At 37.7% G+C, this 288358-nt stretch overlaps 1 protein-coding gene across 1 annotated transcript; it reads right to left on the bottom strand.

The window, feature by feature from the left end:
• Window positions 1-90596: 90596 nt before the first annotated feature.
• On the bottom strand, window positions 90597-256493 carry SEMA3A (semaphorin 3A). Its single transcript, XM_058021922.1, has 18 exons — window positions 256362-256493; window positions 255625-255822; window positions 207912-208069; window positions 205223-205285; window positions 188674-188793; window positions 157705-157798; window positions 150791-150910; window positions 127974-128116; window positions 126720-126834; window positions 126554-126623; window positions 125366-125510; window positions 119837-120056; window positions 114724-114815; window positions 111992-112033; window positions 106329-106486; window positions 102171-102238; window positions 96389-96531; window positions 90597-94903 (listed from the first exon to the last, which is right to left on the bottom strand). The coding sequence occupies exons 1-18, from the start codon at window positions 256417-256419 to the stop codon at window positions 94448-94450; spliced, it is 2463 nt and encodes an 820-aa protein (XP_057877905.1). The 5' UTR covers window positions 256420-256493; the 3' UTR covers window positions 90597-94447.
• Window positions 256494-288358: the final 31865 nt, after the last annotated feature.

Here is a 288358-nt window from a genome sequence, read left to right as displayed (position 1 = left end):
ACAATAAACCTTCTGTAGTCAGTGATCTGTCTGCGTGACTATTTATTCCTCGTGAGGAGCTGTTACTGCTGATGCACATAATTCCAGAGCTTATTTCAGCAGAATATGGACCACAGATTTGTTCAGGACTCATGTACCTCATGGATTTTACACTTCTATATATTTGTATGGAAGTAATAATTATACACTTGCTTTCAGCAAAGTCAGGGGTTTTTTTTACTTCTTAAAACTCACCTGTTTCCTGAAATACAAAAGTTATGTATAAACTGCCCAGAGAAGTGTTGGATGTCCCATAGATGGAAGTGTTAAAGGCCAGGTTGGATGGGCTTTGAACAACCAGGTCTAGCAGAAGGTGTCCCTGCCAATGGCAGGGGTGTTGGAACAAGGTGATCTTTAAGGTCCCTTCCAACTCAAAACAGTCTGTGTTTCTATGATAACACCATCAAAACACTGCAGAACTTAACAGCTGATGACCTCTTTCTCCTGAGCCCAAATAACTGGCAATCTGTTGGAAGAAGAAAAACTGTAGCCGATTATGCAGGTTTTCTGAACAAGCACTAATATTTCCATTTTCTATTCCCAATGTCAAACTCTATCCTGAAATTTTGTGACAGAAATAAAAAAAAAAAAAAAAAAAAAAAAAAAAAAAAAAAAAAAACCTACAAAAACAATCACAGTTCAAAACCCTTTATTCCCCTCAAATCAATAAAAAAGAAACAGAAGGCATGTGGGAGAAATTATTTAAAAATCACAGTGACAGTATTGAAACTCAGAAGCTGCTGCAAATGCATTGCTAGAATTTTTCTTTTGTCTCAAGGTTCATTATTAAATACAATTATAACCTCATCAACTAAGGAATTGCTGTTTGGAATAACATCATGTTAATAAAGAATGGGGATGGAGAACTGGCTAACCTCCAGTTTCAAATTTATTTTCACTGAACAAATATTCCAAATGTTATTTGCTCATCAGAATATGCAAGATTTTTAATCAATGAATGATGATTGGAAATCTAACTCTTTTCAATAAATTTGATTTATTTTTCACTTTGCCAGGCCACTTGTACTTTAGGGCCAGGCTTTCCTGAGTTACTCTTGTCCTCATGATTGGAAATGACAACCCAGAAAAGCAGTATTCACTTTGTCTTTAGTTTAGACGTGGCAGTGAGGCTCAGAAAGTGTAGGTTCAGTGTTTGACACAGAGAGTCAGCCTAGGTCCCGAGTCAGAGACACGTGGAAAGTCACAGTGCCATAATGAGTTACCCAATATAGCTGAACTGCAGCAGCATTTATCTTCAGTCTCTTAGCCTGTGACAAGTGTGAAGTGATTTACATTTCTTTGGTCCTCAACGAAATATGTGATGAAAGAGGATGAGGATTATTTGAATTACTTCACATTTGCCACAAACCAAGGGAACACAAAGGGACAGTTAAAGCAAGTTGGTTGCTCTTCAGTAGCTTGTTATCTCTGTGGGAACTTGTCCCTGTGCCTGAGCCCATAACTCTACTTCTTGAAAAGAGATAATACACCTTCTTTCTCTTCTCTTTTTGTCTTAAATGATTGTAAATTCATCAGGCCAAAGGACTCTCATAATAGGAGAGTCTATTCATCTGGTGATTGTAAACTCATCAGGACCCAAGGGGTCTCTTTTGTTTTGAAACTTCTTCTATATTAATAAAGGAAGTTCAGCTAAAGTTCAGTTCTTCTATATTAATAAAAGAAGTTGCCAGCTAAAGATATTTCCATTTTAAAATATTATCATGTGATAAATCACACACTAAACATGGGATATAACATCTACAGCAGTTGAATCTTACAGCTTGACCATTATCAATATTATAATTTTTTTTTAATCTCTAACTACCTTAACATTGGAAATTTAAAGGCGGAAATAGAAAATTTCTTCCCTAAAATTGTCTAGCAAACCAAAGACAGGATAGAAACTATGTAAAATTTTCAGGCCATTTCTCTGCAGAGCAGATAATGCTACTCTGTTATGTTTGGCATATGGAAATAGAGCTGTAACAATTTTTGTGACAGAAACCTATTTGTACTCTGAATATTTTTAAAAGCATACCAATTTTACATTTTACAATAAAAAATTCAAGTTTCACAACTTTCTTAATTACTTCTGAAGTGTATCAAGAGCACATTGGAAGGGTAAATGTATTTTCCTTACAGTGTGGTAATATAACATTTGGATAGAAAAATTTGTTCAGATTGAAGTTTGTCAAAGGAAAATGCCATCAGGAAAAATGAAAATTCAAGAGGAGAACCATTTTGCAGTGGCCTCTTATGCTGGTCCAAAATGGCAAAAGCAGTAAGATCATACAGGAAGTTTTTCCCATACTTTGTGTTATTCTTGGTGGAAAAACACCTTCCTGGCCTTGGCATCAAAATCCCACAGCAGAGCAGTAAATCTCAACTTATGTGTGGCCAGAGAGTCCTGGCTGCAAGACTAGAGTGTTTTGGGAAGCGAGGTGAAAGAAAACATGGATGTTGGAAACCTGTCAGAGCAATTTCAGAACCAAAGAAGGACTGGATGACCTGAGAACAAATTTGTTTCACAGCTACTTCAGGAAGTGTACTTGCTAAGTACAAGTGTGGTTCACCTACTTTTGTTTTCACATCTTGCCAACAAGAGCACCCAGTAATTTCCATCATTGCATTTAGTTAATTTCAGTTCTGACAAAGCTGGTATTTTAGAGTAAAATTGCATGTCTGCCATAGGTCACATCTTTCCTCTGAAGGTTTCAGTCACACAAAAATGTTCAAATTATTGAAACGAAAAGAAAACACGTAACAAACAAGAATAAGTCTGAAAATAACACTATGTGACTACTTAAATTCTTTTCTTCTACCCTATCTTTGAGAAGGTCTTGCCTTAAGCATTTGAAATGGTATGAAAGAAACTGGAATATGACCTTTGTGTTTGGTGCAGAAACAGCTGAGGCAACAAAGCCACCAAACCTTCATAGAGGGGAAATTTGACTGAAACAGAAAGAGACAGGGGGCTCTACAGTCAGAATTAAAACTGGGAGAAGATGAAGTGGAATTAGCAAGATCTGAAAGGTGCCACTTGAATCTTGAAAGAGATAAGAAAGTTGGAGAGGAAACGAGGAGAATGGTTTGAACTCAGTATTTGGCTCCACAATGTTTTGCAGTGAAGCCCAGTGGCAAAATGTATGAGTATTCATTCATCTCACCCACATAAAGAATAACAACCTGTGATAAGAGATAGTTAATAAGTGTTTACCTGTGCTGGTCAACATGTCTGAACAATGAATCTACAGTTCACACCTGTTAGGGGCTGAGAAAATGATAATGTAACAGAGTTTTTATTTTAATCAATCTCATACTAGGCACCTGAAACACTCTTTAAATACACTCTAAAAATTAGGAAATAGGAGACATTTTTTTTCAAGTGAAATATGATGTAGTCTTTAAATATATGGTTAATTTGCTTCAGTCAGAGGAGTATATCACCACAAGATGTTTATTTATCTTTATACAAGTAAACTTAACCTTCCTAACTCCTTAATTGTCTGAGGCATTTTTAACAATCTTGTTTTAACATAGACACATATTCAATAAACATACAGTGCTGAAACAACCATTATCTTATTCTATTATCAATGTGTTTCCATTTACTGCTTCTCATTGGTTGACTACTTCTCCTTTGCTGGAAGGACAGGAGATGAGTCCCATGTCCCAGTTTTGCAGATACAGGGCTCAAACATAATGCTGATGAAAAAAAAAATCCAAATTCTTTCATAAATATGACGTGAGGCACTTTAATTAAAATATTTTTAACATGCGTAGACCCAGGTTCACCATGAGTATACAGGATATGAAGAGACAGTAGCTCTAGTTTGTGACAGTCATTGATTCAGGAAGCATTTAACATTTGACTGAGTTTAGATCTCATTCATAGTCTGCTAAATAGAAATAATCAAAGTACTAAAAGCTTATAAATCTAAAGCTCAAAATTGTGTACTTTTGAACAGTTGTTCTTGACTTAAATATCTCATTCAACCAAAATTCTCTCTGTAACAGTAAATCTCATATCTGTGTTTTCCCAAGTGTTTTCTTTGCTGTCTCCATTTCATGAGGAAATGTTGGCTACAAAAGATCACCACAGGAAATGTTAATACGTTAATTTAATTTAATTAATTATTTAATTTAATTAATTAATTTTTTTTATTCATAATTTCCCTGATGTTTGTCACTGAGAATGGGAGAAAACACACAGAAACATTAAAAACCTATGCTCTCCAAATCTCTGTTTTCTCCACAGGGAAAGCATTCTAACTATTCTCAATATTGGGTGGGTCCCAATATTTTTTTTCTTTTAAACCCTGTGTAATTTTGGTTCTTCATTCAATTTTTACAGCTTTTGCTGGAACTATTCAACTAGCAGTATCTATATTTCTACACACCTCTCTGCAGCTCTCTAATGAAGTCTGGGTAAGCCTGTTTCTTTCAAGAATTTGGCCAACAAAGGTAATTAGGAAAGTTGTTCGTGCCAGCTTTCCAGGGGGAATATTAAAGAAAATAAGGAAGAATGGAAAAGTAAATATTTTCTCTAGCTTAAAAAATTCCACTGAAGGCACCTGCACAATAATTCATCTTTTTCCAAATTTCAGATCACTGGATTTAAGGTTTTGAGAATGTTAAGTGTCAATTTGAGCAAGGGCATTTCTGCATCACTCAGATATAAACTAATCTCAGTCTTCTCAGAGGCAATGAGAGTCTTAAGCTCAGAAGCTTCATCTTGGTTCATTTCAAATCTGTCCATCTACTGTAGTATATTTGAAAATCATGTGGATTCAGATTTTATCTCCTTCATCAGTCTTTTCTCCAAGGTTATTTCTTGCTTATATATTGGCATATTCTTTGATGCTTTCTGTCAGTATAACTTAATTTTGTTTTCTACATTTACTGGCTCTTCTAACTTTTCTGTAGCCTCACAATTCATTTCCATTGGTAGTTGTTTGCTATCTCTCTTTTGTTTTATACATTTATTTGCTTCAGAAATTCCTTCACTACTTCTAACATCGCAATAAAAAAATGATGTTTCTTCTTTTGCTCTTAGGACATTCCCATGCTCCCTATATTCTTAATTAACTACTATCTTACTCAGAAATTATTACTGATATTCTTTAAATCACATTTTAGACCAATATTTATAGTTGATATTATTTTTTAGCTTCTCCTCTGTCTCTGTGGCTGATCTTTATTAGGGCACACTACATTGCATTGATGTAGAATCCCCTTTATTGGGAAATTCTCATTTTAACAGGCCTTACCAGATTTGTCACTTTGGCCTCTTTATTGGGAGAAAAAAGGGATCCAATTACAAATGAGACAAATGAGAACCACTGGGTCTTCTTATTTGTATTAAGGACAAAAGGAATTTGTATAATGAAGTTCCTACATACTCCCCAGATGGCTTTTGGCTTCCACAATATTTTCTGTTTTTCAAGCTTATGAGATGATGCTTGGTTTATAATTCATGTTCTGGCCCTAAGTGCACTGAAATCATAAACATTTTTAAATGACTCATTTATGATATACACAGACAAAATGTTGCACAATAAAAAATAACATTTCTTTAAAATAGCATATAATTACCCATTATTTCTATATTAAAATATTTAAAAGCTATATCCTCCTCTAAATAATGTATTATGTTCTTCATTCTTACACAAAGTGAAATAAAGACCTCTGCCATGTACTTCAGTCATACTGGCTTCATAGCAGTTTACAAAGCTTCATTGTAAGAGTGAAAGAGAGATATTTCATTCATGCAGGCTGTATGGTTTTTTATTTGAAGGCTTGGCTGCACTTCAAAACAAAGCTCTAGGGTCAGTAAGTTCCCATTTACCTTGCTACCAAATTCCATCTTGTCTTGGACCAGAAGGAGAATTCTCCAAAACCAAATTCACATAACTATTCTGCAGTACTCAAATAAGACCAAAACTTCTCTTTTTTTAAATAAAACTCATGAGTCAGAATTATTATAATCCTTGAAAAAGGTCTGTATTCTTAATGAATGAATATCTTGATATTCATGAAGAATATCAAAATTTAACTCCGTGTTCAAATTCTTATACTAAACTTCTGTCCTATGGTCAATACAAAATAAATCTCTTTCCCTGCCTCTCTCAATTGATATGAATCTCTTAACAAAGGTAGATGAGAGTCCCAGCATGATGTAATTCATCATCCCAAACTCAAAACCAGATGCTATTAGCAGTGACACAGCAGAAAATTAACGTGACATGAAATATTCAGCTTGTAACAATAGTCAGAGTAGTTCTAAAAGTTGGAACATATTTCTTAACAGACTATCAGGAACATGTTAAACCTCCACTTTTTAATCTGCCATCCTAACAGACTATTAAATAAAGTTATTTGGTCCAGGTATTATTTTTATGTCATTCAACATTGTCACTCAAGTTAGTCAACAGATCTTGTAGTGGCAGATGAATAATCTGTTGGCAAAAAATTTCATTACCCAAGCATAAAAGTAAAGATTTTCTCCTTAGAACATTGGGGTTGATCAACGGATAAATCAGAAATTATGAATCAAACCATACATCTTCATTATTTCTCTCTTATGTCAAATCTGAAGGAAAAAAAATCTCTAATATAAACATATTGCAGTGTCATTATGTGTAAGTAGGATTAAATAAACCCTACTATTCATAAGTGGAAGCATAGAAATAAAAATATTAGAATGGACAAGAGCAATGTAATTTTGATTATAAAGGTCACACACGACAGGAACAGCTCATACAACCCTATAAAGCAAGCCCTCAAAATGTCTGTGAAGAAATCTGCATTTATATTCTGCTCTTGACCATGAAGGCTAATTATTACTTTGTAAATTCAATTACCCATCAAATGGGATAGAAAAATGCTTTCATAATGTGTGTTAGATTATAGGATTAAAAACTAATAACTCTAAGCACAGGAGCCCAGCATCATTCAGAGGAACAATGCAAGGCTGAGAATGCTCAGTGGATCAGAGGGAGGAGGACACCAAGAATCACTTCCTTGAGGATTTTCAAGAATCAGGTTGGGAGCTTTGTCTTTGGTGAGAAACCCACCAAGGACACTCATTCTTGCTCAGTCTTGGTAGACCTTGAACATGGAATCACAACAACCTCACCTTCATTGTTCATGGATTCAGGCCCCCCTAATATTTTAAAATAAAGAATTTCTAAATCCTTGGGGCTTGAAATGGTGATCCATCAGCACACCCACAGTCAGAATTGCTTGTCCTGTTTTATTTTGACACGTGCCACTCTCCCTCTCCACCTACAAAATATAATTAGAGGAAGTGCATGAAAATCCTCTCAGCAACAATATCACACATCCTCTACCAGAACAAGACAATTTATCTTGCATGGGTCTTAAAAAGGATGTAAAATTTTAATATTAAACAGATTTTAGAGTGGGATCAGGAGTTAGTGTTTCTACCATCAGAAAAGTGCTTTGTGTTGCCAGTGATCCAAAGAGATTACTGAAAGGAGAGAGGACGCTGAAAATAAAAAAAATGAATGGAAAAAATAAACAAACATCTTAACTTTTACTTTATTTTTTTCATGTTATGTTGCTGTGACAGTCTGTCAACTGTTGCCCATTCCTACCAACCTGATACAAGTGCTCTGACATGTTACTTTCTTCATGTCCTCGATTATACTCCTTGGCTTCCTCAGAAACTGCTCCTAGAAACACTGAATAACTCTGATTTCTTATTTTTATCAAATTCCTAAGGCTGAAATCAGGGTTGCAAAATTGTACCTGAAGATGATAGCACATTTGCTGTCTTATGACACTTCCAGCAGAGAAGTGGGAAAATCCCTAATCATAGACATTAGACAGCTCCAAAGTTTCTTACCAAATTAGGATTGATAAAGTGCTGGATGCATGCAAGCTGTGGTCTCATTTCCTAAGTTCATGTTGAACTGGGTTCAGCCTCAGATCCAGGCAAATTAAATGTTCAGTTACCCAAAAAGATCTCTTGAAACTTATGCTGTCTGACAGTGGGTCACTCAAGTTAGCAACTTCCAGAAGGTTGTAACCCTCAACACACACAGCCTGGAGAAGGATGAGTCCACCGGCTTCTTCTGGCCACGTATTTTCCAAGACAGAGTATTCTTCAGCTCCTTAAAGCTTAGAATATAAAAGATGTGAATTCTGATATGAATTTAGAACATCTTCTTGAATGTTTTCAGATTCAATATATTGAAAGTTACTGGAAAATGAATTGCAAAAATCTAACAACCAAATATTAAGATTGAAAATATTGAGCTGAAATTACAATAAATCCTCCTTGATATACAGCTTTTACTTTGTATAAGCATAGAAATTTAATAAGATACCCAATAATGTATGAAACATATATTTGAGGCCAAGCTACATTTGTAGTGGGACCCATCATGAATTTCTTGATTTTGGTGAAAGAAAAACCCATATGGGAATTTAACGTCTGCATTTTCAAAATTTCAACTCACAAAAAAACTGAAAGGCAAAAAACACTACTAATTATTAATTTCTTAATTATAGCTACACAAAAGAGGTCTCCAAAATATCCTTGAACATAACTTTTCAAAATAATGAATTGTTCTTGTTCAACAAGAAAGAAAGGCATTACATTTAATGAGCAATATTTGAGTTTATGGAGTTTAAAAATATTTATTAACATCTAAAAAGGGAATCTTGAAAATTGGAAAATGATAATTTTTAATTTAGTCGAACAGCAAACTGCATAACTCCAACTTACTTACCTACCTAGCATGGAACAAGCAAATGAATTATAACAAAATCCAGGTCCTATTTTCTCTTCTAAGCTTCAGACTTTGAGCATCTTTTCACTTTGGACCTAAGCTCGGGCGGTTGTCAAAAAGAAGATACATTCAAGAAGCAGTGGAAAATTGTCAGAAAGGGAAACACTGCCATAGCAAACAATCACCTAAATGAAAACACCCTACAGTAATTCTACATTGGCAAAGAATTATGTATAGTCTGCACATAAAGGAAACTTTTTTATTCTTCTAGTGACAGTTCAAGAGTGACTTAAAGCAGAAACTAATTGAGGAACATATTCACAATAAAATGTATAAGGAAAATTCCATTCTTAGGTACTCAGCCAATAGTAAAGCTTATTCTCCTTCATATTTTGTTTTACTTAATGCAGTTCTCTTTACTTTAACATCTCCATTTTCACTATATTCCATAATAGCACTAGAAACACGGTCATTATTTTAAGTCCACTACTATATCAAAACATTTATTGCATTAAATATAGCAAGCCAAATATTTTTCAAAAACTTCTCAGACAATAACCACATAATGTGGAAATCTGGAATAGCACAAGTGAAAGCATAAGAGTGATGACAGCCACACTTACTGGCTCCTCTGAAAATAAAGAACTTAGAGTGAGGTAGTTTAATACAGTAAGTATGTAAGCTAAACAAAATATTACTAGAGTAAAATTTAATCCTGAGATCTTTCACTCCCTTGAATTGTTTGCTTCTTACAACAAAAGAAGGAAACAGAAAATACTGGGTTCATGTGCCACTCACTGTGAATTGCTTTGTGTCAGGATCAAGAAAAATCTAGAAGACACCTGGGGCAAATCTCACTGATTTCAAGAACAAACCATGGTCAGCTTACTAAGAAAAAAAAACAAACAGGTCATGCAATTTTTGATTATAAAATTTTCTGCTTCTTTAAAGACCTTTTATTGAAATCATCTTCCAAATGTATAGTGCTCAGGTTAAAGAAATTCTTTTTACAGAATTTCTCTTAAATAGTCTTCCATGAAACAATTATCAATTATAAAAATAGGTTGAAGCCCCAGCTGTAAATGCACTTGTAAATTTTGGCAATGACTTGAAACAGCACAGTATTTAGACCAAACTATTTTATGGGCAGGAATGTGAAAGCAGTGGAAAGTTAAACAGAATTACTCTTTTAGGAAACCTTCAGATATCTGAAGTACTCTGTATAATTGAGATGTATATTAACAAAAGAAAACTGAGTCCTTTTAATGAGCATGAGGGAACATTCTTCCTTTAAGGGTGGAAAATGAGAGCATTCTTCCTTAAAGGGTGGAAACAGAGAGATTCAAGGCCTGGAGGGATGGGATTACCTTATGTGTTATGCTTCCAGCTTCATCTGTGACAATCTGGTCAGGACCTGCACCCTGACACGCTGGCAGACACATTCGTGGATCTGTCTTGCTGTCTCCTGAACTAACACAAAGCTGTTGTGCCTGGATCCACAGTGCTGGAAGAATATGTGAAAGAATGTTGTGGGGCTGTTGGAACAAAGGACCTGTAGATTTTCAGGTTAGAAACAAGAATTAAAGAAAGCAAATATGAAAGTTTACTAAGCGATTTAATTATTTTATGAAGTGAAAAAAGTGATGAATTTTATTATTTGAGGAAACAGAGAGCATTCAGATTTCCTACACTGGGGGTAAGAGTAATACTAGCTTTCAAACACTGTTTGCTTTTTTATTACTCCTTACATATTTTTAAAGACTAATGACTATTATTGGAAGGAATTGACATGATCTTTCCATATTTGTAAAGGCAAGCTCCCTACTGACTTTGGCACAGGCCATTTGTACAGAGAGGATGCTGGGTTGTGTCCACAACAGCTTGGGTTTACTTAAGCTATGATTTTCATTACTGCAGCTCATATTTGTCATCTTCCAGGGAGCAGTTTGTTCTCTAATCCTTTTCTTTAGGATTTACTCAGGCTGTGTCTGTTCTGTAGCATGAATGTGTACTGATATGTATGGATATGTAAAATTATTTCTGATTTTATCATACACGGAGGATGTGAAACACAGTGCCCTTAGACTGGCAGTATTTTTTCAACCATGAAATTATCTTGACATTTTGTGCTGCTTACAAGGTCATGGCTATTGCTACATGGTCTATATCAGTCCAATATTTCTTTATGTCGTACAATTATATATTTGGCTGCAAGGTAGACAGGCCCAAAGGAAGGTGCTGAGAGTTGGGTCAGCCTGATGGTTATCTAGGTAGATATCACTTAGATGAAGAGGAAGATGAATATGTAAGGAAGACCTTGACTGAAGCAGAAAGTGTAGGTTATCTCTGCATCTGTGGAAGCCTAGAAAATGAGGTGTCCATCTCATGTGTCCATCTCAAACATGGCTAGGGAGCCAACCAAGGATTGCTGGTAGGAACAAATAAAGTTTTTTGGTAATAACTCATTGTGAGAAATAACATAATGCCACATGAACTGGGGACCACACAGAGCTAGGGCAGCATTTTCCTGGGACTTGACAATGGTTCTTGACAAATACTCCTGGAAATAAGCACATCACTGTCCAGCACAAGGGCACAAATGAGATTGAGAAATGGATGTGGGATGTAGGGGAGGAACAAGACCACCCAAGGCCCTTCAAGCCCCCAAACACATTTCCAGAAAGGATTAAAAATGGAGTGTGCATGATAATTAATTGGCATAAAAGCAAGAAGCCTATCTCCAGGGCAGGGAAAACTTATCTATAGAAATGTTCACCCATAAAGCCTAGAAGAAGCAAAACTGGAGCCAGGAGGAGGAATCTCCCTTCCTTTATTCCTTTCTTTCTCTCCCCCCTCTTTAATACAGCTCTTTCTCTTCCCTTTATCCCAAACCTGCTTCTTTGTGCTTATGCCAGGAGATAAGGGGCTCGATGATACCAATTTTCAGGCCAAGCGTGCGTTCCTAAGCTTTTGTGGAACCTCTGACTTCCATCTTTCCTTTTGATCACAAACATTTTGAATCTTCAGTGCTCCCTGCCCCTTTTGAGAGGGACACCACACCATCCACGGGCACTTTTGCTGGCTGCAGGGCTGTTTGCCACCACAGCAGCAAAGGCACAGGTGTCTCACGCTGGCTGCAGGATGGTAATGTGCCACTTCGCGCTACCTGATAATCCATTTCCAGCCTGACAAAGCACGATGGCAAACTGACTTACTTTGAAACATCTGCTTAGCACTGTTATGCTTGCAGTGAGGTCTTTGATTAAGTGCTTTGATGACTTAAAGCCTAGCCTGAGATTAAAGAGCAGCAACAAAGTGTTAAAGTCAAAACCACCTCATTAATCTTTTTTTTTTCTGATTTATTGACAGATAAGAATTTCTCTAGACTTCATGATAAAAAGTTATACAGTAGAAAGCCAAAGGTGTATTTTCCAGATCATGTATCATCCTTACATTGATTTTCATTAGCTTTTTAATGTTGAATCAGCTATTACCTACTATGTCAACATGCATTAAGAGCTACCATTAAATAGCTTTTTATTTATTTAACTTCAGTTTGAGAGGCAGAGAGGCCTACTTTATTGAAGACTTTCTTACCAAGAATGTTAAAGAAAAATTTAAAATGTTACACCTGCCGCAGACAAAAGTGTCTCTTCAGGCTTCATACAGAGTTTAAACTTTCTTTTTAATTGCTCTGGTTTGTTTGTACAAGGAAGCAGTGGTTTTTGTCAGTGTTGATTTGCACACTGAAAACCTGTTTTCCCCTTTGTTCCACAATCCTGGCTATAATACCTGAGATTTCTTCTTTTTTTTTTCTTTCTAAATGTGTTAAAAAAATTCAAAAGAACTCAAGACTATAGGGCAGGTGGATACTAAGTGAAAACAGATTAGAATAGGTGGAATCTTACAGCGCAGAAGCACCATCACTATGTCCTATTTATATCACCCTTTCATCCACAGTAAGCTGTGAATGATTTTGCTTGGAATATCTTCCTGAGAACACTTATTACAAGATAGGAAGATAAGCATTGTAGCTCTGCTTCCTTTTAGTCAAGTAAATAGCTGTAGGTTTAACTGACAAAAGATACACTAAACACAGACAGCTTCCATTTGGGAATTTTTTTCCACCTTCCACCTTCATAGTTTCTTTCTATTGTTTGGAGTTTCTTTTTATTGTTTGGAAGATTTGGACAGGATTTTGTATTTTTTTTTTCAGAGAGGAGAGAAGAAGAATCTTGTGGGTGGGTGGATAAATTTATTGCTTGCTTTTTTTCTCTGCTATTTTCAAGGTATTCAGGAGTATTTCAACACTTTAATGCAACACAAAAAAGGCAGATTCACAGAGGAGCTCAGTGGTCTGGATCCGGAGAGTTATTTACATTCTTCATCTTCTCTTATGAAGGTTTCAGGTTCCGAGCCTGTAACAAATGAGTTCTACTTGACATAATGATACAAACAAACCTTTTTTGGCAAAAGAAACATAGGAGGGAGGAAAACATAGGAGGAGGGAAACCCAGTCCACCCTTACAAGTCATCAAGAAAATCACTCTTTAATTTAATTCATGGTTTTAACAAAGAATAGTGGCACATTGATATATTTGGTACAATGGGATATTAGTTTCCATGTCACATCCAGGCCAAGTGATGACAAGGTAAGTTATTTTGCCTAGGAAAAAAAACCAATGGAAAATATTGAAGCAATTAAATATTGATTCTGATGGCATTAATCAGGGATATTTCAGTTATTTTAAGTACAACTACGTTATTTGCTGAGGTACCCTTTGACTATTTCAGCACAGTAATGTTAGTAGAGAAATGCTACTCATTAATTCCACAAATACAGCAAATGAATTAGTTGAATAATTATGTTCTTAGATTTGTAATGGGCTACCCAGTCCAAATAAACTACCAAGTAGGAATATCAGTGAAGGAAAAAAATATTAAAAATAGTCTAATTTTCTTTTAAAGGCCAAAAAATTAGATTTGGCTATTTTTGCCAGGGGTATCAAAGTGGTGAAACATGGGTCTCCTCCAAGAGCTGTCCCTTCCCATGGAAGTCAGGGGACTGCACTGTTTGCTTTAAGCAACAGAGGTATTTAAGTGCTTTGCTGTAGTGCCTGCCATTCCACTGGACAGGCTTGTTTCCCTAATTCCTCCATCAAGCAACTGCCTTTCAAGGAGCACTTGTCCCCAGACTTAGCTTTAATAGGTTGGCCTGTTTGGAGATACAGGTATGTGACAGCTTTAATCCACGGCAGGATCATGTGTTTCAGGGTGAGACTGACTTTGGTGACATGTGACTGCACCAAAGGCTCAGTTCTTCTCTATTAAACTCACATTAATATGCACAAGTTATTTTGAGAAGAACTGTCCTCAGCCATGTGTACTTAACATCACAATTTTATTTGACTTCTCTCATAGGTTAAATTCATTCATGAGTTTTGTCTAAATTCAGCCAAAGGAAGTGGAACCACATATGCAAAGTAAATATGCAACTAAAGATACCTTGCTGAATGTAAATATGCATACTAAAGATACCTTGCTGAAGCTGCAACAGATTATTGAAGTTTTCCTAGATCACAAAAATCTTTTCATTCATGGGTTCATAGGTAGTTATACAGTTTATGTCTGCACAAAATCTCCACTGAATCCTTTATCTGTATTTTTCACCCTCTGACTGAGGGCAAAAATATGGCTGATCTTTGGCATGACAAAGAAAGAAAAAAAGTCCATTTGTTCTCAAGAATCCTTGAGAGAAACTCAATCTCTCTATCAGCACTGGCATGGGCTTTGCACTGTATACATCATTCCTACTCAGAAGCAGCTTGCTCATTCCTTCAGGATAATTCCTGTATGGGATTACCTGAGTACTGAATAGAATACATATACACCATCTGCCAGATGTTCCTAGTAAATCATTGAGAGGCTCACATTAAAAGTTAGCCACCTGTGTATTTATCTGTTCTTTTCTGTCTCAATAAATTATTTAAAATGCTGAAATGTCTGTTTGAATTTATCAGTGTATTCTTGTTCATTGGTCTTTATATTGCAGTTTCCCAGGAATTAAAATACAGGAGAACCTTTTAAATATAATTGTTAATTTATATCAAGCAGCATTATCACTGGGTGCAATAACTCAATTTCTAGGAAAAAACCCACAAAAACAAAACAACAAACCAAACCCAAAAACTTTAAAAGACGCAAGGTATTCATGTTTCATCAGTTTTACTATTTGCTTGTTGCTTCAAAATAACACATGCCACCTGTAAAATATGTGGTCCAAAGCAGACCTAGCACAGACTTTCTGCTTGGGCTCAGCATGAAATTTGTTACCTGCAAATTCTAATAAGTTCTGTTTTTCTTTTCAAAGTAGTTCATTGATAATTACACCACAAAGCCTTCTCTTTCATATTTGTGCTTGGGTGCAGAGAGAGAATTATGTGAACAGTTTCTGCTGTTGAGCATGTTTTCTTTGACAATTGAAATTCAGTAACATTGAATCTATTGTCTGTTTTTTCTTTTGTTCTCCTGATTCTTGTCACCATGGTATAATTAAGCTAACTGAAAACTATAGGGGTTTTTAGTTCCCTCCCAAATTTGGGAGATCATTAGTTAGAAACTGTGAAATTAGCAGCTTGTGAATGTGGGCACATCTGGAGATCAAACAAATTATCAGAGCTCAGGCATTTAGTTGAAATCTGGCATTAGGTACTATAAATGAAAGTAGTTGTTGAAGTTCTTAAAATTTAAACCAGTCCATCTGCAACTAACCAGCTTCCTCCTGATTGTACAGGTAAGACAGGAATTAAATAATACCTTGAAGATCACCTGGACCTCATAAAAGCCTGCTGGAAGCTTGGCTGAGAGGGAGATGTACATATTCAGGCTGGCTCTGGTGAAAGGGTGTGAGTTGATGAAAAGACCATGATTGATAGCTTGAGCTTCTGCTGAAATATTTTGTTCTGAAACAGTTGCATCATGTGTCTGAGGAAAAAGCACTAAATTTTCTAACTAGGGAGTATTTCATCTGATTATGGTTTGATAGGGGACTTATAGCTAGGGACCTTTCCTTTCAGGAGCTTGATTTTTCTCACAAGCACATTCTGAAACTGCTGCAAATAACTAGGTCAATTTGTAACTGTTTTTGCTCTGATTCATCCTGTCTCTTTTTCACAGCAAAAGCTGCTTGGGGATGTTAGCAAATTTGGGTGATAAAAATACTATGCATGGTAGAATTTTCCCATTTTATAAAGGTTTCACCTTCAGTATCACAAGGTTCTCTAAATACTCCATATAAGAAGAAAATCTTATCTTGTCAAGGATATGATCTTCACTTTTTCCTCTCAGAGGAAGAAGAAAATCTTTGAGAGATTTTGTAGTTTTGAATTCTAATCTGAAACAGGTATCTGCCAAATTGTCAAAAGGGTAAATGTTAAACCACCTTATGGTTCTTTATAATTTCTGACTGTTCAGCTTCTTGAGGATGGAGCTACACAAAAATTCCCCTTTGTAGTAGGCTCATGCACTGTTTAATGAGACCTGATGCTTACCCTTAGTACATGGGTGTCCAGGGATTGGGATAGCAAAACATTTGGCTGAGACTTTGCTATTGTCATGTTATATGGCTTCATGCTCATGCTTAACTTGAAAGCTCTGCTCCACTGCTAAGGTTAGGAGAGGATAATAATGTATTGACACGAAAAGGGAAGCAAAAAATGGAAATAAAATGAATTTCTAAAAGTCAACTTGCTCTTGATTGGTGTTACTGAAGAAAGTTATTACAAGAGTGCTGTAAAGAGTGAAATGGAGATGTTGAGGTTTGGATGTAAAATAAACCAATTAAACCATGCTGTTTGATATCAGATGAAGTCACATGTGATGACCTGGTCAGACCAACAGCATTAGTGAATAAAAGCAGAAACTCCATCAAAACCACATGCTACATCAGGATTTAACTATCATAAGCAAAATACATTTGGAAGTCAGTGCAGTGAACAAAGTATTGTAAATTCATCCCCTATTTTGAATATAAGCACAATACCCTGCAGAAAGTATACAACCTAAAACCTAGTCTTAAAAAAGATAAATAGGGCTATACAAATAAGGAAAAAAAGAAGAAAAAAATCCAACCCTTGTTGCTATGTTACTAGTCTTTGGAGCAAGATCATGCACACATGGAAATCAATGTCAGTTCTGTTTTTCAGTTTTCCTCCTGTGTCATAACTCTCATAGTTCCTGGCTGGGAAACAGATGATAACAGAGCCAAGTCTTAATAAACTCTGAGTGGGGTACTCCAGCTGAACAGAGCATATTTTGAGCAGAGAGATTCAGTAATTGCTCATAGCAGGAATTGTAGACTTTTATTAATTGTATACTGAGAGTGGGGAGTATATTAAGGCACTTGGAATGTGTGGCATGGAGGCCAGGAGAGCTCTGGGAGACACCGTGGCTGAGAGGACACATTTCTGGAGCATTACTAAATTCTACCTCTAATGCCTGCAACAAGGGCAGAGCAGGAGGGAAAGCAGTGCCACAACACCAAAATCAGCACTGCCAGGGCATGGCTTTGTTCTACTGGGTGCTGCTGAGGCAGAATTAAACAATCTTGGCCCAAAAGAGTGGCAAAAAGTACGAGAAATACATGGGCTCACAAGGAAGATAATGTGGGGACACATAGTTTGGTTCAGAGTACCAGGCAGAAATCTCACCCCCACAGGCATTTAACTGCTTGTTCTTGCTTCCCATCTCATGGAAACACTGAAATCCCCAAGGGAAAAAGAGTTAGTATATTGAAATTAAAATCTGTGTGATGAAGAAATCTTCCCCAGCCAGTTTACCTCTGAGAATCACTGAAAGCAGTTAAGTTAGTCTTCCACTCATTTTCTTTGTGCTTTCACTTGGGCAAGCCTAGGGTCAGGCCATAGAGGGTTGGGGGCTTGAGCGTGTGGAATCTGAGCAGCAGCTGAGAGATCTGCTCTGCATCTGTGGAAAGAGAGGGCAGGGAGCACATCCTCATGGCACCTTGAGCTGTGGAGTTAAAATTAGCCCTGCTGAGACTGCTGGGGCTGACTGGATGACCCTCAAAGGCCTTTTCCAGCCTTTTATTATGTGATTGTAGGAACAAGGTCTGTAAACTGTCATAAATGAGTATTCAAAAGATATTTTACCCAGTGAACTTAATATGAAGTATCACAGTATTTTGAAAATCAGAACAATTACCAACACTGCTGTGACACATTTTGGGACTCAAGATGAAAACAGATGAGGGATCACAGAGTCCTTAGCTCTTCTGTAACAATACAGCTTAAAGGCAACAAAAAAAACAGCTGCACGGTTTCAAACAGCCATAAATATTAGTATAGTTACTTCCCCAAAGGGAAAATATACTCTTCCCCTTTCTTTCCAAATTAAATACTCAGAGCTGCTATTGCATAAGCATTTTGTTCCATTTATTTGTCTTTCTAGCAGATAACCTTAACGCTTTTATCTGCAATATATTCAGAAAACTTCCAAATTCCCAAAAGATTAGGTCAATACCAAGGTATAAACAATGTGTTTTCTTTATCTTCCCAAATGTAAATTCAGGAGGTATTCTTCAGAATATATTTTATGTACTTTAATGTTTTTATTTTAATATGCATATATCTGGATACAGCTGTAATAATCAATAGTTATATTTTCTCTTTTATACAGATCAAGCCAAACAATTTCCAGTCTCTTTGTGATATTCACTAAAAGTTAAATCCTCCAGTTCTCCACAGTCTTTTGTCTGAGTGTCTTTTTTAGAAGTCAGATTTGCATAGGTTGTAGGAGGAAAGGAAACATCTCTTTCCCTTTCTAATTAGGCTATAGAAAGGCAACTGAAACTCTCCATAATTTCTACTTAAACTGGTTAATTTTGGATAAATATCTTGAATTCACTAAATATTGTTTCATATTTTATGATCAAATTATGTGTCTGCATTCTACTGTCTATAAAGAGAACAATCGTGATTAGATCATAAATTTACAATTAAACAAATCTACATTTATTCATTGAATCTCAGTATTTTTACTCAAAATCACTGTAACAATGTGTCACAATGGATTAATTGTGTATTGGCCATAATCCAATTTGTGCAATGATATTCTTCCCACTAAAACTTCCATGTCAGTAGTACAAAGATATTTAAGGGCATGGCTTAGCCCTCAAATTTTTGGGATGCTGCTATTTTTAATCAGCATCTGTTGCATATAAAGAAATACTATTTTTTACCCCTAAACACAACAGGACTTAGATTAATTACATTTTTGTCAACTGTTTAATTTGATTTTCTGGCATCTTATATTTAGGAAAAGACTCATATATGAGTTTTAGCATTTTCTGTCAAGATATATTCTTTGAAGAAGTTTTATTAAATGCAGATATGTTTACAAAAAAGCAAATAGCCTTTTTCAGACTAGAATTTCTTCACCACACTAACATTCTTAGATCTATGCTTTAATGGAATTGCTTTTAATTTTGAAAGAGTGAATGAATTTTAAAAAATTATCTGTCTTACTAAATTAACATAATTTGGAAGACATTGTTTTTAATTAATCAAAAAGGTCTTCCTCCTATTTTAAAGGAAAAGCCAAGTTCAGAAATTTAAATTGTAGCACAGATATTAAGGGAATTCTGCTCTTATCTGCAGCTGCAGCTCTGGTAAGGGAGCAGAGACCCTGTGAGAAGCACTTTTTCTGTGTCTGAAGAAATTTAAATATGATCCATGAATGATTTCTCAGTGGATTAGTCCCTAACCTTTAACTTCTGTGACATTTGTCACATCTCATCCTAACATCTATAATGGAATATTTTCCTATTCAATTGTTTAAAAAATGTCCAGTCTGACTTCTGATTGACCTCTGACGAGAGCTGAGCTCTTTAAAAGGTTTTAACAGTTGTAGCATCATTTGTCTTTCTGTAAGAGACTAATGATAGGTGGGAATTATTTCTATGAAGCTGAAAAAATGCAGCAGAAAATACTTTCTGAGATCAAAAATAGTTAAATAAATGATGCTGGGCTTGCTTCCTTACATTAAATATGTAGAAGTCTTCTACTCCAAGAAACTATAATATGATTCTTAGGTGTTTCTCTGATCTATGGGGGAAAACCCAAAAAATCCAAACTATCGTTACAGGGAAAACCCCAGCACATTTAAAGGAGAAATAAAATTTGGACTGAGAACCACACTGATATTTAGATTTATGTTATTTCATGAAAAAAAACCAACTCAAATGGTATTTCAAAACACCACTCTGCAAAATTAGTCTCTAATGTATTTAGAAGGATACCTTAAATACTTTAAATACATCCCTGGCTAATGTTAAGTCTAGAACTTTGAATTGCCAATGGTGATTATAAAAAAAGACACCAAGATTTTGCAGAGCATTCCCCATGAAGACTATGAGTGAGCATCCAGATCCAGAAGTGTGAAAGGAATCAGCATCTCTATCCAAAACAGTCAATTTGTACTGATGAGAAAGGCACTTAAAAATTCACCCTAAGTTGTCCAGTAGGAGAAGAATCTTTCTTCATGCAACAGGAAGAATTAGTTACCACCTGTAATGGCTGAGGAAGAGGATGTATGTTGTTATCCCACAGCCTTTGCTCCCCACAGCTGGAAGGGTTAATTTCATTTCAGCTACATTAAAATACAAAGGCAATACAAAACTGCCAACAGAGATGCTTTATTAAGAAACCAAATACAAATAAAAATCCACATCCCTAATGCAGTTGAAAGAGATTGAGTTTGTTCTTGTTTATTTTCAAGTCCAATTAATGATTCGAACTTTGAAAGCCATTGGCATTTGTTACAAGAATTTTCCAATATTCTTGGAAAACCTTTTTTCCATGATGGGGACACAGAATTTTTATTGAACTGATTAGAAGTGCTTATTTATTTAAGCCAAAGATTATTATATGTGTCTTTGTGTTTCAGTTTCATATATGATACCATCTGTTGGGCTGGAAATCCAGAGTTTGGAAAGCTGTAAGAGAGAAAATCCTGGAAATTTTAAAGCTTCCTCCGTACTACATTGGATGAATTCTTTAAAGAACTCTTTAAAGTAGATGCCAGCTACTGACTATGCACAGACCCTGGGTGTTTGCTGGGTCTCTACTTGACAGGAATTTTGAAAGAGTGGTCTAATGAATAATATTTGATTATGTTAATTTTAAATTAAAAATTGCTACTGAGAAGCAGCCTGTTGTTATTCACCTTTGTTAAGGAAATATCCATAGCAGGGACACTCCTAATGAGCTCTTTCCTCTTGTGCTGCACAGATACTCATAGTGACTAAAGAAACTCAAAACCTCATCAGCTTTGCAAATGATCGTAAACAACAAGTTTCCTGATCTCCTGGATACTTTTACTGTATTTCAGCAATCCCATGTAATTCAGAACAGCACAGGGAAACTGGGACTGTTTGAAAACAGATTTATTCACAAAAAATAACTGTTTTAAGGAGTTTGAGCAACAATCTTTCCAGTATGCTTTAACATAAAATCTTCTCGTTTCTGAGAGTCAGAATTTCTGCCTTCCTCACCATGGGTTTGTCCTTAGGATAACTACAAATAACTTACAGGTTTCCACTTTCTCTAGGTGTGACAGATCTTAAGTAGTTGGGGGTTTTTAGACTTGAAAATCTTTCAGTACTTCCTTTTCCTTTTCTCGCTAGAAAAAAAATCTTGTTAAGTAGCAGCTGTCTCAGTGAGTCATCAGAACTAGCATGTCTAGCATCAACATTTACTACCAATCTTCAGAAGGCATAAATCACAATAAACTGGACTGTCCTGATTTATGCCAAGAAAGAATACATAAAGCTATGTAATGCTCCAAATTAATTTGAGAGCCTTTTAGAAGAATCATTGGTAGTGGTAGAATGGGTTGGGTTGGAAGGAAGATTTAGAGGTCATCCAGTCCAACTCCTGCAATAAGCAGGGACATTTCCAGATAGATCAGAGATTTGTCCAATTTTACCTTGAAGATACCCAGGGACAGACATTTTAGTAGACCCTGTAGCTATAGGACAAGGGGTAATGGTTTAAACCAAAAGAGAGTAAATTTAAGTCAGAAATAAGGAAGAATTTTTTTTACAGTGAACGTGTTGAGACACAAAGAACTTTCCCAGAGAGGTGTTGGATGCCTCATTCTTGGATACCTTCAAGGTATTTGATTATTTGTCATTAAAGTGTAAGTAAAATGAAACAACCAAAAAACAAAAGGAGTAAAAATAAAAAGCCACTTTTTCCAACTAGTTTCATAGACAATAGGCTACGTGCATCAGCTATACAGATCAATGTATGTATAGTAAATTTTTCATGAAGTGAGTTGGACTATCACTTCTTTATTTTAAATATCTAAGGTATTTTAGTCTAAAGGCTGTAGTCACCTTAAATTTAAGATGAGTAAGTCACCAGTGGGATTTAGGAGCCTTTTTTCCATGCCCACCTGCATGTTGCTGCAGACAGTGCAAGCTGAGGAACTCAAGAGTACTTGCCTCAGGTCACAGAGACTGTTCAGAGCTTGTTTTCAGTATGTAAGACCAGGAAACTACCTTCTGTAGGGGGAAAAAAAATCCCTTCAAATCTTTCCAACTCTAGAGTTTCCCTAGGGCTTTTCATAAAGAAAAAAATGTGCAGAACTTCTCTGCTTGTATGCAACTACTGTGTCCCAATAAGCATCTTCATAGGTGTGTGGGGACCCTGCAGGATGAAGAACACTACATTCAGCCAGTTTTTCTTTCTAAGGAATCTCTATGGATCAAAACTTTGTTATCCAGGGTGTACTTAATACAGAACAAAGTAGTCCTTTATTTTGATCCCTGGAAATGAGGGACTGGTGATTTCCCTCCCTCTCACCACAAATCTATTTGGCAAACATGATGTTATGTTGATATTACTGGTAAATTCCTAACATATAAGAATTTTGAACTCTTATTCAGTGGAAACAATTTCACTGCATGAGGATTTTTACTTTGTATTCTGTAAATTGCCCTTATTTCCTGAGTATCTGGAAATTAACCTTATTATTGATTACCCTTATTAAATGATTACCCTTATTAAGATGACTACAGCCTTTAGACTAAAATACCTTAGACATTTAAAATAAAAAAGGGCTAGTCCTATTCATTTCATGAAAACTTTTCTATATGCATGTTGATCTGTGTAGGTGATGACATAGCCTATTGTCTATGAAACTAGTTGTAAAAAGTGGTATCTGCCTTGATCATCATCTCCTTTGAAATGCCCTGCAGGATATGAAATGAACAAGTTTGGTTTTTTCTCTTATCTTATAAAAAACTGACAATTCTGTTGCCATTTCTGTAGTGTTGCTATTTCCCCAGGAAAAAAGGTATGTGCATTTGAATTGGCTGCCTCCCTATCCATCTGTTAATTTCTCTCCCTGTGTTCTCTTCCTAATCACCTTTGAACATTTCAAACAAATTTGAAAGCAGAAAGTCTAAAAAAAAATTAAATTCCTGCAAGTTTTGTGAAAACAGTCATCTGCCTCTCAGAAAGAGATTTGAATTGGCAGTCCCATTGTGGGAAAGACAGATCAAATTGAGACAGATAAGGCTCCTAGATCAGACAGAACTATATATTGCACTCAGACAGATGGCTGGCCTGCCAGCATGGCAACAAAGAGCATGTGTACTCAGGATTATCACCAGCACATGTTAAATCTATTCCAATTGTTGCCTGTGTCCTGCCATGGTTACTGCTGGAGGAAGGTTTGGGTCATAAAGAACTCAAATCCATAAGAGATCAGCCTACATTATCTTCACAGCACACCAGCAAATCAAAAATGTGCTCTTTTGCTTTTGTTTTGTGTTTGCACCAAGGTTTATAATAGGAAATCAGAATAAGTTTGTATTGTTTTTCTTTTATTAAACCAAACTACCTTATTAAGCAATATTCAAGACTAAAAAGCACCTGGAACCTAACTATATATCTTCTCTTTTATTAGAATCAAGGTCAGATATAAAGGAAAACTTATTTCCAGAAATGTATCAGCTAATAATACCAGCGCCTTCAGGAAAAAGTAGGTACAAAAGACATACTGATGAAGATGTTATTTTAACATGTGAATTGGATATCCAAATTGTGATGATTAAATCAGTAAGTCAAGCAATATACTTGCTGAGTTTGTACTTCCTAAACTATTTCAACTTGAAGACAGCAAAATCTTTTTATAAGAAATTTGAAATCACATTTTCTGTTTACGTAGTATAAAGAATAATGTTTTTCAAGTACACTGCACAGCTGTTGAGGTAATTACATTTGAGGTTCACCTTTTTTTTTTTTAATTTATCACTGGCAGTCAGTGGGACTGCAATCGATAGAAGCCATTGTACGACAAATGAAGACATGGAAGCTAAACTCCTCAGTGGAGGTAATTAAGGTGGAACAGAAAAGGTCTCTCTGCCTGCATTTCTCCTGTCAAACTTGGAGATCACCAAGATCTGCTCAGCCACCCTCTCTTCATCTTTCCTTTAGGCATTTTTCTTTCACTGGGAAAGAAGGAATACAGACCTGTCTGTGCTGACTTTGTATTGCACATAAGGAGTTCCTAATGTGCTCTTGAGGACACATCTTCATCCTTCTTGACTTCACAGAGAGGAACAGACAACTCCATGAGGCCCAGACTGGCTGACACCATTCCTGGGATGAGCTGTGGTTTTTGGGAATGCTGCCCACACCTGCAGTGGTAGGAGCTGTGGGCTGGGGCAGGCTGTGGTGCATACATGACATAAGGAGCCCTCAGACTATGCAGTGCATAATTGGTGGCCACACTAAATTAAATGCTCATTCAACACAACATTATGAAAACTTTTGATGAAAATACCAATGGTATATAAGCTGTTTAAACAGCTATGCTTAAGTTTCTTATCATTGACATTGATCCCCCATGGCTGCAAAGCAGAGAAAAATTTAAAAAGTGTTAGATACTCCTTTTGTTTTCAGCTTTGCCACAGATTTCCCAAGTCTATATAAATTGCCTTCGTTTTGTGCCACAGCACCCATGTCTAAACTTGAAGGTGTGTTTGTGGATGCATTCATTAATGTTTGCAGGGTCCCAGATGTGCCTACCTGATCCCAGAGGAATTAATTATGCCTACAAATACCAAAACAGAGTAAAGAAAGTAACTGGCTGAAAAATATTAGATGTGTTAATTCATTATTTATACTGCAGAGAGTTTATACTAAACTAATTATTGAATTTCCTTTCTTTTCCTACTTCTCATTTTATAAATGACACTGCTGCACTCCTTTCAGGTTCCTTCTGGAATAATCCTAAACTGTGGAGCCACAAAGTTCTGGCCCATGAGTAAATACTTCACAAAGGTGTGGTTTATTAATAAGCATTTAAAATGGAGTTTCATTTAGTCTTTGGCTTCCTCCTGAAAGATGAAACAGTGTTACATAATAGGAAATTTTGTTGTGAATCCTGTGCGGTCCATCCCAGGATAAAAACCTTCTCACTGCTGCTACAAAGACATGGGTAGGCTGCAGGGTAAGAAATTCACCATTTGAATTCCTCTGTACGCTGACTAACCAGCCAAGTCCTCTACCCAGAGCACACAAGTGATATAGTGAAAATTCATGGAAAATTCAGGGATGAAAGGTCCTGGCTCTTATTAGGTCAGTTTTCAAAAGGGTGTGTTTCAACAGCTGAAAGTTCATATTTAACTGCTATGGAAATTCTGTGCTAGGTCTGGTGCTGACTCCAAGCTGTTTCCATGGAGGGAATCTCAGTAATGCAGGATGCAGATGGGGATGGAAAGGGAAGGGGAATTAGAGAAATCCTTGTTGCCTAACTTGGGGGGCCCTCTGGCTGCAAGGTGTGCGTCAATAACACAGAGAGCAGCTTGTAGGAGGCTGATGGAATGGAAGAAATAAATGGAAATGGATTTTAATAACCACCAAGGAAAAACACAACCCAAAAATCAGTGATAAAAATAGTAAACAATAATTCTCTTCAGGTATCTAGACATATATAATACTACATTACTGAAAAGATCTAGGAGTGGAAAAAACAAGAAATGTGGTTGTGAGGTTATAATGAACTTGGATCATTGCAGTTCCAGGTTTTATTCTGGTAATTTCCATGAATAGTGAAAATTTCCTAAAGTAAAGCCCTGCAAACAATGACTTTTACTGAGGGAATAGAAAACCTTGTCTGAAAAAAAAAAAAAAGGCAAATTACTGTGAATCTCAGGGACTGTGACTATTTCTCAATTACTTCTCAGCAGTTGTAATCACACTCCTTACACTTCATAGCTGCTCACACTGGGGCAGTAAAGCTGGCCTCACAAAGCAGGGCCAAGGGAATCTCAACCAAATCTCAACTAATGAAAGCCAAAGTTGTGCCTGAAATACGAATGCATCACTCTGGTCACTGCACTTCTTGATTTAAATCAGAACTTCAAAGAAGAGAATCACAATGGGGAATACAGCACAATAGGCGTAACATACCCAAAAAGAGAAGTATGAAATATTGAACAGATTTTTCTCTAAAACCATCTTTCCATTGCACTTCAGTTTTATGTCTGTATTTGCAAGATGTTGATATGGTTTCAAGTGAAATTATAGGTTTTGCAAGCTTTGCAGAGGGACAATCAGTTTTCTAGTTTTTAATTATGACTTTTTAAAATATTTTTTAACCTTTCATAGAGGGAAGCCAGGTCCAACATCTAAAATTTCCAGGAAAATATTTTCTAAAAGTTTTGATAATTATTATATTTAAATACATATGTTTTCAAAAAGTTTTAAAATAATCTTCTGTTGTTTGAGGAACTTGTATATAATATAGTATAAGTGTATAAAGGATGAATTTCATCTGAACAAGTCTATTCAGCCCCTTATAAAGTCTGTATGTCAATGCCTAAATATAAAAGAGTAAAAATAAAATTTTACAACCCTGTAATGCTTCCAATAGTTTGATTCTGGGTCTCCTTGAGGTTAAAATGATGTCCCTGAGGGTTTTTCTTTCCAGGAAATTCTTTAGTTATTGTCTGTATTAATGCAGAATTTGCCACCAGCAAGTTGTGGCAAGAAGTTCCTTATATTCTTCATCATGCTATTGAATAGGCAACACCCATGTTTATTTATTTGTTCCATTTTTCCCTTCCAGAATGTTTTACATTCCTCTGTTTTCCTATTGAAAGAGAAGGTAAACAACAATCAGTATTACCCATTTTCTTGCCACATTTTGAAGATGAAAATGCTGTTGCTTAGATATTACATTAATATATTAAAAAATACCATTTATACCAAACTATAACTTTGTAGTGCTGCTTTTTCATTTTTTGTAAAAGCTTTCATTTTAAGCACAGATTCTGAAAAGACTGAAATTTCCAATCCATTAACATCATGCTGCCATGAGAGAAAATATCTCGAATTGCTTTGGTAACAAATATTTTTGTTACGGTTGGAGTCTAACATATCTATTAATGCTTTCTCCCCAAAGTTTGCCACAGAGCTGAACACAGTACTGAACATAGATGGCTTCATGCTGTTTCAGTCTCTATTACCATTAGCTTATTTTCAGGTATGTTCTTCTATTTAGAAGAGAATTTTCAAGACAGACAACAGTGGAAAAGGGCTGTAAAGAAACTGAATCAAGAAAACATCATAGATTATATAGAATAATTTCTGTCCTTAAAATAAAATCTATTTGCTTAGACAAGTGTAAAGGAGTGCAAAAATGTGTAAAAGAGATTAAATATATCACAATAGAAGTCCAAAGTGAATGGAACAGAATTGTTTACACCTTCATTTGTGAAATAGTTGAGACACTCACACTGGATGTTTATAAAAATTTCTTCCTCATAGGATCATCTTCTAACTGGAAGTATTTTACCCTAAAGCCCAGCAACATTCTCTAAACTTCCCAATCTCTTTCTACAGACCCTTGTCCCTAATTTGAGTTTTTACAGAAATAAGAGATAAATGGACCATTTTAACTATAGAAGCCAACTCTTTTATTAAGAGACAAATAACTTTAGATAGTTAGAGAATTAAATCAACTTTATGACCTTTTTCTGTGGCAGTCTAATTAAGCAAAAAGGCCAAGACTATCTTGAGATGTGGAGGAAATGGCTGGATTGCACACAGAGCTCTACAGGTGGGGCAGAGTTTATGGAACCTGCACAGCCCCAATGGCAGTAGCTGTCACTAAAGCTGTGGGCTTTTCCACAGGACCTAAATACACATGAATGAATCCTGAAGGAACATCTGCTACCAGCTCTGCAGAGCTACTTCCCATACCCTTGAGCACCAGCTCGTTGAGCGCTCACCATATGCCTGCACCTCCCATCCCTGACAGCGCACACCGCGCGCCAAGCCTGCCGCGACTGCGCCAGGACTCAGCAACTCAGCCTCCAGAGCCAAGGATGTCTGTGCTCCTGATAACTGGGGGCTCTGCTCTTCTCTGCCACCAGTGCTGCAATCTTCCCTACCCCCTTTAGCACTGGAGAAACACTCTTGTCCAGTGCCACCAGCACTGTGTATACTTTTGTGCCTTTAAAGTACGCACACGTGGTGCTTGTGAGGTCCCCGGGATGAGGTGAGAGATGAGAAATCAACTCCATGTTCTCAGAAGGCTGATTTCTATTCTATTCTATTCTATTCTATTCTATTCTATTCTATTCTATTCTATTCTATTCCATTCCATTCCATTCCATTCCATTCCACTCCATTCCATTCCACTCCATTCCAAAAATGCTATACTAAAACTATACCAAAGAAAGAGAAAGGATACATCAGAAAGCTTAACAAGAATGATAAAGAAAAAACTGTGACTCCTCAGAGGCTCCTCCTGTGAGCCAGAGCTCACAGCTGGACCATGATTGGTCATTAAATTAAAGCAATTCACATGGAACCAATCAAACATTCACCTGTTGGTAAACAATGTCCAAGCCACGTTCCAAACAGCAAACACAGGAGCAGCAATCAGATAATTATTGTTTTCATTCCTCTCTGAGGCTTCTCAGCTTCCCAGGAGAAAATCCTGGGCAAAGAGGATTTTTTCAGAAAATATCATGGTGACACACACACACTTCAGCTTGCAGCAGCTGTTGGCTCAGCTGAGTATTTTGTGAGGGTAATGAACCAAAATTTGCAAGGGATTTGGGAGAAAATGATAAATAGTTAAAAGGGGATGTTTTTCAACTGACTTCAGCCAGTTTGGAGACCAGATGTTTATTTGTTGTGCAAACATTGGAAATGTTTGCTCCTTGGATCAAGTTGGTACCTATTTGCATAACTAATAATTACATGGGGGCACATTTGGCTTGCCCCAGTCTGCATAAAGAGTAAAATTCCCTTGTGTGATGCTACAAGGCACACCTTTTGGTTTGTACAAGTCAAGGTTAACAAAGATCCAATTAAGAGTATAGTTCAAAGATTTAAAAAGAGTTTGGTGGCATTAGATGTTTCTTTCCCGCTATTGACAACTAAGAGATTTAAAATTAAATTTATTGTTGAATTGCAAATTCACATTTCCTGACTCTTGTATTATACAAGAAGTTATTTTTCCCTGAAATGTAATTTATTCTGTACTAAACAGTCTCTTACCTCAGCTTCAATCAAAATAATATCTTTAAATATAATATAAAATGGTCACAGGTCAGACTGTGACAGTTCCCATACATTTGCAATGACAAATTGGGCTCATTACAGTTAATACTGACATAAATATTTTAAGGATCTTTTCATTTTCTTGACTTCCAGTAAAGTTCCAAAGACTAAATTAAGATCACAAGTCCAACAGGGACCCATCCTTTAGGTACCACTTGTAAAACCAAGAGAGGCAGTGAGTCTTTCAAGAGAGGCAGAGGAGCACGAGCACTGGAATTATTGCCTGTTCAAATCTTCCTGTGTTCAGAGAATCAGGCCAGTGTGTCCATTCCTTCTAGAATGAAGTATCAGATCTAGCTGACTCTATTGGCACTTTCCTTTCAAAACAAACTTGGTCTTTTCTATTATTCCATCATTTTTATCCATCTTCCAAATAGTTGTACTAATTTCCATTAAAACTGATGAACTTTAAGGTAGAAATTTATCTAAATTCTACAGGCCAAATAATATTTTCCTGTTACATTATGCAAACATTTACAAAATTAAATATTGGATTGTAAAGCCTTTTAAAATTCACCTTTTTTTCATATAAAACTAATCCAATTTGTCAAAAATTTACTTCCAGCCTCTTGACAGGTGATGCACTTGCAACTGGGTTGTCTAAAAACTCCGGCTTAAATAACTTCTTGTAGCAGACTAAAGAGCTAAGAAGCAGCAGACACATCTTCATTTGAGAAGAACATATATTTGAATTTATTATGTTTCTAAAACACATGATTATTAAAATCAAATACAATCTGGAAATTATTGCTCATTGTCATCATAATTTATTGGGTGAAAAGGAAGGTACAACTCCTGTTCCAAGAACAAGCATCACTGTTCTTCAAGGAATTTGGAAATCAGTAAAATAGGAGAATCTACTGGAAATCAGTGAAGTGGGAAGATTTTCTTCCCTGAATGGAGATACATCATGTTGACATTATACTGTGTTTGTGTGAGCTGAGCAGGGGGGACAGAATGTGCTCTCCCCAAGCACCGTGGGAGGCTGCAGCTCCCTGTCCTCTCTGTGTTCCCTCTGCAGAGCTCAGCACACAGGGGCTGTGGGCGCTGAGGGCAGGATTGAGCGTCCCACCTGCAGGTGCCAATTTAGCAAGTTCCCAGGTCCAGGGAGCAGAACCAGGCACTTTGAAGGTAGAGCAGGTAACAGGTGGCTTTAATGACCTCCCAGAAACTCAGCTTATATTGCCATGGGAAGGGTTTGCATCTCTCCAGTGACAGCTTTGAGACACTTGGCTCCCAATTTAGATGTCTAAAAAGCCTGGGCTTAATTGGAATGAATAACTCTACAGCTATTAGTGTTGAGCAGGATGCAATCAGGTTGGCAACTCCTGCTTCCCATCTCCTGGCCTTTTTTGCTGTTCCAGTATAAAGTTACAACTATAATCTGGGGTCAAACTGTAGCCCTATGAAGGTACTGGATATTGGTTAACAAGAGACCATGAAACAAATCACATGTCAGTTTATATGAGAGTTAAACATATTTGTGTGGATCCTGATTTGGTCATTCATTTAAACTTGTGAGAGTCACATCATTTCTTTCTGTCTATTTCTCCTTGTTTGTTTTTTCTGGTTTGCTTCTCTGCTAGAAAACAAATATTTTTTAATAAAATACATGAAAAAAATGTTTACATAACTAATAAAGTAAATGGGTAGCTAATGGTTAGCTCCATCATTTCTAAATATGTAAAAGTTAAGTTTGCCATCAAGAAAATTTTCTAAATCTGGCTTGATATTTTTTAAAGAAATATCTGTTCAAATTAATTGTCATGACAGAGATTAGCTGCATCTCATGTGGATATGGTGGTTGGAAGATAAAAACGTCCACTATGAGATCTTCTCCTATTTCAACATTTTAAAAATGCAGACAAGACTATCCCTAATCTGATTAGGAAAAGAAGATGTGCATCCACAAGGACTCTCCCATATCCCACAATCAAATCTGAAATACACTGTTATCTGTGGGGCTAATGAAAAGACTACGAGGACCCTCATATCCCTTTGCTTTTCTCAAAATTGTCTGAATAGAAATAGAACATTAGAAATATTCCTCATTAAAATGCAATAGGTGATAATATTCATGGCACATACCGGACTTAGCCACTAGTTTCAATGTTTCCTGGATCATTACATGAAGGTAGTATAAAACTGCCATCATTATCAATATGACTATAAAATAATCAGGACACTTACCGTCAAAGAGCATAAAAATGAAAAGCAAGATTTAAATTGATGATTTAAAGGAAACATTACCCATGAATGTATCAGTGTCCTTTAAGTGGGAAAGGCATATCTTTTGTGCCTCAGCTGTAGATTTTTCTCTATGTGTACCAATTAAATTCCACTTATAATCCTTGAAATGTATGGAATGTTTTGTAAGTGTGTTTTAAGAATTCCTACTTCAAGTTGCCTTCTGGTCAATGGTTTGTTTTTTTCTACTGTGTTTAGAAGACTTTTTTGCACCTAATGTTACAAGTGTTTAGGATAATGTTTACTTTCACAGATAAGTGAATACCTTAATTTGCAGGCTTGCAAGAAGCCCTATTTGGAATACCTCACTAAAAAGCCTGCATTTATCCTGCAGCTCCAGCTTTCTTACTTAACAGGATTTCTTATCTTCTTCATCTTTGGAAACATATTAAAGTGTCATTAAAACTAAATGCTACTTTCCAAGGCAGTTTCAAAGATTGCTGGTCCTACATATAATTATTTATTATTCTTTATTAGAGTGTAGAGGGGGTGGGGTGGGAGTGTTCCAATGGAAACTTTGAAGTCAAATATAAGGAAAATTCCAATCTGGAGTGGAAATTAATTTCTGTTCCTAAATAGAATCAAGGTAAAATAATTTTTGTACTATGAGCAATGTCTGTGGCATTTGATACTCCATGGAATAATATCAATTCACAGTTGTTCAAGACAGGTTTGTAGCTTATGAAGGAATTGCTTCTGTGTTTGTGTAAAATAATAAGATTTGTAAGTGGAGAGTGCTTAATGATAAAGATATAAAATCCTCTAACAGTCACCTGTCCAGAAACTAACATTCAAAAAATCTTTTTGTATTCTCTCTCTCCTGTAAGTCTGTTTGTAAGTCAGCAGAGACCCCAACATTCTCTGCTGTCAAGTTTATCCTAGGCACAAAGAATTTCCCACATATTTAAATAAATTCCAATTCTTAAAGTTAGGGGTTTTTTTACATTTTCCTTCACCTATCATTTCAAAAGCGACATAAAACTAAAAGTCTACCCCATATTGCCTGCTTTTCAGTATAATTAATGACTGTTTGCCAAATTGTGAACAATTGCTCCCACTTGTTTTTCCAGCAGAGAATAAGAATCTTTCTAGTGGTTCTCAAGATCTTAATAAGATCCATTACCAATTCCTTCCAGATTTCTCTTTTTGCTATTACTTGAGCAATTCTCAGCTATTTTGTTTTAATAACAATTCAGTTGTCTCTCAAACCTCTCAGCTAATTAATGAGCCATGGGGGATACTCTGTGATGCACAACCATAATGATCACTTCAGATCAACCTCTGAGACTGTAAGGGTAATAGTTATTCCAAACCATATGGCAGAAGGATTAGCCTTCCATCTTACATTCAGACAGAGCTGAGATTTATTCCAATTTATCAGTATAAATAATCTAAGACCATCCCTCTCAACAACCTGTGTATTTTTGCAGTTTTAATGGAACATATATTTAAAGAGCAATAGTATTAGATTATTAAATTAATATGCAACTTGCTGGAAGGATCAAAGCATTTTAATATTCACAAAACTTTGCAATGCAGCACTTTTCACATATTTGATACTTTATTTTTTCCACCAGCTTGCTGAGTCTGGATATGTCTGTACCGATGGTCTTGGTGGCAGTGACCAACTTGTATTCATAATACCTTCTATGAATTTCTATGAAATTATATAATAATGTATATTAACCCTATTCACTTGAATGAATAAGTTCATAAACATGCATTATATTTTTCTTATTGCACTTCATCTGTAAATCCTAATTCTCTTCACAGAGAAATCCTTGTCATTATCGCCATGTTAGAGAGGATAAAATGGAAGTAGTTTGTTTAAGGTAGCATAGGAAATCATTTAACCTAGCAAGACTCTGTCTTGAACTGCATTCTGCTATTTAATTTACCAAACCAAAAAGATTTTTGTTGATATTTTTATTTGTACAGAGTTAATGTAGATGATTTGTTTATATAACTGAAGAAAAAGCATAATAATCTGCATTGAAGCTACACAGCCTAATGAAAGCCAAAATACATGTTATCCCAGGAGTTCCAGGAGAAGACAACAAAAGAGATCTTACAGAGAGAATTATCTATACAATTAAAAACATGAAAGGTACATTAAATCCCAGACAATTAGCTTGACTGTACTGATAGATTTTATTTTTCATTAACTGTAGATGCAAATGGGGACTTTCTTTTAAATTAGACATTCAATTTCTTCAGAAATATTTCTTACCCTTTTCCCCCAAGCATCACATTTCTGATATAATGTTGGTTGCTATATACTCAAGCATTTTCCATAGATAGGTCATTAATTTTGGAATAAAAGAGAAAGTAAGGAACTCCAGATCCTGGTTTTAGGCTGAATTCTAATGAAACTGAAAACCGAGTTCTATGGATCTGCCTGCATGCCCTCTAAATAGCCTGCAATACAATGACCAATTTTAACACAATGTGACAGACTGATAAATGTTTTAAAGCAGTGCTATGGGCTTCATAAAAAAGATAGTCTGGAAGAAACCTAAAACCATTAAAATGAAACTCAGAAAAAGGATTCAACTTTTTAGAAATATGATAAAGTTATAGATGAAATTATTACTATTGCTTATTACAATAATAATTACTAATTATTAGTATTACTTGCCATGAGTTCAGGCTGACAGTTTGAGATCATTAAGATTATTAGCTGGTAATATCACAATACCAAATTTGGTGTTATTATGTTTCAGAATGACAACATTTTAATATTGTTAAATATTATTTCAAAGATAATTAATTAAAATTAGTAAAAAATATAATCTGCTGGATTTCCTAGAATCATAGAACGGTGTGGTTGGAAGAGACCTTAAAGATCATCTTGTTCCAAACTCTCTGCCATGGGCAGGTGTATTGGGTTTGCATGGCAGGGTTTTGGTAGTGGAGAGGATTCTACAGGGTTAGCTTTTGTGAGAAGCAGCTAAAAGAATCTCCAACATCTCTGTGTCCAACAGAGCCCATGCCAGCCCAAGACAGACCCACCACGGCCAAGGCACTGTCAGTGGCTTTGGTGGGCACCTGCCATCTAGCCAGGGCCAACCCAGCAGAGCGGGGGCATCTTCCACTGGACCAGGCTGCTCAAAGCCCAGCCTGACTGCACCTGAGCACTTTCAGTGACAGGACACCCACAGTTTCTCTGCACAGCCTGTTCTGGTGTTTCTCCACCCTCACAGCAAAGATTTTCATCCTAATCCACCCTCTTGCAGTTTAAAGTCATTCACTCTCATCACTACATGCCATTGTACAAAGGCCCTCTCCATCTCCCTTGCAGGCTCCCTTTAAGTACTTAGAAGGTGCTTCAATGTCTCTCCAGAGCCTTCTCTTCTCCTTCTGAATGAGCTAAACTCTCTCAGCCTTTCCTCATAAGCCCTGTGAACATCTTTGTGGCCTCCTCTGGATCCACTCAAGCCTGTCCACAATCTTTATTTTATTGCAGGCCCCCGAGCTGGACACAGAGTACCAGGTGGGATCTCATGAGAGCGGAGAGGCAGAAACACCTTCCCTGACTTGTTGGCCACCCTTCGTTAGATGGATATGGATTTACCTGCTTCAATTACACTTCAGCTTCTTCAGTTTTTACAGGGACTTTGCTCACTTCTCTGTGTTAATTATGGCATGAACTGCATATTCTAAAAACTAACTTTCAACAGCAAAAATTCAACAGCCGTGTCTTTACTGTAAAAATAAAACCATCTTGGTAGACTGAACTATTTATGTCCATCTTAAAATCTAATAAAAAGCCTGAAAGTGACAGAATGGCTGCTTTTTCCTCCTGACTGCCTGAGAACCCAAGGGACCTAAGCACAGATCCTATATGCAACTTCCTGACAGTGTATGTAACCTCTACTTAATTCAAGGTTACATACCAGCCTGAAATATATTTTTTATCAAAAATAAAATGTTTTTATCCTACTTGGTCCACTCTCTTCACTGTTTGCCAGTTATTACCTCAGGCTATTCTGTGGGGCTTCTGAGTAGTTATAACTTCTCCTCTGGATGCTGTTGTGTTAGATTAACCTCTGGTTCTCAAAAGGTCATGTTTTTATTCATTCTCAGAATCAAACCACCAATACATTCTCGTAGGATATCCAAAAACCCCGCTGTATTAAACAAAGGAAATTGTTCATATGTCTTCCACAAGTTTTATTTTCCAAATATATATATATATATTGACCTTATAACACTATCTAGCCTGAACACAGTTTCATTGTAAAGCATATGTGAAAGGCAAGAGCTTTTCTTCAGTAGAAAACCAAAAATAAAGAGCCCCATGAGTTCTTTCTGTCAGCAGGGTGGCATTTCCAGTTTATTTATAGCTGTGTAAAATGGGTACTTTCATTTCAGATTTCTGCCCATTTTACAAGAATTCGTAAACGAATGCAAATGAATGCATTATCTGATTTTCTCATGTTCCACATATATTTTTCTCCTAATAGCTCCAATAGTGTCCAAATCAAAACCACTTTTCCTACTGAACCTAGACATCCAAACTAGAAAGCAATGGGCAGGATCCACTAACTGGAGATAATGACTTTTCATCCATGAAGAGATAGATTTTTGTTTCTAACATTTTATGAGGAAATGTTTCTGACTTCCATTTCATTCTTAGAGGAAATAACCCATTTAGAGGATTCAATTATCCAGATGTTATAAAAATATAAATTCGATTAGTGAGGGGGATTGGGGCAAAGAAAAAATCTTTTGTGTGCTTTACTTTAGAGGACTATTCTGAACCTTATGGCCCAGTTCCTAAACATCTCCTAATCTGATAGGACAACTGGCCTCATGGTCTGACAACTGAATTTTGTTCTCTTGTCACCTACCACAGTTAAAAATCTTTGCTAGGAAGTGGGATACACCAGGCAGTTGGCCACATACTGTAGTGGATAGCCTCAAAAGCTGGAATTCACAGGACCTGGATTTACTTCTGTTTCTCTGCTACAGACTGATGTGTCCATGGAAATGGATCTCACATCCCTGTGCTTCAATCTCCCCTTCTTCAAAGTAGGAACATTCCTGTATAATGTTCTCACATGTGCTGATAGAAAGTGCTCTGAGAGAGTAATTTATTAATTGATAGCAGCTGGTTTATGTCACATTGGAGTTCTTTATGCTGGCTTCCAAGCTAGCTATGGTTTAAATTAAATAAAATTAAGAGGGAAACAAATAGTGTGAGCATGTCCCTACACCCTTTATCTTGTTTTAATTCCACTTGTTTAAATTGCCTTCACTCCTGGGCTGCGGTATTTTGCTGAATACTGAGACCCTGTACACCTTCATTCATGAACTCTGGCTTGTTATCTCCTTCCCACTGTGGTTGCAGGCTGCCAGGAATTATACATGGAAGTTATCCCTCTATACATCAAATCAAGGGAAGAACTCTGTCCCTGACATACCAAAACATAAGTGTGAGGGATTTTCAAAGAAGGTTTTAAAGGCAGCAGAGGAGCTGTTTGGCCTGGAATAATCAGCAAGCTGTTCCAGAGCTACAGGGTGGCATAGTAATAAAGGTGTAAAATGTTCAGTAGGTTTGGAAGACAAAGAGGGCAGTCAGAAAAGGAGAGCTGGCAGGCTGCAGGGAGAGGAAGAGGTGAGGAGGGCAGTGGTGCAAACATGGGTGGACCTGTGAAGTGTTTTAAAGTGAGGAAGAGAAGCCTGAACTTAATATGAAAGGAAACCAGGAAAGAGCAACATAGAAAACCTTTGCAGATGTATTTTGGATGGAATGAAAAGAGGCCAAAAAGCTAAGAGCAACTGGAAGCTGCTCATCCAGATTTGGAATTTTATCTACAAGATTGCCATAGCCTAACCCAGCACTTTCGATCTTTATCTTTTTCAAGTACTTACAAGAGCACAAGAGCACTGCTGCTGTTGAATTGAAATTGCATTCCACTGCCAGATACTGGATGTAACTTAGCTCCACTCAGCTTAATCATTTTGTCATATCATCATTTAAAACATCAGTTTCCCATTCTTCTTTGAAATTACATAATGATGTTCCTTCTGCTGCTGTGAATCACTTCACTGTTCATCATGTAGGATAATGTATAGGTTCTCATGCCAGAGATGCATCCAGAGTGCTCAAGCAGATGTTTTCTTTGCATAACTTGACAGGAGGGGTGAATGTAAGGACTTTCACTGATGGTACAACTTGATCTTTATTTGGAAGAATTTACTCTATAGCTATGCACCACATTGATTTTTCACACTAAACTTCACTGCATAATGCAGCAAAAGTTACAAGGTCCTGAATACGTCTTATATGTATTTTACAGTATTTGGAATATTTTAAATCACATTAAACCTTGTATATTGATTAAATATACCTGGTATATTAATTTTTTCTGACCAAGAATTGAAATCTGTCTTTTTGGATTTGACCTATAATATTTATTTATTTGTACCTAAAAAATTATAAGCTGGATGTATTTGATGTTATGCATAGCATATTGCCACTAAAATTATTGAGAGTATTATTTCTTGTTTTAATCATAAGTATTTGAAATGCATGGGATTATTTTGACAATGTAGAAGGAAAAGTCCAAATTTAAATTTACATAATTTATGATTATCATTTAGATGAGTGGAGGAAATAAAAAAAATATATTTGCTTATAGCTACATTTACCAGGCTGTTCTTTTTAGTTAGACAGCTTCAAGAACTCAATGTGTTAGATTCCTTCCCTCGCACTACTAAAAAGGAAGGCCATAAATCAAATTTGAATTCCTGCTAGCACCATAACACCAGACTTCCAGTATTAAATCCTCTATATAGAATAGTAATACAGGCATGTGAGCTGTTTGTGTTCCCATTTATGTGCACTCTCTCTGGATGCAGCAAAATTTTTTTTATCATGTCTGAGGTCCAGGTCCAACACTGTCTCCTCTCATAGTTCTACATCACAGGTTTTCAGAGAAAAAAAAATCAGTATTATCTAGGAAGCCTCTTTTCACTCTCTGCAGACCCATTTTTTAGCTGTGGTAACAAAATCAGCCAAAAAATTGCTAACTTGCACTGAGCTCCTCCTTTTATGCCCCATTGCCAAAATACAGAATAACTTTGAAAGGGTGATATTTCTGGCATTTCTACTTCATCCTCAAAGAGTGAAGAACTTCATCAGTGGGTCAGCTTTTATGAATCTATCATCTCTTGATCAGTAGACAAAGCACTCAAACGAAAAAGGAACTGAGTTGTAGGATCCTGGAGGATAAATAATGATAGAGTAAAATCTCAGTATGCAAACAGATGTCTCCTCAACAAAAATAAATAATACATTTTAATTTAATCATGGATTTTGGAATATCTGATGCTTTCTCTAACCTTCAGCTCCTGGACTCATATTTTTACATAAAAATCTCAGCCTTCATGTAAAAATCACCTCACCTTAGCCCTCATGGTTAAAATGTTAACTGTCAAGTCTCATGTAAAAATGAAGAGGGAAAATAAAATATGTAAACATGATCATGCAGACGCATATTTCTAAACCCAAGCTCATTATTATTCAGGAGCCAACACATTTCTTTCGAGTGCCTGAGGTCAGGGATACTGCAAATGACACAATCTTAAGCCTAGTAACGTAGGAGATCAACATAAATCAAAAAGGATAAGAAAGAGTAAGGAGAGAGTGGAGAAACTGGCAGGGAAAACACTGATTCCATTACGTGCCCTTTCCATGGGTGCCTGTGTGCAACACATCTGGGTGAAGCAGCTGGAGACATCAGACATGACAGCAGAAATGGCTGAGGAACCCCAGTGGAGAAAGGGGATGTAGCTTTTGTGGACAATATACAGGAGACAATGTTAGAGAAAGTGGGAAAGGGAATGAACAGGCTGTTAAGGACATTGCTGAAGGAGAAAAGGAGGGGTTACACATTAGTTTACTTTTTATCTGCCTAAAGCTCTCTGGCTTAGAAAGAAAATAATTTTTTCTACAATAAGAAGATATAAAAGATGGGGTTTATATGTTTTTGATTCCATAAAATAATCACATTTTAACCCTCATGAAAAGTGTATCTAAAGCTTCAGTATAAGAAATTTGCAATTTTGATATTTTCAAAATATCAACACTTTTATCATATAACACTTCTATAAATCTAAGAGTGTTAAAGAAGAGGTAAGAATAGATCTGCATTATGATTTTTAGCTTAGATCTTAGTGTAGAGCCCACATTCAAGTGCAAACTCTTTGTTTTTCCTCTGCCCATGTCTTGGTTTGCTCTCTAGCTGTGCTCTGGGACAGCCAAGAGTGTCCTGGTCAAGCTTTAGCTGCACAGACTGTACAGCTAAAGATATTCAAGGCACTTGTCTCCAGTCTCAAATTAAACCTGGAGTGCAAGTCAGCCTAATCTAAAGATGGTGTAGTTGTATTACCTTAGACAGAATGACTTTGAAATTACTGCCTTGCAACATGAATGTCATGTGTGGACAGGGAGATGCTCTGTTCATCTCCCTTGAGCTGCTACAGGACATCACTCACGTGAAATGCAGAAAACATCTCATGGCTTTACAGCACCTCACACAAGACGAATCCAGAGTAGAAATGAATTTTACAGCCCCAGCCCAACCCAGTTCCCACTGCTCTTCCCCCAGGATGGTGCAGCTGCCCCTGACAGTGCAGGGACTTTGTGCAGCCTGGGGACAGCACACGCTGTCCACAGGGCAAGGTGGCCTCTCTGCAGAGCCTGTCCTGGCCTTGCCAAGTCTCCATGGAGTAATGCTTGGCATATGCAAGCTCTCATTTTTTAAAGGCTCCTTAAAGATATTTTTCCAAACCCCTTTAACGAGTTCAGCAGTCTCTAAAAGTGAAGTACAAAGCTCTTGAGCTGTTAAGTCTGAAGCTTTGGAGCCCCCTAAATACACATAGTTTATTTAAGTTCTGCTCCTTTACTGGGTGATTTTCTGTGTTTATTGCAACTGTACTGTATGATTCATATCCTGTACTTCTTACTTCAATAATTTCATTCTTCAAAGAGTAATCATTTTTCTACCTGTCTAAAACAGTATACTCTCAGTTTCCCCCTTATTTATTTTTCATTAACTACTCATTTCTAAACACTTAATTTTATCTGGGGTTTCATTGACTCTCTGCTTTTGAATACTGCCAACTTGAGAGAGGAGTCAAGTCACAACAGTATATTATTTTGTATCTATGCCTACACCTGTGATACGAAGAAAAAATCATGTAGGATGTAGCCTAGAGCATCAAATTTTGCCATGCAATATACTGAGCACTGATTAGAACAATTCAGCAACAACTCAGGGCAATTAGCAGCACTGGGATCTGCTCAGCCTCATAACCTATACAATTTTTTCAGGAATATATTCAGTTGCTGTGTCACTGAAAGCAATTCATTGCCTGAAAACATATTCTCTACCAGCTTTTATGACACCATGCAATGGAAATGGAATATAATTTAGTCTGGAAATTTAAATGCTGTCATGTCAACATCCTGAAGACTTAGACATGCTTGAATGCATGTACACACACTTTATATTAGTTCCAGTGTAAGGGGTGCTGTTTCATGTAAAGAAGCCTGGCCTAGAGCTTAAAAAAACAGGTTTTGCAATTCTGATTTTTCCAGGGTCTGTTTGCTATCCTTAGGAAACATTCTAATGCCTTCTGTTTTCTATCTGCCTAATATGAAGATCACTCTACTCTCTTTTACGCTGCTTGAAGAACCACAGATGGAGTTAATGAGGGATGGGAAATCAAAAAACCCAAAAAATAGTAAGTCATTACATTGTCTCAAGCTTCCTTAACAGCTTAGTGTTAGCAAATTATGAAAATAAGTATGCAATGGCTAGACTGCTCTTTGATAGTTTTCACAAGCAATTTTGTGAGAAGACAGTCTCATTTTCCCTAAAATTTTCCCCCACCTCACAAAACACCACAAACTTGTATTTTATGTCTCTACTGTCTAGGCTTTATCTAAAACTTGGCCAAACTTGCACAAAATCATCCTTGTGTTCTACAGACTGGAATGCCATCAAACTTGGGTCTGGCACACCACACGAATTTATCCTGTGACAAAATGTGGGTTTGCATAACGTTTATCCTGAGTTCCGATGTATATCTCATAAAGCATGGACTCAATGAGTGTGACCTGCTCTCAGGACTGGCCAAAGTAGAAATATGAGATTTGATTGAGGGTATCTCTGCTCTCCCTTGATCCCAGTGCCAGCTTGGCTGCTAGTGTATATGAGAACAGCTTCAATAAATGTGAGGTTATATACAGCCCCAGAGGGGATGTGTAAACCACTGGGGATGTTCATTATTCTGCAATGATCTAACTCTGCCTCCAGCTATTTGTGCTATGGCAATCTTCTGGCCAAAAAAGCTGCCTACAGGAGCCATTTAAATCCTGTTTATAGTCAATGGAGAGAAGTAGATATTTGTAGGGCATGGTTCATCTCACTCTGAAGAAGACATCTAACACAGATCAGATAAAAGGCACCCTAGAAGTGCCAGAGCATGTTTCCAAGCCGGATCTGTGGAGACAAGAATTTGATTTAGGACTGGAGAGTGGTAGAGACAGAAAAAGGCAAATAAAGAGGTCAAGAAATCTGGCTAATTTTATCTTCTATAAGGATAAAGGATATAAGGATATCTCTCTTCCTGGAGATCTCCACTTCTTTGTCTAAGAAGAGATCATGGGATGTCAGTCTTGGGTAACAATATCTGTGTGTGTAATTCTGAAATGGCAGGATTAATCCTAATCTGAAACAGGTTAGGCCCAGTTTGACCAGATCTGCAGGACTTAAAGACCTTTAGGTTGCAAAATCTTCATGGAAGATTTATTGGAGTGAATGAAACATATTGGCTAATAAAAAACAACAAACAATAAAAATATAGTGTTATTTTAGGAGTACATTCCAAAAGTGTCAAATCACATATCTGTCTTTGAAGTTTTAGTTGCATCTTATTGTGAAATGGATTTTTCCTTTCTTATGTTCCTCCTGTGTCCTATCCAATTATTATTATTGTTAGTAATAATAATAATGATAATAATAGTAGTAATAGTTATTGCTATTTATTTCACAAGGCAGACAAAAATTGCTTTGCAATGGATCTTAATTCAAGGACTTTGTCCAGGTCATGCCCCAAAAGCAGCATGGCTGTATCTTTGTGACACAGCACCATAGTAAGGTATTTTATCATCACTTGGTTCATGCCTTTGAGTTACTCAGCAATTCCTGGTAGCTAAGAAAGTAGCTGTAATTTAATATTTAATTAAATTAATTATTAATTTCATTAATAATTTAATATTTAATATTAAATTAATATTAAATTTAATATTGTAACTATGTCTTTAGAAGCAAATATGATTGCAACCTGAATCAGTACACCCAGGACCAAATGACTTGTTGAGAACACAGGGATTTTGCCGGATTTCAGCAGGATGGGACATGGATAAATATTATTTGAAAGTCGTTTGAAACAGAGCTTCACATTATTTACATAAAGGAGTCCATGGTACTTTGCAAAAGTAGTTTTTAATTGCTATGGATCTATTCATTTTAATGGTGGACTTATGAAGTATTTATACATTTGAGCAAATATTCCTGATATGACTAATTTTCAGACTCCCATTGATAAGGAGAGTAACTTTGTATTGCAAAAGAAATTTCGCTTCAAATTATGCTCATTTGCATCTCTGAAATTCATCTTGACAAGCTAAAATGAGGAAGAAAGTTCCAAGCTAGGAATTTCCCCAGAAGAATTTGGCAAAAAACTAACATAAGAACATTGTCTTGGCAATGTGGTAATTTTTTAGTGATTGTCTGGTCTGACTTAATTCTTCTCAATACTTTAATTATAAACACAACTTATGTGTTTATTTTCTGTAAAATTTTGTTATGTAATTTAAAAAATACTGTACCATTAAGTATAGGAATTGCAGTTCCAGATACTTTATAAAGAAGTTACCTGCTTAATGTTTTCAGACACCAAAAAATATGTTGTGGAATGTAATGTCTTTTCTGATAAGATTGCTAGTTGCTATACTTGCATTGAAAATAACTGATTGCACATCAGTGAGACTTAATCCTTTGATGTCAGTATGGATCTTCTTCATTTCAATATACTGCACAGCATGCTCAGCAAATGGGGGCTCAACTAATGTTAGTAAGAATGAAGCATAACAGTTAAGAGACTTTCATATTTATTACAGGCTTTAACACAGTAGCCCAAAGGTTTTGGCAGATATCAGATGTGGCTTACACATTTTTTGGTAGAAATCAGATCAGGCTTTCACATTTTTGTGTCACAATTTTCTGTCCAGGCTATCTGTAGATTGTAATTAAGACATTCCAATGAAATGTCTCTTTAATTGACAAAGAAAGTAGCAGCCAGAACTGATAAAAAGAATATTTCTTTAATACTGCTTTAGAGGAACATCTTAAATATACTGCCAATAACTGGGGAGAAAAAGTACTTAAAGATTATCATGTGTAAAAGAAGTGTATTTCTGTTGGGTCTCAAAACAAATGTCTAAAATCCAGTTAAATAAAACTACTATTCTATCCACTAAATTTATCCATAGAGTTATGAAATAAGAGAGAGAAGACATTTTCAGGCACTTTAGAGAAGCTTTTGTGACAGAAGACTTGAAAGAGTTCTTAGAGTTCTTTGTGAATTCAAAAGACTGCTGAAGGATAGTGTATAAGGGAGAAGGATGTTTACTTCCTTTATCATTTGCTCTGAAGCTCTTCTATGATTTTATGTACAGAACAAATTCATTGGTTTTTATGTGTTGACAGTAATATTTGTGGAGACCAAAACTGCCTATAGTAGTTTAAAATAGTTTCATTTCCAGAATTCATTTCCATTTTCCCTCCAAAACATGCAGCATCCTCTACAAAATGTTGAGATTACATTTCCAAGTGAAAGGTGACCAGCTAGATAATTTCCTTTTTCAGGAAGCCCTCATGCAGCTTTGGAGCTATTATAGCAATTTAAGAATAGAATCAACTTGTAAAACAGTAAATGGTCACACTGTGGGTCACCAAATATTTCTACAATTCAGATGAGGGAGAAAGAAATACCTTTCACATAAACACAGCGTCTCTCCCTACAACTACACTGAAGCCAGCCAGGGCTGGAAACCAAATTTAGATCAAGATCAGCCTGTATGTTCTTGATTGGCTTAATATACAGAACAAAGTGATTTAGGTAGCTGTAGATAGTATCTTTGTTTTTCAGGAACTAATTCTGATTTGCATGCTACATTGAGGCTCTGGAAAACTTTTCACCCCTGGGGTCAAGAAATAATTTATCTGTTACATACATACATAGAACTTTATAAGTGGGATTTATTTTACAGAAAATAGTGATCCAGTTCCGATTCTAAATAACAGTGTCTTATAATGGAGGAAATAAAGTACAGTTTCAGTCTGATAATGAAAAAAGGGAGCAAAATTTCAGGCTTAGTGAAAGCAGAAATAATTTTGAAAGACAGAGGAGCAGTGTTCTCCTAAACAGAAAACAGCTATTAGAACCTCACTGATGAGTTTGTGGAAAATGTTACTCCTATGACACAGTCCCCAGGCATACTCTGGATTCTGGCTGTTATTCTTAGTCTTATTTACAGCTCTTTTCAACAAAATTGTCTTCCTGAACCTTTCCAGGGAAGAGCAAATAATAATCATTATTCTTCGTTATTTGCATTCCTTTAATGCCTACAGAAGTAACCAAGAGGCATTCAACACATTATTTAAATACAAACACAGGTTCAAAACTTACTGAGTGCAGCCAAAAGGAACTCAACCGAAATTCAAGAACATGAAAAACTTAGTTCCGTATCAGGAAAATGTTGTTGGACAGGTTTGTCTTTGAAATCAGGATTTCCTTGTTGGTGCTTGTTTCAAGAATCAGAATTATTCAATCAGAACTCTTCTTCTGTTTCTACTTTGGTACAGATTTTCAAAGGTATTTTAAAGCCTTAAAGGATAACAATTAATGTAAGATAAACCAAAATTCTCTCTTCACACATCTATAAAGGACTGAAAATTCAAACAGATGAAGTAAGTCACTGGAGACAGATGGAGGAAAGCCTTTTATTGTTTTAAATGAACAGAAGACAGCCACATTTCCTTCAGTAGAATTTCCCTTTACAAGGAGAAGTTATGTTTTGAACATGTTAATGGCATGGCTATCTGCATAACAAACCCATCCTATCAGGATGGATGTGCTACCCTGCAGTCCTGTAGCAGTCTGACACTGACTCCAGTGAGATCAGGATTAAGCTGCAATACATTTTTCACTGAGAGATCCTTCTGAGATATTTTGTTGCCAGAAGCACTGCTGATTTTCCTATCTGGCTGAAAATAAATGTGAAAGAATTGCAGGGAGTTTTGCTGAGTGACTAGTGAGTAAAAATTTACTCCTATCTTGCCCTTCAATTCAACCCACACTTCTTGAAAATACTCTTCTCCCTGCCTGTTCCCACTTGCTTATGTCTTCAGTTCTTTATTACAGTGAACTGCCATCTGAAAAAACTCCTTTCAGACAAAATTAGGACCCTGAAGTCTAGCAAAGATTTAAAGAGTATTAAACTGTTGAACCTCTTTTGGTCAAAAGAAAAAAAAAAAAGCTCAGAGTAATGAATTTTGCTTTTTAGATCAGCTGACATGTCTGCATTTGGGCAAAGATCTGGATAAAGCCTGGAAGGAAGCCTCCTGGCACGGTGAAGGAAGTCCTTGCACCTCTCTGATGCTTGTCAGACTGCATGGAGTGAGCTAGTTTGCTTGGCAGTCCTTCTAGAGCCTGCAGACACTTGCTGTTGGACTAAGACATGCAGGAGAGGCTGCATGGCCCCCCTCCAGCTGCCCTGTAGGGTTTCCTTTAGGACAGCAGTGATTCCAAGCCCATGATGCTTCAGATAAAATAGGAAGAGGTGTTCTCAGTGCCCATGAACTGAATCCATTGTCACAAAGTATTATGATAGCTTCAGATAAAAAAGATGCTACAAGAGCTGCAGCACTGACTTGTCACGCAATGTTGAAATGAGACACACAAGAGGCAGCAAGCAGCATTTCTAGGGACACTTTTGGGCTGTTATTCTCCAGCAACATTTCTGCCACTTACACTATCCCAAGAGTATCAGTTAAAGCATCTGAGAGTCTTTTACAGGAGACCTCTTTAGCACAAGTGCACAAACTGATTTTTTTCAGCTCTGTGAAGGGTGGTTACAAACTTATTTGCGGTGGGTTCCAGCTGTCCTTTCCTGATCCCTAAGCAAGGATAACATGGGATTTCATTATTTCCACTCTAAGTATGTAGAATGTAGGCTTTCTGTCTGAGCTTGGCATTACCCGTCAAAGACAGCCGAGAGAAAAGGATCTAGAAGTCATAGAAAATCATTATAGCATGAGATGGTAGCACCTGTGTCTTTCATTAGCCAGAAAGCAGCTCAGCAGAACAACTCCAGTTGTCTGCATTTGGAGAGATGAGTCTTATCCTTGGAGTCCAGATACAGGAGATGCCAATATTTCACACTCATTCAACCTCTCTGGCAGTGCTTAGTCCAGGAATTGTTATTTCAATGGGTGGGCTTTGCAGTATGATGTCTGTTGCAACAGAGCTTCTCGATCATTTAAAAAGCTGCATTGAACAGAAATACAGCTCAGCTGGATCAATCCCTTTGCTCAGTGTGGGCTCACAGTGCCTGTCCTTCAATAGCTGTTTCAACAGGTAGCAAAGATAGCAATTCAATTTATCAACTACAGTGCAGCTTTCTTAAGAACTCATTTGGGTTTGATGCAGTTAACCCTGAAAGATGCAACTCATTTGATTACAAAAAATTTTTTAGAGATTAGTACTCAAATAGCTTCTCAGTGCTAATCTTTATTTTGTCTTATAACATAGCCTTCACTATGACATGGCATATATTGCTAATGGCTACAATATTACGTTTGTGACAATATTACTATGTTTTATATAATTAATCTCAGTTCACTTTTATTTCTTTATATTCTTTCAGTTTGTATTTATAGTTGGATATCCATTTTTCACCATACCTAACTGACGTGCCAAAGATAATACAAATAGTTTTGCAGCAAAGAAGAGAGATGAACTGCCATCTCCAAAATCATAAATAAAATATCTAAAAAGTTGTCAAATTCAGCAAAAAAATTGATAAGAATATGTTCTTCTGCACTGGATGCCTTTTGAAATTATTACAACTTTTGTTTAGACTCTTTAGAATTCTTTACAAACACAATATTTAAGAGAAACAGAACACAATAGAATTTTATTCCTTAAAAAGCTGTTAAAAATGCAATATCCTGAGTAACACCAAGCACAGTGTAGAAAGGGAGCAGCAGTGTCTGGAATTTCTTGAGTGGCGTGTGTGGGCAGACTGAGCATTTACACAAACCAGTGTTGGTTGGTGTGGATACACTGAAACATTTCAAAAGTAAAAGCATCAATAACCACTTTGTTGTACTGGAGGCCAGACCAGCCAATAACCACATGATCCCATCCTGTGCTCATGGCAGTCTGAAACTTGAGTTCCTGCATATAGCTAAGTATAAATATAACTCATTCAATAAAAAATTAAATGAAGGTTTTCAAACCCTTTTTTTTTTTAATAAAAGGCTTTTGGATTTGGTTCTTTTTGGTGGAAATCTTCAGGTCATGTTCTTTCCTCCAACCAAACCAGTCAATCTCCTCATATAAAATAAATAAATAAATAGTGTTTTCCCTACTTCCTGTGCCATTTTTGAACCTGTAATGATTATAGAATATGTATCTATACAAGTTTGAATGTAAGAGTCTGTTTCTCCTTTTTTTTTTTTAAGGCAGAACTTTCTGGATCAATAAAAAGCCAACAATGCTCCTCATTTAGCACTGCTTTTGGCTAACTGGACACTTGCAAAACTGCAATCACATAGATCAGACAACCCTGGTGAGCTAAACCTAATACCTCTGTAGTTATATTTGAAAGGCAAAATTCTATTAAACCCGAGATATCACAGGAGGTGATATCTCAGACTGAGGTGTTGAAACCTGGGGCATATTAAAATCATTGAAGCAGGAAGAGGAAAATAAAAAAATAAAAGGAAGAGAGGTGAAGGTTTAGTTTATGTTAGAAACTTGCTTCACTGAACTCTGAATTGATGTGGTGAATGACATTGACAACTGATGCAGAGGCAGGTTAGGTTTGGTGGCAGATTAAATCCATATGTAGTTAGCACTTGGTGATAGATGTTGATCTGTCTGTGTTGGGCCATTCCAAGCAAAAGGCTCCCCCTTCAGCTAATTGTGTCCACACAAAGGAGGCTGCCTCCACTAATATCAACCAAATCTCTTGGAAGATCTGCTACGATCCTCTTTTTGTTGGCCTGACAAAGGCAATAACTTAATTTACTTTCACTTCTCGCCACTGTGACACCTCATCTTTTGGAAGCAGTTTCTTCCATCCTGTTTTTTGTATTAAAAAATTTCAAAATTTTGGGTAATTTCTGCTGTGAAGTAACTTTTAGTACTTTCTGAAAACTTAACTCACTACATTAATGCTCCCAAAATACTTGTAAATATTAGTCTTAGTAACACAAATAATAGCATCAACTGGACCAATCCAGCTGATGATATAAGAACCACATGGATTTACAAGATGTGTTTGTTAGCCTGGTGAACTCCCTTGAGAAGGTGGCTACAGTGGGTACTTGATCAAAAAGTCATTATGGTTCAAGTATCAGCAGATTTCTGCAGGGATAACATCTGGTGTTAGGATGCTGATGATGCAGAGACAATTAGCCCAGCAAAACCCACAGTGGCTCATTCTCCCCATACCCCACAAGATCTAGTCACTAACAGAGTGGCTACAGGTGCCAGGCACCTAGGCAGGATTTCTGAAGGGCTGAGCAACTCATTTTACTTAGGTAGTTGAGACAAGGACAGGACAGAGAACGGCAGGCGAGATCATGCCACTTGCGCAAAAGATAATTGAAGCATAATAAAAAGGAAATGTCTCCTGCAAAGATTAGATCAAGTTGGGAACATTTTAATGGTAAGTTTCTGAAGCTTTCTGAACATTATAAGGAAAGGAAGTCTGAGCAGCAAGCAAGATGCAATGATATTAAGGTTTAAAGCTGATGTCTCTGAAGGCATTTTGATGCACACATCTGCTCCCTTGACTCTTATTGAAAACAGACATGGTCACTTCTGCTGAGATCTTCAAAGGTTTTGGGAGCATGTATGTGCTGAAGGGGCTGAGATTTACTCTGCAAACAATAACTATTCAGGTTATTGGAGCTTATGAAATATTCATATGAACAAATATGATCAAACTTCCCCATTTGTTTGTGGTTGGAGTTCAAACATCATGAAGATGTTTCTGCCATTGCCATGTATAAATCTGTCTTCTGCATAGAAAAAACTCATTCTGACTGTGCTCTAGCACTCCACCTGTCTGCCTTTCCTGAACCCGCAGTCATTTCTGCTTATGCTGGCTCTGCTGGGTGTAGGACACTCAGGAAAGTATCAGTACCACACCTGGCACTGGTTCAGACCCTACTCCCAGAAAACAATTTATCGCTCTAAAAAAATGATGCAACAGTTTTCCAGACAATTTTTCTCTTGTATTTCATATCCCAGAGCAAGAGGCCAGCTTTAGCTCCAGACATGAGTCATACACCAGGCAGGTAGACAGTAACCCTTTCCTGGCTGACTTGTGTTCCTGCACATTCCCTGCATTGCCCTGTAACACTGAAAACATCACAGAACATTTCTGCCTCTCACCCCACTTGGTATAGCTCTGCAGCCTGAAGCTGCATCTGCACCTGCACATTGCTATGTGCCACTCTGCTCTTCAGCCAAGCTTTTAATAGCACAAATCTTTTATTGCAGTAACAGCATTAAATCATATCTGGACAGAAACAGCTCAGCCTTGTCATCATGTAGAGGCTGAATCTCAGTGTAGAAGCTGAATGCATCTCCACCTGATGGTTACCTGATAACCCTGTCACTCCAGCTCTTCAGCAGATGTAGGGGTGTTTCACAGCTCTCAGATGTCTCTTTTTAGGCAAATAGCTTTTTTTGGCCTATTCTTACAGCTGGATCTGATGGTCAGTATTGATAAATGAATGGTTTTTTTCAGTCTTCTTTGCTTGATATGTATCAGATGGTATTTCCACAAGAAAGAGTCCTGTTAGAAGAAAGAGGCCTTTTACAAGTGAAGAAGCTCAGGATTCCAGACATGCACCGACCTTATTGCAGACTAGATAAGATTGTCCTCATGCTAAGAATTTCTCATAAAGTTATTTTGAATAAAAATAACAATAACAATTTTTTTAAAGTTGATCTTTCTGTATAACAAAATAATATGGAACTTGCAAAGCAAATAGGAAGAATAAAAAAAAAAAAGTATTCAAATAGGAACAAAAACATTTTCTAATAAAAAAAAGGCCTCTAGCTACAGCAGAATACCTCTCAGATACCTCTCCAAAATCTTAGCATTTGCATTTTTCTTTCTAAGTTATGCTGGAACAAATCCAACTCATAAAGTCAAAACATATTATACAAATACTTATTTATTTATTTAGAAGAGATAACATGAAAGCCAAGTAAATGAAGAAGTGGAGCACCATCTTTTAAGTTTCAGTAAACTAATGGAAACCAGGAATAACATTTCTTCATAGCCAGATTATGAAATATTACCCACAGTGTAGCTTTTTCCATAGCATTAACAAAAACTTCTTGCAGTGGTCACTGTCAGTGACAGTCACACAGATACCTTGCTGTTCCAACATTACTTTTATTTTTAATTTGTGCTCGATGCACCTGTAATTGTTCATGCTAAAGACAGTACAAACATGAAACATACCACAGAACTACATTTCTAAACAATTTTTCCTGTTTTTAGAGTATGACTTTGATCAGAACCTTTTGGATGGGGCAGGATTCACTAATAATGCCTGGTGTGATCGTTACCACACGTTTCACAAGAATTATGTTTCCCACAAAGGCACACACACAATTTGTACAAAGTGCAGAAATAATCCTCTGAAGCAATGTGTTAAAAATCCATTGTTGTATCGTACCTAACATCAATATGACTTAACATTTGGCAGGAAATAAACTGGAATTATGCATGATCTATCTACTTTATCACACAACTATCGAACACTGCTGAATTGTTTGTAGTCTTACATGTTTTACTCTAATTTTAGATTTCCAGAAATGGCATTACCAGGTCAGCCAAGAACTCCAGGCTAAAAAAGTGACATCATTCCTGGAAGTTACATTTTGTCAGAATCACAATGAAATATAATATATTATTATATTATTATTTTTATCTTTCACAAATAGAAGTATGAATCACTTTGCAATTTTTTTGTGTATCTCCCCTTACGTGTAAGGATAGTGAATGTGACATCTCATCCCATCAGATTTACATGCCATGTTTAGGAAAGGAAATTAGGAGTAATGCAAACCAATGAAACTACAGGGTAATTTTAATTTTAAAAATGTTATCCCTCAAAGGTAATTTGGCTAGGTCATCAAGGAAAAGGCTCTTCAAACATTTCCCCTGAGCTCTTTTCTGATATTTCAGTCAAGATTTTTTTTTTTTTCTGAATGATGGCACACTAGAAACAGTGTTTTCTTAGCATCTAGTGAAAAATAACTTATATCTTACCTACTTAATCTCTAATTTTCTTCCTACATACTTGGATCTTATAAATCTCTACTCCAAATACTAGACTTCGGCTATGATGTTTAGCATGGTAGCAGCTGAAATTGATGTGGCTGCAGAGTTTGCCCCTGTGTCAGTCCAGAAAATCTGAAGTTCTTCTGAATGCATTTCATTTTCACAATTTCAGAGAGTGTTTTCAAACAGATCTTTGTAGATGTCCACAGAAGGATGTTTCCCAAGCAGGAGAATACTTGGATAATAAATTAAAAAATATCTCCTTTTTCATTACCGGATGTAGAATCCAACCTCTGGAGCAAAAATGTGGCTTTTGTGGTCAGGTCAGAGCTGTTGCTGTGAGTTTAATGAGTAGCCTCCAAACATTTTATTGTTAAGTGTCACTTGAAAAATACACCTGGTAACAGCAGATAGGTGCACTGATAAGTTTAATAGCTGCTGTACTTGCTGTATTGCACTGTAGCCTGAGGCACAACTGTTGAACAGTTGGGTTTTTGTAAGCCTCTAGCAAACCTGTGCAAGAACCTGTTTACTGAATTCAAAACAAACCAGAACTACCAGTTCTTCCAGCTCTCTGGAGCCAAAGACATTAAAAATGGTTGACTAATGTCTTCCAGGTGTCCTGCTCCTTGGTGAAGAGCTCTGTAGTGGAGTGATGGAGAATGAACGCACTTGCATTGGGCGCTTGGGAGATCTGGAAACAGCTGCTGCAAAACTGAAGAAATTTTGGGAAAACAAGGAGAGACTACCTGAGGTGCAATTAGCAAGGTCTTTTGGACACAATTTGAGGATCTATAGCAGGGAGGGGAGTCTGTAAGTCTGCAGTGTGCTGTTGACAGAAAAGGCACCCTGGTCTACCAGAAAGAATAAGGGCAATGAAGTCAGGGCTGCCACTGCTGCCAGTTTTCGCCTCTCTCTTGCCAAAACAAGAGCCAGGTTCACTTAGCAACATGCTCTTACTGTCATCACCTCTTCCCCAGGCTCAGTGAAGGGGAGACAGGAGGCAGAGAGCACATCCAGAAGATACATTCATGGTTGTGAGGAAAACAGGCCAAGATCTGTTCTTGGGCTCCTTGAGCAAATGGAGCAGCTCAGATCACATCCATGTGGCCAGGGATGAGTTCTCTTCAGCCAAAACCAGCACAGCAAGTTTTTCCATACTGCTTGTTCTAAATGCCCTAATGCAAGCTAGACCCTAAATTGTGTCTGGACTTTGTCTCTCTGAGTGCCAATTGGCATGTTAACAATTGAGCACTCACATGCCAAATCTGCCTCCTCTTGTTCTCTTGTCTCATCATTGCCATAAGTCCCCCCAAGTCAGGAAAGATTTTTTTGTTGCTGGTTCTTTCTAGGCACAGGTATCAAATCAGCACTGCACAGATTTTTGTGTTACTTTGCCTTTCAGTGAGGATTTGTTCCAAAACAAGCACCATGCCCTTCTTTCCTGATAACAACACAAATGTCACACAGCTTCTGGCACCAGTCAATTTATGCATTTCCAACTCCACTAAGTCTTATGTAGCTAAGTAAAACACCATTCCTTAGGCTTAATTAAATCCCCTACATAAAATTACTAGGCATAGAGCTTTCTAACTGTCAGATTAGCTCTGCCTGATATAATTAAGGTAGAAAATTAAACTGTAATCAAATCAAAATAGATATTATGTACCTTATGCATGGTACCTGGACACTGAAGAATTTATAATGGCAGGTAGCTATAATTAGTGCAGGATTCAGGGTTGACTAACTCATTACATAAGGATATTATTATTTTTTTAATTCTATATTAGTCATTCAAAATTTAGTATTTTCTGCTTTAAATCTTCTTTAAGTCTTGCCTAATATTTCTGTAGCATGGTAAGAACATGACAGTGTCTAAGTAAAATTCTCTTTGAGTTAAATGAGTCTGTTATCACAATTTGCAATGCAGAATTAGAGTCAGTGGGCCAGAGACTTTGGTGTGTTACTGTCAGCATGTACTGCACAACTGAGCTAGTTTAGGGAATATACAGGTTTATTGACACAGGGCTGAAATGTCTTAAATCTTGATGTATTCATATCTTCTGAGGTGAGAAGCACTACTATTCCCAATCTGCATATAGAATTAGGCACAAAGAAATTAATATTTGATCCTTCAAGGTGTTAGACAATTAAGTCTGTCTGAAATTATACAAGTGAGGCTCTTACATATCTTTGTGGACCTATACTTAACTGATTTATGAGGTCTACAAAAGCTGTGACAGTTGTATTGTTCTAATGTTACACCAAATCCTTATCCACCTGCCTTGGTCCAGAAATACCTTAGAGCTCTTTAAAGTAGACAAAACAAGGGACTTCTGTCTTGGAAGTGGATCCTGCCACCTTTTGTCAGCTGATATCAGATGTTGTTAACCACCCCAGCATCAGCTGCCTTGGATGAGAAAGCCTAAATCTGAAGAGGGGATAGTACAGCAGAGGAAAAGAAATTTGACTCATAACTTTGAAAACATAAATGTCTACTCTGGAACTTTCACTTACCAAGATGGTTTCATATCTGCTCTTTCTTTTTCCCTGTTTTCTTTCGCGTAATTTTGCAGTGTGTCTTACAGCCTGATGAGCTGGCTATAAATGACTGATATAAAATATGTTACCTTTTTTAGGAGCATGAAAATATAGCAATATGGGCATGCAGCCCTGTGTGCCCACAAAGGGGAATGGAATGTGACTGCCCAAACCCTCGGGTCAGTCTTGTGACGTGCACAAGAACAACATGGCCAGCAAAAGGAGCAAAAATTCATCTTGCACCTTTCTTCTCCCACTCTTTGAAGGAGAGCTGGGGCTCCCTCAGTGTCTCCTGGTGTTTTCTGTTTCATCAACATTCACGTCACATAGGTAGGTACTTCAGCTTTTGTTATAAACTTTAATGAACCATGCTCCTGCTCTGGATGATAATGACTGCTGCTCCAGGCTTAATGATAGGAAAGTCCCAATAAGTTATTAAGCCCATCTCCTAAAACTGTTCCCCAGAGTACTTTTTAATTTAAGAGTCCCAAGTAACAGAGTTTCAACAGCTTCCCTTGGGAGATTTTGCTGATTTCTTGGTTTGCTCTCAGGAGTTTTTCTGGATATTCATCCTGGATTTTTGTTTATTTAAATTAACCCAATTACTTGTTTAAATCAACCAGAAATTTCATTGTGGACAATCAAAAAATGAGAAGACAGAAAACAGGAAGGAAATTACTTGCAGGGAAATGAATACTGTGCATGGACACTTTAATCTGCCATTTCTGCACCCAGCTGTCTCCAGCCTTCAATTCTGCAGTATCTATGAACAGTTTCCAGTTCAAGCCCATTTTCTAGACAAAAAAAAAAAAGGTTGTATTTATCATAACCATAGGCTTTCTCCTCAGTAAATGATGCAAAGTGTCTGTATGCCACCATAAAGGGATGGGTATGGAGACTTTGGTGGTGCCTCAAGGAGAAGAAAGAGAAGAGAGGCTCTGGGGCCACTTTTCTCTTTGCAGCTTTGCACACAGGGGATTGTCTGCAGATCAACAGGCCCTGCATTCCCTGCAGGGGAACAATGGGGAAAGAAACAATCTCACACTGAGCTCTCAACACAGGACACAGTCTAAGTGATAGCCTAGGTCTGAAATATCACCAAAATGCAGAGAGTTCTAACCTTACACTATAACAGAATTGGTTTCTTTGCTGACTTGATAGAGCAGGACAAAGCTTATTCTAAAATTCCCAGGTCATTCCTTTCTGCATCACCTGACAATTTTAGAAAGTTCTTTTAATAATCCAGTTTTGGGCTCTTCGTAGTGATGGTTTCATTATGTTTCTCTGAAGTTTTGTTTCTGTTGCCATATACTATTTGGATTTTTACACGACATACCATATTAGAAGCATAAATAAGGAAAACGTATTTAATACAGTGCAGAAAGAACTCATGCTTATGTTGTCCCCAAAGAAAGCAAGGGACTAATTTGATAGAACTGAATATATTCTGAGGGGTTTCTGTTTTGATTTTTTTTCAGTTGAAGGAGGTTAAACAATTTAAACAATATCTGTTCACTTACGTGTATTCTTTTTCCTAAATTGTTTCTTAGTTGAAGTTTTCCTGAGGTAAAGCCTTCAGGAAACTTCCCTGAGCAAAGTTCATTTCAATTTTTCATTATAGATCTGCCATGGCCTTGGGAAGTTGAAGTGTCCCTTTAACTTCACTCTTCCACTCACCTTCTCCATTAATTAGTGCTACTCACACATGAATGTTGGTGGAAAAATAATCCAACAACCTTCAAATCAACTTCAGAGAAAAGAAAAGAAAACAAAGAAGTGTTGCAGTAGTATAAGTGTTGCTATATTTACAGTATAATATACTGGTATTTCCTAATGGCTCCTTGGGCCCTCTTACTGATCACTTTTTATAAAGCAATCATTTATGCCATTCATTATGATTCACCTTTTCTGTACAATTTTTTCATATGTTGCAGAATACATGGGCTAATTTTTAGAAGGATCACTGATTTTTTTTCTGCTTTGTACATAAATGTCTAGTCTTGTTTAAAATCATGTAATATTTTGGCCTCAATAATATTTTTAGCAAAGAAACCACAGATCCCTTGTAATTTGCACGAATAGAGCTTGTTCTTCTGCAACTTTCTGCCAGGAACACCGCAAAAGGATAAAAATATTTGGAGAAAACTTGAAAATGGAGACTCCAAACTTCAAATCACTAACTCAGGATGTCAGACTGGTTCAGTTGCCTACCCAAGCTGTTTGATTCCTACCTCAATCAAAGCCAAATGCTAAAAGAGCTGAAGTTCACCATTGCCTGCTGTGACTCTTAAGATTTGTCAGAACATCTTATGCCCTTTTCAGTGCAAACATCCTGAGCTTCCTGAGCTACCAAGCTGAGCTACCTTATGAAGAAAGTGTTTGCAAGCAGAAAAATCACTCTATCTGAAATAAAGAATCAGATAAATCAACAAGACATCTATGTGCAAGCCAAAGACTTTTTTGAGTCCTGAAGTCTATTTCCTATGTATCCTCCTCTGCCTGATATGACATGAAGTTGCAGTGTATAGATAACTTGGCAAAGTGATTAATCTGTGATGTGCAACACACAGTTCCTGTAAAGGGACAGCTGCAGCAAAGAATAGCTGACTTGTACCCAATGAGGGTCACTAAAGATGTAAATCAATATCAGGAAACAGGAAAGAAAAGTAATGAAAGGGAACATTAACTGCATCAAAAGCACTTTTAAATGCTTTTTTATTAAAAAAGTCTTCAGCCTTTGCTAAACTTATGGGTTCTATTATAGCTGAACTTAAAAACATTGTTGACCCTGTCACAATCACTTGCACAAATTTTACAGAACAAATTCTAATGAACACAGGAGATATATAATAAATGTTATATATGGGCTATATATTACATATGAATGAAATTGTAGTTATGCATGGATATAGCAGTGCACTTTACCTTTACCCATGTACTTGTGAAGAACATCTGCAAAGAGATGTTCACTGCTGCTCTGCTCATGGCTTGGATTTCTCTGTTTAAAGACAGTGCATAGGACTGCAAAGTGATGGCTGCCAGGGCAGTGTGACTGTTCTTCCACATGACTCACTCAAACTACATCTAAAGTGTGATTTTATTATTTTTTACTTTTTTTCCTGTTTGTTTGGATCTTATTTTTTTGAACTTTTTTATTAACAGGCAATTAGATCAGGGTTATCTCTCTAAGACAGACAGAATCTGAACGAAACAAATAGTAGAGTATAAAAGGTGATTTTTTTTTTTTCTTTTTGCACTGTGCCCTCAAGAGAAAGGTGTGTTTCATTATGTGCTTTGACTCAGGGATGCAAACTTGTTCCTCAGATGAGTGTTGCTTAGAGACAACCTTGAGAGAATGATTTTCCAGTTAGATTGAACTGGGAAAGAAAACCAAAACAGCAACAAAAAAATCCAGCTGCACAAAGAAAAGCCTTCTAACAATTCTAGACAAACAAAAAAAGAGAAGATATAATGATAGCAGAAAAAAATATCATTGTCCTAATTAAGAAAATCCTGTGATTGCTGCTTACCTTGAAATGGCTGACAATATGAGGTAAATATGACCTTTCTTTCTTTCTGGACTGGATAAAACCAGTCAGAAAATGCTCACTTTCCCACTGGGATGGATTGCTCAGGCTCCAGCATGTGTTGTGCAGCTGCCTGATGCTCCAAAACAGTGTCTGGCTGGACCAAGTGATAACTTCAGTACATATCCAGCCACTCCCCATGTACCTCCATTAAAAACAAAATTACAGCACCACTATCACAGCAAATGATGCCCTCATACCTTGTACATACCCAAACACAGGCTCTCAGCAGGAAATGCTGTCATTTACAGGCTGGCCAAGAAGGAGGAATCTTTGCAGACATACAAAGCTTAACCAGCTGGACAATCTGCCTCCAGTAATGTATCCTCCTCTGGGTTGTGGTTCTGTGCCTCAGCAGTGGCAAGTTCCCGAGCTCAGGACTCAGGGCAGTGGCTCCAGGCAGTGAGATGATGTTTACCCAGGGATTTGAGAAGACTGTAATGTACAATTTTTAATCAAGAAGCCAATGCTGCAGTATTTTATGGGAGCTCTGACCTCTCTGCACTTCCCCTGCATCACCCTAATTGTCATCTGTTCTTACAGGGCCTCACAGCCCTGACTTTCACCACCAATTAATGCAGTTTGAGTAAGTCACCTCTTAGCAAAGTGGCTTTTGAGACAGTTTTGGTCAGTCGCCTGTTTCTCTTTCAACAAGAAACCTGGGTGATCCAAACCTCTGGTGACTATGATTACTCCATCCTTTTAGAAGATAGGATTTGCATTTCTGTTTGGCTTCCATCATAAGACAGTCATAAATAATTTTTTAAAGACTTTCTGAATATCCAGAAGTGTTCTTGAAATACACTGTATCCTCAGAAAAACTCCTGGCAAGCATGAACACAAAGAAATAACTCAATGCCTGCTGCTGTTTGGCATTACAGGAGAGTGAGAGAACCAACTGCAGGACATCAGACACGCAAACCAGTCTGTTTAGCTGTCCCCAGAAATTTCCACTATGTCACAAAATTGCATTAGAGGCAAGGAGCAGAAAGAAACAGTACAAATGACAAAGACAAAATTATTCACATTTTAATTCACTTGAGATACTCGATTGCAAGGCATTTACAGCACTTTGGTGCTCCATACTATGGACAGCCAAGAGAGGTACAGGCACATAGAAGAAGAGACCTGGAAAAGTTCAATTATAAGTTGTGTACTTGCACTCTCTGTGAATAAGTTTTAATAATACTTGCCCACTATTTATTTATTAAGTGATTTTCTTACAGTAACTGGGAAAATCTGATACTGCCTTGTCTAGAACTGCTGAAGAAGAAAGACAGGGAAGAAAAAATATGGGATTATTTTACTTGCAAAAAAAAGGTATTTTCAGGATATACTATACTGAGGATGACTACTTAAGGGACTTCTGCACATACAGTAGCATGAATCATGAAAGTTGATCTTCTGAGTTACCTTTTTTTATTGAAAACTTGGTTACAAATTGCTCTTTATGTTGATCCTACATATGTTTCTGATTATTATCACTCAGGACAGAGATCTCAAAGTCTTTGATGAATAGGTACATTCAAATTTGCTTCTGTTTCCTCTTTTTCAGAAACAGATAAATGCAAACCTGTGAGCAGCAACTTCCACCAGAATTTTAAATATAGAATTCTGAAGGGAAATGGTCTATCATTCCTCTGCCTTATGCCTTTAGTGCTTAGGTTCCATTTCATATGAAGCTGCAGTTGAACTGCAAAAAATCATAGATCATATAAAATGTTTTCAATGAATTACAATATATTAATCATGCAATGGCATATTTTTTGTGTTAACGTATTTACAGCACTGCAGGAGTCCCTCATAACCAAGAAAAGAGACTGGCTGGGCGGAAGGAAAATGAAATTTAATGAATAATAAAAGAGAAAGTTAAGCTGCACATATCTAGAAACTAATATCTTTTGTTGCATTAATGCATGAACTAATAGATCAAAGGTTTATAAGTGTCACGAGAAAGAGGTGGATGTGTGCATCGTTAAATGCTGTACTTTATTTCTATAAGCAGAGATTGTCAAGGCAGAAAGATTTATTCTAAGAATGTATCTTTATTCTTACCACAGACCATAGGATGTTTTTATTCTAAGCAAAATATTACTTTTAAAAACAGCAGGAAAAAAGAAGCATCAAAATAGACCACCAAACTTTTTTGTTTTTTTCCTAAGCCTTCAAAGTCCTAAGGAAAGGATTGCAATGATTAATTTAGTACTTTCTCCAAGCAGATATTTGTGAGACTGCACTTCTGGGTCACAGTCTGCTGGACTGTGGGCAACTGGCTGCTGAATTGTAGGCAGCGTACTGGCATCTCTGAGATGTGGAAAAGACATTAACAAAGACATAGATGTGACTTCTGGGTAATCCAGCTGCTTAGAATTCAAATATTCATTTTAAATGTTTTGCAAAATTCAAGAAAAATCCTTTTGTCTGTGTATGTATTGGTGTTAAGCAGAAATAAAGGATAAGAGCGTAAGAAAGAAATCTCATGGTAACTAGATTTGTTCTTATGACACCCTCAGGAGATTCTACTAGAATTCCCAGAATCCTTAACACTATAAACCGGAAGGTGGATGGCCACTGGATTTATTGCTTGTACCAAATTTATTAACGGAATACAATTTCTCAAATAATTCATTTTGATAATACCAGAGGTGTTATGTTTTTTGGAAATGAATAAAGCCTTTACACTGTCCTTATCTCCATTTCTTCAGCACACCAGAGGATTCTATGGGCTGTGACTGTGCTCTTTGTGGAACCTAAAACTTTACTCCTGTGTCTCATCAGAGACCTGGCTTCAGCCAATGTAATAGGGTTTTTTTGGATGGTTGTTCAGCTACACCACTTGGTAAGAAGCTGTGAAACTTGCTCCAGATGAGGTTTTTGGGTTTTTTTTCAGTGTCTCTGTAAACCTGTTGCATGATTCCAAGCAATAATACAAACATGATGAACAATGCACTGAATTTTTCGTTCACTGAACTTGAAATGTTAGCTTATAAAAGTAATATCACTGCTTTAGTTCTACTCAGGAACTTTTTTCTGCAGTCACGATTTTTTGTTTGATTTTTCTCTCGGAGCTAAAATAAAGTTTAATATGTTACTTCTTTGTGTCCAAATGTCTTAGACATGTTTCTCTGGTAGAACTGTACCAACTGTAGCCTTTTTTGATCTTTTTTGATCTCTTTATCCTTGCTTTTTCTTTTTTCAAGGTGGGTGATTAACATCAAATATTCTGTGTGAGAGACTGTGGCAGCATTATCAGAAAAGACAAAAGCATCCCTCAGAAAGTCACAGTCTGGTTTGGACACTGATCTTATGATTAGGGCTTGTTTGTCTTCCTGAGCCACAGTCCTGGTTCTGGGTACTCTGAATCCAGGCAAAAAACTTCCTTTCCGTGGAAGGAAGGATGAAGGCAGAAGGTAGGATGCTCATCTTCCCTTGTTTCCTGAGTACAGAGAGACTTTCCCATTTGGGAAAGTTCTGAAAATCTGTCCCCACCTGTGGTTATACAGGGCTAGAGGGTGAGTGACAGTGGGCACCACTTTTCTGTACAGCCCTGGAAGCAGGAGCTATAGTCTGAATCCACAGCCAAATCATGTTTAACTCTGATATCAGATAGTGAAAAATTCCCTTCTGTTTCACTACCTGACTTTTACAAGTACAGCTTCAAGAGGTCAAAGAGCCCCTTCATTCCCCATAAAGAAGCAGAAACTTTGCCCAGGGTGTAATTTCTTCTACTTTTGTACTTAGTAACTTTTTAAATTACAAAAAACACCTGATGGATGGAATTAAGAAAGACAAATAAACCCTTGTAACACTTTGATAAGTGATCCATGTGCACTGAGTTACAATTACAGGTACTGAATTTTGTCTTAATATGTTTGAATGTACATTTAAATTTGGTTAGAGATTTAATATCTCCACTTTGTCATTAAACAGGAAAAAGTTTTTCACAAAATCAGAAATTATTTCAAAATATTGAAAGCATTTGGTTTTTTTTTTTTTTTGCTTTTGTTTGTTTGTTTGTTTTTTGGTTTTGTTTTTATTTTGTTTGTTTTGGTTTTTTTTCTTTTACTTTATCCTGTATTTTGAAATAAGTTATTTGAATCAAAAAGGGAAATGGTTATCAGAACTCCAGTTTTGACAAAAAAATTTAAATTAAGCCTGCTTACTAGTCTGATAAAAATAGACGTGGCAGCATGCTGTGTATTACAATTATAGACATGTTTAGAAATATATTAAATTTTAAAAAATAGTTTTGCAATCATTACAGTTTACATTATACATTTTCAATTGAAAATAACATTTTCAATTGAAATTTTGACTGTGTTTCTGATAGCACAATTGTTACAGATTTATTATGGATGTTTAATTATTACCATTCTTGACTGAAATAATAAAAGAACATGAACCCAGAACCATTTAAACTGGAACAGCTTCTAAATCTCATTTTTCAAAGAACTGTTGGGTTTCTTGACTTCCAGCTGACAGAAAGGAAGTGGGTAAAATAAACTTCCTCAAATAATGATTGGCATTTATTTAATTCAGAATGCTAAAGCAGCCACAGTAAATTTCCCTACACAACCTCAGAAAGACTTAGAACTACTCAAGTTTTAAGATTTAAGCATATCTCCAGACAAGGAAGTCATTATTTCTAGAATAACAGAAATTAATTTTCAAGTTAAAAACATTTCAGAAACTGATTTTTACATAGTTGGTATGGAATTGATATTGCTATACTTGATTTACTTGAAACTGTGGCAAGGATGAAGTTAAATGGAGTAACAAAGTTCAGGAAAAGAGGGTTAAATTACAATTTTATACAGTTCACTAACAACAGTTGCAGACAGGATGTATAGTAGTCACTATTTGTGTAACCTATTAAAATGTCCCAACTTCATTATAAAGGCTCTGGTTAGCACAGAGTCTAGCAAAGACACATCCTAACTGCTATCTTGTATTGAAACAGCATAAATATAAAGCATGTTTAAAACTGTTCTGCATTTCACAGGTAGAATTAATACAATCTAAATTATCATGCTATTTTGCCTGTCCATATACAGTTATATACATCTCCTGTCAAGCAATATAATACTGAATGATTACTTAGGCTGCTTGCTTTAGCTGATTTGTTTACCTACATCTAAATGTATACAAGAATGTAAATGATACCTGCCCAAATTTTGATAAAATTCCTCAAAGATGAAGTCTTTCAGTACCAATGACTAAAATATATTGTCGATATGCTTTAATCAAACTGAAATTTAAAGTATTCAGTTTTCATTTAATGCTTGATTTTTGGGACAACACATACGTGGTTTCAGACTTGTCTTTGCTCAGCAGGGGTGATTTGGGGATTACTGGGTACTGTGAGGCAAATGGGACAATGTGCATATGCTTGTGAGTAATTTTGGACCTAACATTTCTCTGTGGCTATTTTTCACTGCAGGGAAGTGCAACTGATGACCTTTGTAGTCTGATAATTAATGAAAAAACAGAATGCAGTCATCAATGCTAGAATCCATATTTAGGATTTTTTACCAGATTGCATTTAGTTTTGATCATTAAAATCTTATAAAGATTTTTTTTTGCTACTATTTTATGATCTGCAGTATTTTTGTACTTACACAAACCACTTCCAATTCTTTGGTGACTGAGAAAGTGAGAAATTTATTTGATCTTCATCAAAAAAGAGTGAGATATTTTTTGAAGATCATGCTCAAGTATTAGTTCAGCAGCAAACTTTGAGGTGCTACTTAATATCAGAAGCCAGTTTTGAAGCTGTGAAAAAAAAAGGGTAGAATATATATGTGTATCCCCAATTAATGTAACACATATTCAACTTTAAAACATTCATTTGAATCTTTTTCTCAGCAAATTTACAAAAAACATAGGTTATTCAACAAGAATACTGTGACAGAAACACACATCCTTAAATTCAAAAGTGACAATGCATTTTGAAAGGACCAAAATTTTATCTTCCAGCATCTTCTGAGACCACAATGAACTTTGACTCAGTACAGAAGAGAGATTTGATAATAAGTCAATTCTACTGTAAAATAATCTCCCAGCTAAACTGTAGACAAAGATTAAGTTTTCCTTCTGTGACTGTCAGCTTCACAGACTGTTCTGATTTCTCTTTTTTTCTCTGGATGATTTTCTTTCACAATTTTTTAAATGAAAGTTCAGGCTCTTTCCCCACTCACAGAGTACAGCATCTGTCATCTTCATGGATGCATACCTCATTCATTCCTGCATCCTCTTCCAGACCTAATATTATATCTCAAACATGCAATTTACTGCGATTTTTTAGAGATCATTACATACTTCACTAGGAAATTCAATATGGAACCTATATGATCTCAATATGATCCCCACAGAGATGCAAATGTACCAGTATTATTAAAATACGATTAATGATGGCTAGTCAGATGGTAGTTAATGATGGTTAATTGTTTTTTAAATATATAGGTCTGCCTTCCAGTCCAAATTGATGTGATTTTTGCCTTTGTACCAGCTGTTGGCTCTACAACTCCTTTCTAGATTGAAGAATTCTGTCACTGGAGGTGCCTCATAACCTTGAGTTAGCTGGGTCTTGGGCTGATTTGTACTTTCACATATGGTAGCACTGAGAGGGATTCTCCAAATTTTTAATTCATTCTTCATGTACATTTGGTCACAATGAAAACTGAATTTACAATATCTTTGCTTCCCTTTATGAGACAATCCTTCCACCTCCTGGGTTTGCTTTACAGGTCATGATTGTCCTCTGGACTGGCAGCAGTGCGAGCTAAACAAACTCTGCTTCCTTGTATCTTCCAAGGGGGAATTTCTGCAGCTCACTTGGCTATTCTCCTTCTGCACCAATGGCATCCATATGGTGACTTTTTTTTCTGCTCTATTTAATGCTTTCTTTATTCTGGGATCTTTTCCAATTTGGCTATGTAAGAGGTGGACTTCTTTTGTCTGTTGCTGGGGCGAATACACTGTTGAAAACCAGGAATTTTGAGAAGGGACAGTGTGGACCTTGAAAGATGAAAAGAAGTCTGAGGAATAAAGAATGCAACACAGAAAACAGAAGAATGAACACGTACTGCTGCACATGGCAAATAACAGAAAGGAAAACTGCTTAGTCAGAATCAATCAGCAATGTGAGATATAAAATAATTGCACAGAAGGCTCAGACACATGTTCAAATTCCCACTGCTCAACAAGTTTCTGAGCATGCAATGAACCAGTGTAATTGTGTTCTTAGCCTATGGCAACAAAACATCCAGTAACTTTGCTTAGCTAATTTTCATTATCAAATTCCATTGTTTTGTTTTTGTTGTGTGCTTACACATTAAAAAGGGATTAAAGCGGTCACACTTTTATCTGTAAATCTATGGGAACAGGTTTTGCTGTCTGATCTGTTAACTGGGGATATGTTTTTTTTTTATTAAATGTAGCACGCTGCTTTAACATGCCTGTGAGTATTCCCCAAATGCTCCTTGAACTCTCTCAGGCTGGTGCTGTGACCACTTCCCTGGGGAGCCCATTCCAATGCTCAGCCATCCTCTGGGTGAAGAATTTATCTTGGTATCCAACCTAAAACTCCCCTGACTCAGCTTCTGGCCATTTCCTCGGGTCCTGTCACTGCTCACCAGAGATGACATCAATGTCTACCCCTCTTCTGCCCCTCACAAAGATGTTCAGGCCACAGTGAATTCCTCTCACGAAGATTTTCAGGCCAGTGAATTCCTCTCTCAGTCTCTTCCAGGCTGAACAGACCAAGTGACCACAGACACTCCTCAAACATCTTCCCCTCAAGTCCCTTCACTGTCTCTCTGACCCTTGGGCACTCTCTGTTTTATTCTTCTTTAAAGAATTATGCAGGGCTTTAAAAATTGAGACCTAAAAGGAAATCACATCATTAAAAGAAACCTCTGGTTAAATAATAAAATTATATTAGTTAAGCTAATTCCAGTCACATTAGGCTTTTCCTGAAAAATAATCTTTCTCTCAATGTATTTATCTGATTTCTGTGCCAGAAGATGGAGAAATAAAATATCTTAGTAGATCTCAATAATGATTTACATGCACACCAACAGTCACACAGACATGACTGAGGAGATGACACCTTCTAGTGGAAACTGTTGGTCAGGGAGCTTTGTCAAATAAATCACAAACTAAAACATGACGGTATTACTGGAGGCGTGTGAAATGTACTTTGGGACAGCAGAAGAGAAAAATACCAGTCATGCTATTTGCTCCTTACTCTTATGAATGTAAGGTATACTTTTTGCCCACTGTAGTTTTTTAAGGAATTTCTGTTCATTATTATAACATCTTTCATTTTATGTGGGTAAAATCCAGGCACAGTCATGGTTGATAAAAACCAAACAAACCCACAAAAACAAATACTTTAAGGCAGTGGAACAAAGTTTCAGCTCAATCAAATTACAAATCAGACTATTCCCTTCCACTTAAGTTGTGTCTTCCTGGCATTTTTTTTATTCTTAAACCAGAATAAAGTTGAAGTAATTTGACTATATTACCTCTTCTCCCTGCTCCTTTTACACTTCTCCATTCTACTTTTCCAATTGCTTATGAACGCAAAAGCAGCTGTACATCTTCATTAAAACCTTCGAGTAGCACCTCCACAATTGAGGTAAGTTTAATGGAGAAATGTAGTGGAAATAAGACAATGAAACAGAGATTGTGGGATGATTCACTGAAGTCACAATGCAACATTTCACCTCTAGCAATTTGTGTGGTAAGCTAAAATTTTGAGCAGGAATCTCTATATGGTGATAGATCAGAGCTCGAGGAGAAATCTCTACCTAGCTCACAAAACTGGCTAATTAGAATATTTGGTAAATCTGAACTCTCTAGGATATGATGGACTTGTGATACAGATCAGTGACACATTTGCAGCAGATTTGACATGGTATAAGGTTGATAAAGTATAACAAGTGCCATATTAGTCAATGCTGGCAAATGTAAATGAGGCATTGCCAGGCTGATGACAAACTGATTACATGGGACACACCAAAACATTTTGTTGGTCATATTAAAAATTAAAATGTATTCCTGATCAATCTGACCCAAAGTCTTTTTTATTTTATTTTCTAATGAAGAAGACTGTTTTCCTACTACATGCACAACATCTTTCATTAAACATTTGGGATTTGGTTAATCTTCAAAATAAAATTTAAAAATTCCAGAGTGTTTTCCTTGAAATTTAGGAAGCAAATATATTTCACCACAGTGTAACAATTTTCTCCTCTATATTACTAAAAAAATGATCTCAAATTAATCCTTTTACAGTAACCTCCAAAAAAGTAAAATTCACCCCATATGGGTACTTATATATAACAATGGCCTATATGAAATATTGCTTTTCAGAATGCTGAATGTGCTACAATCTAAAATAAAGGTGAAAAAACAAGTTAGAAAAAATGAATTATCTTTTCTGTACCACAGCAAGTTTTTAGAATAGAATAGAATAGAATAGAATAGAATAGAATAGAATAGAATAGAATAGAATAGAATATATTACAAAGTCATCTAACATTATGTAGCCTACAGGATTGGAAATTTATCACCGCATATTTAAACATTTTGGGGACAATTGTGGTTTTTGCTTTTTTTTTAAAGTGAGATTTTTTTTCCTTCCTGCATTTAAAATATGCTCTTGAATTCAAGGTTCTTTTAAAATGCATACTGAGATAATTGGATGCACCATGAAGCAGCTTAAGCTAATTGAAGTGGCCACAAAAACTGTCAATGCAAACTGAGCCATCTGGATGAACAGATAAAAGCTTTTGGAGACATTCAAAAGCCAGGTGGCATTCAGTTACATCCCATCTCTTCTTCACAGTGTGGTTAGAAAACTGGGAAAGAGAAAAGTAAAACTCTTTAGGCCACTGAGCCAAAATCTAGTGTCAATGAGATATTTCTGAATAGAACAGAATAAGTAACCTACAGTATTAGGGAAAGTTAATGTGGCACTGTGTGGTAATAAAAATTATAAACTCAAGTACACAAACCAAAAAGGAGCAACAACTACTCAGAACACAAAGCAGGATCAGGCCAAAGTGTAAGACAAATCATTATCTTCAGAGGGTAATGATTTTTTTTCATTTTATTTACAGTACTTGACTGGATATAGGGTACTGATTGATCTTTCTACTCATTCCTGCTGTTTGAAAAGAACTGGACAAATCCCCTATGTCCTAATTTTGAAAAAATCATGCATTTTTTTACTTCACATCTGTGAGGATTGTATGTGCTCAAAGGTTCTGAAAAGTCAGTCTGGACTTTTTCTGAAACCCAGTTTGTGAAAGATTGCCATCTCTCCTCTGTATTATACATCATGGCTATTCAGACAGCCAGGGATTTTTTTCTCTTGGATTATTGAGGTTTTGTTGGTTTTGGTTTTTTTGTTTTTATTTTTAAGCATGACCATTTACTGTAAGGTGATGTGTGTTTTAAGTACAGTTCAGTTTTCTGCCAGAATCTCTAAGTGATACTGTAAAATAAATATCACAACTGGGTACAATTGCTCAAACCTCCTGTTCCATGAAAATAAGCTTTTATTAAAAGGGAGATACTTGGACAGAAAGTAATTTTTATACAAGTTGTCTTTTTCATACATTCACATCTTGATTGCACTAAAGAGGATTTTAGCAAAACTCAAAGAAATGGTGCAATGATGCTTTTATAGAATTTCTTCTTAAGATATTCTGCATAATATTAAAAAAAATTCAAACAGACAAACCCCATACATGAGCTTTCCTTTTTCAGTTTAACAGAGGTTGAAATTTGTCAGCCTTTAAGAAAAAAAAACCTAAAAACTCAAGTAGGTCTAAAAATAATAAATAATAACCACAGGAATTACTTGGTAAATCTCAAAAAAATAAATGTTCAGCTCTGATATGCTTATGGATAATATTTGAGTTCACCTGGAAGAAGCCCCTGTTGAGAAAAGCTGATGTTTTCACAGCTGCTCTTTTTACTCAAAGATAAATAGTTCTTTTATTGTCCCTTACATGTATTGGAATAGCTTTACATTTCAAACACATTTGGATGGTTTCACATGGGCTACTCCATGTGGGTTTTTTTCTATGAACTTTTTTTGATGTGTTGAATTTCCTTCCACGTCACCTGGGTATTCTGGTCATCACAGTGTCAAGGGCCGTATGCGTACCTACAGATGACATTTGAAGCTACAGAACCATCAAAATTAAGCACCCAAACCCCTGGAAATCCAATAGGAGAGGAGCATTCTCTCAGGTGTCTATGCTCTTTACCTGATAGGTCATATTGTTGGCTGGGGGCTGTGTACAAATCACAAACAGGATGGGACTGCTAGGAACGCACCTTGAGCTGTTTTATTTTTCAGGATCAGTCTCATTACGTGGTTATAACAATGGGAAGATGCCATCAGCTCACATCCCCAGCATCAGACCAAGAACTTAATGTTACAACTTACTTTATAAATTTTTTGACCAATCACACAAAGCAAAAGCACATTGACAGTAGTTCCATCCAACCACTATAAGCATATGTACCTTTTCTTAAAACAATGCTTGCTTATTTAGAATGCAATACCTGCTTGTAAGCCTTAAAACACAATGCACAGAGCTTAATAATGATTAAGCCCAGAACTTCATAATATCTCACTAGATATACATTTCTGCAGCTTAGGGTGTTGTCTAGACTGGCGTTAATACACAGACCATTGCTCTATTTGTCCTTACTTTTCTACTTTTTTCATAATTCTTCTGCTGACCCATCTCATGGCTACTGCTTAGCTGTAAACACAGTTCTGCTGTCTTTGAGTCCTGCCTTTTGCAGCTTTCCCAAAACCTTCTGATTTTATGGATTTCCACAGGTCATAATCTCTTCCAGGAATCGTCTTACCAGTTAACCTCTCAGGAAAATGTCAGCTCGACATGGAGATTTATGCCGGAATAAAATGGCCTTTCAGATCTAGTATTTGATGTCTTCACTTTCCTGCAGGTCTTGTCAGCTTCAGCACTTGTAGTTCTTTTTGAGTCTGTGACCAAGATCTAAGAGGTCTTAAACATTTTCTAGTGTGCAAACTGTCACACAATAGGTCATGTTATGGGACAGCAAACCCATAGTGGATTGTATTGTCGCAGACATTGTTTATAGAAAATCCTTTCCTTAGGATTTTTCCTCCTGAGAAGCTAAGAGGCCTCAGGAACAAAATGTAAGCATTGATTATCTGCTGCCGTGGAATGCAACAGGTGCATCTGTGATTGCTCCATGTTGGTTGTTTGTAATTAATGGCTGATCAGCTGGCTCAGACAGAGAGCCGAGCCACAATCCTTTGTTATCATTCCCTCCTACTCTATTCTTAGCTTAGCCAGCCTTCTGATGAAATCCTTTCTTCTATTCTTTTAGTAGATTTTTAATGTAATATATATAATAAAATAATAAATCAAGCCTTCTGAAACATGGAGTCAGATCCTCATCTCTTCCCTCATCCAGGAACCCCTGTGAACACCATCACATCATATAGCAGAGAAAAAGGCGTAGTTCTAGGTTGCAAAAGGTACAGGCAAATCTTAAAAGGCTTCTTCTGATCATAAAAAGCCACTGGACCTTTTATACATGTAAATATGTATAATTCCCAGGTCTAGGAGGGTAGATCAAAGGGCACCCCTTGCCTCAGGACCCTGGTCAGGAGGGGGGATGAGAGCTCATGAACGCTGTGCTGTGCCCTATGCATGAGACAGCCTGAGGCACCACAGAGGCAGAGGATGTTTTAAGGGTTTAGACTCAGATGTGTTACTTTGGTACAAATCAGCCAAAGGTCCCCAGGTGCTAAATAGATGAAGTTTAATGGGAAAAAAAAAGGAAAACCAAGCAAAGGTTTGTCTGGGCTATGGATTACCACCAGAGGGGGTTCTTGCTCACTGCAATAAGTTCCAGCTGAGACTATTCTGTATCACAAGCAGAAGTCAAGGTTTAATAAGGAAAAAACAGTGCAAAATAAAAGTTATCTAAGTGTGGCTGCATCTGCCAAGTTTTTCTCATTGCACAGATCTGAAAGGTTTCCATGAGACTGCTAAAACTGCACACTATTAAACCAGGGTCTGCTGTCCTTACTCAGGTGCACATTCTTGTTTCCAGAGCCCAGATGGAGCAGACAGATAGAATAATGTTTCACAATTCATAAAATGTTAGAAGGAAAATGAGATCTTTATTGCAATCTTGGTCTTTGTGTAAGGAAGGCCATTTGGACCTTCCTTACAGTGCAGAGGTCAGGATTGGTTGCAGATTTTTTGGTTTGATTTGGACTTTTTGTTTGTTTCCTTGCTCTTCAAAATAATCCTATTTTAAATTTTTCCTATTAATATAGACAGAAAATGCCTGTGAAATTATATGAAAAAGCATTATAATTTTTGAAGTTAAATTCAATTACTTCAAATAACTTGTTCATTTTAGGAAACTGTAACATGATTGTAGCTTGACCAATGAAATAAGCATAAGAGCATGTTATTAGAGAGAATTATATATTTAAGGATAGAAGTAATGTTTCAAAATCAGAGCACTATTGGTATTTACCAACTTACATAGATAGTTAATCTCTGATGTATGAAATGGATTATAATTTATGAGTGTATACCAAATGTAAAGTAATTCTTGAGAGGTAAACTTTGGATGAGAAAGATAGAGCTTCTTCATTCTTCTAAGTTTAAATTTCCCTACAAATGAGGGTCTTTTGGAAGACCTCTATTTAAATGACCTCAAGCTCATTAATAGGATTACCATGCTAAGTAAAATGGACTGGATTTTGACCAACGACAGGTAAAATACTTTCTTTTCTTTGCTTATATTTAAGTATATTTGCTTATATTTAAGTATGATCCATTAAAAACGAACTAAAGAAAACAAAAAAAAACCAAATTAAATCAATTAAGGAATTAGATAGTATTTGAATAAAAATAGACTGAAATTTTCAAAAATAATCTATCTTGAATGAATGTAACCTACCTTGAGTAGAGTAGAGTAAAATGCTTGTGTTCATCATAGGAGAGGTTCTAATTTAGATTGTGCTGGGAACAGAAAGTGGAGGGCAATTGCCTCATAATTTTTACATGTCCAAAGAGAAAAAAGGTTAATTCACTCAAAATTACCAAAACCCAGAAAAACTGCTGTTCTCAGAATATGCTGAAATAAAAAATTTCACTCATTTCAGCTATGGAATTTTAACTTTCTAATCAGATTCTTCCATCTGAAGGGTTGGGACAAAAGATGGAGGAAATGGGAGAGGAGCTTTGCTCATCATAAACAAAAAATGTTGGAAGTTTTAATGTTCCACCTTTGTATGAAGGAAAAGAATACATCAAAATGACCTGTAGTCTCTATAGGAAATATAAAAGGAAAAACTTCAGAGTAACTTTTTCCCCACCCTATAAGAATCCTGCATTCCTAATTGCGTTACTAAATAAAGGACTGATTGAAATATTTTGACATTTCCCATATGACACATTTGTGAACATTCTACTAATTCCCAATAAGAGCCAGGAGCTGTTCCTTAGACTGTATTTCCATTTTTAAACTTATTTCAAATTATTTTTCTTCTTTCTTTTCATCAACTGTAATAATTTCTTCTATTTCTAAGTATTTTTATCAGTGAATCCATTTTTAGAAACTGCCCCCATATATTAACATATATTAACAGAGAAAGCCTTGTGATAGTCTGATTTGATCTGTGGGGTAAAAGAGTTATCTGATTTCTACCAGTAAATTCATGTTCCAAATGAATGATTTCCAGGAAAACAAAAATCTACATTTGGTTTAAACATCTGTCCTGACTCTGAATGTACCACAACTCCTTCTAGCTTGGCTCTTGAGCATTCTTACTGCTGGCATTCATGCCCTTGTTTGCATCTGAATTTATCCTGTTTCATCTTGGTACTGAATGTTTCTATAATTTTGTGGTCGAGAGCTCTTCATTAGCTGAATTCTGTCTCCCAATGAAGAGCCCCCAAACTGTGATGAAAACGTCTTTGCTTTCTTTTGGTTAAACTAAACAGATTGATTCATCCTTGTTAGTTGAGTTTATTGAAACAAGAGCACTTGAAGTTAATAATAACACTCAAAAAGGACAGACCCCCATCTTCACTGGTGCCCTGGGAGACAGGGGGTCTGCAAAGAAGAATTAGCTGGGGAGAAGCAGAGTGGAAGAAGCTGGGCAATGCAGCCTCCTTCAAGCCTTTGATAGGTTTTTTTCTTGTATAAACAGTATTAAGAAGTACACAAATGCTCTCTTGTTTCTGAGGAGCTGGAAATCCTTTGTAATTCACAGTGTATTGAATCTCACATCTTGCCTGGAAGCTAGACAAGCATTATCCCTGTTTTAGACAGGGGGAAATGGAGGCAAAGGGAATTTATATGATTTGCCTCAGGAGCAGATTATCCTTCTGCCTTATCCAACAGCCTGAGCCTCAGCTTTTCAGTGGATAAAAACATTTATGTTTGAGTGGATCTGCAAGGGGATAAACTTCAGGAAATTTCCTTCTAATGCTACCTGTAGATCTGTCAGTCCCCAGAGATGAATATATTTAATATGCATGATTATTTTCCTCCATATTGCATAACTTTGAATTTCCTTTCTATTCGAAGAGGACCTGATTCAAAGCCTGTTGAAGAATGAAATTATTCTCACCAGTTTTGAATTATGCATAAATATGTCTTCCATTTTAAAATGTTATGCATACACAAATGGAACACTATTATTTCACAGGGAGGCATTAAAAAATATTTTAAATAATATTATCTGCTGTTTCATGTAGGCAGAAAGATTATCAAGTTATAAATTTAAAATCTAAGTCAACAAGAAAAAAAGCTAGTGATGGTTTAAAGTAAGTTCATAGCCTTTCTTGTCTCCATGCAGTTTGCTGCTGGTGTGCTATCTGTGTTAAAGATTAAAACAAAAGAGAAATTGGAGATTCACAGATCCCCATTTAAATAAAGAAAACATGGCATTTTCTCCAAACCTGTTGCTGTTAAATTCAGTTTTGTGCTAGAGAAGAGCCACTGGATGGCAGCCTTGCTCCTTAGAAATTAGGAGCTGAGCAAGCTTTGTCACAAACCTGCAACCCAAGTGTGTCCCTGGCCTGTGCCCTTAGAAACCGAGGTGCCTTTGCCTGATTGTTCAGAGGCACAGAGACTCTTCACATGCAGGTGCACTTAATCTGTTCAAGATGTAACAAAGCCCTATAAAGCCGCACTTTGTTGCGTAAAATGTCATACCTCCGCTGATCTTTCATGTTTATTCAGCCTTTTGGGGGGAGGAAGGGAGTGCCACAACAAAAGAGAGGTAGAGTCAAAAGTATCCAGCTTGAATGTTTAAGCAATAAGGAGATTGCTCCATTGTCTACCGTAAACCCCCGCCAGTGTGCAATTTCCTTTTTCCTGTGCTCCAAATTAGTTGGTAGGACCAAGTTCCCTCAGGTGGGAATAAGTTCTCCAGACATCTTGGAAAAAGCTGACCAAAGGTTCCCTATACAATTCCATATTCTCCTTGAAACAGCTGGGGAGTTTTGCCAAGATGCCACGTATCCTATTGTTGTCATTCCCACAAACCTGCTGACATCAATGTACTAAGTTGATATTGAATCTTTGTACTAGAAAGATATCTTTTGAAACAACAATAATCTACTGCTTTTACAGTAGTTAGATCTGTTCATGCTTCTGTGAGATGACTTTCTCCAGATGAATAAATGGAGGCAAAGGGTAGGTCAGAGCAGGCAGATTAACACACTACAAATGTAAATCTTTGCAGGATCCAGGCCATAATAAATGTTATCTTGGTGCAATTCTCAGCATGTTGGTAAGATTACAGCTGAAGAAATTTCACCTCTACTGCCTTGGACACGTGGTGTATGTATTCAGTTACCCCTCTCAAGCTTCTTTCCCCCCTGCCAAAGGCCAAGATATCCTTCCTTCATGACCTCCTTCTTCCAGCTGGCACAACAGCTTTCCCTGTTGTGTCTGTCACCCTGTAAGCAGCAATATTATCACTCTGTGATTTACCATGCTGCTGTCTGCTGACCTTTTGGTGTTTGGCGTTTCAGCCCCAAGGAAGTAGAGCCTGTTCCTAAATCTTCTCATCTCTCTGAACTACTAGAGCAAACCCATGGCCAGCAAAGGTTTCTGCCTGTTCCTGTGTGGCCTCACATTGCTATTTAGAACTTAATACAAGTTTTTCCCAACAGAGCAAGGATACTGCTTAATCAGTGGATTTAGTAAGGTAGACTAGACTCTGCCCTGTCTCCCCATGCATTTCCCACTGAAGAACAAGTAATCTGCTTGTGAATGAGCTCTTCACCCTCCTTTGTTTTTGTGTGTCATGTAATGGAAATTCATTAGATGTTTTAGTACTGGTGGTAATTCCAGAGCTGATACCCACATATCAAGGCCAGTACATGCTGCAAGCTCATGAAAAATCCCAAGCAAAACTGTTCCTGGTTATTCACGAACCTCTGAAAAAGCCTTGCTCCAAAAACATCAGTCTGCTGTTCCAAGTGGAAGAGAATCTGCATCAAAGAATGAACTGACATACAGGTTTCCAGGAAAATGCTCCATTTTATGCATACTTTATGGCAACTCCCTTCCATAGAAGGAACATTCTTAAAAAATTAAAAATTTTACAAAATGAAGTGTGTGTGCTCCACAAGCATGTTCTTCCCTCATTTAGGCCTGTAAAATGAAATGTCTGTTACTGGGAAAGAGACACAGCAATTTTAAAAAACATTCAGTATCTGTACCTCATAGTTCTCATATGGAGTGAGGGCCTGAGACAATGTAAAGAATTCACACCATTTCAGCTGAACTATGCAGATGAGGTGCTTGAGGCAGTGAACTGGTGACCCAGACCTCTGCTGAGTAGAGAAGAGTGCCTAGGGTATCATTTAGTCCCCTAAATTAGATGTCTAAAGCCACAGTGTGAAGACTATTTCCTTTTTCACGTATTGTATGAAGATGTCAAGATCTGAATGTTTCTACCCATATCATACTGCATATTTCTGTGATACTTACTGATTTTTCTGTTCTAGTGCATTTGTTTTGCACATGGTAAAGTATTATACTGTGCTGCAGATGTAACATGTTCAAAACTGGCCAGGTGGCTGCCTCTGGAAAGTTTTGGATTTGCCTGCAGAATATGCAGCTATTGCTTCTGCTCCTCCGGAGGGAGCCGCAGCAGAAAACACAATCAGATGAATTTAAAATCCTCCACAACAAGTTACTACAGCACTTCAGCACAGCTGAGACTGAGAGCAAACAATCCTCTCTCACTTTATCAATGCAATCTGAACACAAGCCACCCTGGAGCCTAACTCTGCATTAGTGAGTGCAGAAATACCCTTTTTAAAGAGCAGTCACCACATCTGAAATACAACCCCAGACAAGCAACAACCATTCACTGAGATATATCCAAAGAACATACCAGCTTCTTTCCAAGCACACCACAAAGTACAGTGCACAAGAAGTGCTAAAGGAAATCTGAGCCACTGTCACTGGTTTAGGCTCGTGCCTCTCGTGCCTGGTGAACGAGGTCCATGCCCTCAGTGACTTTGCTGTTAGACTTCATGTGAAGAGGTAAATCTATCATCCACCCCGCACTCTGCCTAAGTCTAAAAACATCTCATCAGATATTTTGTGCCATTGCCTCATAGTAAACCTTCTATTTATAAATGATAGGTGATAAATTCTTACGGAAACAGAAAAAAAAGAAAATCTCTTTCCACCCTTAATATCCTAGATTACTGTAAACATCAGCTGAGCCAAACTAAAGGAGGTTTGGCAGTGACAAGGGATACTTTTTCAACAACATTCTTTTAAAAAATAGTGAAAATGCTCTTTAAGTCATCAGTAAATAGCATACTCCTTCAGGGCACTGATGGTGACTATAAAGGACACATAACTGAGAAACCAAATATGTATAAAATAGACTTTATTAGTTGTAGTTATGACCTTTGGTCTTGTTTGTCTTACCACATAATAAAATGTGTTTACAATACAATGACTATCCAGAATATAAAAATTTCCATTTTGGAAAATGCTACTTACTCAAATTTTGAGCCAGCTCTGTAGGGCCTGGGATCTCTGAAAGCAACTAACCACTTGCATCAAGATTCAGCCTTTAGTTTTCTTTTTTTAAAATAGGGCCAGGCCCTCAATCTGGACTGCTGGAGCAGTCACCAGTTCAAGATCAGACCTCAGGCCATCATTTCGCTTGAGTGGGGTGAATAATCAATGACACTACAGATGTTTTCTTACTTTTTTCCTTTTTCTCTTTTAATCCTCCTTTCCTTTCCTTTCCTTTCCTTTCCTTTCCTTTCCTTTCCTTTCCTTTCCTTTCCTTTCCTTTCCTTTCCTTTCCTTTCCTTTCCTTTCCTTTCCTTTCCTTTCCTTTCCTTTCCTTTCCTTTCCTTTCCTTTCCTTTCCTTTCTTTCTTTCCTTTCCTTTCCTTTCCTTTCCTTTCCTTTCCTTTCCTTTCCTTTCCTTTCCTTTCCTTTCCTTTCCTTTCCTTTCCTTTCCTTTCCTTTCCTTTCCTTTCCTTTCCTTTCCTTTCCTTTCCTTTCCTTTCCTTTCCTTTCCTTTCCTTTCCTTTCCTTTCCTTTCCTTTCCTTTCCTTTCCTTTCCTTTCCTTTCCTTTCCTTTCCTTTCCTTTCCTTCCCCTTCCCTTTCCCCTTCCCCTTCCCTTTTTTCCTTTTTTGTCTTCAAATGTAATTATAATCTACAAAGAATGTTCAAAGCCTTTGTTTCCACAACAGAATAAAAGTTAAATAATTAGAAACAGCACCACATTTAACACTGAAAAAAATTAGTGTTTCTTGTAAGATTTCTGAGTCACATTCCAAGAGCTTATTTTAAAAAATATTTTTCTTCTTTTACTTTTTCTGGTCTTCTATTTCTTTAATTTTTCAATTATTCTTTCTTCCAAACTTAAACAAACCAGTGCCAAGACTACAAGATGTCTTTTCTATGCCACTGTTTTGGCAAAGGTATGCACCTCCACTCTTTAAGTGGTAGAATTTGAGATTGCTTACAATGTCCAGCTAAGTGAACTAATTTACCTAATTTATTGTTATCAGAAGGTAAAGGCTGTAACTATCTTATCCTGTAACAAAATGTGGAAGTGAATAAACATTTGAAACAGAAAGTATCTTCTTGCACATCTTGCTTGGTCCTGCCAACACAAAGCCAAGACCCTCATTAGTGCAGCTTTCTCCCTTACAGGGCTCTGGTGGCCCATCTGTCCCACCTCAGCTCTTCTCTGGTTCGAGGTTGAATGTATTCCTCCACATGATGCTGTATTTTCATTTGTGGCTATTTAGAACTGCTTGACAGCAGAACTTCTCATGACATAGAAGGGGCAAATCCTATGAATGAGATAGAGCGCTATCTTTCTGATTCTTATGTCCTGGATCTGCTCCCTCTTCTCCAGCAGTGTCCCTGTCCATCATTCCTCAAATCCTCAACTGATGTGAGATGCGGGTTAGCTCTCATCTTCCTTTCAAAGGGCATTACTTCTAGGGGGATGTGGGCTCTCCTATTATATGTGAGAAAGGATATTCGCTGTTCCTCCTTTTAGCCAACTTTTACCATGAAAAAACCAGATGCAGATTTACCAAAGGTTGAATCTGAATACATCAAAGCCTGTCAAGTGAGGCTATCTGAAAACTGAGGCTGCTAACTGAGGCTATCTGAAAAGTTCTGTGCATCTGTATAGTGTTCTTCATATATTACCTCTATGAAATCAAAAGTAGTGCTATTACAATGCTCAATTAACATAGTACCTTTAGAATTCATTAATCTTCACAAGTTGTTCTAAGTCTGCTGCACTGAGAATGAGAAATAACAATAATAAAATTATCAAAGAAGGCTATATTATTTGTTCCAGGTTCTTCTTCCTCAGACAATTCCCTTCAGTGGTTGCATTCTCTTTTGTGGGAACAATCTTCAGATGAAGGTAGCTGAGGACATCCTGGGTGGAAGGGTTGTATATGAAGAGAACAGGTGGAAGAAACACCAAGAAAAACATTCTTTTGGATCATAAGAAAAGCGGAATCATATAAACAGAAAAAAGGCAAAAGAGAATAAAATACAACTGACAAAGATCAAGCAACTCATGTGGATGAAAGTCATCCCTTTGTGGGAAATGGAAAGCAGAAGGAAGTGACCATCAAGTATTCCCTTTATAATGGGCTGACATCACTCGCTTCTCTGCCAGACAAGGGTATCAAATTGTTCGTGTTCCCATTTTAGGGCAGTGGGGAAAGTCATACCTGGCTGTAAATTTTACTACCACTATGTTTTTGTTCTCTGGAGACTCTAGTCTGACAGCAGGAAGACAAATATTGATACATCAATGAATGAATATTCTTCTGGGTGGTGACCTTAGCGAACGCTCTTGTTCTACCCTAATAAATAGTAATTCAGAAAATTGTTGTCAATTCAGTCCGCTTCTGACAAACAAAAGGGAAAAAAAACAGGCCTTACTTCCTGAGTCACTGGATTATCAGGAGTAGTAGGAGATTAGTGTATTGGGAAAGGAAGGAATAGTTTTATGCAGATTTGTGAATCTCTGAGACCTCATCACTATTGGTGACCTTCATGACCTTCCTATGTGAAAATCCAGCTGGACACCTGCTTCTCCCACTTTCTGGTTTGCAACTCTTTACCTATTATAATTGTCTGAGCATATTATGTTCGCCAAAGAAACACTAAACTCCCTTATGTGAAAACTAAGCCATATGGAAAAATCATATTTCCCAGATAGTTGATCAAATATATTTCATATGTTTGAAAGACACTGAGTAGTTTAAACAGAGCTGGCTTGAACTCATACCACATATAATTTTTGCTATGAAACAAGATATGTTATAAAACTAGTGAGAATATGAAAAAAAAATTTGAAAGGCTATATTATACACACACATAAAAAAAAGTAGTTAGTTTCATATCAAACAAAAATTGTGGTAAGGAATTTAGGTAATTTTGTAGATGATTAGGTTATTTTGTGAATGATTCCGGGGTAGTGCAAACACAAAGCATGTGGAAATATATATTGCAAACCCATTTTACTAAAGAAGGACAAACACTTTTGTGGTTTCAGGCTTGGAAAAGCCGGGTTCATTTTCTGGTTGAGGCACTCAGGCACTGTTACACATCCACTTGGGTTACCCTTGGCCTGAGTTCTCAGCTGGAGAGCAGTGAGAGCACTACTTCCTACATGTGACACAAGGAAGAAAGAAATCTCTTACCAAAAGCATGAAAAAATAAGACATCTAACTGCCTTTATAGATCAAGTCCTATCCTCATTATATGTCTGAAAAATTTGCTCTAATTGCTTATAATTCATAAAAATTGATGCTAGCTTTGTCAAGATTTGATAGCTCTAAGCCCCAAACAGTTTGAGGAAAATAATACTTACTAAGAAGATTTTTAGGAGAAATTCAATTTTTTTAAAAGGAATTTTTCAGTGATTACTCTTTCCCTACAAAACCTGTGCCATTTCTTGTAATATTAAAAGAAGCCCATGAAATGAAAAACCATTCATAAAAGAAGTTAAGAAAAACACAAATGATTTTTAAGAAAATATTGAAGTCATTTTGGCTGTCTCAAGTAATAAATGTAAAAAACTAATGTTTGATAAGGATCGAATAAATAATTCTTCAATTTAGTTTACAATAATTATTTGACTTTTTATGGAAGAGGTACTTTTAATCTACTAGTTATGAACAAACGCCAAGATAATCACTGTGGTTTCAAATATATACAGATGTCTTTCCTCTTTCAGTCATCTGTTATTGCATTCCAATCCCAAATTCTGATTGTGGGCAATGTGCTAAATGTTCACATATATACACTGACATCCTCTGCAACCTTCACCCCCCTCATGGAAAACACACAAGCTCATACCCGAAACAATGAATCCATGAGGGCATTTTGAAAGTTAGATAAGAGCAATGCATATCATAAACAACATAAAATAATCCTAATTTTTATTGATTTGAATCACACCTCTAGAAACAAAGTGGCTACTTATATAGTTTTAATTTGATTATTCACTGAATTCAGTTGTTTTTAAACAGCTGTTAGAATGAATTAGGAAGACACTAGGCTGCACTGTGCATGCAGGATCAGGTTTATTTTTCTTTCTAGTTATTCCTCATATGGATAATGAGAAACAAGATGTAATCAGTATAATTTTTAAAGAAGACTTATCACAGCTGTCATCATAATTGGTTTCCCATCATGCTTATAAAAATAAAATGGATAATGATAGAAGAAGTATAATCCCATTTTTGCATTGTTCTACAGAGTTTCAGCTGTGCAATTGGTTTTCTCACAGTCTTCAGTGGAAATGTCTTTGGCATTTCATAACACAGTGCTCAGCAATAGCTTGTTAGCTGTTGTGATAAAGCAATTATTAGACTAAATAAAATCTCAGTATTGTCTGGTGGTTCTTCCCAGCTGACTGACTATTCTATTGACCTGCTCTTTCTTGATTTAGGCTTTAATTCATCTTCTTACTTGTGTATTGTATAAATTAAATATTGTAATTCATAACTCTTTTTACAATCTTGCAATATACCAGTAAATAAAAACTAGCACTGAATGCTACAAAGGAGTTTTAAGTATCTGTTGTCTCTCAATATCTGAGACTTATGTTTATATATTTACCTGCAAAATACTTCTCAATGTGGAGACATAGAGTGTACTTTGGGATCTTATTTTTAAGAATCACATTATTCAATTTAAAGCAGAACAGTTGTTGAACTACAGAAAATATTATTAATGCTGAAACAAGAAACAAATCAGCATTTAACCTTAGCAGAAATACATTGAGAATATCAGAGAGAATGCAATTAGCAAACTTCATAAGAAATTAGAATTCAGAAAATTAGAAACTTCGTATGAAATTAGGGGTAGAAAACAAAGCCTAGGTGAATCTTTTAATATAATTATTTAAAGGAAGCAGAGAATGACTGGAGATGGATTACTCAAGCACTGTCCAAGTAAAAGTAACAAGAGGGCATTATATGAATTTATCAGATATCAAACATTTGAAAAGTAGGAGATTATTCTGAGGAATTATCATTGTATTTGTTTGTGATTTTTTTTGTTATAGTCATATGTCCCAATTGACTTTCTACCAGTGTTTCAGACAGGTTGTTGGGCAAGATCACTGTTCATTATGCTCTTATGTTATGAAGAGTTAAGAAGGAATTCTTGGGTCCTAACAGCGAAGCTTTGCAACTTAGAATTTATAGAACTGTGGAGTAATTGAGGCTGAAAAATGTCGTTTTGTAAAGTCCAACTGTAAACCAAATCCTGCCAAGTCCACCACTAAACCACATCCCTAATCACCACATCTACAAATCTTTTTAAATAACTCCAGGGATTTAACAACTCCAAGCACTTCCCTTTGAAGCCTGTTCTGAATCTTGACAATCCACTCAGTGAAGACATTTTTACTAATATACAGCCTAAACCACCATTTATCTGATGAAAGAGATAAACAAAGACACACATACTTCATAAAAATAATACAGAAATTTACCATGTTATCCAAAAAGATACGCAGTCCAGCATGAGGAAACCTTGGTTTACATTACCTTCATAATGACCCACAAGCTAATTAATGTGTTGCAGATTTATTTCAGCTTCTCAAAGCTCTAACATGATTATATATAACTCTAACTGAATGAACAGCCCTGAACAAATCCAAACAACCTACATTTCCACATTCCTCCAGAAAGAGAAAACTGTCCTTGAAAACTTTGATCGTAAGGTATCCTTAAGATGAACACCAGGAACAAAGTACTCCTGTGAGCAGCTTATCTCCTTACTACCCTTGAAGAACAGTTTTTCTCTGAGGCAACTTGTACTTCTCTTCTGAAACATGGAACTGAGTGACACACATCAATTATTTAAGACAGGTATTGTACTTTTTATATTAATCCATTCTTATAACACATCATTCCCGAGAAGATGCTGCAAGAAAAAAATCCAGACTTGAAACAGTTGGCTTAAAATTCAGTCTGAGCTCTTTTTATGATGTGAAAATATCCTTCTTGGTAATATTAGAAGCTTATACTCCCTGGAGGTGTTTATATGAGAAACTGACAGTTCAGTGTTCTTCTCCAAGTCTATTTCAAATATCAAGATCTGCAAGAGATCTGGAGAGTGATTGTATGGTGTTGAAAGTGTTTTCAGTCACCTTTCTGAGCGACCACAGACTGCCATACAATCCAGAGTGAGTAAAAAAAATGTAAATTTTTATGCAAATCAAATAGGGTGTTCAAGTTAACGTTTCTTGCCATTGTACCTAAAATTCAAATGCAAAATCAGGACTAAAGTATATCTTATCTGTAGCAAGTTCATTTTCTAAAATAAAATGCAGCTTCATTTCATTTCATAGAAACACTGTTTCTGCACCTCCTTCTTTTAAGTCACTACCAAAACAGGTTTCCATACAGAACCTGACTTTGAATGCCTCAAGCCATTGCTTTTAGTGACTCATGGTAGGAAATGCAAATCCTGGATTGATCCTGTTCCATTAAAGACAGTGGTGCAATTTCCAAGAGCTATGATGGAAGCAGATTTCAGTAATTTCCAAGAACTTTTCCTGGGTTTTAGCAGTTCTTTATGCCTATAATAATTGAATGAACTGGAAGAGCCCTGTGCATGAGCATGTATCCCTTTAACCTTCTAATAGAAAACTGGGTCTAAAGAGGTTACCAGTAATTCTAACTGCTTCTTGTATTTATTTTGTAAATATTTCATATTTTTAATTCTTTTAGCATTGTAACTCTAATACTGTTTTGATGATTTGGATAAATCCTTATGGAGATCTCTGGTGGTGGGGTAAATTCCTGGCTTGAAGGAGTGACAGAGGTAAAATATTGCAGGCTTCATTCAGGATCAGCTGCCTGGTAGGAGTCATTGGAATAAAGGATTAAGAATGCAATTCCTTGGCACTAACAAATTAAGTTCCACTTTGGGAAGTCAGTTGAAGGGAGGAAATAGTAGTACACTGCCTTGCCTGGAGAAAAAGAGTGAGTATTCCTCAACAGATCACATTACCTCTGTGGTATATATGCTGGTTCTACTATATAAATCTAACTGACCCAACTAGTGTAAGAGTCAAGGTTTAACAGTTATACATTCTATTTTACAGACTTGGTAAGCATTTCTTTTCTTAGTGGCATTTATTTTTACTGGCTTGCGAGGAACACAAAAATGTTCAATGCTTGTAATAGAAGCAACATTTTTATACTTGTGAATATAAATATAAAGTAATGAAATATAAAAAAAATGTTCCTAGCTTTAAAAATAAAATAAAATAAAATATAGAAGACAGTGAGACTTAAAAGGGAAATTGCATTTTGTGTTCTTATTCCCTATTACACTAAAATGATGGTTTTAAAATTTTTTCTCATTAAAAAAAATCCATATATTTTGTTGTGGTATTTTTCATTTCCATCCATAGACCACCTCTAACCCTTTAATGGTTCTAGAAAGATTTTTCATGATTTACACAGAGATTACAAGCAAACTGTAATTTGTGATGACCTGGAAATATCCCTGGAGCTCTACTTAAGGTTTCAGCTTCTTCCAAATCCAAGAGCTAAAAAAAAGGATTTAGTGTTAACAATAGATCCAAATATTTGCAGAAATACTTCTCTGTCAGGCATCAGTATGTACAACTGCCAACATATTGTGCAAGCAGAGTAGGTGCCAAACAGGAGAATTTCTAGGAGACAAACATTATATGCCAAGCATGCCTGTAATCCATCCTGTGTCCAAAGAAGATTTTCTCAGCTGCATTTTGTCTGCTGTTTTGACATGCAACTGTGAACTTAACTACAAGTAGTTTAATTTTCCTACATTCAGCCATTTCTCCCCCTCCAGCTTGTGAAGATCACAGATACAGATGTGAGACATTTATCATAGCTTGAAGCCCTGTTATATTCAATTGCTTTACACTGGCATCGAACTGTTTAGCTTTCATAAGTAACATTTTGAGCCATAGTGAATAGCACAAGGATTGAATTCATACCTTTCAGTACCCTGAGTGTTTGATGGATTCCAGTCAACAGAAATGGTGGTGGAGCACACAGCTTTATTTATTTGGGTGAGGGTCTAGCTAAGTATACTGGTTAGCATTAAAGACAAAAAATACAACTTGCTGATTTCTAGAAGCATTGGCATGTTTATAAGAGTGGTATGTGCATATCTTTCATTACTAAAGAGAAATACAGTGAAAAATTCCACAGAGTTCTTACAGATCCAGATCAGTTCCATCCTTTAAATTTTAAATACTACAGCGCAAAAACAATAATTTCTCCTAAGCTGTCTAGAATGCAAAACAGCACAATCAGTCTTATTCATCTCTACTGGACATCAGACATCTATTCAACTGGGGAAAGAACTGGGTCTACATTATCTTCACATAGAACAGCAACTAAAAGTCAGCTTAAATGAAGAGACAGGCATGAAGCAAGAAAACATTCGAGTCCAGGACACACTTTAGGAACAGCCACATGTGATTAAGACACAAATAATTAGAGAAGAATGTGCTTAAGCTGCTGTCTCATTCAGGACTTCTGATAAGTACACAGATGTTTCGAAAACAACACAAAATCCAGCCAGGTGAGCAGCTGTTCATTATACTTACTGAGCTTTATACCACTCATAATTTTTTGTAGTGCAGTCACTAAAACAACTACCTGACATGGCTAAAGTTGTAATCATTTTTTAGCTTGTTTTCAAAATGGAATTTTGATCATAGTCTAGCAATTTACAGCAAGGAACTGTAAAATTATTTGTTGATTAAAAGCTGATACTTAAAATCTTTAACTTGTAGACAAAATTATAAAGCCCTAACAATAGAGCTTTAGAATAAAAGTGCTGACAAAACCCTTACAGAAAGAGAAGCAGCAGTCTTGCTATAATAATAAAAATAACAAACAGAAGAGGTAAGTTAAGCCTCCTTCAGAGGAACTGGCACAGTCTCTTTGTTCTGATTTATGGAGCTATTCAGCGTGGTATTGTTCAGCAAAAGCAGTTTGTAGGAATGCATGCTCTCTATGCAGTGCTACAAGGGCAGAAAAAAAGTGACATATGAAACTTAAGGGCTTAAGGAAATCATGACTGCAGAACATAGCTGAAATGTCTTTATTTCTTTTGTCTGCCCTTTTCCTCTCCTGCCTGCAGCTATAGCAAGAAATGAAGAAATGAGAAGTTCAAGTCATATTTGATATTTACTTGATGTAGCAGATCTAACAGAATTACCATAGTCTCTTTATCCTTTTTCCATGCAGAAACATGCATCTCCATTTGCCTCTGCATAAACAATCATAATTCATGTTAACCTGCTTAGAAGAAAACACGACCATGAAACTCCCAGAGAAATGAATACAATGTATTAGGATAAAGCATAAAAGTAATACAGGCTGCAGGGGGGACCCCATGTTGAAAAATGAAAACTTTTTTTCCGGGACACAGGACCAGATTTAATTTACTGTAAGGTGGAACGGCCTGAAAAACTACTGGGCCTGTTCATGAAATCAGATTCATCCTTTCAAAACCCGTCCCAGGTGCCTCAGACGCAGCTCTGTGGAATGTGGCTGTGCGCAGGCAGACCTGGCAGGCCCGCACATGGGGAGAAGGCCAGACCTTTATTGTCTCTGATTAAAGAAAAAGTGTTATAATCCTGCGTACAGTAATTCTTAGTAACTGTCTGGTGTAAATTTACCTTTTTATTTCAACATCAACTAACCTGATCCAATCCAATTGGAAGCAAATTGTGCTGTTACAGTACTGTTGGTTTACTGTAGACTTTCAGAAAGCAGAGAACTGACTCTGAATGTGGCAGACAAGTGACCACAGGTGATTAAAGCAATTCAGGAAGGGTGTTTGAGTCTCCTCAGCTGCAAGCACCAGGTACACCTGACTGAACTCAGGAGCCCTAATGCCCCAGCCCACTCCAGAGCTCATCCCACCCTGCCCACAGCTTCAGACACTCAGTGCCTGCCCCAGAGAGCCTGCAGGATTCCATCTCCAATCTCACACAGCCCAGCCCATGGACCATTGTATAACAAGCTCTATAACAAGCTCGCTCTGCGGCCGCAGGAGCTGGATAAATGCTGGCTACCTGCCCCCTTTGTGACCGGAGAGGACCACACGATCAGCCACCCCTGGGCTCTCCTCAGGGAACCTGTGGGTAATGGTGCTGTCTGTGGCGTGGGTGGCACAGGCAAGAGTGTGGCTACAAAGTCCCGAGGCGAAGGAAGGAGAGAGAAGACGTCCGTGTACATACCAAGGAAACTTTATTCCCAGACAAAACCAAGGACAAGTATCAAGGGAGAGGGGTTTGGGGAGGCACTGATAATGGGAGTGGGAATGATAGGAGGAAACATAAAGTAAGCAATAGGCAGAGGTCAGGGGAAGAGTGAGAGACACAGCTGAGCCTATAAGGATCACATAGGGGAGGGAAGAAGCTCTGGAGGCAAATCATATCTCAAGTTAGGGATGATTGATACAGAAACTTCTCGGAATTAAGTGGGGGTGGTTACAATGACAGACAGGGGAAGTGGGCAGCACCATGAGGGAGGAAAGAAACTTATAAGGGCATAGGGGGAGGAACAAAGGAGCAATCATTTTGAGGGACAAGCCACTGGCGGGAAAAATAGGCGGCAAACAACTTGGGGAGAAACCATTCTGAGGGGATTACATGGGGGAAACCAAGGATCAAACCATTTCTTAAACTTATACAAAGCATAACAAACTTTACAACAGAACCAACATAAATGCTTTTAAAAACACACGACGCCACAGGCCGTGTCAAGCCAGATCCACCTGGGGGCTGATGCTCAGGAGATGTGCCTGAGGCCAAGGCTGGAGGTGCCGCTTCTGTCCCCTTGCCTGCCCTGTCCTGGATATAGGGGTCAGGCTCTGGCTGGCACGTCCTCAGAGACCCCTTACTGCCCCCAGACCAGAAGCTTTCCATCCCTTGAATTTTCCTAACAGGAATCTTCTCACATGGTACCTCATAGCTCAATAAAGACATGTTTTTTGCTGCCCACCAAGGCCTGATTTTGTACCTGTGCATGAGAACAGGATGTTTTTATGCCTAGTATTAACACATGTCACAAGAGAAGCAGCTCAAGGAGGGCTGGTTGTCAGAAATGGGGTTCCTCAGGTGTGTTGCAGAGTGTAACCTTCAACAAGGCCTGTAGAAACCATAAAATGACTTATTACGGTTAATATTGAGACAAGCAGAAGCCCATTTCCTGAGGGGTGAAAAATTGCTGAGAGAAATGGTAGTTGGTTTTCTTAAGCTAAGTGAAACTTTTACAGTTTGGATACTGCTTCACTAGAGCTTTGGGATTTAGCTTGGATTATCCTGAAGTTCTCTAAGATGTCAATCTTTTATAAATTCCAGGACAAAAAGGTCTCGAATAAGGCCTCTTCTCTACAGTTTCTAGGTTTTCTATGAAGCTCCTCCAGCCTTTCATGCAAGTATTTATGGGGAGCAAAGAAGCTGGCTGAATCACTATTACTCTGATCTGCTTGTATCCTGTTACTGAGCATTCTAGGGATAATAGTCCCTTTGTTTTATGCTTTGGAAAAAAACCACCATAACTTTGCCACTAAATTGATGTTTGATGGGGAGCTCAGTGAATGTGACCTGTAAGGAAAGAGAATAGTGTGTTTCAGTCTTCACAGAGGAAACATTTATAACAATTTACAGTCAAAGCCACCAAGCATATTTAGAGATGTACTAGAATTACATCTAGGGCCTCAAATCCTTAAGAGAAAAGAGGATTTCATCTCAGTGAAAGCTGGCTGTTTAAATGTATATCTACATATCTGTGCATTTATATATAAGAACATATAAGCATTATATCTTAAATATTTCTTCTTTCTTCCCACTCATTGTCATTGAAGGTGGCCGCTGGGTATTGTATGTAGGTCCTGGCAATGTACAGAGTAGTAACAGAGGACACTCAGCTGTGCTCTGCAGGGAATTCTAGCAAGGGACACAGTGTGGCTGCACCCAGAAACAAGGCTCTTCCTTTGAATTTCTAAGCTATGCACTGGTCACAGAAATACAACGTTATTGCTTTTGCAATTAGCAGATTCATGGCTCGTGATATTAATTTTGTCCTTTTTGTATTTGCAGCATCTTTTGTAACCCACTGAGTCACTTGGCTGCTGCTGAAGGCTTATTTGCAATTTCAGAAAACAGTAGTAGCCATAAAATTCCCTTACAGCATCCTTTTGAACTAGACTCCTCTATCTATCCTTGCTCTACAGGAAGGAGCATGGTGAGGCTGAATGGATTAGTGACAACTCAATACTACTGGTTGATTCTTCAGTTCTCTATGTGCCAAATAGAAATAATGATACTTTCCTTCCTCCACTCCTTGTCTAGTGTATTTAAACGTCATGCTTTCCAGAACGGCCATTTGTCTTATTAGCTGTTTGCACAATGCTTAGTGCAACAGCATATTACTTTTAGATGGAGCCCCTAAGCACTTCCAAACAGCTGCTGAGTTTACCTAAGGATACAAGAGTATGTTGGTAACAGACAGAACCCCTGATTTATTCCACTTGCTGTCTGTGCAAGTTTCCAAAGGGAAGCAGCATAGCTGTGCTGAGCCATTAGCATTGCACAGAGTGAAATTTCATCAAGTACAGCAACTTGCTCATATTCACACGGCTTCCAGGCTGATTTACAGTTTGGTTCATGGGCAGAGTGGAGAGTGGGGGTGTGTGTATATGTGTGGCTTTATCTGCACAAGCTCAGCAGCTGTGCCAAAAGATAGGCTGAAGATAAGTTCATGCCTTTCATTTCAGGCTTATTAGTTTGTAGCCTTCAAAAAAAGAAACAAAAAATGCCACTAATGCTAATAGCAATCCTTCTGGCCTAATAAACAGAACTCATACACATTGATAGCATTATATTGGCAACAATGCACTCCATATGCTCATGAAGGTTACAGGGCACATTTCCGTGTAAACAGTCAAGACACTGAACTTCAAATATTTGGAAGAAATGTTTATTTAACAACTGAATACATGCTAAAAGAAATAATTTACAGCAGCAGTTTCATTACACTTTCTCTCCAGTTTTCTAGTTCCCATCTGAATTGAAGTGATAAATACAGAAGTGGAATTATTTACTACCCAGTGAGGAATGTGTTTAAAGAACAAGCACACAACTCAGACACTGGTATAGCAAATAAACCACCTTATCACCTGTGTGGCAAAATCTTGCATTTTAGTATTTTGCTGAACACACCAAAATGGAGTACCTCTAGATAACAGTACTTTACACTGTACCTCCTTACCTAGTCAAAAATATTTACATCTCTTTTGACTAATGTGTAGGTAGCAAAAACTGAACTATTAAACACATACCATTGATATTCACTAAATAATACATAAAAAGGAACAGTAAATGCGCATTCACATGCATTTAATTTAATTTTTTTTACATAGTGACTTTATTGGGTCATGAAGATTTAATTTGTTTTGCAAAGATGCATGTTTTCTCAGTTTGATATTATAGTTTAACATAACCATACAGTTTTTAGGAGCCATAGAACGAATTCCCATTTCAGTGATCTGTGCAAGTGCAAAGAGTATAAGAATAAGATTAAATATATTTTTGTTCCTTGCAGATGGATACCTTATAACAATGAAAATAGATCTTTCTGGTTATAAATGAAATCCTTTATTTCTCTCCAGCTTAAACACAACTTTTTACTTATTTCTAAAGTCTGTAACTAGAGGTTTACGGGGTTTTATTGGCCATTTACAGAAATACCATTTTAATCTTTATTTTCAAACTTTATGTTGCTTTTAACAATAATGACATAAATGGGGATATGAATCTTACTGAAGCTGCAGGGCATCTTTCTATACATTAATTCATTAAGGCCTAGGCTTTTTGAAAAGAAGTTCACATCAGTATTAAATGTTGCTTTAACTTGACCATAACATGAACCTAAAAAATCAAAAATTTCCACTGTTGGCTTGATCTTTTGCCCTCTTCTTTATATAAAAAAATACAAAAACTTAAACAAGACTACTCATGTCAGTGAGGACTGGGCTGAAGTTTGTAAGATATGATCATATCAATTGTTCAATGAGACTGCCAGGTCAGGGTAAAAATGCTGCAACTTCCGTAATTTTGTTCCCACAGATTATCTTTCTCAGTATAGAAAAACATATCTTGGAATTCTGATTTTATTTAATATGTTTACTCTTCAGGCATTGTAAAAGAGGATGGTTTTGTTTCTTTATTTTTTGAGGAGTTTCTATAGAACCAGTTGCTCTGAACATGGAAGAAAAAAAAGTTACATAGCAATTCCATGAATCTGTAAAAAAGCAATCAAAGTGATTTGGGGTCTATTGAAATCAATCTGAAATTTTCCCACTGAATTCTCTGAGGTTTATTTTAAAACTGTTTCCTTTTGTAAGAAAGAGTATTGTGGTAACTAGATAGTAGAAAACAGCCCTTCACAAAAGGCTAAAGAATGTTCTGTGATTAAAATTAAATAATTCATCTGACAACAGTGCTCAGAAATTAACCATAAACTGAGCTGAAAAATTAATACTTCTGTACAGAAAAGTACATAGTCGAACATATGTTTTAATTCATCCATATTCAGCACATCATGAAATAATGGGAATTTACCAGCATACTGAAGTTCACAAGAGTCAGGTTAAACATAAGAGAGACTTAAAGCTGCTTTAAAAATAAATTCCCAAGTGCTTTCTTAAATCATGGCCCTACAGCCTTGTCCTAGCCTATTCAATGACTTTTTTCCCGAAGAATTAAATGACAAAAGAATCCTGCAAGTTCATCCCCTCCAAAGAATTCAAAGGGGACTGAAGTAACTCAGCTGTTAGTGAAAATCCAATTTCTAATCCAATAGGCAAGAAGCCAAGGCTTCACTAAGCAGAAGGATACTTGAGTTAGTGAGTGGCAAGGAGGCTGGGGCACATTGCGAGAGATGCTGTCACAGCAGTTGTGTTATATTCTATCTGATAAGGCTGGTTGATAGTGTAGCAATAAATTGATAAATTAAATACCACAGAGTGAATAACAACAAAACAGATCAGTCATCAGTGCAGACACACTTTTATATAAAAGCTCCTTTAGCAAGCTAAGGATTTTGTTCTAGTAATTTTCCCCACAATGACATTACTTGAAATTATGTCATTTACAGACTCTACCAAGATAAAATATGGGAGGCTGGAGAAAGATGATCTCAAAAGAACTGGACACCATAGAACTGGGGACCAAAGGCACATCTGTGCTGAGGTGAATCAATCCACTACTTATAACCCTAAACTGACACTCATGATGCAAGTACATTGTCTGTTTTACTCTGTTGCTCTCCTGTATATAGAATAATACAGAAGTGCAGGACCAAATTTTCTGTTAGCATAAACTAGTCTTTAAGCTGAACGTCACCTATTTACTACTTCAGCAGATTTCACCCACAGGTAAAATTGTCCCTCAGGTCTTAAAATGGGAACCTGGCTTTGGGGTTGTTATTTAGGTGGCCTAGTGCTGTTTCTATGCATTTTGGTGATCTGGCCCACAGAAAGAACAGAGCACTGAGAGTCAGTAGTGTGGACAAATCTCTACCACAGAGCTGGGAACACAACTCCTTAAACTGAATGTGAGCTTTGCTCATGGGTATATGACAGTCTATGAGCATCAGTATTTAAATATTAGCATTCACAAATATGAACCAAGAAAGCAAGAGTGTAATTAGCAGAGGGTATTTTAATGCTATTTTTTTTTAATTAAAAAAAAATATACAACTGAAAATCAATGCTCTCCTCTTCATTGGTTCAGTCTATAGCAAGGTATTAACAAGTTGAATAATTTCAAATACCATACTTAGAAAAACAGAATGCAGAATACTTCCATGCTATACAGTGACTTTCATGTTAAAATAGCTTAGTTTTAAAATTGCTTTGAAGTTACATGTCATATAGATTATTGACAGGGGAGGAGGCTAACTGCAGTGTGACCAGCTCCCCTGGAAGTTTTCCCAAACAAAAGAGTAAAGCAGTCATAATTGGAAGTTGTCTTTTTTCCTCTAAACCAATAATTAGAAAGTACAATATTTCTAAGACAAAAAGTCTAATCTATTTTAGAAAGGAGCTAATGTTTGCTGCATATTTTTTCATGGTACATTTAAATTATACTTTTAATAAAATACATCTTTAGATCAAAGCTGAAAGAAGTCATCAGTAGTAGGCCAGTGTACTCCACATTTTTTTCTTCCAGATGATGGATGGCTTATGTTGTTCAGATTCCCACAATCAATCTCATTCAGTGTTGTTTTTCCTCTTCTAGCACATATAAACAGGAGAACTGGTAGACAAAACAAGAACAAAATCCTTGTGTCCAATCACGTGTTTCGACGTTCATCAGCTTAATGAGTTCATGCAGTTTTATATAAGTCTAGAAGTGGTAGTGCTGATGATGAAAGGTGGGGCTTGTTTTTCTTTCCTGTAAGATGACAGCATGAAATACACTATTTTCTTTATATCTCCATCAAAAGAGAAAGCAAAACTTGCCTGCTGAATACTTGCAGAAGTTTTTGAGCAGTAACCTAGGTCCAGGTGAGTTATCATCCTTGAAACTCTGGTCTTTCTGGTCTTAGAATCAGAACAGAGAGGAAGGACTTGCAAGGAAAATTAGAAATGGATTTTATTTAAACCTAGTGGAAATTGTTTGAACTTTCCACTCTTGTAAACATCCACATAATGCCATGAAAAGGTTCATGAATATTGCATTTTTTTCCAGTTATCTGTCTATACAAGTTTCTACTTGGATGAGGTTCCTAGAGGTAATGTAGCTCAGACACTACGTGGTGCCCTCTCAAATTCATGGGTCCTCCTGTTTCTACCTTTTTTATTCTCTTGTAGGTGCTTCCACTTATTTGTGTTCACCTGCGCGTTGGCAGGCCGCTGCCGGCGCTGTTTGCGGTCTCTTTTCCAAACCTGCTCACAGAACTCATCCATGGAGTTGAGATTGGGGTGGTTGATCAGCTGCATGAAGTCTCTGTACCAGATCTTCTGGCTAGGGGTCATGCTGTTGGTGGCATCCTTGATCTTGGAGCCGTCACCATCCTCTTCTTTGTGGAGCAGCTCTTCCAGGTGGTCATTGTCGATGACCTCGAGGGTCACCTTGAGCAGGGTCTGCATGAAGCCGTGCTCCACAGCATGGCAGAAATAAACACCAGAGTCCCTCCGGTGAAGGCTGCGCAGCAACAGGCCCTGTTCTGTCCGGATCATGTGGTCACCCACTTTTATCTGTATTGGGAAAAAGTGGTCATTTCAATGGTTATTTTTCATGCATGTAGTACATTATCCTCTAACCATGCTACTTTATTACTGCTCCTTTTAACTGGCCAAGAATGGCGAAACCCACAAAAATGGAAAACCCTTCGCCAGTCATCTGTTATCATGAAAGGCTCAAATATTTTGGAAAAACTGATATAATGCCAAGAGCTTGGGGAAATAGGGATTTACTCCTTAGTAACTACTGCTGATGAACAAAGATCTGTTTCAACAATGTCAGATGGAGTTGCTGGAAAGATTACAGAAGACCTGAGCCTGTAATCAGCAGAGTAAACATGGATTCATTTGGCTGTATTACTGAGGTTAGTATCTGTTAGTCAAATCTAGGTCCATTTGCAGGAAAGGTTCTTTGTGTTCCTTATTACAAAAACCCTCATGCATAGTAGTGGGTTCTGCCTAAGTGGAAAATTTACAAACAAGCAACTAAGGATCAAATCTAAAAATTTTACTATTCAAAAAGCAACAGTTCAAAATACAGGGGTTTTTTTCCTGAATTAATTCATATCTACAATGGAACTTCATTCTCTGAATGCACATGTTGCTGCAGACAGAAAAGGCACAGACCTGTTTGCTGTTCTCTCACCAAGTATAAATTCTTAATAATTTACTACTTATTCCAACAAAACAAAAATATTTAAAGCAGCTAATGTAATGATTCTGAACATGCTTTAAATATGTGTATGTATACTTACAAATACTTCAAGGTAACAAAACAGTTTTTGTTCCCTAGCTTGACCTCAGTACCTACCAGAGTAGACTGTTCTCCTAAGATGTGTGTGACCTGCCTTGATACAACTTGAACACTTGGATGATTAATAACATAAGAATGCCAGTGACAAGAAAAGGAGAAAAAGAAAGTATCAGCTTAGTGTAATGCAAACAGGGAAATAAGTGTTTCAGCCTCTCTGAATACTGCTTTTGGTGAAAAGAAAAGTTTCCATTCTCTTGTGTCCACTACAGTTCTCAGTTCTTCATTCAGACTCTGTTATCTGCAGTGAAGTCTCAGAGCATGCAGCACATGGGATGCTCCTGCCAGTGTGTGCTTCAGTCAAAAAAAGCAGTTAAGCTTTTTCTCAAAGGCAATTTTAAGGCCTTGTGATATTTAAATTTGGATAATCTTTGTGTGATGTTTCAGGTGACAGTCAGATGGAATTCTAGCTTTTTTTCTGGGATCTCTGATGCAAACCAGTGTGTTTTGCAGGGAGTCTGAGCAAGGGGAGGATATGAATGCTTGCTGCTGTAACAATCTGTAAAACCTATTAAGGACCTTAGAGGATTTTATGGTAATAAGAGTGAGAATATGCTGAAGAACAATGGAAATCATTTATTACAGAAAAATTCTGCTCAACTAAAATTATTCTGGGAAGGACTCAGACTGAAGTCTACCTTTACAGAGAAAATTAGTTGCATCTCTTTGTTTTTCTTTTTCTACTGTACCTCTTCTTTGCGATCATCATTTTGCCTCTGGAATTGCCAGTAGATTACGGCACGCTGAGATTTCGGGCTGCACTCAAGGAAAGTGCTGCTGTTCTCTACTCCATAGATAATCTTCTCCTCCAGGGCCTGACCACTTGGGTTATCTGCAAAGCATGAAAAAAAAGAAAAAAAAATCCCATGAAACTTAATAACCCTTAATTGCTATGTAATTTTTTTTTAGAATTTGGACTTCTTTAAAGTGTTTAAAGATAAAAACTTAAAAAAAATTCCCCATATTAGTATACTGTTTGAAAAAATCTCCATCAACACCTCTATCTTTGTAAGGACCCATGGTATGTTTTTTAGTTTATTGTTTTGTTTGGTTTTTTTTAATTGTATTTTAAATCCTACCAGCTGTTAACGTCTCGATATGTGAAGTTAATGAATTTAATTGTGAAATTTTTTGTAAGCCTCATTATTATTCATCAAGGAAAACATCTAGGACATGACTGGAATTTTTATTAGCAAACTGTATGCAACGAGAAAACTCAGGGTGTAGTTGCAGAATGTTTGTAATGATGCCTCCTGGGCTCTATGGTCATAATACTTTAGAGCAAAGTAATAAAACATGAGGCTATTTAAAAGTAGAATAATGTTTTTAGATTATATGGCACTGCAGTTTGCTGAAACTGTTAATGACCAGGAATAATGTTTTTGAGGAAACGATCTTCAATTAATCATTTCCTCTCATACTGATATAATTTATGGAAATGTAAGGAGGTTAATAAACCAGACATTATGGGAGGGGAAAAAGAAAGTTAAATAAATTACTTCCTTTTGTAACAACAATGTTTCAAGATATTCATCAACTTGCTGGAAATATCACATAGCTATAGGACTTATATGGTATTTGATTCTTCTCCAATACCACAGAGGCTTTCAGGCATCATGTTTCAACTCTCCACCTTAGCTCTTTGAAATGCTGGTATGGACTTAAGTGACAACAGAACAGTAATCCTGAAGAGTAGATGAGGAGGAAGGGGTGGGTAGGCTGTTGAACACTGATCTCATGGGGTATCCTGACTCTTTGCCATTCTTTGTCTTTCTTTCCATTTTTCATGTTTGAAAAGTTTTTCACATTTTTAGCACTGTTTTGATATGCTTTAACAGGAAAATTATGTCTATTTAAAATCCTATTTAAAGAGAAATCCTTTGTCTAGTTTTGTTAGCTCCCAACTCTGCCTTTGTTCTACTGACCATGTTGTTTAGCAAACACAGGCTGTTTGTTAGATGGCCGTGACAAAGGTAAAAGTAAAATTGAGCTCCTGACTTATGCTGATACAGAATCACATGTGACTTTCAATAATGACTTTCAGCCCTGGGAGAGGATGGCAAAAGGGATGTGGAGCAGAATGGTGCTTGCCCAGTTCTCATAAAACATCAGATGGCCTATTAACACTAAACAAATAGGAAATGGGTTTGCTTGCCCTTCTCTGCTGGATTGTGGACCTTTTAACCAAGTGAGTGGGGTGTTCTATTAAAAACTGAGTGAAACAACTTTTATGACATCTCTCATAAACCATATTCCTGTGAAGAATGTCAGTACAGCTGTGGGTCAGGAAGATAGGGAGCAGTGAAGGCGTGAATTAGAAACAAAGGAGCAAGAAAAAGGTAAAACAGCTGTAATAGAATATAGCCAAGGTGGTGAGGTGGATGGAGCACAGGTGAATTTATTGAAACAGAAGAACTGAAGTATGTGAAAATATTGACTGAATAAAGTTAGAAGTGATAAGATAAAGATTGGAAATGGTAACTGATGGGTCCAGATTTAACACTGTGAATGGCTGATGTACTGAACTCCTCTGTTTCAAGCCAGATGCTCTACTTAAGGAACAAAATTCACATGATTGAACAGGCAGCCAGATATCCTCATGCAGAGAAAAGCTGTTTGATATCTGAACTGGGATCCACAACAGACAGCACATACAGGCCTTCAGCATAAGACAGTAGAAAATATCCCCTTTTATAGCCTGGGACACATATGTTACTGCTCCAGTGATGTGTTTCTGGGAAATAGTGATTTACAGGCTACCATAATAAAGAATGGAAACACAGGGATTCCACCCTAGGATGCACGCTCTGTCTCAATTCCTCAATTCCCAGGCTCCCATCTCCAACAACAGCAATCCCATAGTTTGGATATTTGCATTGGGAGTAGGAATGTCAAGCCAAATTTCTAAGCCTAAGTGAACTGTGGGTCCTCATCTTCAGCAACCTAAAAGGATGATTTAACCAGCAGATTACTCATTAGGGGGCTTGCAGCTCCACTTCATTATATTTTCCTGAACATGGCTTAGTTAAGTGAATTACACTGGGGCAGAGCACATGTTACACTGTTCTCCTTAGATCCAGGGCAGGCAGTTTTCTAAATCATAAATATTGGTAAAAAGGACAGAACCAGGTATTTCTTTTGTAAAAGTCCTGTGGCCCAGGAGCAGCAGAATATTTTTAAGTATGTAGAGAAGTTTATGCTGGAAAACTTAGGTACCTAGAATGTTCTTAGTATCTGAGAATCTAGTAATGAGTTTTATTAGAAAATGTGCACTCTGGCACCATTTTAAATTTCTGTTTCCTTGGATCTGGTCTATGATATTCTAGTGTGTTAGAGAACACCATGAAAAGTGGGTGAAGTCCTCTTTACATTTTTTCACAGCTACAGAAAACACAATATGAGTGACAGACACACAATGAGAGAGGAAGCCTTTTAGAGAGCCTTCAATTTCCATTTCCATGATTTGAAGGAGCAGAAGGCAGGTCCAGAAATGTCCGTGAAGTTCACAAAATATTGAGCACATGAAGTGCAAGAAAGTAAGCAATGATGCAAGAAGTAAGCAATCACAGGATCAGAGTGAAGCTTTGGGACTGAGAAGATGAAGAGACTGGATGGAAGAATGAAAGTCTGAGAAGTTCAGAAAAGCAGCTGGAGGAATTAGAAAATTATAGAAGTTGGTAATGAAATTCAGCCCAAAATCCTGCCTGAAAGCAGTAATTCCCAAAATGAACCCAACAGCAGTATCAGTTTACTACCCTGATAAATATCCTTTAAGTACATAATTTGTGACATAGCTGAAGAAGTATGAAAGGCTAAGTACTTGTACCAAGATTGCTCTGCAGATGAATGAATCTCACAATACAGTTTAATTCAGAGTGATTCTTTGAACTTCCTCTGGGATGAATCATGTTAAACAAAACCCCACCTCTTCTTTAACAAGTTCTTCTTCAGAAAACCCCAAACTTTATTATTTCTTGATAGCTCTAGTATGCTACACTTTATGTAACATTCTCATTTAGCTGCCACAAAGGTGACCACACTTTTAGATTTAAACAATAATGTCTGGGCAGTTGTACAGTGAAGGCTCCTCAGCTCTCTCTAATATTGCTGTGCAGTCATTTTATACTTATACATTTGCATCAAAGAGCAGCTGAAAACACTACATAAACTTTATTAAAAATATTATTGCTTCAGACAGATTGCAAAGTTGATTTCTGCAATGTCCTTAAAAGATATACATTAAGACAATATTCTTTTTTCATGGTTTTGTTGGTTCACATGGAGAATCAATTGGCACTTCCTAAATGAATCTGTAGACAAGTAGTAAAAGAAATTAATCTTAAGCTTTTTTTGGTTATAGACAAAACCAATTCTTCATCTGTTGTACAGGGAACTATAGGTCACAAATAAGGAAAAAACTCAGCATAAGTTGGCATAGGAAATTTATAGGCCATGAAGTCATCTGTACTATGTATGAACATGTGTAAATGACAAGTAAATATAGATGTTACAACTCAAGTGATTTAGAGAAAATTTCTTTTAAGACCAATCTAAACCATTCAAAGTATTATGACTGTGTATCCTTCATGTCTAGGATCCAGAACTGCATTCCCTCACTATTTTCTGTAATGAACTGATCCTTCTAATGCTGTCTTATCTTGTTTCATATTTGCTGTGCTCATTTTGGCAAAGCTGTACTAAAACACATTTTGATCAGGTGTACCATATAACTTTGTCCAGACCTGGATCTCTCATGACTGTATCAGGGAAAAAACTACATTTCTGTACTGCTGTGAAACTGGAATACTCTCTTCTCTTTGGACAGAAAGTACCTTTTTCAGACAAATATGTTTACCAAATATGGGAGGACATAAACCTGAAGTGTTTTGAAATGCTTTTTGCATCTGTGAAAATAAAGAAAAAACCTACAGTTGTATAAAGCACAGCTAGCAAAGGCCCATGACATCTATAGAACATTAAAATGAACAGACCTGTGGTAGTAGACCAGTTCACAGTTTTACTCAGAGAATAAAAATGTATAGCTAAGAAATGCTTCTGCTGGTATTGAAATCAATGTTTAGCGCCTGGTGAAACTTTCCTATTCTGGAATTTAAAATCTCATTTCCAATATAAGGATGGTCTTATCTTCACTGTGTAAGTATTACCTGATATTACGCAATGGGAAATTTGTGACCTTTCTACTAGTCACAATTGACTAGCTCAAATCTAAACTAGTTGTACACTCATGAGTTCTCAAAATGTGACAACTACATACTGATCAGAGTCTATTCATGCACTTTTAAAACTCCTTTTTCCCTCTGAGTAACTTGGCCTGAGTCTGACAATCAAAAGTAAAAAGAAAAGCCATAGTAATGTCAGCTCTGAGTGTCAAAAGACTGAGAAAATTACTATTGGTAGTGAATTATCGTTAACATAAAAATAATATTTAGGACTATTTATAATTTTTGCTATTACATGGACTGGAAGGACATGAGGATTTTGAGGTATCTCCACTTTCAGTCACCTCCTTGTTTTCCCAGTGGTTTAACCCTGAGATTAGGTCAGTTGGTTAGAGCATGGTGCTACTAACATCATGGTTTAGGGCATGAGGATCTCTGTATGGGCCATACAGTTAAGAGCTGGACTCAATGGGTCCCTTCAAACTCAGAATATTCTGTGTGAAAAGTTCCTGTAGATGTGCCACAATCATGAGGAATCACTTTTTTCCAGCAGAGGGAAGCATTGCCTAAGCATTCCCTTCCCTTACAGCAAAATGGACATTTTTAATTTTCTGAGTGAAGGTCTTCTGAAAAGTTTGGCAACAAATCAGTAACTGTGAGAAGTTTGTCAGTCAAACAAGTCAGAAAAGGAAACTGATCAATACACTGTGAAAATGAAACAGCTGACAAAAAAAGCAAACCAAAATACATCTAAGAAAACCCATGCTGAAAGCACATGGGTATATGCCTGCTGCAAGAACATCCTGATCTTCAGAGCTTTCAGTATGACACTTACAATAAAGGTCACTCCATATTTTGCCAAGGTGGTTACAAACACATTTGGTTTGCAATTTGATTTTGTTATTGTCATCTTATGCAAACTATGTACAGCAACATGGACATATTTCTTGATGTCATGAAGAAAATACAATTCTTTTCGGATATAATATGCCTAATGTGATGGCATGGTATTATCAGGGAAGAGAAGCAGGAAAATTAAAATGCTTAAACTGTTTATTTGAGGAAAACAAAAAAAAAACCAAAAAACCAAAAAAACCAAACCAAGATAGACTTCAGCGTCTGATCCAGGCCATTGTAAGCTATCTAAATTGGGATAATGATATATTATATTCATCTTTTGCAGATGTTCCAGACAATTGTCACCAACAAATCATTCACATGCTTCCTATCCTACCCTGTGCAGAGTCTGTAGGTTACATACAAATGCACTTGAGTGGTGCCCGTAACTCACTGTGATGCTGCAGGTCTGAGCAGTGGGTGAGCGGGTCCCCGTTTCTGATGTCTTGTCGTCTGGTGCGCCTGCAAAGATCACATTGAAGTCTGTCAGTGCCCTTCCCAGTGCTCAACAGCACCAAATGGAACATTTATATAATTACAGAGGCCACAAGTGCACCTAAACAACACCAGGAAGGAAATAATATTGTTACTACTATATTATCATTATCATTTTGTAGACTCAGGCTTTACACTTACAGGTGAAGTCTTCAGACACTGGTAAATACCTCTTGCACTAAGATACTAAATAAATAAATAATGTCCAATGCTAATTATTAGTATTAAATAAATACCAAGTAAAATAAAATATGAAGTTTATTTTAACTGTGTGGGCAATACTGGTGATAGATAAATTCATTACTTGATTCACAGATAGAGGGACTGCTGAAGCGTTAAAATATAAACCGTAGGGTTTAACATGCTTCAAAATACTCATTTGTGCAAGTTCAGAATACTTTGAGTATTGCAGCAACTTTTACATAGATGAAATGTTAAGATGGGTGCCTTTCAAAGAATGGTAAAGTGCTGTATTTTCTACAAAATTTAAATTAAAAAGCATAGATCATTTCAGCTACCATGGGTTTCACTGAAACATTTCTGATAAAACCTTTTACAAAACTGTTCTCAATTGTCTTCAGGAAAAACAAAATAAAAACTTCACAAGAAAGATTTTGAAATGCCATTTTTTTCAGTATTTTTTGTAGCTTGAGTCTGAATTCTACCTTTGATTGAATGTCTTTTTAACTCAGTATATTCTTCTCCGAGTTTGAATTCTACTGGCTCTTTTGAAAAACATGTTGATCTGTGCTAAAAAAAATGTTGTATTTCATTGAAGAGAGCTTTTTAATACAGTTTTGTTTTGCATGTGTTTTTCTGTCTTTGTCTGCTCCTAGTTTTGTTTAAATAGCTGTGACACAAAATTCGACTGAGCCAAAGAAAAGCGCTTCATATGAAAAAGAAAGAAAAAAAGAACCAGGCAAACAAAGATGTGTTTCAAGTGTGAGTACTTTACTTTAGGAATCGGAGAAAGCCTGAGGGCTTGCAAAATTAGAGGAGAACAAAGAGGATTAGGCTGCTGAACAATGCTGTGATTTCAGATTATGGTTATCCAGCAACGGATATGCAAAAGTCAAGTAGCCTTGTAAAAAGCCTTGTTGGTCCCTCCCTTGTGACAGCAGCCCACATTTTTAAAAGCCATTGTTCTGCAGCAGAGACCACGTCTCTTCTCCACACCAGCCCTCTTTGCAGGCTCTCACTAACAGCCCAGCATCAGCTCACACCAAGGGTTCTCACAGAGGCACAACTGCACAGCTGAGCCTTCTTTCCTCAAAGATTTTAACCATACTCTTTTCTGAAAGCTACTGAAACCTTAAACCTGAAACTATTTTCCTGAAGTACAGCAAAAGCTTTCCTTTTTAGAAAAAAAAAAGTTAGATAAACATTTTAATATATTTTTCTGAATAAAAACTTCTTTAGAATTATGAGTTAGGACATCTTAGAACACTTTAGTAAGAAGGAATCTTCTGCTGAATGATATATGATTAAAAAATGTATTAATCATAATTTCCAATATCTTTGTATTACTCATTACCAATGACAAAATCACACCCAAGATATAAGGAGCCATAAAATTTTGCTACTCCTTCCTAAATTTTAAACCAGTATTTTTATAGTTGCAATTTGTAAAAAGGATAACTGTGGAAAGACTCATATTACTGTCAATGGAGTTTGAGTGAAATGTTTAGTTGGGATTTCAGGAAAATGTTGCACATATCGCCATTGTATCAACACAATGATTTATGAAATATGAACCAGAACACATCTGCACAGAGTAAAGTGAAGTGGTCACACTACAGGAGCTCTGAACTGTCATTTAGATTTGTAAAATGCACAAAGAAAGAAAAGCAAATAAAATCATGGCTTATAAAATCTCCAAAAAAAAAAAAAAAAAAGAAAGAAGTAGAAAAAAAGAAACAAACAAAACCCAAACCCTAAACCCAACTATGAATAAAACATCTGTACAATTGCCTCAGGAATCCATTTTCCCAATATTTCTGGAGCCTAAAAGGACAAGAATTTATCATTAGGAAAATGTTGACATGTAAACTGTTTCCAGCAATGCTGATTTTGTCATCAATGCATTCCAAGCTGGCTTGAGGCAATGGGTGCAGCAGGTACCAGGTGAACAGAGGATCCTCTCTCCCGGTAACATAGACTTCTACTCTGCTGCTGCTGCCAAGGAAGAACTGAGGGCAAGAGGCAGAGACAGCAGCTTTTTCTACACATTTGTCAGATCCCAGCTTCCCAGCACTAACTTTTCCTGTCACAGTGGCCTCCAGAAAAGCAAATTCTGCACCCCAAGTTTTTCCTGTAGCTGTGCAACCCAGTTTGGCCCCAGTAACCCCCACACCTAAATCCTTGTAAGAGGTCCCAGTCACTTTACCCCTGATGGCAAGGTGAGCTCCATCTGCAGCAGTAAGCTGGAGAGATAAGGAACAAAGGAACAATCAGGACAAGGACCCTATTTCTTCCACCAGTGTAAGCAGAGGAATGATGTGCTCTGTGGATCTTGAGATTGGCTGGGAGTAGGAATTTGTGCTCAGAATGCTGAGAAAAGGTGAAGTCCAGGGATGGAGAGTAGCAGAAAACAGTGATTTAGTGACTCCTGATCTTACTGTCGCCTTGGGCTCAGAGAAAATACTCAATCATATTGATTTCTAATACTAAAGAACTTTTCAGAACAAATCAATCTTTCAGACTGTCCTTGGAAACCTCACTGTTCCCTCTCCTTTCCTTCCTCTTCCAGAGAAACTGCCATGCTACCAGCAAAAATATAGAATTTAGCCCATGTAGCTGAGAAAAATTGACAGGCTCTTCTCTTGGGATGGGTTCTTTATTTTCTAAAGAATTTCATAAAAATCTTTTCTCCTATTAACTCTGTTTCCTGGTGCAAAAATAGAACCTGATGAGCAGCTTTTGTCATCAGTATTTGTTTAGGATACACTGTAATGCAAACCTCAAAATTTTAATTCCTTCCATCTGAAACGTCTGTGACAACTTCTCACCCTTTACCACATTTCATCTCCCTCAAGAACCAATCAAAACCTGGAATTTGGCATTCTGACACTCTCAACTAAGTATTTGCTACAATTAATTTCATGTATATAAACTCTTATGTATATAAATCCTTGTATCCTTTGTTTCTTCATACGTGCAAGATGTCTGGCATACTCAATTTAATGTGAGCACTTTTTTATTATTTTACTCAATTTATCAAGGGAATCTTAAACTACATCAGTGTCTGCTTGTATTTGCAAATGTTTACCAGTTCAGTTATTCCTAATTTCTACTTCAACAGCCAGGAGCTCTTCAGTAACTAGCTGTATACTGTTAGAGAAAGCGTTTCAAAGATGAGAGGAAGCAAAGAAATTAGTACTCTAAACCTTTAGATCAGGCAACTAGACTTTTAAGTTTTTAATAAAACTGTTATTTTTGATTTGGGGAGTCAGCTTTCCACCGATGTTTGCATTGCAAAGCCTTTAGCATCTCTGAATCCTTTAGTGCAGAGGGACTGTGGAACAGTGGTTGGTCTGATCCAGCAGCACCTGGACACACATCAGCACATACAAGTTATACTTTTGAATAATAACAATAATGTAATATATCACGGAAAAAGATGAGTTTCTATCAGTGTCCAAATATTTTAGAAGTATTGTTCTTGACTCAGAATTCATGAAAATGTAGGATAACTTACTTTGGCAAGTAGTGATTTTTTGTTTTTATTTTGAGTGCCCTCCCCATGTTAGAGAAAATGTTTTTCTTTTTTCTTTTTGCTGTTTACCAATGAATATAAAGTTAGGAGCTAATTTCAGAGACAACTCTTGCCTGAATGTTTTCTTACAGGAGCTTTATAAGCCAGCCCAAGAAGTAGCAGTGGTCACTTTAAATCAACCAAGACTTCATGTTTCATATAGCTCCCACAATGATGTTTTCTTTGGAAGAGAAAGGGCTCCAGTTAACCATCCCCTAAAAAATCTCCAAAACCCTCTGGTCATATGGAGACCATCAGTTAAAACAAATATCAAACCATGCAGACATGCAGAACTGTCCCTACCTCTTGGCAGTGGGGAAGTAACGTGAGCAGGAGGAGCCATCCCAGGCACAGTAAGGGTCCCTTGCAAGGCAACACTCAGCACAAGCTTTTCCGTACACATCACAGCGGTGCAAAGGAAGCTGTGAAACTCCAGTGGCTGAGCCAATGTAGAGCTGTTGCTGTTGTAAAAATTAAAAAAAAAAACAAAACAGTTCAAAAAATGTCACAAATTACAATTTTCGTTTCTTAGGAAAGCATAAAAATGTTATTATAATAATCTGTTGGGATAATTTCAAATACAATAAAGGATCATGATCCTGATGTACGCGAAAGGAATGAGAACAGAATTGTCCCCAGGGTAAAAAAAAAAAATCAAATAGGAAAAACTTCATTTTTTCATGAAGCCCTTGTTGGGTTCCCTAAACAGAAAGAAAATTAAAGTACTCTTCAATTTTTTCCTTTTGTATTCAGATCCTCACACTGGGAAAACACCCAAAGTCAGTGACAGAACATAACAGAGAAGATGCTTTTGAATTTGAACAAAAAGAAAACCAATGCCAAAAAGAAAATACATTTCCTAGCATTACTTCAGTTTATGCATGTGAGGGGGAAACCCGAAGTACATTATTTCAGACTGATGCTATGATATTTCAGTTTGGAAGTGGTGCTATGCATGCACTTCTTTGCATGCCTGCTAATTCCAGTGTTTTGTACTCTTTTCTGTAAGTCATGACTTAACTGGAACATATCTTTAATGAGGGGAGAGGTTTTGTTTTGTTTTGTTTGGTTTTGGATAAAAACCAGTGTTGAGTAGAAGATGCAGTTCAAATGCAGAAGTAAATAAAAAAAACATGCATGCAAAATGAAATACAGCCTTGCATGGCATCACAATAGAATATCTTGTCTCTCTCAATTTCCTCTCTGATATCAAATTCATGTGGTCCACTAGGGAAGCTGGCCCCAGAGGGATATGAGTAAACTGAACTTCTGATCCCATGTGAAAGTCCAGAGAGATATTTCAGATTAGGAAATTTCACAAAGAAAGCAAGTACTAGTGGGATGCAAAACTAGGGGAACACTAAATAAATAGATACACAAAGATTCAAGGGCATAATCCTTCTGCTTTGGAAACACTGACATTTTGCTATCAGACCTTGACACTCAGCACCCACAGCAGACCAATGAATAGCTGTCTTCAAGGTCCTACTCCAAGCAGTCCCATGAAGAAAATACATTTTTTTTAATTTTTCTTTCTTTGAAAACATAAAAGTGGTGTGAAAAAACAGGATTTCAAGAAATGTTATCAAAATTCTTCATCTCCTGCATTGCAATGTCCCAGAGGCACCATTTTCAGGGAATGCAGGGATGGAAGATGGCAGTGGTCACCTACCAACTAGACATAATGAGGACCAGATAACAGGAGATAACAACACCAAAAACATTCATAAGAGGTGTTGTGTTAACTTCTTTCAGAGACAGCAGCTTGGCAGTTTATACAGCCATATTAATTGTAACAGAAACATCCCGTGCATTTATATAAACACCGGTATTTTGTCAAGGAACATATGACAAGGAAAGCCCCCAAAGGAAAATTCACTGGCAGATTGAAAACTAAACCCTTTCTAAGCAGCTGCTTCCATCTATTATAGTTTCATAGCCGGGTTGTAAACCCACATTCTCCAGGCAAAAATCTCTGACCACACAGGGCTTTGCACAAAGCCTGAAATGTACAAACCCGTCCCAGTCAGTGTTGTAGCCTTGAGAAGAGGGGACACACAACAGACTTGATGAGCTGCTTCTCTCTAACTGAAAGGACTTAATCAAATACCCACCTTAGGGCTACATCCTGCAGTAAAAAGAGCAGCAATTCAAATCTTAGGTGACCTAAGTGCTTCTCAAGGGAAGCCTCTTCTCTTTACTGATTATGGAGGCAGCACAGGTCAAATTAGAGCTTCAGTTAAGTATCTTAAATGTCCAGATGGTATTGATCTGAGTCCTGTGTAATTGGGGCATTAATATCTGTATAAGCATGTAGGAACGTGTGGTGCAACTAATATAAAAATCAACCCGGAGAATGCACATGGGAAAATAAAGAATGGTGTAATGGTTTCCTATGTACCTCTGTAACCAATTTTATTTTGCAAAAATCCCCTCCCTGATTTCTAATAAATGTCTTTAGAATTGAAGAATGACCAGAAACTCAAGGAAAAAAAAAATGAGGCCAAAACAGGGTTACTTAAAAACTATATTCCTTGTAGATAAGTTCATAGTTCAGCCAGTGAGCTGCAGCATATGTTTCAGGTGCTGCACAGCCTTAAGGCTGCTGCCTCGTTTGCTGCTCTTCTGATCATGGTTTTAGACTCCAGCTGGTGATCATTATTCTGGACACTAACAATATAAAAATCCAGGCAGTATGAAATTCAGAAAATAGAAATAGAATTATTTGCATCAATGGTCTGACCTTACTTTGCCATACCACAGTCAAACTGCTTTTTCAGCCACCTTTTCCAAGACATTGTTAATTTAATGAATGAGATTATCAGATCAAACCAGACAGTCAAAAAAGAAAAAAAGTTGTCCTCTAAAAATTCTCGCACAAGTATCAGAACTCAAGAAAAACTGAGGAGACTAATATTTTAAGCAATCCAGTGGTTTCTGTTGGCCCCACAGTGCTGCCCAAAAAAGCAGCCTTTCCCCAGACAAAGTCAGAAAAAGGGATAACAGAATGTGGAAAATATAATGCATAAGAGGAAGAACTTCAGCAGAATCTTTAAAGGAACTTTAGGGAGCATGAGATTCAAGTACCATTTGATTAAATTAATGTCTTGAGAAGTAATGCAGAACAGTTCAGCACACTGTTTAAGTGATATATTCATTTTGAGCTGGTCCTTTCTATAGGCTCACTGTCATATGGACAGAAATGTTGATCTCTGAATAAAATTCAGTACTTGGTGAAATAAACCATAAAAGTAGTCACTAAGATATTTCTGAAGGTGTCTGCCTTGCTTTTGCTTGAAAATCTTATACAAGAGAAACAAAGCTCTTTGTAGCAATTGACCAGACAAGGACTTGTTCAGCCAAGGATCTTCTTGTCCTTTTCCCATGCCACCAGAAACCCGACAGCTTTTGAAGGAGCATCACAAAGCTGACCCTGAGAAAAAGGCGAGAGGTTGTTCTGCAAAAAGTCACCTTTGATTGAAGCCCAGGCTGGACTTTTTTTCCTGCTTCCATGTTTGCAAGGGAAAAATTATGGAGCTTCACCTGGCAGGCTCTAAGCCAAGAGCTACCATGTGTCCCAGGGAGCTGTGAGCTGAGGCAGATGCAGGGTGTTGCAGTGGCTCAAGGATGCTCTGAAGGTTTGTGTCTATTGCTAACAAAGCATAAACTGTTTAAGTGATAAGGTTACACAAGCCTAGGGCTCTGAACACAATCAGGGGGAATGTGTAGCTTCAGTGAGAAAATATAGACACAATTTCTGTGAGTTAAAGACAGCAGAGTGGAAAAAGAATGTATTAAGGCTTAGTCTTGCACATAAAAGCTAAATTTACTCATAAGCCACTCTTGCTCAAGGGCTAAATGCAGACTCAGAGAGAGACAGGAGCTTTAGAGCTTAATATAATTTAAAACCTAAGCTAAGTACTGGTCCTGAAGAATTTGTAGATCTTGGTCTTTAGGAAGAGTAATTTGTAACATAACATATTGGCATGATGGCAAAAGAGGTAGCTTTGAACAACCAGACTAGTAAAACATTTAGAAATAAGGAGAAACTCCCTGTACCATGTTTTTATAATTGGATGAAAGATTTGTTAGTGAAGAAACAAAATGAAGCGATTATTTTTAAGGCATTCAATAGAACATGCTGGTTTTACTATTTACATTTCATGCTCTGGCTTTCCACAATGCATAGAATTATCGTGCTGTTTACATGAAAACCACCCTGCTTATCAGAACACAATGAGTAAAGTGTTTGAGTTATAGAACTACAGTATTTTTAAATCATAAATGTAAAATGGAAACATGTTGCCATATACTTATTTCATGCATGCTGCCAAAAGCTTGTCATAGTGTATCATGATTCTGTCATTTTTAGCCTGAGGCTGGTTGATTTTTCATGAGTTTTACTCTGCCTGAATTACTTGTGGTTTATGCTCTTTTTTAGCTTCAGACAATTTTAGCAGTGTAAATTTGTTTTCAGAAAACTCAGGGAAAATTGTAATCTCTCCTGAATAACTAAAGATGCTTTGGAGGAAAAGCTGTATGAAAATGCATGGTCCATTTTCAAATATGACTGGCTGCTTTAAGGGAATGTACTTATAAAAATAATCCAAATCAGAGCATTTTGGTATGATGTGGACATATATACAACTTTCCAGGTCTGTTTTTAAATATCCCAGTATTCAATAGTATCTTTCTCTTTGTCCTGCCATTTTTGCTGATTGAGGTGGTAAACTGTTAGAACAGTGTCCCCCCCAAACATTTTCTGTCAAATACATGAATGCTTTTAGACAACTTTCCTAAAGACAGTGAATTCCAAGTTAAATATGCAGCATTTCAAATATAATATTGGCCTCTGTCCATTACAGAATGAATTTGACTTCTGTTTAATAATGTATAGAGTGAGGTAGAATTAACTAAATTTCACTTATAACATGCACAATTTTTAGTGCACCTAGTCCTGAAAGTAATACCAAATCTCCTATTTCCTGACAGTGACATGAACAAAAAGAAGTTCCCTATATTTACCAAATTAGCTTCCAAAAGAGCACATAAATGAAAAAGAAAAAAAAAAAAAGTTAAATTTGACACTACATTTTATGTCTCAGACTCCTGAGACAGGAAATGACAGTGGCTGGGATCCATCCACCTAATTCCAGGCAAAACTGGAAGATAGGCCCCTAATACTCACTTCATTCCTGGACTGCAAACCAATGTTCTTTGCACAACCACATAATTTATCAACTGCTTCACAAATTTGCTTAGAAATGCAGGAAACACCTTTACTGTAAGTCAGACAAAACTTTACCTCTATCCATCAAGAAGTTCCGTTCATTTTAGTTATGGTCTCATTTTTTAGTACATGTTTTCTCTATAAGCAGCTTGCTCTTAGTGTACTCAACAGAAAGTAGGAAATATAATTTTTAGAGTGTGAAACCCTTCTCTTAACCACATCACTGAACCAGAAGGCCTTGGAAATTTAGACTGCATCAGATCTGTTGATCTTTTGTTAAAGCTGAATGACACAATGGAATGGACATAGCACAGAAAGACAGGAGGATGTCTCATTCCCATCCTTTGCTTCCACCATCTGCATTTTGTACCAGATTATTCCACAGTGACTACTAGTCCCATTAAAGAAAGGCACCAAGTTTGGCCACTCCTTTTGAATCTCTCTGTCATGGGAGCATTCTATAATGTGGACTTTTAATTTTATTTTTTTTCTAGAGATCCACCAGACAGCTGGTTAGTTTGCATTTAGTTTCCACCTTGCCAGTCAGTAACACAAACTAGACTTTTCCTTTCCCCACTGCACGTCACATTTTCCTGAGAAACTACTGCTGTTTATGTAAAGAGATGGGATGCTGCTGCTGCAATTAATATGTCTCTGCTGACTGCCAAGTTACTGTCTCTAGACGACAGAGACCAATAAATATTTGAAAGGTATTTAACATTTGTGCACATATTACCTGCTTTGTGGAAATCTTCATTGCTGAAATAACCGTGGGCTCCTAGGGAAAAACAGAGTTAAAATTTAAAATGAGCTATAAACATAAAAATTCTGTTACAACACTATTTGCATAAGGTAAACCCCCTGAAATTAAACTAGAAACTCCCTAGTAATAGTCCTTGTTGTAATTTGCAGTGGAATAATTTCTAGCTGTATAGGAATTAGAATGCATGTACATATCTGGGTGCATCTTTGATTGCTATGTTGATTGTAGGTATTTTATTTTCCATTATGAAGAGAATTTAATTGTGATCACTTTGTCACCAGTTCCACATCTTGAATTTTGTATCAATGCTTAATACTAAAATTGCATTTCAAGAACTTCCCAAGTAATATGAAAATAATAATGGCTGTATGAAAATTCATAGATACTATCTATTAAAGGTAATAACACTGAAATAAGCAACTCATTTTAAGTATATTGAGGTGAAAACCACATTCCTGTGAAATTTTATTCATAAGAACAAGTTTTAATCCCAAGTATAATCTTTTTAACTGCTCCACACTATTCACTTATAAAGAAGTTACATGCATTTTCAGAACATGCAACCAAAATGAGCAAGAGGTTCTTAGCATTCTGGAATATCCATCATTTAATCAACTGTTACAATTTCTAGGTCCAGGTTCTTGGATGGATTTTAATTTTAAAAGTGGCATAATTAGACAGTGTGCGACTCAATTTTGCATGAACTTTATTCCATCTAGAAATCTGCTATTGATCATACTTTTGATCATCATACTTTTGGTTGTGTACATTAATAAAGTGTTTATTAAGCTTTTACACTTGTATAGTTTTCAACTTGCTTATCCTGAGAGAATTTGATATGGGTCAGTGGATGGTAAGCATGGACTCACCCTTACAGAGGGGTTAATAGAGCTGGTATTAGAAATCATCAATTAAATGTAACATTTGAATGAAAATTGAACTCATTAGTTTGTTTGCTCAGCTGTTCAGAGAAATATTGCACAAATGGGGTTTAAAGAGGCATTTTTTATCAATGTAACAGATATGAAAGACTTTCAGCTCTGTGGAATTTTAAATGAAAAGCATTGTACTCAGCACATTGCAGTTTAACATCAAAATGCATTGCTCATGATGCACATATACTCTTTACAACTAAAGTAAACTTACATTTGGATGAGGGACTTGTAAAATCTGTTGGAAATTCCCTATTGAAAGATTCATATCTTATACACACAAGTTCTGCTAATTCCACTGAAATACATTAATGCCCTCTTTAAGGCTTAAATACATGTCTAAAGAGATAATTGAGCTTTCAAGTAAATCAGAACACCCAAATACCTTCATGCAATGAAAAAATACACATGTAAAGTAAAATTTAAAATTTGAATTTGCCATTAACTATTCTATTTCTGCAAAACCTTTCTGAAGTAAAATGAGTTCCTTCTTTCACTTCTATATTTTTCTGATCTCCTTTAGCTTGGCACTTCTACCTGTTTCATGGAAGAGATTCGTATATTACAAACAATTTCCAAATTAGCCTGTGTTCATGTAATGTATAAAAAGGAAAAATAAATGTTCTAAATTCCTTCTTATAGTTTCTATGTTAAGGAAGAAAGAAAAAAACACCCTAGATTTCTGTCCTCAAAAAACCCTATGGATTGCAAGAACAGGGGCACATATTTTTCAGAGGTATCTTGCACTCAGAACAGAGGTTTCTGAGCAAGACTGGTACCAGTAACATCAGGAATGCCCTCAAGAAGCTCTGTTCAGCTAGATGGCTGACAGAGACAAGATTGTCTCTGCTCAGAAAAAGAAGGCGAAGGGATGGCAACAGAGTTTGATGAGGATGTGGTGGCTGGGCCTGGGTCCCTGTCAGCACAAGAAGCTCCTGGAGCGTGCCAGCAGCATCTTCACACTGTCACACCAACCCCGTGCTCCCAGCCAGGGATAACCCCCAGCTGCCTGCAGATGGGAAGTGGTGCCATAAAACGGCACTGACAGAATAACGCGGGGAATGTAAATGATTCCTTGTTGTGTACAAAACACGAGACATCCCTGGGTTCTGTCCGGGAAGTGTTTGAAAGGTTTACTCAGCACTGCCTTGCAGGGCTGCCTGTGGGATGCTGTATTTTTTAGGTGGCTCAAACAGGAGAAATGGAGGAGATTGATTTCACCAAAAAGTATTAGAGTTAGGGGGTGTTTATGGTGCCTTGTGTCGGACCATGAAAATGAGACCCCAAAGTGACCTTTGAAAATACAAACACTTTGTTCCTCAGATTATTAAGCATATGAAATCTGCACAGATCACTGTTTTACCTAAAGAATCTTCCTACTTACAATATGCTGATAGTCTGAATAGTTTTGAGAATTGATGCATTTATAAATTTGTATATTACATATCACTTTGGGAGAAAACAGACAGGCATTGTCCCCAGACCCACACAGGTAGATATTTAACTCCAGCATGCAACAGCTCTAAGATTCAGAAATACTAATTTACTTTTGAAACCACTGAACAAGAGCCCAGAATGCCATTTCTTTTATCATTAACCTCCAGCTCACACTGAAAGTTTCAAGGTTTATTTTGACTGGTGTCAGGGTCTCTAAATGACAAGCTAATTAGAGGGGTATGCCAGGCTATTCCTTGGCTAGACTGCAAGAAGTTGAGTTTGCAGCTGTCCACAGAGAAATCTACAACCTGACACTTGAAATTTAGCTGCACTTACCCTAAAGACTGTCATTTCTTCCAGCAAGACTTCCTCTAATTCGTGCCAAGTCTCCTTAGGAATTGAAACCACTTTAAGAACTGTTCCAATATCTTGAAAAGGAAAAAAAAAGTATTTTCAGGTCCTTAAGATGAATACTTCTGCTTTGTAGCAGCCAGAATTTCTTGTAGCATATAATTATTTCACATATAAAGACTATGAAGCTACATTTCTCTCAGCGCTCATTCAAAAGAACTGCTATTTAAAATAACCTTAGAAAACAACGAATTTCAGTAGAACATTTAAGTATTTGAATTATCAAAATGCAACCAAGAAAATACATACTATTATAGTTATTAAGGAATAGACAGGACTGAAATACTATTTAGGTGACAGTATAAAATGACAGATTCACGACTGGGGAAGGAAATGCTCTGAATTTACCCAGGTGTGTTTTATAGTCCATTTTGAATATGATGTTTTTCTTTCTTAAAATGCATGTGAAGATGCTGCAGTATGGCTATTAAACCATCTGGACAAACGTTCTTAGACAGATGAAGCTGTTGGGTCTCTTAAGTACCTGCGATCTTCCCTGTGTCAAACAAAGTACCTAAGATGTATAAGCCCCTTAAGGCATCTCTATTTCTCTGTGTGTAAGATGCTGGTTCTTCACTGAGGGGTGAAAAGCATACAATTTGTGCCTTTGGTTTAGAAACAGGTGTTGTCCAGCGTTTTGGTAATATATCAAATTGCATTTTTTGAGTTTTGCAAAAAGCTTTAAAATGAACAAGGCCAGCACTGGAAATTCCAGAGCCACAGCCTTTGGCTTTGTGAACATGGTTGAGACTGAAGACCATCTCTGTTATTCAGCTTCTGCATCTGTAATTTATTTCTTTGTTTCTACGAGCACAATTTCCAGGAAACAACAAAAACACAAAGAACCATTTCTGGGCTGGCACACATCACTGCAGACTCTCTGAAATGGAAACAATCTGTATGCGACTTTTCTTTTTAACCAGCCAAGTGTAGTGCCATGTAAATGTATCACAGGTAGAATAACTATGTCCCCAAGGACTCTTCATGTTGCACATCCTACTGCTTTAATGGTTTAGGAAAACACAAGGCATTTTAAGTGGATAAAATTCTCAAATAACTGTAAAGGTTGACATTCTTAAAACAAGAATTTAACCATCAATTACACAAAAGCATATATATATATATATATATATATATACACATTTTATAAATATATACATAGTTTGTGGGTGTTAGCTGAAATTTCTGAATAAAAAGATGACAACTCCTATATCGAAAATGCACATAAAACTGAGACAAAGAAATCACATGCATTAGAAATATTTTTATAGGGCAACTGACTTAAAAGGTCTTGAATCAAAAAGAAAATACTGGTACTTAAATTCTTTACATGGTTTTGTATTTAAGTATTCTAGAAAACTTGGAATATCCTGTAGAACTGAGATTTTTCATTTTTTTCCATCTGTTTCCCTTTAAGCAGATGTTGATTTCTAGATACATATTTTTTGAATTTTAGAAAGATGCAATTCCTTTTCCCTTGGAATATGTACATCACTGTTTTCTTTCATTAGCCACAAATTAATATATTTTTTTAAAAACACAAAGCGTTAGTTATTTCTTAAAGCAACAACAAAGCAAAGCACATCTTTCTTTTTATTCAGGCATCTACATGTTTAAATTAAGCTACTAAAATATACTAGATAAGTGAGTTTGGATTGGTTTTCATTATGATCACTGCAACTGATTGACTATATTTAGAACAAGAAATATTGAGAATGTTTCAGAACAAATGCAATATAAACTTTAAAATAATAAGAAAAAATCCACATTTCTACTACAGAGTAATTCAGAATAACAGAAAATCTAACACTAGCTATATTTGTAATTTAATTGATGAGCTAATTTCCTTAATTATCCTGATAATATGATGACTGTGGTTTTGAGGAAAATACATTTTATGGGTGAAGAACAGGGAACTCTGACATAATAAATATAACAAAGTGTCACAACTCTATTCTGTGCTGGCCTAGGACTGCCCTCAGTCACAAACCATTAAATGCCATATCCTAGAAATCAAGGGAGATTTTTCATAAAACAGACTGAGTGGGCATTGAGCAGACACAAGTTTCCCATAATGTTGTTTCAACAAAAGGTCAGACTTTTAAGTGGCTCCTGCAACAATTACAGTTGCCTGATCTTAAGAAAGCCTCTGAGGTCAAAGATACACTGAGTTAATCACTGTGGAGACTCTGGGCAGGCCACAGGTACCAAAGAGCTTTATCTGGCTCCTACATCAAGTTTTACAGAGTAGTATTTCAAACAATTTCACACAAACAGAATCAGGCGTCTCCTTTAGGATCAATAGGCTCTCCTTAGTAAGATAAGATTACTGTTATTAATTGGCTTTACTGACAGAAGTACTTTAACTGTGCCAAAGGATGCCAAACATTAGACCATCAGGATATGCACGAAATCCTGTTTTTCTGATTACTTTCAAGCACACTGATAGGATTTTATTTTCATTGTGAAACACACTGGTACAATCAGAGTGGGAAAGAAACTGCTCAGCTCAAGATTTCCCCCACAGGAATGGAAAATGTGACCACACTGGATGGCTATTAATTATGTTGTGTTCAATTATCATCAGTTATTCAATGAAAAGGAGAAAAAAAAAAGTATTTCTTCAACATAGTGCAGTTCAGCAGCACATGGGAATAATGTAGATTGCTCTAACAGCAATGGGAAAATACAGAGAAATATTATCTAATCTGATGGGACAGACCTGCACAGAAAAACGCAGTCATACCCAGGGGAGCATAATTCTGGCTTTGTCGTAGGTTCAGATCACTAAGTGGGAAAATGGACTGTGACTAGAGTCCCTAATCTGCTTCCCAGTTAGTTCTTTGCTTGGGAAGAATTAATACATGCTGATTGTGTATCTGTTTGTGACTCTGACTCTGAGCAGCTGGCTCAGGCAGGCAGGGCTCAGTGCTGCCTCTTTGCCTTTCTCCCCACGTGGAAGAAACCTCTTCTTGATTCTGAAAACCACAATAAGGACAGTGAGCTCAGAGGAACATGAAGCAGCTTCTGTGCTCCAGCTCCAGGCATGGGTGTTGCAATGCCTGCTCTTGTCCCATGAGGCTGTGACCTCCTGCTGGAAAAAAAATGTTTTCTATTGGCAAAAGTAGTATTTCAAAAAATAAAGACACTCTGCACTTAGAAAGACAGGATTTTAGTGCTGAAATATCTTTTGGCAATTGCAACACTTTTCTTATAGTTTGTGGGCAGGGCTATCACCAGCATTGGGTGGAATCCTGAGCATTTACCACACACCTGAATATTAGTGGTTTAGGAAAACCCTAAACTGAAAGGTAAAAATTATGATTTAGGTTCTTTTAGAGGGAAATCTTGCCTGACTGATTTACCTAAGAACTTCTAGACATAATAACTAAATATCCAGTGTATGCAATGATAGCTACCTAGAAGCTGTAGCTCAGTTTCAAGCAAATCTTCCTGCACTGCCTGAAACAGACAGGAAATTCTGTCTTAATTTTGATCTTACTCTAACAACAGTCTTGAGGAAAGTACAGTGAATCTCTGGAATGACTTTTTGCTTTCCCTTGCAGAAACCAATGCATCTTTCTTAGCCCACAGGCCAAGATTTGGAGAGTTAAATGCCACCTCTTTTTCTCAAGAAATATACTTAAATAAGTTCCTTATGTTTGTTCAGCATCATACCATATATGTGACTAATTTGTTTTTTGTGGGCCAAATCAGGTCATAGAGGACTTGTTGAAAGGCACCAAACACTGTGAATTGTGGATGACATTCAAGTCTCTAATGTGTGATGGAAAATATATATGTAGTGTAAAATCATATGAAAATACTTGTCAATGTTTTATGCAAGAACATACTGTAGCACTGGTATCTAATAACTCAGTTTACAGCTTTCAAGTGCTTTAAACCTTCCTGCAGAGCTGTGTTTTCTGCAGTAAAATGTTCTGAATTGTTATTCTTGCACTGTGTTTGGTACACAAAACTTCACCAGCTCTCAGTTTACTCATAATACATTTCAGGCATCAACATGAAAGAGATCTTACATTTAAGATCTTACAATTGCTTTGGAAATTTGAACCCAGGTTTAGAGTACCAGAACTGTATTAAAGTATGTAAAAAGTTGGACAGAGGTATTTTTTTGGTCCAACACTGAAAAGAAGCAGTGGGGTTTGATTTGGTTTGGCTTCACAATGCCAATGTCTAATTACTAGTAATTTTGTTCATTAGAAGTTTAAAATATTTTATTCAACATAACTGAAGCATCAGCCAACTAATGTAAAACTTTCACAGATGAAGAAACAGATCCACGAGATCCAATTGTTACTCAGCAGAGTTTTGAAACCACTGAATTTAAGAAAATGCCTATCAGCTAATTTTTTGACACTCTTTCTCATTATTACCTTTCTGTAAAACATGTCTTTTCTGAGTGCATATTTACAGTTCCCTAAGATGCCCAAGCTGTATGATTCTGCAAATGCTATGGAAAGGATATCATCTTTCTATTTGAATACCACCTCTTCTGAAAACACTCCATTTGTGCCAGATATCTTCATCTTAAGTAAAATGATGGAGCCTCTTGGCTGAAGGGCTGAGCATCTTAAGGCAATACTTGAAATACTTGAAAAGCACAAAAGACTTTTACCATACCTGGATATTTGCCTCATTCACGTTAATACTTTTTATGCTGCACTTCAAAATGGGTACCTCAAACCCTTCATTTTAATACTAAATTATAATTAATAAGGCAAGACATTTCTAATAAAAATCCCTAATAGCAGTAGTTGGAAAGAGGGTGGTTTGATCTTAATCCAGATGGCAAAGCTCCTAAAGAATTAAGCTGCGCAGGCTATGGCCTGAACCTGTACCATTGGATGTTTGCAACAAAGACCTCCCCACATGCACAGTTTTGGGTCCTGCCCCAAATTTTCACATGTTTACACAATTCAGTCAATGTTTTGTCTTTCAGAGCATGAATTTTTATCTGCCTTAGGTTTCCATCAATCCTGGAGGAGCATGGCAGTGTAGATTCAAGACCTCTCACCTGTGCCAATGAACATCACGTCATACTGGCCATCTTCTGCATCCACCCGATCCACCACGATCTGTGTGAACTGGTAATCCACGTCTGTTTTGATCATGATGGGACGGTTGTTGATGGGGAATACTGGGTTGTACATGGCGGGATGGCTTCTGGCAAATGTGATGACTTCATCAGGAAGGTCCTTGGTGGAATCAAAACCTCCAAATGTTTTGCTGGGACACTAGCGAAAAAAAAGGAAATGTTTTACATTTTATTATTTATCATCCCATCTATGGCATTCTCTAATTAAATATGTCATGGAATCTAAGTGTTTTGTGACAGACAGCAAAAGTTAATTCTGTCACTCGTTTCTATTTTTTAATTTATTTGGTATTTAAACCAGTATGATTAATAGAATGCAAATGATCCTCATACATAACTGTTCTTATTCCTTTTCAGTGCAAAAGGCTTTTAAGTCCAGTTGTGATTAGTATTAGTCTTTAATTGTCAGAAGGAAGAAATCCTGAAATATCTAAATCATTTAATACAAGGCAAGCAATTCAATTTGGTTACGTATACAACACAAAATTAATTAATTATGCCATCGTCCTTGTTTCAAAGTAGTTGACTGGAAGTCCAAATTGCTAGGTGGGGAACCAAATGCTTAAATCCTGGGATAATGCCCTGTTCTACTGACTTTTCAAACCCCTACTTGTCTCAACAACTCAGTGTTGTCCATGTAGTCCTGATAATGTGGATCCTGTTACACTAAGTCAAATCTAGTGAGTCATGTCTTAAAAGACACAAATAGTTTTTTTTTTTCTCCCCTCTGACTCTAAAGAAAACCTTCTGTGAGTGTTACTCATCATGCTGTCCACATGAACTCTTAGGTGAGAGGATCTCATTAAGGAACTGCAGTAACTCCTCACTGTCCTGCACAGCTGGTGTGTCCCATTGGGGTGAATCTGGTCCCACGATGTAAGACAAGAAAAAATCTCCCCTGTATATACCTAGGGGTGGGCCAGACAGTTTTGCCTCTCATCTGTGAGAACCACAGGGCTCTTCTTTTCACATTTAGCTTATATTCTGCCACTCCAAGCAGAAACCAGAGGCGCATAAGGAAAGGAGAGGTAAGACCAAGGTCTTGGTAGACACAAAAGTCTTCCTCTGCTTTCACCTATTACATATCCCCATCAGGACACTCTGTGCCTGATCACCACCATCTGCCCTCATCTCTACTGTAGAACTGGTAAGTATTTCATGAACAGTTACCTGTAACATTGTCATAAGCATTAGCAGTATATTAGCACTGTTCAATGGGTGCAGGAAACGAGCCACAATGACCAAAGGCCAAAGATACTTGTCAAAGATCTTGGTGACCCCAACTGCAGATCTGTTCAGATAACTCTTGAAGACATATAAAACACTGAATCGCAGCTGAAATTAATTATTTTCCAGTATTTGACCTTCAAATATAAACAACTGGTGGTAAAATGCCCAAGATAATTTGCCCTTTATATCCAGGTATAAAATACCTTCCAATTAAATTAAAAACCTAGCGGACAAGATCATATTAAGCAAGAATCCAGACCTTGCAGGATGCTCAACAGAAAAAAATCAATTGTCTTTGCTATCACCTTGATCCAAATTATTAATAATTCAACAGAAATGAAATTTAAAAATCAATGTCTAAAAAGAGTAGTTGCTGTACTCAGCAAAGGGACACTTCCAGCATGGACATATAAAGTGTAAATTGTCCCTTGTGGGCATATTTGTTAGTAAGCAAATTCCATATTTGTTAGTAAGCAAATTCAGTTTGTACAGAAGGTAATAGAGGAGAGAAGAAGAATATTTGATTAAGGCATGTGGAGCAGACAAAGCAGAAACCAAATTAGCTATCTATTTTAGTTTTTCTAGATTTTTTTAACCCTTTTCTTATTATTATATGTTGCTGCTCTTTTGTACAAAAATATTATGAAGAGAAAATCAGACAGACTTTTCATGATTATTGGCCAAACCATTCTCTGTCTCAAAAATAGTGTTTCAAATGCTACACTTAAAATTTAAGTTTGCTTTGCATCTCAATTAATATTCCAGCTACAGTTCAATGCTAATTCCTTGGATTAATTAGATAACAATTAATTAGATAATAGCTGTAAAGTACTCTATGCATAAAATTCACTACACAAGAACTAAGTATTGTTAATTGCAGCTGGGCAAACACTGAAAAAAAATACTAAATGAACATTCATTTCAATTGCAGGCAAATGAATTTTAGCTGTGTTTCAACTGCTTGAATATTTACTTTCTGGCTCATTTTCTAACAAAGGATTTTACTTGCAGCAATATGAAACAATCTCCCCAGGGAAATGGTCACAGCACCAAGAGTGCCAGAGCTCAGGAAGCATTTGGACAATGCTCCCAGGCACAGGGTGTAACTCTTGGGGTTGCTCTGTTCAGAGCCAGGAGTTGGATTCAGTGACCCTTGTGGTTCCCTTCCAGCTCAGGATATTCTATCATTCTATGGACCAAGATATACTTTGCACAGAAAATTCATAAAACTAGAATTAGAGTCATAATTCTGTGTGTTTGAATAAGACTCTCAGTTCTGAGACCCCTATTACTCCTTGGATCCCCTGCTTTTCTGAGAATAAAAAAATTACTGTAACCCTGTGTCTTTATATGTGAAGTTTCAAGTGCATTACCAGGACTAGGCCTAGTAAGGAATCCAACAGAACAAATCATTATCTACATTTTGGTAGGAAGAAAAAGGTCTTTGGTCATAACTCTTGGTACCATGAAGCAGAGAAAACCTGAACTCTGTAGCTGAATTCACAGAAAGTCAGATCGGAATTCAGCATGAGCTACCTGAGTTAAGATGAGGTATACAAAGAAGTCCTACCTCCTCTCTCAGATGAGAAAAGAAAAGAAAAGAAAAGAAAAGAAAAGAAAAGAAAAGAAAAGAAAAGAAAAGAAAAGAAAAGAAAAGAAAAGAAAAGAAAAGAAAAGAAAAGAAAAGAAAAGAAAAGAAAAGAGAAAAGAAACTCAAGTCCTGTAGATCCTACAGGAAAAATTCTGGCAATTTCTTTGTTGCATGTGAAGCTGATGCAGAATTGTTTACCAAGCTTTCTGGTTTTTCAAAAACCATCTACTTTCCTTTTCTTTTACTCATACTGGGCAAATCACCAGATGCTCAAGAAGTTTACTGGCACCTCACCTATTAAATTCCTGAGATAATTCAGCACTGTTTAACTGCAGTGCAATCTGGAAATGAATTATTCTAACACCAGTTTTTTTCCTCCCATCCCTTTCTTCATTTCTTGGAAAAGGAGTCCAAAGGTCTGACATCTGAGGAACTTCAAAAATATTTTTCTTCTTCATTTTCAACAGATCTTCAAATCATTGAAAACACACACAACTTCATCACTTTATAAACAAAAAAGCTTCTTTCCAGCCAGAAATGCACCTCATTTTACAATTCAGTTTTATCTCATTAATACAACAGAATGATTTTAGCAACTGTGAGGGCTTGCCTCTTTTTTTAAAGTGGCAGAGCCCAGGATTAGAGTCCTGGCATTGTGCTAGGACAAACTACTGCCCTCTAACAAGACTTATAGTGGCATGGCCTCCTGCACTTCATCTGTGGGGCTAAGCAGACCTTAAAATTTGGGATTACATTTGATTTTAGGCAAGAAAACAGCTTATGGTGGAATCTGAACATTTTGCACTTTGCAAATCTTAATAAAAACTGTAAACTCCATTCTGATAGAGTAGCCAGAAACAAACTATTTGTAACCAAACTACATTTCCTTACTTTGACAAAGGCTCTGGTGTCTTAGCTCAATTTGCCACTTAAGGGCTGGGTTCTGGCCCTTGTTTTTCTGCTTATTCTGGGGAAGTTGATCAAGTTATCCTTGTCTCATGTACAACTCAGACCAAGACCCTCAGAGAAGCTGAGGAGTAACTCCCAGGCAGAACTGAGGCCAGAACTGTCTCAGGACACAGAACTGCCAGTCTCAAGAGCAAATATTTGAGCTGTGTATTTAGAATCTCAACAGAGCTGCATCTCATCTCTGCGTAGGAATGAATGCAACAGAGTCTGTGTGCAGCAGTCAGTTCTTTATCTCAGTCTATTTCTGTAATAGAAACATGCAACATTCTTCATTGTCCATAGTTCTACATAATATCTAGTATCTGGTTTTGTTCAGAAAGGTTAATTGAAACTGCAATCAAAGAGGAGTACAAAGGAACAGAATAATGAACATTAAGTCTGTTAAACTGAAAAGGTGAGAACAGCTGTACAAGAAATACCAAAAATATCTACTCATTCACATTTTCTAGATTTGTAACACAATAGTACTTCAGAAAAAAACCCAACTCCCTGACATAACAGAATTAACTGTAATAATTCGGAAAAAAAGCTCCACCATCAGATGAGAAATGAAACCTCTTTTATACTGCAGAGCTTGTATTTTAAGTCTGGAAAAAATTAGAAATTCCTTTACTTGCAGTGAAGGAGTGAGGAGTGCTGAGGAATCCAGCTGTCAGGGAGCCACTGTTTTCTTTTACTTAGGAAGTAATTTTCATTAGCTGAGCATATATATCAGTTGAAAGATCAGATTTGAAAGGACAATTTCAAATATACCAGAGAAAAGTAGAAAATATGATGAACTAAAGAAGCAAAGTTATTCCTGTTTTCTTTTGTGCTTTATATTTAAGAAGACTTTGAGAAGAATGTTTTAGACATATATATTATTTCCACATATGCATTTTTATGTATCCATGTGTACATATATATGTAATCTTCTGCAATGACAGTTCTCAACATAAATGGGCCAAGCTGATTTACACAAGCTGAGGAGCAAGCCCAATGAATACAATTAATGCTTGTTTCATAAATGTCCCATCTTCTTAGACTACTGGAAATTTCAGAGGCAGTTAAATATCTCTAGAATGTGATGATATCAGTTGAAATATGGATGTCTTATATAGATGGATATTTTAGTAATTTATAAACCTGAAACAGAGAATCTGGTAAAATCAGATATTTTTAAAAAATTCCAGGGGAAGTTAGAAACTATTGTAGTTACTCCATCATCTGTTGCAGAAATATCTGTTTTACTGTCCTAGATTTAATGTGGACTGAAAGTTCCTAATAGGCAAATCCTCTGTTTTCCATTCATTTTTATGAAGAATGGCTCAGTCAGCCAATATTTGGGGAAAAACCCTAATTCCAAGGAAAGGATAATGCAACATAATTTATGAAACGCTTGACTTTCAATAAAATTCTCCAGCCATTACCGAAACTTCTTTTGAAGTTGTTAACACGAATGCCAAAATTAAAATCCAAGTGAAGTTGTTACTGCAGTTTCATATGTTACAAAAAGATCAGTACATTCCGGACCTGGAGGAACTGTTAGCTTTCCCTTCCGCCACTCTATCTATTTCGTTATTTGTGTCAGTTTCTTTCCTGGATCTCAGCTCAAGGACCATGTCATGTGTGAAATATTTTCCTCAGTTTTCCCGGTTCAGATTCCTTGTGGTACTCACAGTTCCTGGCCGTGGGTAGGGCACTCGCCCTTGGTAGGGAACCCACTGGTAGTTGGGGCCGTCTCGGTGGGCATAGGGACCCAGGAACACCCTCCTGACATCAGTCATGCTGTACATGCACACTGCTGATCCCTTGAAGATATTGCTGAAAATGAAGGGAGAAGGAACCAAATCAGTTTCTTTAATCAAGCGCTAGACCTATGGGAATAGCAGCTTGATGCTTTCTAATTTATTGCATGTGATGATTGTCAAACCTCTGACACGCTCTCAGAGCAATCCTCACTCACCTCCTGTGAAAGTTCAGCAAAACTGATATGATCTCCCAGACATTTTCCTTAGCAGATGGCTGCTATTTCACTCTTTAAAATATCTTGTCCCCAGAAGGCCAAAGCCCAGATTTGAGTAAATTTCAGTGAGGCTTTCCCTAGAGAGCTATTCAATTTTTTCCTACACTCTACATTTTTCTATTTTTTTAGCAGTCTTTTCCATCATTTGGTCAGCACAAGTAAAAATTTCAGTGTTGTTTCTTACCCTGACATTTTTTACAGAAGACAGTAAGGACTTGTAAATCTCCCTTTTCTATGCCTGGTATCACTAGAAACATTCTTTTTATTTAGAAACTAAAACTTGTTTCCTTCACAGATAAATATGGCAATACAACCAGTACAGCAAACCTTCCTCAGGCCAAAGCTACAAGTATATTTTGTTCTTGGTGAAAGCACAATGTAACAAAAACATTCAAGTCACAGTTATATGTGATTCAATAACAGAACCTTTGAAAGATCATTAGACTTTCCAGATTTCAGCAATATTTTTTATTAAAATCTCCTTGTCTAGCCAATTTCTCACTCCACAGATTTCCTATTTTACACTGCCCCCAAACAAGTTTATTTATGCTTGCATTCATTTTCCAAATCTGTGTGGAAAGGGCTGATCCCTGCTATAAAAAGCCAATTCAATGGCAAGAGCAGCCTGAGAAACTGATAGTCTTTGTGTTTGCTAGCTTCAGGGTGATGATGTACACTGCTCGTAAGAAAGAAACCTAATTCACTACTTCTTACTGACACTGACTTCTCAGTTCAAAGGTTAAGAAAATTTTGTGGTTTTTAAAAACAGTTTTAACAAAGAGACCTCTCTAAAACCAGCAGCCACCCAAGTTTCCATGCAAGAAAATGATATGCTCTGTACCTGGAAGTTGTAAACACTCCATAGACTATTGGATTTTTAGGGTCTTTTGAGTTCATTAGGAACACATCCTCTGTAATGGTAACAAGAAAAAGAAAAGAAAATCAGGTTAAATTCATGCAGTAATACCTGAAGACAACTCTATTTCCCAGCCATTTCTGCCACTTACGTAGTTCATCAAAGTGTGTGTCAATGCCATTGGGTCCTGGCACAGAACAAATCAGACGTGCTTTGAGGAAAGTTGTCCATTTGTTCACAAGGCTCCTGTGTCCACCAAAGTCATTCTAATAACAGAAGTGTTTTGCATTAATATTTAGCAACAGTCTTTCCTTCAAGTATCAACAGAGTAGAGATAAAATATAGTAAATAAGACGACATTTAGAGAAAACAAGAGAGAAGAATTCACCCTCTACATACAAAAGCAACATTATGTTGAAAAGACACAAAATGTGAATTGTTTTTATTTTACATTGATTGTGTCATATTTTATACTAGTCCATAATTTAAAAACAGAAACCTTCAAATCTCTTTATATAACTTTGTACAATTTTATACATAATCAACACTGGGAAAAAAGAAATTGGCAGAATATCTTGCTCCAAAGCTCCTGGTCTGCCATGTCCTGGAAAAGCTGAGGGTGTTTATTATGCTTAACTGGGTAGCAACAAAGTAGAAATGAAACTTGCAATGGAACAAAGTAGACAAAAATGCCAGAACAGTGGGATCAGCTGTACAGCCACAAAATGTAGAAACAAAGGGTCCTGAGGACTTCATGCTTGTGGGGTAATTGGTTTAAAAGTAGGAACCTCTGAATTCAAGGAGGTAAACTGAAGTTGTGCTTATGGATTAACAGAAAATTTTACTGTAAACACCACAGCTGCCAAAACTACAGCATTTTTTAATATAATTTCATTAGCAGAAATGTTTTTGGAAGTCTGTCAGAAAACCATCTGGACGTTTATTGGTGTGGACAAATGATTCATCTTGCAGTCAGTAAGGGTCTTTGGAATGGCTGCCCATTTCTACAGCTAACCTTAAACAATCATTTTGCTGTCCCTTCCTTTGCCTCTGTTTTATGTGGGAATGGAAAGGTATTAACATTTAAAAAGCAAATTCTTCAAATGTTTTTGGCCTACTTCGAAGTATCACATTTCCTGTAAAAAGACTTTCTTTTGCAGACACTTTCTAAGCCTCAGAAGATATCTACGACTTTTTAAACCAAACATCATAGTTTGTGAAGTTTCCCCCCAAAAAGAATTGAATGGTATTGATTTCTCTATGTCATCCCCACGCTATTTTTGTCTTGGGATGATCCAAGAGTTAATTCCAATGTTAATACTGAATAGTTAACAGGTGAGAAAACACAATCTCTAAAATTGCTTGCAAGTGCATTCAGTATCACACCAAGAATCCATCATCTGACCTTGCAGATCTGCCCTATCCTGGCGTGAGTGGCTTTTCCAGTGTGCTCTCCATCAATTGCATTTTCGCGGAAGAAGAAGTAGATCTTGTCATCTTCTGGATTGTCGCTCTCTGGTATCAGGTGAGCACTGACAAATCTGGGATCTGAGAAGACAATGCCATTGAGCACATTACTACTGCATGAACTGGGTAATTTATCTTCCTAACATAAATAAATTGTCATTTTTCTTTCCAAGATCCAGTCATTGCATCCCATGGCAAATATTTCTATATTAGGAACATCATCACCTGCTAATGTGTGACAGATATTTACATTCCTCTTATCTTTAATACAGAGAGGTGTTTGCTACAGGTATTTAATGAACAAATCTTAACTTTATTATTGGAGCAATTAAATGTTCATGAAATCTCTTTACAAATGTTTGTATAACATTACAGCATGGTTTCATAATTCCGTGTATTTATTACTGACATTTTTCTTCTTCTTTGGATGTCTGGACTTCAGTTAATCTTTCTCTATAAGTCAAAATTAAAATGAAAGAATTATGGAGACAAATGTAAAGTTCTCACCTTAGCAGTTAAAAAAAATTTACACCTACAAAATTGTTAGTGCATTACTGTTAAAAAAAGTTAAGTTGAAAACCACATTTTGGTTGATACTACCTTCACATGATACCCCAAATTCCCAAATTTTTGTCTTCTTTTAAAAGATAAATATATTTTAGAATTTCTACTCAAGTTGTTGAAATACTTTGTCTTGCCATTTTTGTAAAGGTTTTTTTTTACATACATTAACTTTATTTCTTAACTATTAGAGTGAAAACTTTATTTGGTGCCAAAAAGATACATCAATTAGCAAAAATACATATAATGTGGACATATTGATGGGTTACATAAAAATACTGTAAAGGAGTTTTGGGAGAGAGAATTTTATAGAATTCACATCAATAAATTCATACCAGTGTTGCATCTGGCTCATCACTGTATTTTACAGAGATAATTCAGCTGGTATCTTTCACTATATTTGGAAAAGGAAGGCATATCCAACAGATTTACCAATCTGTTTCATAACCATTCTACATCCTGCTGGGATAATTAACTGTAGAAGAACTATATTTAACTACTCAGAGTCCTGTTCCTATGTGAAATTGTAAGCTATTTTAGTGTCTGTATTAACATCTTTTCAGTGTATATTTATTGCCAGATAGTCATGGAAATAATGAACTTTGCTATGTTTTGCCAGTTTGCACTAGCTGGCCTGTGCAACCCATTGCCTTATTAAGGATGGCAGTGTTTTTAAGACACATCGACAAGTTATGCACACAGAAGTTTACAAGTTTAGATGTTTATATTATATGAGTATATACAGCATAATTTTGTGTGTATGTGTGTGCATTATTACGTACTCTGTGTGTATATATGTATATATTCTCATTTTTTTTGTGTATGTAGGTACATACGTGTATATATTTATATGCAAGTACAGAAGGATGACCCTACTGGCACAGACCAAAGTTTACTTAGATCAATACACAACCTCCAAGATTCTCCAGAAGTAATTATTTGAGACAAGAAAGAATATGATGATTACAAATAATATTCTCCAAGAAGCAAGTCCTTTCCTTCAGCTGTTTTCAATGTAGCTGATTCCCTGAGATTTGCTGCTTCTGTGTCCTTAGTTAACTCTCAATAGACTTTCAATCCAGTTATCTGTCCAGTTTCTTCTTGAACCCATGAACATTTCCAGAATTCAGCACGTCCTTTTGGATATTGTTCCTCACCTAAATAATGTAATGAACTAAAATTTACTTCTGATTTTTGTTTTGAACATTGATTTTAATAACTTCATTTGGTTCCTCTCAATTCCTGTATTGGAAAAATGCTCAGTGATCAAGATGTGGATGAACTATGCTCTTTAACAAGGGCTGGAGCAATTCCCTTTGCTGAATTCTCAGTTTTTCTTTTTTCCTTTTTTTCCTAATAATTTCTAGCAGTTAATATGGATTAGACAGCTCCTAAACAGTAATCTGAAATTGTCATGGAATTTACATGCCATAACCTCAGAACCTCACTCTTCATTGGTGGTGCTCTGTCCATAGCCCATTCTTTTATATATGAAGATAGACATGCTCTCCTCATGGTTTTCCCCATGGTTTATCACTACATATTCATCAAAAATAATTTAATTTGTCATTTGATTGCTTAGCTACCCAGTTGCATTAAGATCCTTTTGTGATCCTTCACAGTCTTCCTCTGTCTCACTCTGCGGAATAACTTAGGTTCATGTGAAAAAAAGCCAACTTCTCATTCAACCTCTTTTTCAGGTTATTTATGAATGTGTTGAACAACACAGGCCACACATCAGATCTCTGTGAAACTGTGTCTACCACCTATTGTCTCTTAAAACAAACATTTTTAGACATCTGAGGACATGAAAAATCTGAGATCTTAAGCTCTCCACCCCAAACCCCAGTAATGCAAGCTATTAAATGTCCTTCCTTTCTTTCTAGTGTGCATTTAATAGCCTTCAAGTTACACTGATACAAGATAAAAAATATCTCAACTACTTTTTATGTGATATACTAGGGCTTTGCATGCAACTTGAATTTCAAGAAACAAGGGTTAAAGCTTGAAAATTTCTTCACTGCAGTCTGGGGAAGGATCCATTAAAAAAAAAGGATACCCATTAGAAGACACTGTTCTTGGCTACTGGATCTGGAGAACCTCTTTTCTGAATATGTTGTTTTTACATCCTTAAGGGCTTAATGAAAAAGGGCAAAAAAAAAATTCAACCAAAACCTAAGCACATTCCCAAATGGCCGAATGATTTGTTTCTAGCACAATGGGTTTTGTAAATCACAAGAGATCAAGTTCTAAAATAAATCACTATATTATCAGGTGTCAAAAATCTAACTTTACATTGGCCTATGAAGATACTGTGGGGAGCCCCATTTTGAGGCAAAAATATTGCTGATATAGCACTGGTTATGTAAACTTGCCCTCGGTTAGCATATTATTATTCTTTTCTTTCCCTCTCATAATTTTGTAAGTGAACCAGAAATAGTAAGACAGTTTAGTATTAAAGCAGGACTGACACAACAATGATAGAAAAATAGTTGAATAAATTGAAAATATGTATTTTAAATGATTCTGTCAGAGTGCCAGCAGAGAAGAGGGTTGTGAGGCAGGCAGATAAAACTAACACAGCTAGAGCACGTGTGAGTATGCTTTGCATACACTTCTTACAGTGCTCATCTGAGATGGATTCAGATTTTCAATGAGTGATTAATAATCCTGACTACATCCCTGCAAATGAAGTAGTCACACAACCTTGTATTAAAAACACATCCATTGTACATCATGGAACAGCTTTTCTTGAACAACATTTCTTACTGAGCACACCTCAGATTGTTTTTCCATCTAGTTAAATCAATATGTTTTAGTCAATAAAAGAGTGGTTCTTCGTGTTAGAGGGCCCCTGCTCTTGTTACCTGGTGGTGCTTGAGTTTTTCCCCCTCGTCCATCTAACAGATTTATGTCTATGCAGTGAACCAAATAAATGAAGAAGGCCACATGTGCTTTGTTGCATATAGAAATATATTAATTTCTGTTTAGAATGAATGTAGTGGTTACAGAAACAACATCATGATACCATGTGCGGGGAGAGGGAGAGAAAAGTGCTTGATAATTTCATGGGTTATAAAGCTAAGAACCAGTGATCTGTAGTGTGTTCTTTATTGTTCCACTAGCACAGGGGCTGTCTGACTTGCCTGAGGCTTGATGCACACTTGCATTCAACCCCAGGGCTTCAGACCATGCTCACTGCTGGCTGCTGAGGGTCTTGATGAATCAATCAGCCAGATGGCCAGCAGTCACGCAACGCAGCCCTCTCCACGGACTGCACAGCACTTATTTACTGCTCCTCTTTGAGGGCTGGAAGGGAGATATCCACAGATGAGGGAATAAGGGACTTCTCCTTGGCTCTCCTAATTGCTCACCCATGCAGCAGAAGAAAGAATGTCATCCATGAATGTGTACGTTCAAGTATCGAGACTGCCCTGCCCTGCCCTGCAAATTTAAACAGGTTTGGTATCAAGGGGTCCCCATGGGAAGTTTAAAATAATTCAGTCAGGGTTGACCTATTTCATACATACAACACAACACAGCCACGAAAGAAATGCTGGAATGAACTTCAAGCAAGTTTTACTGAATGGGAAATAGGACTTTGATCCAAACCCACCAGTAACAATTGTAAAAGTGTTACTGGTGTAAAAATAGCACTGCAGCTATTGGGGGTAGACGGAATGACTTCAAATTTCTGAGTATGAATTATGGAGTATTCTGTAACCCTAAAACTGCCTCCAATCCACATAGCCCCCAGAAATGCTGTAGCAACAGTTCAACACATTCTTGTTTGAAAGAAATCTCCCATTGGTTCGAAGTCCAGAAAGCTTGTTCTGGGAAAATAGATTCAGAAATAATTTGACAGCAAATATTTTGCATGATTCATTGCTTTTAAAAAACACAGGCAGACAATGTAGAAGACTGCTTTAAAAAACAGCATACATCAAACAAACATTTCTGAAACGTGTTTTAGCATGATCAAAGGAGAAACAAAGCCACAACACAAACACGATCAAAATAAAAATTACAGCTAAAAACACTTCTCTGATCTTGCAGCCAAAGTGAACAAGCTAAAAATAAAAACTTAGATTTTTATTTAAAACAATCAGCCTTTAAGAAGCAAATTATTAAAGTCCACACCTTTTTCAGTCTCCTTTTTCCAGTTGTCTTGGCTGTGGTGCTGCTCCTCAGATCCCATATGACACCTTTGTGTGCCCTCCTGCAATTACCAGCTCAGCAGACATTTCTCTGGCAGCAGCCCATTAAACTGTCCTTCCTGAGAAATCTGGCTCTTTATGAAAACGGCACCTTGGTCCAGCTGCCTTTATGATTTATTTGCCATTGTTTGCTTATTTAAGTAATGGAAACATGTTTTGCCTGTCTCAGCGTTTCAGGTTGAGGGAAAGCGAAGGTAAATCGATCTGCACTGGTTCTTTAACAAATGTTACTCTTTAGCAACAATAACCGCACAAATACACTCACACACCCAAGAGCAGGAAACAATAAAAGTCAGAGATTGGCTTTCTAAGTGAATTGTATTAGCATTTTAATGAAGATCTATAAACTTGAAGGCACAGAAATTACCTTTAGCTGTCAAGATTGAGTAAGCTGAAGGAACAGAAGCTGGGGTCATCTCTTCATCACTTGACAAGAACCAAAGGGCAGTTCTCTCAGGAAATGCTTTGTAAAGAGTTTGAACTGGATGCCCCTATTATTGTATATTTATGGTCAAAATGACTAATTTATCAGTTCACAGCAAGAAAATTCTAGGAAACTTGGGAAATTTTATGCTCAGTAAAACTGCAATTGCTGTAATTTAATGAAAAGTACTGGAGGGTGACTGGGACCCTGAGGAGAGGAAGGCTAGAGAAGATGAAATTAAAAATTTAACAACAACAAAAATAGACAGCTACTCCAGGCTTCATAACCACGTACAGCACCGGTCCGCTGGGACCCAGCACAGAGAACCAAACACTGTCCTCACAAAATCTGGACTTGCTCTCACTGTGAAGCCCCACTACCCACAGAGAAGAGAGCTGCAGCTCCAGTCACAAATGTGCAGAGCAGAGCTTCTGCCTCAGCAAGGTCACCAGAGGACAAAGCTGTTAATATGTGGTGATGAGAGAGCTAGGATGGTTTGTGGTTTTACACACTCGAATGCAGTTTACAAAACACCAAAGCTTTTAGTGGTGTTCTCTCAAAGTCCCTTCATTTAAATTCCTCAACTTTCACATTCCCCTTGCTGCTGTGGACTCAGGAAAATGCAGCAGAGCTCTCATGGATTCACTGCTTCCAGCGAAGCTCCTCAATAACACGGATGGCCACATCAGACCACATCCTCAAAGCTGGAACGCTGTTTGCACAAGGGATAACTTGTGGCTATTATGGAGCTAATATGAGGGTTTTGTGGTAACTTATTGTCAGATGCTAACACAGAAAGGACAGACCACAGAGTAGAGATGTCATTTAAAGATGCTGTTTACAAAGTCAGGAGGATGTGTGGCATGCAGGCCATGCATGATCAAGCTGTCAGCAGCTATTACAAGGTAAAAAGCCCTATGGTCCCTCACTGATTTTGCAATGGAAATTCCCCTCAGAAAGAGTTTTAAAGGCTGATGATAATCATCAAATGGCTTATCTTTGAGTCAAGATGATCTTAGAGTAGTGCATTAGTTATGTCAGCTAGTTTCTCCTTCTTAGAAGTGATATCCTATTTTTTATCAAATTTTCAAGGATTAGTAAAGGCAATTTTTGTGTGACAGATTATAAAACACACTAATAAGTGTAAGGTTTAACTAAAGTTTCCTTTCATTAAATAGTGTACTTTTTAAAAAAAGTATTTGATTCCAAACTCTTTTCATAATTAAAAAAAAATCTCAAACCAACAAATCCTTCCTCTGCAGATTCCAACTGCTATGCTTCAGTGGTGACTTGTGTGACACAAAGGGATTACCGACTTTCAAGGATGAAAGGTATTAAAAGTAGCAACAACATATCACTCTTCTGTCATTTCAATACATGGGTGCAGCAGCACTGTAACACTCAAAAGACATGAATTAAAAAAAGACACACCGTATTTTTACACATGTAAATTCTTCTGCATCTCAAAGGTACACTTACACATACAGCAACAGGAGTCTAGCCCTTGTGGCTTTTACAGTGGCTTGACCAAAAGTGTCATCCATGCACCATTATCATTATGAGAGACAATAAAATTGAATTTAAATGGTTGGTTTTTTAAAGGAATTACTGATCTGTATTTGAGGCAAAAAGCAAGAAAGGGAAGGTGTGTGGTAACATCCTAAAGCATTCATGCTCCATGCTGGGGGCAGCCAGCAGAAGGGAAAGCTTGGCAGGGCCAGGCTGGGACCGGGGGCTGGCACTGATGCAGGGTAAGGGGAGCACAACCCCAGTTTGGGTGCTCAGCGCCTCTGGAGAATTGTAAATGAGTCCTGTGTACCTGCCAAGGCAATGCCACCACCCCAAGATCCCTCATCTCCTCAGCCTTAGAGGCATAATTCAGCATGAACATATCTTGGGAGTAACATTTTGGCTCCCACAGGAAACAGAAGGGAGAAGATGTTGATCTCTGATGCAATTATCAGTTTCTGGAGCCTTTGTTCTAATGAGACAACAATAGTTTTGATTCCTTGTTAAAGACTAATTATATGGTGAAGAAAAGTGAATATAAAAGTTCAGTAAAATTATAGCTTAATGCTCAAGATAAATTGGATTTCTCACAAAACAATGCTTATGATCTATCCACCCTATTTAATTTAAGAGAGGTGATTATTATCTCCTTACAGAACAACAAGCAAAATTAACACCTCTTTTCCATTTCTGACAGTGTTTCATGGTTGTTGTATATCTATCAACACAATTAATTTTAAACTTACTTACTTGTCCCTCAGAGAGAGTAATTGGGCAACTGAGAAAACTAGTGTCCATCACAGAACAGAAAGTGAGGCTTGCAGCACACTGTCTGCATTTAGGAATACTTTAATCTCAATTTTCTCTGTTTCTTAAAGGTAATGAGAGTTCCAGCTAAGAGCCTGCTTCTTCCTCTCTCAGTCATTTATCTGAAGCTTTTGACATTGATGTTTGGAAATAAAAACACTAGAAAGCCTGTGCTTTAACTGTGTAACCTACATCTTTAGAGCTCTGGATGAGTGACAAGAACTAAATACCAGAGTCTTTATGCTGAGACGTGATGTATTAGGGGAGGAAGTGGAGCGTGGAGGCACTGAAGACAAAAGATGGTTCTGATTTGGGGTGTTACAGACTTTTGGCATACAGAGCCATGCTGCAGGCCTGCCTTTTGTAAGCTCTGAAGATTCACAGGTGGAGCACAAGTCCCCGGAGATGCTGAAGCAGTTTATGGCAGCTGATCCTAGAAGTCAGAAACCAAAACCAGTTCCTCTCCATTAATGAGATTTTCTCAGGCCTTTCTGAATGCTGAGAGATGTGTGTTTATGTCTTGGTGGAATATTCTTCCTCTTTGCCACCTGGAAATTAAGGGCACAAGAAGGTGTGCGGAAGGCTGAGGGAATGTGCTATAGCCAAACTCCTGACACAGCACTTTGCAGGAGGCAAATACCTGGCTGAGTGTGAGGAATAGCTGGGGATTATCATGGCAAACATATTCCAGTGCAGGGAAAATGGGACAGCCTTCAGCAGTACGACTGGCAAAGCTAAACAGCACTGACTTGACAAGCACATCTTCAGCCTCTGTCTCCTGAAAGCTAAATTCCTAATATTTCTCTGCCAGCTCCCATGCAGCATACAACCCTGTCTCCAGAACCCTTTGCCCACAGAAATATTACTTTTTTCTCCCTAAAAAGTGAAAAAATATGTCTTTTGCATCAAAAATAATCTATCATGAAAACAGGAAGAAAAACTCCAAATTTTGTACTGCCAGGTTCAATTTGAAATGTGTGGAAGGGGTTGTGTAGCTGTAAAAAGATCTCCCTGATGTCACATCAAAAACTGGACAGGCCTCTACCATAGTCTCAACACTCCGTGAGGGATGCTCATTCATTTGGAAATGATCATCAGCCCACGCCACTTCCCACGGAGTCATCCAGTGGAGAACTCCTGCAGCAATCTCCTAACCTTTCCAGTCTCCTGTAATTTAAATTCTTTGTTAAATCCTTTAGATTTGGCTAAAGAACTGAGGTAATTTTGTCAAACTACAAGAAACATTTCGTTGGCTTAATGAAATTTTACAGCTAGTGTAAAGCAACTTGACACAAAATCCATTAAAGTGGGATTAATGAGGGATGGCAGCAAAAACTGAGGAAAGGTCTGGATGAATGAGTGGTTTTAGTTCATGTGTCAGTGTAGCACAGCAACACAAAATGCAACAGGGCATCTGTAAGTGGAAGAAAAATCCCTCAGCACAACCTGAGGTATTCAGTGTGATAGCATCAGTTGTGACAACCTCTTTCAGCGGCCATGTGAGCACTATGTGTTTCCAACTTAATCTAGCTTCAGTCAGCATAAGGTATTAACAGGGTTTTGCAAAACTGAAATAATGTACTCATTTACTGTTGGTGTGAAACTTACTTCTGTTCATTAAAAAAGAAAAAAAAAGTATTTGATAGCACAGGTGAGATGAAAACTGTGAAGTTGCTTCAGATAGAAAAGTTTTGCAACAGTACCTGCACTGTCAGAAAGTTTTGTTCTCAAACAGCTTTTCATTGGCTTATACTTTAATTCTGTACAAGCAATCTGGTTTTTATTTTGACTATTTTAATTTTTATTATTATTCACTGACATCACTTAAAAATATTTGATGCAATTTCTGTGACTTTTAAGAATGAAAATTTTATTGTCTCAGACTCAAAATTTTTGTGTTTTTTAAAAGCAATGAGGGGGGACTGTGCTTGTGATACATAAATCACAGTGAGAGGAATTGGCAAAAAGTTTAACAGAAGTATTTAAAAAGTAATAAAAAAAAGAAAAGCAATAAAAAGTATGGGCCCTATAATAAATGGGAAATGGATTTTTTTTTAAAGAATGCTTTCTACCAACAGGTCTGGCACAAAATATTAAAGCTGACAGTATGTCAAACACGGAACAGAACTGAGTATTGGTAATGACAACCCATTTACACCATCTTGTGAAAAAGCTGATGATCCACATAAAATACCACATAGAAAGGTTTTGTACCCTCTCCCATGGAGCTTTTTCTGCCCTTACTGGAAGTTGCTTTAGAGAAACAGGAGAACAGGACACAAAGACTGGGGGAGTGGGTAGCTGAAGAGAGCTGTGCCCCATCACTACCAAGTTTTACAGGGTGACAAATGTTATTCTAGAGCTCAGGAAATATGAATAATCTCACTGACATCAATAGAACACTTCTGATTTACAAGGATATTGGATTTTGCCCAAAGAGCAGTAAAAAAATCAATAAACACCAATTCTCAGATATGCGGCAAGATTAACAGATACAATGTATTATCACTGAATGCTTGCAACTATTTCATAAAACCTGTGCAGTGAATGGGAAAAATATGTAATCCAGTCTTCAAAGTAACCTTTCTTCTGTTTTTTTTCGGAATGATCATCTGTACAAAAGCTGTTTCTGAAATGTTATCTTGTTTCTGTTTATACCAAATTCTCTAACAAAATCTTCCTAAAAATCTTGCTGTACCTATCTGAACAGAAATCTTTAAAGCCTGCCAAAAGGAAATTAAATTTATATATATAAAGATATGTTAAAAATATTATTTTCCATAAGCTAGGATGAAAACACAGGCCAGCTTATCACTTTAAAAGGTAAATCAGAAAGGGAACTATTTTGTCCTTATTTACTCAGGGTGTTTGTGGCAACTCTAAGTGCTCTGGAACAACAAATTCTGCTGGAGGCTGTACAATAAATGGTGGTCTCAAAGATTTACAGTTTAACCCTTGCCTTTGAAAGAGTTAATTTTCCCTCCTAATACCGCAAGGCAACTCACCTTACTAACAAAAACATTCAGCCTATAGACACAGTGATACAGTGATCTCAGAACAGAGGGAAATAGAGCAAAAAAAGGCTTATCAGCCTCAGTTTTGGTGGGTCACTCTCAACAGTTTTTTGGACAACATTTGAGACTGATATAGAGATTCTCAAAAGAAATGTTATAACACTGTACGTTATCTGTACACCAGCATATCATCTATGGCATTCACTGCTTCTGACTATCAGCTATTAGCCGGTCATCACCTTCATACTTTGATTTCTTAAATGTTACTATACACTTTATCTTTTCTTTCTTTTTTTTAATGTATTGCATGTAAAAGCACTTAGCTACATGTTTAAAAATCAAACTTAACAGCCACCCTTTAAAACAGATAAATTTACACAAGCCCATGGAATTCAATGCAATAGCAAGGGATGGGATATTTCTGAAACCACTTTGATAACTAAGAGCTGGACATTGAAGCCTGAAATAAGTAGTATAGGGCATTCTAAAGGTCAATGGGAACAAAAAGCATCACTTTGGCAGTGCAGCAAAATGGGAGGTGCAGGATCTATTCCACTGTCAAAATTCAAAGGCATCAAATGAGGAACCACTTGTCAAAATTTTTTTGTGTCTGTGATCTGTATATCATATCTGATAATTGAAATTGTGTGAATTCTTCTTTATTTTCTGTTATTTAGTCCAACATGCTGCCCTTACAAGTGAAAAGTAAGTGTCCATTTGTCTCCGCCATTTGTCCTTTTCTCTTCCTGCTCCCCCTTCCTTACACTACAGTCATGAATGAGGCTCTGTGGCCCAAATGATGCTGTTGGTGACATCAGTTTCACCCTTTTGTTTCGCAGTGTTGCCTTGACAGAGCCTGGGGAGGAACAGGGTGAAGTGGCTCAAGTGGGACTGGAACAGTTTCTATCCTGGAAACATGGGTTTGCAGAACTATATGGAGAAAAAAAATCTCAATGTTTTTGTATCAATTAAACCCTTGCAAATAATGGAATGTAATCTGAAGGGAAATTACATGTCATATTAAATACAAATCTTTCTAATTAGGTGTTTCCTCTGCTCCTCTTCAAAGCCTACAGAAATATTAAGATATCTACAGTTACAGCACAAAAACGTCTTCAAGACGTAACACTTGATGTATCACAGTATTTCAGAAATAATGAAACTTCTACAAGGAATTAACAAATGTGAACTTAACCACAACAGATGGTCTATCTACATTTATTGATCTTACAAGTCTTTGTGTCATCACAAAGCTCTGTGTCAGGCTCAGTCCTGCTCTAGTAAAGTACACAGCCACAAGTCTGTTAAACACAGGAGTTGAAACACTATCCTTGATAATAGAGTTTAATATTAGCTTTGTAATTCTTTGCTAGTATAACTTTTGAATTGTGTTCTTGAACTACCTGAATGTGATATCAATGTTTTAAATACACTGACGTTTCCGCTTTGTTGTAAAAATAGGCTTTTAATACTACACAGTGTTTAGCATTCTAGTACCAGCCATCAGTTTGATATCAGCCGTGACATTATTTAATTTTCAGAATCACAGAGGTTAAAGCTCACTGAACTATAAACAGTTGGAAACATGGAGTGTAATCCCAAGGCACAGCTCTGCACAAGCTGTAATTTAAATCATATTGCATGCTAAGCTGAAAAGGCAGTGCAGGTCCCAGAGGGCATGAATAAATCTGCAGTCACTGATTTGCCACACACATTTGTGTTGGGATTCTGTAACTGTGCAAATGTGATGTCTTCCTTTAGAGCAGAGGACCTGTCATCTACTGAGATTTGTAATTAAATAACCCAAAGAACAAAAGCAATTACTCAGCCCTACAAATATTCAGGCTGAAATGTGCACGATTTCAGGAACAAAGGGAAGGGGAAGTTCCGGAGACAGAGAGAAAGGGAGGCTTTGAGTCTGTGATAATTCATCTGTGCCTAGTGCTGGTGGAGGCTTTAATGCATAGAACAGGTATTCACATACCTGGCTTCCTCTGAACTAATAATTCCATCGTCACAGACTCCCCTCTGAAGTGGATGTTTCTCCAGCTAAGGAGCCAATTACGCCTCCAGCTGGCTCCATGCCACCTCAGGTGCCGGCTTTGAGCAATCAGTTGTGTTAATTGCAAGCAGCACTAAATGCCTTTTGGGACAGGCAATTCACGGTTCAGGAATGTTGCTGGGAAGGGGGCAGGTTCAGCCCCATTACCGAGAACAAACCGCAGAGTTTGCGCAGGTCGCAGGCTAAGAGCTGGAATTTTATGGAATGGGGAAAAGAGGTGGGAACAGACCAGGGGGCCGTGTCCTCACATCATTAACTCTGCTGGGCATCTCAGTTAATTGATGGGGTGGGGGCTATGTGGTGGGCTGTGTGCAGCCCTTCATATTTTCCCAAGGCCCATTCCTTTGGGTCTGCCAGGCATTCTGATCCAGGCCAACAGGACTAAGACTTTGCTCCCAAAGAAGACACCTCAACTGCCCATGAACATGAGCTCCTTCCCAATAGCTGGTATTTTCTTTCTTTCTATTTGTCATAGTGGGAAAACAGTAGTTTTAAATATGCATAGGAATTGTTTGATATAAAGAAAATACTACAAGGGTGATAGCAACGCTGAATGACAAAAATGGATGATGAAGGGCAAGCATATGTAAAAAAATAGCCATTGAAGGAATGAAGAGTGATAATGAAATGAGATGAGCACAATAATGAGATCAGAAATCAGATCTTGGCTGCATAGAGGTAATTGTCACGTATTATCAGCTACAGATCTGGTCTGTTGTACCTTTTAGTATCTATCTTTTGACTCACTACCTCGATAACAAGGTTTAACCAGTCATTTTTTCATAAGCATGGATTTCTAATATATTTGTCCATGAGCCCCTGCACGAGAACTACTTAAAAGCAAAACCCTGTCCAAATGTTGGAGGTGATGAATGGGAAGCTTGGACTGAATCATTGGAGATACAGGGAGTTGGTGTGTGGTGGGGAGTGGGAGGTACTGGTACAAACCTCAGTCTGCAGGTGCTTAGAAATAGCGTGCAGGCTCAGGAAGTCTCTCTAATACCCTTTAGAGGCTCAGTCCCTGGTGTCCCACATGGATGTACAAAGAAAACTTCTTAAAACAAAGCCATCTTATTTCTCCCTTTAACACAGACTAAAACATTGCCAAACACTTCTGCGTCTGAAGCTGTGGATTTCATTAAATTCAATGCAACTCGCTCAGCACTCTCCATTTTTGTGTGGCTGAAACCTTTGATTCTCTCCCCACCGCCCCATGGCCAGCGTGCTCCAGTCACATCACACTTAACCTTTGCCTTGGCTTCTCAAAGAAGAATTTGTTTCAGTCTATTCACGGCTTCAACAGTTTGGCAAACTGCACTCGAGCGCCGCGCTGGGCCTTTATATTGAACACACTAATCTGATTGTTTTTCCACTCTACAAACTTTGGGTCAACAATCAAGCTGCTGCCAGAAACTAATTAATTTGCAAACAGGCCCCATTTTCACAGGGGGAGAGCTTTTGAAACCTATGTCAGCAGAGCTGGTCACACCATGGTGACATGCATTGTCATGGCATCCACTTTTCGGGGTAATTCTCCTCACTAATTTTTCACCACACACATGAACTCAAATTACCCAGTCAACAGTAAATCTCTATTGAATGCCCACCAAACTCTGAACGTGGTGGCCTGAGAAGAGGAAATTGGTATTGACAGGGTCAACACTCATTAAATTGATGGCTAGAGCAGAAGGAAAAAAGCACAAAACAACACAAGAATGCAAAAGGAAAATTCGGATGTATGTCATATCCCAATAAAGGGGGCTGTAACAGACCCACTCCTCCTTTGTTTAAATCAATTAGTATTCTGCTGTGTGACTCCTACAAACAGATTTCTGCTTAACTTGTCTGAAAAAACTGGTTAGTGACTTTTGTGAACAAGAAAGGAGGCACAGTTTGGTAGTTAAAAGTCACTGGTTTTCAAGCATCAGAGCTGTGATGAGCTCTCACAGAGATCATGGGAAACCTACTTGAATTTGCAAGGTCTGTAACACAGAGGCTTTGTCTTTGGAATCTGGCCACCTAATCTGAACTTTGCTTTTGCTTAAGCTGATTTGGATCTCTGCAAAAATGATAATTACAAAGAAACTGCTGTTGTGTAATTTAAAGTGGGTTCTGTACCAAAAGCAAAGCAAAACGCAAACTTAGAACCTGAACGCTATATCTTTTCTGGACAAATGTCTCTTTTTTTCCTACTGAGATTTATCTCCAGGGAAAAGGGAGAGTCCTCCTATGAAGTGATGCATGTGGGTCATAGATAGATAGATAGATAGATAGATAGATAGATAGATAGATAGATAGACAGATAGACAGATAGATAGATAGAAATTATCTTTTTAATCATACATTAACTAAAAGTAGTACACAAAGCTTTCTAGTAGAGGTTATTGCCACTGCTGGAATAATATTCTAAATTTGTCACCTTAAGTGGACAGACTCTACAAAGCCATCCACTGCCATCTCTATAAGTTATCCACTGAAATAAATCCATAGGAAAAATATTCCATCCTTAGCACAAGAAAAAAAAAAAAGGAAAGAAAAAACACTCTTTAGAGGAGATAGAATATCACTGGGACAATTGATAATTGGAAAATTTGAGGTGTTTTTTATCATTGTGAGAAGGGCACAGAGCCCTACTCCTCCAACTAAATGTGCTCCTGGAGTGTGCTCATGCAGATGAAATTTTACACAGCAGGTCCTGCTGCTGAAAGAAGCAGAGAGAACTTGGATTTATTTTTCTAAAGGATGACTATAGAAATCAACTCACCTGCACCATCAAATTTGAATCTGAACACCTCAATGAGATCACCAGTTTTACCCAGTACAGAGGTACATTGATTTATCCACATCCAGAATCTCCCCAGAGCTTGTTCTGGCTCTTTCATCCAACTGCCTTCCAGAGAAGGTGATGGGAATGGCTGCACTCTCAGATTTCACCCCAGCACAAGACTCATCAGGATTTACTGGGTTGGTAAACTGATATATGTTGATATGTTGACCTTTCAATTCACAATTGAAATCAAAACCTTAAAAATTAGCAATTTTAAGGCACATCACCAATAGACCAACTCAGTGCACAAGAGCGAGTGCAGATCTCAAACTGTCCATCACTGGCAAGTCTCTTTTTAGAAAGACTATGCTGCAGTGATCTGGTTGGGACTGGGGTCATATCCCACACTAATTGTTTTGAGAACTATGAACTTCTTTCCTAAAATTGTATTTTATGCAGCAGAGAAACTTCTCTGGTCTCCAGTGGAAACAGTGAACAAAGAACTCTAAGCTCTCCCACTATTTTTGATCTTATATGCACTATAAAGAGAGTCACAGAATGAATGAATTGCAGCAAAGCGTGGCTTCTAATCTGCACTCCCAGCTATTACATTTTTTTGGTGTGGATAGTAAGGCTGACCAAGTTAAAACCCATAAATGAGCCCATGGTTAACCATGTAAAATACACATGTCCTAAGTCAGGTTCCTGGACTAACTTGTATCCTAACTTCCTGGAGCACACTGTGGCTGTTGTTCAGACCAACTGATGCAAGTCTTCCTGCTCCAGGCCATATTCTCTATAGCGTCAGGAAGGCTTCAAAATGTACAGTCAGACTAGGAGAATGTTCTCTGCTGCTTCATCTTTCCTATCCGCTTTTTCCACTCCAACCTCAAAACTTGTCCTTTGGCTACTTTTACCATCTTTTCAACCTAAACAAAACAAAATATCATCCACAGCACTGATATTTAATGAAGAAAATTACCAAATTACAGGGGGCATGGGAGGGATAGAGAATGAGAAAGAAGATCTCTTTCCTAGAATGATTTCAAATAATTTCATTTAGGCCACTTGATGGGAAGATTTTATTATTTCTGCTTGTCTTCACCTACCATCTTCATGACCTTTCTCACATCCACAGAAACTGTTAAGCACATTCTAATTGCTACTTGGTCTTTGATTTCTGAACCAAATGCTTCTCTTATTTTGTTTAAAGATACAGGGAATAGTTTTAAGACAGGTTCAAGTGAATCAACTGGTTCAAATACATGAGAATCTTCTGGTCAAGTGTTCAGCAGGGCCTTTGGCTTCCTGACCTGTAACTATTTCAGATTAGGGACAGGATAAATATCTAGTAATAACAATAAGAAAGAGCCATTTATTTTCTGATTTCAAAAATTATACATTTCTTCCAAGAAAAAAAGAATTGGTAGTAACAAAATATGTACATAGATAAAGCTTGTTAGATTGCAATGAGAAAAACAACTTAAAATTCATACTCAATCTCTCAAATATGGATCTACATATTTAAGGAGAAAAAAAAGGAGACTTAAGGAGAAAAAAAAAACCAAACCTTGTAAATTGAGTTTGTGTGCCATTCTGTTCACAGTATTATGCCACCGTCACCATAGTTTCTGAGCACTTCCTAGCACTGTGTTCGGTGACATTAGCATTTGTCACACATGGAATTTATCACTGTGAAATTATTTATTACTATTCTTAGCAATGGAGATAGTGGGAATGGGGGGTGGGAGGACTTATTGAGTGAGAAATGAGGCTTGCATATCTGGACATGTTTTGTGCCACAAGGGTCGGAGCTGCTCATGCTTCTTCTGCAAGCCGTGCAGGGAAAGTGTGGAACTCAGTCCACACTGCAGCCTGCATGACAGGACGTATCAGCTGCTCAAATATAGAAATGCCTATTTTAAATGCAAGAGATCCCTTCACAGGAAAATTAACAGCAAAAGGACAACAAAAAAAAAGACACAAAAAAAATTCCCTCAGTGTTTTCACTCTTAAGGTTGTTTAAATATGTCCTTGAAATTCATGGGTAATGCAGACCTGGAAGAGGCTTCTTATTCTACTCACTGTAGTCTCTTGGGATGCCAGGCAAGTGTGCTATATAATAACACATAAAATGTTACCTGAGTTCCTCTGGAAACCAGCTAGGCTGCCTCACTGACTACTTCTATTGGACAGCTTTTTCTAATTTCATTCCCATCATATTTCAAGACTTCTAATCTGAAGACTAAATAAATTCATATGCAGTTCACAGTTCACAGTTCACAGTTCACAGTTTTGTTTTTGATTTCATGTTTTTTTTTGTTTGTTTGTTTTTTCTGTAATGTCCTTTGTTTAAACAGCTCTTCTCTTGATGGAGATTTACTGTATTTGTAGCATCCCTGACCTCCTTCCTCCAATAATATCTTAGATGTATTTTATGAAACAACCTCAGGTACCAGGATGGCTGGGTCCTGTGGCCCCTTCCCACAGCTGATACCTGTATTTTGCATGCTGTATATCTGGATTGAGAATGTGCATGAGGTGAGCTGGAAAACGGGAAGCAGGAAAGGCATTTAGGAACAAGGGAGTGGCACAGCAGAGGGGGCCATCAGTGGTTATGTATACCTAGAAAAAGGGTTTGGTGTGGTTGACCAAAGACTAATTATAGGTTCAAGGATCAGAACATGTACACATCCAAGTCTCAGCAAGAGTAATTAATTTCTAACATTTTGATGCATTTAATGCATTTTATTAGAGAGGTAAAAATCCTGTAAAATATCTTCAATCTTTTCTTTCTGTTGCAGACATTAGTCTACTGTGCAATACATACTCAAGATCATGTGTGTGTAATGCCAATGCTGGGACATTCAACAAAGTGTCTGAAGTGGCAACTACACAAAGTGATGTCTACAGGTCTGTTTGAATGCCAGGAGAGTATCAAACCTATGTTTCCTGCCTCGGACCCTGTTAAATTTAAGAGGGCATTTTCTTTTTTATTGAACAGTCGCTCAGCCTCTATAACTCTCAGCTGTTTATGTAACTGTAAAGTAAAGATTACCAAGGACAATAACCTCAGGGAACTAAGCGCAGTTACTATTCCACTTTAAAAATTAAGCCATGGAAAGTATGCTAAAATAATATCATAGAGTGGTTTAAACCCATAAAAAGTAAGGAAATTCCAAGCCAAGTCTGGAAATCCAGACTGACAATCTCTCTTAACCCCTGGTCTAGTAAAGAGGGTGAGTGAGGCCAGTGTTTCTGGGGTGAAAACCTGATTCATAATACTATCCTAATGCAGCTTTTGTGATTTCATTTCCTTTCAGATTTTGCTCAGCCCAATCCTGCTTTGCTTTTAAAATAAATGTTTATGGCTATTCGTTTTACAAAATGTTAACAATTTAAGGCCAGATCCTCTGTGCTCAAGTCAGAGAAGATGAGAGCGGCTTTAAGCTCTCTCCTTCCACTCCTCTAATCTTCAGCTTGAAAACTGCCTTGGGTGCACTGCCTTTGCATTGCTCAGCATTTGCTCTGGTAGACTGCACTGCCAGTTCTGCCTTTTTGCCTGCAGCCATGCCCTGAGCCCTTGCAAGAAGGCGTGGGGATGGTGCACAGCATCTCTGCAGCAGGGAACTCCCTGGCACCAGGGAAAGCTGCTCCCACCTGCACAGCACTCTACTCATCTTTTTTCTTAACTTCTGCAGCAGTTCATGGAAGCAGGACACGATCCATGCTTCTTCAAAGTAACTTTATGCCTCTGAACTATGAGAGGCAATGGCACATTTAAAGGGAATCATGTACTTGCCAATAGGCAAGACTTTGTAAGGTTTATGTGTGACATCAAGGCCATGGTTCCTTATAGTAAAGCTGAACAGAAAATTTTTTTCAACTTCAAATTTATTTTTATTCTGAGAGTTCAAAACAATTCTTGACCCTCACTGGGACTGAGTAAGATTGCCAGTTTCTTTTGTGCAGAGAAAACTCCATGCACGTACCAGAGGAGCCAGTAATGTTCAAGCGTGCATAAACATGGCTTATAACAAAGCACATGATTCAGTCTGGGGCACTGAACTGCAGCTTTTCATGTCCAAGATGACTTCCCTGAGCACCAGCTTTTTTTACTGTGTTTTTGCAAATGCTTCCTTGTCACATCTGGCCAAATCAGTATCAATAATTAAATATACATTGCTACAGTGACTGATGTATGGTTCCCTAGCTTCTAGATGAATGCCCTGACTACATGGCTATAGAATCAGTCTCCCTTGTTTTATTTGGCTTGGTGACTGTTTAATTATTTATACAAAATGAAAGCTTTAGAAGCCTGTGAGTATTTAATATCTCTAAGAGACTTAAGAAGTCTTTAAGAGCTGCTGGTCAGCACCTTCCCTTAGGCTGGGCACAGTTCTCTTCCCCAAAACATACAATTTCTGTAAGAAGGTTGAGCATCTCCAAAATGTGACTGTGTGATGTCTGTAGTAACCCTGTGTTCCTTCTTAAATCCCAAAAACTTAATCACTCTGTGTAATGTTGTTCTACTTTTATGCCAGTTCAGGGTAAGACAATTTCTGGGAAAAGTTCACACGCCCTTCACGTGCAACTGTCTCCTCCTCTCCATTTTTGGTACCAATCAGCTGTGTTTTCTGCAGCCTGTCAGCTCTGACCTTAGCCTCAGTATGGAAAAAGCAATTTAGCTCCTGCTCTGCCTGAAGTAAACACTAGTAAGGACTTAGAACTGGATATCTCATCACCCAATTATTAAACTCTACAGAGATGAGAATTTGTCTCTCAGTTTGATCAGAACTCTTGCAGCTTTATATGCCCCATTGAATACTGCTTTTTTACCTGAGGCCAAGCACACTGTAAAAAACAACTAGGAAAGAAAACCCACCACTACACAGAAAGCCATGTATTTGCTAAAAAACTTGTAAAGGTCTGCAAACTTAAGGTTCAAAAATAATTTGTATAGATCTTTAAGAAAGGAGTGAACACCTCAATCTTCAATGAGAGCTTGTTTCATTAAAAGCATATCCACTTCAACAACATGAAAACACAGAGCTTCTTTTATAATTATATTTTAAAAAGAAAAATGACAAATTACAAACAATTATCAAAGGACTGGCATGCCTGCAGAGTTTCAAACCTGAACTATTATCACTTTTGGATTTCCATGCGAGATGCTGAAATTAGGAGAGCTGTGTGGAAAGGCTGCCAGGATCTTATCACTGGGAAATTAACAGTAAAGCCTCAGAGCCTCTAATAGGAATGTTGTAGTGCAGATTTTAGGCCAATCTTTCCATATTAGGAAGGTAAATGTATTAAGTTGCAGCGGAGAGAGAGATTTCAAAAATGTACTTAAGGATCGTTCTCTATTAAATTATGGACAGTTATGAGAATAATTTCTAAAGGTTTCAATTTGATTCTTATCTTGTTTTAAATTAAGTTTGAAACTTTCCATACAGGAATATAGTGCAAGAATTTTATTTCAGAGCTGGAAATCACCTTCACCCTGGGATACAAAAAATGTTCTTTCTACTGTTATGCTCATTTTGTAAAATACTTAAATTCAAGAAAGCTTGAGGAGGTTCATCAGCTCCCCACCTCGAGCACAGAGCAGTTGTGGTTTCTGCCCTGTCAGATGTAACCTCAGTGCTAATTTGGGAAAAGCAGTTCTCACATGGAGCGCTGAAAGACTGATAACCGAATCCACAACGGAATGACACGATTTCAGCAGGGAAGTACAGGGCCTGTGGACAATGGCTGCATTTTCCCACTGCATAAATCCTCCTGACTCAGCTGTCATTGTGCAAATCTACTGCACAAAAGCAGATTTTGCTTGCATGACTGGGTTTAAAATGTCATCATGACTCTCATAACTGAAGTTGATGTTGGTCATCTTTAACACATTATTGCTCTACCAGGTATCAAGAGAGATGGTTATGCCTATAAACCTTGTACTTTACTGTTTCCTGAAGACCAGAAATCTTGTTTACTGTCATAATAAAATAACCCAATGAATACAATTTTTGTGTTACTGGATAACACAGCTTGTAGAGCTGAAATGCTGTAGACCTGAATCTGTTCTCCAGACAGATAGCTGTCCACATGAATTGCAGCAAAACTAAATTTAACAGGATATGCATCAGATTCATAAACTCGCAATATTAGAATACATATCCATACTTGTCAGATAGACACTTATGTGATATGTGCATCCAATGTGTGTTATATATAGAGTCAATCCAACTTGCAAGAGCATCTTGTGGTTTTAATTATGAGTCAGGGGCTGATGTTGTTATGGATTGTATATACAGCTGATGTGATATCCAGTTTGATATTAGAAGGTCTTGACTAGCTAATAACAAACTGTGTTTTAAAACATACTCTGCTCTTACACATTAAAATTTGTGTGAACAGTTTGCACTACATTGTAAAACCACATAAGAAAGCCTGAACCTCAGCAGAGACATAAATAATATGGCTAGGACAAAAAATGTCTAAGAATAAAATAATTTGTGAATTCAAAAACAGGAGTGCAGGTGCAAGCAGTATGTACAGCCAAAGTAGAGCTAGTTAACACTTAAAAAATTAAAATTTAACTTAACTCAGCAACTACAGTAAGTATTACTTAATTCAAATGTCAGCTTTTTCAGACAATGAATTCTCATTTTGAAAATGCTCATATCCTTGTATAGCTAAAGCCAAGTGTAATTCCATTTGAGCTATTGTAAATTTGACTTCAGTAGAACTTGGATAGAGTACTCAGATGCATTCTAAAGTATATTGGTACATGAAGGCAAAATCAAATTTCCTCTGAAACTATCTTCCCTGCCTCAGACATGCAAATAAACAACCACAGGCTTGATTGCTAATATCCATAAAATAATGCAAGAAATTGTGCCTTGCTAAACTATTGGATATTTTGAAACCAAATCACTTGGAATCCCCAGGACCCGTTTTTATTTTCTAAACTCCTGACAACTCTGGCTTGCTCATGAAGTTCTGCTGGGAGACTTTCAGCTGGATGTGGCCAGCGTCCCCTTCAATCCAGCCAAAATTAAACCCTGTACAAAGCACAATCCTGCCCAAGGCTCTGGAGCTACTTGGTGCTCATGTGTGGCTGATGCCTCAGGCCCTGAGCTTCTGTCCAACTTGCATGACTATGCTGCTCATCCTGTCTGTGTATGTTTTAAATTTAATCACACTCCACAAATCTCAGCGTAATTAAACCAAAAAATGCTTCTTTATAAATCACTTTTGATTAGTTTAACTGGTTTAAGGCAGAATTCTGCCCCAAATAAAAGAGGAGCGTATATGTCACAGATGTTGCTGGAACAGAGCTGTGTGCTAGCCTTTAATGGCTGGATGAGTGTAAGCAGAGAAATGTGCATTTTACATACCATTTAGCCACCGGGAGTCGTGCTGCTCTGTCCTGATGGGATGGTGATGCCCCAGAGTTCGGAAAATGGCAAAGTCCCTGCCCATGAAGTCTGCTGCTGTGCCAGAGTACAGTTCTCCATCTGCAGGAGGACAGAACTGTAAGCAATATTCCCCAATTTTCCAGTCATGGCAAGTCAGAGAAAGCTGTCATATGTTCATATTTCACTAATAGGGATAATGAGTGAATTACAAAACAGCAAGCCATATGCAACGTATTGTCATTGAAAATAGAGATTAGAGCCAATTCCTCACTGCAGAGCTTAATTGTAACCTCTTGCAAATGAGCTGTATCTGCAGACTGCTGGTGTGCTTTGCAAAAATGTGTTTGGATTCTTAGGCTGGAACAGCGACAGCCAGTGCACCTACCCTGGCAGGCAGGAGTGTGCAGCCTCAGAAAACCCACCTAACTGTGAAATTGCCCTGTTTAGCACAGGAGTTTGGTTTGGAGACCTTCCAACCTACAGGGTTTATGTGACTCTGGAAACTGAAGAGTCCAGCTCAGCCACTTTTGGTTCAGAAAGTCCTTAGGTCCCTCCAATTTTTCCTATAGAAATTATGTGGTTTTTACTTTGGTTTGTTTAAGGGGCTTTTTCGTTTTGTTTTGGTTTTTTGTTTTTGGATTTGTCGTTTTTGATGTTTGGTTTTTTTTTTTTTTTTTTTTTTTTTTTTTGTTGTTATTGCCATTTTATTATAGTTTGTTTTATAGTTTGTTTTTTTACCCTTTTTTCTGAGCAGGTCCTCAGAAAAACAGTATATTTTACAGGAAATACAGAACATGCCTTTCTGCTTTGGCCACCTTTGTAACTGGTACTGGCAAAGGGCAACAGCTAAGGGAGAAAATAAACGAGGTCATTCCCTGCTACCCTGACCCCCACACAATTCACAGTGAACAACTGAACTAAAAATTGACCTGTGATACTCCAGCCCATAAATGGCACATACACAGCCTGGCTGGAGATGGAACTCATCCCAGTGTGTCCCTCCTCAGCCACAGAGGAGACAGAGGGAGGACGGAGAGAGAGACTGACTAAATTCAGGAGCAGGTCAAGTTAAATACCTGCCAGCTGGAGGAGAGTGTAATAATAATAATAATGACATTGTAACGAGAGCCACAGAAAAGAACCAGGGATCAAAGTACAGCACATATCTTTCTGACATTAATTTACAGCTTGTCCATGAAATCACTCCGAATCAAAAATGCTAAAAGTGCATTTTTTTAGGACTGTGTTCTACATCTGTATGTGAAATGAGATAACCTACCCTATGCTGGTAAAATGGAATTAAAGAGCATTATTCCTTCCAGCTACTACTTTAAAACTACCCATATTACACGGGTCCCTTGTGAAAAAGACAAGTTTGAGGATAAAATAACTCTTTCTTTAGCTATGGTAATACATTTTTCATGGTCATGATGAACTCTACCATATCCTCATTTTAAAACACCCTTTTAGGAACATTTTTATCATTTTCATGGCAATTTTAGGCATTTCCATGGCAGGACAACCAGATCCAAGCATGCCTACTGCATATCACTGTCATCTTTTTCCCTGAACACTGACACCATGAAATCACCAAGTGAACTAGAGTGGCTCTGCAGCCATATGGTAGCTGTGAAAGTCAGGAGGGGTGAAAACATGATAGCGGAAAGGCGTGGAATTGAATGAATTCACAGCAGAGATTAGAGGCAAATAGACCAGTCATGCCCAGCAGGAGGTGTAATCAGAAGGGAAACAGAACAGCATATCATTAATTAACGATTTACCATTCTTCTGTGTCATTTTCAACTTTTTTTTGAAGGGGAGACAATCACTTAATTATAGTTATTATTATGTACAGAGTATGCAGCTGAGATTTTAAAGATCATAAAACCTTTTTGCCTGTGAAAAGGGCTTTGATGCTATGCTTAACCTTTCTTTAACCTTATCTTCATTTTCTTGTCTTTCAATCCCCAGAGAGTTCTGATAAATCAATAGAAATCAAAGGGGAAAGGAAAAACCAACAAGGGCTATTTTTCTTCTTAGTTGTCAACAGATCTAAAGGTCAATCAGTCAAGAAAAAAAATCTATATTTAATACTATATTGCTAAAATTTAACCAAACGCAATTTGAAAAAGAATGAAAATTAAACATTTGAAATATTTAGAATTGTAAGGTTGTTTTGACACCTCGGTTTCTAACTTGATATATAAAAACCACTGGAAATTAACATATTTTCCAGGCTGGACTCAGCTCAACCCAAGAGGACACTACAAGGCTCTTGTGGCTGATACTTTTTCTTCAATTGAGACAGGATAAAAGTTTTGCCAATAACTGGCTTCAGCATGTTTAAAATGAGGAAGGGTCTGTAGAAAACTGTCTGACCTTTCTATTCTCCCTCCAAGTTTCAGTGTACCCAAACCAGTGCCTGCAGTTTGAACTGATCTGCTGTAGTCATGCAAAAAGGGGATTTTGACTTCTTCCAGACAGAAATACCAAGGAATACCATTTATTTTTGTAAGGCTTTAGATAATTTTTCCAAAATTCAGGGTGAGCCTCAAGTCATGTCCCAGATGTGCACATCCTTTGAGTTAGTGCTATGCAAAAGCTATATGAGGATTCTGCCTCCTGTCTAGATAGAAGTACATTCATCTTTATTTCCCTGCGCATACTTTCTTTTGGACTGAAATTCCCTCATTGCTAGTCTGGAAAATGATTCTTTAATGTCACAGATAATCTTCACTGTGTTACTTCTACTGTCAGCAGTTTAAAAAGAAGTTTTATAAACTTTAAGAAGAAAGTGGAAATTAATAGTTTGAAAACTGACAAACATTTATCGAAGGGAAAGAATAAAGGAGAAAAAAAAAAAAAGAAAAAATTAGTCAATTTGTATTTCCAGCCCAGCAGCACAAAGGAACCACTGTCCAGAACTAAAGGATGGCCTTCAGTTGTTTGCATAAATAAAAAATATCTTTTGGACCAAAATCACCTATTGTAAAGGAGTAGCATGATGACACACAAATGTAAACAGAGATACATACATTGACTTTACTGAATAAAGAGGCAACAATTAAAGTCCATAGTAATTCTGATTTTTGGAGGGGAGGAAACTTTTACACAAACAGCACAGAACTCTGAATAACTCCCCAAGGTCATGAGATACAAAGATGTTGAAAACTATGCAAAAGTGCATCTATTTGATAAATTGTATCTATTTGATAAATTGCTTCTATTCAGCTTTTAAGTAAGATGGCATTCTCAAAGAAAGTAATTTGTGGAGAGTAAAAAACTGTAAATTTTCTTTTCAAAGTAGTAAGGAAGTTGAATGAATGAGGAATGTAGGCAAAGCCAAGCCCTGAATGTCACCATTGCTCTCAATGGTAAAAGGGTTCACAAATGGTTAAAAGGTTTATTCAGTTAAGATTTTCAGACATAGAGGTGGTTTGACTTCACTTCTTTTAAAATCAATAACTAAAATTTCCCAGAAATTACAGTAATTTTAAAATCTTGAACCTCATATGTACTTACTAGCTAATTTCTAAGAAATAGAGTACTAAAGTTCTTAACTAGTGAAAGGCCACTGTCTTTCAGATCATATTAATACACATTTGGGAGCATTAAGGCACCTAAATTGATTTTTAAAACTGAAAGATTAAATAAAATCTAAAAGGAATTGTGAATGGTAAAAGAAAAGAAGAAAAAATCAGTGAGGCACAGAAGCATAAAAAGTTTTGAGGACTCTGGATTACCAAAGCTTTTGAAAAACCCAAATGGTCATTTCCCTAAACAAACAGTTGTTGGGACAATGCCGCCTCCTTCTCTGAAGGTTTGTTATTTTTTTTTCAACTGTCCCAATAGAATTCCTTTAGTCTAACACATTCAGTGATATTTTCTCCTGTGATTATATTCCTTGGAAACCATGCTGCTTCTCATTTTCCTCCCACACTGGAATACTCGTGAGTGGTGCCCAGGGATTTCTGGGTCTCCACATTTCATGCATTAGCCCACTCAAATGGAGAGTGTGCAGTTAGCAGCACAGAGATGGGAATGGCTGCACACAGTCTTACATTACTAGGAACCACTTGTATCATGTTCCCAGCTGGCATTTACTTTAGAGTAGGGCAGCAATAACCAACTTTAATGAACAGCTGTTAAAAAAATAATGAAAAATGTCTGCAGGTGGATGGAACAAGGAATGTATACTGGAAAAATATTGGAACAATTTAATAATGATGAACTGTTTATTTTCGCTTTGCTTTAGTGTGGCTTTTTTTTTTTTTTTTTTCAATTACTATTGATTTTTTTTAAGAGAGAGGGAAAACTGAAGATTCTCTTTACACTGGTAAGAGTTTGTTTCAGCTGAAATACAGAATAGGCCTCCTGGGTACTAACGGCTATTTAAGACCTGAAGTTACTTTTTTGCAAATAAACATTTACGTTTTGCCCAAATTCCTGCATTTCACTTACCTAAAATTTACTTTCTAGTTACGGTGTCAAAAACATATTGTCGTTCCACACTTTGCAAAACGTCTGTTTAGTGTTTCTGATGAAGAAGAGAGATAATGTTTCCCTCCTCTCAGCAACCATCTAAATTACTCTTCTCAGCCACTTTTTAACTTTCCTGATAGTTACTTACAATTACGAATTATAACACCGCATTTTAATGAATGCTGGGGAATTCTTTTACGTAGCTGCCCTCTTAAATCTTAGATAAACCATGTTCACTAAAGAGGACAAATATTCTGAAGGGGTGGGAGTAGTTGAGTTTCAGCTCAGGAGTAGCTGAGTTTCAGCTCAGCCCGGAGAAGAGAAGCAGCAGTGTATCCACGTCCCTGTTGTGACATTTTTGTGTTTAAGAGGCTCCTCTGGCCTGCTTGCCCTCACTCACTGCTTCCCTCCTGTGCTCCCTGCTTTGGACAGCAGCTGGACCAAACCTCTCCATCTCCAGCCATTGCTTGCCCAGTCCATCCCCTGTTTCTCAACTGTTTTGGGGGTGGAAGTTATTTTGCCTTGGGTCATCATTTTACCATAAAAAACAAGGTGTTTTTGGCAAAGAGGAGTTATTTTTAGGCAAAGAACCAATGGTGAATTTGGCATACACCCTCTGCAATCCACACTCAGCAGAAAAGGGCTGCAGTAAATGCAACATCATAACCACTAATGCAGTGTGGCTGTGAGGCAACTATAAGGAGGCAGAGAAAGAAGGCTGCTCACGTTCAGGATGCAGGAATGCTAATTTCAGCTTCTCACTGAGTTTTGTGTGACTGAAGCAGAAATTTTTTATTGGCTTTGAATGCTCAATTTGCACCATTTTCTATTGTGTTTTTACACCCAGTGGCTCTAACTGAAGCCTGATTGAAAACAAATGATCATGCTCAGTCTATTCTTTATTAGAAGGAAATATACATGGAGTGAAAATTATAGTGTCAGGAAGTGGGCTCAAGAAAGCAAAGATGTATTAAAGAGATGAAATCTAAGCCAAGGGAAGTAAGATAATCATATTTGTGACGGACTGAGAGAAAGAAAAAGAAAAGGAATGTGAAAAGCTAGATGCTGTTGACTTTGTGCAGTTGCATACCAGTTATACCATGTAATACTGGCTTGTCATCATTCTCTTCTTTATTGTATATTAAAGTAAATAGTAAAGCTATTCACTTGAGAGTAGGTCTGTCACAAATTCAAGTTGCTCCAGGCACCAATTTATACACTGGCCTTTTACACACACTTTTTTCCTTTCTGTTTGTACAGGGTACAAGTTGGAGCAAGATGTGGATGTCTTTCCTGTTTTTCCTGTTAAAAAGCATGTGTCCCCAGGTTAGCTCATCACCTGGGATCATTATGGGCTTTTAAGATCAGGAAATGAGGCACACTTAGGACTAAATTTTTGTTGCTGTCTCTTTTGAATAGCTTAATTTTTAAATGCAAAGTAAATAGAATAAGGGCAGACGATAAGCAAGGCCCTAGGCTAACAATATGGACAAAGGCCTGAATAAACCAATGTATCTCATTATGTGTCATTTCCTGAAGACTTCTAAAATATGAGAATCTCTAATTTTCTCAAACTATTTTTGGATCTGAAGTTGTAATAAATTGCCAGAAAGTTACATGTAAAGATGGTAAAGATAAGGTGGCTACACCTAGGCAGAGGTGTAGGGAAAGAAGAATCTGTTTCCTCCAAATTTAGTCTCATAAAACATCCCTTTGCCTTTTTTGTGAAGGTGAAGTAAAGCAATGAATATATTTAATTTAATTAGATAAGTTAAATCAATTAGATAAATTAAATCAATTGCATTAGTTCAATTAGATTGACATAGTCCAGTTGCTCTGTATTTGCATATTCCATGAAATGAAGTACTACCAATTCAGAAACACTTAATTTATTTCTTTTTGATCTGGCCAGGAATTTAACTTTATATACTGTCAGACAGAATCTCTTCAGCTGAAACATCACCTTAGGGCCTGGACCAGGGGCTGTTCATTGATCTCCAGCTTCCACGCAAGGTAAAGCTGGGTGACAGACATTCCTCGGCAGAAAAACTGATGTAAGGAATTATTAATTCCTGCTCTCACTGAGCTCTCAGCTGTGCTGGTGCGACCACCAGTGTGGCCAGCCTGTAAACTGGATGATTAAAATGCCTCCACTAAGATGTGAGAAGGAAAAACACTTAGCAGAATCAAGGTATAAAGCAGCTCTTGTGGCACCTGAATCTTGGCTTACACCTCAGGACATTTGGGTCAACTGTATTAAAAGTAAACCAGAATTGCTTTAACCTGGAAAAAAAATTGCACAAAACAAATGGCTATTGTAGGTGTTGCAAGGAGAAAAAGAAAAAAGCAGAAAACTGGCAAATTATTTACAGTGAATGAACATCTCATTGAACTTGTTATGTGGCACCTACCTACTAAAAGTGAAGCTGTCAGCAGTTTGGGGTCATAAGGGCTTTTCCCCCGCCCATTTTCAAAATGTGACTCTTCCATTCTAAAAATGTTGTCCTGTGAAATAAAAAAAAAAAAATTAAAAATGTTTAAAAATTTAAAAAGAAGGTAAAAGCAACATTATTTCATTAAAGAAAACTAAGAAGTAATTTGAACTGTGTTCAAGAAGAGTGCAGTGTGAGTCCCAGTGGGGTTTGTGGCTTCAGGGAAGTCAAATTGCACTGGGTGAGGATCTGGTAAAAGTGCCCATCTCCTAATCAGTATGTGCTGAATGCTGGTGAAAGGCAAAAATACACATAAACAGCTTGTGTCTCTTCTGTTGCACTTCACATATAATTTATTTTCATATTAATTTTCATGGGTTTATTGAATTATTTTTGCTTTCACTGAGAACACAACTGAGTAACAGTAACTGAAGAAGCAGGAATTTGAAACTTTTATCTAAAAAAAAGATAAAATCTATTTTTTACTGACTGTTATTTTCTGAAATGTGCCACCACTGTAGATTAGTACACAACATGGTGTGAAATTCTGTTTTTCCTAGCCTGAGTATATCCTCAAATTCAATTTCAATTGCATCAGGAAAGCTATTATTATTACTACTACTATTATTATCATCATCATTATTACTACTACTACTACTACTACTACTACTACTACTACTACTACTACTACTACTACTGCTCCTCAATGCCTTGAGATGACACTTTTAAAATATATAGGCTGAGGGCAAATCATAGGGGAATATAAACCAAGATTAAAAAGGGCCTCAGTCAACACCAAGTCAAATGAGGTAAATAAATCCAAAGCAATGGGCTTTTCAGTACATTTAATTAATTTTAACTGGGGAACCAAGTCTGCCAATCAATTTGAATAGTATGTTTATCTTACATTTTGCACTGAGGATAAAACCGGAAGAATAGATGCTTTGTGCACAGAAGTCTTCAACATTCACAGAAGACTTGTGAAGACCTCAGCAAAACCTGGGATTTCCATTTCCCACCTGCATTGTGGTTAATTTGCAGATATCTAATTAAGTCAAGGAGCCCCAAAGAGAAGAGATCAATGTCCACCTTGGAAGCAGCATCCTCCTTGGCTCCCTGCCTTCCCCATATTGCTCATCCATACAGTGACCAAACACACTTCCAAACTGTGTTATTTTAAACCCACTGTGTCCAGGATTCTGTAAGCCACAGCCTACAGATTTTATTACAGGCTTGTTCAATTACATCACACAAGCATGTATCTGTGTGTATTTATTACATATTTTCAAAAGCACGTGAGATGGAACTCACATTTCCTTCCACTCACTGAAGAAAAAGGTGAAGGGAGAATGAACAGTTATGAGGACAGCCCTCTATGGCTTACTGCACTGTAAGATAAAAAGGTTGGACACAGCTGAGTGAAGTTTGTTCCCAGAAAATCTCCTAAGGCATGTTCTTGTACATGTAGCCTCCCTGATTATGTTTATACAGTCATCCTGTATCTGTAGTATCTGACACAGTATTAACATTTCTCTCTTTGCTGTTGTCTTTCTTTCTGGTTCTTAATAATCCAGACACATTCCTTGCTTCTCTCCAGTTTTCTGGTTTTGCTCCTTCTAACCAGAGATGAATAAATAATCAAATAGAAAAGCATTTCTGGAATTCTACTGTTGGGTCCATATCTAGATCTTGCACAATAAATAAAAGTAGTAAATTGATGAGAATGCTAAACCTCAACTGCAATAATAGAAGATGCCACTAATGCTAGAAGCTATTATTGAAAAATGTTATTATCAATCTACATTTTCTTGGCATTTCTCCTTAGTAGATGGCAATTGCTCAACCTGAATACCAATTAATATCTGATAAGGCTACAGAGTCAGTGGCATGACAGTTAAAGCAGAATATATTCCCAAAACAATCCCATGTGTCATTATAAGACAAATAGGAAACAGATGTGGAAAGTGATTTGGTGTAGGAAGGATCTGATTTTTGACTGTATTCTTCTGGTTTATGTCACTGTAACTCTACTGATATTGGTGTGCAGAAGGCAAGAACAAGTGGAGACCCAGGTCAACCTAAATCAGAGATGATCTACCCTTCTCTTAGTGTTTGTGGAATAAAACATTTGAAATAAGAGGCCTGAAAGGGAAATCCCACAGTGTTTTCACATTTCAGTTAAAGAGCAATGAACAGACACAAACTGTGAGTTTCCAAATTTATGGGTGAGTAACAATGACAATAAATACATCGCTGTTAAGTGCCAAATAAATGTATCATGGTTAGTCTGAGACCCCAGGCAGGTCTGATAAACATGCTGTATGAAGTCCAACCTGTCACAAAAAGGGCAACTTGCCCAAACAGCTTTTTGGGTGCAGAAATCAATCCACCTCTATCTACAAACCCACAGAACATACAGGCAACAGAGGAATAAACTCTTCTACATACCACCTGCCATTTTAAAAGACTAGGAAGCAATATGACTTGTGATAGATACTTGATCACACTGGTCACATTTCCACCCAAATTTCATCAGTCTGCCTGGAGATAGCAAAGAACAAGGCTCTGCTCAGAGATTTTGGGGGTCTTTGGACTAGGTGAGTGTGTAGGCCCTCTTTTATGCAGTACAGACAAGAGCTGCCAGATGGAAAGAATACACACTGTTTTCAGTTAATTGTAATTTTGGTGCTTCTTGGATTTTGCAGTTAATTGAATACAAAGAATGGTACTGCAGTGAGTCAGCAAATGCTTGAGCCACAGACAGCAAAACCCCCTCTGTATTAAACAAATTCTCAATCTCGCAAAGTTTTATGAGGGCTATTACAGAATCAAGGACAGGAATTCATGACAAAGCACGATTGCCAGGTGGGAGAAAAAGTTTCAAGAAATGCAAAAAGAAGAAAGAGAAAAAAAAATTCAAAGAAAGGCCTTTGTAACTCAGCCATTAGCCCAATTTATTGTCTAGACCCTTTCATTAGTTGCATTGGCATCCCAAAAGGATATTGCAATGTACTTCAAACCTTTTTTATAGATCCTTGTAGTTAAAACCTTGCTATGGCATGTTTTATGGGTTATTAATCACTAAGTTTATATCTCATTGATGCTTCTTTATAATCCATAGTAAAACCACCAAAAATGAGATCGTTTAGGTCTTGAAATTCCACAAACCCATAAAGACAACAAGTGACTTGCTGGCTCATGATACGACACGAATTGTTTCACCTAGTAAATGCCTTGCATGGAAGGAGATAATGCTTCTGGCTCCTTCAAACATATGTTTTCCTGTAGCAGACAGTATGATAGATGGCAAGATTTAGCCAAAAAGAACTACAGTTAAGTCCTGGAAATGAAGGAAAAAACTGTTGTGATTCCCAACGATCTGCCACTTCCAGGCTCCAGAGACTCACTTCCAAACAGCTGAAATCCTGAAACAATGTGTCAGATCATGACACTGCGTGGTGACAAGACCTTGCTATCTGACTAGACATTTCACATATTGGTATTGGATAGCTTCAGTCAGCCAGTGAGCCAATAAAACATTTATTTTTATATATATATATATATATAAAACACACATATATATGTATATATATGTATGTATATGTATATGTTTATGCATATATATGCTATATATACATAAATATAACAACTCTATACCTATTTATACATATATAAATAGGTATATATATACCTATATATATAGGTACATATATATAGGCATATATATACTCCTATTTGTATATGATATATATACCTATATATATGGTATATATACCTATATATATATACACACACATATATATGGTATATAATATATCATATATATATATACCTATATATAGGTGTATATATAATTTTTTTAATTATTAATTAATTTATTTATTTATTTATGCTCAGTATGATAACCTCTTAAACATTTTTTCTTGTATGTCTGCCTGTACCTAGACCATCCAGTATTGTCTGGAAAACGTAAATTAGCCGTTATTGGTAAATACAGATTTTATTTCCCAGTTTAGTACTAGTGCCTTGCAGGTGAACATGTGGTCAGTGAGGAAGCACTAACCTACCATCCTAAGTCTGGACAGCACTGACTGCTGAATTTCAGGGAGATTTTTTTCCTGTAACTTTTTTGGCAATTGTCACATCCCAGGATTGCTGAGCTTAATGCAGCAAAACCACTGCTGGTCAATAATGAATAAACACAGTGAAAGCAAATGATCTGAAGAGACTTTGCTGATGGACTGTGTACAGCTACTATGGAGTCAGTACTGGTGTAAATTATTAGGCATGGAACGACAGCAGTGAAGCTCCCCAGCCATTCTAGTGCAATGGAATGAACTCATACCCTTACTCTGCTAACCCCCAAACCATAAATAGAAAGGAGCACATCTCCAGGGTATCTTTCAGAGCTAACTGATTTCCACAAGAAGCTGCTGAACAAAGAATGGTCCAGAAACATGCAATGTGCCAAGAGCCTTAGGAAGTATCACAATCTTTGTTTAACAAAAAAGGTGGAGTTAGCCATAACTGTGAGACTTTTTGATGTTGGCATGCCTCCTTGCTATTTACACAGACTCTGTTGTGCTATGATGAAGTATTTAATAAAACAAAGTGATCAAGAAAAAAAAAAAAAAAGACAAACCCCAAAAGTAACACCCCTGACCCAAAACCTCAGAAAAAAATATCTCCAAATGATTTCCAGAGTGCCTGGAGCATAACAATGCATCCATTGTGCATTGGAGGACTTTAAAGCCAGTAGCAATGTCTCTTAACCGAGCAAGAAGTTGATGGCATGGAAATATTTTGTTCTCTGCATTGTTCAGTATTGGAAAGTTCAAAAGGCAAAGCTCCACTTCCTGCTCAAGGGAAAATCTTTCAGACTTGTTAAGGTTTTTATTTCTCCCCTCTATGCAGAGGATCAGTTGAGGTGGCTGAATTTGCTGCCCTGGTCACAGCAGAAGGCTTCAGGTCCCTCTGAAGGAGGAGTCAGAGCAGCTCAGAACTGCAGCTCCCAAGGGCAGGACCTCGTCACTGACCACAGAGGAACCTTCATATGAAGTTAGGTCTGAGCTAAGAATGTTTCTGAAATGAACACTGCAGAGGCAGCTGATTAGAGACACCTTGGAGACTTTTACAAAACAGAAATTTGATGATTTTGCTCCTTGGGGTTTTTTCCGCCCCTTTTTTTTCTTTTTTTCTCCTGCCTTCCAATATATTAATACCAGTGAATTTTTGATTCACCCCTTGCCCGTACAACTTTCTGTGCACACATTAAATAACTACATCAAGGCTATTTCAGAGAGAGCCTTTTGAGCAAATTTCACTCTGTGAGAATTGATTTATTTATGAATTATGTTACTTTTCAAGAATAATTTTAAGTGAAACAACTGTGAAGGATATGGCTATGTTGTTATTGTTATTATATTTCCTATTTCACACTTAATCTATTGAGTCATGAAAACTGTTAAATATGAGGACTTTGGTTTCAGGTTTGGGAATCATGCTGTTACAGAACTTTTAATGAGAAACTTTTATTAAATGTATCCCCCTGGAATGCTTTATTTTTAAAAAAGTGCAAGTGCAAATAAATATAATGTGAGAAATTATGCAAAAAATACAAATATTAAAACAAATGTAAATGTTGAGGCAAGTGGTAACCATTAGGGAAATAGGTGAAAAGTGATTGAAATAATAATGCAACTGCTTTAAATCATTAATTATTGGAAGAAAAAAAAAAGAAAAAATAATAAAGAATAAAGAAAAAAAAATAAAGAAAACAGAATAAAGAAAAAAGAAAAAAATGCACACAGTGGGCTTCTGACTTTTAGTCTTAAGGCTCCATGTACTATATGGTTTTACCTGCAACATCTGGAGGACACTGGGGTCTGCAACACCTTTATTACATTTTGTTGTTCCAACCTGAGGCTTAACGGGATTGAATTATGAAAATCAGTTTTAAAATCCTGTGGGAAATCACTCTCACTGACAGATCTTTAGTGAAATGGTGTTCCCAGAGAAAGGACTCCAGCTTGTGTAGGACCTGGAACTGAAACTTTCTGGGATGGCTGTGCTGTGCTGTGCTAAGGGGCACAGAGAAAGAACTTTGTTGAATTATATATAAATACTCCTTTGTTGAGGAGTATTTACCTGTAAAACTGATCAAGAGCTATGAAGATCTGCCCACCTCTCCATGCCTGCCACAGGCGATTTGCTCAGTTCCCTCATCACTCCAAGATTAATCTGTGTCCTCTTCTTCAGACTCAAGAGATATTTTTTCCTCTATACTTGTAGATATTTACTGGCATTTTGGTGCCTGAAAATCTTACTTTTGAAATCAAAACAAAAGAACTGTTGTGATGATGACCAGCTCCATGCGTCATTTCTGTAGATTACTGAAAGAAAAACAGATTTCTCTTTCTGCTTTTGTACCTATACATCACTTCTACTGGAAAGTTTTCCTAGCTTCTGATCTTCAGAAGATGCCTTAAAATGCCTATTGCTTAAAATTCTCTATTGACAATTCTGGAAAGCACAAGTTTTGAAAACCTGACTCCCTAGACTGAATTTGGACAATTCACCCTCTCAATAAGTATCTTTCAGTCAATTATCAAACACCCCACACTACTTGGCTTTCTTCTGATATTAAATCTATCAGTATTTATTAATTTACCATACATCTTTGCAAGAAGGGGAATGTTTTCTGTCTGTCTATCTATCTATCTATCTATCTATCTATCTATCTATCTATCTATCTATCTATCTATCTATCCAATTATAATCCAATTAATTTAATGAAAGGGAAAACAGCCAACTGGGCTGTTCAGGAACAGCTGGTTCAATCTATTCATTATTCCTAGCTCATGATCAGAAAGTGCTTCTGCTTCCGATTGGGAGAGAAACCAAGTGCCAATGTCAAATGGTGAAGACTTGTTCACACCTGAGCATACCGGTCTGCATACTAATATTGGTATTTATAGGAATAATAGCCACTTTCAAATCACTGTGCAACATATGTAAATAAAAGGGAGGGCAGGCACAGTCAAACCGAGCAGCTGTTCAAAAAAGATACGCGTGTTTGTGAACTTGCTTTTGCAATATTTCACAAACTAAATTCTCCAGATTTACCTGACTTTCATGCAACAGCTTTTTGGGTTTGGTTTTGTTCTTCCCTGATGATGTCATTTATCTATTTGCACCAATTTTAAATCTCTGCCTAGTTTGGATTATGTGTTGTAATTCTACAGCAAATAAATGAGCAGAGATGAGTTTCATTGTAGTGCCATTATACTATTTATTGCTTTAGAAATTCCTGCAAGTATAGAGTGATGAGAAAAAAGAAAACAACTCAAAACAAACCAAACACACAGTTAACATGAATGAGATGTTAACCTAGACTGATTAGTAAAGACACCAAAAATGTCATCCCAATGGCATATCAGACACTAGATACCATCAAGGATATTGAATAATTCTCAGAGGACACTGAGAATTAGAATGCCTTTGTATTGCAACTTTCTGGGTTGTCAAGTGTAATACATCACCTAAGATGACTGTCTGGCTCATATAGGATGACCTCTGGAAATACAAGCACCACACAATGACTGTCTGTTCCAGTCAGGTTGTTAAGTGGCCTGCATATGTAAGAAATAAGATATACAAACCTAAAACCAGTACACGTAATTGAACTACATAACCTAAAAGTATCCATTCTTTAAGTGTGCTTATTCTTACCCCTAGCATATTTTCCATTAGAAACATTTGGAACAGATTCTAATTGCTTTAGCAGATTCTACTATTATGTTAAATAAATTATTGGGCCGTACTCTATTACATGATTGTACAAGTTTTCTGTGGTTATTTTTAGCTTTCAAGACCACTTCTTTCCTCCTTTGTCTTCTGGATTTCCTGTATGTTATTAGACTGTGGTGAGGTCAGGCATCAGAGGAAATAACAGCAGTGCTGACTCCTAGACCCAATGTTTTATGAATTACTGAGCATCAGTGATGTAATGGCAATAAATCTAACCCAGCCTCACTCTTGTGTCCTGTTGTAAATAAATGAAGTTAGCAAAGGTGTTATTTTATTCAAGAGCCTTCCTGATGAGAACAAAAATGTTTCCCCCAGGGGATTGTTTGTAAAATTGCTTCTGTAATTAGGGTGCTGTTTAACAAGAGAAGGGTTCTCCAGTTTTCCTGGGGAACTTTCAGGCCTGAGTCAAGGATATCTTATTTACAACACAAAACCAACTGCAAATTAGGGAAGCAACATAGAGAAAGGAGTTAGTCAAGTGGTGTTAACATATAAGCATATGGCCAAGATTTTCTAATTTCCCAAGTGATTTTGCACACTCACAAGTTGGGCACCCAATTTAAAACTTGCTCAAGGGCTGTGATTTTCAGCAAATACTTTCTTGGGCAATTTAAAATTCTGATACTTGGAGCTGTTAGTCACTTCTGAAAATGAAGGCATGTGTCTGCACTGCTTTTTATCCTATCTGCCTTTTAATTCCCAGGAAGAAGTCTCTAATATGAACACATGACCTGAATTAAAGTCTTCAAAAATCTGACTGTAAATGAGTGACAGAATAAGGAGCAAGGCTGGAAGAATACAATTAATTCCTTCTCCCTAAAATAAGACCTTATGAGCATACTTTCAGAGAATTTGTGCCACTAACAAAGGGGCAGAGAAGTACATCACAGCAACTACTGAAACAACTGTTAAGCTTTGTTTTTTCTCTAATATACTGCAATTGATTTGCAGCATTTCATGCAGAAGTGCCTATGCAGTGTCAGAACTAGACCAGTGTTTGACATATATTCAAAATTTTTAAAAGATATAAACAAAGTCTGAAATACAGGAGCTGAAATTCTGACCCTTTGGGCAATTTTGCTTTTCCTGAGGCAAAGCTTAGATCTGAAATCTCTGCAATAAGCACTTCTCTTTCCTCTTTGTTCCCTCCACGTGCTTTCAGTCTTACAGCACCCAGACTTTCTGCAGCCTCATTTCATTTTCCTTCATTAGCAAGTAATAATATCGTCAAATTTTAATAACTGGTATTGCATTAGAGAACAATGCTTTTGAAAAGGTAACTTCTATTGTGCACATGGAGACATAACTAACAGCAGACATAATTATAACCTCTCTCTGTGACAAGTTGCAATTATTCCTCATGGCACTGTGTCTAAGAGCAATGCATTTCTCATACTGGTTGGGGAGGGTTTATTAAAAAAGTGAAGAATGTTTGATATTCTTTTCCCAGTGCAACAAAAACTTCACTGACACAGTAACAGATGGATTTAAGTGGTTTTGATTCAGGGTGACTGAAAAAAGTACATTAAAATTCACTTCCTTATTCACTATCTTTCCTGCTTTTCTAGCACCCAGGAGTCCCCAGAAAGGGAAATAGTCAGTGACACTGGCAAGAATATTTGACACACTCAGCTGATATGTCTATGTATATGTATGTTCATAAATAGGACTGCACAGTGTCAGCAGGGCTAATCAGCATCCAACCAGGAAAACCAATTACTGATATTTGTATTTTTGAAGAAGAAATGCAGCCTTTAATTTAACAGAACTTTGGCTCCAAATCCTGGCACATTATATACTATGGTGTAGTATAGTACAGTATAGTTTAGTATAGTTTACTACAGCATAATACAGGCTGACTTTGTTGGTTAAAACAAACTGACAAACACACGAACTGGGGGTTTTTGGGCTGGTTGGTTTTTTGGTTTTTTTTTTTGACAAAGAAAGCTGGCATTCTGATTCCTTCATTTTTCACCCCCTCCCCACCAGATCACAGACATGGCGAGGAGTGGTCGTGGCCATGAACTGAGTTATGCAGGACCCGTGCTCTGCACGGGGTCAAGCACCACAGCACTAAACACCACAGACTGGTGCCATCCCAGATGTGCTGTGATCCCTGAGACTTTCATGGGTGTCTTCTCTGGCCCTGCTCTCAGAGTTCAGCATGGAGCCCACTGAAGTCACAGCAAGGTTCTCTTCAAGTTCAGTGAACACCAGAGGAATCTTTCTCATATCCCTTGCCATGTTTACATGTTAACGCGAGGTCATGGCAAATCCTTCCAAATGAATATGAATTAAAACAGTTGTTCTCCATTACCATCAATTTAAAAGGTTTGAACTGATGAATATATGATTCCTAAACCTGCATCCGCAACACCACCACCCTTCTGCTTTTTGTCATCTTTAACGTAATGGTAATAAACACTGAGAAAAAGAATCATATGTGTTCTTAATCCATACCAATTATTTGTTCTACAATGCAAGTTTAATTTGCATTTATTTAGATAAATGGGAAATGTTTAACTGCATTTAGCTCTTCATCCATGAAATGTATAATTACACACAAACACATATATCCATAAACAAAAATAATAAGATCTGAAATATTAATCATCTCACCTGCTGTGCCAAATTACCCTTTTAATTTGTTATTCATGAGCAAAGGCACCTTTAGACAATGATCTGGATTCTCTCCTCAGCAACACTTGTGCAACCCCAGTGAAAGCCAACAGAACTAAAGAGCAAAGTGAGCTTTAGAGATTATCTAGAAGAACAACTATCAGAATGATCCATATGTTTTCTGCATATCCACAACATTGGTATAACTTTTGAATGACTGGGTTGCTTCTTGTCTTATTTCACAACAAGACTGTTTCCTTGCTTTAACTTAGCCCTGGATCTGGAAATTTTGAACCTAATTGCTAGGCAAGAAACACATGCCTTGGTATTTATTTAATAAAATCTTCTCAGACCATCTGCAAGATAATGCTGCTCAGTTTTCTATCACCTTGGATGGAAACATTTAAACATTTCTAAAGGAGAAGGTGTTTGTGCTGTTTGAGGCACCTTCTGAACTCTGCTAAGCTTCTCTTCTCTTTAGGGACAAAACTTTGTTTACCTCAGATTTGAACACTGATTACAGGCCCCTGAGAAATAGGAGACAGTTTTTGAAACTTTGTCAACCATAATTGGTTCCTGAAATGTAAGTCCCTTGAAGGGGAAGAACTCAGAGATACGGCCTTGTAGGAAAAGGGACCAAAAACATGGAAGGTGGAGGAGATCCCTTGTAAGAAAAGTCTCACTGGGGCCACACTGTTCATTTAGAGATGCACAGAAAACACGTGGGAATAAAGTGCATCTTTCCCCTTTCCCCTCCTTTTGTATGAAGGCATTAAAATTAACACAAATGGAATCTGAAATATAATAGGCCAGCTGTCTTCCTGTTTCAGGAGGTGTTAGTGGTAGCAGAGAAGTTAAATCACAAGATTGGCATTTTATTCACATATCAATAACCAAGCATCTTCTTCCCCAGAAGCCATTTAGTCCAGGGCACTGTCCTCTCATGTTTCAGTGTTTCTATTCAGCTAAAACAGATCAGAACAACTTGTGAAGTTTATGCAAAGCTGTGTTCATGGTTTCCTTCTGTATCTTTTCACAGAAAACAATTCCAGCAACACTAGTGCAGTTCATATTTAATAGACCAAATTCAAGGCCTTAAAGTTGTGATTTTTTTTTTTCTTTTTTAATGAATTATGTCAATGCCTGGTAACAGTCAGAAAAAGCAAATTTCACATACAGAGTTTTTAGGAATGAAATAAAGAACAAAACCAATAGTGTCTTTATGCCTCTTTAACTTCATGCAGTACTGAAAATGAAGAGTGCCATGCTTTTACAGTCTTCTAACTCAGAAAACATACCCATTGAAGGAAATAAGAAGAAAATAAGAGTATTCTTAGGGGTTTTTTTCCAAAATGAGAAACTGGCAGGCAGAAGGTTTAAAATAAAATAAAGGGATGTTCCTCCCATGTTGCAATTTGTAGGGCTTGGGATGCTGTGGATACTTAAAAGATGTATGAGCTCAAGAAATGCCAGTACTAATTTATCAAAACCGAGTCATTGAAAAGCATTAAAGACAGAGATTCCACCCCTGGTTCAGGAAATCCCTGAACAAGCAGTGCTGGAGCCTGGGAGACGATATCACTGCTGCCTGCTCGCCGCTCATTCTCCTCCTCTGACACCCATTATGGGACCCGGTGAGAACCAAGGTCCTGGGCTAAATGAGCCTTTGGTCTGAACAGATTGGACTGTTCTTATGAAATGAGGCAGAGAGAAATTAGGTAATTTAGCCAGGAAATCCATGCCAAAGCAAAAAGCTAATGTTCTAGTTCCTGAGCCTTGCCCAGTGCCATAAACAAAAGTATAAAGTCCTGCCTCAAACCCCAGTCAAGCGAACGGCGACGGAGCTTACTCAGCACATGCAAAGCTGTGCACAATGTGCCAAGTAAAATTGGTAAGGATCACTTGTGATGGGCAGAGTGCATCAGCTTTTGTGCACAGTTAGCCTTTAGTCTCCCTGTGATTCCCAAGGAATATCTCTGTTGGGTTCCCCATGCATGGACAAATTGCCATATGCAAATTGCCGCTTGTTCTCTATTCACTGGAGTTTTACAAAAAGTAGCAGAGGAAGCAAAAAATCCCTCTCACAGATTTCCGGCTCTAAGGCAACCTAATTAACCAATCTATCATATAAACATATATTTAAAATAAATAAATAAATAATTTAGCTTAGAATAAAGATCAGAAAATGAATACAACAATATTTCATAGAGACAAAATTGGTGTTTTTATCCCTGACTTCTATGATTCATATGCAGCCAGTGGAGATTCATGTGAAAATATTATTCTAAATATTACCATCACTTCCAATGCTTATTAAAATAATCTAATCTATTGAAACATATTGTAGGGAAGAAGAGCTGATATGTAATTATCTCTTTCCCTAAACTGTTCTTTGATTTGGTTTCAGGGTTCAAGGATCCACCCAGTTTTTGTGTTAATAGCCAGCACTGATGTCACTGGGAGAAACAGAACGGAAGATAGAGGTGGAGGGTGAATTTGAAGATAAATTTAATAAAAACATTAGAAACCACTGGATAAGAAAAGCAAACAAACATCCAACAAGTCCACCTCTGGTTTCATAACTTCCTTACTTCTTGATGTATCATTATATCCTTCCTTTCCCCTTTTTAATCATGCAAACTAACAGCTGTCTTTTTAAACATTTTTAGACTCAACTTCAAGTGCCTCACTCGATACCATATGTCACACATTTCCTCTCTTTTTTTTTTTTTTTTGTGGAATGGCTTCAGATAGAATGTTTTAACCTTATTTTCCTGCTGTCTGGATTTTGTCTGTTGGTATTCAGAAGCCTCTTTCTATCTCACACGTCATTCATTTTAAGTCGTCTCATCAAATTTTGGTCACAGGTTTTAAATTCTGCACTTTTAATCTTCTTAACCAATATAAGAAGTTAAAAACTCATTTATTACAAATTGCACTATGATGAGAATACTCGCTTACAGAGCAGCTAAAGTAAAGATTACTGGTAGAAAATTAATAACTGCAAGTTGCAACCAGAAAATGAAGGAACAGTAACAGGATGTAAAACAGACCAGGCTTGCTTACAATGGCCATATGCTTTCTTCTTTCTGCTACATTCCCACCTTTAGACTGCTGTCTACCTTACCATCACATTAGTTTTCAGCTATTTATACAATATTCAGCATGAGGATTTGATCAACTGTCTTTGGTGAAAACGTTTACGGAAGAACTCCAAAGGCTTCTATTTTTAAATTTACATGTCAAGAGTGTGAACCTTAAAACCTAAGTTTGACAGAATACGTAAGTCCATGTTGTTTTCAGGTGGCTGGTGTGGATTGTTTTAAGATGGACAACTATTTGCCTCAAGTATTGCACAATTAAATTGTAACTGAAATTTCATACTGCTTCCTGAGTTCCCATCTTGGATCCAATATGTATAATTTTATTCCTTGTGGTTCAGAGAAATATAAATCAATATTCAGGAACTTTTCTGAAATGCACTGCTTCTGAGTGCCTGACTCATTTTATTTTATTATTTCAATTTCATTAAGATCTCAGGTGCTATGGTAGATGAGAGGGACAAGCACTGTTTCTGAAGATGCAGAATTCTCCACATTGCCTAAGGATAAGGCTGGATGAACTGAGTATGTTTCAGGTGAATTAAATCAGGTAAAATGACTTCTACCCTGTGAAATAAGATGTAATCTAAGTCTGTAGGGAATAAATTGCCTTAGCATAAGGAAAGAACAAAATCTGAAACAACCTTCAATCCTCCAACATACTTCCCTGCTGCCATCTATTCATCTTTCTCACTGTCTTTTTCCCTCCATTTCATGACCTGTGTTCTCTGGCACGTAAGGCAACCCCAAATCCCTCTCCTTTTGCTGTTCAGTGTCCTGCCTGTGATGCTGCCCATGGAGAGCCTATAAAACTCAAAACTAAACTGTTCTTTTGAAGCATCTAAATGCTGAAAATTGTCAGTATCAGTTTTACTTTACATATGTGAGCAATCTCCCTGAAAACATTGAAATAATTCACTCAAATTTCCTTCTGAATGAGCTCTTGATACTGCTTTATATAAAAGCACCTTCCTGGACACAACTGCAGAGGTAATTAGTGCTCTAATTTGACATTGGCACATAAAGCCTAATGCTAGCTCCACAGAAAACAAAAAGTAGCCAGTGATGACAGTGCATCAGTGTTTCAGCTTTAAAGGCAACTTTAAAAGCAAATATGCAGCTTTCATATTCATGGTTTCCAATTGTTCACCTAAATATCTTGAAAAAGATATTGCAATCTCTTTTTAATGAAATAATCTGATATTTTAGCTATTGCAATTAAATTCAGTTTCATTCATTTACCTATGCAATGTGAGTGGTAGTTATTAATGCTTTTTGTTAAATCTCATCTCACCTCTTCCCAGATGGCTACTCCACTTAGAATCCTCCTTACATTAAGCACAAACCTTCAAATCCACCCTTTTTTTCCCCCTCTGTTCAACAAACTGGCTTCTACTACAACATAATTTCTGCTTTTTAGGAAGAGACTTTGGGTGCAGCTGCAGCTGCTGTTGCAGTTTATCACACCCTTTTTTTTGGAAATTTACTTTAGTCTTGAGAGCCTGTAGGAGACCAAGTGATTTAGAAGCAGCAGTGCCAAAAGACAAAAAAGAAGGTAGGGAAGCTTGGGGGACTCACCCCAGTTATTTAACTACTGCTCCAGTTTAAGTCTTGCAGCAATTGAATCCTTGTTAGCCCCAAAGTATTTTGCTTTTATCTCTTCAGGAAATTTTAGAAGGGTTTATTCTGGATTTTTTTCTGACCATACTGCTTACTACTCAGACAAACAAAAAAAGAAAAAAATTCTAGGTATAAGTTTAAAAAACACCCATCTTCTTTTTGGGAACTTTTCCACCAAAGAAATAATTCTGCATTGGGATTTGATTTCTCTTATTCAAATGGGTCATGTGGCAGTGGGTCATTGCTCCATATAAGTAAAATGCCAGGCTTTTTGTAAGCAACTGAAACATTCAGCTTTCTTTATGTTCTTCTATTATCTGTTTTAAAGTATTTTCTTATTTATTATCTTTAATACCCCATGAAATACACTGATTGTAAAAATAATATCTAAGTCACTATATGTTATCTAAACTACTTGCTACAATGTCAGTAAAAAGAAAACACATTTTTAAGGGATTCTGTATCATCTTTTTACCAAAAAAATAGCAGATATTTTCCTTTATTTTCTTTTAGCCCTCTCTTGTAGACTTTTATTTTGTGATTCTGATATGTGACTGTTTTTATAATGTCAGGAAAGTACCTTGAGTTAAAAAATTTATTGTGCTATAATCTTTGTACAGCAAGATTTAGCATTTCTGCATTAACCATCCTTTGCACTGTAGTCTTACTATCTCCCTTCGAGGTAATCCTTTTTACAGAGGGTCATGGCTTTTCACTGTCTGTATGAAAACACATTTGCACAAAGAAATAAAAGCCAAATCCACAAACCTACAACTGACAAGCAGAAAGGGCTTGTATTCCAGCTTGCTTTCCTGCAAAATCCTTTGAAAGGCTAAACAGCCTTTTCAGGGCAAGCACTAATCTGCAGACTTGTATTCCTATGTTTGAATGTAATGAGATTCCAGTAAACACATGCACTCTGTGCCACAGTGAGCTCAGTTTAAGAGCAGCTTATTTTCAGCTTACTTTCAGGCAGCTAAGACCAGATCTGAAATGCTACTTTAACTGAAATGAGAATGCCTGTGCAGGGATTTACACTGAATTCCGTGAGACATTCACAAGTTTCCTTATGGACAAGGCTAAAGTCATGTACAAAGCTCTTTCACTATCAAAGCTTCCACTTCGTTGTCCAAACTCTCATTTTTTAGTTTCCTTTCTTGAGGGAGGTTAAATGAAGTCAACTTTACCCATTGATTTTCTGTTTATCCCCACCAGTCTTCAAGAGAATACCTAAATCTTGTACTTGAGTCTGAATCATTGACTATTATACTATACCTGTTGGAATAATGTGGCCTTTTTCTATGTTAAATAGCAATTAAATGTTAATTTCCTTTCCAGGTCAGGTTGAATGGGAATCTTGGTCCAATGGAAGGTGCCATGGCATGGGGGTTGGAACCAGATGATATTTAAGACCCCATCCAAAACCCGAACCATTTTATGATAAATGATGCCAAATCTTTCCATATTCCAAATTCAGTGTAAATTTCACAGATTTTTAGTTAGGAATAAAAATTAATGGTCTAGACTATATTCGAATCACTTCAAGGGATTTGTTCTTGACCCTTGGTACAGCAACAGTAAGTTGATGAAGACTTACTTTTTCATTACTCCCACACTTAAATACTGAAATGAGATCCCTGTTTCTTATAATAAAATATGATGAAATGCTTAAACAGAAAGGTTTGTTAACACAGAATAAAATAAATTGTTATTCAGAGTAAATGAAGTTAAGAACCTCAACCAGCTATAATTAAATTAAATATGCCACCATGACTATTGTTGATATATCACCTTCATGACCATTGATGCTTAGACAAACAAAAAATGAAACTTGGATTAAGTAAAGAGGAAAAACCCAGTGCTATTGCTCTGCAGTTTTCTGCTGTTTGACACATGGTTTGTATTGTAGGTGCACAAATATCCCTTATGAAATCCTTTGCAAGCTTGTAAGTAAACACTGGCTACACAGAGTAATCTTGATCTATACAAATGGCAAATGCTTTCAGCTTTTATGCTGGTTCCATATTTCAAACAAGCTGGAAGTATAGATGAAATGATCAGAGCCACTGCTTTGAAAAAGTAATCAATGCCATTTGTTTTTCTGATTACACACTTACTGGTTCGTAATTAAAGAAAAAAAAAAAACTAAAACAACAAAAAACCTCTCAAAGCAAAAGAACTCACTGGAAGATAATCTTCCTCTCTTACACTGTTTGTTTTCTGATTCCCCTCCTCTCTTACACTGTTTGTTTTCTAATCCTCCTTCAAAAACTGTCTCCAAGTTTGAATCAATCATTATATTTTACTGTCCCTTAGAGGTAAAATTCTGTATTATCTGAGAAGCTACAGCACAGAGAACTGACCAATTCTATGAGAATCTGAGTGTTAAGACCTTCTTTTCACTCCTACATATGATAACTTTGTGTAGGCTTGGCCCATAAGTGTGCAGAGGGGCATCTAAAGATTATCTGGAGGACAAACAGTTCCCCCACCTCTAGTTATCTTCTCTGGGGACCCTTTTTGGCCCGGGGATACAAGACCATTTTCACATGACAATGACTGAAGCTTCAACTTTTAAGAAATCTAAATTGCAGAGAGCAAAACCAATTAAGGCCAAGGGACTTGCCCTGGGCAGAAGCCTGAGAACTGGAGAAGATCCCCTAACACTGTTGTCATCCTCCACCAAAATGTGCAGCAGTTTTCCTTATCATCAATAAGGAGGTGCCACCACTGTTAATTATCTCACTGCCATAAGAAAACCAAAAATATCAGAACATGAAAAAATCCCCAGATTTCCATCACAAATTTTTCATGTTTCCTTTCCTGCTGCTAATATTTTATGTGCTGTCGTGAGTAAAGTTCTCTGTAGTACAACACATATTTCTTTTTTTATTTCTTTTCGGTTTCATCAGAAGACATACTTGGGCAAAACATTTAAAGAGTAAACTTAAGGTATGTTAATAATGTCCTTGCCTGGAGCAAAGCCAATGTTTCAGGAGGACAGCAGAGATCTGAACTTTACATCTTCCTGCTTACATATGAAAAGGTCTCAGATGAAGGATCTATTTATCTAGTGGATTGTTTCTCTTTAAACAAAGAATAAAAAACAGACTGTACTTTATTTGTATTTGTCATTGCCAGTTTACATAATACTAAGAAACTATTTTTTAAGTCAAAATCTGTCACTGATGTGGTCCATGTCATATTTCTACTTTAAGAGGTGACAAAAAATGTTTATATCCACATCAAACTGCTTGCTCAACTTTTCTGGTGTGGTTTACATTAAACACAGAAGAAGGCAGCAACTTAGTAATCCCTGAAAGCATCCTTGTGATGAGTCAGAGTGAGCTGTTAGCAAAACTCAAGTCATTTGGTACCAGGTTTTAACTACATGCAGCAGCAGAGGTGTGAAAAAGACCAAGTGAATTTTAATACTTCTCTAATCAGAATGCTGCTACTTGAGCTTTCACTTATGCAGCACATGGAACATCACTGTGATAATTCTGACATTCCATTTCTCTTCATCAGTCTTGTCACTGTTCTTAACATGCACCAGCTTTATTCTACATGTAAGAACAACCAAAACTGTTTTATGCTTAACAGCAAATGGATACATCTTAAAGTCCTCTGACCAATAATATTATACACTTATATGCCTGATATTCTGCATATATAATAATTACTACAAGGCTGATATTTAATTTACTTAATTAATTTCACTGTGAAGGCATGCTTGAAGCCCTGTTAGTGAAGGATTCCTCCAAGGTAACCATTTAACAGCTAAGTAACCTTTAATTACTTGCCATAACGATACACATCTAAGACAGATTTTGTTATACTGTGACATCTGAGCACTTTAACCCAAAGGTAGTTATTAGCACTCCCATGCAAGATTCATTATGGATCATATTTCATTAATGGAGAGTATTGTGTTCTCATCTGATTGTGTACTTGCAAACATTTATTAATATATCTGAGTGTGACCATGTTGCAACTTGGAGGAATCCATAGATTTTCAAAAATCAGGAAGCATTTCTTAACTAAACTATATAGAATCATACAGACAGTTCTTCTGGACCTAGCTGATTTGAGCTCCAAATGGGAAATTGCTTAGGGATGGACAATGTGTACAACCACGATTAGCAGTGCAATATTTGAAACTGAAATAATTAAGATGCAAATTAATGCTGCACTGCAAGAATCACTAGTTGTGATTTATATCACTACAGGTGAGAAGACAGTCCAGACTTCGTAGATGACTGCAAATGTACACAAATTAAAATAGATTAGATGACATAGCAACTCATCACCAATTCTAACAGGCGTGAATTCATCATGATAACATTTATTTATTCTGCACAATACTTCTTTTTAGCTAAGTTTTCCAACGGTGACTGTTTTTTTCATCCAAATGTTTCTCACATTTTCTGACTCACTAAGCTACAGAAAAAAATATTTTTACAAATAAAGCTTTTTTCTGGGAAAAAAATTAAAATAACCATATGTGAATTGTCTACAGCAAGTAACACAGAAGCTGAAGAGAAAGAAAAAGGAGGCATTAACTAGTGTTTCCTTGAGTTCCTGAGAAATGTTGCAAAGTTACTCACCCTTTTCCAACGAAATGAGTTACTTAGGAAATAAACTAATTTACTGCGAGTCCACAGAGGCATGAACGAGCCAGAGGCATGTCTTTCATCTGAGTCAGGTCATACTCATTACATTATTTCTCTTACATGAACGAGGGAGAGGTGAAGGGAGGAACAGAAGGGCACAGAACACTTCCCTCACAGGAACAGGGTCTGAGGGAAGATGCAGAGATTCTATATGGTTCATGCTCCAAGAGAAACCAGCACATTTCCAGACTTACCAAGGGCCATAAACAGAAAACAAGTTGTTACAAGATATGTAAGCAGGAATTCAGCATGAATGGAAGAGTAAACAATTATTTTTCTAAGTGACTTCCAGTGGGTTTATTCTTAGATTTTTGAGAACAGAAAGAGTTGCTGCAATCACTTAGTCTGATTTCCAGCATCACAAGCTGTAGGCATATGGGACAGACATAAATATTTAAAACACTGCCTGTTTCACAACTACTCTTGATCTCCCACAGCATTTCAGCAGTAAATTGATTAACTCTTCACGGCAGAAGCTTTATGGACTAATGTAAAAGGGAGATAATTATTTATATCTATACACTCCTTTTGTATCTGTTATTTTTAGATAAATCTGTGCACAGTCCCATGTTCCTTCCCTGCACAAAACACAGTGTCTGTCAAAGCCACGACCTGTTCCTTAAACTGCATTTTCTTCCTGCTCTGAGGTAGCATTGCAGCAATCAAGCACACGTCCCTGTACGTGGTGTCTGTACTCACAAGAGCATTGTTTAAAGTAGGATGAAGGATTTTTTTCTCTTATAAGACTTTCGAGATCTTGACATAACTGACTGTTAGTTTATTTGTGTGATCATATGCCAGTAAAACATACAATGCAAAAAAGATGAAAGGTTGTGTGCATACTGGCAAAGAAACATATTCTTTATACTTTGTAAGGGTATTTAGCAAAGTTACAAAGTGTACCATGGGTAAATTATATCTTCTCTTGTTTTGCAGAGATCCTTCTTCTTCCAGCCATCTTCTCTCTGTGTCTGGCATATATGGGATTAATTCTTATTCACTTTCTCACATGATTCAGTAATTTTTTTCCTTAGGAAGGAAAGTACTAACTACTAGTCAAATAAGTACTGTTTTCTTACTGAACTATGGAGCAGTGGAATTTTATTATTTAAATTAATTTAGATGGCAACAAATTTAAGACAGTCCTTGTATAACAGAGTAGAAGAGAAGAGACTCAGTTTTAGAATCTTTTAAAGATAAGGAAGCATCTGGAAAGTATTTTGAAAGCTTTTTTAATATCAGCATGAGTCTGTAAATAAAAGTGAGGATGGTCGAGATAGCAGGAGAAGAGCAATTATTTCCTGTTCCACCAGGCAACTGCTGGAAATACTTGTGTCCTGCTGTTTACTCAGAGAAATAGCAGCTTCACCTGTACTTGCTTTGCTTTCTATTAAAAAAGAGGTAAGATTTCATCATTGTGGAAAAGCCACTTCTGTCATGCCAACTGCTGGTGAAAGAAAGAGAAGTCCAAGGGACTTGAAAGCACACCAAGGAGGCCTGCCATTGTAAAAAGTGACTTTTTCTTTCCTGAATCTGTTTGAAAGCTGTTTGGAAAAATCCATGAGTCTTCTCATTTTTCATTTGGGGAAATTCCGTGGTTTTTGGGAATTCTGAATCAAGAGTCTTGCGGTCAGAAGCAACATCAGAAACAGGTTTTGAGGAGATCAGGCATGAACCTCTCCATCACTGCTGAGCAGGCTGAGCCATGGCCATTCTCAGCCTCCCTGGGCCCTTCCTGGGCCTAACTGCAGTCACCTTGCCAGTGTACTATTTAACTCATATAATGTAACATGCAGAAACTATGAATATTAGGTTGGTCTGAAAGCATGGGAAAAGGCAGTGCTTGCAGACTCACATGTCTCTGAGAGTTAAATATATCCCACAGACTTTAAAAAAAATGCCTGAAAGGCACTCTACAGCATGCCAGCTATCAGAAAATTTTGTGCAAAGACCAGTGAAATTACTTCACCAATAAGGCCTTCATTAGATTCTCATGTCTGAGTATTTAATATAACTGGCTAGTTTGCTGTTCAGCATTTCACAGCACTGTGGTCTGTATGTGGAGCATCAGCCACAGCTACAACCTGCTGCATTGTGACCTTGGCTGTTTACAGATTATTTGACAAGATGCTGGTACTGAGCCACAAACATAATGCAGTCACTTCCTTCAGTGGCAGAAATCACATTTATGATTCTCCTTCATAAGGTCAGCCCCCGTCAACTGGAGCCTTGTGATGTGAATCCCACAATGAATAATGCTGCTTTGATGCTCATCTAGCCAAACCTGAGCTCGGTAACTCCTTCTTTCAGTTTTGTTTCCTTCTGTGCCTCTAAATCAAGAAATAATTGTATTTATAAGTCATTTCCTCAATTAGGTTAGTCTATACTGTAAGCTGGCTTTCCACTGTTTTTATTACATTGGTTTCCCAACAGATGGTGGTTTGTTATTTTATTTTTTTCTCGCCCATATTGGTCAAGAGATCAAAGGATTTGACCATACTTGTCTTTTGTTTCAGGAGGTGTGTGGATGAAATTTTGCATATGTTGCTTGACTGTGAAGTTGGGTTAATGTTTTCAATTGTTACTCTAACAAGACCCAAATGCTGAACTTCTGTGTTACTAGAAACATTATAGGCTCTGTTGATGAGCCAACATAATATTCCCACCCAGAAAATTGGATCAACATCTTAATATGATTGCCATACCTCTTAAAAGTACAATCTGTGTCTGTAATGAATTAGGAAAACTGTATCATCTCATGGTAAAGTAAGGTAACCATGTGTAAGTAGAAATATTTACATTATGGGAACAAATAATTCATCATAGCATCCTTTAAGTGATAGGAGAAATAATGAACATCCAAATGCAAACAGTGGGTGTATTTTCAGCTCCTCTAGTAGTCATCGCTAAAATTAATTTCCTTAAAGTAGTCACAAAGTTCTGAGTAATCCCTCTAACAATGCTAGAAATTAAAGCATTTTTCCCCTGTGACTATGAAAAGTGCACCTCAGTTTCAGCTACCCCAGTGCAAGTCATAGGCAGCTCCACTGAAGACAAATAATTCTAGAAAAAAGCACCCCATAATTTAAAAGAGTAAATTAAACCCAGATCCTAAGAGGGTCTTTAAGTTGAATCACTCATTATCTGAGCATATCCAAAGTTACCCGTGGTTTTAGGACATGGACTCACACAACAAGACATCACATGTGGTATCAGTGAAAGTCCACCCAGTGGTTCTGCATGTGCACATGCGCACGCTCCCCTCCGCAAATTTACTTCCATGGAGGTCTCCCTCTATCTCAGTCTTTTTTTCTCCCCTGCAGCAACATAAACAACAGTTTTCCCACAGTTCTGAGACTTATGTCTTTGAACCTAATGAATGTGTGGACTGGCTTTGGTTTCTTATTCATGGAAGCCATTCAGCTGTGGCACGCTGTGTACAGCTCTCCACTGTAATCAACCAGCACTGCTCCGCCACCAAGGACGAAAGCCATGGACAGGGAGAGAACAATGGTCTCCTCAGTTATCCCACTGGAAGCTTTCTGCTGCAGAGATTCCTCTCATTAGGCAGCTGGGGGTTCAAATTTGACACTATTACTCACACCGGACCCTTTCTGTATTGGGAAAACCTAAAAAAACACTATATGTTATCAATTTCTTTGTTAGACTTGTTTTTTTTCCAACAGTGCAGGACAAGATGCAGTATCTTGCCAGCTCCAAGCTTCCTTTTGTGCCACTGCATACCTGTAGAGACCAGACCAGATCCACGGAAACACCAACACTGTCTCCAGACCATATCCTTATTATTTCTCCCTCATTTCAGAATTTTACTTGTTTCAAATAAAAACAAACTCTAGAATGCTGGAACATCACCTGCACAGTGACTTCCACTTACATTTTCCTTAAAAATCTGTATAAAGTAATATTAAAATAATATTGTTCGGGAGTTCTTTTTTCAGTTTGGTTTGGCTTGGCTCGGTTTCTTAAGAATAAACTGGGAGGTCTGCCATACCAATTTGGACATATTTATCAAGTCCTAAACAAAGTTAGTTGCTGAATAGCTGAAATGATCAGACTTGAATAGTGATTAGAGTTTCATTAGTGGTTTCTGCTGTGCAACAAATGGCCCTTGCTATTGTAAATTCCATGTCTTTGTTCTGTTTTTCATCATATCTTATACCTCTCCTCAGTATGACTCACTAAAGAACCATGCTTCCATTTTACCCTCAGCCATATAGTCTGAGGAATAAAGGTGAAGAAATAAAATAGCCACCACACTGTTCCCACTTGTGTTAGTTTAAAACTTGATTTCATATCCTGCATGAAAATGTTCAACCTGTAAATCTCAGAGTGAGTCGCAGACATAATTACTGACTTTGTCACTTTAGACATAAATATATTCCAAATTACTTAGATGTAATTATGAATACGCAAGGGCAGGACTGGATGCATTAAATGACAGCTGAAAACCTACAATGTTCATATTTCCTGTCAGTGATTAAAGCATGACCCCTCTGCTAAATACTTTACTTCCAAAAATGGTATTTGTACCGCATCTGAATTTTAAGATACATAGCCACATCTTTTGCATACTTATGATTTGGAATATCCCCATTCTTACAAATACACTTTTAAATAGGAAAATGGGAGGTCAAATGGATCACCTAGTTGTCAAGCATTCAGCTGTCAAAAAGGCACATCCTCCTTAATTGAATATACCAGGATAAAAAACAGTGGCTACATATTTAATTTATCATACTTTCGTTGTGTTTTTTACATTAACAGTTTAGTATGCATTATCATTTTTATTGAAAAATAGATCCTTATCTTGACAAATAAGGTACCTGGGGGGGAAAAAAAATTCAAAATTTTTGGTTTTAGTGTTCCACCTTGCTGAGGATGAAATATCCACTGCAGCTGTGTAGACTTTCCCAACAGTGCAGGGTAGGAAAGATGTCAGCCATTGCTTCCACGTGTGCTATTCAGTTGAGAAAAGTTTACTTCATAAATTAAACTATTCCGACAGCTAAATTATCGCATAAAGCCTAACAGTCCTACTTTAAAGGGTCTGCTCTGGAAATAAATGTTTATTGGAAATATATTTTGCTTGGGGATGACAGGATGAAGTTTTGAAAAATCTGAGTTTTCCTGGTTTAACTTCTTTTTTAGCAAAGCAAGAGTTCAAAATACAGCTAAAGTCAAAGGAGATCTGCAGTGTATTCAAAGACAGGCCTTCATAAATAATAGCATTTAACCATGAACCTGATTAATATTTGTTTACAAAGGGGTTTATGGAGTTTTTCGAAAAGACTTTTAAATGGGAATCAGGTTACTTCTTTATGGTGACCTTCTACTTCTGAAACTTTATCACATGACAAACGTAACAAGAGGTGCCATTCTGGGACGTAGCACTCAGCCTGTGAGAAATGTGTACTTCATGATGGTGCTTAAAAACATGGAGAGCTTCTGGCAACACATCCTGAAATATTTTTTAGACCTTAGATTTTCATATGAGAAAGGACTGTCATGTTCGCTGCCCTTTCCCTCTACTCCTCTTTGAAATGTTAAATTTGGTCATTGAAAAGTCATCATATCACATCCCTTCCCAAACAATGCCATAATGAATTATGGCTTGGAAAAAGAATAATGCGCTATACATAGCTACATATAACTGTATATAAAACTATATAGTTAAAATGTGCTAGGATGGAGATAGCTATGACAAGATTTATTCTCTTTTAACAAGTGGAGGTAAACTGTACATGTGTGAAGAGCCTGATTTTGTGTGAAGCACTTTCACAGAGGGTAGTCTAAGGGACTGGAAATCAATGTCATGAGGAGCAGCAGGAGTGATGGTTTACAGATTCCAGGGGAATCCAGCCCCTTTGCTTTGTGATTTTGGCCACTGATCCTGTGAGGTGCCTGGACAGATTTGTGCCTAGCACTGATTACCCTGTTACCTGCCATCTTCCACAGACAAGAACATCAGCACAAGCAAAATGTTCTGGTGCCTGGGACTTCCCTGTATGGCAGAAATCACTTCTCAGCTTTTTATGACACAAGGTGAAGTACATCAGCCTTTAAAGATCTAAGAGATGTTTTCTTTTTCTCCGCGGTAAAATTACTCATGCAATGGAAAGAAGTGCTCTAAGACTGTGCCTTCTGTCTCTTCAGTTTTGTTTTCCTGTACTATAGTAACAGGATATCTGGAAGTTTGAAAGGTTAAGGCACCTGTGAACTAAAGAAGACTATTGCAGTCTGTAAAGCAGATCATCTTTTAATGGTATTTCTCTGTAATTATTGTGATGCTTAGAACGAGTGTGTCACACATAACAGTTCAAACTCAAATGAAAATAATCCTTTAACAGTATCCTTTTCCTTCATACTTTCTCTATATAAGCATATAAATACCATATAAAGGTACAGTTAATTAGATGGAAAGAAAGCTAGCCTCAGGTGATTTTTAACTTAAAAAACCATTTGCTGTAATGTTTCACTTAAAAACCACAGCTCAGAATCTTGACTGACATAAACTGACACAGGTCTGCTGTCTTCAATGAAATTAGGCTAATTTATGCCACATCTACTACTACTGAAATCAATGTTTCACCCTGATTTTTTGCATTAGATAAACACACCATGATTAGTACCAGCAGCAGCATTGATCCTTCAGCTAGTGTGTTTCTTCAAAGTCATTATTTCAGGAAAAAAATGCTCTTCCATCACTATAAATATATACAATATATCCAGAGAGACAAACTGATAGACGCATTAATGTGTCAGAACAAGATGTCCATTACTTAGGAAATGCACTCTGGACCTCTTTCTAATATGAAGAAAAGAAGGGATAAAAAAGAGTGGAAAGTATATTTCAGCAAAATTTTATGAGCTGAACCAAAGATTTTTAAAATACACAGAGTCCGGAAAAAGCAAATATGTTACAGGTGGTAGCATTCTATAACTTCATATGCAATAACTTAATGTTTTATGTACATCATAAATCTAAACTGAATTTAAACCTTCTTTATTGATTGAGAAATAACCTGCAAGTAAAGTAATCCCAGATCTTTTGAATTCATGCAGTTAAAAATGAGTTTTAATCTGTTGGACAATGACAAGAAATTTGGAATTAGGAGACAATAAAAGAAGCTGGTTTAGTTCTTCAGACAGCACTTAGCGATTTACCTCTGCTGAAGAAACCCTAATGTATTCCTGCTGAGGATCTGGCAAACAATTTTGTAAAGCTCTTGCAATGCCTGTCTGAGCATTAAAAAAAAAAAAAAAAAAAGGTACTATAGGGCATTCTGTACACCTCCACCTGTGTGTAAGGGTTAAGTAAATGGAAAATCCTGTTCTTACTGAAACAGGACTGTTCCCTGCTGGTTCACTCAAACTGCCCCAAAGGGAGCCCCGGGGAAAGGGAGCAGGGCTCCTTCCCCCTGCTCAGGCACGCATGGGCAGGTGCATTCTGCATCCTGTTGTGATTTTCTAGGGGGTTTAAGGCACCTCTGTGTCTCCCTGCAGTTGGATTTGCTCCTTTCCAGCACAGATCCGACTTGTTTAATTTTGCAACCGTTAAGCACAACACTCCTACACATCCAGCCCTGTTTCCTCAGAAGTCAGTGGGTGCAAAACACAGCTTTACTAATCACTTTCTTGCTTTGTCTGGTAATTGGTTTCTTGTATTATATTGCATTGTAAGGACAGAATGCCACATATTGCCCAAGCCCAGATCCCTGAAGTTTGTGTAGGTGTCTGTGTTAGGTCATCTCCCCTAGACTCATGCACATAAAATGGATGATATCAAGCTTTACATTTGGCTGCCCTCAGGTATTTTCTGCATATCCACACACTATGTTCTCTCTAAATATGTTCTTTCCTGCTTCCTCATGGCTTACGTGCTTAAAGCCTATTGAAACATTAACTTTATTCTTCCCTCTAAATACTGTGGTTATTCAGCTTACACATCTGGAATGGATTTAAGCAAAGATTAGTCTGCTTTACTCCTCAGACTGCGGTGTAATTCACAACATATTAGGTTGTATACATTTGTGCACATCATTTTTAATCAGATGCACAGCATGCCGTTCATATCCTTTTAGCTTTTTATTATTACTTCTGATACTGTACTTCATCAGACTCAATTAAACCTGTCTAGTTCCATCACCAGAAATTATTTTCTTCAGGTATGGAATGGGGCTGTGATACACTGCTTCATATCAAAGACATATTCAGCAGATATAACAATTCATATTCCCATTACTTTATGACTGTCACACAAAGTAATTTATTTCCTTTCCCCAGTCATAAAAATTGTACCATGTTCCAGCTTCCTGCAGCCTACTCCAATTGCTTCCAGAATCTCCTCTATCACATGACACTCTTTTCTTTAAATTTCACTTCTCCACCCTCTCCAGTTTGGCACACACACTGATTTTCTCTTCTTTGGATTCAGGCAGGTGGGTTACATTCAGAGCTCAGATAAACAAGCAGTCATACTAGAGAGTAGGTACATTGCCTGACTATTCCCCTAATCAGTTCACATTTACCTTTGTAAGTGCTTGAAAAATAAATAAGCAGATGGTGAAATCAGTTAATTTTCCACAAGTGTTGTGGCAGACAAGAAATCTTCAGGAAGTATTTTAGATGGCAATTTTTAACTCATAATCAACTGCTTGTCTCTGCTGATACTATTACCTTCCTTAGTATGCTGGGGAGGTACAAACTCTACATGATACGGAAGCAATGGCCCTTTGACACGTCCAGTGCTGCTGTCTGACATGAGAACATAAACCATCTGGCTCTCACAGATGCAGTGTGCAGGGGTGCAGGGGTTAAGATTGTATCCCCCTCATTCATGGTGTCTCTAATAGCTGCTGTCAATCAAGCACCCTCCTCTTCCTCATCTCCCACAGAAGAAGCACATTTGAAATTCCTGGCTAGGTGGTATGGGAGAGGAAGGAGCAGGCTCTAGCTGAGAGAAAGGACAGACTATTTTTCACTGCAGATCTAATAAATTAATTTACTAATGTGATTTTCACCCTTTCAAGGGACAGAACCCAGGCTGACTGTTAGATTTGTCAAAGCCCAAGAAGAGCTGGGTACACTGCATCCTGCCTGCCTCACCTTCTCTCTGCATGGGCAGACCTGACCTGAGACAGCACTAAACCCTCCTGCACAGCTGTTCAGAGGACACAGAAACTTGTGCCACTGGAAAGACAGGTGAAGATGATTTCACTCATATTTGAAGTATGAGAAGGAAAACAAAAGCCAATAGTGTTCAAGGCAATTCAGATAAACACAATCCTGATTTCCCTCATTTGCGAAAAAGAAAATAAGGGTCATGAGAATAATCAGGCTAAAGGAGACTTACAAACTTACTGCATAAATGAAAAAAAAACCCCAAAAATTTAAAAGAAAAAAATCAACCCCCCCTCAAAAAAAAAATCACATTTTGTTTGTAACTAGGAACTGCTAAAAAGAAGCTTAAACAAGACTCCTCTTTCACTTTAGGGCCAAACACATCACTGATTCAAGACTTTAAAAACCCAGAATGTTAAACCAAGGTTAGATCTGGCCTCTCATCTCTGATCATCCTTTCTATAAATCCTTGATAAAGTGTGTGTTAGTTTTATGGTACAGCAATAAACCAGCCAAATGTAGAAGTAAATGACCTCATAGGAGCTATCTCTGTGCAGATAGATTCCCCTGGCAGATAGCCAAGGATTGATTGACACACATCTTACGGAACTAGAGTTAATTAATATGTCTACCAATTCCCAAATGGATCTCAGGAAGCAGAGAATCTGTTTAATGCAGTAAGCAATGACATACTGTGTGTGGTCAAGAGACAATTACTAATTGCCAAGAATGCATTGTAATAAAGCATTAAAGAATATGAACAAAACCCTTTCTGCTCAGCAGCTCCCTTATCCCTTCAAAACCTTGTTCTTAGGACATTTTAAAGATTTATGTTTCAAATATCAAAAGACATTTTCATAGGGAAAAATAGTTCCCAGACTATGAAGTCAACACTCAAAGGCTCTGTTAATTTTTCTGTGAGAAGAAATAGTCATCATTCATTCAACAATGATGTCTTTATTTCCAAGGAAATCTGCAAACCTGAATTGCAAAGGCGTAAGGTAACTTGAAAGAGCTGTTTTTTTGAAGATCACAGAAGCTACAAGTAACACAATTATGGATTCACTGGTAAAACACATCCATAAATGCTGAAAGCACATCAGGAGTCTGACTGCTAAACTGAAACAGTCCATTGAGCAATACTCATGTAAGCCAGACAGAAACACAGTACAGGAGACTAATTTATATTACATAATAAACAGAAAAATAAAAGAGAGGCTGAGCTAGAGAGAAAAAGTATTGAAGGGCAGCACAGAGATATTACAGTCAAATCTTCAGCCATGAAAACCAGTCTAGTCCCATGGCTTCCTTTGACTGAGTCTGCTTTTTACCAGGGAAGATCCCACTTATCTATTTATGATGATCACTGAGAAAATGGTACAAGGGCTACTGCAAGAATTCTGCAATACTAAGCAAAAATCAGGAAGAGATTAAAGAAATGGGCGAAAAGAGAGTGATTTATTTTTCACTAAAAACTAAGGAAAACAAACCTAGGTGACATATGAAAAACTGCCAGTGTGTTAGGACAAACCTGAGAAGGAGGATTTATGAAGGTGTGACACTTTTTTAATTCTCAGCTGAGAGAAAGCTGAGGTGGTGTCAGACTGTAGTGACTGGGAGGAAACTAAAACCAGTGTTGGGCCCAGAATAAACGCAGTGGCTGAACTACCCCTCTTATATCTGGTATTTGTCTCAATTACAAAAAAACTATAGCTTTTTAACTTCATGGGCCAGGTAGAATGGGCTTACTTATACTTATTTAATCCCCTAGGGGATGAGATGCTGTGCAGGGCAGAAAAGTGAGAGATACTGCTGTGATTTATCAATCAGCACGTCAGCACCTGATTCAGGAGCAGGTCTTACCAGATCTGCTTCCCAAGCCACAGAAACTAGTGGGAATGCATTTTGGCAGGAAGAGATCATGGCTAAACACCAACAAAGATTAAAAAGAGCAAAAAGAAAAATATTGTTTTATAATAGCTTACCTCAGGATGGCTTCCAACTTCAATATAGGTGCAGACTGGATGAAAAGCCCCTGTTCCACAAGCATACAGGTGGGTTTGGTTGTAAGCCTTGAGCACCTTGATGAAATTAGCACATTCTCTCTGCAAAGAAAATGAGAAAAAAATATTCATAGAGTTAATTCAGTGATTCTGACTAATGGGAGCTCTTCTGTGTTAGAGATAGACGTGGCTGAATGAACAGATTTGTAAAGTGTGATCATTTCATGCTGTTCATAAGATTGTTTACTGCTAAGCATTTAATAAATAGCCTGATTTAATTTCTCATTTAAATATCTTTGGTTGCTATTTAATAAAGCATCCAACCCCGAAGAAAAGATTACAGAAAAAAAATCTTAGTTTTTGTTTCAGACATGCTTCATCTTTGTAATTTATTCTATTGCTGTGTTTTCAAGACAAAACCCATTTATAGAAATGTGTCAGAATGAAATAATGAAGAAAAATGGACCAACTGTTTGCTTGTATTCAATTAAGTAACAATTAGAAGAAAAATGGGCCAGATGGAAGGAGCTGATGAAAACCAAGTCATTGATATAGCATTTTTAACAATCATATGAATGCTGCCTCACTCCCACTGCCTGTTTCTATGGGCCAGTCTTACACACATGAATACATTACAACCCCTAGAATACAAGCTTTGCAAGACCTGGACTTTATACTTTATTCCTAAGTAAATTATCCATCATGAGTTATTCTAGTTCTCAGCAAATAAAAGCTTAATAGCATTACTAAAAGTCCCTAGTACAAACATTATCTGTTACCTGTTAACAAAACTGTCATTATTATTGCCTAATGTTATTAAAATGGATAGTCAAGATGACAAATTTTTCCATTAGTTTAATATTTTTATTTCAATCTGGTCTGATATAGAAAAGAAATATGTCAATGCCTGCAAGTCAGTCTAGTGACACAGGTGAAAAAAATGGACTTCAAACATAAGGAAAATGAGAACAACGGAATTAAGTATTTCCAGTAAAATCTGTGTTGAAGATAAGGAATATTTTTCTCTGTGTACTTGATGAGTTTTGATACACTGCTCAACTCTGCCTGTCCAAGCAGACAAGAGCCCATGGAAGCACCACCTGAGCTACTGCACCCACAGAAATCTCCTTGGCTGGCATCCTCCCTCTCTGTAACTCACTGGCTAATTAAACCAGGTACTCCCAAACACAAAATAAAGGCTCTGCCAGGAAAATGCATGTGCAGTTTGAGGCATGCCCTAGGCCTGCACAGGGAGAAGCAATGAACTTACACAGATGAAACACTGATTCCCTGCCTCACACAAAGGGCTGTGCTGGAATGACATGGCTCTTACAATTTTATTGTATATTTGCATAACAGATAACGGCCATGTATTAAAAAGAGCACCCAGAGAAAAGCATCCAGGATCTTACTGCAGCCCTGACTTACTGCTGTTATCTTTTCAACAGAGATGGAAGGGAAAACATAGAGATAGTTAAGGTAATCCAACAGGAAATTGAAAGAAATAGAGATCGATGTTACTCTTAATTCTTTTCATTCTGACCTTTCTTAATGAAAACACACAGAATTTCTGGACCATTCTTATTCTTCCCACACACAAGTATAAGCATGAGCATACATTTATTATATTTATGTTTATCCACAGACTTCTTTCCACTGTCATATGGTAGAGTACTAAGCAAATACTGGGCATAAATCATAAAAAGATATGTTTATATATTTTATTAATGCTGTTATTCTTTGCTGTTTTAAGTGAAAGAAATATGGATAACCCATGAAAGTGTATTAAAAATTCAATGCCTACAAGAGTAAAATGGACAAATACCCCAAATTCATTTAACATTAACAAAGTTGAAATAGATCCTTTCTTGAATTCTGGCATTCTGTGTTTCAGATGGAGCATCTGACTTTGACTCCATATAATTTAAAACTGAGTAATGATGTGTGTGCATTATTAAATAAATCAGAAATTTCTCACTTAAAAGTTGTATCTGGCTTGATATAAAACCAACACTGTTTCTCTAAGACAGTGCTTTGCCTCATCAGGTTTAATGTATCATAATTTTAAAAATGTCTTTATGGTGCACTATTATCCTTTACTAAAGCTGTTAAAACTACCTACCTGAAGAACATGAAATGTTAGAGGCTGGTGGCCACAGACAAAATGCTGTGAGTGGATGGGCTGGACCAAGAGCCAGTGTGAATAAATTGTGCTGGTTTCAGAGGAATTACTCTGATTTACAGCAACACAGCACCTGTGAGTGTATATGCACTCAGAATCACATAATCACAGAATATTCTGAGTTGGAAGGGACCCACAGGGATCATCAGGTCCAGCTCCTCAGTGAATGGCCCACAGGGGGACTGAACACACAGCCTTGGTGCTGTTAACACCACCCTCACTGAGGCTGTTCAGCTTGTCTGTAACACACAGCAAGAAGGTATTAGATGGCTAATGCTGTAAAGGTGGGATGGAAAAACCCTACTTGGATTAGGGGCAGCAGTCTTCTTTGATTGCTGCAGATGAAATTGAGAAAAGTTCTATCACCACCTTCACTGAATTATTCCAGATCAGCCTGTGGGAGAAGGTGGATTAACCCTATCATAGCCATGTTTGAACATCCAATATTCAGGACTGATAGTAGTGTGAATGAGTAAACATCAGTCAAGTGACTTCAAATTTACAATGCATTTCCAAAAGCAGATTTAGCTTATTCATCCTTCTTTTCAAGCTCTCCCAATTCCCTGTACAGTGTGTTTTCTACCTTAGGTATCTGAGAAATACACAATCCAGTTAAACAATGGGGAAGGTAAATACCTACAGCAATAAACCTTTGACTATGACGAATAAATTCATATAAAATTTAAAGTTCCTAGTCCAGTTCAGACTGCTCTTGTAGCTCCCCTCTGTTTTATAGCTGCATAAAGGAACCATTAAGGTCTATTCGGTAAATTCTCATACACCTCTCTACCAGATTAGGTTTCTTTATATATTTTACATGGTAGTAAAAAAATAAATAAAGAGGGGTATTAAACTACAATAAATGACATCAAAGTAAAGTTACAGCTCTGATTTAAGCCCTTGTCAACTCAGGAAGTTCAAAGTGAAGTTTCTGCCCTGCCTGGGAGACGGTGCTATTCTCCCTGGAACAATAGCAAGAGGCACATTGATTTCCATCTCAGGCTCCTTCCTTTGTCCAACTGTGCTCTAGCACAGCTGCACAGGTACACCATTATGTGTGGAAATGTCATATCTGCTCCTTTGATATTCTGAACTTAGCAAGAGTTTGCTTTGGTGAGTATTCGGTTTTCCTGGTTTATGTGACTCTGGGACAAAAAAGCTTCCCACAAACCTGTAATAAACCAACTTTAACAGTTTTGAATGACCTGCAGAGACTCTAAGTCTCAGCACATGGGTATGCCAAAGAAGGGATCAGGGAAAGTGCGTGTGCACTGAATGCAGTTTGGGTCTGCCTCCATGTGAGACTTGGGCGACTGACTCCCAATCCCATTCCCATTGTGCTTCCCCATTCCTGCTCTCACAGGACAAATTCAGTGGCATTCAGGCCCCATTGCTTGTGAAGCCTGGCAGGCAGCTCTGCTGGTCCCCACACTGGTGGCTACATCAAGCCCACCACAAAGCAGCTCCCCAGCCCCCTTGGCTGGAGCCTGGCATGCCTTGGGCGTCTCCAGCTGGGCTTGCCCCACTCGGCACCAGTGCCAGACCCCGGGATAGCTCTGGATTGATGGAGGGGAGGTCTGTGCCAGCAGGGCCAGGCATTGCACGGCAGGAATGCAGAGCCCAAGGCACTGCGAGGGAGACAAAGGCGACGAAAGGCAGGCAGTGTCTCACAAAATACAGCAGGCAGGAGAAAATACAAAATACAGCAGGCAGGAGAAAGGAAGAGGAAGTAACCCAGAGGAAGTAATCCACCAGAGGAAGAGGAGATAACCCAGAGGCAGAAGCTGAGAGGAAAAAATTCTCAGGGAAGTTCAACACTGGGCCGTGTGTGAATCCAGCCACCCAGTGCTTCTGTATCCATTTTTATTTTCCCCAAGAAAGGGATGTTGTTCAAAGGGAATATATTCTGGACATATCTATACCCTTTGGATATTGTTCTTTGTCAAGTAAAGCAGATGAAGAAAGAAAAGCAGATTTTAAATATTCTTTTCCATGTGGAAATAAGTTTTTTTTCAAACCCAAGAGCAGGGTGTTGTAGGAGTTTAAATACTTTTAGCCTAATAATGTGGATACAAATTAATGCAAGGTTTGATAAGTTCTCTTTAGGCAGGAAAGTATTACTTGGATGAGTTATGAAAATAAACGTTAAAGAAGAGGAGCACTGGGATTATCACAGTGACTCATTATAAATTCTTGCTTCTAATAATCTTGTTCATTATAGTCAGTAGTTTAATACTAGGAAACCTTTCTTGTCTATATGAAGCTAAACACTGGTTTATGCCCTAAAGGTTGAGTTTATATATACATAAATACAGCAGAAAGCATGAGTGCTTGCATATGGCATAGAATGTTTGAAGTAGATATTCAAAGGGAAAATTAGGTACATCATGTGGGAGTTACTGCAGTCCTCAAAAATACCCATTCATTTATCTGCCTACCCCTGGAGAGGATTAATCTTCATTTATGTTTCAATAAATGCTCTAAGGTTTCCACAAGAGCTGTAAGTTCTGCCTTTGGCCTTGTACAGAAGTGCGGCTATCTTAAAATCCAAGAAACTAAATCCCTAAATCACATCTGAGACCTTCTAGCACAGCCTGCAAAGTCTTCTTCTCTTTTCTGACACAGAGAAATTCTTCAACAGTTACTATTTCATGTGTATGACTGGATCTGCTGGATCTGTGTCTGCAAACAGTTGTGATGGCATGATGGCCAACAGCCTACAACGGATGGCCAAAGAAATGGTGACATGTGCAGTAGCTGAAGCAGGCACCACAAACCTCAGGCACAACCCAGTTTGCTTCTTTGTTTGAAGGAATAAGTACCATAACCTTCACCAAAGCCCAAGCAGCTCCCACAGGTTTCCTGGGGTTAGTTTGGTGCATAAATGCACCAGGGTATCCAACTGAAACCATTCTACCTTGCCTCTGGGAGTTACAGGTACGTTTGGCCACCTGAGAGAGCGTGCCCCAAAAATCCACTGGGCATTCCTGAGTGAGAAAAGGGATTGAATTTCAGGCACCATAAACCTTTTTACACTTCCTCTAGACTAGACTGAGGAAGTTGTGGGGTTCAGATCCTCAGTCCCACGCTGATGATTTATTGGAATGAAAGTGGCTAAAAGAATCTGCACCATACTATGGTAATGCAGCCACAGCACTACCTCAGCTGCAAATTCTCCTGTGCTGAAGTCTTACTTGTAAAACAAGTTAAGGAATTATTAGATTGTCAATTATATTCGAAGTGTGAATTAAAGTCAAAGAGGTCCAGTGTGCCTGGACAGGTATGGAAACTAAAAATTTCAATTCCAAATTCTATAGCAGCTATAAGGGCAGAGGGCCTGTCTTGAAGAGGAGATAAAGTGTTAATTAGGTTTTCCAGAAAGGCACCCACTATATGAAGATCAATGTATCTGACTTACAAACCAAACATACAGATTTATTTTTTAAGAGTTTTCTGATATTTATATATCGAGTTGATAGAAGGGCTTATGCAGAGAGAGATTAGCCTGAAAAAATAAATTACACAGAAAATGTCTGCAACCAAAAGAATAAGAGCCAAATGCAGAAAGACTGAAAAACAAACAGTAAAGATATGTAACACTGATTAGGCTGTGTTATGCAGACTTTTCCCGGACAGTTACAAAAATAAAGTCCATCCATCTGTCAAAACATCTGCTCCGCGTATGAAAATTAAAACAGAATTTAGGTGGGTTTTATGAGTTTCCAGTAATTATCTCTTCTCCAGAAGCCTGGAAGTTACGTCCTTCGATCTGGATTACTAATGCAGCAAAGAGTTTTTAATGACATCTTTTTAAGTTGAAAGATAAGTCCCTGTGACTAACTAATATCCAGATTTTTCTCCTTATTTTAAGAAAGTGGCTTCATTTTTTTTAAACCAAAAGTGATGTCCATACTGCTTCTCAGATATTGCAGCAAATGCAAATGGCCAGATTATGCAGGGCAATAAGTAGTAGGCTAAATGATCCTTTACAGCATCATTAGCTTCAACAGTTTTCTGCTGATTTAATCCAGATAAGCATCAAACCCAGTATTACATTCTTCCTTTATATCAGTCTTCCCACATAGCCAAGTGATTAAAATATTATAAGATTTTGTCTGAACTGGATGGGCAAGAGGATTTAGAACTATCATCTAACAGCTGGACAAGCATAATAAATACATGTTTTGTCTTAAATCAAAATGGATGGACAGCTTTCATATAAAGTCCCATGCATGAGGCTAATTATTATGTTTACTTTTTTCTTCCTTCTTCTGTCCCATTAGTTGAATTTTCAAGTGATGAGGTCAGGGATATCCATGGAGAATAAGTAATCCCCAATATTACTGCTGTCATTCAAATTTATCACACTGCTGAAAGATGTTCTGGACTTATCAGGGAGCTTTTTAACTTCTCTCTTTTGCTGGTGGGCTACTGCTGACTGCCATCACTTCAGTCAGTACTGGCAGATATCCTTTTCAGCATAGAGCAGCATTGTTTCAAGGAAAATATTTCTGAAGTGTTAGTGCAATAAATATACGTGTGATTGCCATGTACACAGATGATGGATTCTCAGCTAGACCCAGGAAAGACTTCAACATGTCAGTAAATATGGGTGAGGAGGCCTCTTCACTCTGCCTCATGTATGCTTTCACATCTCCTCTTGTTTGGGTGCAAGATTTTCTAAAATGCAGGACCATTATTTTAAATTGATTGCTGTGCCCCTCTTTTTATTACAGTAACATTTGGAAAAATACTGGTCCAAGCGCACAGTTGGCTCAAACAGACCCAGAATAAGCAGTGAACAAAGCAAATTACTGGAGTCCTGTTAAAAGGAAATGGTCTTTTAAAATTTTATTTTATTGGAGTAAGCTGGTTGGCAACAGTGCTGCACAGCTATTGTGGTAATGCTGGCAGGAACAGGAAAGTCCCGAGTACTGGGATCTGTGTGCAGGCCCTGATGGGTGGGGAAATCCTGCCTGGCACCTGCACTCCCTGAGATAACCCTCCAGCTGAACCTGTAGAGGCAGGTGCATGATTTTAGAGTGGGGGAGGATGGCTGGCATGAAAACGTTTGCAAACTGTGATTTGTGGCTGCGTACCCCTTGCAGCTGGGATCAATACCATCATCTACGTCCCCTTTTTGTCATTATTGCTCCTGGTAATTAGCAGGATCAATGTTTTATAGTCCTACCCCCTGAAAAAAGCTGGTCTGCAGTGCTGAGTGAAGCAAGTTGAGCAGCTGAAGTATTGAGGTCTGTGTTACAAAAAGGGCTCTCTATTAACTTACTTCTGCCTGGTTACATCCCCCATTTTTTAAAGCCTTACAAGCAGTGTCCATTTCATCACACACACACACAAATCCAATACAAACTAAGATTATACCTAATTTTTCAAAGCTGACAGATCCCTGGATTCAGTGGCCCTTGTGCAGGGCTGTGATCTACAGGACTTTATGGTATTGTGATTTGGGGGATCTGACTCCTCTGAAGATTATCATAAATGACTCCACTCTTAGGCATGGCAACCACTGCCAGCATTGCACAGGAACCATTGATTAGTTTCATGCCTAAATTTTCCTCTGGCTGACAAGATATGCCCCGAGAAACTTCAGACTGATGAGGGCTGATAAGACATTTTTGGTTGCATAGTTCAGATGTATACTGTGTACAGATACATACTGTGCTCCCAGTTATCTTTCCAAGTAAGCTATGCCTGTTATCTGTCTGATTTTTTTGATATGACAAGAGTTCTTGAGAATATTTAAAGTGTATAATTTACTCAAGTTGCAGGATGTCTGCATGAATTTAAACCATTAAAGCATCAAGGCAAGAAAAGAGAAGCGAAGAAAGCAGATGATTAAAAAAAGCCAGCCAAAAAAAAAATAAAAAAATTAAGGCAGATATATCCTGATTCCTTTCAAGCCACAAAACTGCAAGCCATATTAGCAAACAGTTGTACTGTCAGCACACTTGCACAGCAGATGGAAAGCTTCTCTGGTTGTGCCTTTGTGTTAGTGAGGGCAAACACAAAATGTCTCCCTGCCTTTCCCACCTGGAAATCTGGGTCACCACTGGTATTTGGTCATTTGGCCCAGGGTTTACCAGCAAAGCCAAGCATGGAGGTGGCTGAGCTGGGTGGGATATTCCCTAGGGTCCATCCTGAAAACAATCTTAATCCAGGAGCCATTAAAAGAAGTCATTAGAAGCCATGCTTTGTAGATGCCTCCCTTGGCACATCAGACCTCTAAACCTTTGTCATTAGCACTAACCATTTGACCCAGTGATCTTTGGAAGTAAAATTTTTACAACTTTTTCTGCATTCGGTATGTTCAAACTACAAGTCATGGATCAAACCCTGAAATTTTTGTTCAGAAGATGCATATGATAAATTTTCCAGACCTGTGAACAGCTAGTGGGATGCCAAGAAAAGGCTTCAGCACAAAATATCTGATTTAATGACTGTCATATTTTTTACATCTGGTTAATGCACAGTTAACAAGACAAACCAAAGTCTTCTGTGGATGCAGTCCAGCAAATAAGTGGGTTTTTGGGTTTTGCAGGCACACAATGACTGTTGTACATGAAACCTTTCCATAAGTTCTAGCAAGCTTCCCTTATTTTGAATCATTATATTTTTCAGCAGTATGAACTTCCTACAGAACAAAATAAATGTATTTAAGAAACAGAAGAGTATTTTAGAAATAAATCAAAATATTGGGAAGCCTTGAGGTCAAGCAGAAGCCAGTTCTTTTCTGACCGTAACTTTTAAAAATCTCTTTTGTTCCATAGAGTAAACTTGCCCCACAATACGAGCACAGCTTTATTAGCAAAGAAATTAACATTAATGTTGGGTTTCAGCTCAGGCAGTCTCACCAAGCCCAGCAGCAATTTAAGTCGCAACCACAGCCTAGATCTAAGGAGTCTCTCTCATCTATCTCTTCCATCTGGGTGGAGTAATCACCTGTCTCCTGCAGAAATCAGATTACACCCCTCCTTTCCGAATTGGATCAACACCTGCTAATTGGGTGGAGTATTTCAGACAAACAGGTTGCCAAGCCTGTTACAGGCACGTAGGGTAGTGAGGCTCCAGATCAGTCAGCTTGTATTTTCATTTTTCTTTTTTTTTTTTTTTTTGAGCAGAGTATAGACATATCCTCTAATGACTTCCACTCACAGCCACCTCAGATAAGCACACTCCAAACCTGTGTGTTGAAAGTGAAGGTGAAGCCATGAAGTGTTGAAATGCAGCAAAAGGCTGTGGCATCTCCAAGGGGCAGCTGCTTAGCAGTGTGTGTGACTGTAAATAAATACTCTGTGTAAGCTACTCCAGGAGGTTTCACATGTCTTACTGAGGGAAATTTCTGTGGGGATATTAAACTGCTTTGACACCACAGTGATGCTGAACCAGAGAAACCTTAAGTGACAGAAGCTTAAAATTCCCACTCAGTAAAAACTTGGCACCCAAGTGAAATTGCTGAAATGTGAATTTGTCGAATGGCTTTGCTGGGTATTTTGTTATCTTTTTGTTGGCTGGATTTTTTTTTTCTCTGTCTATATATATATTTATGATGCATGTATAGTAACCTGAAGTTTTTGGAAAATGTTAAAAGGGAATTACCTAAAGGAATATGAGATGATTTGATAATTTAAAACAACAGAGATTCCACCATTCAGTCAGAAGAAGAATAAACAAACAAAACAAGAAAAAAAAGAAGAAAAAAATAGCATATTATTTTCTAGGTTATTTTAAGAACTTTCCCTTTAGTTCTCTGAGTTACTACAAAAGAAAAAGACAATACTTTAACTTGTGTGCAGCAGGGAGAAATTTAGTAGAACTATTTTTGATATATGTAAGCAAGAGAACTACAGAAAAAAATTAGTTGTGGCCTAAATTAATAGTACTATAGTGACCACATCCTGAGTATAGAGGAACTGTGATATGTGTTTTTTCAGAGCAAACCTATCCTTAATTTTAAAATTAATTTTTATTGAAACAATAGATAGTCAAAAAGAAAAGAGACATGAAGCAAATTTAAGAAAAAATAGTGACCGGCACCAAAGAAAAGGCTTTTCTTTAACTTCATGAGCTTCAGACTGAAGCCCTGAAACAAAATAGGGACAGAACATATCTATAATTTCTACCAGTCATCCAGTTAATGTGTTTTTCTGGAAAGAAATGTATGAAGAGTAAATCTACTCTGTCCATCTTGAGATGCAGTAAATCATAACATGGAATTACCCAACAACATTTTGAAATAGCAATAGCTGGAAACTCAGCCATAAATAATTCTCAGACTTTGCCAAGGCCAAATGAGGGCTCATGAGGAACACATACTGATAGAAAATTAAACCCCATAACTTTGGGAAGATTTTTTCCTTCATTTCTCTTTACTTTCCCTCTTCTAACGCTATTTCAAAAATAACAAAGAAAACATTTCTTCAAGACTGAATTAAATCTGCCGAATATTAAATTTCCTTCAGAAGCAAATTTGTATAGTCACACCTATAACAGAAAAATGAACCCAAAATTTGAAAATTAGCTTTCTCCTTGATCTATATCGATTTTTCCCCATACTGAAAGACTTAAATGACTTCCCATGATACATAAATGGGTAAAATATGAAAATATGAACAACTGCCAACCTAATTCTTCCTCTGTACAAGGACGCAAGTTATTACCTTACGCTAACTGATTTTCCTTGGTCAGTTCATAGAAAGAAATATATGCAAATGCCTAATGAACACAAGCTGCAGGACCAACATCTGAAATAAGCCGTAAACGAGGCTTTATGCTGCTGTGTTGTGGGGGTCCATCCAAGAACTGGAGCTGGCACAACCAGAAGTTCCTGGGGGGTACAGGTCTGTTTAAGAGCTCCACCGGACTTCGAAAGATTCCAATGCCTTTAACTCCTTTTTCACCAACCCAGTTCACCTCTGAGTGAAGTGGTTGTAGGTTTTGAGGGGCTTTCCCCCCCCATCTTTCTCTTTTGTCTGTAGTCAGCTGTTTTCCAAAGCAGCAGTATTACAGCTGCACACTGCTTACAAATGTCTCACTCTCTCCTCTCCCAAATGGCAAGGAACTATTTGGTAGGAAATTGTGTCCACATTAGAGAACCTTGTGTCCACAAGAAGAAGGGGTGAGCAGCCCTCAAGCTGAAAACCCCAGCATCCTAACTGGAACAGTTGAGAGTAAGAAGGAATATGATCCAGCATATTTATCTTACACGTGTCACAAAAACCACTTTTCTTCTTGTAGTAGGTTGAACTGAGAATAAATTCTGTCCCCAAACTCATCTGAGACCTGTTGTTTAGGATTTTTACTCATTTTCCCCCTCTTCCCAGGGGACATTCACCTTTCTCTTTTCCCCAGGCTGGAAGGGCATCCTGGGTCTTTAGTTTTGGTAAAGAATTTTACTGCTGTGATGGAGACAGGAAGCCAGAAAGGAAAAAGGGATGGCAATGAAGGTTGGTGGGAGAAAAGATGGAAATTTGGCTGTAGATGTCCGCCAAAGGAAGAACCCTGACAGAAAGGAATGAACTTCTCTTTGGCACACCCAAAGGGCCAGAGGTAATTTGACTGGAAAAACTGTGCCTGTCAGATGAATTTAGAAACATGTTTTCTAGATCCAGCCAGCATTGTATATTTAATTTTCAGACCCCCTCTTCAGATCTTTGTTTATAATAACAGATGAAAAGAATTACTTTTACTTTCTGCCTTTATGTTCTTCTATTTTCCCTAAGGCAACAACAGTAATAAAATGAGTTAAAGGGACTCGCGTTCAATGATAGCCAACTATGTTTTTTCCAAAATATCACCAGATATGGCTGAGGGACACTTGTTGAGTCACTTTTTACTTTCTGGGTTCTTTTGGGTTTTTTTCTTTCCAAATAAAATCATTGCATGCTGATGGATCCATAAACCTAAAGTTTAATCAGACAATTGATCTTCCTATATTTTAGGAAGGGGATGGAAAACTTTAAAGAAACCATAAAATAAGATCACATATGAACATTTTGGCTTTAAATATTACTGTAACAAATGAGATGGTGCATTAAATTGCAGTCATGTGATTCTATTTGTATGGACAATAAATTGAATAATAAGTGCTAGCTACACTTTAATGCAAAGAAGCATGCACAGAATATGGCTATGTCATAAAATATGTGTAAAGAGCCTGACTGCTCTGTCACTGGAAACAGGATTCTGATCTAAAGTGATTCCAAACTGCTGTCAAGAGAACTATTAAGTATAAAAAAGTTAAGCGCAGTTGGAATCAGGTGAGAGATAATAACTAGGTAAAATTTAATTCCAATTAAACAGCCCAGGTAGATGCCTATCTCCTTTTATTATTATAATCCAGTCAGTGCTTACCCACATGCAAATGTGCTGGTACACTTCAGCTGTGCACACGGCAGTGTAACTCTGTCTGGACCTGGATGGAGTAACTCTGTGTTCATGTGACAGAGCAGATGTAGAAACTTGCTGGTACCAAGGAAAAGTTCTCGGCACTCTTTGTATCTGTGTGTACATCAATGTGCATTTCTCACCAGAAACATCCAGGGAGAAGCTGATACCTCACAGTGTGCAAAGTGTGTGTCTGTCATTGTGCAGCTTGTCCTGTGTGACTTTGTTAAAGCACCTGCTGAAATTTTATACATTTATGCATGTCAAGGCCAGAAGGGACGGTTTCAACAATTTAATTTGACCTGGAATCTTTAAAAGCGGCTATATAAATTGGATAGTCAAATTGCACTTGAAAGTAACATCCTGAGGTGCCCTTCAGAAACACATTTTTTAAGCTTTCAGGTAATAGAAACCTATTGTACCCTTTAATAGGAATTACTCTGATTAATTGTGTAATTTGTGAACTACTGCTACAGTGCAAATCTAATGCGGAGATTTATTGACTAAACAGCCAAAGCAGCCAAAACTTTCAAAGCAATGACAAATTAACAGTTTAAGGACTAAATGAGGTTTCCAGTCAGGAACTTATCCTTGCTCTAAGCCAACCTGCAAAACTAACTAGTGTTTCTGATAACTTTTGTAAACCACCAAGCTCTGCTTTGCTGGTTTATGATATCCCAGGATTGTCAAAATAGAATTGTAGCCACTTCTTTTTTCTTTTGCTGTTAGTTACCTGTTATTTATCCCACATTTAATGCAGAGATTGCCATGTGTATTAGTAGGCGACTGTCATATTTTTAAATGAAATATTGAGGCTCACCAGTGAGGAATATTACTAGCAGCATGACTTTTCTGTAAGTTTAATACAAAAGCTGAGAATTATTCCGTGGAGACTTTGTCTTCTTTGATCATTGCCAAGGTCTGGCCAGGAATCATGAGAAATATTCACAGGGCTAACAGAAACCAGAATAGATCAAATAAGACACTGAAGTTCAGAATAGCAAGAAATCCTCACAGAATTACTCATTTAGTTGAATTACGTAAGCAAATATCCTATTTATTATTTATAGCCTTTAATTTTTCATGAACAATGTTACTTTGGTGCTTGTGATACTCTATACTGAGGAAAAGGAAATATATTGAAATACTAAGTAGTTACACGGGTCAGTAATTACGATTTTATTGGAAAAAATATATATTTTAGCAGTTAACCTTTTTCAGAGAAGTCCTGCTTTAATAAGTATTGCATAGCTTGGGGCGGGGGGGAGTTTTTCAGCAACTCTTCTCAGCTTACTCATATGGAAAAAAAATCCAAAGCACACTTTAAAAATTTTATCTACCTAACCAGTGAGTAAAGCTTAAGTAATTAACATATTCTAAGCCCTTTAAAAACAGAAATAAAATGACTGTTGAAGCAACAGAGGGGCAGCAGGAGAGCAGGAATGGGCCCCGTTGGCTGCTCCCCTCAAATCCCGCATGGAGCATCCTGAGCCAGACCCTGCTGCGCTGAGACGGGCGTGACTGACAGCACCAGGAGCAGGAATCCCTCTGAAGGAGCGAAAACAACGCTGAGTTACCTCTTCTAACGATGAGGGGAAACCTCAGAGGTCATGGCTGAGGTCAGCAGTGGGGCAGGGCCGGGGCTGTGCTTGTGCTGCAGCTGCTGCAGCGCACCTGGCCCATTAGTGGGGGTTGCATTTTCAGCACTGGCTTACCCTGGAGATCAATAATTAAAAGGAGAGGTTTGTTTTTTTTTTTTAAAAAAAAAAGACCTCAATGCAGAAGTATAGGCTGTCATATAGAAAGTTTTGAACCACCACAAGTGAGGAGTATATAATATCTTAGAAGTGGTACATGCTGAAAGCAGTATTATATCGAGCCTGGTTTATAAGTTGCTTTATTTGTCCTCTTTTTCTCCTGTTCCTTCTAATGAGAGTTTGTTGAGTTATTTTTATGGCCCTTATATTTCACACTCCCAAGGTAATGACAATGGCTTTAAGAAATAAATAAGAGAGGAAAAGTAAGATTTTTTAAATTATCTCTAATTAAAGATGTTGCATTAAATATGTTGCTTGTAATGCACTGGTTTTTGGCATGGTAGCTGTAAATATTTAAAGAAAATGTTCTGATCACATCAAGATATGTATTCCCTCTTTATAGCCTCCTACATGTTTATTTTATTTCTCACCTACTCCTGTACAGAACCCTAAAATTACAAAAAACCAAAAACAACACCCCCCAAAAAAAGCAAAACCACCCCAAACAACCTTACAGAATCCAACCTTACAGGATCTACTGCCAGGGTCACACACTGCACTGCACAGTGGTGTGGGCTTCACCCACTCATGATCAGCAGGTGTAGCTGTCCTTGTATGATAGGAAGAAAAAGAACCAAGGTGAATAAAAGTTACAGTATAAGCATTCCTCTCAAGCTCACCACAGTCAGATGGGCACCTCTCAGCTTACTCCAATTTTACTTTACAATTTTAAACAACTAAGCTGAATTAGAATCAGCTTAGTCAAATGTATAAAACATACTCTTTCTTACTATGGTGAGTTTCTAAGAATAATTATTTAAAAAAACTAATATACTTTCATGCTAGGTACTGAATCTCTTATTAGTTTTCTAGGTTTTTACTCCAGTCATGAAAAAAATCTACTTAATGCAATTTCATAATACTTCACATGAGATGAAGCAGGAAGGTCAGTTAATTTGCTCATATATTTAACACTAGCCCCTTTTTTTAACCTTGAATATTAGCTATTCTAGGCTTCACCTTGCAAAATACTGCTGAAAATCATTTGTGGACATGAGCATGGATTACTTTAAATGCATTATTTCTATGTAATGAGATAGCCTGGGTATCTGGCATTTCAGCTGCCCCATCACACATTTAGCTTAGCCCATATTTCTTACTTTTTACCCAATCTACCTCTACTGCTCCCAGATGGCATTTTCTGAAGACAACTGTCCTCTATGGCCCAGGTAAAGACTGATGAGACTATTTTTATTATGACCTAGGAAATTATTCAAATGGAGCTCTCCAGAGGCATATGGTTGGCATTATGAATATTTTACAGAATCATCTCTGAAAATCAGGCCAATAGCATAAACACAAGGGGCCAAGTTCCACTCTCACTTATACCTTGGCAACCACGATGATTTCCCACTTGGCTTTGCTATGCAAGTATTTGTTTGGCTTATTGCATGCATGTATTTTTTATCTGATTTTCCCCTTTTCTTCAGCCCTATTTCCCACACTGCTGTATAAAGAAGACAGCTACTGTCAGTGTGGAATGATTGCTATTTGGGGGCTGCTGGCTATGTCTCTCTTACCTCATAAATACAGGGAATAGGATGTACACAGGAACGAGGGAAAATGTTCAGAAAATGATGCCTGGTGTAGCAGGGTCTTTCCTGACTTTCCTGAAGCACCAAAACTGATGCGGAATGTTTACACCACCTTGACCTCAATATTGCCATGAACTCCATGCAGGAAAGGGCTCTGGGGAACCCACTGGCTCCAGAGAGATGCTACAAAGAGAAAGAACTTCTTGGAACTCCCTGAGGACTGGGACCTGGAGCAGGGCAAAAATGGGTCAAAACATTACGTACCTTCTCATCAGGAGATGAGTATGCAAGGGCTGATAGTTCTCATTCTGATATTTCTTCTTTCCTACCGATTTTTTTATTCTTTGGTATATAAATTTTATTTTATCTGTATGATTTCCATGTATAAATTGAAACCCTTGGTAATGTAATACCCATTCTTAAAAACCCTTCTATATAAGAGAACTGAGAAAACTCAAGAGTGAAGTTATGATCAGATGTGTGACCTTACAGAGTAGGAAAAATACTTTAAGAATTAACACAGTAGGACATGATAAAATATTTACAATGTTTTATAAAAGGAAAAAAAAACCCTAAAAAAGATTTGTACTTACCACAATATCTTTTCCAGCCCACTTGCACTCATCCCTTCGGGAATGTGATACAGGCCAAACAATCTAAAGACACAAAACAAAAAATCACATTGTGTTATTTCATGCTTCAGCATTCACAAATTGGAGGCCAAATGCTTATGAAGTCCCTTTACCCAATTTATCTCCCCCCCCATTCTTTTCCTTATTTCCTTTTCTTTCTTAAAATTTGACAACAAAGGAATGAAATACTGGGAGCAAAAGCAGGAATAATAGGTGTCATAGTAAAACCAATCTTGAGGTCTGCATTGTGAATTTCAGCTGTGTATCTCCAGTCCTAATGATAAGAGGGTTGACTCTCCATTGACTGAGTGTTCTTTCAATCTTTTAAATCTCATATAGTGGAAATACAATCTCACATTAGAGTCCCAGCATCAGAAATAAAGTGTTTGCCTCTTCTACTAGGGTGTATCTAATAGTTAACTCTTTTGCTGGTTCAGTTAGTTAAATAATAAAAAACTAGTCATGGTATTTGACAAATATTGCATCATCAAAATAGAAATGTTTATGTTGTTTCTACAGAGCCACCCTAAAGCAACTAATCCTAAATCTAGGTTTTCTGTAGTGTTTGCTTAGCAGAAAATGGATCTCACCTCATACAGAGAAAATCCAGAGACCCTCACAGTCAATTATTCATGTTTCTTTGAAAAGCTTTTAGGAATTACATATAGAATAAAACATGATCTTCCCATAAAATGCCAGGCTATTCATTTGGGAGCCTCAGATAATGCAATATGAATGGCCTTAAGTCTGGATTACAGTCTTGGTGTTCAATATAGTTTGTTAATACAAAGCAAAAGGTAAAATATTAAAAAAAAAAAAGATGGAATCTTAGTGACTGAAGGGGTCAAAGGGGATGTTGCAGATGATATTTGGAAATATAGTTTGCAACATTTTTTAAATTCAAAATTTTCTTAATGGAATCCAAACAGCAATCAAACACCATAAGTCTATAAAATAAGGTTGAAAATTTTATGAGCACATTCTCTCTCAGAGGATTCCCACTACTTCCTGTTGCTATTCTCAGCTTAAAATGTGCAGATATGTGAAAATTTAAATTTACTAGGTTGAAAAACATTAACCAAACTTCTCAGATATCCCAAAAGGACCGGTTCAAGCTTAGTTCAAGTTTTGGGCAAAAATCTGAGTATTTTTCAAACCAGTATATTTCAAGACAGATGTTCTTTCTCCTTAGTCTCACAGTAAAATCTTTTCCTCTAATTTGGTTTAAAAGACAGCTAAGTCAAACTGGTTTTAGTACATTGAGAAATTTGGCTTTTTGAGTTTTGATGTTGCCATCAGCATTTAGACAGAAACCTGAGGAGTTTTCTTAGGTGGCAGAAGCAATAATGATGAAGTTTGAGCTCAAGTGTACCACTGGCTGCATTCTAATTTTGATTGAAGTGTCTTAAATGACTCTCACATCTATAATAAACAGATCCCCAAACTCTTAAAGCCTTTTGCCTACTCTTAAATCTAAATTCTCTAAGTCTGCTGCTAAAATACAATTCCATGTTACTGACAGCAGTTCTTTATTTAATCTCTTATTATTTGTATACAAAGTCAAACAGTGTTCTAAAAGTATCTGAATATGTAAGTACGTAAAATACAATCACTCCCATTCTACAGAGCTGTTTTCTGCAATGGAAACACCTTCTTTCCTTTAATTATTCCAGATGTTTTGCACATTAAGCTATTGACCCCTCAGAGAATTCAAATAAATAGCTAGTTTCCTTTATAGCTGCTCTAAAGAGAATAGAAAAGAAAATACTCAGTTTTCCTTTTATCCTCTTATCCTTAGAGAATACAAATGAATAGCCTGTCTTCCCTCTGAACAGAAAACACAAGGTATTTATTGCTATCATCTTAGGAAGCTAATAGTCAAACGGCCAAAAGGTCAGGAACACTAAGAAAAAAAATAATCCCTGGGTATTGAGGCAATATATCTCTCATAAAAGGGTACTCTCTGGATTTTAAAATGTGCCATCAAAATACTTAATAGAACAAATCAAACCTCCATCTCATTGTTTACCTTCTTGACATTTTGTCTTACTCAAAAAAAGGAAAACTTAATTATTTATTTGGATTCCAGCAGAAGAATGGCACTAAACTGCTTGTCAGCTTTTAATTAGTCACCAACTTTCACTGGGAAATTACAATCTCCATCAAGAATGGCAATATTTTATGGACTTGTTTTTCTTTTACTAATACTGGAACTGTTTTGGTTCAAAAGCAGCAGAGTGCCTACAAGTGCTGAGTTAAGGAAGAAAAATCAACACTTGGACTCACAAAAAGATTCTTTTATCTGCAGACAAATACAGAGCAGTATGGTCTTTCTGTTTAAGCTGTCATAACAGATGCTTGGCTTTTTTAGCAGTTGCCATGTTTGGGAAATAGCTGGATTATTCACTTATCATTGACTTCTTTTTTTGTAGTCTTATTAAAAAAAATATTGTAGATTATATAGTCAAAGGTCACAGGCTCACTATAAATTTCTTTTCATAGAGTCAGCAAATATTTTTGTCGTAACAGTACTCCTGACATCCAAACACTTCCTATATAATTCCAACAGTGCACAACACAGGCTGAGCAATAAAGAGTCTTTAACATTCAAAGCACATATTTACATTGTACAGAACATGAACGAATGTACCTTTTGGTACTCCTTGATGTTAACCAGGTTGAAAGAAAATATGTGATCCTTTGCTCCAACGTACAGCCGGCCGCGCTCCTCGTCCAAGAGGAAAGTGTGGTAACTGGAGCTATTAGCTAGTCCATTGAAATTGATTACATTGTTGGATTCCAACATTTCTGTAAGATAAAGGTTAATACTTCTGTTGTTAATACGGTCAAAGAAAATAGAAACTTTTATTTTGACTTGTACAGATATAATTTTAGGAATTTGTGCTCATGGTGTAGAAACAAGTGAAAACATTATTTATCTGGGCCCCTGAATGTGTTTTTATTTCAAGCACCCAAACTGCTTGTGAGATTCAGCTCTACAAAGAGGTTGAAACAACAGTGAAATCAATTAAAAACCTGTATGAGCTTTTAGGTGGCAACATTCTATTCATGTAGCTCATCAACTGTTGGAAAAAGTTCAATTTAGTTCAATCAATGAGATTTGCAAGGATAAACTTGGGGATAACTGACCGATAACCACATCTAAACACAAAATCTATTTCCAGCAGAAAAAAACATTTTATAAAGATCTGTAAGTTATGAGAAAAGTGATAAGAATGGCTAACTGATGAGATAAAATAACATGTAGCACCTTTTCTTAAATGTATTATCTTCTGAGCTTTCTCACACAGGTGGCATGTTGTTTCCTTGCTTGGAACAAGAATTTAACTAGAGAAAGTACCCTTGCTTCTCTTTGAACTCAAGAGTAATTTTCTAGTTCTGATATTCCTCACAGAGATTTGCATTTGCCATAGACAGGATTTTTTTAAGCACAAGGATCCACAGAATCATCTTAGCTATTCAAACACTAACAAAGTCATATGCATTTTTCTGAAAAACGCTTTTACCATAAGTTATGGACCATAATAGTATAAATATTAATGAGAACTCACTTTCTTTATGCCTATTTATATTCATATCGGGACCAAAACCAAACCATCTCTATCATTTTAAGGCATGTCTCCACCAGTAAGTCATCAATAAGAAAGTTTCCTGGTGACGACAAATCCTACATGGTTCTAGCCCTGAGCTTGTGAATGAAGAAGGCAAACATCCAGCTTTAGGAGCAGGAGCAGCTCCATTGATGGAGCCATAAAGACAGATGAGAAAGGAGTGGACACATCAGCATCACAAGGGCTGATGGCCTGAGGGCATGGCCTGAGTTTCAGGTATGTAACGTCTGCATCAATTCTGCCACATGTGAAAGGCAAGGATGTATGTAACTCCTCTGAGACCACATCCCAAATGCCTGCATGTCCAGGATTCACCTGACAGTGCACCTACCTTCTACGGCTTTTCAGTAAGATCACTCCCATTTTCCCCAATTATTCCAGCTGACAAGTGAGTAATCCCATATACTGACTGAAATCAAGGAGAAACTGCTGTTAAAAGTTTCTGTCTAATTTTCAACTCATTTTCCTTCTTTTTAACTCATTCTTTTGTATGAACAAGGAAGATGTTAGGTGGGGATTTTCTGGACCTAGGTAATAGTGATACTTATGATTTTACAGAATTTCACACCTGCAGCTTTGTAGCTCTGCAGATGTTAAATCTATTTTTGATGTTCCCTTATACCAGGTGGATTTTGAAGCAGGTTGAAACTCTGCAAAAACATTAGTAGGCAACATTCTGAAGGAAGACCAACACTGTTAGTTGCATACCATTTAAGATAGCTTTTAGCTTTAATATGCTTTGCATTTATTTGGAAAAGCTCTCACCACCACCAATAGTTAATTCATGTAGCAGTGTAGCAAAGCATCAGAGCAGACACCATATTTTGCTCCTTATTCTACGCTTTTTCTCACTAAATATAACTATAAATTTATATCACAAATTGTACCGCTCAAGACTGAAGCTCACTTTTTAAAAATTATTTTTCCTTTAAATGTAACAATCAAATTACCTCAAGCAGTCTTGTCAAAATAATTCTTATGGCTTCCTGCCAAGTTCTAGAATTTGACTCTATTGTCCTCCAGTTCACTTATTTGCATTTTGTAAGAGACTTTACTAATTCTCTTTACTCTGTAATGACTGATTCAGATGTTGAATGTCGACTTGCTGAATAGTGAGTGATGTAGATGATTGATTGCTTAACTTGTCTTAAAACTCTCTCTTGGCTAGAAATGCTCTGCTGTCATCTGTATCTGATCATTTTTCTTATAATACAGCTGTCAAAAACCTTTGTAATTTTTTCATCTTTGTTGGTTTGAACTCATATACGTATGATTCTGCCCTTTGTGACTGCAGCGTAAAGACAAGTGTCTGCTGAAGCCGATGTTACACAAAGGTAAAACTGATAAAAATGAAAATGAGATCAGTTAGGCACACAGCTACTTGGCTTAAAAGAAGCCTGATATGATTTTGCTAATGTAGAGTTCTAAATATTCACATGTACAGATGGTGATTGATGGTGGGTTTTTTTCTTTCTAATATTCATGAAAAATGTGAGATCATAGCATTGGAGTCTAAGGTTTATTATGGCCAAGAGTAAATTACATCATCATCTTCACTGTTCATAAGTCCCCACAGTAAAACTTAAAAGGACCAGGTGTGGCTGTGCAGAGAAATATATAAAAGGGGTTTTTTTTCTTTTAATTTTCTGTGACTTTCAGAGCATGCAACCCAAACACTGCTGGGTTTTTTATGAACATGCAATTTAAAGTCAAACTAAAAGCTAAATTCCCTTTCCTTCTCTAAGAATGGGACATTTCTTCTACGTTTTAATTCATTATGTGTCATATTGTAACATTACTGACTTTTGCAGATGACAGCTGGATTTCTAGGGTCTGTTGCCCAAAAGATTAGGTCTAGACATGCTCCAAGCAGTGAATTTTAAATCACATGACATCAGGTTTCTCCCTGTCAGGGATCAGGTTGAAAATATAGGCTGAGGAGAAAAATGTCCTTTGTGTGTTGATGATTCTCAATCACTACTTATTTAGGTAAGTTTGAGCTACATCAAAAGTAGGAAGAGAAATCCTAAATCATTTTTGCACTTCCTTTGCTGTTGATTTTAACTGATATGTACTCATTCAGTGATGAACTGGCTTTACAGGCCACCCTGGAAAAGGGTGTTGAAGAGCAAAGCAATGGCATTTGCACAATCAATACATATTAAGTATTCCACCTCCTCAAATTCATTAATTTTAAAGTGTTTACTATCCAGTGTCTTCAGTATCCAATGAGTGTCTACTGCTGAGAGAAGGAGCAAAGACAGGGCTCAGTCCCAGAAGGGCACTGGCATCCATCAATTCTACTAAGAGTCCATCACTCATGCTGGCAAGGTTAGTGGATGATCAGCGATAACATAAACCCAAGATTTACAACAAAGATTGCATTGTAATGACAAGAGGAAATGATAAATGCATTAAAATAATCAATTAAATTAATACTGTCTACTAGCACAGCCTAAATATTTTCCCTTTTTCTTTTTTCTTCTTATTAAATGTTGGCCTAGCCATGTTCTGTGCAGACAGGTAATGGCTGCCCACTCATAGTCTTTTTTTTTTTCCTTTTTTACATCCTCTATGATCTGTGCAGTTATTTTTATTGCACAGATGTAACATTACTCCACTGTTTCTTCAGTAATTTCCCAGAGAATTTCTTCAGTAATTGCCCTGAGATAATTTTCTCATTTCCTTTTGACACATCCTCAGCTGTAGTCACACCTGTACTTTGAACAGGAATGAATGAGCCCTATACAGCTAACCCCTGCACACTACAACTAGCATTGTCTGTGAAATGCTGTATGAGGCAGATTTGAAGTGGGGCATGGTATTTTGAAGGTAAAAGAGATTTCATTGCTTTTGTTATTGGTGCTTCATTCCCACATTTATTAAGTGTTGCAGGTGACCAAAACAAACAATTTCAAATGCACCATACCTTAAAAAATAATCATATTATAATGAAGGTGATGATCACTGAAAACAGATGGAGATTAAATTTCTCAGGGTTTGTGGGATAGATGCCCCAAATAACCACTTCAGCTGGCTTTAATTCACATTCCTGACTTACTTTCTCCATCTTAGTCTCCTTTCCCAGCCAGTGTCCAAGCTTGAAGTATCTGACCTCTTTCAAAGTGCTTTTCTGTAGACTCTGCATGGTCTTTTTTCTATTAACTGATGTGTCTGTTGATCCAGTCTGACTTGTGTCAGAACATTCACTTTGCCAAAGAGAGTTGGCAAATTTACAGAAGAAAACCAGTCCCTAACTCTTGCCTTCCTTTTAATACGTGGTTATTTAATTTGCTAATGGAATTGTAACTTAATAGTATATATACACACAGAGGGCCAAATTCCTGCTGTGAAATCCATGGAGATATGCATGCACAAGGAATGTAGATTTGGTTTATTTTTATCACACTTCTTCATTAAAGAAGCCAGAAAGCCACAGCTATAGCTGAGATGAATACAGTCATGCAGATCCTGAAGTTTGGTTTATCCATGGTTGGTATTCCACTGTAAACCTTGTTTTATGTCTGTGTTCCCTCAGCAGAGTTTGTCAGGAGGAGAACACAACAAAAGAAAACCATCTTATTTTTCACTTATCTACTAGGAGGCAAACTATCTTTAATCTTTTTAGAAAGAGGGAGTTTGTCTGTGTAACAACTTAGGAAATTTGCGGGCTTTGGCCTACATCCCTGTTATAGACTTCACAACGACACACACCAGCCAAGACTGTTTTTGTTGATCAGGGTCAAAAGGGCACATCAATTTCTCTGAAAACCAGAGGGAAGGTTTCCTAGTCTCCTCAGCAGGACTCAGATCTGGTCCTGTCCTATTCCTGGTGACTCTGCAGGGAGTGCTGCTCGTCACAACACGCTCCCCGAGCCAACGAGTGGGCTGCTGGTTGCACAAAACTCCCGGCCTGCATTCCTCTGCCAGCAGCGATAAGATCTCGCTGGAGATCTCCCAGCAGCAGGTAAAAGATGAGTCAAGGCCATTATGCCATCAAACAGGGATTTTGCTGAACTGTGAGCAGTGCCTCCCACAACGTCATGCTGGAACATTTCCTTCTTCTCTCGCCAGGCTTCTACTTTGGCTGCAGAGGATCAGGTGGCCACATGTTTGCACATGCATTTCTTGCTTACAGAGATGCATATTGTGCCTGTTCTGTATATCAGCATGTGTATCTCTCTAAATAATCCCAGGTGTAAATTAGTCATTGCTCTTTGAGTAATTATTTGCTGAATTCTTAGATACATACAAGGAAAGAAGTGGGTAAGTTAACTTCCAACCTCTCCTGCAGCTTCCCCATTTCATTGCTGTGAGTGCAGATGGTGACTTCTGCCCCAGTCAAGCAGTTATGGAAAAGGCAGGGACTGGCAGGAAATCAAGAGAGCTTCCTGCAAGGCATGAGCCAGCAGAGCTATGTGGCAAAACCAGCAGTGGAAAAGCATGGAAAATGCACAGTGCTTGTTGGGAGCCCAGTCCCCACCTGGATGAGACAATGGCTGTCATACAGTGACACTTCAGTGGAGTATTTCCATATATAGTGGAAAACACCAGTCTGAAATCAGGTGAGCTTGACCCCATGCCAGGTCTAATGCCTAGTAAAATGGCCAATAGCCTGGAGAATGATAACTCCTTTCCCCCCACCCAGGATTTAACTACTTTATACCACTATTATTTTCTTTCACTGACTCATCAGACATCACTGGGACCTTAGGATCTAGCCCTTAGTGGAGAGGAGAATGGTTCAGTCACCCACCTTAATTAAAAATAACTTGCTAACAGTTTGTGGTACAATTCAAACTTCTATAAAACAAAACAAGGAAAACTAATTTACCCTTTTTTTTTCTTTTAGCATTTCACCTGAGGGGGGGAAAATAATTGCAGAAACTTTTGGTTTGTGACATCTTTTAGTTTAACTGGTCAGATTATATGTCTTTCACTTATATTCAAACTGTTCCAGTATTTCCAAACTATTTTTACCAGAAAGTCTTTGATTTCATATTAGGAGCAGAAGAATAGAGACATCCAAATTATCAACACCCTCCCTTCCAAAAAAACCCCCCAACAACTTATGCTTTCAGATAATTTTAGAATTATGCTGCTTGGAAATACCAGAAAGTGACCAGTTTTATCTCAAATGAAACAAAAAACAGGCTTATGAAGTGTATGAGATCACATAGTGCAGTAAGTGATTTATCCATTTTTAGAAATGTAACATGAAAACTTGTAATCAGCACCTTTGGGTTTTTGCTACACTAGAGTCACAGAAACTTGAAACTACACAGCGTTTGTTGTTGATGGCAATTCAGTGTTATTGTAATTTGAATGAGATAAATCACTGGGAGAAAAGGGAGGGGTTATCTTATCAGTAATCAAAATACAATTGGAACAGAGCCCCTCACAGCTGTTCAATCAGTCCCAGCTTTCATCCTCCTCATCTACCTTATCATAACAGTTGCCAATCACCTGGTTTCACTGAACTCTACTAAAAGGAGAAGAAAACAGTACCATATTTGTTTTTGAGCAAAACTTCTGCTTCTGAGAGAACACGTAGTTCAGAAACACAGTTCAGGGAATTATTACAGCTTATCAATTAGAGGTAGCTAGGACAAGAGATACAGTTTTTTGTGCAATCGTGATTAAACCAAGGATTTTAAATGAAACACTCCTGCCCACCTTTCACTGCAGCAAAGAAAACTTGAGGGCCAGGAGTATAGTTTGATTAAAACCAGATACCTGGAAGAAGGAATGTTACACCCATGTTTTGTTTCAGTTGCACCAGTATAAGCATGGAATCCTTTGACTTCAAAATACTGATGCATATGTTTTTTATACTGTAAAACTGAGAGAAGATTTTAGCTCATTAATGTCAGCACTATTTAGCTACATGACAGCCCTTAAAGTGTTTTTGGTCTGAGTAATTGAAAAGGTCACATGATATTTCAAAGACATAAAACATTTAGATTTTTAAAACCAACCTGTTTTCCCTTTATTATTTGTATTATTTGTCCTTTTGGTTTCTGAAAGTGAATCCAGATTATCCCTATGGCTCAGCTATTTCCTTATAAAACATGAGAAATATTAACCTTTGAGCTAAACAAAGACTTGTAAAGCTTGATCTCATACATTTGTAAAATTACTATAATATCACATATTATGAATTGTCTTTGTGAGAAAGGTTATGGCACACATTTAACCATGAACTTCACAAGTATTTAAGCCCAACATTGTCACATAATCACAGACTTATGTTACCCATACTACCTACAGCATTTTTTAATGTGTATGTGATGCATAAGGCAGGAATATATGATGGCAAAAGGAGACCATAATCTGGTTTTACTAAGACATTGTCTATCTAAGGGAAAATTCATTTGTCTTGAGATTTGAGTAGGTAACATCTTTGCTGCCTCCCATTTGTGCTGGTATAAGAACTGCTCAGGAGAAATAATGGAAGTGATGCATCATACTAATGAATACCCAGATCTTAAGGAGATCTACAACTATCAAGGTTCTTTAAAATGTGGCAATAATACAGCAAAATAGTCATCTAATGCAAATTTTATAAACATTCTAACTCAAATACCAAAAACACTGCAGGCATATTAACTCAGCCCTCTGAGTTTGCTTAGCCCAATGTGGCACTGCATGACCTGAAATTGCCCCATCTGAGCTAGCACAGGTAAACAGCCAGCTAAATCCTATTCATTAAATAATTCAGTTATCAGATCTAGTTAGAAGTTAATCAATTTTCAGCTCTCTCTATGATACTTCTGTGAAGTTAGTCTCCAGCGAGCAGAACCGGTACTGGTTATCAATTAAGTAAAACTGTGGGTAGCTGTAACTTCAAGGAGTGATTACACCTTATCTATAAACAGCACCGGCCTTGTCTCATTAAATACCATAGCACAGAGGCACAAACACCTTTGCAGGGACTAACACAGACACAGTTGTTCCAAGCAGGAATGAGGTGGGAAGACTGTCACACCCCATCCTCTGCACGCTCGAGCCACACGTTGGGTCCAAGTGTAGCATGGAGCACAATTCTTACTGACTGTTACTAAATAAAGCAAGAATTTATGAACTTTTTATGCCAGAACAAAAGCAAGGCAAGAAAAGAGCTGCTGCTCTCTATAGGCACAGCTACTTGCTGCAGACATTGACCATGCTGCAGTATAAGTGCACCTGAGTTACCCTGAAACTCACTTAGGTACTCACAGTGTCCAACAACACTGGCTAAGAAGCTAGCAAAGATTAATTGATTTTGCTCTTCATTTAATTGTCACTGGATGAAGCTACATGTTAAATTATTAGGGTGTTTTCTCAGGCAAGCTACTTTAAAGTTAGCTCAAAATACATGACTTTATTTTTCATAATCATGACAATGAAAGTCAGAGATACACAATGCGAGGACAAAATGTCTACATGATGACTTTTGTACAAGTACAATTTGAGAAGTTTTAGGTTTATTTATTATCATTATTAAAGTCAGTTCATCTTCCAAAAATCATTATTTCTGAGTAAAATCTCAGATATAAAGCTGTCTGAATAATGCCAGAACCTGTCATGATGTTTGGGGACTATTACATAAAAAAAAAATTTAAATACAATGGTTTTTTTGAAAATTCCCTTCTGAAAAGGGAAACTCCTAACAACTGAACCTGGAAGTCAAAAACCCAATCAGTGTCTTTGTGATTTTTACACCATGGACTATTAGGAGTCAAAAGTAACAACAATGTCCATATGTGTACTTTAGTTACAGTTATGATAAAACCCTTCCTCATGCAAGTGTATTTCTTTCCCAGGACAAAAATATTAAAGTATTTTTTAACTTTAAATAAATCCTGCTTTAAGGTACCAAATCAATGTACTTCAAAAATAAGTTAGCTCATTTAGAAGAACGAGCAAATATGAGCTGCTAAGTTCCATAGGGATATCAGAGGAAATTTTTTAAAAGATTGGTGGCTCTATTTTCAAGTGTGACTTTGCTGTTTGACAAGCAAGCCACCATTGACTCTTGGAAAGACTAATGGGGTAGGTCTGTAAAAGGATTTAGATGTCAAAATTGAGACAGTGTAGGAATGAGGGTGACCTGCAGAGGGTGAGCCATCAGTGAGTGAGAGTGTCAGTGCTTTCACTGGCTTAACAGGCTGCAAGGGAGAGTGTGTCTCTGCAGCTCCAGACACTGGGACGGAGGAAATCCAACAGAGATAGATTTGATCTGAAATTAAATGAGCTCTAAACTGATGGCAGGCAGGTTTAGATTTGATAGGAGCAAGGAATTCTTTGCTATGAAGGTGGTAAGACACAGGTTGCACAGAGAAGATGTGGATGACCCATCCCTGAAACTGGTCAAGGCCACACTGGATGGGGCTTTGAGCAATCTAGTGCAAGGTGCTCCTGCTCACAGCAAGGTGTCCCATACTCTTGGAACTAGATGATCTACATGGTCTTTTTCAAGATAAACCATTCTATGTTTCTATAAAGTCCTTATCTGATGTATTTTATTTTTATTACCAAACTGACAATTTAAACTTGCACAAAATATTTACTAAGGTGAATTTATTTAATATGCACAATAGCGTTAGGAAGTTTCCCTAGAAATTTAGTTGCATGTGATGTGCAAAGCTACAAAATAGAATAAGCAACACTTGTGTTTTCAGCAGATTTATGATGGAAAATGCATCTGACCTGCTTCACAAAAGGTCTTTTTATGCTTGAAAATCATGTGTGAAACTCTTGCCTCTATCTGTGTAACAACTCTTCAAAGTCCTCTGATTAATAAGATGCAAAAAGGGCTTTGGGTTAGTCCTGCTAGTAGGTAAATCATTATAATCATTATAATTTATGTAGCAGCTGTCTTAGATGGACTGTGTCCAGGTTTTCATATATGGGTACATATCAGTGACCTCATATTCTTAATTTCAGACATAGCTATCAACACTCCTTCTGTTAAAATTTTGTTTTTCCAGAATGGATCTACCCTTGACTTTGATTACATATCCAGCACTTTAAGGAATTGTCTTTTAACATTACTAGAATGGATGAGTAAAATTCATGCTTGGATTTACATCCTTCTCTCTTCTGCTATCTCTCGTTTCTTCTAATCTGTAAGTGAGGTTTTGGATGAGTTTCAGCAAGGGGCTGAAAGCAATGACTGCAGTTAAGCAGTCTGTGTAGCTCACATTCAGATACACACAGCTCCACTGTGCACTTTAATTGCAGCAAAATACAGCAGGGACTTCTAACCCCTGACACTCCTTGCACAGACTTCCATGCCAAAATAAAGTGATAATGCCTAATTTTGCTCTTAATTTATCCTAATGAAAACCAATGGATTTATATCATGGATTAAAGACTCCGATTGCAGTGATTCTGCAATGTGTGTAATATTTTTATTGTTCATTAGAACAAATTAGTAAACATTATTTATCAAATATTTCCAGTTGCACCAACAACCTTCTGCACATCAAAAAGCAATTTCCAGTTTTTCACTTCCATCCAAATGTCATAAACATAATTAATCATTCAGCATCTAACCCCTCATTTCTCAAATCAAAGTGAATTTTCTCATGCCTGATACTGCTCTGTCAATCAAAATTGTAATGTCTTTCAAGTTACACAAAACAAACTAGATCTACTTTTACTATTTTTATAATTGTTACATACTCAAATAAGAAACATGAAATTTATAATTAACTGCTAAACATTCAAATGCTTAACATTCAAAATGGAAAGTAAACCTTACAATTTCTACATTAATTTTTTGGATTCTGGGCATACTCTAATGGGGCTGGAAGGAATGAAATTCTACCTACAATTTCACTACATAGAAGCAAACTTGCAAGTGTAATTTTGACAACACCAAGAAACTACAGTGTGAAGAGCTTTAAATAGTTTTTAAATCACCCAAAATTTGTCTAAATACACTTCACACAACACAAAGTTAAGCTGTAGAAATTCTTGACATGGGCTGTTGTAAATGGTAAAATTGGTTATAGTCTCAAAGGATAAAGTGGCAAAATCAAGAAAAAGAAAAACTTTAAGAGGCTATTAAATTTAGAGACACAGCCTCTAGCTCACCAAGTTCCAGAAATTCAAATTGCAGAAAACTCAGAGAGTATTCTGGGGAACTCTCACTGTCTAACTGACCTAACCCTGTTATCTTCTACCATGGAGCACCCTGGTTATGGAAACACCACACTGTGTGTTTGCTTTGGCTGTGTTTGGAGACAACACATTTCCCTCCTAATCGTGTGTGGATAAAAATGCAGCCATGACCTGAGTCTTGACAAGGAAAGTGAAGATGCAAAACTCGAAATCTAATTCAGCAGAATGACGGCTGTCACTCCTTTCTCAGCTGGCCATGGAACCTCCCTCACCCTTCCTCCTCCCCACTCCTCCTCCCCTCCTCAAACCCTTTGGGTGAGTGGAAGTATCTGCAAAGAGCATAATGTCACAATGATTGAATTCAGTTTCTCTAACAGCATTTCAACCCCTAATTCCTTCTAAATGCCTTTTGCTTTGAAATAGCTTGTCCATATTGGATCTTTTAAGTGAACTTCAGAAAGAGCCATCAGCAATTTCCAGTAGAGGTGGAAGAGGAGAAGTGAGTGGATTATCAGCAGCAGTCAGGTAGCACCTCCTGTCTGGCTGGGCTTAATGCACGATGGGGTTTGGGTACAACTTCACAGGGCCTGACCTCAGAGCACAGGTTCACTTGCTCAAAGACTTGTCAGTGTAAATACAGTCGGATTTGTTTGAGCAACAAATCACCTGGTACAGCAGCCCCTATTTAGAGCAGCCTCAGAAGGGGATCCAAAGACAACTGGAAGTAACTTTATGATGTTTTGGCTCCAAGACCACTCATCCAGTCCCACCTGAACTGGCTCGCAGCAGGCTCCTGGTGGGTGCTCCCCGCTGACATGGCCCAACTGCAACGTGTCCAGCCACATCTCCTCCCACCTCCTCAGCAAATGTCAGTAAGAGGGAGGTGACAAGCACACAAATTAGAACGGAAAAAGTGAAAATAATGTTCCAAAAGTAATGAAAACCAAGCAATATTATGTTCAATGAAATTAACTTGGGAGGAGAGGAGGAAAACGCTGGTGTGGCTGCCTACCGTGCTAAATATCCATCTTTTTCCAGAGGTTTTATTCTTTTCCACTCTCCTTGGACTAGCAGAAAGGTGATCTAGTCTACACCACTGATCCTAGATGTCTCATCATTCTAAATAAATGGTAGCTCTTCTTGCATCAACACAATAGCATCATTATCCTTAGTGTTACCATCAGGAAAGAAAAATAATGGAAGTTTTTATTTCTGAAGCTCCAGTGGAATATAAATGAGAATCATTATACCATTTTTCCTCAAGCCACAAAAACTGCACTTTTCTTAGCAAGAGAGAAATCAGAGCTCACATTTGCATCATTTACTTTGTGTCCCTGTCAGAACAGAAGTCTTTAGAGACTGATCTGTAGACTGAAGGTATCAGTGAAATGGTCCAGGCACACTGAAATGGAAAGCAGAGTTTGCCTTCTTATCTTTACTATGTAAAATGAGAAATACCAAAACGTAACCATTTTTGCAAAATGTACTGCGAATTTCAACCTAGTTTATTTTTCCACACTCTGCATTTATTTGCACTTTGTGTGTTTTGAAGCAGGGCCATTTTTCACCTGGATTTAGGAAACGCTGTCCACTGGCACCATACTGCCATGCCAGCACAACGTGAGTTTAATGAATTTCTTACGCACGTTGTGTAGCCTCAGTGTAAGTTTGGTTCATGTAAAGGGCGCATTAAAACTTGGAATGCTGTGGGGGAAAAGGCAGGGCACTTTCCAGTTCCCCTTCCAGACCCAATGATATTATTCATTCTCGTCAGCTCCACTGGTTACTCTACTAATTTCCCTCCAAAAGAACGCTCCTTTGGGTGCAATATTGAAGTGTATGTGTATGTCAACTGCCACACAGGCTTCCAAATGCCCACACTGATCCAAGATACCATGAGTCACTGCTGACAGATGAGGAACATTCACACAAAATCCCCGCTGAAAGTTAAAGGAGAACTCACATTTCTCCTTGATGCTCATACACTAACACATTGTGGTTAATGGTACACTCCAGAGATTTGGGGAGGGGGGTAAATTAAAAAAAAAATTGAAGTTACAATTCACCTAAAATTGAACAGGACACTGATTCAGTGTTTCCAAATTAAAGTAGCACTGGGTGGTTCCAAATAAGGTCTAAAGCCACATTTCAGCAGACTAGAAACTGATATAACTATTGCCTTATTGCTTTTAGTACACCCAAATTAATTTCCAGCAGATGTGGATATAAGTTAAACACTTTAAGTGAAATCTACTAAACATGTCTAAAACTTCTTATTGTCTAGCAAGATTTTGATTAAATTTGGAATAAACTAATGTCATAATATAGTTCCTACATGTTTATAATATTTGAAGACTAAGTAATACCCAACAAATACATTACAAGGCAGCATCATGACATTGTTTTGCAGACCACATTCATACTTCCAAGACAGCTGGGAAAATGACTCCTTGCCCTGATGATGAAGAGCTTTCCTACTGACTCATATATATTTGAAAACCTTCAGGAATGGATATCTCACAGTCTTGAAAATAGTGCATTACCAATCAGTGCACAACAAATACACTACTTTTTACAAAGTTTTCAAAACTCATCTATACCATTTGTTTCCTGTAATGCCAAATAGATATTCAAAATAAAGTCTTTGTTTTATTTTTTCCCATAAACAAATGTAATTCCAGTAGCAGCTTGCACAGCTTTGAGTATAATGGCAAACACTTGGGTTTGTTTCTAGCTAGTCTAATTATGAACGGCGTCAGGGTAGATGTGTTTTCTTTTTGTAGCCAGTTACACTAATTTGACCTTCTGGGGAAACAATTTCAAAATGTCAACATTTGCATGCCTGAATCCTGCTATGAACTAAAAGGATTCGTGTGCAGAGGTCCTGCCTCCAGCTGTGACACACTACTTACCTCCTCAGAGGGAGTTAACACATTAATTTGAACAAATGAAATTACAACAGCCAACTCTCCGTGGTGGGCAGAGGAAACATACCCTGGCCAGAGTGTCTGACTGCAGTTTCAGTGCAGAATTGCTTAATTAAACTGTTGTATGACAGCTGCACAAGGAGTGCATAAACACCCCACAAAAGAGGAGGTCTTTAAGCTTGGAAGTGTAAGCAAACGTAGTACTGAGTTCCTTAAAAGGAAAGTTACTTTTGCCCTTTTTAGAAGTAAAACTTTGAGATTTAAGAGAATAATTTACACATTTGCTGGTTTCTGCAGATGTATATTCCAGAGAGCACTCCTGAGATTCAGATGCTAACAAGTCTGAACAGGAATCTGGTAGAAAGGTCTGCAAGTTGAGGAAGCTCGCATCTGCTGCACTGCTTAGTTCAACCAGTTTGTGACCCTTGAGGTCTAATCCAAAGCCAAGCAAAGGCAGTGGGATTTTACTGATTGTGCTGAAAAGTGCATCAAGCCAATGGATTAAGGGTATGATTCCTACAGGACCTATGTTTTCAGGAACCTCCTCCAAAACATTTACCCTTATAACCTCAGAAACATTTTTTTTAAAGTATGTACTTTAAGCTAAAACACAGGGTCCCAATGGATGTCACTAGGTAACACTCTTATGCACAGAGCTCCAAATACATTCCTTATTTTGTGATTAAATGTTCAAGCTGAAATGCTTTACAATGATGTCTGTGGGGAAAATATCAGCAGCGGGAATTTTCTATTTTGCCTTAGTCCAACTCATCTGAGCTGGAGTGGGCTTTAGGAACTGGGATTTGGTGTTGGTTCATGCATGTCCCTTGCATGTCCCACTGTCTGCCATGCTATGTGAGAACTCTGTTTCAGAATAATGCATAAATAACAAACAGTGTGCACTACACCTCACCTGGATGCCTGATCTGGGCCCAAGTTTTAGTTTTAGGCCAGTTGTCATGAAGCAGTTTGCCGAAAATAAGTGTTAATGTAGGTCAGTGGAAGTCGTGAGGTGCCCCTGAGGATCTCCACAAACAGATCAGTCTGCCTATATTTAAGAACATAAATTAATCAACTACAATTTATTCTGCAAAAGAGACCTCAGCATTAAGCTGTAACGCAGTATTTTAACTGTAGGTATTCATTTATTAACATGACAGATTCAAATGCATGTTTTCTGTATGTTATCTTTACTTTGTTCAATGTGCAGAATGAATGAGAAACATCAAATTTATCTTTCTTTTTGAGCTTTTCATTATTTCTCCTAATGACCACACACCTTTCAAATGCTGATCTGGAATGGGGAATTATTAAATTGCTTTACATTGCTTTAATAAATTACATTGCTTTAATAATTTAAAATTGCTTTACACTGATACTAAGAGAAAAATCTGTGTCAGAAACATGATTCAATTAAAAAGAAGCAGTTCCAATTCCTAACTTAAGTAGGCACAAGAAGAGAGAAAACAAAAGTACCCTAAAATAACAGGCATTTGATCTGACTAATCAACCCCCAATCTTTGAGAATAGCAGGAATCTGTTTGTTCCCTGTCTCACTCACACACAGACCAGAATCTGCAATAAATGAATAGGGGTGTTACACACAGATCTCACCTTGCTGCTTTACCCAGCCTCATTCTGCTCAAGAGATGCCAAAGTGCCATAAAAATAACTGGGGGAAAAAAAAGGGGAATTAAAAGCTGCAAGGTACTTCTGCATATGAAATGGGCTGCTGAATTGTCCAGTTGTTTGAGGAGAGAAAGGCTTCCTCTCTGGAACTCAGATTTGTTAGTAGTCCAGGCTCTGTCACAGATTCACATCCAAAAGTGAATGTGTTGGCCGAAAATTTCCAAATAGAAAGAAGCAAGACACTCACCATGCAAACTTTCAATCCAGAGTGTTACACACTTTGAGAAACCAAAACTATCAATTTATCACAGGAAATACCAGGCAGTTAATTAGTGCTCAAATAATAAGGCATTTACTATGAGGAAACATATGACTTCTAGCCTTAGAACTTACTTAACACACCTTTCTTCTGAATTCAGAATTTAAATCCTGATTTAGATTTTACATACTAAAATATTTCTGCAAATCAGGAATACAGACTGTACAATAATTAGGGGAGCACACTCCACATTTTACCATGGAGTAAAAGCAGAGTGAAATGGACAACCTGTAGTTTCCTCACATCTGAAACCTCCGTATATGCATGCACATCCTAATTCCTGTATAATCCTGAGTGGTTTACCTCTTAAAATAAACAGACTCTACCTTATGTCCTTACTGGATTACTGTGAGTAGGATGTTTACATAAAGGATATAGCTAAGTATTCACTGAACATAACAAGACTACAATTCACTCCCATGCATTAGAACCCATTATAATTTGGTGGCTATATTTAAATAAACCAACATTTAACTATGCTGGCAATTACTATCTAAAGTTAATACTCTAATTGTGTCCAATCTTTCCACTCCAGAGTCTGATTCACCGAACTACCTATTAAGTGTAGATATGAAGATGAGAATTTTGTGTGAGAGAAAGAAAGCATAATTTATAGTCCAGGTGTATTAGATGCCAGTTTAGTAAACATTTGTATTTTCACAGTCAATAATACTAATTACACTGTGCATTACCCTTCATGCAAGGATCTAAACCACAATCTATTAAAGAGGACCCAAGTCTCATTCTCAGTCACTTATTTGGGCAGTGTAGAAGACTTTCAAGATGGAAATAAATGTTTTAAACCTTTCTTGTACTATCCTAATTGTGGGTTATCTCCATGACATGAAGCAAAAAATCCTGAAGCTGCGCTGAACTGAACCATGCTGAACCACAGAAACCAAGTGGCATTTCAGGCTGACACAGCACCACAAGATTGGAACTTGGTGAGCCTGAGTGATGAGTAATGTCTGTGGAGAAAAACAGATGGCTAAGGGGTGATCTAAGTGTTGTCTTTGATTACCTGTTGGGCACAGAGCAAGAGGTAACATGCACAAGTTGAGTCAGGGAAATACTGAATGAGATATACAGAAAAAACTCTCAACTGCAACAATAACCAGAGAGTTTACAGTCTTCACCCTTGGATATCATCAAAACTTGACCCAATCAGACACAAAACCACCAGTCTAATTTTGAATATAGCCTCGCTTTGAGCAGGAGGTTGAAATAGAACCTTCCAATCATATTTTTTTCCCTATGCATGAAATATATTGATTTAGCTGTGATAAATTCGGAGCTAACTAAACAAACAAACAAACAAACAAACCAAAAACCACCACAGGACATTATTGGCAAGTTCCTCCTGTTATTAAAACAAACAAAAAAATCCTCCAGAACTTATTAATCTCTCTTAAAAGCTGAATTTTCCTGATTCCTGAGGGTAAGAATTCCATTACAGTAAATAGGAGCAGGAAGCAAAATGGGCAACAGGAGACAGAGCACACAGTGGTCCTTGTAAAGCAGCTGGGGGTACAGTAGAGTATAAACACTACAGATTCTCCTTCATTGAGAAAATGAGCTTTCTCTAAAAGACAGAGGACTGAAATGTAAAATGCATTGCAGTTTATGCAGGTCAAATACAGGAATTCAGATGCAATTGTGGCCAGATTCTCAAATAGCATAATAGATGGCAATATAGCTATGTAGATTTTCATCTACTTATCACATTTTCATTTGTTGCACCCTCATAAATTCACAACACAATCTCTTTTAAGTAAAAGCATTTTTAAATCATGCAAACATGAATAGGCAATAGTTCCTCTGGATTGATACTTTCTACAAAATAGTCCTTTATGTATCAGTGCTGTTTGCTTATTACATTACCACATTAACAATCTCTGTGAAAATTTTCTTGAGACAATGTGGTAAATAGCAAATAAAAGGGACACAGGTAAATATCACCTTAATGGTGATTAAGTAACAGTCTGAACACACTGAAAAAATATGTGTCCATTTGACTTCAGCATTCCCCAAATCTCACTCCAGCTGCTGGACAGCACGTGCACCACAGCCATAAAGAACACAAAGAGACTTAACAAACATGGTTTCACAGTCTATTTTGCAGAAGAATAGTCTGGAAGAAATAGTGAAGGTACTTACACAGTTCAGAGTGTAATTTGTTGTGGCTATTTAAAAAACAAGGGAATGTTGATACAGAAAGACAAAAGAACTGCAGTGTTAAGAGTTTAACTCCCTTTCCGTTTTATGGCCTGTTACTGCATGGCTGAACACTGCCACTTACTTTGTATTTTCAGAACATACTGAATTTAAGAAAACTCTTTTGTTCCACTTGCAGCCCACATGCTGACACAGCAGCTCATCTCTTATTGTTCTGACTTAACTATCACCTGATACATTCGATGTGCTGGAAGATAAGAAGCACAAAGATTCCAGTTACCCTAGAGATACCAAAAGAAGAGTCACTTAGCAAAGAACAGCTGAGCAGAGAGTGTTTCACTCTGGGGTGTGTGTTAGACCCACAAATGTCAGTTCAGAGCCCGTAAGTCAGGAGTCTCTGTTGGGGCTCTGCTGAGCACGGAATGATCTCACCCTCTCCTGACTCCCACACACAGAGAGGTACACAGCGAAGAGCAGGCTCAACCAGTCTTAAATTCCTCTGACAGTTCAGACTCCAGATAGATTCTGCAGCAGTGCAAGCAGGGCTCATAGCAACAGTTAGAGAGATGTGTTTTGAAGGAACAGATTTATTCAAGGTTAATAATTGTTTCTACTGTCATTTTCCATGGATGGTAGTTCTGGTGATGAGCAAACCCTCACGATGGAAATCTAGCTCATAATGAAATTATTAAAAGCCTGCAGGATCTGATAAGGCACAATGCTAGGTAAAAAGGACTGATTCCCATATAGTTCCCATGAAAATTTCTGAGACAGCAGCTTCTCAAAATCTGAGCTCTCACAGCTCCAACCTTGGCTAGAATAGACAAAATCAACCTGTACTTCACCTGTATTGCGTCAACTTGATTTGTATCAACAATCTGAAGATTATTCTTTTAAACTAATTTACAAAAGAAATAAAATTTTGCTGTTTGATTTCCCCATGGAAATGTAAGTTCTGTGATTGTGGCAAAAAATGTGAAGTAGATGACCCCATAAAAATCAAAACCTCTGATTTTTTGTTGGGAAATAGAATAGAGCATGGGGTAACATGATCATTAGGATCATAGCAGAAACTAGGAATCTCCATAGCTCTTCAACTGATCATTTTACATACTAAAAAGGAAATCTCAATGAATACATGGTATGAAAAAGCAAACTGCAAGAGAGTAAAAGCTCTTTTACAAAAAAAAAATTGTACTGTGGTTCCAGGAGGGACGAACACTCCTAGCTGGGTTCCTGAACAAAGCGTGAAGGCAGGAGGAAATAAAGCCTGACTCCATGTGATGTGTGCCAACTGTGGTCTCATAAAGCCAAGAAATCTTGGAATGCTTTGAGTATGTAGTATTTTTAGAGCCCTAATAAGGCACACCTGAGCTCCTCTTTACCACATTTAAAGACATGTGCCACAGAAGCTAGATTTTGCTGTGCATTTCTGCCTATTCCAGTAACCTGTAATTAAAAAGCATTCATGTGGAGGAGAGCAGAGCACTCAGTTTGCCTATTCAGATTCCTCTGAATTACTCCTACATACTGTTCCAAAGGGCATAACATATAGTAATGCTCTCAAATTTTTCTTAAGTCATTTGGCTACGAAGAGTAGATGACACTGCTATGTCTGCCTTGTTGAAATCAAATATTCTTGTATCTCCTACAGATGTTCTTCCTCAATTCCTTGACTTCGTGGAGTGTATGTCTACACCAGCTGTCTTCCTTCAGCATCTCCAGAACTCTGAGCCAGAATGAGAAACAAATCTGTCTCTACTATTAATAAGATTTATTTACATTTCACCGAACTAAGCAGTGCAGTAAAAGAGAAAACTATAAGAATTAAGCTCCTCCACACCAGACACACAAGTTACAATAACTCTACTGTCCACCCTGGTAAGCAGGTATTGGTATCAAAAGTTACACTGCACACAGAAAGTCAAAATGAGCTATGACAGCATGAAGGAACTGAGGGACTGTTGGTTTCACTCCATCCAATTCATGTTCAGGAAGAGGTGATGTTACCCAGAAGCCAGATGCTGTCTCAGTAGTGCCAGAATAATCAGATCTCATATATACAGTATATGTGATCCAGAGATGGAATACAGGTAGCCAGTCATTTGGAACAGACATGTGCCAAACAACTCTGGTAGCACAATACTAGGAAAAAAAGCATGGAATCAAAATACACACTGTGTCTATCAAAACAAAGGAGGACCAGGAAAATGTTCAAATACCTAAGTTTTACAGGAATCCAGTTACATTTTTATTAAAGATAATAATAATATAGAATTATATTAGAATTAAATGCTGTCTGCTCTAAAGTCAAGGAATTTAGTTTGTATGTCATCCAGGAGTCACCATTTCAGTACAGAACATGCATAATTATCCTTCCCCAGTCAGAAACTGGGCTGGCACTTTCTGTACTAACTGATCTCCTGTAATCTTTACAATTATTTTCTGCTAGAGTATATTGCTGTACTGATCCCTAAATACACACACACTGGTTGTCTACTATGGCAACATCTTATTGCTGGCTTGAACTCCTGAATGGGAGGCTACAGAAAAGGTTGACACAGACTCTCCCTAAAGTGCCCAGTGACAAGAGTCAGCACAGCAAATTCTGGTTAGAAAGCAGCTTAAGCATCTTCAGCGTAAAGATTGTCAACCATTGGCACAGAGGGCTAGAGAAGCTCTGGAATTTCCAACTTGAAGATACTCAAAAGTTGCCTGGAGAGAGCCCTGAACAACCTGATTTAGTCAGCCTTGCTTGGGGCTGGATGTTAAACCCAAGGACTTTCAGGAGCTCTTTCCAACCTAAATTACTCTGATTTTTTAATGATACACCTGCCCACTGAGTAAAGCAAACTCTTGCTTCCATTCTCTTTTTCACAGCTACTGTTGTTTTCATATAGGCATTAATTTTATTTTTTTTTAATATATATCTCACCACTTCTACAGCAGCCTACATGGTGAACTTCTTTCCTTGAGTAGGGAGGAACAATCACAATGATGAATTAGGTTTTTCTGTCAGGGCACACAGGCACCTAAAGCAGAGTCAGCAGGGCAAAACAAGGTAAAACACCCAAGATAACAGCAGTGTATGTGTACCATGTGTTATGCAGCTGAGAGAAGAAACTCTAAGGTTGATCAAGCCCCCTAAAACTGAGATATTGTAGTTCAGAGAAAACTATTGCAACTAGTTAAAATTACAAACTGAGATAAAACTAACGCAAAAGCTTTTCCCAGGTTTCTGTCAGTGAAAATGCCAGTAATTTTGCTGCTGCTGCTGTTGTTGAAATAAAGATATCTCGGGAGCACAAGAACACTGTGGGGGTGGATACAGAGAAAGTGGCAACCATAGACACAACTTCAAGCAAGCAGGTTCAAACTTTAATGACCTGTGTAGGAAGATAAATGAGACTTCAAGAGAAAACAGCACTGTTGGCATGAGGATGTTGTTAGGTGCAGCAGGCAAGCACTCTCAGTGCTGATAAATTGGTAGCTGACAAAGAGCTACATCTTATAATGATGACTGTGTAAGGCACGATGTATTTTTCCTACTAGTTCTTTGTCTTTCATCACATGTGTTTGATGAATCCTAAATTAATCTTGTGCTCTGTTTGAAATCAGAGAGGAAAAACAACAGCCACTTATCAATCACATTATTTTATCTCTCAATTATCCTTAATTTAATAATTGTATTATTTTCACTTCTCTTATAACTTTAAGGGCTTCTACTGCAAACACTATTTTTTCAGATGGTTTAGGTTACCAATAATTTTCAGTAAGAGTACTTTTCCATCTTTTTTTCCGCTTTTTTTTTTTTCTCTAAGCTCCTTTCTATATCATTATTTTGTCTAATCATCAGCCTTCCTGGAAATATTAATCATTATGTCTACTAGACTTTCAGAATAACCTGCGTCAAGTTTCCTTAAATTGCTTCTCTGTTTATGTTAGCCACAGTCTGAATAAAATTATTTGAATAAACAGGTCTGAAGCATATCCTGAATTGTACAGTTGGGATATGAACCCAAAATCCAACATAATTCCTGGCATCACAGTAATAGTATTTAGGAGAAAAAAGAATTGTATTAAATTATAAGTGCCTGTGGAAAGGAATTCTGTGCAGCTAGCCCTATTTTCCCTAGTAAAACATATTTTATTAGCATTGTTTCTTACAAAAAAGAGCATGAGTCCTATCTTGGAAGAACTATGAGAGTTCTGCCATGGCATTTTTTGACTGATCATATACTCTATCATTTGCATGTCAGTAAGAACAAGTCAGCTGGAAGTACCAACTTAAAGATATCATTATGTGAAATTTAATGGCATCATGTTATGTGAAAGAAGCAACAAGATTAAGATTATAAAATTTAATGTCCAACTCAGCCTAAATACTATAGTGCTTTGTGGCACTATAGTAAATGACCTAGGTCCAATATATTCCAATTTAGATCAGAACAGCAACTGCAGTTTGGAAGCCCCAAAGCAAAGTTTCTAAACTCATTTTCAGTCATTTCTTTGCAATACGTAAGCCTACCACAGATGGATGGACACCACCTTGATGTGGTCCTTACCACTGCTCTCTTTCCAACCTCCAATGAAGTTTCTGTGTTACTGATTTTAGTTTTCATTTAGTCCCGTACTGAGCAGAGTGGTCTGATCTAAAACTTTGTATTCTGAAGACTTGCACATCTCTCTATCTCCACAGGAACAGAAGGTGTTAATGAGAGCACAGTTGTAGCTCTAGGAGCTCACAAAACTCACATAATTATTTTGGCTGCTCAGGGAACACACAAGGACATTTTGAGATATTGATAGATTAACAAGGCTTGGCATGGAGAGTGCTTTGACTGCTGGTCTGTGTTTGTGCAAGTGGCTGCTCTGTGCAAGGGATGGGCTGGACAGAGCTGTGGCAAGGACAGTCACACTTATTAAGCTTCAGCTATTGCCTGTAATTAAAAAACCAACTGGCCTGATATTTGTCTCATAAAGTAACGGCTGCAGAAGTGCTGGCACTAATAGCTCACACAGTATTTACTGTTTCACATTTTGCAGGTTTAGAAAACAAAAGGCTTGGTTAGCTAAACAAACCAGTGTAAGAAATAGGCCAATATATTCTGAATAACAACAGCATAAAACCAGTTTAGTTGAAATACAGAATAGTTTCGCTTTGCTCATTGAGTGCTATTGAATTTTTGGCAAGGAAGAATAAAAAAAAAAAAGAGCAGATGGTGAAAGAAATAAATTAAGCTGCTGGTGATGGAATACAATATCACACTGAATTATAAAGCATGATGAACAGAAATCCCGTTAAATAGGCTCTTACACCCAGTATAAGAGGTTCATATTGTTGAAGTTCATATCTGATTATTTTGGTTTATACTCTATTTTTTAGAGCTTTTATTTTCAATACAGATTCCAACATGAATTCAAAACAGAAATCCAAGGCAATGTAAAAAAGATGCAAAAAAGTGAAAAGGTGCCCTTTTCACAGTCTTCACCCACAAGCCAGATGTCCTAGTAGTAATATTCTAAAATGTAGAGTATTGTAAAATCAATCAAAACCCTTATACTTTTCTTTTTTAAGAGTCCTTATTCCCTACTGCAGATTTGAATGTCTATATGTGTGTGTGGCTGAAGCCTTAACATAATTTTCCAGTCCTTCCAATTTTTTTTTTAAAGTTCTCTTTTGTCTCAAAATTTTGCTTTGTTTATATCTTTTAGCTTTGGAAACATCAAACTGTTACTGTTAAAAATCAATGCATTTAAGAAAAAAGTGTAGCGTGTTCATGTGAACACTGTGCAAGGTACCCCTATTTTCAGAAGAAAACCACAATGTCAAACTTTGCCCTGGTAAAGAGATATATAACTTTTCAGGAGTTCACAGTTTAACTCTTCAGTAATGTTTCCATTTTTTAATGTTATCTGATCAGCATTTACATCACAGGTACTTTGGTACTTTATCAACTTTGGTAGAAAGGCTTAATTTTTCAGATATTGTAAATTCTTTGGCTTCACAATGTCCTCCTCTTTCTTTAACTTAGTGTCCCTTCAAAGAACAGCACTATGTGGTAAACAGAGTCTAATATCAGTGTAGGTGTCTCAAGAGAATTTTAGTTAAGTTAGTGTAGACAAATCCTCTGTAATGTTTATCATTATTATTTATTATTAAAAATATCAATACTTTTTACCCTTTAGCATCCAGACATGGTTCGAAGAGGAACTCATAGCACTAGCTCCACTTAACATTTGAAACATGAAGTTTAATTTGGTTTTGAAGGTACAAATCATGGTTTGAGACTCAGCTCCTCTTCCTGAAAACTGCTCTGAAGCCTAGGACTCTACTTTGGAGAGCGTGCTGCTTTAACCTCTATGGAAAACTCATACTGTAAAGCACATACACTCCTTTTGCACTTGCTTTCAATAGAGAGATGGGGAATCCAATATCTGGTTTCCCTTTATTCTGAATTTTTACAATATAGGGCCATATTCCTAAGGTTTACACCACCCATTTTTACTGTCTAAAAATTATTTTATTTCAAGACCTATTATATTCGCATCCATAGGAATATTTTAGGCCTTTGTATCTTATACAGATCAATGGGCCCTATTTTGCTTTTTTGCTGCTTTCCCTTATCCCATGCCCCACAGGGATGGGGTGATCAATGTCAGTCCATATGCACTGCTAGCCCTGATCACTAATCAACACCCACTTCATCAGACACCAGCAGATAACTGGAATAATTTCCAAAACTCTGGGCTTAGTACGCCTGTTCACAGAAAGAATAGTAGGAGATCCTTATTCTCGAGCATTTTGTAGTCAAAAACATCCTGACAAGTGCATGAGCCATCTTGGTAACCTCGTGGTTGATCCCTGAGTACATTTTGCAGCTGCACTGAATGCAGCTGGCATAACGCCACACATTTCCTGGGAGTTCTGTGATCACAGGGAATATTGTAACATGCCTATATACATTTCCTACCAAGCATGACAGACTAACATCTAGGGTAATTTTCTACCCCTCATGCAATAAAATATAATGTTCACTGCATACACAGGATCTTAACAGTGACTTGAGTGGATCCTGACTCAAACTATTTCCCAGACCACTATAATATGCAGTTTTCTTCTGGGAGCCCTGTCTGGAATCCTTGTGACCTTCATACACATCTTATTATCCAGCAAAAAACCAAACAGTCATAATCCATAAAGCTATTCATGCTGGGAAGCTCCTCTAACAAAAGTATCCTGATTAAGGACAGGACACCTGGGTGATGCAGTGCAAACACTTCTAACTTCAGTACCTGCCTGGTGCCACTGTCTCCTGATTGACCAAATATGATTTTGGGCCAAACCCACAAAGGAAACAGAAACAGCCCCCCACATTCCAGGGAAAAATGTGCCGAATTCATCTGGGGCAGAAGCAGCAGGAGAAAACAAACACCTGCTGGTGCAACGTAATTACACTTGAGGAGTAGGGGACCACAGTCACGAACAATTAAGAAATCTCTGTATGGAATAAAATTTGTAAAACCTTCAGTTCTTGAGTCAGAAAGCATCCCATATGTGAGTTCTCTGACAATTACATATCAGAATGTGTTAGACTCTGTCTGTGCATCGTCCTTGGAAAATGCTAGACAACATTAGCACCTTGCCAGATCTCTCTGATGAAGGCAGTGAGATGATATCACCTGAAAGTCTCTCAGGTAAATAAGTCTCTCAGGTAAATAATTAAGATGACGAGACAGAAAATTCTTACTTGAGACGCAAACAGAATCTCATGGCAAGAGAGATTAGCAGCCCTCTGATCCAGTGGAGTGAAAAATATCAGAAAACTGCTATGGCCTACTTCTTCAGGTCAGTGAAAACCACTACAGCGAGTAAAAGAAAATACTACAGAAAATAAAAAAACCAAACCAAACATTAGATAATACGTTCCAAAGTCTGAAAAGTTTGGCTTGGATTTCCGGTAAAAGGCTCAAGATTAATTTTTTTCTATTTTATTCCTTTTTTTTTGTTTCTATCTCTCTCTAGTATCCAGGAGACATTATAATGTACTTGCAATATTTTTATCTTATATTACAATATATATATATCAGAATATACACATGCATATATACACTAGAAGGCACAGAGACTACTGGGACATCTGATTAAAAGTGAACTTTGGACATGATTTTAAAAATGTATAGTGTGGGGCAGAGATGAGAAGAACACATAACTTTTAAAGGATGAATGAACAATATTATTTTGATATGGTTTGTCTTTCAAAAGACAGTACTTTCAAAGGTGTTAAACATCCAACACTTCTACTGACAAGCTACCTTTGAAAAACTGAGGTTCTGAGCTGCTTTAGAAATATCAAAGGAAATAGATAAAACTGAATATAATTTGAAATCAGTCAATCAAAGAATCTGAAAATTCATTATCACTTTGTCCTGACTTTGCTTAGAAGAGCTGCAAAGAGAGCTGCAGAGGTACAATGGCAGAGACAAATCCAAGCAATAAATGGCAAGGAGTCAGGGATGTTCAGCTCTAAAGGAACATGGTTACTTTACACCTTCTGTAATGTGGATTGGATAATGATGGCAGGGAGACCATAAAAAAGGGAGGAAGAGTTAGTACAGATGTATTTTGGAACAGAACTGTGCAAATACAGCTCCCATTCCTGTCAGAAACGTCCTTGTTTCTCAATCTTTTGCTAGACTTGCAATGATTCAGAGTGAAAGTTGTCTTGATGGCTTCTTTTGCTTAGGTCTCTGGTCATGTTTGGTTTGGAAAAGTTCAATATACTGATGCTCTTTTATGATTACAGAAGAGAATTTAAAGACACAATTTGCTAACAATAAATAAATACAGAAATTCTCAGAGTTTCTTTTCCATCTTTATATATAAACTGCTTCTTGTCAGCTTTCAATCTCTGTGGCATCTGCTAAAGCGCCTTACATTTTATTCCTCATAATTAAAATAGATTGATAATGGCGTTTTTGTTTTAGTTTTGATTGAGTTTAGTTTGGCTTTTTTAGTGCTTGCCTGTTCAAGACTTGAATAACTGAGGACTGATGTGGTTGTGTCCTTTCCCCATGGCTCCCAAGGAGTCACAGTGTGACCTTGGCACAACCATTATTTCAACAGCTCTCAGCTCCCAGCCTACCTTAGGGCTGACTTGTTAAATGGACTGTCAGGTTTTCCACACAGAAACATTGTTTTCCATTGCACAGTGGCTTCCAGCCTTCATGGGGAGATTTAATTTCTCCTGACATTCAAGTAACAGCACAGAAGTATGTCAATGAGGGGAAAACTGACCAAAGCAAAATTAATATGATCGCTAAAAGGTATAACAGACACACATTTATTGTCTTCCCTAACATCAATAAATTTTCTCCTCATACTAATCTACTTCTGCTTGTAATATTATCTGTTTTGTGCTAGAGAGGTCTCCAAACTATTGCCTTGGCAACCAACAAACATTAATCCATGTGAGATTTTCCTCTTGAAATACTTTCTATATTCGAAACATTATGTAGGAGGTAAATTGCACTGGAACTGGAAAAGATGTGCTGATGATTTGATTCACATTTTTTTCTGCATTTTGCTACAAAATACAGTCCTGGATATTTCTTGTGTGAGAAGAAATCCACCAGCAGTCCAATGGAAAAGGCTCCACTGGCCATGCTTGGCGTGAGTGTTGATCTGCCCCAGCAGACCTGCAGCATCCTGAGCAGGCTAATGAAAGACCCAGTGACACAACACATTTCACTCCAGGCCTGAGGTAGCTTGTGCAACACCAGCAACTCCTGCACTGCTTTATGTTACCATTCTTAATTTCAGCTGTCACACACACGTAATAGCTCAGTTTCAGGGGACCAAAGCAAGGGCTGCATTTAGCTGGCAAGCGAACGTGCAAAAATTGGCACTTGCATCACTGCTGTGTGCTAAAGCACTTTCCAGCTTGCATGGCTGCTGATGTATCACCTGAAAGAGTTTGTCAGAAAGCCCAGGCAAGCAAATAGTGTCACGCCTTGGGCTGTCCCTGCAGGTAAGGCAAGCTCCTGGGGTTAAGGTCAGAAAGAGAAGGCATGTTGGAACATCAGCTATAACTAAAGGAACTGAAATCAGTAGGAAAATTCTTACTGAATTCAACAGGGTTCAGATTCCACCTCCAAAGAACAATACCGAGGCCTTGAACCCCATCCAGAACCTCAAATGGACCAAGGCAAAGGCACAACCATAATCAAAGTCCATTGATGCTTTTCCAAAAGCTGGCAACAAGCGTCACAGAAGGGAGAGCAGTAATCCAGGCAGGAGGTGACAGAGGTTTAGGATGCCTGTGATGAGGCCCCATCCTAATGCTCTTGCACAAAGCACACTTGAAAGTCAAAATGCATGGAGAATATTTTATTCATAAGTGCAAACACTTTCTAGCATTTGTCAACGTGAAACAACACATTGCTCGGGTCTCTGAAGACATGATGTGAACCATAATGTGTGTTATTTCAAAATAACACATAACTTGTCACTAATTATTACTGCAATAATCTGTATTTGAATGAATCAACAATGGCAATGCGTACTTAAAGCAAGGAAGGAGCAACTCTAGCACGGGAGAAATTCTGGTTTTGTATTCCTTATGGGAAATAAAGGAAACCTTTTGTAAATAAGGACCATTGTTCCAGACTTACCTCCTGAAGAAAGGTTAAGCCCCTCAGAATGAGTAGATGGTTTCCTTAACATTCAAATTCAGCATGGGATTACCTTTTCAAAACTGTTTTCTATGCCTAGTAACACTCACATATTCATCTATGCCAGAGCCTAGAGGACTGCACAGCTTGTTTTGGAAAACAGTCATTCTTCTTGTGTGACACCTGCAAGTCCCCTGATAATCTATAGTGTTCCAGTCAACTGATATGACAAACTACACCTGAAACCACAGACTAAAATTAAAAAAAAAAAAAAAAAAAAAAAAAGGGAAGAAGAAAGAAAATGCACAAAGAAAGAGTTTCAGCACCAATCAAAATGAAATGGGAACTGCTCCTCCTCACCAGAAATGTAAGACAGGCTTATTCTTCATATTGGAATGAATGTATGTGTGTAACAAACTTGAATAATTTTCCAGCCTTCAGCCTTTATATCCAGAGAATTGCATAACATGTAAGGGAAAAATTTTCAGCTTTTGCATTTTATATGTAGTGGCATTATCACTTAAAGAGTCTTTAAGATAGGAGTAAAGTAACCTTTTTAACTAAAAACAAATGTTTTCCCTCCCCCTAAAAGGAATAGGTTCCTAAAGACATTCACTTCTCAGTGGCAAAAAAAATGCAGTCAGATAGGTATCAGGAAAGAAACGTAACTGACGTTGCTAAAGAATTTAGCAACTTTAGTTACGCTTGGACTCGTGGAAATAATCTGATTATACTGTTAGGGAATTTTCAAAAATTTAATTTTTTTTTTTTTAATTTCTTTACACCAGAAAGCAAGAGTCATTTTCTTAGTGCTCAGATGTTTGTTTGAGCCTTGAACTAAATATTCTGCTATTTATCAGTTGTACTACTTGTTCTGAAAGTCCAGATAGAATTTCATTGTGCAAAAGCATAGTCCTTGCCTTCAAACACGTACAATGTCACTGAAAAAAAAAAAACAATGTACAAAAAGCCTGTACAGATTAGAAGCTGAGGCACAAGGATATGGTCTGACATCACTTAAAATGTTTGAGTAAGATCCTGGAACTGAAGAACATCTATCCATTCACACATTAGCAACAAGACCAATCTTCCCAGCATTATTAACATCCTTGAAACATGAAGACAAACACATACTTAAATTATTAATGTCTTAAAAGATTTATTCTTTAAAAGTAGAGCAAATGCTCTGTTGAGCAAACTATAACCAGTAACAATACTCATTTTTAAAATAATGTATTGAATTATATCAGAGAATCAGACATAAATTTTTAATGCTGTTTTAGCTGCAATAAATGTTGAGAACTATGTTTTGACATTAACACGTAGCTGAATGTGTCAAGCTGGTTTGGAGCTTCACAACTCACACAGGAGCGCTATGAAACACTGTTTCTCTGTGACAACACGGTTTCATAGCAGAAATAAGGAAAGCTGAGAAAAGTAAGGAATTTTTTTTTTTTGTCTCAAGGGAAATTACAATATTCCAACATCTGTTTTCAAATTAAGTCAAACAGTCAAAATACTGAACTTCTCAGAGTGACAACTCAGGAAAAAAAAATAAATCCGGGAATGTGTGACTCTTGGTTTTTATCATTTTATCTATGTTTTTTCTGGTCAGGGTGTCCAACTTCCTTAGACTGTAAGGAGGAAAAACACACTCCACAGTTCAGCCGTGGCCAAGTCATATCCTAGAATCAAGAGGCCTGGAAATGCTTCTGGGTGTGTCCTGTCACCCTCTGACAGTGAACTCCACCTTAAATTATAAACCTGCCTCATCCCTGACTGGGACCTCTTGCCCAGGATTTGAGAAAAGCTATATGGCTTTTGCTATCCTGCTATCATATAATCCTTATGCTGATCGCTGAGCCTCTCAAAGATTTTCATGTGAGTTAACTGTGCAGAAAAGAATGGGCAAGAAAGCAGGAAAACTACACAAAGCTTTTGCAAACCCTGCTGCTACCCTGAACACACAGAGGTTAATGTCAGATGAATATTATATTATGTGCCTTAGATCAGCACCACAGTCCAAAGTAATGTTTTCATTTGGATAGAACTGGTGGAAAATTTGGATTAAGCGGAAACTTCCTTTTTCATTGACAATTCATGCTGATGAAAAACGCCTGCCTAATCCTTGTAATACACCACCAGACAGTCCCACAAGGCAAATTCTCTGCCAGGTTGCTTCACTGCTTTGCCATTGCAGCTCCAACTTATCTGCCAGCTCTGACCTGGGGAGCCAGTGGTGGTGGTGAGCAGTGTGAACTGGTCAGTCACTCGTTTTACACACGCCACGGATCAATTCCTGCATGACAGTGCTTTTCCATTTACCACAGATGCTGAACTGCATTTGACCTGGTGGTGAAAGGTTTCATTTACCATTACAGTCACTTCAGCTGTGCAGTCTCCAGTCTGTATGCTGATTTATGGATGGATGGATTTGCATATGGCAAACATCCACACAGCTTTCTAAGCTCACATTTATGCCAATAAATGTAAGGTCAGGGCTATAATCCTAGTATGAGTAATGTTTTTATTAGAAATAGCTCTCCTTGGGGTTTTCATTGCTGTTGTTGTTGTGGGTTTTGTTTTGTACTGTTTTTTTTCAACGCACGTAAGGATAACATTCCATTACAATTCCAGTTTAAGACATAAGGACACTGCTCAAGAAAACAAATAAAACAACTGTTTAATTCTTCTTACTATTCTTTCTTCCCTTCTTTCCTTTTCTTTCTTGATTTTTCTTTTTTTTTCTTTCTTTCTTTGGTCTTGCAACTGCTCTTTAGCAGGTGTACACGGGGATCACCTTGTCTCTAGGTGCAGGACTGAGTACATGAACTTACGGCAAAATGTCCACGTTGATCTTGGAGATGGGAACATCAGAGCAGGGCAATCCAGCCAGAGCAAAAGGCAGCCTCATGAGGAAGCCACCCTAATACTGAAGATCAGCCACAAAAGATTAAGGAAAGCACATGAGGACAAGATGAGACATAAATCCTTCCAGCCCTTATGTCAAAATTGTGCTGGGTTTTCAGCTGGGGGGATTTTAGTCAGGTTTAGGTTTTTTGCTGCTGTTTTTTGGATTTGGGTTTGGTTTTTTTTTTGGTTTTTTTTTTTTTTTTTTTTTTTTTTTTTTTTTTTTTTTTTTTGTTTGCTCTTTGATTTGATTTTTGGGGGATTTTTCAGGGAGGTGGTTTAATAGCATTTGATCTCCTTAATTTCTGGCTTAACTGACTACTGCACAAGGCTCATGGCTGGGTGGATACAGTATCAACACCACTAATACCCCTTACAAATACTAAAATGCCCCGGTTTTCAGAAAACTTCAGAGTAAGCAAGCTGTCAGTCTTGCCACAAGGTATCTCCAGCTAACATTAACAGTGCCTCGATGAAACATCATGACAAATATTCATTCAGTCTTTGTTTCCTGGTATGAGCAAAGATCCACCTCCCACCCACATTCTGTAACAGATTTAGGAATGCAAGACCTTTCATGCTTAAATCATTCACTATGCAATGCAAACGTTTGTACCCACTGAAACACAAAACACATCATTCATTATTTTGAAACTTAATTATGAGCTAGACATTTACATTGAGGAGGAGCTAAAAATAACCTGCAGCCGGGTGTGGTGTAATTTTGCACTGTCTGTGGATCTGGGCCAAGGAGGGGTGTGTAAACAGCTTCATATTTGTATACATCATGTAGGTAAATGCATGCATGCACCTAAGGATATTTCCACAGCTCAGAATTTGGAATGTTTCTTGCCTCTGCTTGGCATCAGAGAGGGATAGGCTGAGCCTTGCCAGATCCAAAAATCCCTTTGCAAGAGCAGTGAGGTGGGAGAGAGCTTCTGGTCTCAGCAGGACAGAAAAGGAGAAGGAAGGAGTTTCTCATGTTGCATTTACACTCCACGTAGCCTGGTGATGCACTCCATCACCCCACTGGGCTGACAGTTTTGTGCAGATGTCTGCTGGTCACATGTCCTTCAGTTATCACTTGAACAGGATCAGGGGTTCCCTTAGAGCACGTGGCCTTCCCTATATATGAATCTCTTGCATGTATGGCAATAAACAATGCAATTTCTGCCTTCCAACATCACCTGTGGCCAGCATTACAGAAGCATTAGGATGCCTCTGTTCCAAGCATCACAGACTTACTCATGAGCTACTCTGTGGGTTGTTCACTGATTGCTAACATAATTTAAGTAACAGCTCTCATTAATTAAACTGATGCCCCTTGCAACCTACTGAAGAACTTCACCATAACCAAAAGTTTTGTAAATGTGTTTCCTATTGGATTCTATGCCACAAATGGTTTCCCCTCCTATTTTTAACAGAAAACATTATTTTTGCTTCCTTCTTTAAATGTATAGTTATCATAAAAAGTGAAAAAATTCTATTGCCTCACCACCCTCTGCTGCATTTGAGACTTTCTGCGTTTCTTTAACATGTGACACAGACCACAATAAATTTCAGGGTAATAGAAGTGTCTGCACAAGTGGCTACATCTGAGTGGCTGCAATCTGAGATTCCTCTTGCTGTTTTGCAAAGAGCACTGAGAGCCCACTGACAAGATGTCTGGGGTGAGGGAGCGCACGGCCCCGTGCTCGCCGTCCCACTTTGTCAGACTGCTGTTTGAAAAGGAGCAGGGATTCCTTGCTCAGTTGCTGGCCTTAGCAGCTCTTTGGAGAGGCAGGAAAGCAGCTCTGGAGTCTCCTGGGCTCTCTCCAAGGAGCTCATGTGAGAAGCAGTCAGGGCAACTTTCACTCAAAGTGCCTGGAGCCACAGGTACAATAAATAAGTAATACTCCAGCAAAGGATAAAAGTTTCCACAATGCTGTGCCCTTTTTTGATTGATTGGGAATGGTTATTGAAACAGAACTGCTGCATTGTGGAAACCACATTCCAATGTTGTGGTATTACTTTATCAAAAGTCACTGTGCTTGAATTCATCAGCAGAACTGCCCAATGTGTGCTCCACATACAGTCACACAGATGAGCTTTGCACAGAGGGTTTCATGGAAAGACCTGTTAACAGGGAAAATGGGACAGGCTTGGATAAGATATGACATTCCCTTCCTCAAAAACTCAGTTTAAAATTGCCTGGCCATTCAAAAAATCAGATCACATTTCATATTCCCACTCAAATATCTACCAGACTATCTGAGTGTCCTTCATAGTGATTTTAACTGATGTTTTGTCCCACTGGACATGAGGATACAATCAACCACAGCAAGGCAGGGAATGCTCCTCTAGTGGAGCACAGCAGAAACATGGGATAAAAGAGATTAAGACAGATTATTACTGAATTAAAACTTTCATTTAAGCAGAACTACATTTTGAACAGTTTTTGCATCATTTCTTCCCATTAAATGGGCAGAGCTGAAAAATTTCAAGTGATCCCTACAATTGCTTGGATTCATTGGTTGATTATTTTCCAAGTGAAGAATAACTTGCATAGCCTCTCAAAAGGGCACTTCACACCACAAGTGCCAGGTACATTGAAATCAAAAGGACTACTCATGTGAGTAGGAATTTGTTAGATCAGTCCTTTTTTGTTGTTGTTTTTAATCTCCTGGAAAATACCAAGACAAATCACATTTCATTACAGGAATATTATGTAATAGAACAAATCCCAGAGCCTTTGAATAACAGCCTTTTGTAAATCTAGTGAATTAACTTGCATTTAACTTTGTAAGTTTTTTGGAACAGTGTAAACAGACCAAATAAGTTCACAGAAGCTTTGTGAGAAAGAAAGAGTGTGCTGTAAATGATTACAGAGGTGACATTAATTATTTTCTGAAATATGGAGGTTGAATGAAATACATCATGGTATTTTAAGGCAAGTAGATGGAGACTACAAAACAGTATCAGGGAAATTACACTGGCAAACTACAGCAACAGTCCCAAGTTATCCTATTATCAAGGGGTAGGTACATAACCCCTATCAATTTTGGAGGTGAACTTTACTTTGGAAACATTTTCTAGTCCTTGTACCTGCCTAATCACAGGCTCAGAAGCTGTTTCAGGCATAAAGGGCTTAGTAAATCATTGTCTCTCCATATATACACATGCCAATTCTATCTAAACAGATATGAGGCACAATAAAATATGTAGAAAACTGCCTGACTCCGAGCCTATTAAGATTTTGTTTTACTCTGTGTTCCTCATTTTTCTACTGTTTGCTTTTACTTTTTCACCTTTTTGGAGACACGAAGAACTGTGTATTTTGAAGGACACATTTGGTTTTAAACTACAACATTCAGCTTTATCTAGCTGAGCATGTACTGAAGTATGGCAGCAGAACAGAATAGTGAAATGCTGGGCAGTTTGTAAGGAAGATTAAAGTAATGATTTTCTTGGGTGGCTCCTGGGTCAGATACTGACATAATACAGAATAATACTCAAATCTTTTACATTTCTTTCACTCCTATCACACTTATCTGCCAGATTTCCAATGAAGGTCTCCATCTGCTTACTGCTTAGATCTTGTCCTTTTTTTCCCATTTTTCCCCCCTTCATTGGGGGAGAAGGAAGAGTGGCATTTTTAGCTTATCTTTTATGAAATATTAAAAGAGGCAGAAAATGTATAGTACTTGGAGACCTGATATTGCTTTTTAAGATTCATTTTTCCCCAAGTGGTCATTATTAGAGTAGATCAATTTAAGGTGTGGGAGTTTCCATGCCAGTGAATAGGTTAAAGTTTTATGGTGCTGCTTTTCACAGCACTTTGAAATGCAATGATCTTTGCCAGGAGCTAGCTAGAGAATTATTTACATATCCCCCTTCCTACCTCAGCTGACCATTCACATGCAAATGGGAACTTTGACAGCTCCTCCACACATTTATGAAGCCCAATGATCTGTCCATTTTTCAACTCAGAATAAAAGCTATGACAATGCCTTAGAATAAAAGCCTGCCAGACTCTAGATTAGTTTCTTATTCTGCAATACTGAATATTTAAAAAAAAAGAAATCCAACTTTATAGGAATGGAAAATTTGGGGAGCACAGTGTATGCCTATTAGCCATAAAATAAGTATTGATTTCCTAGTCACCATCTGAGGGACAGTCAGTTTAAAACATATTTGAAAAGCATAACTGAAGTGAGCTCTTGGTTTTTCCTCCAAAAAATAACTCAGCCCCTCGAAACCTGATTTTTAGAATAGGCTCAAGTCATTGCACTGTGGGCACCATGACAACAGAGGAGGAAAATGAAAAGCAGACATTTAAACTGGCCCTGCCAGTTAAACCCTGTGTTTGAAGAAACTTGACTTGTACTACTGAGCACAGTGGGTCCCAGAACAATTTACCTCTGCATTTCAGGAGGAGCTCCATGGCCTGGCCCTGCACATGCAAGCAATTGCCTCTTAAACCCTGAGATCTGCCTGGGCAGTTCAGCTCAGGACAAAGCTGTGCTTTCATGGTCATTATCAAAAATCATCACTATTCTTCACTTTCACCAATTTCTACTTTTAAAGGAAAACTTGTCTTAAGACTTAAAGTCTTTTCTGGTGAGCTCTCAGTATCTTATAACCACAAACAAGTACACATTTCCTTGTCTAGAAAGCTGTATTTCACCTCTCCTCATACAATTTACATGCATTGATCACTTCCATATGTCTGGCATAAGGTAAAATAGTTTCTATGCACAGTAATGGGGGTGAACCTACAGTGAAACAAAATTCAGTATTTATCATATTCCTACATACTGGCAGAAAAAAAAATTTAAGAGAGTGGCAGTTATGAGAAACAACCTTAAGGGGCTGTTTATGGTCTCAGCTATGGAAATTGTATTAAAAAGCTACAAGATGCATTTCTCAGACATGTCTCTTTCCCTTTGGTAAAATGTCAATTAGCAGCATCAGGGTCCAAATGTGCAGCACTGCAGTCACAGTTATGATGTTACATTTGGTTTTCACCAGAATAGTTCATAACTGCTTAGAATTTCTAATATAGAATAACAATACACATGGTACTTGACATTTGTCTCTCTGAAAACATATGAAAAAGTATTTTGATACCAGTAAACAGGACCTTTTCACTGCTCTCAGCTGGAGCCAGCCTCAAGAACTGAACTTGGCTCTTCTAGCACCTGCAAAACTGTAAGAAAACCATGTGGCATGTGGTCAAGCAAGACACTGTGATTTAGCATGCTAAACTACCAAATTGTGTCTGAAGTTCAAAAGAACATCAAAATCCACAAAAACTTGTATTTTCCCTGTGTTTCTTAATTAATGGCATGAAAATGGTTAGCTTATTACAGAAAAAGAATGCTATTCAAAACAACAATTACATCATGTAAGTGGCACGAGGAAGTATAAAAGCAAAGAAAAACATTCCTTGAGATAATTCACTGAAGATAAGATTTAAATGCTGCATTTAAGGTATGTGGAATATATGAAACACAAATTTTATTTTCATAGGCCAGGCTGACAAAGCGAACAGGTGCTTTCTTATTTACTTAAGGAATGAGGATGTGAATCTATCTGAGATGCAAAATTCTACATATGAATTTATTACAGCACTTCATCCTCATTATTAGGTCTGAACCAGGGCTGTCAAGCAACAGTTTTCCAGTGAGCGAGTCACAAATGATAGGCAATTATAACTGACTCAACTGATTACTACTGAATACTTCCCCAGGTGTCTAGGAAAGGTTGCCCTCATCCTGGAGAAGGCTGGGGAATGTTTGGGGTATGGAAAGTCATAAAAAAGGACGTGTGCCCAAAGAAAGAGAAAGTTTTTGTCCAGAATCTCTTGGGAAGGAAACACTTGAAGGAGCCAGGAAATGTTTAGCACCAATGGCTTGGTAAGGTATGTTCAGACTGAGCAGAAAGGGAGAAATTGCCCCTTAGTTTTTTTCTGATACTCACAAGAAAAAAACAAACAAACAAACAAACAAACTTTTTATTCCCTCTTAATTTTAAAATATGACTATCAGCCATGATAAAAAAACCAAAAAACCCTAGCTTAAACTTAGAGAAATTGGCCAGACTCTCACAAGCACACACACACACCATTGGAAGACAATACTGCAAAGACTGAACTCAAAGGCTCTTCTCCAGAGCCTTCTGTAATCACCTTCACAGTGCGTTTAGCTTGAAATAGAAGTGGAAACTCCAAAAAACATTTTGAAGGGCTCTTGTCTAAAATTGTCTGGAATATCCAAATAGAATTGAATTGGACATGCTTCCTGGATAATAGGGATGTGATTCATGTCATAGGTACACACAGCTGTGAATATTGCTATTATAATCACTTTAAAGTACCTGTAAGGCCTTTCTATGTTGATCAAAAATAAGTTCTGACTCAACTTTGAATACACACATTAATGGGATTATTCTGAGAGCAGGATACAGCTCTGAATAAGCATGGCAAATCTCTGACCTCCAGCAATTTCTCAGGAAATCACTTAATACCATTTTACAGGTGAAGAAGCTGACAGAGAATAGCCAAGGAATTAATAGGATTTCACATTTATGTTATTTTCTTTGATTCTCTTTACAGTACAGAGTTTCTGTGTATCATCAGCTGTGGTGCTGGGTTTCTGTTAATGCCTAACCTCCATTTGTAGGTGATGTAGGTGAGATTAAATAAAAACTTTCCTGATTTATGACTATAGCCCAGTAAAGAAGTGAGTCACAATTCAGGTTTAAAGAATGATGAAACACACAAATTTGTAAAATGATGCAAGAAAAGGATGTAGAATATCCGGTAGTTTCCCATTACAGATGAGAAAAAAAAGTCTGAACAATTAGAATTAGAAATGTATGTAATTTTGGGTCTCAATACTACAAGCTGCAGAGAAAAGCAAAATTATCAACATATAATATTGTTGTCAATACTTTACTTCATCAAACTCCTTTAGAATGAGCTATTAAAAATTTCCTTCAATTTTAACAAATTCCTGAATCTTTTAATTTAAGAAGAAATCTCGCCAACTTGTTGCAGGTCAGTTTTTACGGCTAGAGAACAAACAACTAGGGATACACATTTGGAACAAAAATACAGACTGAGGTTTACCATACTGATAACCCAACAGCCAACACTCTGGAGTACTGCTTTGCTGATGCTCCTGACCTTGCAGAGAAGTGACAACTGGAGCTCTTTGAAAATGAAATCACACCTTCCTGAACAACTGAACATACACTTGATCTTGTTGGGTGGACTCTCGACACTTCTTGGAGGAGCAGAAATTCAGAATGAAGAGATTTCCTAACTCTGCAATTTGCAGGTACCTCTACATTTATGTTGTTGTCTACAAGGCCATCAGAGCAAGGAGTTTTGATAGAGTCATTCATCTGCTGTAGTAGAAGTGAATATGGGGAAAAACGCAATCTTGAAGATTAAGTTTTTTTTCCCAGATCCCCAGACATCATTTCTGCTGTCCCTTCTATCACTCAACAGGAGCTACATTTATCACATGGGCCTAGCAGGATGGAGATCTTGGAAAGGACCTCTTGTGGTGGAGGAGAGATAGAGTTGACCTACAGATACTACAAAGCAACACTAATCATTATTGATATGACCTTTTTGTGCTTTGAGAAAAAGAGCTTCCCTAGGAGTCAGAACTATTTCAGACTACACATTCATGCAAAAGTCATGAAGTTGCACTAGGAAATCCATGAAAAAATTGAAATATTAACACCCTAAAATCATCACTTCATCTTAAGGGACCTCATTCCGTGCCTTGGCCACACATGGGATCTGTGTCTAGCAAAGTAGAGTTATTGCCATTCCAGCATCAGCTGGAGATGAAAGCTGTGCCCTGCACTCTCTGCAGCTCTTTTGGATGTTTGTGAGCTGTATTTATCGTGTGATTCCTCTAGAAAAGGCCACCAACCCATCCCCCTTGAAAGGCAGCTCTCAATCCTTTAAATTATCTCACAGAGCTTTTTTGTGTCCTTTTCTCATACAAGGCTGGAATTTCAAAAGGAGCCAAGAGGGGCCGTCAGAACCAACATGAGCTTTGCTTCATTAGAGTGAGGAGTAAAGGAGAGCTTTCTTTTTCCTCCTTCCACAAGTCAGATGAAAGCAAATAACTACTTCATTCCTCAGATTGCTCCCTGTAAGATCCAACTTTGCATGAAAATATTTATAAGAGATGAGAATTTTATTTGACTGCTCGCTTCTAAAGTTTCTGCAACATCCAGCTGGAGAGATAAGCAGGCAGCCCAATAAATGTCAAACAACTTTAAAACATTAGAAGAATGGCAAAAACTTCTGACTTTACTGTGTTTGGCTATCAAACAGCAAAGGATGAAAACTAGATGTGACACAAAGTAGAGTAGTGCTCACACATTTCACAGATTGCTGTAGATATGTCTAGTTAAGGGGGATCTGCAATCCCCAAAGGGAGAAAAGAATCCCCCAAACTTTAAATCTATTCACAATTTTTAGAAATCAATAAATTAGGTTTCATCCCACTCTCACTACTGAAATAGTTCAGCTGAAAAAATGTAGACTCGGGGTCAAGGCACCTGTCCTTTGAATTGCACATATACACACGGATTTTTATTCGCAAACCATGCTCTATGAAATTGAATCTTGAATATGTTTTTCTCTTTAAAGCACAGAAACATTCAGATGGTAATGGAGCTAGCCAGGGGACAGCTTATTGAAAGCTCTAAATGATTAAGCCATTAAATTAGTAAAGCTCTGTAGCCCCAGACAGTCACTTCCAGCATGTGTCACTGGATTTGGGATGAGCTTATTAAGGAGGTGAGACATGGGAAACAGGAGAAGTAAATTAGGTAATTGTTTTAAGAATGTGAAAAATGCAGAGGTGCTGTTTATTTCTTTCTACACCGCAAGTTTGGTGCAAATTTAGACAGAGTCACAGGTGACCTCAAGATCACAGATACTGAGTTCTTATGTATATTTAATCAGCTCAATTTTTACACTGCTTTAAATACTCATTTAGGCAAAAAAAGCTTCTTAAATTAGGAAGATTTGGATCAGAATACAGCTTAAGTTCTTCCATAGCAGTTAATCAATACCTTCTTTTGAAACATTCCCAGAGAGAAAGAAACGAAATAAATGAACAGGAAGCGCAATTCCTGTTACTGTCAATGACAAGTGATGAGCACCCTTAAAGTCTCATTCAGTCTGTGCAGTCCAAGATTAGCTCTCTGGAGGAACCTCTCCTTCCCCTGAGAGTGAAAAGAGCCTGAAGTGGCTGACTGTGTCAGAGACAAAGAAAGAGAAAGACACCACAGAGAACCTCCTGTGGCGCGGGAGAAAGGTTACAAGGCTCTTAAGATTTCTGATGCTCTCAACAGCTGTGGCCATCCTTTTCTCTCTTGTATATTCAGATGCTATCCCACTTGGAAAAAATAGGAAAAGTTCAAGTAAAAGTACTATCCCCACAGTTATTCTCACTATTCACAGCTGTTCCTGGAAGAGAGCAGCTAACCTATAGAAGGCCGCATGTGGGAGGACCGTGAACTTGCAGACATTTCTGAAGGGAGCTTTAATCCTGCAAGGGAAGGAATTTGCTGAATCGCCCACTAGCACAACAGCAGCAACAATTTTTACACATAACCTTAGTTAACAAGAGCACCATAACAGGTTACAGTACCTCCATTAAAAGTTTGACATAGAGCTCCCAGGGTCCACCCCACACATTTGCTTAAAAGTAAGTGTGTGGGAGCCTGAAAATAATTTTACCCTTTTTAGTTGTCAAACAACTGGAAAATTTCACAACCACTGACACTGCTTAGAAGGATTTGTTTGCTTCTCAGCCACTCAGGCACTGCCTCAGGTGAAGATGTGATTTTGCTTCAGATTGAACTGGGGTCAAGTCAGGCTCCAGCTGATGAAGAAAATGTTGAAAATACTGGAACAACTTTGTATTGCAGATGCTTCCATTGTAGTGTTCCAGGTATGCACATGAGGGAAAAGTCTGTGGGCCAGAGGAAGTAAATAAAGAAGATTCTCTAGCAGCAGCTGTGGGCATTACAGGCCATATGCACAATCAGTGATTAAGCAAAACCAAAACCATATTAAAAGGATCAGAGTATAGCAATGCATTAAATTAAAACTGAAAAACACTTCCAAGAAAAAAGCACGAGCTAAAAATACAAATCATTTCATGGTTTCTTTTCAGGTGGGAACTCCATGGAAATGCTTTCTGTGCATACAGAGTTGCCTGCAGGAGAGATTATAAAAAATAACCCATTTACATTGTAACAACCTGCTATAAGCGGGTTTCTCATTTTAAATACTGTTTTGCTAAATGTTATGGGATAAGTATACACCTGAATAAACCCTAAGCAAACAGGTAAGTACCTCAGTTCTGATCAAAAGCTTCAAGCACAGAAGTAAATTTTAAGGCAGATTTCACATATCAGAAGATTCACTGAGCTCAGGGTAACTATGGATATTTAAATTCCCCACTAGGTCAGAGTTTTAAAGATGCTGTTACCAACAATACAAGTAAATGCTGTACACCTTGTCTGCAGCAAGAGTAGAGTTTCCATGGCTGTCAATGCAGCACCTTCCATGAATAATTCAGTCATTTGCAAACCATACAGTAAAAATAATTACAGAGAACTCCAGCTTCTCAGAAAAGTGAGGCTCTGTAATTCAGAAACCACTTTTTCCACTGGAATTAAATGGGAAAGTTGGAAATGCAAAATGAGAATGCTGGGCTAGGTTTTCACCCTCCTTGTTCCAATTACACTGCCAGTCTCAGGCCCTAATTAGCTAGCTGAAAATTTCCCTATATAGGCAAGATCTGAGCTTAGGCACTTCCTTCATCAGCTTTCCCCTCCTGTCAGCCTGTGAGCTGTCAGAGCAAGGCAGGGTAGTCCTACCGTCTCCCTGAGAGCTCCCAGGTCTTGGAAAGACCCCAATCAACCAGTTGGTAGAAAGATCAGTGTACAGATCTTCCCTGAAAGACTCATTATTTTGGGGCAAATAAAAAAAGCTGACGTGGCTGTGGATGCCTCTGGTACCTTTGCAGCCTTCTGCACTGACTGAACTGCGAGGTCTGAGAGCACTGGAGCTGTGCAGAAAGTTTGTCACAAATGGTGGAAGGCAGAGATGCAGATGTCCCTAATTTACTTTCCTTCACAGTCTTCTTCCTAAATCAGGGCTTTTCTCTCACTTTCAGGCATGTCAGAGAGGCTTTTCCCTCAGACAGTACTCTTACAAGATAGTTTAAGCAAAGGTTTCTAAGCAGACACCTTGAAATCTGATACCAACTCCAATACTGGTCCCAGCTCAAGAGAAACAGGCTCCCTTGCCAGTATTTCTCTCCCCATTTCCTTCTCCCACTTTGTCCTGCTTTCCCAATATTTGCAGAGGTATTGAATTGTGAGTTATAAAGTTTGAAGGAAAGGAAAAACCACAATCAAACCCACTGGCAGATCATCAACTACAACCAGACTGGGTGAACAAACTACAGGCCAGGTATCATATTCACATTAGTTACATACAGGTAATTCAGTGTGGTGCCATTCCTCCCTCATCACCCCACGTGGGACAGATTGAAACAGACAGAAGTTTTGCCATTGCTTTCACTAGGGCCAGGATTTCATCTGGATAAAAATCCATGCTATAAAATTGTAAATCAACTGCACATCAAGGATGGATAGTTGTCACTATCACTGCAACTTTAAACAAGACACTTACTTTTAATATGGCTTGAATTGAAGCCAGAGAGTAATAGAGCTAAATCTGTGTGCAATGCTTTTCCACTTACTTTTTCTCAAGTAATATGTATCCAATTGAGCAACAATAACAAAGGAGAACCACACATGTACTCTTGCAAAACATACTTACGGCATTTAGTAATTTTCAATAGACAAATAAGACGTGACAGATGGATTTGAGAAAGTTGGGTTGACAAGATTTACTCATGTGGAGGCAAAAAATCAGGGTTGCTTTATGAAAAAAATCTGGAAATCAAGGAATTGTTAATGGAAACTTTCATTGGGCTTATTTGTTTATATTTAAAGGGTACTTTAGCTGGTTCCATCTCTGTTATGTGCTGTTACCTCCCCATGCAGAGGACAGCAAAAGAAAATACAAAACAATAAACGATACAAGAAATCCATCTGGAGTTAAGGTTATATTTATTGTTTTAAACTTTGCACACTCAACTTGATCACCATCTTTCTGAGAACTCTGAGCTCAATAGGAGTTTCCTGAACAGAATCTGTGACCTGGTGACACAATATAGAGACTCAAAACCAACAACAGAATTGAAGTCAATGATATTAGAAAAAACACACCCAAAAAAAAAAAAAAAAGGGCAAGAACAAAGCCCCCTGCACTCTTTAAGGGAAGATTCTTTTTCTTTTGATACATCAACAATAACATTTCTTTTTACTCTACCATAAGGACACAAAGTCTTTGAAGGACACAAGAAGAGGAGGTGAGTGGTTGAAGAACTCAACTGAGCTTTCAGTTTTATAGCAGGTTTTACCACATTTAGGCTATGATCCAGCATACAGTGACTTCAATGAACTTTAGATCAGGCTTTTAATCATATTAATTCCTTTCCACTGAAATAAGGAGATGAGTATCATCTGAGCAAAACCTTTCCAATCCATGTACAAAGATGAAAATGCTTGGAAACTTTATAAAGTACAGGGCAAAACCCAGAAGCTACTGAACAGGAGCTTCACCTCAGATTTCAGGTGGACAAGGATTTCCCTACTGCTCTCCTCAAATTTCCTTTCTTTCATATGGCAGCAGAATCCAGGTGATGTAAACCAAGCACCCAGCACTCGGTTTCACAATAAACAGAAAGGATCTTTTCAGATCACAGATGTGGCCTTAACATATGCACTTAAACACTTTCTGTATCATTTCCCATCCAAACCATGCCCGTACGATGCTTCTAATCTTCTGCAAGACTGGGTGATAAGAAGTTAAGAGGAAGTAAGAACAGGAGTTCACCAAAACTTCTGTCCAGCAACCCGGGAAATGGCAGAGCTAATACCGGGCCTTTGAAAGCAAGTGACCATAGGAAATCAAGGTTGGCAGGGATTTAACCCTTCATGACTCATTTTGCTAACTTTTAAAGCAAATGCCTGAGCTTTTTAACCATGTTTGACATCTAATTAGTCGAGACAAACAAGAAGTTAAAATACATCCTTGATTTTCTTTTGAAATAAAGCACCAACAATTAGCTCCAAGGTATTTGTTCAGCCAAAAAACAAGCATACATCTTAAAAGAAAGCACAATGACAGTCACAGAAAAGTGAAGTCGCCTGTGTCGGTCTTTTCACCCTGCATGTTTGGGGTTTTTTTTTCAATATCATAAGTTTATTTTTCTCAACCACATCTCTTCATGGAGATGAGGAATGGGTAAGTAAGTGAGCAGCTTCTTTTTCTACTTGCAAGCAGTTTAAATAGAGATGAATCACTTGGTATCACCTAGTCACATGGCGGTGAAGTATATCCAGAGAGATAAGTATTAGCATGTGAGCTATTCTGTCAGTGCCTAAAAGACGTATTTTCAATACCCACAGCGCTCAAGGATGTTCCTACGCAAGGTGTTAACACTGATCTGTGCACTGAGCACTGTGCTGGAAGCAAAATTGCTCTGGAAAAGCACCAGCTGACAAGGCTTAGTCTTCCCTGAGCAATAATGATATCCCCATACCTGGGGATCAGTGCAGCAGCACTCTCCTATTGACCTGGCCAAGCACTTACACCAGTGCTTAACACTGAGCATGCAAGCAGCCCCATCTGATTTTCAGAGTTACACGTTTGAAGACAAATATGTGACTCAAAGGCTACAGTGTGAATTCCTGTAAGTCTTCAGACTTCAACTTGCCTTGGATTAAGTACACATTTGCTGTCTTCACTAGATAGGAAACAGGGTTGCTTGCCATTTGAACACATTCTTGTTGCGCAATGACCCACCAAGTATGAAAGAGTTTTTGATGTTCAACTCAGTTTCCTGTTTTGTTCATATATGACTGACCATACGGCAAAAATTGATATCTGATATTTTAAAAAATGAAAATGAGAATCTTTATCCCCGCAAGAGCAGAACTGGAAAACAACCAATCGGCAGAGTAGCAAAATATTTTTTAAAGGGTCCATTGATACAGCACCCAGCGGGGTGGAAAAAAAACTAAGAGAAAAAAAAGACAAGAAAGGGAGAAATCCACTATCAGTCACATTTGGCAACTCTTTAAAATTAGTTTCTGTGCATTTAGCCAATATGAGCAGGGGTAGCAGACTTGAGCCATAGATAAACTTTAAAAGGTGAAAAAAAAACCCCAAAAATAAATAATTAGCCATTAAACCCCTTTACAGGATATTTTTACAGCATTTATGCTTCTGTGTACTCATCTGAGTTTCAACATGACTGCAGAAGTTTGGAAGCAATTAAGAGTTTTTTAATGAGTTTTCTGACATGACATGTAGTTACTGTAGAAGCTTTCTTTAGACTCCATTACTCAAAAAAGCCAATTTTGTGTTAAATATAATTTTTTTCTCATTAACAGACTCTGAACCCCTTAAACTGTTCTTTTCATTCATATATTTTCAAGTTTAAATACACATAAATATGCACATATGTGTTCTTTAACAAAACCCGGCACATGCATTTATTTCACACAAAAGCATCCAAGTTTTGCAGGTGCTTAATTCTTTCATCTGGAGTGTGAAATGACGCCTGCCCTGTATCAGAGAGGATCTTCCCCCCTCTCATTTGCTGCACGAGAAAGATGAAAAAAGAAGTAAAACGTATTTCTACTGGCAAGAGATGTACTGACACTATGCTGTAAACTGAGATTGACATCTATGACCAGGCATGCACACACATGTTCTCTTTTTCCCTCTGTAGGAGCAATGTGTCATTTTCCCTCTCTCCTTTCAGAACCGGAGCTGCAGCTCCTTCTCTCAGCCATCAATAATCTAAGAATTATGAGGAGGCAGCTCTTCAGAGAGATGTGTATGTACCTAGGTGTACAGCTCTCCGTTTAAAAAAATACTCCACAGCTCTTACATTTTAAACTTCTTTCCCAGTTGTACATTCTCCAGATTTAATGAATTGTTCTGAAAATGTACTTAGAGTGGAACTATGCTGATAAAGAGAAGAGCCTGTCTACTTGACTGTTCTCCTTTAATACTGGCACTATTATACAAAAGTTAATTACTGACAACTGCAGTGTGAGTGGCATTACACAATTTCAAACACAAACGTAATCTCACAGCTCTCTTTCTTCAGTTACACCTTCCCTGTGATCTCTAATGACACACATCAGAGTACACCGAAAACAACCCTGGTTCAAATAAATCGCACTGCATTAAACATCCATAGGCAGCATTTTCTGGTGCCTAGCAGTCCTCTCCTCCTTCTCTGGACTGATCTGTTCCTTTCAGTTTATAGTTTCTTGGCAAACCCACCATCTACTGCTTATGTTAGGCATCTGATTGTCAGATTTGTACAGACTGAATATTCATGACTTGAAAATTAACCACTTCATGCCTAAAATATAAAATAAAACAAATATATATAAATCTTTATCCATTCCATGATGTTTAAAGCAGATCTGAAATTGTGGCTGCACTGCACGCTCAGCACGGGGGAGGTGAGCTGGGTGGCCAAACGCGACTCATCGTTTTGAAGAGTAAAGTCCGGTGAAATAGCACAAGACTGAAAAAATGCTCTAACAGGGATCAGCACGATCCGGAGTCCTCGTCTGCAATCGCAACTAACTCTTCTTTGTCTGGGTTTGAATTGCCTGGTACCGACCGCAGCACGGAGAGGCTTTTTAAGAAAATGTTTTCAGGAATTTCTTCTAATGTCAGTTTCCCCTTTGGAAGATAAGGGAAGAGCAGTGAGGAAGGTGAGGAGGGAGGGAGCGACGGGGCAAGGAGAAAAAGAGGTTCGCAGGAAAACCGAGAACGAGAGAGAACAACAGACTTACCTTTATACGATAATTTGAGCCTCGGCACATTATTCTTCACATGCTGGCAGTTGACTCTTCCCGCTAGTAATACTCCCAAGGAAAGCAAGGCAATCCCCCTGAGCCAGCCCATGCTGCAGCAGCCACCGGAGGGTCCCCGCCAGCCGCAGCCGTGGCGCTCCCCGTCCTGCCGGGCGCCGCCGGGGAACTTCAGGCAACCTGGGGAGCGGAGGTAACAGGTGATGGGGGTGGGCTCCGCTCCGCGCCCGCCGCGCCCCGCCGCCGCTGCCGCCCCGGCCCCCCGCTCTCTTTCTCCTTCTTCTCCTCCGCCGCCGCCGCCGCCGGGGCAACTTGGAGCCCCTCTCACGCACACGCCGCGGGCCGGAAAGGGAGGCAGCCCCCGAGCGGCGTGCGGCGGGGGGGCGGCATGCTGCGGGCGGCGGCGGCGGCGCGGGCCGGGGGCAGGGGCCGGGCCGGGCCGGGCCGGGCCGGGGCGGGCCCGCTGCGCTGCGCTCCCCGCGCAGGGCGGGCGGGTCCCGGCGGCGGGGGCGGCCCCGCGCTCCCCGCGCTGCCCGCGCTGCCGGAGCGCCTGACAATGGATGGGAGCGCCGGCAGCGCGACCCCCCCCCCCCGTGCTTCCCCGGCTGTCACTGCACATGCAAGGAGCGTAAAAAAAAAAAAAAAAAATAGGGGAGAAAAAAAAAAAAAAAAAAAAAAAAAAAAGGAACACATCGCGGCAGAGATGAGAGAACAGAAACCTCCGCTCCGCCGCGCTTGGGGAAGGCACGGAGCTAGACATTTCACCAGCTGTTTCATGTCATTGTCCAGGTTGTTCGGTTTGGGTTTTGCTCGGTTTGGGTTATTTGGGGTTTGTTTGGTTGGTTGTTTGTTCGGGGTTTTGGGGTTTTTTTAAGCCGTTTTGCAGTTCTGATCAAAAGATGCACGTCCCACTTTAAAAACAACAACAGCACAACACAGCCCACGACGTTGCCACCCACTTAAATAACAGCTCCTGCCCATAGCGTAATCCTCTTCGGGTTGTTCCCAGTTAAAAACAAGTAACAAAATCTCCCATCAGCAGAACTTCACCACTGAAGCTTTTAAAGCCTTGTTAGGGAAGGTTGCTCTAACCTCCCTCCCTCCCCACCTCCAGCGCTACTCCGTCCGATTCAAGGAAAGAAATTCCTAGTAAAGCCCACTTCAACAATCAGTTCAAGACATGGACAGGTCTACAGGGGCTCATAAATTACACAGGAGTATTCTCTAAAGTGTTCTTACAAGTTGAAAATGTTCCAAACCTTCCAATCTCTAGGATTGTGTGATTATTGTAATATATGTTTGTGCAATTAAACTAGATAAAGATTTTTTGTTTGTTTGTTTAGGCAGAAGGACACACAAAATCCCCAGAGGTCTTTAAGGAGGTGTAAATACAAACATATAAGCAAACTCAAGCTCTCCCCTCCCACATATCTGAACAAACTCCCTTCTAGTCAGTGGTGGTTTATTAAAATCTCCATGCTGTGCTGAATATCAATGCAATGTGTATTTAGGATGTAATTTCTTACACAGATATGTACCCTGTTTTACATTCCTAATGCAGTATTGACAGAAACACTGGCAATCGACCTTTGTAAAACATTGGCATCACAAAGTGTGATGACCCCTCTGTATTTCATTCTATGGTTTTCCAGAGCATGGGAGTGCTTTATGGTGACAGAGTCAATGGCATTTCAGTGGGAGTCTCTTCCTTCCTTTTACCACTATTTACTGTGGTTTAAAAACCAGTAATCCAGTCCCACTGATGGTGACCACACTACATGCTGAATCACACAAACACAGCATCTCTCTTTTGTGTTCAGACCTAGCTGCTAAACCAGCATTTAGGAAATAGTTTCCAGTTTAGAAGTGAAGTTCATAGTTGAAAAAGCGGGTGTCAGTATAGTTCTAATTAAAATGTAAAGGCTTGTGCAGAACAAGGCTTGGTACTATGGTAAAACAAGGGCTAAAATTCTGTCATTGCTGCTTTCATTGCTTGATATTCACACACCAGTGGAAAAGAAGGGGCTTTTCCCCTCTCCTTTTTAACTAATTCTTCTGCTTCCTGAGCTTAATTCATTAATCCTGTGGCATTGTATCTGCCAGATTCAGCAATTCTATTGATCAGCAGCATTGTTAAGAAAAGAAAATAAAAAAATAATGTTGATTTTGGTCATTCCCACACTTGTTATCCTGAGCATTTTCATGCTCCAGGCAGTGGATTAGAGCTCCAAAATGACAAGAGACGCCTGTCTGTTTTCCATGGATTACTTGCTACAGACATTCACTCTGCAAAGGAATTCGTGTCACTTTGAGATTATTTGGAGAATTGGCCTAATGAATTATCCTTTTGTATTGAGCAAACAATTAGAAACAAGACACAAAAGATGCACCATATTCAGGACTTTATAAAGCACATCATTTTACAATAATGTTGTTACACTCAATTTACTTCTAGTTGCATAAAGAAGGCACAGCTACTTCTTTTTTTTTCTTATAAGAAGATAACACAAAGCTAAAAACCTATCTTTCTCATGTAGAATGAAAGTGTAACACTCCAGACTATTTTACATCAATCAAATAAACAAACCATGTTTCTAGTCAATATATATTTTTTCCTAGAAAACATATGGATTGGATACAATGAACACTTGCTTATCCAAGATGGCATGTGAGAAATATAATACAGCATTATTTAAGGAGGGATGACAGAGACTTTTTACATCCTTCACGTGAGAGACCACTCACTTTTTGCCTTCCTCTGTGGGATATGACGGTCCAAAGACACAGAGAAGGGTAAACCCTGATCCTTCTGCTATTTAGCTCTAAGTAGTGCTAATCAGCCAGTCAGGAGAGCATATGCTACACCCCCTTATAAGGACAGGGGCAATGGCAGCACTTCAGTGGTGCTTGAGGAGGCTTTATATCTCACAGGCACCCATTGCCATATGGTGCTTCTGCCAAGGCAAAACTGGGCTCTGCTTGGAAGGAATGACTTGGCCAACGCTCTCACAGCCAGTGCCAGAAACGTCAACTCTGGGAATTTAGGGTGGGCAACAACTCACTCTCAAATAACAATCTATTCACCTTTTTTCTTTGGTCTTTTTAAAGAGATCTCGCTGCTGAATTTAGAGAGAGGCAAAAAAGTAAAATCCAAACTTTCTCAGTTATTCAGATAAATACCCTTAGCCCCTGAGGAAATGAAGACCACCCTTATTAGCTTAATGAATTTTTCTATTATTGGGAAGCAAGTTCAAAAGGAATAACAGTTCTTCTGCATGTTTTCCCATATTTGTTGCAGATTTTATTTTCTGTAATGGTATTTATAAGACATTCTATATAGTGTTTTATGTTTAAATCCCACATAGGGCCTTGTGAGCTCTGTTTAACATTTCTGCTCTCATGCTGTGTTGCATTATGATTTGGAGGTTTTTTTATGCCACCTTCCAATATGTGCAGCAACTTCACATTGATAGATCTCACAAAAAGTTATACTTGGACGGTTCTGGGCTTTTACTGCTGACCATCCATGCAGAATTACTCTAACAATCACTTACAATTTGGCATCGTTTGGTGCTTCTCATTACTCAGAAATAGTGTTATTTGACTCATGATTACTTCAAACCTTGCTGCTTGCTGTGATTTTTATGCTTAGAAGCTCTTGAAAGCTTAACTGCTCTAAGAAAGTCGTTAGTGTGCTTTAGAAATGTACTTCTGTTTTCGGGATTGTTTCCTGTATTTTGGATGAGTCATTACTTGTTTGTATGGATGTGATCAGGTGCTTCTCAAAACTACGCAGGAATTACCAGAATCTGGTTTTGACACTTGGTACTAATCCAGCAATCTTTGAGACAAAGATTTCTTGGACTGAGTGTGCAATTTCTGGCTAAAATCAGAGAAAAAAAATCAAAACTTTTCATTCTGCATCTGATTGCTAAAAACCTCCTTAGAGAGCACAGTCACGCAGGAAATGTGAAATCTTCTCAGATACACTCCCTGCTATTTTTGTCTAGAGCAGGTGAATTGCTTGATAAGCAGAATGTTTACAGTTCTGCAAAGGGTCCCTTTGAAATTCTTCAGCTGTACATATAATGATTCTCTGAAAGTGCTTTCAAATAACTGAATCATTATTGGTCCAAAAGGAGTCTTAGTCTAGAAAACAATCTTAAGTGCATTTTTTCATTTGATGTGTGAAAGACTCAGAATGCAGTGTCACAACCTCATGACTTCAGAAGCAAAATCTCCTGTAAGGATATCCAGACATCATCTACCACATTTTACCCTTATGTCATCACAGGCTGCCACTCTCTCATGTGGGATGCTGCAAACTATTGTGGGAACATACTGGAAACATGGTGAACAAGAATGTTTAGAAATTATCCTTCTGGGCATATGAAAGGGGTTGTTTTTCACACATTTTCAGTGCATGCACCTGCTAATGGAGTGAAAAGAATAATCAGGTGGTGCTGTGGAAAAACAACAATGCAGAGGAGCTTTGGATGTTGGCCTCTCTCCTGAAGGAAATATGTCATGAAGCTCTAACTCTGAAGTTCAAGTCCTTTGCCTGTGTGAGACAGGAATCTAAACCTGGAATCTATTTGACATGAAGCTTAATGCTGACACAGTTGTTCTCTTTCTCTCATGCAAGAAAAAAAACCAAAAAAGGAGGAAACCTATAAAAGGCCTATACAGGGAAGAAAAATGCTTCTGATAACCAGACTTGCTAAACTGGATATCAGCTATTATTTTTACAGTGTTGATGATTATCACATTAGCTTGAGTGGTTATAAGTATCTGTTTCCACCTGTTTTTTAGGGGACTTAAAATTCTGTTGAGTGGCACTTTTTGAGTTCTGAAGAAATCACAGAGCAAAGTTAGTGAAAAATGCATCAGCAAAAAGTGCAGGTGTAGAGTTTAAAATTTTGTGAAACTTGGAGTTGCCAAAATCAGAGGCTTACATTTAGATCTGGAAATATTCTTACATTTGGAAGTCTAGACAGGTCTTTTCGCAGCTTTCCCTTGGGCTGTGTTGCATTTGGTAGCCTTATTCAAATCTCCTCAATCTATATAAATACATAGCATTTCGTATTATTGGATGTGATTGGGTTGCTAACCACACCAGTCAGTGTCTGCATTCTCTCAATAACACTGCATCTTACCATCTTGTCACAATCAACTTTTCCTTCATTTCTCAGGACTAATGAGACTGTACTCTGTGTGATGCTAGTACTTTTGGCAGCATAACGGGATCTGTATCAGTATGATGTGTTTTATTCACAATGCATTCAGGTCTATTAAACACCTCATTAAATTCTTCAAAAATTTGCTTTGCATCCTGTTCTGTAGACAGGTTATATGCCTGTCTGAACAGCAACATTTTCAGATTGCTCTTCAAACCTAAACAAATCTTTTCTATTCCCTTGGCCTCTGCTGCCTGATGTTCATCTCAGACACAGATGTACAGCACCTGTGATATCCAGAGCCATGGTAAGAAACCCACCTTAAAGCTCAGTGCCAGACTTTAATAAGAGTTACAAAAAGTTTGTTTTCCCCAACTCCTGATATGGGTCAGTAGCTCCTGTTTTCAATGGATTAACTCCAGGGTACTCATGCAAATTGAACAAAACTTCCAAGTGTTTTAACTTCCAAGCACAGAGACTTCTGTCCCTCTAATTGCTTATGTTTATTGGCTGCTGGGACTTCGCTGAGGAAATACTGGACATATGTTTTTTTTACAGGAGATGAGGGAAATGCAAAGAAATATTTGATGTTCTAATTCATCAGAAAAAAAAGCCAATTTAAGAAAAATCAAGTGGAAGGAAAAAGGGAAGGGAAAAACCAAAGAAACTGCAGCTTGTGGGGGAAGTCTAATCAAGCCGGAAGGTCTCCTCCCAAATGACCAGCTGCAGAATCATTTGTTTCTCTATCCCAACAGATTTAATGGTTGTTGGATCTCTGAAAAGTCAGATTGGAAACCAGTTCTCTCCTTTTCTCTACTCGTGGCTACAACTTGCAAGGTGTATTACACACAAATGGATTACACATTCAGCTATTTTGGCCTTCAAGTCCAGTTTCGGCTTTTATCGCCTACTTTTCTTCCCAAATTGGAACAACTGACAATACATAACGTATTTTCCTACACAAAACCCAACAAACTGCTATAATCAGAAAAATAAGACATAAATAAGGTCAGGATTTTCTGCTTGTCTGTGAAAGTTTTCTTCTGTTCTGATTTGCATCTTTAGGCCCCTGTGTACCTTTCAAGGTCTGATCCTGAGGGATTTCCTCAAAGCCACACACTGGGACATTGACATGACAAGAAATTGATCCCACATTTCTTGTGTACCATACCAACAGCCACATCCTTCCCCCTTCATTTGTCATAGTATGCAAGTCATTACTGTCAACCCTAAAAGTCCCTCCTTATCACTCCATGTACAGAAAATCCCCATTCTATTGTATCTGGGATCCATCATGGCCAACCTTTTGGCCCTCTGTAATTTTGCTCAGTTACATTTAGTGCCAACTGTGAAAGGCTTGAATGACACAACACTATCTTTTGTGCCACCCATTCATCACAGGTTTTTAAATAGTCCAGGTGAATTGCAGGAAACCACAAACTGCAACCGTATGCAGCATCTGCTAAGATCATCATTCTTTTCTGGACCTTTCTTCTATGCTTTTTTCTTCTTGTGCTGACTGGTTCATTAGTATATGACAAAGATTCAAACCCAACAAAAATGTAACCACCCACTGCCGTCTTTAAATATATTTCCTATTTGATTTTCTAGACTGGAAAACTTTTTAATGAGGATGCTTTTTTCATAGAAAATTTGCTCTATTCTCTTGCATAGAGCCTGTGGGTGCAAATTGCCTTTGGAAGATCAAACAATATCACACAAACATAAGGGCTAAAGAGTCAGTTTATGGCTTCTGATTCCAAAAACTGATAGGTATTTAATCACTGCTCAGATAACCTGTGGAAACTGGGAATGGTAAGTAAACTGTGATAGCTTAGAAAAACTTGGTTGAGCTTTCAATAATTTGACCTCTGGGAATGCTTTTAGAGTCAGCAATATGTACAAATGTGTGCTAGAAGAGGAGAGAGGGGAATTCAAAGAAAAACAAGCTCTAAGAAAGCATTAACTAACTCTCTCTTTCCCTCTCTGAATCCCCAGTGAAGAAGGATTTCAGCAGGGGAGGGGAGCTTTATCCCTCCTCTAGATTGCATTTGTAACTATTTCAGAAAATCTTTACACTACATTATTTTTCTATTTGCTTTTCTGACATCAGATTTCATGATATTTTAGGCAGGTGAATATAGACATTGGAAAGAAAGATTCCTTCTCTCTCCTGAAGTGTTGAAATCCAAAACAAAGTTAGGATGGAGCTGAACCAGTCAGTCACATAAATCTTGTTTGTGGAAATCCAAATGTAGGTTGGACACATGCACATACATTTACCATTAGAGCAATTTTCTAGGAAAATAGCTGAAAACCCAGCTTGGTTTCTGTTTCTCAGAAATTCTAGAAATACTTTGATACTGTGACGATTGTATGTGCACACAGAGAGAATAACCACAAAGAGCATCAGATATTAAAGCAAACATCCCTGACTCTATAATGACGATTTTTACACCATTGTAGTCTTGGAGAAGGTGTAGTCAAACCCAGGTCTGAGCAATTGCAGTCCCCCTTCCCTCTTTTCTCTGCAGGCAGGATAGGAAGCTGCTCAGAACTCCCTGGAGCATCTCACCCTGTGAGTGGGGACTAACCATGGTGGTAGAGGTGTAAAAGTGGCAAAGGAAGGGGAACATATGGCCAGATGTGGGGAGGAATGCTGCACCAAGCCAGCCTGACACCTTGCTGGAGATGGTATGACAATGGAGCTCTGCTGACACTGGTAACACCTTCTTCTCTCTCAGAGCCTGCCCTCCTCCCTTTAACTGAGAAGGAAAGGCAAAGATGCTGGAACTGCCAGTAAATATTTCCTAAAACACTGGAAATTCTTAATTCTGGACCAGAATTACCTACTTAGCAACGCCTTAGTGACTTGTGATCAGTCTAGGAAGGAAAAAAAAATTATACTAATAAGCCAGCTTCTCTTTTCATGCAAAGTAGTTTAATTAAAAGATATAATATATTGTACCAAAATAGTAATGGGAAAAGGCTGGACTCATATAGGCACACTATGTATATATGTACATTATATATATATATAGTGTGTGTGTGTGTGTATATGTGTGTATATATTGTATATATATATATATGTATCTATATATATATGTGATATATATATCTATAGATATACACACATAAAGACAATACATACTCCATATTAGTAGTAGACCATAATTAGCATAATTAGCCATTTTCATTCCCCCTGGACTCTTTACAATATCTCAAAGATTAATCTCTCTCAGGTTTTCTTTTTTTGCTGTTTTCTTTTTTTGTTTAAATCTTTTAACATCATGTACTCATTTCATTAATCTCTCAGCCAAATTCTTAAATATCTTAATTCTTTCTTAAAGTTTTACCTATCAATTTTTTAAATTATAAATATGTCTATGAAGATTGCTTTTCTTCTTTTTTTTTTAATGTTTATCTCCACCTTCAAGTGAAAGAGAACAAAAATATGCTCATAAAGACAAAAATTCCATTGTTTATACTGATCAGCACAGACTAGGCAGTGAGGGGGAAAAGCATTGAGGCATCTGTTGAATACAAATGAAGGCAGCAGGTTGGTGTGTGAGTTCTTAGGCTCTGAAGCTACTTGTCATTTGCTTTTAATGCCTGAAACCTCACTCTGCTCTTCTCCCCCATCACCACAGAATAAAGTTAAAGAAAACGCTGTCACTCCAGGAAGGTTACTTTACATGAAATGTGATGTGTGCAGAAACTCAGTCTTTACCCATTTGCAGCAATGTTCCACGACAGACTTATGTTTGCCAATGACAGTTTTGTTCTAAACTCACCCTTTTAGCTGCTGATCAAGAGCCTTGAAACTGCTTCTGTGATGTGGCTAACAGGGAACAGTGTGCTTAGAATTAGTGTCCTTAAAGGTTTTATTGTGGTGGCAGACATGACTCTTAGGAGAGCTGCCTTGTGCCCAAAAGGTCTATTTTGTACTTCAGCAGTAGGGGCTTTCACAATAAATTGTGAAATTTGAATGGACAACAGGACAAAACCAGCACTCCGTACTTCAAATGAATCTTGCTTCCCATTTTTCTTCCAAAGTGTTGAATGATACATGACATCATATGATGTGTGGTAATTCTTCCTTCTGTATTTTGAAGGGAATAAATGGGTCCTATTTCTGAGAAAATGCATTAAAGCCAAATTTTACTGTCAGTTGCCCTGATGTCAGTCCCTAGCAAAACAATTCAAATGCAGTTCCTCTGGATTCACACTGATGTAACGGAGAGCAGAATGTGGTGCTTGAAAAAGCAGCTGTCACCTTATGGAAAACTTATGAAATATCCTATTTGGAAACAAGCACTCTTCTGTTCAGTTTATTTCCCTCTACTTCTTTTCTTCTGGTCATTTTGTTTTTTTCTGAAGACAGTGTTTTAAAACAGAATCACTGTTGTTCCCTAAGAATTTATCTGCTTCTGCACTTATTCCCCACCTGACATCATAATCCTCTTGGTTGTGATATAATAATCATTTTTACAATGACCAATTGTAATTTTACAAGCTGGGCTTAAAATCTGATCCAAAAAATGCCTTTTACTCTGCTATCTTACATAGCGTCATATCAAATTTTGTCTCAGGAGATAATAATTTCAACCAAGTGACATCAATTAAGTTTTCATACAAGGGAGTGGTACACTTGGTATAACTCCCTAGAGATAAATTCCTGCAGACTTCACAGTTTTATGATTTGACCTTTAAAAATATTTCCACTTTCTGCCCAATGCTTGGTGATAAAGGTCTAATGATTCTGTTGAAGACAAAAACATTACATATACAGTTCAGTCCAGTCTCCCACAGGAGTTAAAATTTGCAACAAACAGAAGCTTAAGGAAAGGAAAATCAAATGCAAATATATTTCTCATGAATTGTTCAATGAATTTCGGATACCATAGTGATTTATGTGAATAACTTGAAAAGCAACATCCTTCTTGACAAGTGCTGAGTGAGTACCCTTCTAAAGTTTTGCAGTCTTACGTTTGAGGATACAGTTTCATCCTGTATTTTTGCTCTGAAATTCAGTGGTTTCTCTGTTCATCCTACCATCTTTGGCAGCTTTAACTGGAGTTATTCATGGGTTTCAAATTATACACATGGTTTGCTGGATCTGTGCCTATGTGTGTTGAAATTTTGTAAAGAGTAGGACAGACAGCACAATCCAGAATCAGGGAGAGCCAAGTTTTCTTCTCTAGCACACTTGAAACTTCAAGGAAGGACCTCTGGGAAAAATAGATATCTAGGGAAGCAGGTTATCAGATGCTGCATAAACTAAACCTTGTCTTTTTGATAACTGATAGCACTTGAAAACTGAAGACTGCTTAAACTTAAGCCTACTGACTAACTCAGCTAGATGCAGGGCTAAGATTTCTAGAATCTCAAACTTTCATGCGTAAGTAAGCCATTATACCAAGATTTGGACTGTAAATTATTTTTAACAAATATTAAACTCTAGTTTGATTAAAGGATTGGATTTTGATGTTTTCCTCTGTAATAGATATTTCTAAGGAAATTACTTCCTTCATTTAAATATTCTGATTTTTGTAAGACACTGAAAGTACAAATGAACACACAAATGAACACATGAAAGGAGTAAACTAATACTCTGTTAATGGTTTCTAGTGTGATTGTTATTTTAAACTTGTTATTTCTCATTTAGAATTTCAGAAATTTCCACTCTTCCATAAGTTTTATCTTGCAAAATCAAGAGAACTCTGGCCTGTGAAGGAGTTATTTTCTTCTTGGTAAGATGTCCTGCTATGGTAAAATGATCCATCTGGAGTGCCCAGTTATAGAATTGTTAAAGTAAATTTCCCTGTGCTGTCATCTCCATGAAAGCCATGTGCACACAAGATGAGTCTCACAGAGCAGAAGATGGATCTCTGATGACATGAATTAGTACATAGCATGTGTTGCTTTGGAAAACTTTGTTTCATATTGAATACTGGTTGATGATACTCTCCAGTAATATCACATTACGAAACTGATTATAAAAATACCGCAACCACATTATGGATAAAGTTATTATCCATTCTGTTTGCCACACCAATGCCTCACCATGCAAATCCATCCTAGATTTATTGACCGCAAATTATTGTATATGTGAAATAAATGAGTTGGAGAAAGAAGCATATCTTTATGGCTTTCAGCACATCTCCAGTGGAATCAGCGTGAAAAATGCAAAAGCTATTTCACTAATCTCTTCCAACATTTTGTATCTGAAACAGCCACTGCCTCAAAAGCTGTATTTCTCCACTGATTGTGTTTTCCAGATTCCTGAAATGAAGGTTTCAAAGTATAGTTTAGGATAGAGATTAAGTTGTTCACTTGTTTGTGTGTTTCCCCCTTTTTTTTTTTTTTAGCATATTATATAGTTCAATTACTGGAAAGGCGAAGTTTGAGATGTTTACTGTTGTTATTGCATAAAATTGATCTGGGCTCCAGCCAAACTCTAGTCTCATTCTCATTAAGGCGGAGACATTCAGATGAAAATTAAGATCCCTCTAATGAAATATACTGGAGGATTAAGTTACAAGTGGCAGGACACATTACCTTATTTATCTAGTTGTGCTTGCATGATTTGCTAGACCAGCCATTATGACAAATGTTCCTTACGCAATCTATTTTCAAGACTATTTCCATTAAAAGTAACATGATTGAGTGCACTGCTTTGCTCATAGTTGAGATATGCTCCTATGTTTATATCAAACCAATTAAACTGTGTTGCTTTAAAGCAATAAAAGTGGTTCTGTAATTGCCACATGTTCTTCTCTGCCATTTTCAAGTCTGGAAAAGAGGAAATAGTTTGCAAGTTTCTGTGCACGCTATTTCTTCCTCACACATTTGACCTCAATTTTATCTTGCGCTGATTCACGTTATAAACCATTCTAGGTCTTTTATGTGTGTAGGATCTAGAAAAGATCTTATTTTTTTCCAACATTTGGAATAAAGATACCTAAAGTGACACTATTATTGTTGCTGTTACTGTTATTTCAAGTATTTTTCTTGCTTAGCATTATAATGGTTGTACCTACCACGTTACAGGTAAAAATCCCTGAGCAGCTACATTAAAACAATGTAGTTGCTGACTATCCCATCATTAACATCCTCTTGCTGGCAGTTGAGAAATGTATTACATAGGCCCCCTTGACACATCTGCTCTTGTGCAATATGTACCATCATCTTCAAAAGTATGTATTAATTCTGAGTGCCTCCATCTGAACCCAATTAAAAGATTTTGAATTTGCAGTAACGGGTGTCCTAAAAACTGTTTTTCATAGAATGTTACATTTGGAGCCAAATAAAGTTAGCTACCATTTCTGGAAATCTCTTGGAAAGCATTAATTGTGGGTTTAAATTTGGGGAATTAAGCTGTTTAAAATTCTGTCCTATGGGGTCTCTGTATGAAAGCAGATAAATAAGGAAGGGTCTTCTTTTCAATATCTGAAATTAAAATGAACACATTTCTCTATGGAATTTTGGTACCTTCTGTGGAAACCTTTCCTTTGCATTCATAAGTTTCCTTGTGTGGGGTTTGTGAGACCCCACCTGTTGTTCTACATCCAGCTCTGGGTTCTTCAGCACAAGGACACAGATTTGTTGGAGCAGGTACAGAGGAAGGCCATAAAGATGATTAGGGTGATGGAGCACCCCTCCCTCCTATGTGGAAAGGCTGGGAGAATTGGGATTGTTCAGTCTGGAAAAGTGAAGGCTCCAGGGAGAAATGATTTCAGCCTTCTGGTACCTGAAGGGGCTACCAGGGACCTGGAGAGGGACTTTGTCACAGGATGTCGTGATAGGACAAGGGGGAATGGCTTCAAACTGAAAGAGGGTAGATTTGGGTTGGATATTAGAAAGAAATTCTTTACAATGGCAGTGGTCAGGCACTGGAACCTGTTGCCCACAGAGTTTTTCAGATCCCTTCAAGGTAAGGTTGGATAGTGCTTTGAGCAACCTGGTGGAAGGGGTCCCTGCCCACAGCTGGTGGGTTGGGACTAGATGATCTTTTAGGTCCTTCCCAACCCAAACCATTCTATGATTTTATCATTCATGCAAGCTAGAGCACCAAAGGCTTATTCAAGCTAATTTCAGGTTGAAGCAAGACATGGAAAGATTTAGGGCACAGAGTTACGTTCAAGGCCATTAGGAGTATTTTTTCACCCTAAGTGGGGTGTAGCAAGCTCCCTTGAACATCAAGCTTTAATGGGATTAATATGACCTGCCTAGGAACAGCTCTGGGTGTATGGAAACAGCCTGGGGAGCAGAACAGATAGCTTAGTACATGGACAGTTATATATAGGGGATTTTTCTGCCATGTAGAACATCTTAAGGCTACTCAGCAGGTTGCATGTTTTGAGACTTAGGCTGTAGGGCTGAGGTACAGTGCTGTGTGACTGTGATGTGTTATGAAACATCTGGTTATGTGAACACAGCCTGTGCTTAGTTCATGGTAAAAATGTGTGAGCTCATACCTCTGCCACCAATGCAAAAAACACCTCTGGTTCTACTTTTGCCTCCACTGCACAGTAACCATGCACTGCTGAAGCCTTGCTCTTGTCAATGCAGCACAGTGCAGAAGCAATTTACCCATCCCTCAGGAGTCTAGTTGGAAATCTCATCAGAAGCAGAAGGGAAGATGATGCAGGAAGGAATTGATAAAAATCCTCGAAACCTGGCATTGTAAGTTCAGAGACCAAGTGGTGGGAAAAGAAATTGAAGCTCTTTCTGGAGAATGTTGTGGTTCGTACTGGCATTGAGCTGATACTTGTACTATATCCTGTACATTCTCCAAGAGAAAAAAGTCTGAAAGAGACAGATGATGGGAAAAACAGATATGAAGAAATTCTCCCATGAGATGCTATAAACTCAAACCAATGTGAGTATTCTATACATGGGTCCATCTTGTGTCTCTGAGAACTCTCAAGTTGATGGAGGAAAGCACAATGTCAGAGCACATACCTGTCAAGGAGAGGGCTGCTGCTGATAATATGCTTTGTATACACCTAGAGAGTAAAGGAGAAAAACAGAAAAAGTGGGCGTACATTTTTTACCAGCTGCCATATTATTTTTCAAAAAAAAATCTATATTTGTGGGCCATACTCTGCTTCTGTCCCTGTCAAGAGCCCAGCTTTAGCCAGTGAAGACCTGACAGCAGATATCTACGATCATGTAACAGTAAATGGAAGGCTTTGAACTCATTTGCTTGCATGAGATAAATAACTTTAGGAGACATAGTTAATGGCATACTTATCTTGTGCACAAGTGGAAGAGTTGGCTGTTATCCACTTCCGGCTTGAGATTTTTACTAGCACAGTTAGCATCAGATAAAAGCTGATTTCAGGAACCAAGGGAATTGTCTTAGAGAGAAAAGGAGGGTTTTTCCTCCTTCACAGCAGTTGGGAGTGAGTGGACATGCTGCAATTTAATTTCAGCAATTTATATTGGGACACCTCTCATTCCAGAAGGCAGCCTTTGTTATTCACATGTAAAACAGAATATCAGCAGTGTCTGGAACAAGACAGGTTAATGTACTGATAAAGAGTAACACAAACTTCACCTCAGAACAGCCAATAGTTTGAGTTACAGATCATCAGTCAGCTAAAGAGTGTGGCCAAGGCAGATGGAGTTTATAATTTAAAGGATTTTACTCTGCTTTTTCTGTGACAACAATTCACTACAAAAAAAATCTGTATAACACTGATTCTCAAAGGAGAAACAAAAACTGCACAAGCTTAAACACTATCTTATGCTGTATCCACAGCACACTTAGTGAACAGGACAAGATTTAGTGTTTGAATTGCTATCTGTATTTCTGATGCTTCTTACTATGTACTTAAAAGGATGTTATTCTTCAGTGAGTAATAAATTTCCTTTCAAAAACTACCCTAGGTTCACTGAATTTTTCTTTTAGGAAGAACATTTCACACACTCCATTTCACCTATTATTCAAAAGTATAAGTGTTTCCCCAATATCTCAGGAGCATGAAGAATCAGTTCAGGAGAAAAGAAAATCACGTCTAGATTTTCTCTACTGTTGCCTCAGCTTCTCTGTTTCTGCTCTGTTTTTCTACCGGCCAGAAATAAACAGCCTTCAGCTTTGGGGAGGCAGATAGTTTAAAAATCAACAATAAAGAGCAATCTCTGTCTTCTTCCAACACCCATTGGAACCTGGGCTGTTTCACAATGAAGTTCTTTAAGTACTAATAAGAATTTAATCACTATTTTAAAAGAGTTTTGTATGAGTTTCAGCCTTTAGTTATCTGTGTTTAGAATGCATATGATATATTCTTTGTAATATCTTTTAGCAGCAGAGAAAAATGCTGTGTGAAGTATTTGCTGTGATCTATGAAATGTAACAAAAAAAGAATGCTACTGTCAAGTGGCATTTCTATGTATCACCTTAATGCAAGGAAAAGTAGTAATTAATAATGTATATCAGTGAAAGCTGATTGCTTAAGTAAAAGCTGTCTTACAGTTTTACTTTGAAAAACATATGGATACTCTGTTCATTTGTATGTGGAGATGGCTCTGAGATATGGATATAAAATATAGCAGGATTAGAAGGTTGATCCTATTTACGCTCAGGAGAAATAATTCACCTGCCATGTGCAAGAGCACTAGCGTAATAGGAAACTATGATACCTGAAAAGAAGACCAAAAACACCAGAAAAAAAATCAAAGTTGTGATAAATAGTATCATCAATATCCAACCTGACCCCTGCCCTCTCAGTCACTTCTGATTTTTGAGGATAGAGGTACCATGCCACCATGGAGCTTCTGAAGCTGCCCTGAATAATCTGTGTATTGCATTTACTTACACACTAAGTCCCATGACATAAAGGAATCATGTGCAGTAGTGGAGCCAAATAAATCTGGAATAACTATGAGCAGTGCAGCTCCAGTAGCTGAATAAATCTGGGTGTGGGTAAACTTAGGAAGGAAGAGTTCTTAAATTGGCTTCACATTAAGTGTTCCCACCCTACACAGTGAGACTCACAAATCATTCAAACATGTATATCTGAGAAAAAGCACTACATTTTTAAATTTTAAGTTTATAATTTTAAAAATTTTAAAATGGAGAGGGAGTGGTTTCAATATCAACCTGAAAAGAAATCTACATTTTTAACTTTAGCAGAATAATTAACACTATATCAGAGTTTATATATTTTGGTTGCTAAAGGCTTGGGTCAATATTTCCTCCCCTAAGAGGCATGGGGTAGTAATAATCAAGTTTTTAGAGAAAAAAGAGTGATTCTCCTGTCCCCCTTGCAAGAATAACTCCAAGAAAATAAGGTTTTTTGAGAAGATGGAATTTGTGGAGCTCTCGGTCTGCTTCCCCTGCTCTGTTCTTGGGTATATTTGAATATTTGTCCCTATCAGCACTGAGCTGATGTAGCACCTGCACCTAAAAGATGAGCTATGAGAGCCTTTGTTTGCTGTGCTCATTCTCCAGATATACTGTACACCCTTCCCAGGAATATCAGATTTATTGTGTAAGTGCAGAACCAAAGCACAGTGCGCCCTCATTAAAACTGGCCTTCCTGACCAAAAATGGATTTACAGAACACTTCTAAAAATTAATTACATTCATTATGCCCATATTAAATGATATGACAGAGAGAATGACCTAGAGACTCTTGGGGAAGGTAGAGACCTGGACAGTGCATCATCTGGGAAATCCTTCTGTCTCTCATTACGCTTTTACCAGCTTATCCTGGAAAAGAGAAAACATATAAAGGGGCCAGGGACTAAATTATATATTTCTTTAGGCTGTACATAGCTGGTTTATATAGTACAAGTTGTACATCTGTGCTATAGACAATACTAAGGACTGTCCAAGTAATATTTGCTTTAGAAAAGGAAAATGAAACATTAGCCATGACTAACAGCTCTGAGCTGTTGGAATTTTGAGAAGGAACAGAGATTGTGGCCCAAATCTGAATATTAATAATTGGATATAACATATCTTAACACAACTAGGTATATGTGCAGTTTATAATAAACCTGAAGTCATACTGAAATGCCTGATGCCAAATAAAGGTTTCCAAGTTCTGCTCAATGCTAAATCATACAAGGAAATTTGTGATAAATGTTCCTAAGTTAAACTGTACAAAGAATATCTAATGACCATCAAGGAGAAGCTTAAAGGGTTCTAAAACTGATGGGTTGATTAAAAGACACAGTAATACATACCTACTAGGCCAGAAAGCAGAAATCTAATTTTTAAATGAAAGTTCTAGGAAGGGCTCTGGCAAAGTCTGCTTACAGTAGTGTGATTGAAAACGACCAGCCATGGCTCATGTATCCCACTCACCACAGTAACCACTAACCAAAACTGAGATTCAGCCTGCTCAAAAGAAGGCATTGACCTTAAGCAGCGAAAATAAGAAGCTTCAACTCATTCTTTCTAACTCTCTGTGCCCTTTTAAAATGAACTCGGTCAGCCATTATTTATTGCTATCAGATGGGGAACTGGAAAACTGCTCCAGTGTTGAAGAACCTGAAAATGATTAGATTTTCAGATACAAAGTTTTGTAGTCAAACTGATAAAAAAGGGGGAAAGATTTCATATCTACAGTAGCACTGTTGGGGCGAACATGCAGTGGAACAGTGTCTATAACTAAGTTATGGAGTTTCCAACACATGAACAAACTCAGGTCTTTGGATAGATGAGGACTGAAATTGCAGAACTACATCTGAGATAGAACTGTGGGAAGTTATCCAAGTTACCAGCATGGGATGGTAAGATCAGAATTTTTCAAGAGCTTTGTAAGGGAGCCTATTGAGTTCTAAATGGGCTTTTGGTTAAAGGAAACAACCCCCCAATTTCTAGGGTGTTACAGCAATATATCTATTCAAAAGAACATGTAACAGTCATGTGATGGTCCAAAAACACCTCAGAGGAAGGTCAAAAATATTTTATAACAACAGTGAAGTTAAGAACATTGGCAGGAATTACCACCTGAGCCAAAACTAAGTGAAAAAGTGATAAGTTCCTGCTAATGATAAAGGAAAATCAGCACCTTGAAGGAAAACACACATAGATGATATTGCTTAAGTTGGCAAGGATAAATATGCTTGTGTTAGAATATAATTCTGGAGAATTCTCAGGAGATGACTTTCAGAGAAAATACTGCAGCTGAACATGTAGCCACCTGTGCTGAGTAATTTTTTTTGCTAAACCAGCTCTACATCTAATAGAAACCTGTTGCATAGTAAATTCTGCCAGAATTTAGTTAATGTTATTTTAAGCACTTTCATTACAGGTATAGAATGCAACCCCTAATTGATATTATCCCAAATGTTATAGGTAAGCAAGAAAATGGTGCCAAAAAACCCCAAAAAACAACAAAACCCAAAGTGAAACCCCAAAACCCCTGAAACTAATAAAAAACCTGTGGAGTCATGCTCCTAACAATGTTAAGCATGACTAACTTGTGCGGTGCTGTGATGAGTCTGCCATGAAGTGTTATTTGTTCCCCAGGGAATAGAAGACATTCGCAGTCTGTCAGACCCAACACTAAAAGCAGAGACAGGAAAAAATACAAACTTTGACCTGGTGCCACCAAGAGAAATGACAAGTTCATTAAAATTAAGTGAGAATATGTTGTGAGACTTAGACAGTCACCAGTGGCATCCTTTGGGTGAAACTGTGTGGCCAAACTGACACAAACTTTAGAGAAAGGGTAATGTCCTTACAATTCCTGGAGAGATGCTTGAAAAGGTCATTTTCCCTAAGGAAGTGTCACTTGAGTAAGAGTAGCAGAAAATTGACACAGTGAAACCTGTGGGCATGGCATAACCAAAAATAAATGGGACTGATGGTCCCAATGGGAGAGCACAAAGTTTTCTGCATGTCAAAGCATGTCAAAGGCTGCTGGTCACTTCAGATCATTTACAACTAATGAATAAAATATTTTAAAAAAATGTTATGAATATTTGAAATTCTGAGTTATTTTAATGATGATTTTTGTTCTTTTTATGTTCTAGTGGTAAAAGAAGAAATAAGATTCTACGTTTTCAATAAGTCTTTTCTTGTGTGTGTTGAGCAAGAGCTAAATTTACATGGTGTCTGATATGAGTTGTACTGCTCAGTTCAAAACATCAGGAGCTAAATGCTGCACAGTTGACTCAAATATCTGAACTCTGGGCAATTTTGAAGGAATACAGCAGTAACAAAGTTATAAAAGAGGTGGAACAATATAATTTCTCATCTCTTGCCCATCTGAGAGTGAGTTTTAAGAAAAGCATAGACAAGTAGATTAACAGGCTCAAGTTCATGGTTAAAACATCACCAGTAAAGCAGCCAGGGCAACACAAAAATCAAAATATCTAAGTGTCTCCCAGACAACCCATTTAATCTTATCTAAAAAAATTCCCTATAGCCTTGATAGCTTTAGAAATATTTAGCACTGCTTCTGAAAACATTTGAAAAATGTTACTCTGACTTCCCTGGCAAACTCTTCCTACAATTTGTTTTCCCAGTTGTCTTTCTGCAGCATTAGCATCATCAGGGTAAACATGACTAGTGCAGGATGAATCAGTTTCTGCTTCTTTAAATCCCATTGATGAGTATTACTAGATTGGATAGACTCTTGCCTCTGATATTCCTGAGAATGAATCTACAAGTCACTAATTTTATAAAGAAACATCTCTCCCAGAATGGCTACAGTTGGTCAATATATTATATTCAGGCCTTTCATTCTCTGTCATATCAAGATATATCAAAGTTTAAGGAAATTGGCATTTATTCTAAGAGTCTAAAATATGCTAGTATGCTACTTCCATCATCATCATCATCATCTCAGCTGTTTGTAAATCCTGCAAAAGTACTTGCTCAGGTTGTAGCTTCTGCAGTTCACATAACTGGAGCTTTTATCCTGCTGTGAAGCATCACTGATAGCCTCCTATCTTTGCTTCCTCAGATCATTAATAAAAAATTCTGCCCAGATTTGGTTTCATACATAACAAAGCTGGGATAGAGTTAATTTTCTTCTTAGTAGCTGGTAGAGTGCTGTGTTTTGGATTCCGTATGAGGATAAATGTTGAAAACACACTCATGTTTTAGTTGTTGCTAAGTAATTCTCAGTCTACATCCAGGACTTTTCAGTTTCCCAGGCTCTGCCAGTGGGCAGGTGCACAAGAATCTGAAGGGGAGCATGGCCAGGAGAGCTGACCTGAGCTGCCCAAAGGGACACCCCACACCATGGAGTGCCATGTCCAGTGCAGAAACTGGGGGAATAGATCAGGAGCTGCCTGGGGACAGGCTGGGCACTGCTCAGTGCATGGTGAGAAATTGCATTGTGCAGCACTTGCCTTGGGTTTTCTTTATCTTCTTCCTTTTTTTTTTCCCTTTTCCTTTGCTTTTACTTTTCTTTATTTTGTGGGGTTTTTTTTAATATTACCATAGAAGCAGCTGCATGGTAATTAGTTACTGGCTGCAGTTAAACCATGTAATCCTCATTCTCCTGCTGTAAAACCAGGGTTTCAAAACTGTGTTTGAAGATGATCTGGTTACAGTTTAATGTGTGTGTATGTGTATATGCCAACTAGTATATTGAAGGTGAAATGAATTGCATTTCATCTATAGTATAGAACCTTATTCATTTGACTGCTGTGTGCAGACAAAAAAAAATCCCACTACATTGACTAAATAGCACTTCAAGACCTCCTGCCCTGACAATTGTGTTTTATCACTTCAGTACTTTTATTGATTTCTTACTCATTTCTGCTGGGAATTCCATATTTATATGGAGATTAACTTTACAGGCATAAAACCTTTGCTTTATTGTGCATTTTTCCTTGCTATTTTCACACTAATATGATATTTTGGAAGGGAAATGTTGACAGTGCTAACTACTGAAATAAAAAAAAAATCCTCATGTAAAGAAAACTTCAAAGAATTGTTCAATTCTAAGCTGTAAATCCTTATTTCCTTTTATTAACCTTCCAGTCAGACATAGAATTTGCTACAGCAGGAAGCTAAAGCGATCCCTTAAATTTTAGGCTTTTTCTCTTTATGTTAAAATCTTTCTAATGCCTACTGTATGGCCCAGGAGTTATTTTAATCCTAGATATGACAGGTAAATTTCTATTTAGAGAGAGGTAAAACAGATTGGATATATCAGGTGGATAAAGTCTGAATCAAGGATTCCAAGCCTCTCATGCAATTCTTAACATTATTAAACCTAAGCAACTGACTTTGCAAATCTCCAATCAAATTTGAATTTTTTTCAGATAGATGAGGAGAGTGTTTTCCTTCATGGAGGGGGGCAATGGGTACTGCTGCAATGCTGACAATTTTTCCCTGTCACTTTGGGTAACATGAACATTTCCAGTTGCCACCAGTAACAAAAACAAACAAGCAAACAACGCCACAAGCCAAAACTGTTATCCAGTTCCTGCTATTCTAACTACAGAAGTTTCAACAGACTTCTTCTTTGCTCAAATTATCATCAAAAGAATATTCTTGTATAGCAGTAGAAGACAAAAATAAAATCAGCATAGTTCATACAAATTCATGTTTCTTGCATTGCATCAAATTGAAGAACTGTCTGCTTTTGATTGCTGTGTTTTGCTAGCAGTTGTATATTTGCTTTGGAACATGAGTTCCACAATGCCTTTGATGTGAAATGTCTGGCAGGTGTACCCATGTGCTCTGCACAAACAGCTAGCAAGCGAGGAACCTTGTGTGACAAAATAAGCAGACAAGTATTTGGGTAGTGGTGAGACATCTGAATTCCCACAGTGCCTTTGAAGAGGCTGTTGTGCTATGGCTCACAAGATTTAGTCTGAAATGCAGGGTAGCTCTTCCATGGTGTCACTAGCAAGGCTGGTGACGCTGTTTTCTACCTCCTTGTTCTCTGTGCATTCAAGAACTTGGACTGTGTTTGCTCCTTTCTAGGACAGATAAGGAAAGAAATTTGATATTGCACTAATGGGTATAAAGATAACCTATTCCTGCCCCTGTTTGTAAATGTGATATTCTCTCATGCTCTTATGGCATATCTGATTGCAAAGCACAGAGGTACAGGCCATGTCTCCCATAGCTCCATCAGCGTTCACTCTCCTTTTGTGCTTTCCCTGGCCTCAAAACTCCAAGTTTTCTTGGCATTAGGTGTAACTTTAGCTCTGTCTTTGCACAAACCCCTGCTTTTAACTTTTGCTAGTCTGTCCATAATAAAGAGCAAAAGCTAAAATTCAGATAAGCAGACACTCATGATTTCCTAAGAAGGCAAATTTTTGATGCTGACAGAGAGAAGCTCATCTCAAGACAGCTACTGGGGTCACCCATGTGCTCAGAGAAACTGTTGAATCATGGAGAAGGAACTGGTGAGATATTTGGCTCACTGCTGTGTTGGGAATCACCCAGCACATCATCTAATTATGTTATCAGCTTTGCTCCAAAGTGACGTTCACATAACCACAGTGCCCAGGTGGACTTAGGATCAAGAGTGCTACTCCACAGGGGGATTTTCACACTCAAACTTGATTAGCACAAATGGTGTGAGTGTAATGAAAAGCCTCCACCTCCTGGCTGGAGCAAAGAGGATAAAGCCATCAGGATAAAATCATCCTTTCACCATGTAACTTAGTGGGGGCTTCCCTTCTCACATATTTCAGCTACACAAAAATACCCAAACCCAAACTTCAGGCAAATTAAAAACAGTTGGCTTTTTTTTTTTGGTGTTTGTTTGTTTGTTTGGTGGTTTTTTTAATTGAGAAAATCTAATTGCAAATGTTCCATAGAATTTTGACGCATAGATGAAATAAGACTTTGCATACTCTCTTCAAGCTCACAGAAGTGACATTGACTGGTTATTTGGGGGGTGTAGAAGTCTATGGTGTCAAAAAATAATCCATGGACCATTCCTGGCATTCAGCAGTTGATCAAAACTTTAGGAAACTTCTGAAGTTAGAAATAACTCCTTAAGATGTACTAAAAAAAAGCTCTCCATGACCTATGAGTCATGACACAAATGTCCTTTATGCCTTGATATTTCATTTTACAATGTTTTTTATTATGGAACAATGGAATAAGCCATGACCAAAACCTTAGTCATTAACTCTTTTCTGATCGACTACCAATTTGGAAAGTGGTGACCACATGATTCATATACATAATGCCAAAACAGGAGCAGCATGAATGTTAAATTATTTGCCATGCTCACAGACTGTCAGATGAGGCAGATAGCCAGCTTTTCAAAATAATCACAAAGCTATCTGCACAGCTGTATCATATTTTCAGCTTGTACTCTTTTACTACTGCAACCAGCATCCAGTGTTCTCAACCCAATGCTCCCTTTGATGAACATGGATTTCAATTCATATTTCTTCTTGCTATAAATAAAAGGAAAGAAAAAAAAAAGTGTGACTGTCTAGTCTGATCTATAATTTCCTCTGAAGCAATATTGCAAAAATTTCCCATTTGCAAAGCAGGAATAAAAGAGGGAGGTGATAAACAACAAGCACAGAAGTGTTGCATGGATGACATGAATAGATGAAGGGCCTAAACTAATTGTGAGAAGTGAGAAGAATGAATTGGAGTGACAACACATAATCAAATTCTCTTTTCATTGCTTCCTATCTAATTTCTGCAAAGCGTGTTGAACTCATGATTGTCTATCACTAAAGGACAGAACGTTTGCCTTTATTGTACACAAAACTGCTTCAGTTACTATTTTTCAATCTGTTTAATTAATAAATGAATTGCTGCTCCAAATTGTTTTGGAGATGCTGCACAGTACTCCAAGATTATAAGAAAAGAAAATGCATTGGCAAAAATATTACAACTTAATATAATGCAATTATGTTACTGATAACGTGGAAAACAAATCTATCACTGCAACAGTTCTACCACCCACACACCCCAGTCAGAAAAAAGCTCTGTGCAAAGCTCTGTGAGACAGGGAGCCTCAGAGAGAGCTGACAGTCTGGGGCTGTGGCAGGAAGCAAGTGGGTATGGGCAAACAGATGGGCAAAGTGGAAGCTAGCAGTGAAATGGTTATGGTTAGTGTAATAGTTTCCGAATATTTGATCACGAGCCTGCTTGGGGGGCAAAGAAAAAAGCCTTTATTTTATTCTTCCATAAAGGAATGGATGTTAATAAAATAATTAGGGTAATGATGTAATTAAAAGTGAAGCTGGGATCCCAAAAGATATGGTTTATAATATGAGTGAGGAATATTACCCCATATGATGTTTTTTTAATATTCAGTACAGTCTGGCTTTGAGAAACATCACAAATGCTTTAAGGCGAATTTAAAAATGCCATCTTCTAAAGGGAGAATTGGGCTATTCCTTAATCCTTAAATAAATATTGTAGGAAAGTGTAGTGGCTAGAGAGAACAGGTTATCCAGTTGGCAAGGACTAGCACAACTGCCGCCTAACAGCTCCAAAAAGGGCGCTTGTCAAACTCAGAGGTCAGGGAGAGTCAGAAAGGGAGTGGAGTCAAGCTGGAGAATTCTCCCTTCCGGAGCGTTTTGGCTGCATTGATGGAAGCACACTGCAATTGATACCACGGGATAGCAGCGCTCACCCTTTCCACTCAGCAGCCCAGCTCAGCATTAGAAGGCTTTTCTGGAGGAAAAATACACCTCAGTTCTCCCAGCTCCAGCAGAAGGGAGAGTTGTGCTAAAATAAATCAGTCAAGCACTTAATAAGAATGACCTGTGAACTCCCTTCCCGTCAGAAATGGCCTTATTGTCAGAAGACTGCTGTAAGTGAGAATATTTGCTCCTTGAGATTTATTTTTTCATGATTGCCTAAACTAACTACCCTTTCTATTCCTCTGGGCAATGTGAAGTCTGTGTCAGTGCATTATAAAATGGCTTTGTTTGCCAGAGCTCTTTGGCTGCTGAGGGTTTCTGAGTGTTCACATTGATTGGAATTCATTGGCCTCTGCAGTGTCCTCACCATCAATATGTTATATCCAGAATACAGCAGGGAGGAAAAAAAAAAAACCAACAAAACACACACAGTAAATAAAAGTATCCTTCAAAGCACAATTAATCAAATTTCCGCAGTATTAAGATAACTTTGAGGTATCTCTCCTTCCTGTAAACCTCTGTCTTAATAAACTAGATTACACAGGCAGAAATTCTCAGTCCGTAGGTTTCAGCTCAGATAGCTTCCCCTCTATAGACAGTTTAAGTCAACAGAAAGACTGTCACCTACTCAGACGGCTTTGGATCAGCTTTGGGAGCTCAAAGTTTTCCTGAAACCTGACAATTTAAGTACAACTACACCTATGCAGAGATAAGATTAAAACTACTTGAAAAATGGGACTTCTTCCTGTCATACTTCACAGGGGAAAAAAACCCACAATTTTTTGGCTATGATCAAAAAAACTTTGACTCACAGCTCTTCCTTCAAATAAATGGACCTGAGGAAAAAAAATTTAAAAGCTTAGAAAAAGCAAGGAAATATTCTTGATTTATTTCTTTAGTTGATTATGTATTTATTTTCTTTAAATAAAAACCAATATAAATATGAAAAAGTGTTATTTAGTTTACTCTAAGACCTTTTGTCTAAACTGAACTGAACCAAAAAATTTAAGCCAAATTCCAACATGACCCAAACAAAAAAAAAATATACATCCCTAATCTTGGCATTACAATTTTCTAAATGGTATTTTTTCCTGCACTTGAAATCAGGAAATCTAGAGAGGTAGCACGAGATCTTTGAAATGAACAGTTTTGTTTAAATTTCTATTTTTTTATCCAGTTTCCCAGAATAAGCATGCTCCTACATGAGGAGGGAGAAGTTCAAACCTCTTTTTTCCTGGTTCAAGGCAAGGGTCAAAGGAAGGACTCCCCCCTTCCCCAAGGCTGCTGCAACCATCACAATCTGCAGTAGCCTTTGAATGCATTTTTCTCCATTGCTCATACAGAGGGTCTTTCGTTTTGCATAAAATACTTCAATATTTATTGAGACAGCAAGGGAGCGTGAAAATGACAGTATAAGACAGTGGGCAGACCCATCCCTGGGGATTTGAGGCACTTGGGTTCCCTTCCCAGGCCAATGAATTTTTAATTGTGTCCTAAAAAGTGGAACAGCCTTAAGAGGAGAGACAAAGCCTGACTCAACTTCCTGGAAACCAGATGAGCTTTATTCAAAACCCTCATGTTATTTTAGTATAAAGAGTATGTAAGCCCCTTTCCCTGGGTTTGCTTGGCTGCCCTGATACCTGGGCCATAGGATTGAATGAGGTATGATTATAATATACATCTCTCTAATTTACAAAGGAAGGCAATTTGGGCATTTGACTGCTTTCATTGATAGTTTTCAATGTATGTAAACACAAAATAAATAACTTTTCAAATGTCTAAATTTCAGAAAGTTAACATTTTGATTCTTAACAAATTAACTTTCTTCAAGAATGAAGAGTCAGCCATTTTCACAACTCATGGAGAAACTTCATTTTACCATTTCCCAAAACTGTCACTGATTTTTCTTTTTGTACATTTTTTTCCTTCAAAGAAAATATTCTACATAGAAATCAAGTACAGAACTATGTTCAAAACAAACACACAGCTTTTGCCTCATTCATCTTGGAAAATCTTTGTCTATGAATAAACATCTACATTAGAAAGGGTTTTGATCCTATTTTCCTAATTCCTATGGTTCCGCACATTTATACCATGATGGGATATGAAATGAATTAAATTCAGCACGTGTAACACTAGTGAAAGGCAATGAACTTTACATCAGGAAGGAACTGGATTCATGCTATATATAAGGGGAATCAAACAGCCTTCAAGTCTGCGTTTCATGAGACACCAGAGGTATGCACCTTTTTCATTATAATTGAATGTAAGTGCTTGTATGGTTTTTAACAACCAGTGATTGCTCTTGTGGTTTTATGGCCTGGTCATATGCCCACTGAAATCAACAGAATGAACTGTGAAAGGCTTCTGAGCTTGCTTAAAAGTGCAGCTCAGTGACACAGAACAACCCAGCTGCCTTATCAACAGAAAGGATTTGAACAAAACGACGAAAAATAAATTTTAAAAAATCACTAAAGCAAAGGTGATTGCTTACAGAGTTTAAAATTTTTAGATCTACATGGTTTATACTTTCCCATGCTCCTTTTCCCATCAATAATCCAACCATTCATCTTCTGTGAAATCTAAACCTTCTGTGCTTCATGTTTTATTCATCCTAAGGTGCTTAATTTATACCAAAGGACAGCAGAGGGGCTAAGAGTAGCCTGTGTAAGGGGAGATGCCTTTAAGGCTATTATTCATGCCCTTTGATCTCAAGTTTTCATTCAGGAAACTTTGGTTCTGTGGGTAATTAGAGGCTGCCACTAACTTTTACTCTATAAATTACAATAAATCTGAAGCAAGCCAAGGATGTTGGAGACTGTAGCCATGTTTTGAAATCTACAATACTCAGAGCAATTATAAATATGTTCTAAAACCCCAAAGCTAATTCTGAATCAAGGCTAGTTATTTTCTTTTAAATATATATTACATAATGTAATTGATAAATATTACCAAATCCAAAAGTATTTATGATTGTTTATTTTATACACCACTTAGGCTGACATCTAACAAACTACAGTATGATGGATGAAGACTGGCACAACACTTAAGCTTTCCCATGGAAATATATGTTGTGAACTGTACACAATCAATTATTTCAGACAAAGCCCGTGCTGTTTCCTCTTCTAAGACACTGCTACATATTTAGGTTTTCAGCTTGAAAGCCCATTTTGGCACCACTAATGAAATAAATTATGTTTCTTGTCAGATCTCCCACTGGGTGGCGTGTGGTACCTCATGTATGTTCATTTGTCACCCTCAAATAGAATAATACTTCCTGCAGGTTCCCAGAGCAGATAACTGCCCAAGTGGAAGTTAATTAAGTCATTGGTTCACTTTGCTCCAAAGGATGTTAAACTGCTGATGCTAAATGAGAGACTTATGGTATCACACTGGAGACACATCCAATTAAAACACCAGAAGAATTCACATGTATATAGAGCTGTTCTCACAGATTATGGGCAAGAGAAGACTAATAGAATAAGTAATTTCTAAAGTAAAACAAAACCAGAAATTAATCTCAAAGTCAGCAGAAACTGTCTTCTCTGAAAAATCTAGACGGAAAAAATCTGCTGAAAAAAATTGCACTTTCTTCTATTTCAAATTTGAAACTTGATGTGACATTTTGTTGTGTCGTGTTTCCACTAGTGATCTTTCTCTTTTCTTCAGCAGATAATAGAACCACTTTTTCTAAGTGCAAATTCATCCAAACCCAAGGAGTTGGTTTATTTCCGTAAATATAACCTAAGGGAAATATTTACAATTTATTAAATACTTAAGATTTGCTGTTAACAAAGTGATGGAATCATTCTAATTTTTTCCGATGGAAGAGGAGAATACTTCTGTTGCTTCAACAGTTAAGGAAAAAGAGTTTTATTTCTAAAAAAAGTTTTATTTCTAGTAGCCACATAGCCCAGAGTGATTTTTTAGGCAGAACACAAAGTTCACCAATTCTTTTGTCTCTCTAGTAACTATGAGCACAAGGCTTCTACCCATTACCAATTTGTTCAGCTCCCATTACAACAAAACCTGGCAGGCAATAAACTTTGACATTTTGCTTTACACTTTACAATAATCTTTTTTTTCCACTTGACAGTAAGACTAATTGAAGACCAACGAAAAGCTAAGAACAATAGAAATTAAAATCCTTCTGCTTCTGAGTTGCCCGTTCAAACTCATATTCCATTTCCAAATGGAAACTCTGCTTTGGGCTAGAGATGGCCTTCAGTGTCCCATGTGCTCATTGGAATAAGTCTGGGGATGTTTATCGAGCCCTCGGGGGAATATTGCAAAATCTTAATAGGAATAGAGTATTTAGTTACCTCTACACATGATGGAAGTACTGTGAGGAGCTATAGAGTAAGGACAGTTTGTCCTGAAGATAACTGGATTGGCAAAACTCATACATGAAAAAAGTGATGAAAAAATAAAACAAAATATCTGTGTAATTTAGCATATGGGCATAAAAGAAAAACGGACCAATTTTGCTGTCCTTGGAGAGGTTTCCTGCCCCATTCACAAGGAGTGGGCAAGGCTGGATATCAGATTTTCCATTTTCCATTTCTATGAGAGGACTATATGCTGCCAAAATTATTAAGTTTGCATCACACCAACTTAATGAGAAGCTGTCCTCCAACATAAGCATAAACAGAACCTGATCTGCATTTTATCAGGGTAAAACATCTGGTACATAGTTGTATATAACACAAAAGAGCTCTTTTGTGGGCACATGAGAGCTTGTCCTGTTGAAGGACGGGGCGCACAGCAATTCCATGCCAGATTCTGCCCTCATGGACAAAACTGCTCTCCTAAGTAGAGGGTGCTCATTCTCTGTGTACATCCCTTCAGGAACAAACCTGTTCTAGGCCCAGAATAGTCTGAAGGACACAAAGATGAGCATGGTTTAGGACCTGTTATGCAGTAATGCAGATGTCGACTTCTGGTAACCCTTCCTGCAAATGTGAGGAAGTAAAACAACTTACAATTGTTACCTGGGACTCTGAAGTGCCCTACCACCTGCACTAAGAGTTGAAGGTAACTCAGTTTAGAGACAAAACTGGTGCATACTGGAGGCAATGACCAACTTACGTATTCTGTCCATCATTGAAGAAACAAGGGTACTATTAGAAGTCCAGATTTTAACTGATTTGGCTTTCTCTAAACAGAATGGCAAATATGTACCATGCAAATTGCAAATTATTTGCAACAGCTGCTGTTTGCTAAATTCTCCTCCCCTTGCTGGGTTTGGTTCTCATTCACCTGAAAGACACAAGTGTAGGTGGCTGGTGTGTGTCCATCTGGTGCTTTGGCCCAGAATGGATGGAGGGGTGGGCAGATAGCCCTCTTGCCAGGACTTTAGATTTTAATTATAGATTCAGCCCTGATGTCTCTACATTCAGTTGGTAGAATGTCCACAAGACTTCCTGCTTGTCTTGTTCATGTAACCTGGAAACTTTTGTAGATATTGATTGTATCTAAGTACAGTGCCCAACTCAATGGAACTGGTCAAAGCTGGAGCCTTCCTGCAAGGAAAGTGATCACAATGCAATGTAACTTCTCAAAATTACTACAGTAAACACATTACTACATCTCTAAAAATGAAATACTCATTTATGGTGAATGCCTCCAGACAGTTTCAAAACTTTTCCAAGAAGAATTGCATAGAGATTGTTATTACTTAATGGAAGGGCATTTATGGACATGAGGTTACAATGAAATTAAATTAATTCCAAACAAATAAGGAGGGGATATATATTTCCAAGGACACCGCATCCTTAACAAAGACCTCTGCTTTTATCCTCAGCACTAGGAATTCAGGGCTGCACATAAGCTTTGATCAGCCTTAATTAACTCTGGACTGGATCTGTGTCTGTCAATTGTTTATAGTATCTTGGCTGAAAGCAAGAATCTAACCAATACATTTATAGAAAAAAAAAAACCAACTCTAAACCAGAGTTTGATTTGCTGGATTAATATTATGCCAGCTAGCTTGAAAAAAAAGTAGCCTTAAATATATTGCTGTTCATCTTATTTAAAAAAGGAAATCCTTAACAATTAGGATTTGTAACAATGTTTTCCCATGTGCAGTATTTCTCTTGGAAAACTTGATGAGGAGCCCTTGGTATTGCCCTGCAGCTGTGCCTGGAGCTGAGTGTCAAGCACTGAGGCTCCAGTTGTTTTGAGCAGCCAGCTGGGTGTTGGTGGGTGGTTTCCCAGCTGGCATCCTCTCAGGACTTTTGTCCAGGAGTTCCTCTGGCTGGTCAAGCAGCTTAAGAGTTGAAGTGTGGCTGGGATAACCTCATCTCACTGCTGTGCTCAGCTGACCTTCACAGTGTTTTTGTTTTGACTCATATTTGCTTGTAAAGAATTTGCTTTTTCTGTCTTCATATAAATACACAGACAGATGCTGGCCAAATCCTGAATCCTTGGCTTTGCAGGCTCCAAGCCCAGCCACAAATCCGAGCCCTGGCTGGGATCTGCACTGAAAAGCATCAGGCAAACAATACAGAGGCTGTGGGGCTTTATGTGCACACAGCCCTGACACCTCTGCATGGAAACCCACAGGAGCACAGGTACCTGCACTGATCCTGCTGCAAAAACATCCATGGGGCTCACTGACAACTGGCAAGAAAGCCAGGTCCTCTTCTCTCAACAGCCAGCATGAAGCACTCTCAGTGAGCTGTGAGAAATCACCTGTACCACAGTAACTCACAATTTTGTGTTTGTACAATGCCAGCAATATCTGCTCAGCCAGGAGGGATGGATGCCTTCTTGTGGGGAATTCTCAGCTCCATTCAGTAAGAAAGAGACATCTCCAGAGAAACTGAGAGCAGGTACCAAACAAGTGTACTTTTCTGAAAGCACCAGTGCCAAAACCAGGATCTGTGGTAATCATGGCTGGTTTTATTCTCTCATTTCCATACATTACTGCAGGCATCAATGAAGTCATAACAGCGTTACAGAAGTAAATCCAGAAAATACTGCTTTAGTCAAGGCTTTTTGCACCTCTTAGACAGGAGCAATTCCAGTGACCGATCTTACCTGCCAGAATCAAGTCCTGGGATTAGCTGTGCTCAACGATTTTCAAACTGTGGTTCTCCAAAGTGCTGGTAAATCATCCCTATGTGGTCTCTGGTCTATTAAACAGCATGATCTCATCAGCCCTAAATAGCTGAGCTAAACTCTGTGAGAAACTTTGAGAGCTGACAACAGACTTAGTACCAAACTGTGGGCGTCACTGTCCTCCACAGTACTGTCATTAAAGCAGCCTGTGGGTGGAAGCTTGGAATCACCACTACTGAAGAAAAAAAAGGCATTCTATGGCAATATCTACATGAAGCTTTCCCTGGGCTGGAGCTCTGGGCTCCAATGTTGAGCCCACTGGATTGGATATGCTGTGAAGGCAGACAGACATCCCAATGAGCCAGAGGAGATGGTGGCCCCAGCTCCTGGCACTCTTGCTTATCCCAGAAAATGCTTCTGCTCAGCTCCAAAGAGATGTTTCACTTGAGACAGATCTTAGGATGTGGCAGGTCTGGCTTGAAGCACTGATAGGCATCATTTGTCCCTCTGTGAGGCCCTCAGCAGTGCTGCCCTCAGCTGATGGTATGGGGCTGGGTATGGGATGCTCTCACCTGACCAGGTCCTTCACTGCTGCTTCCACTTCTGCTTTGTCTGGCCCTAGGAGCCCTAGAAGGTTCTAAGATGTGAGCTCCAATGTCTGCTTCGTGGTTTACCAAGGAAGTGTGCTATGTGACAAAAACGTATCAGAAAGCACTCAGCGCAGAATGAATGCAAATATTTTCTTTCAATAGAAAATGTTTAACTTTGTTTTTGCTGCTTGTGCCTCAGACATGCAGCAAGAATTCGAAGTTTAATTTTACCCCCTGCCTCCAAAGTTGTCTCTAGTCCAGAGTAAGATATTTCCTCTCTTTTCTTTTTTAATGTGACATTTGCATGGATACACTTATAAAAAGAAATCA

This window comes from Melospiza georgiana, chromosome 4 (assembly GCF_028018845.1).
Source record: "Melospiza georgiana isolate bMelGeo1 chromosome 4, bMelGeo1.pri, whole genome shotgun sequence".
In the NCBI taxonomy this organism is placed as follows: domain Eukaryota; kingdom Metazoa; phylum Chordata; class Aves; order Passeriformes; family Passerellidae; genus Melospiza; species Melospiza georgiana.
Note: the sequence above shows the minus strand (reverse complement) of the source record. Positions and strands in the feature narration are given on the sequence as shown.

Coding starts and splice junctions, on each gene's coding strand:
- SEMA3A (XM_058021922.1), bottom strand. CDS start 256,419: ATGAAACAGCTGGTGAAATGTCTAGCTCCGTGCCTTCCCCAAGCGCGG. Junction 255,823..256,361: donor CCAAGCGCGGCGGAGCGGAG/GTTTCTGTTCTC, acceptor TCCGCTCCCCAG/GTTGCCTGAAGTTCCCCGGC. Junction 102,239..106,328: donor TACTTCCCCACTGCCAAGAG/GTAGGGACAGTT, acceptor TGATCTTTGCAG/GCGCACCAGACGACAAGACA.